The 233,779-nt window shown below is 49.9% G+C and overlaps 4 protein-coding genes across 5 annotated transcripts; 3 read left to right on the forward strand and 1 right to left on the reverse strand.

The window, feature by feature from the left end:
• The first annotated feature begins 5,649 nt into the window (after positions 1-5,649).
• Positions 5,650-7,148, forward strand: LOC118692636 (voltage-dependent T-type calcium channel subunit alpha-1H-like). Its single transcript, XM_054516594.1, has 3 exons — positions 5,650-5,986; positions 6,235-6,531; positions 7,131-7,148. Exons 2-3 carry the CDS (start codon positions 6,253-6,255, stop codon positions 7,146-7,148), a joined length of 297 nt encoding a protein of 98 aa, XP_054372569.1. The 5' UTR covers positions 5,650-5,986; positions 6,235-6,252.
• A 39,998-nt stretch (positions 7,149-47,146) lies between these two features.
• LOC118692511 (voltage-dependent T-type calcium channel subunit alpha-1H) lies at positions 47,147-158,350 on the forward strand. Its single transcript, XM_036392387.1, is given in 34 exon segments — positions 47,147-47,247; positions 48,778-48,911; positions 52,109-52,206; positions 56,967-57,126; positions 64,457-64,769; positions 75,611-75,703; positions 78,252-79,020; positions 83,686-84,101; positions 107,996-108,147; positions 109,314-109,499; positions 110,519-110,636; positions 112,066-112,221; positions 115,052-115,142; positions 116,493-116,701; positions 119,811-119,847; positions 119,850-120,244; positions 122,030-122,130; positions 122,462-122,585; positions 122,704-122,772; positions 122,882-123,066; positions 124,956-125,082; positions 125,337-125,462; positions 125,943-126,032; positions 126,777-126,990; positions 134,946-135,097; positions 138,038-138,147; positions 138,981-139,114; positions 139,841-139,911; positions 144,467-144,545; positions 146,334-146,455; positions 147,928-148,227; positions 151,230-151,413; positions 154,738-154,904; positions 155,568-158,350. Coding segments are annotated over 34 exon segments (6,861 nt in total). The 5' UTR covers positions 47,147-47,154; the 3' UTR covers positions 156,654-158,350.
• A 5,841-nt stretch (positions 158,351-164,191) lies between these two features.
• On the forward strand, positions 164,192-168,453 carry B9D1 (B9 domain containing 1). Its single transcript, XM_036392871.2, has 7 exons — positions 164,192-164,294; positions 164,760-164,828; positions 164,914-165,025; positions 165,090-165,186; positions 165,600-165,662; positions 166,786-166,853; positions 166,970-168,453. The coding sequence occupies exons 1-7, from the start codon at positions 164,238-164,240 to the stop codon at positions 167,095-167,097; spliced, it is 594 nt and encodes a 197-aa protein (XP_036248764.1). The 5' UTR covers positions 164,192-164,237; the 3' UTR covers positions 167,098-168,453.
• A 5,138-nt stretch (positions 168,454-173,591) lies between these two features.
• Positions 173,592-218,035, reverse strand: EPN2 (epsin 2). 2 transcript variants are annotated; one of them, XM_036392178.2, is made up of 9 exons: positions 217,925-218,035; positions 198,007-198,780; positions 188,101-188,213; positions 186,020-186,112; positions 185,549-185,732; positions 181,839-182,012; positions 180,259-180,351; positions 179,199-179,414; positions 173,592-177,548 (listed from the first exon to the last, which is right to left on the reverse strand). In XM_036392178.2, exons 2-9 carry the CDS (start codon positions 198,599-198,601, stop codon positions 177,229-177,231), a joined length of 1,788 nt encoding a protein of 595 aa, XP_036248071.1. In that variant the 5' UTR covers positions 198,602-198,780; positions 217,925-218,035; the 3' UTR covers positions 173,592-177,228. The 2 variants fall into 2 exon arrangements, with proteins under 2 accessions (XP_036248071.1, XP_036248072.1); XM_036392179.2 differs by lacking the exon at positions 180,259-180,351.
• Between the last annotated feature and the right edge of the window lie 15,744 nt (positions 218,036-233,779).

Here is a 233,779-nt window from a genome sequence, read left to right on the forward strand (position 1 = left end):
TTGCTGTGGGTTCATCAGTGGCACAAGGAGCTCATTGGAAACTAAAGGAATTTTAGGGGATAAATGAAAGAAAATTAAGGAAAAAAAAGTGGGAATAAGAGGAGCTTGGAGGTCAAGAATCCATAAAAATCCTGATTTTCTTCTTGGGAAAAATATAGAATTGCTGGATTTGGGAGGAAAAAGGAATTTTAAGGAGGATTTCCATCGGCAATGAGAGGTTGCCATGGGCAACAGGAATTCCAGCCCCGAGGTGGGAATTCAGGAATTCCTGAGTGGAGCAGGGATTCCCTTCCAGCAGCAAAGCTCATGGAAGAGGGAAAATCAGGGAATGCAGCAGGAAAATCCAATTAAAAAGAGTAAAAAAGGCAAAATTCCCAAGTTGGAGCTGTTGTGGATCCTGAAGGGTTGGAATTACAGGAGAAAATGGGAAGGGGTTTTCTGGAATGAAGTGGGATGAGTGGGAATGGGAATCGACAAAAATATTCCATAACTGATCCTCAAAAAGTCAAATAATCTGGATTTTTGGAGATGATTCCCAAACTCCAGTGGCAGCTCAGGGCTGGGCAAATTTGGGAATTCTCTGTCCAGAGAGAATTCCAAAAGAAATCCATGGATTTAACCATAAACCAGGAGTAATGATAAAACTGGATTGGGAGTTTTGTTATTCCTTATCTCCTTTGGGATACACCAGATGGATTTATTGGAGCTAAAATATCCCAAAAATCCCCTTTAAACAGGAAATAAACCAGGAATGAAGCCCAAGGAGAGCCTGGAATCTTGGGAAGCTGCTCCAGCTTTCCCTGGGAATCCTGCTGGAATGAAAGCCCCTTGCAGGGCAATCCTGAGCCTTTGGAATTAGGGAATGGTTTGGGATGGAAAGCTCAGCTCCATCCCAACACCTTCCACAATTCCAGGCTGCTCCAAGCCCCATCCAGCCGGGCCTTGGACATTCCCAGGATGAGGCAGCCACGGATTCTTTGGGAATGCTGGGACTTTAGGGAAAATCATGGAAAATGCTGCTCCTGAGAAAATTTGGGATGGAGACTAGGCTGGACATTGAGAAGAGGAAGAAAGCAAAGGAGACAAAAAGAAAATTCCTGAATTGTCCTTGGAATGTGGGATGGGAATGGAGAGAGCTCCCAGGCCCTGGAGGGAGCTCATCCCTGCCGTTCCCAATCCCACATTAACCCCATTATCCCACTTCTCCCTGGCTAAAACTCCCTATGGGGAGGCTCCTTTCAGCCTCTGGATCATTCCCAAAAATTTGTTCTTATCCAGGCTTTTAGAGCCAAAGCTGGGCTTTACAAAGCTGGGCTTTTAGAGCCAAAGCTAGGCCTAAGAGCCAAAGCCAAGCCTTAGAGGCTAAACCAGGCTTTTAGAGGCTAAGCCAGGCTTTTAGAGGCCTCCCATGAATATTTTAGGCCGGAGCAGCACAGGGATGAGGCCAGTGAGAGCTCCAGGGATGGGAGATGCTCCAGGGGGAATTTTCCGGAATCTTCCAGCTGGATTTGCTGTGATGAGCTGGGATCCTTGGGGGTGTCCTTCCCTCAGGCTCTGGAGCAGCCAGGGAAAGCTCTGGAACGGGAAATGTTTTGTTTTGTCTTCTGGAATTGGGATCAGCTGGGATTTCATCCCCATGTGAGCTGGAGGCTCCCGGTTTTCCTGGGGTTTTTTTTGGATTTGTGAGGGAATTCCTGGCTCTGCAGCCCCTCTGCACCCAGAATTCCAGGGGCCCTCAGAGCTGGGGCTGCTTCTCCTCATTTTTATCCCAAAAAAAAAAACAGGATAATTTTGGCCAAGAGCAGAGCTTCCGGAGCTCTCACCTCATTTTTCGGGATCACCAAATCATTTGGGCTCATTTGACCCCTCCTGCTCCAAGTTTTTAGAGGCCAGATAAGGAGCTCATCCCAATTATCTGTGGAAAAGATTATTTCTCTTTTTTCTGGCTTCATTCCTTCCTTGTTATCCCCAAAAAATGAACATCCAGGCCAGGAGGCCAAGGAATCTCCTGGATAACAAAGAGAAATTAAATTACTTTATCCCCTCCTGGCCCAAGGAGGTGAATTCCTCCCTGAACTCATCCCTGAGGATTATCAGGAATAAACTCCAACTTTTCCAAGGTTTTTAACCTGGCCCAAAGGTTCCCTGACCTCATTCTGGGCCGAACATTCCGATCGGAGAAGTGCTGAGCTTCCCAAAAAATAATCATGGCTTGGAAGTGGAATTCTGGGAATTGGAGGTGCCGACCTGAATTTCAGGAATGCAAAGTTTGCATGAGGGAAGGAACTTTGTAGGAAACATTTAGGAAGTGCAGGTGGATTGATTCTGGTTAATCCCAATATCCAAAATTCCCTTAAATATGGATTTTCTGGAAAACACCTGTATTGCCTTCAAATTTCCCTCTCCTGGTTTTCCCGTGTTTCACAATATCCCAGAATGGTTTGGGTGGAAAAGGGATAAAGCTGATCCCATTCCAAATTCCAGGTTGCTCCAAATCCCGTCCAACCCAGCCTGGGATTTTTCCAGGGATGGGGCATCCCAGTTTCTCTGGAAAACAGGGACTTCCTGCCGTGGCTCTCCCGCTGAACTTGGATATCAGCCAGGATAAATTCCATAAATCCTTGCTTTTTCCTCATTTATTTCAGGGATCAGGTGACACTGAGGGCTCTTAGAAGCAGAGAATTCCGGGGATTTGGATGCCCGGGATTCAGGAGCTCCTACAGGATCCAGCCGGCTCCAAAGGAAATCCAGGAGCTCATTCCCTGCTCCTGGAAGAGCAGAAGGAAATTCCCGTGAGGATCAGATCCTATCCAAGGATTTTCCCGTATTTGAAGGGCAGCCCCCAAATCCTTCCCGGCGGGATTTTCCCGTTTTTCCCTGGAAAAGAGGCTGCCAGCAGAGGGCACACAATCGATGGAGATGGGATCCTGCTCCCAGCTCTTCCCGAACCCCTTTTCCAAGAGGACAAATGGAGGCAGGAAGCGACATTCCCGAGGCTGGAAAGGGTCGGGAATGGGATCTGAGATCCACCAGAACTTCCAGGAGTTTGGGATGGGATTATGGATCAGAAATCCCCTGGATGCTCCTTCCCAGGGATCTCAATCCCTCAGAACTTCCAGGAGTTTGGGATGTGATTAAGGATCATCAATCCCTGCCTGTTCCCTCCCAGGGATCTCAATCCCTCAGAACTTCCAGGAGTTTGGGATGTGATTAAGGATCATCAATCCCTGGCTGTTCCCTCCCAGCCCGGGTGGGAATGTCATAAATCCCAATAAAACCAGTGGAACATTAAAGGAGCCGGGAGTGATCCATAAAAAAAATCATGGAAAGAGCCGGATGAGACTCCCAGAGCAGGAGCAAATCCTGGCTGTTGTTCCCTGGCACTTTTGGAATGGGATTTCTCCTTCCTGATCCATCCTCAGCCAGAACATTCCCTGCTCCATCCCAAACTTCAGCAGGGGGGCAAATTCCCCTCTGGATGCACTCCCTGATCTTGGATTTGACTTTGAGGCTGGAAGGGAAAAGCCAAACAATTTCTGGGATGGAAACGGGACTGGGAGGATCCACAGATCCCAAATTCAATGATTCCTCCTAAAACATCCCGAATTTATTCATCATGACATTTTCTTGCTGGATCCCTGGCTGGATGAAGTCCCCCAACACATCCAGCTCTCCATCAGCATCCAGATAATTCATTTCAGGACTTAGCAGCAATTCCAATGATTTTGTTCCCTTGGATTTGGGATTTGGTGCCAGCAAGGGGAAAGGAAAAGGAAAGGGAAGGTGCAAAGCAGGGATTGTACTGGAGTTTCCACACTTTTCTCCCAGCTAATCAGGACAAATCCTAAATCCCAGAGGGAAGATGTGGTTGGGAGTTGGTGGAGCTCTTCTGGAGTTTCCCACTCTGGAATTCTCCAGCTCAGGACGATGACTTCTAGAGGGAAACAGGAGGTGGAGTCAAATGGGAATGGGGAGAAGGAGGGGCCCAAGTGATGCCTCGACCCCATCCCAAAGGCAGGCAGTAAAATTTCCAGCTTTGCAGCCGGGTGTCAGGAGAGCAGGGATGCTCCCGAGAATGCTGGATCCATCCCCAAATCCATCCCCAAATCCATCCCTTTCCTGGCATGAGGATTTATTCCCTCCCACAATTCCTGAGGATCCCACAAGGAATTGGGAGGAGCAGGGCAGATCTTGCTCTGTTTATTCCAGGGTTAATTCCATGGAGTTGGAATCAAAGTCGATTTTTTTTCCACATGGACATCTTCCACTATTCCAAGATGCTCCAAGCCCCGTCCTTGAACAATTCCAGGGATGTGGCCAGAGCAAGGATCCTCCTCATCATTCTGGAATTCTCTTTCCCAGAGTCAGGAACCCCAAAAGCTTGGGAAACAAAGTGACTGAGACCCCCATTTGAACTGGAAACCCCACATCCTTCAGAATTCCCACAAACTTACCCTGGTTTTAATGGAAAACATTGGCCAAAAGGGCAGGAAACAGAGGGAATTCAACCCCAGGGAAGGAATTCAAGCAGAATTCAACTTGAAGGAGATCCTGGTGTTTCCCTTTGGATTTTTCCATGTGCCTCATCCCAATCCATCATCCCATATCCCTCCTATCCCCGTGGCATTCCCACAAGCAGCCCTGCAGACAGGTTGGATCATCCTGATCAATTTTTAGGAATGCTTGGATTCCATCCTCGAGGTCTTTTCCATTCCTCTCTCCCCTGCCTGGTGGGGCTTTTCCCTTTGTATCCCACACTAAAATCGCCACACTTTGTTCATCCCAACCTGGCACCATCCCATAAAACCCCGGGATCACCGCTACATCCCGGCTCTTTAGGAGCCCCATTAGGCTCAGCTCTGGGTGCTTTGAAAGCCGCCTGACCTCTCTTCCCAATCAATTCCCAGTTATTAACTGGGAAGAACATCGGGAGCTGCATTTGCAAACGGAATGTGCTGTTGGATAATGAGCTCGCACTCCCGAAAACATTCCAGGGGACGGGAACCCATCCACTCCCGGATTTCAGTCCCGTTCCCGCACGCCCAGCCTGAGAGAATTCACGGAATTCCAAGGAATTCAAATGAATAAAACTTCCCGGGCGGAGTTGAAGGGCTGGAGCCTGTGAGGACTTTCCCTGAGCTTTTTCTTGGGATCCCCTGGGAGTTTCTTGGGAGTTAAACCCTGGAGCAGCTGAGCTGCGAGCTTAGAGCCGAGCTCAGTTATTAAACCGCTCCTACCTCCAATCTGTGCTCAGCCAGGGGCTGGGGGAGTGCCAGGAGAGGCGATCCCCCTTTTGGGGGCTCCATCTCCCTTTTTCGGGGCGCATCCCTCTCTTTTTGGGATCTCCCCCCCCCCTTTGGAGGTGCCGGAGCCGCGCAGCCCTCGCGGGATGGAGCGGAACCAAACCCGCACCTCCCTCTCCAAATCCTCTCCGCCCGCCCGGGGATGCTTTGGGAGGGTCCCCGGCTCGCTGCCCCCCACCCATGGGTGCCCTCCCGTCCCGCAGCGCCGCGCGGAGCCCGAACAAAGGCGGGGGAGGGGGCGATGCGGGGCTGCCCCGGCTCCTCCCGGCCCCCGCCCCCGCCGCCCCCGCTCTCCCCTCCCCTCGCTCTCCCTCCTCCCCCGGTAAATCCGAAGTTTCCTGTTGGGCACGGGCGAAGCTCGGCGGAGCTGCCTCCTCCTCGCTCCTTGGGATTTACCGTCGGGAGAGGCTCGGGAAGGGCCCCCGCCACCTTCTCCTCCTCCTGCTGCTCTTCCTCCTCCTCCTCCTCTCCCCAGCCTTCCTCCATCCCCGCGGGCGGGCGCCGCACGCCGAGCCCCAACCCCTCCCTTTCCCCCCCCCCCCCCCCCCCCACTGGATTTTGGGGGTGCCACCGTGCCTGGGAGGGGGCTCGGCCACCCCCCCGGAGCCGCGATTGTCGCCGGTCCCATGTGAGCTGCAAGGCACGGCTATGCCCCTGGGGACACCGCGCTCCGCCCAACTGAGGTAGGAAACCCCCCAAGAATCCGCCATCCCCCAAAATCCAACGCCAGGAGGCTCCTCCAGGGCTCCCCGAAGGGTGGGGGGCACCCCCAGCTCGCCGTGGGGGGCGGGAGCGGCCGCGCCCGGGCGGAGGCTCGACCTCCCCCCGCCCGCCTTTGTTGTGGCTGGAGCGCCGGGACCCGGCGGAGCATCCCCGGCAGCAGCAGCGGCGGAGGCGGCCCGGCCCTGACCCCGCTGCCCTCGCCCCGCAGGTGCCGCTGGCCGCGACCATGAGCGCCGGCGAGAGCCGCGAGCCGCCGCGCCCGGCCGAGGTGCGGGTGCCCATCACGGCGCTGCCAGCGCCGCGCCGCCCCGCCGAGCAGCCGCCCGAGGATGCCGGCAGCGGCTCCGGCAGCGGCTCCGGCTCCGGCAGCGGCTCCCCCGGCCGAGAGCCGCCCGCCGAGCTGGGCTCCGAGGAGGAGGAGCAGGTGCCGTACCCGGCGCTGGCACCCACCGCCTTCTTCTGCCTCAAGCAAACCACCCGCCCGCGCAGCTGGTGCCTCAGGCTGGTCTGTAACCCATATCCTTTCCCTCGGGACACCCCCCGGGACACCGCGACACCGCCGGGACCCTCCCCGTGGCCGGAGCATCCCGGCGGAGCTGCGCGTCCCCGCTGCCGGCAGCGCCCGGGGATGCCACGGAGCCAGCGGCGTGTCCTCGGTGTGTCCCCAGTGCCGGCTCGGAGAGGGGGAACGAGGGGGATTTGTGGCAGCGGGACACGCAGGGACCGTGTCCCCAGTGTCCCCCGTGTCCCCCGTGCTGGGGACACGCCAAGGTCCCGCAGCGGCTCCGTGCGAGTGTCCGGGACGGGCAGGACGGAGCCGCTCGGGGGGTGCGGAGCCGCGGCCCCCGAAATTCCCAGCGGGGGAAAAAAATAAAAAAAATCCCTCAACTCCGCTCGCGGCTCGCCGGGATGGGAATCCTCGCAATTCCAAAGGCGACCTTGGTTTTATTGGATTGCCGAGGGGGGATCAGCCCCTCCGCTGTTTATATAAGAGCCGCGAGTGCACGGGCGCTTTCCCGACGGGGAAAAATGGAGCTGGAGTTGCTTTGGGAAAGGCACATTCCCGAAAAGTCCCCTCCGCTTTTGTTCTGCTGCAACTTGCAGGGAGGAAGGGAACAGTGAATCCCTTAAATCTCCGCCGTTCCCGGTGTCCTTTCCCGGCTTTAGGAATGTTAAATAATCATCCAGCAGCGTTTTCCTCTGGCTCGTGACATCCAGGAGATGGAATTTTCCCCGGAATGCTGGGTGCGAGCGAGAGTTGTCAGTTTGTGCCCGGAATCTTTGGGAAGTGAGCTTTTAGCACGGGCATTGTGTGGAGAATTCCTGCTTTTCCCTGCCCCCCATCCCTGCCTGCCTCTCTCCCCGTTATTTATTAATTTATTAAGCCCATTATTTATTAATAAGCTGATTATTGATCCGCCTCAGCTCCCCACACAAACCCCTGGTTCTCCCCAGCAGGAATTGCACATTCCTCCCGGGAATGCTGCCCCGGGCTGGGAGCTGCAGGAATGATCAGAGGGAAAATCCCACAGTTTTTATGGATTTGGGACTGTTTTTGTTTTGCACAAAATGTTGACCAACTTTGGTCCTGTAGTGATCCCTCAAAACACACAGGGATTCATTAAGGATTGGATTTAGTCAGGGAAAATCCCTTTCCCTCTTTCTTTTCTCTGGAAAATGGAGCTCCTTGGCCCCAGCTGATTTCTTGGTTCTGCTCTTGTTGGGTGAAGTCTCTGCTTGCAGCGAATCTGGGCTTAAATTCCTCTTCCTAAAGTGCTTCTTGCTGGTTAAGCCAGGCCTAACATCACCAGTGCCATCCTGGGTGCTCATTCCAGCATTCCCGAGAGCCTGGATGCTGGAAAAAAGGGATTTGGGGCAACTGCAACTGGGATTTCCAGCCCTGAGGGGGGAACTTGGACGTGCAAGGGTGGAAAGGAGGAGTTGATGCTTAAATATTCCACAGAACGGTAATTCCATAAGAAAAAATGGGATGGAGCCGGCCTCGGGGAGGGCACTGTGTTGTCACAGGCAGGAGTGAGTCAGGATGGATTTATTCCCTAATCCAGGTGCTTGTGATGGGAAACTTTGGGAGTCTGTGGGAGGAAAGGTCATTTCCTTTGGGTTTGGGGGAGTCTCTGGGTTTGGCATTCCCAAAATCTCCTCTGGCAGGTGGAGAATTCCAGGGCAGGTGTTTTGGGAGAGGGTTCAGGTGTGCTCAGGCTGGGCTTGGATTTTCCTTTTGGGAATTCCCAGCAGAGCACCTTCCTTTCCCAAACTTCCCCATCCAACAAAACATCAGCTAGAAATGGGGATGGGTTGTTAACAGCCAAGCAGGAATTCCATAGAATTCCCAGGATTTCAGTGCTGGTGTGCTTGGATGGCAGCAGGAGGGATGAGCTCCTTGCTGGGATTTATTCCCATTTTCCCAGTTTCCGAAATCAAATCCTTGGATTAAATTTTTCAGGAAGAGTGGGTGTGTTGGACCAGAGGCACCTGGAAAGCAGGAAACTTGGGAAAAATTCCATGGAATGGGACACCTGGGAAGCAGCTGGATGAGGGGACTGGAGGAGGAGCACGGCTGGATCAGGGCAGTGAGGGCTGGAATTCCTGGGAGATTTTCCCAGAGGGAAAAGATTCCACAGAGGAAAAAGACCCCACAGAGGGAATTTCGGGCTGTGGGTTTAGGTTCTCTTCCTGTCCTTCCCGAAGCACAAATCCATAAACCAGGAAGAAGGGTGTTTGGTTTTTCTTAGGATTTATGGAAGGGAGGGATGGGAACTGGGAATGCTCCCAAAATCCTTGGATCTTTCCGATGTACCCTCCTTGGATGGGGCTCTTTGGTTGTTTTTCCTGGGGAAGTTGTCCTTACTCCCACTGGGATTGATTTGGTGGGAAGAGGGCATGGTCTCGTTCCGTGCCCTCCAATTCCCATATCCCTCTTTTCCTGTGTTTGCTGGTTTGGGAATTCTCCTCCTGTGAAATTCCAGCTCCAGAGTCGAATTTCCAGCAGCTCCTCGAGGCCAATCCAATGGGACGCTCTGGGAACGGAGCTGCCTTTGGATGAGGCACCCAAAATTCCCATTCCATCCAATGAACCCCCCTGGGGATCTCCCTTTCCCACCCAGATTTTCCAGGAGCTGCCAGCCACTCCAGATATTTTTGGGAATCGGAGCTATCCCAGCCCCCTGGCCCAGAGCAGGTGGGAATCTTCCCAAAAAACGTGATTTGTGTGGCGCTTAAGCAGGAAGGGGTCACTGGGAGGCTTTGGAATGGCTAAAAAAAGCTGGAGCCGGGTTCTGGAGGGGACAGGTGGGGCAGGATCAGGTTACAGAGCCGGGAGCATTCCCGGAGAACATTCCCAGCCGGAGGCACCAGCGGGAAATGGGGATGGGGCACGTGGAGGGAGCTGCACCTCGGGGTTCAAGGGCGCCGCTGCCTTCAGGAATGCTGAGAACAACCTGGAAAAGTGATCCTGGGAAGGATCCTGCTCTGCTTCCAGAGGTTTGGGTTCGTTACATATTCCAGTTGGGAAAAGTGCTGATTTTGGGGGGTGGGAGCACCAATTAGGAGTGTGTTAATTCAATTAATCCGAGCAGGGACGCTCTGCTGTCACTTTTGCTGTGCAGTGGCATTCCTGATTTATTCCTGGAATTTCTGAGTGCAGGAATCTCTTCCCGAGCTTCAGGGTCACCTCCAATCCTAATTCCCACCCCAAAATCACGGATCACAACAAACAAACAACCCAAACATCATTTTTGGGATACAAGCCCTGATCCAAACAGCGTTTTCCCTCCAACCTGGGTGGATTTTCCCTCTGTTTCCCTGCTGTGCTTTGAGTTTCCCTTTGTTGCCTTTTTTTTAAATCCACATAAAATTGGGACCAAACTTCTTTATTTTCCTTCGGATTGGGTCTCCTACGTCTGTTTATTTCTGGAGGGCCGTGGGTGGCGTTTTGTGCTGTTCCCGTGGGGATTTGGGATTTGCCACCTCTCAGGGTTGTTCCCTGGCTTTTCCCAAGTGGATCCATGGAAACCTGGGATGTCAAATGGGGTTTCCTTGAATATTTGGGATTAGCAAGGAAGGGATGAATCCCTGGATGCCCTTAGGAGGGGTTGGAAGCAGCTCCTGGATTTTTGGGCCATGGATGTGACCCCGGATGGGCTCTGGTGTGGAGGAAAGCTTGAAATCCATCCCAGGACAACTCCAAGGGGTTTTCCCTTTGGAAAACTGGGAAGAATGGGATGGAGGGATGGGAGGCACAGCACTGGGAATCTGCTTCCAAGCCTGGCTTTTCTAGGATCCCTTTATCCTAATCCACGTTTTATTGCCAATGGATTCTGGAATTATCCATCTCTGAATCCCCAAATCCAGGGTTTTTCACAGAATAGGATTCAGCTGATTCCAGGGTGGTTTTGGGGCTGGTTTTCCTCTTCTCCTGATTTATTTTAAGTTTTCCTGGGCTGGATATTCCCTGGAAAATCCCCTCCAGTCAAACTCCAGCTCATCCCACTGGATTTTTCTGAGGATTCCTCATAATCTCTGGGAAATATCCTCAATTTATTCCCTATTCCAGACTAATTTCAGAGCATCTAATTCCCATTTTCCATGGTATTTATGGATGCATGGATCCATGGGAATGCCAGACTCCACTTGGCTTTGCCAGTTGCCTTCAGTTCCTCCCCTCAGATTTGCTGGGAATCAACAAATCCCATTCCAATCTGGAGTTTGGTTTGGAATTTTGGGATATGGATTGAGTCCAGGTGTATTTCCAGCATTTCAGGATGGCAGATTCCTTGGAAATGTGGGCCAGTGTATCCCAGGAGTGGAACTGGGAATGCAGCAGATCCAAGGCTCCAGCTCATCCCTAGGGTTGGATCTGGGACAGTGGGATCCCAAATTTTCCATGGATATTTCCTGAACGATCTTCCAGCTTCTCTGGGGTGTTTTGCTGGTTTTTAGGGATTTTTTAAAATGGAAAAATGGGATTAGATTGATTTAAACTCACCATTCCCTTGGCTTTGTGTTTGAGGGCTCGGGCTGATCCCTTGGGAGCCAAATCTGACCTTTCCAAGCTCCGAGTGGGACAATTCCATTGGAACTGGGATCACTCTTGTTGGCAGTAAATAAACTGGGAATTGGGATTTTCTCCCTGGTTTTGCACGGATTTGGGATTTGTTTCCCAATCCCTGCTGCAGCCAAGAATTCCTGCTGCCCACTCAGAGTTTTCCCTGGATTTCCCCTCTGGTTCCCAGTCTGGGATCTCCTCGGGCTGCTGGAAATCCAGGAGGAATCCCAGGGATGCCCATCCAAAGCCATCCAGGTGTGTTTTCCTTTAATCCCTCGGAATTCTGTCCCCTGGAGTGCCTGCCCAGCATTCCAAGGCTGGAATTCCTCATGCAAGGAATATTTTCTGGATATTTACACAGATGTTGGAAACTCGGGTTTTGCTCTTGATTCTTGAGGCAGCAGCTGCTGCTTGGGGCAAATCCCTAAATCCCCAATCCCTAAATCATTGGGATTTTAAGGAAAGACACTTTAGAGAGAATATTTTGCTGCCTGGGACTGGAGAGAAGTTACTCCAGGGTTATTCCATGATCCCAGCTGGGAGTTAATTCCAGAACTTCCAATCCTTTTCCTGAAGCAGCAAGGGAAGGGAATTCGAGGGTGATGAGCTCTGTGTCCAGGGCTCTTCCTGACCTTCCTGGAAATCTGGGAATGGCCACTCTGGAGTGGTCTGGGAAACTTTGACAAAAAGCAGCTGGAAAAGACAATTTTCCCTCTTTATTTTTTCCCCGGATAAAAATCCGGTCTGGGCACTGCAGCAGGAGCAGGGATTTGGCAGCGGATGAAATGCTCGGTTCTGGGATCTCATTTTCCCCCTTTCCATGGACAGATGGGAATTGTGTGAGCTCACAATGCTCCCAGTATTTGGCTGTTTTTCCCTAGATTCCAGAGGAATGGGATGGCTCTGTGTGTGTGCAGCTATTCCAGGCAGGGATTCCAGCTGGGTCTCTGCTCCCAATCCTTCCCTCCGTCCCAGTGGGGAGGATTTGCCCAGATATCAAAAATCCTGGGAGATCTTGCTGGAAGCAGGAGTTGCAGTGTGGGTTTTTGGGATATCAGCCCCATTCCCAAGGGATGGAGGATGTTGGATGGATGTGACAGGGATGTTTTGGGAAGAGCGTCCCGTGGGATTTGTGTGGAGCTCGTTGTACCCAAACTCTTTGATCCTCTCTGCCTGTTTGTTTGGATTTTCCTGCTGTCCCAGGAATTCCTGGGAGATTTGGGATCAGAACACAGGTGTTTCCATGGATTTCTGCTCCTGTCTCCAAGGATGTGGAGAGAAGGAGGGACTGACACCTCCTTTATTGGGAATGACAGGCAGGGAAGGACGGGAGACAAAGCAAAATGTGGGATTTGGTGCCACAAATGGGAATTCTTTGGGATTGGGAAAGGACTCATTCCAGGGGCTGCCAGCTCAGGTGGGATGGGGCTGTTTGATCCCAAATCCATCTCCAGCATCCCTTGGGATAGAGCTGATGGCAGACAAGGCAGGATCGTCCCTGCTGAAGTCACTTTAGGCCCGAGTTTAAGCCTGGCTTAACCCCGCATTTCCCGAGAGCTGGGAATCAGGGAGTTGGGAACAGGGAAACTCAGGAATCAGGGAACCGTCAGGGAATGCTCTTGGCCCAGCAGTGTGTCCTGATCCCAGCTCCTGCTGGATGTTCTCCAGGACTTCTGCACCTTCCAATGGCTCCTGGAGCGACCCAGTGCCAACAATTCCTGCTGCTCCAGACATGCCTGGGATTCTGTCTGCCTGGGAATGCTGGACCAGAATCCCTAAAAAGGCTCCAGGGCTGGGGCTGCCAAGAGGGATGAGCTCGATCTGGCTGTGCATCCTGTGGGGTTGGTTTCTCTGGAATTCTGGGATGTGCTGCCCTTTCCAGAGGGTTGGGAAGCCAAAAGCTCCATTTTTCCACCCAGAGCCTGTCCTGAGCTCCTTCAGACTCGGTGTTGGGAAAAACTTGGAAGTTCTTACCCGTCCATAAATATTACCAGGAATGGGATTGCTCTAGGTTGGAAGAAACCTGGCTAAATGTGGAATTAATGCTTGGATCTCCATCCTGGTGAGTCCATGAATTTCCAGATGCTGTTTGCAGAGGTCTGGAGAAGTCTGGGCCAATGGCAGGAATTATGGAATTCCCTCCAAATGGGTGGGGCCGGATTCCCTTTGGAATGGCTGGAATTGCTCCATCCCAGTTCACAAACTGGTGGCCCAGGCCAGAGCCGGCAGCTCCTCCCAGCCTTTGGAATATGGATGCTGGAATATTCCCCTCAACTGCCCCCGTTAGACACAAATCCTTTGGATCTGATCCAGGTATCCCAGATTTTCTAGCAATGCTTTTTGGGATCAGTGCTTGGGATCTGAGCATTTTCCACCTTCCTTCCCGGTGTCCTGGAGCATCCCTTTAATCCCAGGGAATTCCTGGTGTCCCAGAGCATTCCTGGTGTCCCAGAGCATTCCTTGTAGCCCAGACCAGGCTTGGAGAGAAATCCCAAGCATTATAAAACTCCTCTGGAACACTTCATATTCCAAGCCCTGCCTAATTCCTTGAATTCTGTAGGAAAAATCCTGGGAGTGGGGTTGGGCTTAGCTCTGATTTGGGAAAGGTTTTGGCATTCCAGAGGTTTAATTTGGAGGAAAAACCTGTGGAATAGGAGGAAAAAAAGTGAGGAAAAGGCTCTTTTGCAGCACAAATTCCATGGATTGAATCCTGCCTGGAATTCTGGGGATTGAAAGAGGCATAAAAGGATGGAAGGGACAGAATTTCCCGGGAATTTTGTAATTCGGGGATCAAGCATTGCTGTCCCTTCAATTCCAGTTGGGAACAAGTGGTGACGATGGAGAAAAGTTCAGCTGGGCTGGAAAAACAGGAATATTTTAATATTCCCTGTGCTGCCTGATCCCAGATTGCAGATTTTCCAGGGAATTTGCCTTTAGCAGCTCCTAGGAGAGTTCTGCTCCAATTCTTCCCTCATTCCCAGGAATTTTGCTGGTAAAGCAGCGAATTTTCCACGTTTTTATCAAAAGTCCATTTCCTTCCCTGTCTTTTCCAAGTCAGATTTGCTCTATTCCTCTCCTACCTGAGCTGAGATATCCACAGGACAACGGGATTTCCTGGAAGTGCTGGAAAAGCTCCAGCCAGGGGCTTTTCCAGGAGTGTTTGTGTTTCCTGGGAGTGCCAGGGACAGGAGGGAATTCCAAACCAGAGTTTGGATCTCATCCTCCTTCATCTCCCTTTTCCCATCTTTTTCACGTCCTGCTCCTCTTGGAACCATCCAGGTTTTATTTTAGGAGGAGGGAATTCCCAGTTTTAATCCAGGCAGAACAAATTTACCCAAGGAATTGGGTCTTGGCAGGACGTGAGGGGACAGAGTGAGGGGAAAGCCACGGAATTTTTTGCTTTTCCTCGGTTTTCATAGAAAATCCTCATTTTTTTCCCTGTGGGAGCAGCTCTCAGGCCACAAAAAAAAAGGGAGTAATCCCTAAAATCCTAATTTTATTTGAAATCCTGTTTGGAAAAGGCGATTTGGGGACGCAAGTGGGAATTTTGGTGCTGTTCCTTCATCCTTGTGCATTCCTGGTGAAATTCTTGAAAGATTTCCCACCCCACACTCAGGAAAAGTTGCTTTGGGTTTGGTTTTTATTTGGGATGGGGAGAAGGAAAGAGGAATTAATGAGCTTGGAGCCGTTGCCATAGCAACCTGTTGCTAATGGATCTCTGGGGTTTCCTCTCCACCTCCAGCAGCGTTTCCTGGGAATATCATTCCCATGGCAACGGATGGCGTCGATCCCTCCCAGGCCACCGCCTTGGAAGGGCACAAAAAAGCTCCTTTTTCCATCATCCTGGGCATTTTTAGTGGGGAAAAAAAAAATCCTGCTACTCCAGAAGAGTTTTTTTGGAATGCTTGAAGTAAAAATTCCCAACTTGATTCTGTCTTTTTTTGGGGATTTTTCATCCCAAATCGAGCCCTCATCTCCCATGTGCTCTTTGCTGCCTCCTCTTCCTCGCCCTGCCCTTGAAGTTGGAATTCTGGGAGAAAAGCCCAGGAAAAGTGGGAATTTTGTGGTGTGGGGTAATGAGGCACTAGGGGATCCCCTTGACCTTGGAATTCTGGTAGAAAAATCTGGGAAAAGTGGGAATTTTGTGGCAGGATAACGAGGCACGAGGGGATCTGCTCATTCCTTTGAAAAATTCCCCTTCCCTTTCTTCGCTGGCTTTCTGTGGCCTTTGGATGATAAAGATTCCATCAAATTCCTGCCTCCCAGCCTGAGCTCTTCCCTCTTCCCAAAGAATCCAAATGGATTTGGGTCCAGATAGATTTCCCTGGATGAGCAGCACTCCGAGGAGCTGCTTTTCCAAGGAAAGTTGGGTTTGTTTCTCTTTCAATCCAGGGAAGGCCACTCGGAGTCATTATCCAAGGTTTTCCTGTCCCGTGGCCATCTCCAGTGGATTCCTTGTTTTCCAAAGCCTTCTTGGGAATGGCTGGCTTTGCCAGGGAGCCTGGAATGTTTGGATCTTCATTTAGACTGTTTAACTCTGAGCTCCTGGAGTTCAAACACTTTTCCGGCCTTTCCAGAGGCTCCGGCTCAACCCACCCTGGAATCCCGGGAGGATCAGCACTATTCCAACAGCAGGAGGATTTTCAGGGATTTACAACCCAGTCTGGTGCTTCTTGCTCTTCCTTTTTTCCCAAAATTATTCCTGGAAGACCCCCCCCAGCCGTTGTGGTCTCGCTGTTCTCCGTGTCCATTCCGTGCCGGGTTCCCGGTGGTGCCTGGACAGGAAAGGTTGGATTTGAGGGAGATTTATGGATTCTGGCAGCTTTTCCAAGGATGTTCCTGCATCCTTGACCTTGGAGGAGAAGCTGGGCAGCACTGCAGGTTCCCACTTGGCTCCTTGGTGTGAATTCCCAGCCTGTCAATCCCGAAAATGCTGATGTTGGGATTTTAGCGGAGCGTTAAAAATCCGGGATAATTACCTTGGAATTAGATCATTCCATGGGAGAGGTTCACAGCTGCTCCTTCCTAATCCGAGGTGCTGATTTAGGCTTTATTCCCTATTTCCTCTTGGATTGTTTAAAGGGAAAATAAATTGGCTCCATTTAAAAAAAGATGGAATTCTTGCTTTTCCGGCAAATCTAGGCCGTGATTAAATCCTTCCACAGTAAAAAAAAAATCACTCCAATTATTGGAGAGGGAATTTTTTCCAACTAAAGCTTAAGTGGTCACCCTCGGCTAAATTCCACCTTTTATCAATTTAATTGGAAAACATTCATTCCATGAAATAATCTGGGAATGCTGGGAAGGAATCGCCAGTTGCCAGGACAACCCATTTCTCCCTGGCTCCCTTTTTAATCCTTATTTTTCCTCCCCCCTTTCTTCCTCCAATGTCACTTTGGATCATATCATCCTGACGGGAGATTTCATTATTTGGGAATTCAGGCAGCCTGCATTGAAAGGCAGAGGGATTTTTGGGAAGTTAATGGAATTTAGGGAGCTCTTCTTGTATCCATGCCTGTCCTCCATGGAAGGTCACGAGGAGAAGTGGGAATTACAGGGAAAGCTGGAAAATCAGTGGAAGCAAACAAGAGGCTTGTTTGCTTATCCCAACACCTCATTCCAGCAGATTCCAGCTGGGAATGTCCTTGAATCCAAGTTGGATTTGTGACATGGGACATGGCGTGTGGGACCCATGAGGTTCTGGTCAGTGAAATTCCAGTGGCAGAATGAGGGTGGCTCTAGAGTCTGCTGGATCCAGGATTTTCCTGAAAAAAACACTTCTGTCTCTCCCATCCTTTCTCCTCCCCACTGGAGTAATCAGGATTTCAGGTTGGGATGGAATTTTGGTTCATGAAGAAGGAAATAATTCGAGAGAAGTCATGGACACAGGGCTGGATGTCACCTCAAAGGGAAGAGGCAGGTCTATCCACATTCCATAGGGATGGATTGGACATTGGGAAAAGGAGCCTGGGCAAAATCCTGACCAAGATCCAGAGCCTTCAGTGCAGCCTGGACCAGGCCAAATCCCAGAAACCCCTGGATTTGGTCATTCCAAGGAAATCCTTGGCTCAGTTTCCCAAGGGTTGGACATCCCAGGAGAAGCCATGGCTGCATTGAAAATCCAAGGACAGGATTCCTCATGCATTGCTGGAAAAAATGGGGAAAGGTCAGGAATACACCCAGGAATGGTGCAAGGGGTGATTTCCAGGAGATCATTTTGGAGCTGGATTTGGGGGCTGTTCCCAAATTCCACAATTGTCCCACAACTCCCAGAGCACCGCTGGCCCCGATGTTGGAATTCTGGGGGGAATAGGATGATGTGGAATTTTTGGGAATAGACACCCGACTCCAGAAATTAACCTGAAAAAGAAAAGCCTGGAAAATAAGGTTATTCCTAAAAAATCTTGGGTGACTTGGAATCCAGTGAAATCCCGACCTCCTCTGACTCCGAAGCTGCGGAGGGGATAAATCCATTCATTCCAGCCCCGTTCCTGATCCATTATTTATGGCCCAACATTTGCTCTGGAAAACATCTCAGTGTGCTCACTGCCAGAACCTTTGGATCCCGCGGGATTTTCCCTGTTTAATGAGTCCCGGGGGCGGGAAGAGGGGTCAGGAGAGGGGGAGACTCTGAGCGTCTCCGTTCGGGTTTTTCCTGCTCTGGGTTGCTCCAGTTTTGTAGGAATTCTCCTCCCAGCCAGCGAGATCAAAGGAAAAAGGGAAAATAAATCCACGGAGCCACTTGTTGGGATTTCCCTTTGGAGACACCTAAATTGCAGCTTTGCTTTTCCATCTGCTAATTACCCATTGTTGGATTTTTCCATTTAATTTGTTGGTTGTTCCTTTTTTTTTTTTTCCCCCCCCTTTTAAATCCACTTTTTTCTGGGAGCACTCGGTTCTGCAGGAAGCTCATGCGTCCCATCCCAAGGATGCTCTGGAATGAATCCCTTTTGGATCATTCCCATTTTTCTGCCCCCTCCCTCACCTTCGTGTCTCTGGCTCCAATGGGATGATTTATTTTCCATTTGCCAAAGGATGGAATAATCCATATCTGTGTGCCTCCGGCTCTAATCCCTCTTTTTTTTTTTCCCCTGGGCAATTGCATTCCGTGTGGGAGGGGCTTTAAAGCTTTTTTTGGGATTTGGAATTAAAAATCAGCCTGGAAATGCAGAATGGAATGTGAGGAATATTTTGCTTGAATTTATCCTTTTCCCTTGACTTAGTTGAATTCCAGATAAATCCAGGAATTGCTCCCTGCCCCCATCCTTCTCCCAGCATCCTCGGCCAAGGATCAAAAATCCAAATCCCTAAAAAATCAAGGGAGTCAGTGAAGCTTCCTGGGTCCATCCCCTCCATCCTGGAGAACTTTTTCCATTAACTGTGTGGGTTCTGAATTTCCCTTTCCCCTTAATTCCAAGGGAATGAACCAGTCAGGCTCCTGGAAAAGGCAGCTTTTCCACACTAAACAGAGGGAAGAAAGAGGATTTAGAGGAATTAGGGGAGATATTCCCAGCATTCCTGATCCATTTGCAGTTCCATGGGGATCTGGCAGTACTGTTCAATCTGTGCAGCCTCATTGATTCCCAATAAATTGTTGGGATCACTTGATCCCATTCCATGTCCCCAATCCAATGTCACTCATCCCACACATCAGCGCCGGCTCCAAACATCCCAGGCAGCTTCCAGCCCTTCCCAGATGTGGAACTGGACTCCCAGAAGCCTTTTTTACCCAGGTATTTCATGGAAAAATTCATCATTATTTAATTTTAATCTCAATTTCATTGTCAGATTTTGCCATTTTGGTGGCTTTCCTTTTTTTCCCAGATTTTTATGGTTGGATGGTCTATCCCTCCCCGTGTTAAGCAGGAAAGGCTGATGTTGGGATAAGGAAAATAAGAAATCCATGGATTTGGCTTGGCACAGGGACAGTGACCACTCTAATGACACCTCCAGGGATCCAGGGGCAGCCAGAGCTTCTCTGGGAATTCCATCCCATCCCCTCCACTCCCTCCAGCTGGGAATTCCCTCCCAAACCCATTGAAACCTCCTCTCTTCCAGTTTAAAGCCATTCCCCTTTCCTGGGGGGGAGGAAGCTTTTAAAGGATAAAGAACTCCAGGAATATTTAAATTTTCCCCTCTTTAAGCAAAATTCCTCCAAAATCTGATGAATCCTGGATAAAACCATGTGATTCCACACAAACCTTGGCCTTTTCCTGTGCAAGGGAAGGAGCAGGATTCGCTCCAAGGAGAAGTTTGGGAAGAGCATGGAGATGTCAGAGCTTGTCCAATGGAAAGGGAAAAATGCCTGGAACCCTTCGGTGTTCCCGAGGTTTGTCAGGAAATCTTTCCTAACGACTTCACCTCTCCACCTGGAGTTCTGATGGGGTTTGGAGGGTAGGACATCGGAAAAGATGGATAACAAACGGGAATTCAGCAAGGACTCCAGCCAATTTCCCTTTGCAATCCAATTTCCACAGGCAGGATGTGCCACTGGAAATGCCAGGGCTATTTATGGATCCTGGGATCGAGGGGAAACGTAGGAAACTTGGGAATTTCGGCAGCTTTATCAGGATCTGGGAGGAGGGAGAAGCTGTTAATCCTTGGAATGGCCTGGAGGGAGCTGGGGGGACACATCCAGCCCCATTCCCTGGCTGAGGATCCCAAATCCTGCTCCTTCCTTGTCCTTTGTTCTCCCTGGGTCATCCATATATGGGGCTTTTCCTGGAGAAACCTCCCAGCAGGGCTCCAATCTAAACAGTGGCAGCATCCCAGGATTTCTGCAGCTACTCCAAACTCCTGGAACAGCTTCCAGCTGGAATTAGGAGCCCTTGGGAATTCGGAATCCCAAGCAGTGCTTTTGTCATTGTCAAACTCCCACCTCGGAGTTGCTTGGAATTTGCTGTGGCTGTATTGGAAAGCTGAAAGGAGAACCCAGGGGAATGCAGGAATTCTTGGGATTGGACATTTTTAGGAGTATTTCCAATTTTTTTTTTTTTTTGTGGCTGTACAAAGCTCCCACCTCTGGTAGTTGATCTCTCCATGGATCCCTGTTTTGTGCAATCCAAAATCTGCACCTGCAGGGATCACACTCGGAATTCCTGCTGGCAGACTCAGATGGTGCATCCAGAATTCCCTGATTTTTTGGGGTTGGCTCAGAAAGGAAGAGGAATATTCCCTCTGCTCCATGAGGGAAACTGGCACAGATTCCCAGAGAAGCTCTGGTTGCCCCTGGATCCCTGGAATTGTCCAAATCCAGGTTGAAGCAGCCTGGGATAATGGGAAGTGTTGGGATTGGAACTGGATGAGCTTTAAGGTCCCTTCCAATTCCAAACCAGTCTGGAATTACTCTGGACCAATGGTAACATCCAAAACTTCCCAGTTCAATGGGATCACCCCTGGATTGTGATGGTGGATTTGGGATAATTAGGGCAGGATTTGATCCTGGATATGTCGGTGTTGTACCCATGGGTATCAGCTCCTCCTGTCCTAAGGAAAAGAAGGAAGAGAAGTGGGAAAACCAAAGCTTTTCCATCCTTCCTGTCCCTGTTTTCACAGGATGGAAATATCCTGCTCCAACCATAAATCCCCATCCCCAGGGGGAAGTTTTTTTCCCTCTGGAGATGGAGTTTTGTGCTGGCATAACCTGGCAACCCACCCACGCTGGAGGCTGAGTTATCCAATAATTATTGGATATTGGACTGGGAGCAGCTTCCTCTGCATCCCCGGGCCATTGATCCCTGGAGCGCCCTGGGATTAGAAAGGCAGGGAAGGAAATGGGAATTGGCACTTGAACGGTGGCTCTGCTGGGGATAATAATGGGATCATTTCCTCTGGAGCAAGTGGAAAACCAGGCTGATCCATCAGGGATGGGGATGTGGGGTTTGGGGTTGGCTGGCACTGGAGAATTCATGGAATCACGGAATGGTGTGGGTGGGAAGGGGCCTTGAAGATCATTTTTTTCCAACCCCAACACTTCCCACTATCCCAGGGTGCTCCAAGTGTCCAGCCTGGCCTTGGACAATTCCAGGGATGAGGCAGCCACAAATTTTCTGGGAATCTGGGGCCTCACCACCTTCCCAGCCAAGAATTTTCTCCCAATATTCCATCTAAACTTTCCCTGTGGCACAGAAGCCCCATCCATATCCTCTGAACATGCAGCATCCCGTTCTCCAGGAACCTTGGATCACTTCCCAAATCCTCCTGAGATCCCAGGAGTGGGCACTGAAAAGAATTCATTGCTTAGAACGAGCTGGGAATTTCCTCCCAGAGTTAAATTTCAGTCGAATTCCCATTCTCAGGAATTTTCTGGCTTGTTTGGAGAAGGAAAAGCATCTTAAAATCCAATGTTATTGACTCATGCTCTCCCACACATCCTGCAAATCTGGCTTTGGGAAAAGCTGGAATTTTGTGGATGGGAGGGATTTGTTGGGCCTGGGAGCTGCTTTGGGCTCATTTCAGGCTGGCTCCTGTCTCCCATGGGGTGATGGTGCTGAGGATTTTGGGAATATTTGGGTTCAGAGGCTCTGGAAATCCCCACTCCAGAATGTGTGGAGCAGTTTGCAGTTTGGTATTGGAGCTTCCTGCTGATCCTGGTTTTTCTTAGGGATAACTCACTCTTGGGAAGCCAATTTCTTTCGGAATTGCATTCAGTTGGTTTTAAACTTTGGTAAAATTTAGATTTTGGCTGTGGAGATGCCGGATTTGGATGATTTTTTTCCTGGAAATGAAATATTTATCCCTGAAAACAATCCTGGGTGATGTGGGATTTCTGCTTTTCCCCGCTGCTTTCCCAGGCTGTGTCCATTAAATCCCAAAAAAAATCTCTTGTCTCTGCTCCCCTGTGACGCTTCCACCTGATTTTTCCTTTCCCTTTATCCTTCCATTCCCTCTCCTGCCTTTCCCTGCTCCACTTTTCCCAGGAGTTCAACCCCTGGTCACAGCCAGGTCAGAGCAGGATTGAAACGAGGCCAGGCTGTGTCCCAGTTGGAAAACGAGGAATATTTTTGCTCTTGGAAAACATTCCTGATGTCACTTTGTGTTAGACATGACACCACTGCCAGCACATTCCTGGTGTCTGCTGGAAAATCAGGGATTTCTGCTGGAAAATCAGGGATTTCTGCCTTTTCCAGGTGCTCAGCAGGCAGGAATTTTTCCTCTGCTGCTTTTCCATGTTGTTTTTCCTGGGAAAAAAATCTCTCCTTCAGGGAGAAGGGATTGCTGGGAATGGGAGAGTTTAAAACATGTTGGGATCCGAGGATTTGGCCACGACCAAAATCCTGCTTTATTCCTATTGGGATGTTTGGGAATCATCTAAAATCCCATGGGATTTAAGGCTGAGGAGGAGGGTAAAAAGCATGGAATGTTTGGATTGGGATCAAAGGTTGGGATCAACCGAACTTGGGCTGCTGATCCCTGATCCCAGGGATCCCAAATCCACCTTTTCCCTGGAGGAAAGGTTGGAAATGCAGCTCTTGCCAAGGGCTGCTGCATCTTCCACAATTCCACCCCAAAATTCAAAATTCTGCCCTCATCCAGCCTCAAAGCTGCTGGCATTTCCCTGGATTTGTGGTGTCCCCCAGGGCATCCAACAAATCCATGGCTGATCTCCCATCCAAAGGGCTTGGAAAACAGCAGAGAAACTCCTTTGGTTCCCAACTCCAGGCCTGGATTCCCAACTCCCCCAGGGATCTTTAGGAGGCAGCAGCAGTTTTGGAGCTGTTTTGTAGGGCAGGATCAGGACAACTCCAGCATTTCCATGATCCAAGGTTTCTTTGGGAATATTTTGGTGATAATTAATCCCCATTCCCAGCACTTCCAGACTCTCCAGGAGCTGCTGGATCCAGGGAATTTGTCTCCAGCTGCTCAGAGCCATAAATATGGAATTTGTGTCAGCTTTATCCCTTTGGATTGGCACCCAGGGGAGGGAAAATGCCTGATCCAGCATTTCTGTCCTGGAAAAAAATCCCAAAGCCAGCGATTTTGGATGTCAGGAAACCCTTTGGTGTCCAAGGCTGTCATTTTGATCTCTGATTTTCTCTTTTGAGTGGAGAGAAGTGAATGTGCCCTGGAAATCTGGGAAGCGCTGGGAAAATGCTGGGGGAAAAAATTGATCACCCTCTTAGGGAATTTTAAAAAAACCAAACTCATTTCTGGGAATTTTGAGAGTTGGATTTGAGGGGTGTGAGGAGTGTCCATGTCCCACCAGTGGGAATACTGGGATGCACTGGGGCACTGTGAAATCCCTGGAAGAGGAGGAAGCAGCAAATTCCCCCTTTTCCTCCTGCACAGCTTAAAAATGGTTAAAGAAGGAATTGGGAAAAAGGGAGGAAAATCCAGCTGAGAGCTCTGTTCATTCCCAAGCCATAAAATTCTGGAAAACAGGGACTTATAAGGCAACACTTGCAATGATCCCACTTTGTGGGATTAATGGGAAGGGGTTTTTTTTTTAATTTTTAAATTCATTTCCAAGAGGAGAAACTTTCCCTTCAGCAAAAAGGAAAAAATATTCCAAACCCTCTGGCTCCTGGAGCATCCTCATTTTCCAGCCCAGCAGAGTTGGCAAAGCTGCTGGTTTTCCTTCATCTCCCATTTCTCCTGGTAAAACAAGGATTGGGAAATGACAGGCGTGAAGTGGGAAAGGCCTGGGATAAAGCTCTGGCATTGCAGCTCCTTCTCCCCTTGGATTTGCCTCCTCCCAGTTGCTCCCAGCTGGAAATGCTGCTCCAAAGGGAGATTTGAATGGGAAGTGAGAACAGGACTTCCTTGTGTTCATCCCTGAAAATTCCAGGAATCCTCATGGATTTAATGGACGAGGTTAAAGCTGGGTCTAAGCACAGGGGTGGCTCCCACCTGCAGAATTCCCTATTAATCAGTGGGAATTAAGGAGTGATCTCTGCATGGAGGCAGGAGAAGGATTTTCCCATCATCCGCTGGGTCCTGCTTTTTGCCAGGAGTCAGAGGGAAAGGCAGGCTTGGATCAGAGAATTCCAAGAGATCTAAAATCTCTTTTTTTTGGCTTGGCTTCTCAAACAGGGCATGGAAAATCCCGTGCTGGAGAATTCCATGGAATTCCAAGGTGCTGCAGGGAGGGAGAGTTTGGGAAAGGCACCTCCGAGGCAGGAACAGGGGGAGGTCTCACCCAGGAGCAAAAGCTGGGCTGGGAGGGAGATCCCTGGATTAAATCATCCAGGATTAAAAGATGGGAATGCATCCAGCCCCCAGGGAATCCTCTCTCTCCCTGCTCCATCCTCTTTCCACAGGGGAAGTTTCTTCCTATCCCTGGATTTGGGATGGGATGCAAACCCGAAATGCCTTGGGCTGGGGGAGGCAGCACCTGACGGGATGGGGATGGGATAATGGGTTGGGATGGGGAAGGGATAACGGGTTGGGATAATGGGTTGGGATGGGGAAGGGATAATGGGTTGGGATGGGGATGGGATAACGGGTTGGGATGGGGAAGGGATAACGGGTTGGGATGGGGAAGGGATAATGGGTTGGGATGGGGATGGGATAATGGGTTGGGATGGGGAAGGGATAATGGGTTGGGATGGGGATGGGATAATGGGTTGGGATGGGGACGAGGCTTTTCTGCCACCACCTGCCCTTCCCAGCCATTCCCAGCCCCTGGCACAGCCCCGAGCCTCTGGAATCGGCCCAGGCCCAGAAACCCGAGCGGGCGCTTTAATCCTGGGCTGCGCCAGGGAAAATCTCAAGGTCACCGCGAGGCTCCGGCTCCCCCCCGGCCCTGGAATTTTTCCTTTTATGTGGGAAGTGTCGGGATGGCTCCGGGCCAGCTGCTGGGGTCCCTGTCCCCTCCTCCATCCCTGGAATCGCCGCTCCATGGGTGTCCCCCAAAGGAATGTGCTGGGGGGGGGGGGGATGAGCAGAGCCGTCCCGAGGCACTCAGCTCTATCACATAAAACTTCAAAAAATTCTATATAAACATAGAATATAAATATAAATTATAAATATAAATACAAAAATTAAAATATAAATACAAACAGAAACATAACTGTAAATATAAAACGTAAATAAATCTAAATATAACCCATAAATTAAAATATAAACATATATTCAAATATAAGTGTAAGTATAAATAAAGATAACTTTTAAAATAGAAATGTTATAAATTATATAAGACTTCATAAAACAAGAGTTTTATAAATTGGACTTTATTATTTTAGCTGAGTTAATAGCTACCCTATTAAGTTCCCCTAAGAAAAAAGATTCTAAGAATGAAAATTAGTTTATGTAACAATCTGTTCTTGTAAGAAAAATGGTTTATGCCTAAAAATTTAAAAATCTATCCCATGGAAATTCATTTTAAAAAATATAAACTATGTAGAAAGAGAAAAGTTTAATAAACATAGACACTAGCTATTTACTAACTAATAAACTAAATTTTAGTCGATTGCTAACTAATTAAATTTAACACAGTACCTTTTAATATTCCTATAAATAGAAGCTAGGTAAATAAAAATTCAGCCTTTCTAAATTAAAAAAAACCCAAATATCTCAATGAGATGGGAGCATCAGCTAAACCGAAATCCTTGTCTGATAACCCATCCCTGGTGGGCTCCATGGAATTATTTGGAATGAGATAAGGACTGGGCTTGGAATAACCTGATCCAGTGGAAGGTGTCCCTGCCAGAGGGGAAAAATATCCGTGTTCAAAGCTGGAGCTGGGCATGATCCAAAGCACAGCTCCTCTTTTCCACAACCTGGAAAATCTTGGAGAGGCTGGAGCAGGGGGAAAAATCTCCTCTTTTCCACAGCCTGGACAACCTTGGGGAGGCTGGAGCAGGGGGAAAAGCTCCTCTTTTCCACAGCCTGGAAAATCTTGGAGAGGCTGGAGCAGGGGGAAAAATCTCCTCTTTTCCACAGCCTGGAAAAATCTTGGAGAGGCTGGAGCAGGGGGAAAAATCTCCTCTTTTCCACAGCCTGGAAAAATCTTGGAGAGGTTGGAGCAGGAGGAAAAGCTCCTCTTTTCCACAGCCTGGAAAAATCTTGGAGAGGTTGGAGCAGGAGGAAAAGCTCCTCTTTTCCACAGCCTGGACAACCTTGGGGAGGCTGGAGCAGGGGGAATTCTGCGTGCTGGGGTCTCCAGCTGCGTCCCGTCCCACGTGGAGCCATCCCGAGGCGCCTGCAGAGCGGGAATGCTCGGCAGCCAGGGCGGGGCGGGATCCCTGCTCCCAGGAGCATCCCAAACCCCCCTGGTGATCCCAGGGAAGGAGCTGGGCAGCGACAGCTGCACGGGAGGGAGGGATGGAGGGAGCCAGGGCAGGAATGTCCCCCTGCTCCTGCTGCCAAGGCCAGGCCCAGCCCAGCGGGATTCCCACCGTCCACGCCCAGCGTGGGACGGGAGCTCGTGGAATGCTGCTGGGTGGGAATCGCTGGGTGGGAAGGAGCAAAGCCCATCCCAGGGCGCCTCTGGAGTCACCCAGGGCCTGCTGGGGCTTCCCTGAGACCTTCTGGGGGGTCTCAGTTGGGAAGGGCCAGCCTGGGAATCCAGGGAATATCAGAGCGTGTCCCTGTGTGGATCCTCCTGGAATGGGTTCTGTGCCAGGCTGGGAGGGGAGCCCTGGCACAGATTCCCAGAGAAATTTGGGATTCCCCATCCTGGGAGTGTCCAAGGTCAGGCTGGATGAGGCTTGGAGCAGTTTGGGATAGTGGAAGGTCCCTGCCCGTGGAATTGGAGGAGCTTTAAAGTCTCCTCCGACCCAAACCATTCTGGGATTTTTTCCAAGCATTCTTTTGCTGCTGCAAATCCCACTGGGATCCCACTCTGCTCCCATCTGGGTGTGCCTGGACAGAGGGACATGGGACACTCTGTGTCACCAGGGCTGTCCCGTGTTCCCCCTGGAGAAGGAGCTGGATCCATTTGTAACTTTAAATAGGATTTGGGGAAGCCGAGGAGAGCTCCTGATGTGTGGGAGATCCATGGGTATCAAAGTGGGGGAGATTCCGTTGTGCAAGCTGGGATATTCCCCCCCTGGAGCTGGGATGTTCCTGCCCTTGAAGCTGGACTCATCCTGATGTGGGAATACAAGATTTTTCCAGAAGTTTCCTTCCTCCTCTTCAATCCCTCCTTTTGGGATTGCTCTGGGAGAGCTCATTGCTGATTCCTTGTCCCCATGGATATTCCCAGCTGGGAATTCCTGCTGAACGACTCAATCCCTGCCTTAACCTCAGCCTAAAACATCCCTGATCTTCCCACTCAGCAGTTCCTGGCTGGATTTCACATTTTGGGATGCACTGGAGGAGATTTTAGGGCTGAGGGGTGGAGAAAGAAATCCCAATCCTCATTTCCTTGGTGTCTTCCTATTTTCCTGCATGTTCCATCCCTTCTCCCTGTCCTGCTCATGGCTGGCAGCTGGGATGTCTGATCCACGGGGGATGTTGGTGCTCCATGGGGGATGTTGGTGGTCCATGGGGGATGTTGGTGTTCCATGGGGGATGTTGGTGTTCCATGGGGGATGTTGGTGTTCCATGGGGGATGTTGGTGATCCATGGGGGATGTTGGCGATCCATGGGGGATGTTGGCGATCCATGGGGGATGTTGGTGTTCCATGGGGGATGTTGGTGCTCCATGGGGGATGTTGGTGATCCATGGGGGATGTTGGCAATCCATAGGGGATGTTGGTGATCCATGGGGATGTTGGTGATCCATAGGGGATGATGCTGAGGCTGCTGTTGCAGTTTGCTGCCTGCTCCCGTTATCCCACCTGCGTTTTTCCATGCCCTTGAGCCAGGATTTGCTGCTGAGCTTGGCTTGGGAGCCTCGTGGTGGGATGAGAATGATGGAACTCAAGGTCAGGAATCCTGGGACAGGCCCAGGGCCAGCTGTGGAGGTGATTCCCAACATCTGGCCTGGCTAAACACTGCACAGAATCCCCTTGGAATGGGCCAAACTGGGAAATTCCCACTCCTGGTGGCTCCTTCTTGAGTATTTCCCACCTCTGGAGGTATCCAAGGAATACCTGGATGTGGACCTCGGTGCTCTGGGCTGACAAGGTGGGATCAGTGATCCTGGAGGGCTTTTCCAACCTCAGCAATTCCAGGATTTTATGGAGAGGGAAAGCACTGCTGGAGGTATTCCTGTCCCCGTGTGCTCTGGGATTTGCAGCAATCCCATTTTTTTTTTCCCCTGGATTTCTGGTGATATCCAGTAGCCAGCGGGTTTCATCCCCAGCCAATCTTCCCTGTGGATCTCACAGAATCTCTCCTTCAGCCCGAATTCCAAATAAACATTGCCATGTTTGGAAATCTCCCTGCTGGGCCCCCCCTTTCCTCCCGCAGGAACTTTGGCTGGAGGGTGACTCATCACAATCCCTTCCCAAACAGCAGAAATTCCCAACGGAGCTGCCGGGATCCACAGGAGCCTTTGGATACCACAAAACCCCAGCCCTTCCCAGCCCTTTGGCCTCCAGATGGATTTTTCCCCATTTTTCCCATTTTTTTCCCCATTTTTTTCCCCATTTTTTGATTTTCTTGGGCACTCAGAGCTCCTTTGCCAGCAGCAGGAGCAGCAGCCTGGATGTGCCATTCCATGGGGTGATCCCAAGTTTGGGAACATCTTTTTCCCACTTCAACTCTTTCCAAGGCACGCCGAGGCTGGGTTTATCCCTCTTTCCTCCATGGAGTGGATTTTAATGGAAAAATTCACTTTTCTGGGAATCCTACTGAGCAGGGGCTTGGGGAGGTGGCTGAGAATAACGATTAGTGCTGGTCAGCCTGGCTCGTTAATTAATTAATTAGGTAATTAATTAATGCACTGCAAATTACACTTAGATGAGGGATAACCTTCGAGGTGTAATTAAAGGGGTGCAGTAATTAGCCAGGCTGGGGTGGAGGGGAGAATTCCCAATCCAAGTTGGGATCCAAAGCTGCCTTTGGCAATCCAGAGGGACAAATCTCTGCTGCTTCTGCGATCAGAATTGGAATCGATCAAATCCATCCCCAGAATTCCTGGTTTTCCAAAAGTAGGAGAGATGGAGGGATGATGAACCAGCAGTGGGGAAGGCAGGATGGGTTTATGGGATTTTGAGAAGGAATTCCTGGCTGGGAGGGTGGGGAGGCCCTGGCACAGATTCCCAGAGAAGCTGTGGCTGCCCCTGGATCCCTGGGAGTGTCCAAGGCTGTTCCATCCTTGTGGATTGGGATTTTCCTTACTCTGGGAATGCTGGGATGAGCCTGGCTTGCTCCTGGCATTTCTCCTTGGACACTTCCGCGGGGTCCCAGAGGATTTGGGGGTTCCCTAAATCGTGGGATGTTATGGGATCATGGAGCCATGGAATGTTTTGGGTGGGAAGGGACCTTGAAGCTCATCCATTCCATGCCATGGGCAGGGACACCTCCCACTATCCCAAGATATTCCAAGCCCCAGTGTCCAGCCTGGCCTTGGACACTTCCAGGGATCCAGGGGCAGCCACAGCTGCTCTGGGAATTCCATCCTCACAGGGAATAATTCCTTCCTGAAATCCAATTTAAATCTATTTATTCCCTCCTGTCCCGACCCTGGTAAAAGTCTCTGTCCATCATCCATCCCAGTCCCAGGGCCATGGTTTTGGAATATTGTTGGGATATCTCACCAGAGCTGCCTCAGCTGGTGAGATCTCCTTCTCAGGGGCTGCCAGGAGCTGCCATCCCTTTTACCCATTGCTATTCCTGGAAAACACGATTTTCCAAGGCTCGGGAGCTGCATTTGGGCAGTTCCTTTAAATAACCCTGATGATAAAGCGTTATCCATGGAAAGGCCATCTGTTCCCTGTGCTCCCAGAGCAGCTCCTCACGCATCCCTTCCTCCTTCCAGCATTCCCAAAGTTTCCAGCTCAGGCTCTCCCCCAGCCTGTCCCACCCATTCCAAACTTTTTTTCCCAGCTTTTTGCTGGAAAATCCAGCTCTCCTTGGAGGAAAGGTTGGATCTTCACCTGAAGGGCCAGGAGCTGCTTCCTTTGGAATTCCTGCCTCATTCCACGTGGCTCTGGAGCAGAGGGATCAGTTCACCTCAATGATCTGCTCCCTGTGTTCCCAGACTGACCGGGGCAGCTCCTTCCCTCATCCCTTCTTCCCTCCAGCATTCCCAAAGTTTCCACCTTGGGCTCTCCTACCTGTCCCACCCATCCAAGCCCTTCCAGGCCATTTTTCCCCAGTTTTTGAGCCCAATTTTGAGCCCAAAATCCAGCTCTCCTTGGAGGAAAGGTCACTCTCTGCCCCTGAAGTGCCGGGATCTGCTTCCCTTGGAATTCCAGCCTCGTTCCACAGGGCTCACGTGGGGCTGGACTGGAGCAGAGGGAGCAGTTAACCTTAATCAGGGCAGCCAAAGGAAAGGTTGGGAAATAATTCTGTTGGAATGTTTGGATTTGGAGAGCTGACATTAGAGCGGGTAAATGTCAGAGGGAGTTTAAACAACGGAACAACTCTTGGAGGGCCACGTTTTCCTCTGGTGGATTTCCAGAAATCCGCTTCCTTTCCACCCAGCACTTCTAAGCAGGGCTTGTATTCCCACTTGGAATTCTGGCCATGAACCTGCTGCTCCTTTCCCTCCCTGCAGCCCAACTTTTCTTTGGATCCCACTTGTTCTTTTCCCACCTTTCTGTGTTCGCTGGGTCCCTCTCCAGTGCATTTTCCACTGATCCCATCAACCTGGATTTTCTGGAGCATTCCAGGGTCTCCAGTGCATTTTCCACTGATCGGACCCTCAGCCCAGCATTCCCTCACTCCATGGCTGCTTCCTGAGTCGTGTGTTATCCTGGGACAACAACTCACCAGCCCAGCCATGGGCATCCCTCAGTTTGCTCCTCCCAACTTAGAATTTGGGGGGGGATCCCTCCTCCAGGAGCAGGATCCCTCCTCCAGGAGCAGGATCCATCCTTCAGGAGCAGGATCCATCTTTCAAGAACAGGATCCCTCCTTCAGTAGCAGGATCCACCCTCCAGGAGCAGAATTCATCCTCCAGGAGCAGGATCCCCTCCCCAGGAGCAGAATCCCCCCTCCAGGAGCAGGATGCAGCCCCCACAAGCCAGATTCCCACTCCCAGCTCATCTTCCAGGGCTTCCCCGCTCCGTGGCTCCCATCCTCCATCCCCGCTCCTGGCAATTACTCAGCTGTTTCTCAGCTGTTCCCCGGAGCGGCAGGGATGAGAAGGCAGCAGAGATATTGCTCCCAGGCTTTTTTCCCCCATGTTTTATGGCTGGGATAAGCTGCTCCCGAGCCCATGGAACAGCTGTGGGTCGGCAGAGCCGCGTGCCGGGCGCGGCTCCCGAGGCAGCTCCAGGTGGTTCTTTATGATCCCTGCTCCTGGTGTTCCTCGTGCCTGGGGGGGGGGCTGGTTGCCAGGCTTTTCCAAACCAGCCTTTTGGGGGCTCTGGGATTAGGGAAAGGCCGGGAGAACAGGACTGATCTCCTCAGGCTCCAATCCTGACAAATCCTCGCGCGCTCCCTGGGCAGTGTTGGTTTTCCTGCTGGGTTTTCCCGAGGCTGATGGATCACCTGCTTCCCTCCCTCCCTGTCTTTCATCTCCCAGGATTTGTTTGAAATCCTGTGGATTTGTTTTGATGGGAATTCCTGGTTTTCCGTGGCTCAGGGCATCCCAGCCATGCACTGGCTCCTTGCTGTTTAACAGATCCTGCAGCTCCCACAGCTCAGGTTTGGCTTTTCCTGACCAAAAGCCGGATTTCCCTCAGAGAATCCCTTCCCTTGAGGTTCTCCAAACCCTGCAAGTTCCTCATCCTCTGGGATAAATCCATGGCTGGACCCTCTTGTTCCCCTGTTGGTTCATTTTCCTCCAGAGGCTGCTCCATGAAAAAGCACTGGAATTGCTATCCCAAATTTCCAGATCTTGGCAAGGTTCAAGCAAAGCCTTTCCTGGTCCCTTTTCATTTCCCAAGCCCAATATCCCAAAGAAAATCCCTTTGCTCCCCATGGCCTGCAGGCAGCTCATTCCTCACCAGGCTGGAGCAGGGTGACCTCATGTTTAACTGGATTGGAAAGGAGAACCCAAGAGGGAAAACCCAAGGATCCCAAGGCTCATCCCGCAGTGCTCTTTGGGATGATCCGAGGGTGCCTCACTCCGGGACAACCCCGAGGATGCTCAGGTGCAGCTCCCACCCCCGCGGAGCCTCGCCCACATTCCCGGGCTGCCCTTTCCAATCTGGAGCCGCCGGGTCCTTGGGAAGCGCCTCGGCAGCGTTCCCTTGGCAACGGCGGCAGCTGGGAATGGCAAGGTGTGTGGGAGAAACACCAAACCCCCCTCCGGCCACGGCCTCACAGGGACAGCCCCATCCCCAAGGATTTTTCCCGGTTTTTTTCACAGCCAGGGGGGTATTTTTAGCTCTGACACGTCCCAGGGATCAAATATCCCCCAGGATGGGGGAGCTGGCAGCGGGGAACCCTTGGGATTTACCCTGTAAGCCAAGCCTGGCCCCGGCTGCCAAGGATGAGCTTGGATTCCCCCGGCTGCTGCTCTGGCTGAACTCGGGGTTACCTCCAGCATTCCCCATCCCCAGGAATGACTGACACAGCGGGAAAAACGCCAGAGGTTTTCCAGCAGAAGGGAGAACAAATGAACTTGGGTGTGCAATCCGTGGCAGTCTGGGCTGGTGGCAGCTCCCTGCCAGCTCTGCTCTCCTTCTCCTCCTCAATTTATTAATTTGTCTGTCTGCTCCCAGGGAAGGTTTCTTTTCCTTTTCTCAATCCAGGAAACCAGAGGGGAAAAAAGGAGCTGGGGAAGGAATCTAGGCCATCCCATTGTGGCTCTATCTGGGGCTTAAAACCATCGAGCTGAGTCTGTTTGAAAGGGCCCATTTCTGTCTCAGGCTCACTCGTTTGATTTTATTTGGATTTTCCTTTGTTCACTCAGCTGGAACAGGCGGGCGCAGAGGGAGGGAAAAGCAGAGGATTCCAATAATGGGGTTTTGGCAGCAAGTTTGGCATAAAACAGCTCTATTTGGGATTTTGGTCCTTTTTTGCAGCAGCAGATGAAAGGAACTGGTGGAGGGGCTGGGGCAGGGGCTGGTGATCCCCAGGCTGTGTCGTGTGAGTCGTGTCCCACCCCAACAGCTGGGATTTTGCTGGGAATCCCTGTCCTTTTCTGCTGGGAATCATTGGGAATCCCTGTCCTTTCTGCTGGAATCCCTGTCCTTTTCTGTTGGGAATCCCTGTCCTTTCCTGTTGGGAACTATTGGGAAGCTGTTGGTGATTGATCCATGGCTCCAACCCCAATGCATCCACCCCACTCCTGCACCCACTGCCCCCAGGGCATCCCAAATCCTGGGATGAGCACAGGAGGAAGTTGAATCATGGACTGGGTTGGGTTGGAGGGGATCTGAAGGATCATCTGGATCCAGCTTGGCGTCCTGTTCCCACTGTGGGATTTGGCTCCAGCTGAAGCCACCCAGACCTGGCTTTTCCCCCAGGGAGTTTCCTTTGGGTTTTGCTTCCTGCAAATCCAGATTTTGCTGTTTTGGTGCTGTTCCCCTTCTCTGCAGTCTCAGAATCTGCTGATGGGAACCTCCTGTTCGGTCATTTGAATCACGTCAGGAGCCCAAAACTTCCCAGATCCCTGGGGTGGGATTTTGGGATGTCTGTGCTGTGGCAGTGTGGGATCAGGGAATGGTTTGGGGTGGGAGGGACCTTAGGGATCGTCTCATGCCATGGGCAGGGACACTTCCCACTATCCCAAGTTGCAAGTTCCAGCCCTCCCCTCTCCCTCCTTCCCTGACATCCCACCCAATTCCCCTGGTGTTCCTGGTGGCCTGCGTGGGCTCTAAGGTCCCTTCCAGCCCATCCCATTCTGGGATTCTGGGAAGCAAAGTTCTGCTGTCTGATCACCCCTAACCAGCAGCCAGGGGGGGATTCAGACAAACTGAGCTTATCCTGGGCTCAGCTTGATGAGCTCGAGCCCAAACCGCTGTGCACGTGCCCAAGAGCTCGGCTGAACAGGAGCCCTGGGGAGCGAGCAGGCACCGGAACATTTTTGGGAGGAATAATCTTCAAATGTCGAGCTGATCTCCAAATCCTGGTGGGAGTAAATGTCACTGGAATGGCTGAGCCTGTGCCAGCCGTGGGGGGAGCCTGGGAGAGGCTGGTGTTGATTGGAGCAGCTCCAGCAGGCAGCAGAACGGGGTGGGTGACTCCAGGATCCCATGGAGAGCAGCATTCCCGGGATGGGGACAGTGACAGAGCCAGAGCCTGGGGCTGTCCGATGGGTTCCTCCTGCCTCTGGTGTGGAACCACCTTTGGAAAGCTGGGATCTTAGGAACAGTGAACTCTGGGGAGCTTGTGGAGGATATCTCTGAAGGGTGACCTGCAGGCTTTGTTCACCCTTTGTTTTCCCATGGCATGAGGGGATGGATTTGGATGTCCACATGAGGTGTGGATGGGGAAATGTTGGATCCAAATGTAAAATTCCCTGTGAGAGGCAGGAGTTGGATTCCTTGTAGGACAAGGGGCGATTGTTTTAAACTCAGAGAGAAGATTCTGATGGGATATTGGGGAGGAAATCCTGGCTGGAAGGGTGGGGAGGCCCTGGCACAGGGTGCCCAGAGCAGCTGTGGCTGCCCCTGGATCCCTGGCAGTGCCCAAGGCCAGGCTGGGTGAGGCTTGGAGCAGCCTGGGACAGTGGAAGCTGTTGGGGTTGGAACTGGGTGGGCTTTAATTCCTTCCCAACCCAAACCACCACATTTTGGTGAGAACTCTCTACATGGAAATCCCTTGCCTCGCCCTCGGCAGGAACAGCTCTTCCCAAGTTCCAGGAGGGTGCTGGAGGAGCCTCCTCAGCTCCCTGCACTCACGGCAGGAATCATCCCTTGGAGCGGCAGCTCCCAGAGAATCTCCCCAGAGCAGCTCGGAGCTCCAGGCAGGGCCGGGATCTGCAGCAGGAGCCAGCTCCATCTCCGTGCTCAGAGCAGATGGAAGGAGCAGCATTTCCCTCCCACGCTCCTCCCCAGGAGCCCCTTTGGAGCGATGACATTTTTCCTTTAACCCCCTGATATTTTTCCGGGATCTGAATGAGCAGCCCACACATGAGGACGGGTTTTTTTCCTCCCTTCCTTTTCTTCTCTTTTCTGTCTCTCCCTGGATTCAGGGAAGGGGCTGCTCTGAGTATTCCAGTCGTTTGGATGACCAGGGAAAGCCCACCCGGCAGCTCTGCTCAGAATAAATTCCTCATTAATTAGAATTCCAGGAAAAGATGAGAGCTGAGGGGAGGTGATTTTGGTGCTGCAGCTGTGGACATCACCTTCCCAAACCCCTCACCATCCTCAAGTTCTCCTTTCCCAGGGAGCATGCCCAAGGGATGAAGGATTCCTTTTCACCAGACTTCCCAGGGTGGAGTTTTCCATGGAAGAGGAATATCCCTGGAAGTATTTAAACTTCTGCTGCTTATCCCTCACTCACTAAGTCCCAAAGCTCGTTAAATCCCAAGCTTTGGAGCAATGGTTTAATGTCTTAAGCCTTGACCTGAATTACCTGCTCTGTGTCCTAGCATTAGGAATGCTCTGGATTGGGAAGAGTCCTCTCCTCCTCCAGCTTTCCCGTGTTCCAAACAGTTCTGCATTTGGAAGTTGGATTGCTTTAAAGTGCATTTGGGAGCAGCAATTGGACTTTTCCTGATTGGAAGGCTTTTTTTTTTTTTGTAAGCGGATCGGGGGGGGGGTTGGAGTCAGGCTTTAAAAGCCTTATTCATCCCTAATCCCAAATAATTCCCTCTCCGTGGCTTTTAACGTGATTAAATCAGGGCAGGCCGTGACGACACTGGCAATTCCGCTTCCCAGAGAATATTGGATTGAACCTGGAGTGAGGCTCCACCAAAGGAGGAATTTGGTGCTTGGGTTGGGCACTCCTGGGTTCAGCCCCCTGCTCTCCCTGTGGTCCAGGTGCTGTGGAATTCCAGGCTGGAAAAGCAGAGCCTTTTCCCGTGGGTTTTGCCTCACCCCTGGATCTAAAGCTGTCCACATTCCCTGCTTGTGCTGCTCTCCCCATCCCAGCTTTCCCAGGATGTGCAGAGCTCTTTGTGGATGGATGGGATGGAAGGTGGGGTGGGGTCACCTGCGTTGTCACGGCCATGGGTTTATCCATCACCAAATGCCAAATCCTTGGAATTCTATCCCCCCTGGAGTTTCATCCATCCACTGCCCTCCTGCAGGTGCTCCCCTCTGGAAAACCCCAGGAATAATTAACTCCCTGTTCAATGATCTTGTGCCAATCACTCAGCCTCGTTATGTCTCAGTTCCTTTGTGCTGAGCTGGGGGATAATCCAGGAAAGGAGCTTCCCAGAGGGTGCTGTGGGATAAACCCACTGGCAGCTCTGAGCTGCTGAGCCACAGGGATGTGCCAGAATCCTGGGAATATGGCAGGGAAAGGAAGTCCTTGGGAAAAATGGGATTTAATTGCTGCTCCTTGTAACAGGGCTCCCAATAAGTCACAATTCCCAGACAAGGAAAGGCCCAAGGCAGAATTCCCCACTGTGAGAGGGAATCCCAGGATGGGGTTTATATCTGCTGCTCCATAAATTGCTCTGATACATTCCCAAAGCTCTGCAAGTCCAAATTCCTCATGGATCTAAAAAGGTGTCATTTTCCAGGTCTTTTTCCCCCCAGTTCTGCCAATCCCTCAAAAAACAAAAAGAGAGGGATTGAATGAGAGGGAGGGGATGGACATGTCCAAGGATTGGGATCAAGGCTCTGCATTCCCAAAGCTCCCAGGCAGTTTGGGAAGGGAGGCACCACTCCCATCCAAATGTGTCTCGGTGTTGTCACAGCTGCACCAGCTCCCAAAACTGAAGCCAGGGACACTTCCAGGGATGGATTTTTTGGACCAGGGTGTGCTCCATATTTGTTTCTGGAGCCTGGAAAGAGGGAGAACAGGCTCGGAATTCCTCATTTCCCTCAGGCACAGCAGATTCCTGATCTGCCTGGTTTACCCTGTGGGGATTTAGTTTAAGTCTGGCTTTACTCTTTCAAATTATTTCTTCAGCTCTTCCCTGGCCATCCCCACAGCAGCCCCATCTCCTTTGGCACCACCTTCCCCAATATCAAAATAGTCCCTCTCCACCTTGGCCTCCATCCGAGATTTAATGTGCAGGGAGCACTTGTGAGGGGAAAAAAACCTCAGATTTTTCCTTGATTTCTCCTTCATTTTTAATCCTTCAAAGGGCTGTTGAGTCCTGATTCAAAGGGGCCTCGTGTTTCTGTGTTTTGGGGAAGATGAAACTTTGTCATGGCAAAACAGCTGCCAGGAGATGTGAAAACAGAATAAATGTGGGAACAGAATAAATGGGAGAACAGAATAAATCAGGAGCAGGAGAAAGGAAGGAGTGGGATGTTTTTATCTATTCTAACACTGTCCCCAAATGTCCCCATTTTCTGTCACTCCCAGCTCCTTTCAGATCTGCCAGACAGGGACGTGGCACTGCAGGTGATGAGGAGAGATAAGGCAGTGGGACTTGGTTAATTATTAATATTTAATATTAATATTCCCAAAGAATCGATGGGAGCTGTGGAGGGCTCCAAACTTCAGAGGCCAAAGCTCAGCTTTTGCCCCTGTATTTAAAATTCTCTCATTTGCTGATTTAGGCTCATCCTAAAGGCAAACTGGGCTTGAGGTTTACAGAGGACTTGAGCTGCTTTCGGAGGTTTCAGAGCAAAAAATCCCCGGGGAAAAGCTCTGAGCCAAAATTCCCTTTCCATGGTGCAGCCACCTCCTCCCAGCACCTCCTTCCCAGGTCTGAATTCAAAGCAGCTCCATCCTGATGGGGAGAGCAGACCAAGGTGACCTCCAGGGCCACCATCCAGAGCGGGAGCACTTTGTCCTCCTGCTGTCCTTCCCTCTCTGCAGGCGCTGGGATTTTTCTGGAAGCACGGGCAGGGTTTGGGTTTAATTGGAATCTCCCCTGAGCAATCCACGCTCAGAAGAGATGGAAAAGGGAGATCTGTGGATGCTGCTGAGCTCCAGCCAGGCGCAGGAGGTGGGAGGTGGATCCATATCTGCACCTGCCCTTGCTGCCCCTACTCTGCTGCAAACACAATTCCATCAAATCCTCGTTTCCTTCCTACCCTGATGCTTTGAGCTGCAGGGATCCAGGGATTGGAGCAGAGACAGCGCCTGAATTTCCTCACGGGAATTCCCACCTGAGCTCCGGCCCCCAGTGCTGGGTCTGAGCTGCCCCAGGAGCTTCTCCCAGCCTGGATTCTCCCAAAATCGAGGCCATTGGGAAGTGCAGACCCTGGCACTCTTCAGGTTCTTCGGAACTTTCCATGAGTGCCTCCTCTGGGATTTTCTCATCCAACTTGGGTAGCTCTGGCCCTGCTGAGCACCCTGCAGGCCTGGGAGGCCCCAAACTCATTTAGCAGCGTTAATTGCAGCCCTAATGAACACGGATCCTGCCCTCAGCAGGGTTTGGAGGTCATGGCTGCAGCTCAAACCTCCCAGGATGAGCCCAGAGAAGCGGGATGAGGTATTCCCTGGATTTATAATGGCTGGAACGTGGAATTGTGTTGGAATGAGATCCATGGGAGGTGTTCTCCCAGGGGAGCAGCACAAGGCCTTTCCAAGGACTGCCCTGGCAGCTCCTTCCCGGTGCCTCTTCGGATTTTTCCCAGCCTGGCTGTGCTTGGAAATGCATTTATACCTGACTAATGTTGGGATTTGTATCTGACAAAAGGAGTTTGGCACAGGCAGCTCCAGAAAGTTCAGCCTGAGGTGGGAATTGCTGATTGGAGCTCGTGTTTGTGGCTGGCTATGCTCAGCCTGGAGCTCTGGGAGTCCTGGGATTCCTTCAGCTTTGATTCCCAGCCTTGTTTTAGCTTTGCTCTGTTACTGAGAGGGGAAAAAAAACCCCTGATTTGGGTTGTTCTTCCTGCACACAGAATTCCCCAATTCCAGCAGACAGCTTGGAGTGATTCCCTCTTGGAAATCACCCCCCAGCAGTGCTCTGTGGAAGGAGGAAATGGAGATCATGAACAGTGCCCTGGCAGGACTTGAGACATTCGGGTTCATCTTTGCTGGGCCACCAATTCCTGTCCTTCTTTGCTTCCTGGGAATTCCTCTCCTGCTCCATCACATCCTCCCCTCCTGCTGCTTCATCCTCACCTTCCATTTCCAGCCCTGCCCGCTCTAAACCTGGGTGAAATCCTCATGAAAGCGTTGGTTTAAGTGCTCTGCTGGATTTGGGCCAGCTCTGGTTGGGTTTACACATGTGCTTGAGCCAGGACTAAACCCTAAATGCCATCACTCAGGGTTGCAGCTCAACATTAAAATATCCATCAGTGCTCAGAGCAAAAATCTGCTCCCTGCAGCACCCTCAGGATGCAAACATGTGGGAAGATGGGACAAATCCACAGGATTTCCATCCCAATTTAAAGCCTAGCTTATCCAGGCCTGGCTGGAACCTGATGCTCTCCAAGGCAAGCGTTCCTGGAATTTTATAACTTTTAATTTTATAAAGTAAAATTATAAATTTTACAAATAATTTTATAAACGATGGTTTGGGATTTTTCCCCTGTCGTGATCCCTCCCTAAGGAAACACCCCCAGCCCTGGCACTGCCCCCCCGTGCCAGCTGCAGCTCCCTGAGCCCCCTGCTAACAAGCAAGGCCTTAATCAGTGCCAGGGCCTTAATTAGCAGCAGGAGGGAGAAGCTACCCTCAAATTCCTCCTGGATCCAGCCCCACATTCTGCTCACTCTGCGCTCTTGTGCTGTTCGTGGCAGCACCTGGGAGGATCCTGCAGGGAAATCCTGGTGACTCTGAGGGAGGAGATCTTGGGAAAAGGGTGGGGAAAAAGGGATTTTGTCACCTCTTTGCAGCTCCCACTCCTCGCTCCTCATGTGGCACCACAGCCTCCTTGTTTGGGCTGCAAACGCTGCAGGAGGAGTTTTATCGGGAGCTTTCTTTTATTGCTGTGTGAAAAGAAAAAAAGGGGGGAAAAAGCAGCCCAGTAACTTTTTCATTAATGCCGAGCTTTGGGAGTCTTTTGTTTGGCGGCTTTGTTTACAAAACCTCTTGGAGCTGAGCTCTGGGAGAGCTTCCCTTGGAATTAGGGCTGGAATTGAGCTTGGAGCCATTCCAGGATTTTTGGGGGGAATCCCGCGTGTCTGCCTGGAGTGGGGATGGATGGGGCTGGCTCGGGGAGCAGCCACTGGGCCTTGCTGGTGTTACTGGGAGCAGCTGCTGGGATGATGGATTTTTAGATGGGAAAAAGGAGCTTTTCTGGGTGATTTATGGAGTGACTGAACTGGTCTGTGTGACAGCGCCTGATGGGCACAGATAGCTGGGAATTGTGGCGAAGGAAATCCCATCTCCAGCAGCATTTTTATCCCAGACCCACCCCCCCCCCGCTCAGGATGAGGTTCTGTCCTGCTCAGAACCACCTGGATCAGGCCCTCAGTGGGATGTGCATCCCTCTTTTCCAGCTGGCTTTTCCTGGAGCTGCCCTCCAGCTGCAAACCTGGAATTTTGGGTTAGAAACTCCACAGCTGAACCTCCCGTGGCCTGGAAATCCGCTGGCTCCTTTTCCCTCAGCTCCAAAGGGATGGCCAGGGCTCCTTCCTTTCTGCCAGCTGCACCTCGAGATGCTTTTTTGGATTTATTTTTGGGGATATTCCAGCTGGAGGCTGAAGGAAGAGACAGCCCAGGGAGAAATCCAGGCTGGTGGGAGCTTTTCCTGGTGTGGCCGCCCAGGACAGCTCTTGGGGCACAGATGGCTGCAAAAGTCACTTCCAGGGCATTTCCCCTCTTCCCACTGTGACATCCTGAGCCCATTTGAAGGTGGGATTCCAGTCCCTGGCTGGGTGGGAGAGAATTCCAGGGGGGCTCTGCATGAGGAGGCTGCCAGAGGCACTGAATGGGGTGTTCTCCGTGGGATTTGGGGATATCCAGGGAGCCACAGTGCTGTGGTGGAATCATTTTCAGGCTGTGGAGCAGAGGGATGGGGAGTCCATGGATTTGTCCTGGTGACAGATTAAATCCAGGAGTTAAATCCTCCAGGATAAAACCATCCCAATCCTCATTTTCCCTAAATTATCTCATCCTTCATCCATTTGGAACCTGCCACAGATTCAGCTCCAGCAGGGAACCCAGGGATTCTCAGCTGCCACTGTGGATTTCTCCCCAAATTCCTGCATCCACTCCCTGTGGAGCAGCTCCTGGGAGGAGATTCAGGGCCAATTCCCTGGTTTTGGGGTAGATTGGATGTGGGATCTGTGGTTATCTCAGATATCCCTGCTGCATCTGCCTGTGCCTCATTTCCTCTGGCATTTGGGGCTGGGTTTGTCATCCTGGCAGAGCTGGGATGAAAGGGAATAAATCCAGAGGGAGGAGAAGCACAGGGAGAGGATGAAAGAGCGTTTGGGGTGAGGAGCAGGGAAAGGCATTACTCACACAGAGAATTAAAGATCAGGAGCCTGTCTGGGATCCCACAGCAGCCTGGGAATCCCCAGGATAGAAACAACATCTCTGGGATGTGTGGGAATGTGTTTATGTTGGGATTGTGCTGCTGCAGCTCAGGGATGTGTCACAGCTCCTGGGCGGATTCAGCCATCCCAAATCCAGCATGAGAAAAGGAGGGAGAACCTGGGAATCCCTGGGAAATATTTATCCAGGAATCCAAACCTCCAGCAGGGACAGAGGTGGTTTTCTGGGAAATATTTATCCAGGATGCTGCTGCTGCTGCTCCTGCAAATCCATCGCAGGATTCTGGCTCTTTGGGAATGGCACGGGAATTTTCCCAGCTGAATTAAAATCAAAATGAAAAAAATCCCAGGATCTCCCTTGGAAAAAGGAGCCTGGAGGGGACAGATCATGAAGAGTTCCAGGGTTGCAGGATTATAGGGGTGTTATGGATGGAAAATTCCTCAAAATCAGAATCCTGGAATCCCCTGGGCTGGAAGGGATCCCCGAGGATCCAACTCCTGGCCCTGCACAGACACCCTGAGATCCAGATGTGTCCTGTGGGAGCCCAGGGTGCTCAGGCAGGGAACAGAAAGCTGGAAAGCGCCAGAATCCCATTTCCTTTTGTCCTTTGTCCCCTCTTTCGGCCACACTCACCCCCAGGCCCAGCCCACCGAGGGCTCCACTCCAGGCTCGGGGCTGTGGCTGGAAAAGCCCCACTGAGCTCTGCACATCCAGAGCCAGGGAAAAGCTGGGAAAAGAGCTCCTGGAGCATGACAGGGCCTGGAGGTGATCCCATTGCCCAGCCCAGCAGGAGCTGTGGAAGCTGGGAGCGCCATTCCCGGGGTGAAAAGGGCATTCCCTGTCTGGAGCCGGCTTTGGGAGGGATTTGTGTCCTGCAGCCCAGCACGAGGCTGCAGCAGATGTTGGGGACAGAGCAGCAGGAACGTGTGGCTGCTCTGGATCCAGCTCCAGCCTGGGGCTGGGAATGCTGCTGGGAATGCTGCCAGCCTCCCCCTGCTGCTGCCCCTTCCCCAAATTTGGGGCCAGGCTGTGCCTGCTTTGCCTTCTCCTCAGTTATGGCTGTAAAATAATTCTTCTGCTGGGTAACTCCAGGAAGGGTCGTTGGGAATGGCACAGGATAAATCCTTCTGTCCCTGGGTGGGTGTGCCAGGAGCTGGCCCTGCCAGGGTGGCCAGGTGGGCACTGGGTGCTGTGCCCTGGACATTCCCTGGGGAGCAGAGGGGGAAAATCCCTGGGGAGCACATGGAAAAATCCTTGGGAACAGAGGGAAAAAATCCCTGGGATGCACATGGAAAAATCCTTGGGAACAGAGGGAAAAAATCCCTGGGATGCACATGGAAAAATCCTTGGGAACAGAGGGGAAAAAAATCCCTGGGATGCACATGGAAAAATCCTTGGGAACAGAGGGGAAAAAAAATCCCTGGGATGCACATGGAAAAAGCCTTGGGAACAGAGGGGAAAAAAATCCCTGGGATGCACATGGAAAAATCCTTGGGAACAGAGGGGAAAATATCCTTCAGGAGCTGCTTAGGTTGGGGTTCATGCCCAGTTGAAGAGCAAAGGCCAAGAGAGAATCCCAGAATTATTCAGGAAAAGCTCTCTGAGATGGAATTAACCCAGCACTGCCAAGGCCACTGGTGACCCCCAAAGCCACCAAATGTCACCCAGGCAGTGAGAGCCCTGCTCAGGGGGCACAGCAGGCACGGGATCAAACCCAGGAGCTGCCAGAGCTCAGGGCTGAGCAGGAATGAATTTCTGCCCTAAATAAACCCCACACTCCCGGAGCAGCCCTGGGTTGGCTTTGATGAACATTTCCTGGGAATTCCACACGTCCTGCCTGGGGGGGACATGTGGTTCTGCTGACTCTGCCTCCAAAATCACAATTCCTGGAAAGGTTGCCGTTATTATTGTCCCTTTTTTTTGCTCTTTGTCACCTTTTCCAGCCACGCTCATTCCCGGGGACATCTCATCCCCAGCTCAGGCTGTCCTCAGCAATTTTGGCAGCAGGTGACATTTGGCTCTGCTGTGTGCTGACCCTGCCTCCAAAACCCCATTTCCCTGAACAATTGGCATTATTATTGTCCCTTTTTTTGCTCCTTGTCACCTCTTTTAACCACCCTCATTCCCAGGGTGCTGGGGACAGCAGGGTGGCAATTTGGGGACCAGGTGACACAGGACCCTGGTGTTGGGTTGTGGCTCCTCCTCTGGATCATCCCTACCCTTTGTTCATCCACTTGCTGTGCTATTATTAACTTGATCATCATCGTTATTACCATAATTATTAATTGTCATCATCATCACTATAATCATTATCTGCACTGCTATTTTATTAGCATGTTATTATATATTACTGTTATCTATTATTATAGCTTTTATTTTTGTTTGATCTGGTTCTATTTTATTTTATAAATATTATAAATGTTAAAATAACGTATTCAGAATAAATTATTATATTTTAGAATAAATTATAAAAATAAATTATTATAATTTAAAATAAATTATTATAATAAATTATTGTACTTTATAATAAAGTATAATAAATTATTATAATTTATAATTAAGTGTGATAATAAATTATACTTTATAATAAATAATAAATTATTATCATTTATAAATTATCATAAATTCCCTTTTTTCTCCCCCCTTTTTTTTATCCCTTTCCCCTTCCCACATTCCCCACCCAATCCCTCTCCTCTCAGAGGAGCAGGACATCCCTGGAACGCTCTGGAATTCCCAGGATTTGTGTTTGTATTCCGTGCATTACTCACATCTCAAACCACCCAAACTGAAACTTCCCTTGGCAGCTCCTCCTGTAAATATTTGGTTTTTCTTGGACCCAAACTGGGATTTATGGCTTTGGGATTTTCCTCAGCCTGGGGACAGATCCATAATAACCAGGATCCCGCCAAATCCAGGGGTTAAAATCATGGGTTAAGTCTCCAAAATCCCCTGAGTGGCTTAAAAATAATAAGATTATGGGAAAATAGTGCCATGATCTTGCTTCTGTTCAGTTCCTGGGTGTCAGGCCTGTGGCTCCAGCCTCTCTCCCATGTGGAATGAGGATTGGGATTGGGAATTTCTAAATGGAGCTGCTCCCTCTGGAGCACCTGGGACTTTGGGAATTGTGTCCTTCATTCCAAGCATGGGATGAAAGTTGTGGATTTATCACAGTGGTGATGCCATCCCAGATTTTCTTTTTGCAGGAATGTTTGTAGGATTTGGGAGAGGGATGGTGGAGATCCATAATAACCAGGAGGCTGCCAGATCCCGGTGGATTTAGCAGTGGAAAATAACAGCTTAAAATCCACTGGGTGGCTTAAAAATAATATTATGGGAAAATAAATCCCATAAATCCCACATGAAACTGGCGGGGAGCATCAGGAGAGTTTCCCTGGGAGAGTCAGGAGCGTCAGGAATGGAGCCTGGGTTTTGCGGTGCCGCTTTTAAACTCGGGACTAAGTTTCAGTCTAAGAGCTGCTGTGGAGCCCTCAAAGAAAGCAGGATCCCCTTCCCAAAGGGAATCCATCTGGGAATTTGGAATCTGGGATTCCGAGCTTGGCCCAGGTGTTCTGAGATGTCTTTTCCCTGGAATTTCTGCCAGAGGGTGAAATACTGAGCACTCCCTTTGGGATCCTCTCTGCCTCCAGCGCGGATCCCCCTTGGCTCTTTCTCTTCCCAAGGATTTGGGAAGTTGCCCGAGCCGCCGTTGCCATGGCAACAGCCGCGTTCCCGCTTTTAGGGGATTTGCCGGGAGGAATTTGTGCCATCCCTCACCTTCCCTGGCTCCCCTGCTGGAAAAGCACTCCGGGAACATCCCCAAGGATGTTCTGTGGGAATTCCCTCTCCAGTCACATCCTTGCTCTTTGTGCTGCTCCAGGACTTTTTTCACCATTTCCTCACTTTTTATTTTTTTTTTTCCCTCCTCTGGGGGTTTTCCCATCCCACCAGAACTGGGTTTTTCATCCCTGGGAATGTGATCCCTAATCCCACCCTGCCGAGCTGCATCACCCCATCCCCACCCCACCCCAGGGGATTTTTTTGGGACATCTCCATGGGGCTGCTAGAGCCTGGATGCCTTTGGAAGGTTCTGGAGAAGCAGGAAATCGGGTTCAGTCCTGGTTTTGGGGGCTCCAGGGGTAAGGAAGGGGCAGTCAATGGAAATTCCCTTCAATTTCTGCCAGGAAATTTATTATTATTTATTATTAAGCTCAGCCCCATTAGGGCAGAGCTCTGGGAGTAATCCTGCTCTCCAGTGAGGGATTTCCCTGGCATTAATCCCACGGGAAACAAAAGGTGTTCCCAGCTCTGAATTAAATTTTTATAATTAATTAATTTTTAAATTAAATTAAATTTCTTTTCCAATTAAAGCCCCTCTAAAATAAGAACTTGGGTTTTGGGAGCAGATTTTAGGGAGCTGCAAGATTTGACCCCACAGATTTTTGCCTTTTTTTTTTTTCATCTGGCTGAATAAGAACCTGCAAAACCAGTTTGAGACTGAAGCTCTGATCTGCTGCAATGAATTTTATCCTGAGCAGATAAAATCCCAGATAAAATATTCCTAAGGAATAAACATGGGAGGTTTTTTATCCAGGAATTGCTGTTATCAGAAATAATTCAATGTCTGTGCCTCTCTCTGCCTCCCCCAGGTGTGGGTTTGGAAGCACAAAGGTTTATTCACATCCAGATGTTTCCAATTATTTTCCCTAGAAACAGTTCTCTCGTTCCTGCTTAATTTGTGGAATTATTCCATCTTTTTGTGGGATTTTTAATTGTCCTGCCGGCAGCAAACAGCAACTTTGGGCCTATTTTGCACTGATGCAAATCACCACTTCCTACTTAGATCAATTAATTATCGGTTAATTGAGCACTGGTGGATCCTGTAAGGAATATGAGGGAATTTTGGAGACTGGAGACATCCAGCTGGGAGCCCTTTCCTTCTTTTTCATGCCTTCTGCATCCTGAATCCCAACATTCCCATCCTTGGCCTCACCAGCTTGGCTCTGTTTTGTCTTTGTCCACCAGGATGTGAAATTTGTCCTTCATTGAGATGTGGGAATGGGGTTGGAATGGGAGAACCCCATTCCCATCAGGATGTGGATCTCAGAGTGGAATCTGTCCCTTCTCATTCCTTGAGATTTGGGAATGGGGTTGGAATGGGAGAACCCCATTCCCATCAGGATGTGGATCTCAGAATGGAATCTGTCCCTTCTGGAGATGTGGGAATGGGGTTGGAATGGGAGAACCTCATTCCCATGAGGATGTGGATCTCAGAGTGGAATCTGTTGTTCCTTGAGTTTTGGGAATGAGGTTGGAATGGGAGAACCTCATTCCCATGAGGATGTGAATCTCAGAGGGGAATGTCTCCAATCTCTGCCTTCTGGAGATGTGGGAATGGGGTTGGAATGAGAGACCCTCATTCCCACAACTCCAGAGGGAGTCCAGGAGAGCAGGGTTGGCACAAGGAACTGGGCACTGCTCCGGTGGTGGTGCCCTTGAGCTGCTCTCTTGCTGTGGGGTGATTCCCTGCCGAAACTTGGGATTTGGAGCTGGGAATAGCCCGGGAGAAGGGTTTGGATGGGAGGAGGGTTTGGAGGCGTGCCCTGCCGAAGCCGTGCTGTCCTTAACCCGGTGCCACCTGGTTCGAGCACGTGAGCATGCTGGTGATCCTGCTCAACTGCGTCACCCTGGGCATGTTCCAGCCCTGCGAGGACGTGGAGTGCCAGTCCGAGCGCTGCACCATCCTGGAGGTGAGGACCCACGGCCCCAGATCCCTGGGGTTTGTGGGATGCAGGGCTGGGGTGGCTGCCCTGGGAGATGGGAGCCCCATCGTGTTCCTTTTCCCCAGGAAAAGCTTTCCCACAGAGCTGGGATGGGTTTTCCACAAAGCCCGGCCTGTGTGGGACCTGCTTGGGGTGAGCCTAAAGGCTGATGTGGATCTGTCCCAGCCAGGTCCTTCCTCTCCATCCTTAACAAGGGCTCAGAAGTGGGAAGGCAGATCCCACTGGATTCCTTGGACACCACAAAACTCGTGGGCTCCCATCCCTGGAAGTGTCCCAGGCCAGGCTGGACAGGGCTTGGAGCACCCATGGAAGGTGTCCCCATGGCAGGGTGGCACTGGATGGGCTTTAAGGTCCTTCCCAACCCAAACCATTCCAGGATTCCAGGGGTGGGAACCTCCCTCGTGGTTCCTCTCTCTGTCAGTTCCATCCCTGCCAGCTCCTGCTGGGATTGCTCCGTGCCACGTGGCACCAGGACTGCCCTTGCCACTCCGTTCCCTTTCCCTTCTCCATGAGGAAACAGCACGGGGTGAGCCCATCCTGAACTCCTCAGCGTGCCAGGAGAAGTCCTTTGGGAATCCTCCCCCATCCAGAGCCCCTGGCCCCGAGCTCAGGGGACATCAGGCCTGTCCCCTTGTCCCTCCTGGTGTCCCCTCACTGCCCGCTGGAGCAGCTTTGGAAGCACATCCCAGGGCATCTGCTGTGTGGGCAGCTCCTTGGCTCCCTGCACCTTCCTCTGGCTGGGAATGGCTTCCCTCACTCCCAACCCCAAATCACCAGCCTGCTCAGCTCCTTTGGATCCCACATCCCTTGGACTGTCCCAGCCATACGGAAAGGTCACTGGGATCCTCCATGGAATTCCAAACTGATTGGAAGGGACCTTAGAGCTCATCCAGTTCCATCCCTATCCACACCTTCCCTATCCCAGGTTGCTCCAAGCCCCATCCAACCTGGCCTTGGAAATTTCCTGACAGGTTTTAGGCAGGAAAGGGCTGGAAAATCCCCATTATCCCTCCCCTGTCACAGCCTGCAGGAGGGATTGGAAGCCAGCACGTGAGGTGGAAAACCTGAACTCCATTATGGAGGAGTTTGCATGTCAGTAATTAAATGAACTGAAATTATAGAGCCAAATTCTGTGTAGTTTAATAAGGGAAAGTTGGTTAATGAAGACAAATACCTCTCCAGCTCACCTAGAGCCCCTTTAGGCCCCTTTAGGCTCTGAGGTTTCCCTGGAGCCTTTTCCAGGGGAACATTCCCAGCTCTCCCAGCCTGGCTCCAGAGGGGCTCCAGCCCTGTGATACCCTCATGCCTTACCAGGGGATGAACAAAAGCTGGGGGCACTTCCCAAGGCCTGGAATGAGCCAGGAGCTGTGCCAGGGGCAGGTTTGATTTTGGTTTGATTTTGGAGCTGGGAGGTGGCACCTGGGTGATGGGAACATGGAATGTCCCCGTGCTGGGAGCACTCAGGACTGACTGAAATCCTCTTTTCCTGCTCTCCAGGCATTTGATGACTTCATTTTCGCCTTCTTTGCCGTGGAAATGGTCATCAAGATGGTGGCCCTGGGCATCTTCGGGCAGAAGTGCTACCTTGGAGACACCTGGAACCGCCTGGACTTCTTCATCGTCATGGCAGGGTCAGCAACCACCTCATCCCTTCCTCCTGGGGCAGGGAAAATCCCAGGGAACAAATCCATGCCTTGTCCTGGCTGGTTCTCATGATTCTGCCTTGGGAGGCAGAATCTCCCAAATCTGATTTTTTAAATCCTCACCCCCAAAACCACGCTGGGTCTGGGGGTGGGTGGTGAATATCAAGCAGAGCTGTGGGGGTTTGGAGCAATCCTTTATTTCCTAACACATCCTGAGCTGTCCCAGTGCTGTTATCTCCAAAAGAAATCAGCTCAGCCCCACTCCTGCCCCGTGCCAGCAGCAGAGCAAGGCAGGGATAGGGTGAACAAGAATTGAGCCCAAAAACCTCGTTAGGAAGGTTGAAACCTCAGTGGGAAAAACTGGCTGGGAGTTCACCCAAATTCCCAACTCCTCCTGGTTTACAGCTTCACTCCATCTCCCCCAGCTGCTGGTTTGTGCAGGATGTGTTAATAAACAGCTCCAAGGATGATCCTCCTGCTTTTGACACCACTTCCCTCACCCCCACAGGGAATAACTGAGTGGAGTAAAAGCTTGGCAAAGCTCAAACTAATTTTTTTTTACCCAATAAATAAACAGCTTTGGAAAGCCCAGGCTCTCCTACCTGCTCAGTACATCCTGGGAAGGGATGGAAAGCTTTAATTACTGCCTGACTTCTGAATTCCTGCCTTTCTAATGACCAGCCCGAGGTTAATTAAAACATCCTTGGAATATGTTGGGGCGTTTTTCCCTTTCCATTAGTGCTGTGCCATCTTCCCTGCACTAATGGGGTTTTGTTGTGCTCTGTGTTATTTGTCTGGCATACAATTAGGAATAGTTTTAGTGCCCTGAATAAAACATGAGCCCTCCTGAGCGGAGCTTCCTTGGAACTCGGGTGCAGTTGGAGAAGAAACATCAGGGACAACAAAAAAAAACCCTAATTATTAATTATTTTTACCTTAATTATGTTTTCCTATAAAGCTGCTGCGGTGTTTAAGGGAGGAGTGGCAGGGGAAGAGCGGGGAAAACTGGAGATCAGGATTCTGATCAAGGAACTGAGGGTGGTTTTCCACGTTGAATCTGTGGGATGAGCAGAAAATCCCCAGCTCCTCAGAGCTCCCCCAAACCCAGGATTGGGGCACCCCATGGAGGCAGAAGGGCTGAGCCCTCTGCTCATCCTCAGGGACAGCTTTGGCACTGGGAATTTTGCTGTTGGAATGAGGGGGAAAGTGGCTGGTGAGGCCATCTGGGAGTTTCCCAAGGTTTTTCCCCACTTTCCATGGCTGGAATATGTTTGGGGAGGATGGAAACAGCAGGAGACCCCGCTGGAGATGTGGCACTACTCAGGCTGGAGATGAGAAGAAGAAAAAACCCTTCCCTGGCTGATCCCAGACCATCTCCAGACCTGGGATATGATTTCCCACCTTCCCTGGCCAATCCTGGGCTATCTCCAGATGGTTTTAGTGGATTTGAGCTGTACCTTGGATATGATTTCCCCCCTTTCCTGACTGATCCTGGACCATCTCAGGATGGTTTTGGTGGAATTGAGCCGTACCTTGGATATGATTTCCCACCTCTCCTGGACGATCCTGGACCATCTCCAGATGTTTCTGGTGGATTTGAGCCACACCTTGGTTATGATTTCCCATCTCGCTGGGAATCACCTCTCACCACCACCACCACCACCCTTCAATCCAGCGTGTGCTCCCAAAACTGGAGCTGCTTTTAGCAGGGAACTCACCACTGGAACAACAAAGCTGCTTTTCCCAGCCAGGGGATGGATGTGCTGAAGTTATTCCGAGGGGGTTTTTTTTGTGATAAGAAGGGAACAAGTGATCAGCGGAGCTTTCTTTGCCCCGTTCTGCCTCCTTAGAGGGGCTGGTTTGCCTCAGCAGCAGCTCCAAAGGGAGCAGAGGAACTACAAAATAAACACAGCTCCTGCCTCTGGCACGGATGGTGTCTGAAGTTCCTTCCAGCTCCCAGAGTCCTTTCATGTTTTCCTCGCCCCAGAAATGTTCCCTGGAACGTTTCAAGCCCTGTGGAACTGGTGAGCTCTCTGTCTGCAGCCCAGCAGCAGGGATGGTGCTCAGGAGAGCTGAAATCCAGAGGTTCCTGGTGCATCCAGTCCCTGGAGACATTCCAGGCTCCCAGGATATGATTTGGATTTGACATCTGAAGGTTTTGCAGCTGTTGATCCCAAAGTCTCGTGCCTTCTTGTTTTTCAGGGTAGGGAATCACCTACCAAGTGCCAATCCTCCAAAATTCCCAGCTCCAGTGGATTTCTGTGGGGCATTTCCAAGGGATTCAGGATTTCCAGGTAGAATCTGATAACAGGACCCCACTCTTGGCATCCTGGTTCCTCCAGTCCCTGGAGATCTTGCAGATTCCCAGGATGAGTTTTGGGTCCCAAGACATCCCAAAGCCTTGTGCCTCCCATTTTCCAGTGTAGGGAATCATCTACTGAGTGCCAATCCATCCAAAATGTTTAGGGGGAGTGGGGAAGAAGAATCAAGGAGAAAATGTTCTTTACTCTTAATAATCAAATGGAAAGCAAATGACTTGTGGATTTTTGGTGTTGGTTTGGGTATTCAGGTTTGGTCACAGGAGGAGAGAAAAGCTGGGGAGCAGCTCCTTGTCCTGGAGAGTCAGGGAATCAAGGAATGGGTTGGGTTGGAAGGGACCTTAAGGATCATCTCATAGGCAGGGACGCCTCCCACTATCCCAGAGCGTTCCAAGCCCCATCCAGCCTGGCCTTGGACACTCCCAGGGATCCAGGGGCAGCCACAGCTTCTCTGGGAATCTGTGCCTGGCCCTCCTCACCCCCACAGGCAGGAATTCCTTCCCAATATCCCACCTAAATTTCCCCTCTTTCAGTGTGAACCCGTTCCCCCTTGTCCTATCACTACAATCCCTGCTGGAGTTTCCCTCTCCAGCTTCCTTGGAGGTTTCTTCACATCCTGGAAGGAAAATCCTGCTTTCCCCAAAGTGAAGGCAGTAAAGGCTGGAAGGGACCTTAAAGCTCATCCTATTCCACCCCTGCCATGAGCAGGGATAACTCCAACCATCCCAGATTGCTCCAAACCCCATCCAGCCTGGAATTGCTTTGGGCACATGGAATTGCAACCAAGCACCCCTGGGCTTGCAGGCAGCTTTTCCTGAGCTTCTCCCGAGCACCCCCATCCTGATTGCTGTGCTGTTTTCCCTGCAGGATGATGGAATATTCCCTGGATGGCCACAACGTCAGCCTGTCCGCCATCCGCACCGTGCGCGTCCTGCGGCCCCTGCGCGCCATCAACAGGGTCCCCAGTAAGTGACACCCCTGGGCACAGCTCTGGAAAACTTTGGGAATAACCCCCCCAAAACACACCTGGGTTTCTGAGCTCAGCCTGGGAAAACTTTGGGAATAACCCTCCCCACACACACCTGGATTTCTGAGCTCAGAAAACTGGAGTGGCCTTGGGAAAACTGGAAGACTTTGGGAATAACCCTCCCCACACCTGGATTTCAGAGCTCAGTCTGGGAAAATTTTGGGAACAACCCTCCCCACACACACCTGGATTTCTGTGCTCAGGCTGGGAAAACTGGAAAACTTTGGGAATAAATTCACCCCACCTCAGTTTCTCAGCTCAGTCTGGGAAAACTGGAAAACTTTGGGAATAAATCCACCCCATTTTGATTTCTGAGCTCAGCCTGGGAAAACTGGAAAATTTTGGGAATAAACCCAAGCCACATCAATTTCTGAGCTCAGTCTGGGAAAACTGGAAAACCACGGGAATAACTCCCACAAACACCTGGATTTCAGAGCTCAGACTGGGAAAACTGGAAAACTTAGGGAATAAATTCACCCCACCTCAATTTCTGAGCTTGGTCTGGGATAACTTTGGGAATAACCCTCCCCACACCTGGATTTCAGAGCTCGGTCTGGGAAAACTGGAAAACTTTGGGAATAACCCTCCTCACACACACCTGGATTTCTAAACTCGGCCTGGGAAAACTGGAAAACTTTGAGAATAAACCCGCCCTACCCCATCTTGATTTCTGAGCTCGGTCTGGGATAACTTTGGGAATAACCCTCCCCACACACACCTGGATTTCTGAGCTCAGCTTGGGAAAACTGGAAAACCATGGGAATAACCCACACACACACACACCTGGCTTTCTGCTTTGTGCAGCTAATGAGAGGAAATGAATTAATTTAATTTTTAATGGCGAGTTAGAGATCGTCATTATCATAATTGGTGTTAGCAAAGGGCAGGGGAGCAGGGGATTGACCCTCGGAGCTGTTTTCCAAGGTTTTCGTGACTTTTCTAGGGAAAACAACTCTCTGGTGGTGCAAAGTAAACAATGTTCCTCCAAAGGAAGGGAAAAGGTCACTTCCAAGAGGGATCTTCTTGCCCTGCTGGGTTCGTTTTCCCTCCTCAGTATTTAAGATCTTTCCAGGACTTTATGTTCGGGATTAGCAGCTCAGGAGCTTCCCTTGCTGCTAAAACCCCAGGGAGGGTTTGCTCCATGTGAAACAAAATTGGGATCATCCTCGATAGGAAGTTCAAGTGGCTCCTAAATCCATTTTCAAGTGGCTTCAGCTGCTTGGCTTCTAAATCCAATTTTAAATCCGAGGCACCGCGTTGGAATAATTCCCTGCTGGAATCAGCCAGCTGCTGAGCTGGCCTTTGCAAGGTGCTCATTCCACAGCAATTCCACCCTTTTTCAACCCAAATCCACCTCAATCAAAATGCAGCAGCATTGGATTGAAATCACAGGGATCCTGGCAAAAAAAAAAAAGAAAAAGAAATTTAAAAAGGGATATTTCCTGTTCTGTTGGAGCGAGCCAGCCCCAAATCCTGCCTGGATTCAGCACATCCAAGGACAGGCAAACAACCACCTCCCCCAGAAGGGGTTTGATTCCAGGCTCTCCAAGGAAAATGTGAGGGAACAGATGGATGTTTACACCCAGGAACCTTGGAAATTTCTCTCAGAACTCCCAATTCCACAGAGGTTTTTTTCTGGAAAACAAGGAACAAAAGCAGTGAATTGCACAGTGAGGTCCTTAAAAACAAGGCCACAAAAAAGAGAGGCCAAAAGGGGCCTGGAACCCTTTGGAGCTTTGTTTTCCTAACGAGGTTTTGTTGCCAGGGTTTTGGAAAGCACAACACAAAGTTTCCCTCTGAGATTTGGGGTTCCAGAGAGATTTCCCTCTGGGATTTGGGGTTCCAGAGAAGTTTCCCTCTGGAATTTGGGATTCAGGGAAACTTCTCTCTGGGATTTGGGGTTCAGGGAAGTTTCCCTCTGAGATATGGGGTTCCAGAGAGATTTCCCTTTGGGATTTGGGGTTCCAGAGAAGTTTCCCTCTGGGATTTGGGGCTCTGGGGCTGGGGTGGAGCAGAGGGATCATGGGCTGGGCTCGGAGCCCTCCAGGCTGGGATGAGGATCAGGCTCCCTCTGAACTCCTTCAAATCCACAAAACCCTTCACTATTCCCATGGAACAGTGGGAATCTCAAGCTGGGATCCAGCTGGGCTGAGGGCACAGCCCGGGGAACTGAAGGATTCACACCAAGCTCCAGGGACCCAAACAGCTCCAGCTTTAGGTGGAATTTTGCTCTGAGTCCAGCTTGTGTTTGTCTCCCTGATCCCTGACACCAAACGAGCCTTCCAAGGTTTTTTCACTGCACTTCCCATGGGATTCCCATATTTTTCCAACAGGCAGGTGATAGAAAATATTCCTTTTTTTTTGTTGTTGTTAATATTCTGTGGGATGAAATCCAGCGGGTTCAATCCGTGTTTGGAGTGGAGGTGCCCGAGGAGCAGCTGGGCTGGGCTGGCACCACCAAAGGGGACCTGAGCACCAGGATTGGGATCCCTAGGAATGATTCCCAGAAATATCCCCATTCCTGGAGGGCAGATCATCCAGCCTCCACCTGTCCAACCCCACCCACTCCAGAACATTGAGAATTTTGCTGTTTCAGACCAAAATATTCCAGAACCTGTGGAGAAGGGATGGGAAAATCCCTGGATTTTGGTGGATTTTTGTGGTTACGTTTTCGTCCATGAAAATTCCTTGGAATTCCAGCCCACCCCAGCAGCATCCATGCCACTCCCAGCTCTGGGACTTGGGAATGGGATTTTCCACCAGATAAAATTTACAGCTGGATCAGAGGAGATGAACCTGGTGCTAAATGCAGGGAAACAGGCAGAACCAGCCTGGAGATTTATCCCTGGGATTCCTGGGCTCTTCCCTGGGATCCAGCCAGCACCATCAGCTCGTGGCTTCCAGGCACAATAAATTCACCCACGAGATTCTTTCAGCTCAATGCAGTTTGTTAAGAAAAGAAAGAAGAACCCTGGCCAATAAAAACATCATTTCTATTAGAAATGATTCCTTCCAAACCACTGGAAAAATGGAATTTCTGCAATTTATTCACTTGGCAGGGGCTGGAGTCAGGGATTTTTTTTTTCAGCAATGGTCACTAGGTTGGGTTTGTTTTTTTTTCAAATCCATTTCACTGCTTTATTTTTATCTTTATTGTTATATTTATTTTTTAGATTTATTATTATATTTTATTTCTTTTTCTATATTTATTTTTATATTTATTTTTCTGTTTATTTTTATATTTATATTTATATATTTATTTTTCTGTTTATTTTTATAAATTTTGGGGGGTTTTACTTTAAATTTTATTTTTGTGTATTTTTAAAATTTATTTTTATTATTCTGCTGGGGGCGTTTAAACCAGGCATCCCATGGAATTGGGGATGAAAATCCTGCTCCTTGTTTCAGCCCTGGTGATGCTCTTTTCCCATGGCACACTCAGCATTCCAAGGAGAGCCCGGGGTGGCTGGGGAACAGCTGGATCCAATCTCTGGGATGATGCCACCAAACAACCCCAAATACCAAAAGGAGCTGAGCAGGGGGAAAAAAAAAATGTCTGGCACAGGGAGAGAAATTTTACCCATTTTTGGAAAAAAGAGGGAGGATATCAGTGAGAGAGGGGGGAAAAACAGGGGAAAATCCCAGCATTGTCGTTCCAGTGGGGATTGAGTGTGTCCTTGCTTTTCCTAAGATGGATTTGCCAGGAAAATGTGGGATTGCTCCCGAGGGGGTGACAGTGCTGGGCAGGGCCAGGAGTTGGATTTGAGGAGCCTGGTGTGTCCCTTCCCACTGGGGTATTCCATGATTTTGTGACAGGACACATTGGGAATAACCACCAGGAATTCCAACCCCCCCTTTGGGAATAACCACCAGGAATTCCAACACCAATATTGGGAATAACCACCAGGAATTCCAACCCCAGTGTTGGGAAAAACCACCAGGAATTCCAACCCCAGTGTTGGGAAAAACCACCAGGAATTCCAGCCCCAGTGTTGGGAATAACCACCAGGAATTCCAAAACTAATATTGGAAATAACCACCAGGAATTCCAACCCCATGGTCAGAAAATTCCAGATGGAATATTTGGCATGGAAATCAGCATTTCCCTGGCACCAGAGGCTGGAGGAACTCGGGGTTCATGGAGATCCTTGGCAGAGGTGTGGGGTTGGTGGGAAGGTGCCCACAGCCTCTGCACGAGGAGGGAAAGGGGGCAGAGCTTTTCTTGGAGGGAGGAACACCCTTGGAGGAAAAGCATCCTGCTTTCCATCCTCAAAAAAAAAAAAAAAATCCAAATTTCCCCTCCTTTCCAGCAAGGAGAGGAGTTCTCCATGGAACAGGGACTGTCTGTGGTGGAGGCCCGGGCTCCGTGGTTTTTAGGGAAACAATTCCTGTGATCCATGAGGGGAGTTTGCAATATTGCAAATCCATATTTTGACAATTCCCAGGAGCGTTTCTCCAGGAAAAAACTGTCTTGCAGTTGAATGAATGAAAACACCTGGAAATCCCATCCTTGCAATCCATCCTCTGGATATTGCTGTTATTCCCATTTCTTGCCAAACCTTTGGCATTTTCACCTCCCTTTTCAGCCTCAGCATTTAGAGGAAAACACCAAATCCCGGTTTTTCTGCCCTGGCTGCACATCCAAGGCGGGAATGGTGATTTGTGCCCATCCTGACGTGGTTTTCCCTCCTCCCCCAGGTATGAGGATCCTGGTCACGCTGCTGCTGGACACTCTGCCTATGTTAGGCAACGTCCTCCTCCTCTGCTTCTTCGTCTTCTTCATCTTTGGCATTGTTGGGGTCCAGCTCTGGGCAGGGCTGCTGAGGAACAGGTGCTTCCTAGACAGGAATTTTGCCATGTGAGTACAAGCAAAAGGAAAAATTTTCCACCTTTTTTTCCCCCCTTTTTTTCTCCACATTTCTCTCCCTTTTTTCTCCCTTTTCCAGCAGGGGATTTTTCTGTCCCCTGCTGGAAAAATCCCAGCGCTCAGCAGGGTCCTTTTTGGTCTGGAAAAAATCCCATTTGTCAGCAATTTCCTGAGGGTTTTGTGAATTCCTGCTGCACCTGAAGGACGAGGATGGGAGTGGGCTGGATCAGCTCTGCCTGAGATCCCTGACTCTGGGAGCTGGAGGATGTAGAACAAATTCCCAGCTCTCCAAACAGTTCAGGTCACCGAGCACACCCCAACCCCTGGCAGGGGCTGGTGATTTGGAGATGCAGCTGAAACCCAGAGATAAATCCTTGTCAGGGATTTAAGATAAGAAACTGGATGTGAGAAGCATTAAAATCATTTGGACACAGCTCAGAGTGCGGGACGGGCACCAGGGATGGGCAGAACCTGAATCATTAAGGCTGGAAAACGCCTCCAGGGTCATCAAACCCAACTTGAAAGAGGCAAAATTTCATTTGGGATTTTCCAGGCTGGGCAGTTGTGTGGAGCAGCCCCTCTGGTAATAAACCTTCATTACCCTGCTGAGCCTCACCTGGGACCCCCTCAGCCCTGCCCAAGGCCCAGCTGATCGATTTAAGCCCAGCCCAGGCTCTTAGTCCTGGTTCGGGCTGTGCTGCTGCTGTTTGTCTTTTGCTCCTGAGCTCTCTGGATAAATCCTGGATCCGCCACCTCCTTTGGACCCTGCTGCCAGCCCTGGGCTCCTCCTGCTGGGTTCAGAGTGGGACTGGGCAGGTGCTGCTGGAGCTGGGGATGGTTCCTGGCTCATCCCAGGCTTTGGAGCATCCCTTGCTGCTCCCTGAGCTGGGGCCGTTGTGCCCCTGCCCCTTCCCGGGGTGAGGACACACCTGGATGAAAAACCAAGCACAGCCAGCACAGAAAAGGGGAATTTTCCTGGAAAAAATCCTTCCAAAGGCTCCTGTCAGAGATGTCAGCAGCTCGGAGGTGAGGAAATGCCCCAGCCCAGCTCTTAGGGCAGCTCCAACTCGGCGAGAGGAGATGGAGCCTGTAATTACATCCCTGGGTAATCATCTGCTGCCTGCGCTCGGATTGTCTGCAAGACAGGCAGGGATCATCCCTCAGGTCCTGCTCCTGCCTCTCACTGCTCACTCCTGGGGCTCCCTCAGCCTCTGCCTGTCCTCTGGACCAGCTCTGGTGGCTTTTACTCATCCCAGCAGGATGGAGAATCCACGAGCCTGCCATGGGTGCGATTCCACTCCCCACGCCCCCAACCCTCTCCCGCACGCCCAGCATCAATTTCCCGCTCACCCAACCCCTCCGGGCTCGGCTGGACCCCGGAGCTGCCATTCCCAAGCCCAAACTGTGCAGTTCCAGCCCTGCCTGGGTGGCCCCGTTGCTGTAATTAACTGCAGCGAGCCCCCCTCGCTCTCTCCGAGTCAGGTTTCGAGACGCTCGGTGATTTTCTGGTGATTTTCTGCGAAGTGGAGCTTTCAAGATGAACCACAGGGGAAGCGTTCTCTAAGCACAGACATTAAGCAGCAGTTATGTAATGGCCATTAGCAGCATCAAAGGCCTCGCTGGATTTTCTTATCAGGGCTTGCTCCTTGTCTGAGAAGGTTTTGGGATGAGCTGGGGTTTGGCTGGGATCGCCTCCTTCCCCCTGGGATGGGTTCTGCCACCCCTCAGCAGCTGGGAGAGGTGAATTTGGGAGGCTCTGCCCAATTCCTGTGGTTTATTGTGATGGAAGGTGCTGCATTCTAAAGGAAATTGGGGAAATGGGGGTGTCAATGGGGCAGGAAAATTCCAGCTTCCAGCTCAGTGCCGGTGGGAGAAATGTGGGGTTTTCTGGTACTTTTAATTTTCTGGTATTATTAATTTTGCATTAATTTCAAATTAAAGCAAAATGCTCCAGTCCCTGCATTTCCAGCTATCCCTGTTTCTTGGAGCTCATTGTGGAAGTTTTAGGGTCACAGGATTTTCTCATCCCTTGCTCCCTGCCAGGGAAGGTTTTGGGATGAGCTGTGTTTGAAGGGGTTTGGCTGGGATCGCCTCCTTCCCCCTGGGATGGGTTCTGCCACCCCTCAGCTGTTGGGCTCTGGTTTATTGTGATGGAAGGTGCTGCATTCTAAAGGAATTTGGGGAAATGGGGGTGCCAATGGGGCAGGAAAATTCCAGCTCAGTGCCAGTGGGAGAAATGTGAGGTTTTCTGGTACCTTCACCCCGAGTGCTGTTGCTGGGTTGGGCTTTTTGCATTATTTTAAATTTAGAGAAACCCAGCAATGTTCCAGTCCCTACATTTCCAGCTACCCCTATTTCTTGGAGCTCGGTGGGGAAGTTTTAGGGAATCCAGATGGAATTATTCCCGGTTTTTTTAAATAATTTCTGACTCATTCTCTCAACCCCGGCGTCAGGGCATGGTTCCCCCTTGCAGTGGCTGTTAACACACCAGCAGCAAATTGTAAAGGAAAAAAAGGAATGGAATGACCTGGAAAACACTTCAGGGCTCCCATCTTCCTGCTGTTGGGCAGATCATGGAATCCTGGAATGGGCAGGCCTGGAAAGGACCTTAAAGATTCTCATTCCACCCTGCTGCCATGGGCAGGGACACCTTGCCCCATCCCAGGCTGCTCCAGCCCAGCCTCAAACACATCCAGGGGTGGGAAATCCACAATTCCTCAGGGCATAGAGGTTTCCCAGCCCTTCAGGAGCCTGGGAGGGGCTGGGGCGGAGATCCTGCCTCTGATTTCCTCTACAGCCCTGGAGACAGGGAAAACCTGAATTATTGGAGGTTCTCCCCTTGGTGCTGCTGCCAAACCCTCCCAGCTGAAACCAAACCTGCTTTAAACAGAGGATCTGGACAAAATCCAGGGGCCAGCAAGGCAGGGTGCTAACCCCAAATTTTCTGGATGAAAGGAGGTGTAAGTGAGCTCCCAAACAGCTGCTTCAAATCCAGCTTTGCCCTGCTGTGTTCTGCCCTGCAGCTTCCTGAGCCTTCAGCTCTTCCAGAGGCATCAGATGGAGGGACTGACTTTGATTTTTGCCATCATTCTTCTTTCCCCATGGAAACCTTTTCTTTTCAATCCCCCTTGAAAGTTGGCAGCTCCGAGTAAAGCAACTATTTTTGTGTCGAGCGCATTGTGAGAGAAAATTTGGGGATTTTTGGAGGTGCATTGGGAATTTCTGCTTTTCTCTCTCTGTCTTTCAGAGCTGTGCCATTACAGGGCTGGAATGAGGTTATTTAAGGATTTTTACTGGGTGTTCTGAAGGAATTGCTGGGCTGTTGCAGGAGTGGGTTGGACTGGGGCTCTGCTCGCTGGGACATGGGAGAATCTCTCCCTCCACACCCAAAGTGATCCTACAAAAGCTGGGATTGCATGGACCAGCAGCTCCAGGGGGGGCTGTGAGCAATGCCAGGAGATGCTGGCGTTGGGAGCTGCAGGAGAAATCCCCCAAGAATCCTTTGGTGGGAAGGAGGAAGGTTTGGTGTGCTGGACGGGAAGAGCAGAGCCAGCAGCTCCTGGCGACATCTCCAGGATGGTTTTTCCCCCCTCGGGCTCCTTCCCACCCTCCTGAGCTGCTCCCAGTGGAAATAAAGGAATTGGGGCCAGGCCCAGCTCCTCTCCTGGGGCTGCTCCTGTGTGCTGGGATGCAGAGCAGCATTTTCCAGGCTGGAGCCTTTCAAGGAACTCAGTGGCTCGGAAGCAGGAGAGGGGAGGGAGCTGGGGAGGGTTTTGTGTTTCTCTGCTGCCTCGGGACACTTGGGGTGGGGGTTTTCAGTCTCCAGCTCCTGGGAGCAGGCTCAGGAATTTGTGTGGAAGGTGTTTAATTGCTGCTGGTGGCATTGCTCAGCAGGGAGAGCAGGGAATTCACCCTGAGTGCTGAGCTTCTCCCTCTGCTCCCCCAGCTGGGGCAGGCTGTGCTCTGCTGTGTTCCAGTGGCTGGGATGGATGGGCTGGGAAAACTTCCCCTGGGGGAGGCTGGAGCTGAGGATAATCCAGTAGGAGTGGGTGGAAAATGGATTTTCCTGCCCCTCTGCTGTCCTTCCTGCACGTGGACATGCCGAGGGACAGAGAAAGGGAAATCCAGATGTGCAGGGAGCAGGGTTGGGAAAAGCTGGGAGATCCTCTCTGGTGGGATAACAGATCCATCCCGAGGCTTGGCTTCTCCTGTCTTTCCCCCAGAGCTCTCCTGATTAGTGGGTTCATTAGCATTAATGAGTGATTTGTCTCTACCTGTTGGCAAGGAGCAGGGAAGGCAGGAAGAAGTGGAAGGTTCTGGCAGAACTCATCCATTTATTTGGGGGATATTGGGGATTCCCTCATTCTGCAGCATTTTTGCTTCTCATTCTTGCTCTCCTTCCTTCTTTCCCCTTTTGGGTTTTGCCAGGAAATAAAAAAAAGGGGGAAAAGGTTTTAAGAAAGGTCTGAAATTTGCTGCCAGTTTGGGTCCCTTCCCCCCTCACTGGTGGTGTTGGAGCTTCCCACAGGAGTGGCTCCTTCCCAACTGGAAGGACGGGGAAATGCTGGGCAGAAAGTGTCCCCCAGGTGACTGATTTTGTCATGGGGACAACTTTTAATTCGGAAATTATTTTGGGGACAGCTGCAAAAGCGAGGAGAGCAGAGGAAAGGGAGGATAAAATCCTTCAGAACCGAGCCAGGCTTCACCCAGCCCTCCCAGCAGAGCTGGGCTTTGTTCTCCTGCTCAGATTTTCCTCCCCCAGCCACCAAACTGCTCCAGATCCGTGCCCAGATCTTCTCTGTGCAGCTCCTGAGGCCCCAGCCCGGGGCTCTGTGTCCTCACTTCATTCTTCATCCCAAAACTGCCCAAGTGGAGACTCCTGGGATGCACAGAGCCTCTCCAGCTGTGGGTGCCTCACTCCAGTGCCATGGGGACTGATCCTGTACATTTGGGAGTTGAAGTCACTTCTCAGGTGTCTCCTCTCTGCTTCTTCTCCCAAATTCTCCAGCTCTTCCCAATTTTCCTGCATCTTGGTGCGTTTTAATCCTCTGTTTCATCCTCCCTGTGCGCGGCACTGCTGGGTGGTGTCTGATGTTCTCCCAAACGCGGCTGCTGCAGCTCCTGGCCCGTTCTCCAGCCTGTTTCATATGGAAATTTCCTCCCGGGGAAGCAGCTGGTGGGAGGGCAAGGAAAAGGCTTGGGGAGGAAAAACATCTTCCAGGTTTTTGTTGGATCCCAAGCCCAGAAACAGCGCAGGTGATGTCACAGTTTAGTCTGGAGCTGCGGGGTGTGCGAGGAGGGGCTGCTGAGCACAAAGAATTCCCAATTCCCAGGACGTGCTCCTCTTCCCTCTCCCGTTCCTGAAGCTGCTGAACCCTCCACACCCACCTCGGGTAATTGGATCATGGAACAGAACCAAATTCCCCAGGGAAGTGGCTGAGGGCTGATTTCCCTCAGCTGTGCCCTGCAGCAATTGTTCTCTCCTTAAAGTGCAGCCGCAGAGCAATTCCTGCTTGGCTCCAGGGTTTTGGGAGAGCAATTCCAAGCAATTGTCTGGAATAACACTTGTTAAAGCCAAATCTCTTCACCAGATAGGGACGTTCAGAGAGAGATAAAAATAGAGCTGTCCTGGCTGGAAGAATTACCTGGTTATCTTCTGCCCACATCTTTTATAATGTGTGCGCTGCCTCTCCCTTATCTCGGCGTGATTATGGAGCAGCTGAGATCCCTGGAGCTGGGAAAACACGGGGTAAAGTTGGCTCTGGAGCAATGCAGCCCCGAGTGCTGCAGGCTCTCACCGACACTGAGCACACTCCTGGCACACAAAGTGCCAGGTCTGGGACGCAGCTCGGGGAAAAGCAGCTCCTGCCCTGCTGCAGCTCCAGGCTGGGACAGAGCCATCGGCTTTGTCCAAGCCAGTTCCACCAGAAATGCAGCAACCACGCGGTTTTCCCATTAATTTGGGCTCTTCCTTTCTTTATGGAGGTACAGAGGGAGTGGGAGATGGCCCCTGGCTGGGTCTCTCCCTGTGGGACCTCAGCCCCTCATCAGATTCCTCCTGAGGGATGCATTTGTTGGGAAGCTGCTCTGCCACCCAAATAAGCATCTTCAAATCCTTCCGGGGAGCCCAAAAGCTCCCTGGATTTTGGGGGAGAACCTGATCTGCTGGGATTTTCTCTCCATCCCCTCTCGTTTCGTGCTTTTTCCTGCTTTGTTTGCTTGGGGAAACTCGGACTGGTCTTTGCTGGGAGATCAGCAGGGTCTGATCAAATCAAAGGGATTTGGTTTTAGGGGCTGGAATTCTGACAGGGATTTCTGAAAGGTGAAGGGATAGCAACCAGCACCTTTTCCTGCTGCTAAAATCAGGGATGAACTGTTGGCAGTGGAGAGAGATGGGGAGATTGACTTGGTGATCAGAATCCCATTTTATTGTGGGATACAGAGCTTATATTCTATTTCAGGGAGACTAGTAATGTGTACTACAATGATTAGGTTAAAATCACATCCACAACTTATGCATATAACAACATTTCTTGCTTGCAGAGTTTAATGGGATTTTCTTTTTCCTGTAAAACTGTTTGATTGTGAGAGGAACAGTGGATTTGTCTTTCCAAACAAGCTGTGGGTCTGCTGGTAGATAAAACCAGCACTGGGAGATAAAAGAAACAATGGGAAGGATTCCACTGACTGATGAATGAAAAAAGATATTTTCTTTTACAAATAAACTTTAGTTTTGCTGATAAACAAAATTAGACATTGAAGGATGAAAGAAACAATGGGGAAGAAAAACCCCTAAATTCCATAAGAATTAAAAATTAAAAGGGAGGGTTGTACATTAGGGGGAAAGCTTCGGGAAATCTTTGGTGTCAGGCGTATTGGGGAGTCTGAACCTCTCAAGTACCTCAGAAATGGGGAAAGGGAGAAGGGAAATTGGGATAAAAAGGAGGCTGTGTCCTCCAAAAATTTGAGAGATCCCAGGGGAATGTCCCATGCCCTCTCCCTTTACTCAAATACAGTCAAAGGACTCCTCTCTCTCCTTTTTGGACATAAACCTCTGGTGTTTGTGGGTTAATTTTCCTAACAATAGAATCTTCTTGCAATCCAGGTCTAATTTTCAAAGCTCCCTTTGCTCTTGCCAAGGCATGCTGTTATCAAATCCCTGATGTCAACCAAGTCCAAAATTCATCATCTGTTCTTGTGTCCCCCAACATCTCCCCCTTTCCTTTTGACCAAAACCACTTTTAATGGCCTTAATAATTAATCATGAACCATTTTTTTCCCCCCTCATCCTTTTCCTTCTTCCCCCCACTTCCTCCTCCAGGACATACAACCTGACCTTCCTCCACCCCTACTACCGGCCGGACGAGGCGGAGGAGAACCCCTTCATCTGCTCCTCTCACCGGGAGAACGGCATGCAGAGGTGCTCCAACATCCCCAGCAGGAAGGAGGCCAAGGTGGAGTGCACCCTGAGCATGGAGTCCTACAGCCCCAGCCTGGCCGGCCCCGAGCCCGGCAGGAACTCCTGCATCAACTGGAACCAGTACTACAACATCTGCATGGCCGGGGACGTCAACCCCCACAACGGGGCCATCAATTTTGATAATATTGGATATGCCTGGATTGCTATTTTTCAGGTAGGATTCTCCCAAAATTGGGATTTTTTTCCTGTTGATTTCCTTGTTTTTCCTGGTTTGGGGTTTGTCGTTTTTTTTTTTGCTCTCGGGAAGGTTTTGGTGAATGCAGCAAAGCTGGAAGGAATTTGCTCAGCCCCGAGTGAAACTGCAAATAAAGAAATAGGGGATGAATGAATCGGGCAATTAATGGTGCAAGAGAGCATTTGGAGAGAAGGAACCTTTATTTTGAAATTATTTGAAAAGAGGGAAAATAACTTCTTCAGGCAGAAAAACTCGTGGCAAGTTCCACCTCTGCAGATCAGATAAATCCCAGGGATTTTTGGGAGCAGGGTCTTTATTGTTGGAGCATCAGGAAACTGAAAGTGCTGTTGAGGTTTTTGAGCAAGATTTAATTTCATGCTAACATGAAGGAAGCTGGCATGGCTTAGGCTTGGTTTGAAATCACAGGATGGTGAGCCTGGTGAGCATGGAATGCTGGAAAGGGGAACAATCAGTTCTGGCCAAAATTCCCAAGAGGAAATTCTGCCCCCAGGGAATTTCAGTCTCTTTTGAGGCGCTTGAGAAAATATGAAAGTGCTTCTCACTGGGACTGGGGGAGATTTTACAGGTGATAAAACTCTTCATAAGGGAAGGATTTTCCACGGATTTTCATGTCCAGAGGCTGTGATTTCCCAGGCCTGCCCCAGCTGGAAGATCCCTGTGTTCTCTCCCATTTTTAATGGGCACTTCCTGGTGTTAGAGCATTTCTTTGGCTCTGGCTGGGTGCCTTGGTTGATTCAGTCCCCCTGAAGTGGAGGTGACATCTGTTCCTAGAGCAGAATTCTCCTTTCAGCTTCGTTAATGAGGAATAATTACTCATCCAGAGCTCTGTGTTTCATTTATGGATTTCCTCCTCCCAGTTCCATGTTATCCATGAAGTTCATAACTTCCAGCTTTCACCTGGGGGTTGCAAAGTGGGGAATGTTTGCTCTGAGCACCTTCCCTGCTCCTCAGGAGCTGCCCTTGTGTCACTGTGCTGGTGCCAGAGGCTCAGAACCAAATCCAGAGGGGTTCAGGCAGACCTGAATCCCAATTTTCCCACTGGGAAATGCTTTGGAATTAGCGAGGAAGGGAGGAGCTGCTGGCTGCTGGGTAAAGGGCAGAGGGAATTCTCCTTTTCCTGCTCTTTGATGGATCTGAGGGATCTTCCCAGGAGATCCCACCTGGTTCCTTTTCTCAGGGAAAGGACACAGAGGAGGAGCAGGAGCTTCCTCAGAGGGGTCCTGCTGCCTTTTCCCTTCCCGAGCTGTTTTCCAGGCTGCAAGTCTTCATTCCATTTGATTTCCTCATCCCTAAAAGGCCCAGTTGAATTTCAGGAAGGACCCCCAGCCCCAGGAGAGGTTCCAGCTGGTTCCTTTGGGCAGCACAATGTCTGGCAGAGTGAGATCTCCTGTCCTCGGATGGTTTTGGCAGCTGCAGGGAGGTCGATGATTTGTTTTATCTCTGCTCAGGCCATCCAAAGGCCCCAGAGGATTTCCAGCCAAAAACTCTGCTCATGTGTTTATTCCTGCTGGAAGTCAGGGCTCATTTTTAGGAGCTGGGAATGATTTAATTCCAGGTAAAGAGGCAGCAAGGTGCTGGCTCAACCTGGACGTAGGGAAATCATCAGCGCAGGAGGTGAGGTGCTAAATCCAAACAATTGCTGGAAGCAGGGAAGGTTCAGCACATAAATCCATGGAATTGTGCTGGATAGCACAATTAACAGCTGGAGCTGGACAGCACCAGGCCAGCAGTGGGATGAGGGCTCTGAGGAAGTGGTGCAGAAAGCCCAGCTGATGGATTTAGGAACTCTGAGCTTCCCTGGGGATCAGGGTTGAGTTACTGGGGTGAGACAGGGCTGGTTGTGCTGAGCCATTATTCTGAAGGATAATGAACCCAGCCCCTGGCACTGTGCAGGAATTGTGAGATGGGGAGGGAGCCCTGAGGGCTGGCAGATCTCCAGTGGGAATTGTGGCCAGCTCAGGTGGCTGCTGGACAGAGATCCCTCAGGATTTACCCCAAATGAGCCGGGAACCTTGGGTTGCTCAGCCTGGGAAAGAGGGGCCCTGGGGGGACCTTCCAGGAGCTGACAGGAGAAGGGTCTGGAGTGCCAGGACAAGGGGGAACAGCTTCCCCCTGGCAGAGGGCAGGCATGGGTGGGATCAGGGCAAGGAAAGGGAGGGTGGCAAGGCCCTGGCAGAGGTGGTCTCACCCCTGGGAGTGTCCAGGGCCAGGTTGGGATGGTGGGAGGGGTCCCTGCCCGCAGCACGGGTGGGACTGGATGGGCTTTAAGGTCCCTCCCAACCCATTCCAGGATTCCATGGCCTGGTGTGGTTTAGGAGCTGTCAGAAAGGAGGGGGTGAAATGAGCCCCCAGGAGGAACTTCCCAAGTGCAGGAAGTGCCCAGGAGTTTCCCAGGGCAGTTTGATACCGTTCAGACCACGAATAAACCAAACCAAGAGCAGAAAAAAAGCACAGCTTGCAGAAAAGTCTCAAGATTTCCACTCTAGAACATCCAGCAAAGCTGTCCCAAGGATGGGTGAGCACTTCCAGCTGCCAGAACTGAGATTTTAAAAGACGTTTCTTTCAGTGGGAGTGACCCTGAACTTCCCAGAGCTGGGACAGGTGACAGCAGGAAAACAGGGAAATGTCTCGTCCACCTCCCAAGGAGGAGTCAGACACAGAGAACCTGGTGCAAATAGAAAAATTAAAAATAATCAAGGGAATGGCTGTGTCCCTGAGTGCTGTAAAGGATGATAATTCCTTATGTAATCCTGAAAGTGATTCATGTTTTGCTTCCCCTCATTTGTTGTGCAAGAGGCTAATTCGTGTCTGTATTTGTTACAAAGGCACGTTCTGTGGCAAATTAGGTGAACTAATTAGCTTATTACAGACTAAATGAAAGGAGATGGAACCTAAATTAACTGTGAGGTTTGGCATGATATGAAGATCCCTTTATTGCACATGAATTCCAGCCCCGACAATCCGAGCAGTAATTACAGGTATTGTTGTCACACGGCAGATGATGAATTACCCACCTCAACCAAGTCCAATTTAATTGGAATTACTGACAGTCCCAGTGGAGCAGGCAAAACCTTCCCACCTCCCTGACCTGCAGCCTCGGGGTGGCCAGGCCTGAGTGCAGAAATCCCTGATAAATAAAAATGGATTGGGAAGCTGAAAGTTTGGCAAGAAGAGATGTTTCGGCTGCTTTGCAAAGCAGAGAAACTTTGAGTGGGTAATTTCACATAGGATTTGTAGGAAAGCAAGGCCTCTACTCACACTTTACTCCAGGGGTGATGCTTCTGGCACAAGTTGAAGGAAAAAGCAATCCCAGGCAGATGCAAGAGGAATGGTTTTCCCATTGGCTGCAGCACTGTCCAACGGCGCTGCTAATGCCTTGCTCTGCCCCCTCTGCTCCCCCACTCCCAGCAGATTTTGGGAAAGAATCAAAAGCTGGAATGGGAGGGAAAGGCCTGAGGTTTCCAGCTGTGCCCAAAGTCATTTTGGGGCTGTCACACTGGGTGCCTGTGTTTTCAGTGCTCATTGAGCAGAGGAATTTGGGATTCGGGACCAGAAGGAATTTTTTTCCTCCAGTGGCTCAGCCTTTAAATTGGAGAGTGTGTCAGCAACGCTTCTCTGTGCTGAATTTGGCAAGAAAGAGTTTGGAGCTTTTCATTCCCACTGCTTGGAGATGATGCTTTGTCACTCAACTCGAATCTGTTTTGGATCACCGAAAATATTTCCCTGGAAATGACGGGGTTTGAGCTCTGTTGCTGTTGCTTTTTTTAATTTGGTCAGCCAAATAAACAGCACTTGCTGCATTTGAAGAGCTCTCAGGCTGAATACCCCAGCTAAAAATATCCAGCCCTTTTCAAGCAGCTTGGAGCGTGCTTCCAAGAGGGATTTGTTGCCTTTGGAAAATCTTTGTTTTGAAGGTTGGGAGGAGTTGTCTCGTGTAGGGCAGGGCAGAGAGGCCACCCTGATGCCAGGAGTGGTCCCATGACCCGTGGGGGTGCTGGATGGAATTAAAACCTCCTGTAGATGGAGTTTGGGCTTCCAAACCTCTGGAGTTTTGGGAGAGTTTCATCCAACCTCAGTCGTGGATTCTTGTGTTTGGAGTAGGAAGAGGGGTCCTGCAGCAGAACCTGGAACCAGAGTCCAGTCAGGAGAGCAGAAAGCTGCTGGTTGTGAGGAACATCAACAATTGACCCAAGGGAATGGCTGGAGCTGAGCCAGGGAGGGTTAGGTTGGATTCTAGGGAAAGGTTCTTCCCCCAGAGGGTTCTGGGGCACTGGAACAACTCTTCAGGGAATGGTCATGGCCCTGAAGGCTCCAGGAGGGTTTGGACACCACTCCCAGGGAGGCCCAGGGTGGGCTTGTTGGGGTGTCAGGGTTGAACTCTGCTCCTTCCAGCTCAGGATATTCCATAAGTCCATAATTCTCACAGGGAAATCTCACTTTGCTTTGGTTGCCCCAAATCTGCTCTGTGACCTTTCCCATGAGCCAAAGGTGCAGCTCCTTCACCCTCATTTCCCGGCCTGATCCTCCCAGATCTGCTTTGGAATCAGTTGTAAAATCCCCTCAGCTGGGAGCACAGATCTCGGCCTGCTTTTCCTTCCCTTTCCCTCATGGCAAACCCTTCCTGTCCCAGATGGGCTCTGACAGAAATCTGGGGTTTGTGGGGCTCCCAAGGTGAGCAGTTAAACCCTTCCCTTTGCCAAGGGTCCTTTCACAATCCATGGGGACAGGGATCATCGTCAAACTCGGGAATATGGGCAGGGTGGGATTTGTTGGAGCAGCAGCTGAGGGAAATGAGGGAAGGTTTTGCTGTCAGATGAGGGCTTTGCATTGTTTAGTGTGAAACAACAATTCACCTTCCTTTGGAGCCAAACTGGGATTTGGGCTGGTTTTGATCCCAGAGCTACCATTCCATGAGGGTTGGGGTGACAAACAACAGCATCAGTGATGTGTCTGACTTCACCCCACACCTCAATTCCCACTTTGCTTCTCAAAATCCACCAGGAGCTGCCAGCACTGCCCTGGCATCGCGTTTATGGGACCAGATTTGGCAGGTCAGGAGCCCAAGACAGGGAAAGAAGCACAATTTCCTTTCCCCCATCGTTTAGGGCCACTTTTCAGAGCAGATTCCTGCTCTGCAAGGCTCAATTTATAAAGAAATGACAAGGCCTCGAAGTGAAAGGAAAAGCATCTGTTCAAAGGATGTTTCTCAATGTAATAAACCTGTTTTTCTGGCCACAGAGGTTCCTTAACGAGATGTTTCGGGAGGAAATAATTAAAATTGTGACGTTGGCTTCAAAAATAGGGATTTGATTATCTGCCAAGCTTGCTCTGCCTGTGCAATATTCCCTGGAATATTCACTGGGCAGTGCTTGGGAGCCAAATCCATGTTGCCCAAGAGGGTGAAATTCAGATAAGAGGCTTTCAGAAATAGAAGCTAAAGGCCTTATAAAACTTCCTGAAGCCATCAGGGTAATTAATAACTCTCACAATTTATAGCACTGGATCCCATCTTGATAAGTTTGATGAAAATAAAATATCAAAAAGCCTCGTAACAGAGCCAGGGGAATGAGGAGATAAAAACTAAATGACCCCAAACACTCATGGCCATGCTCAGAGTTGCTGTTGGGTTCAGGATAATTGATTTGGATGCAGATAATTCCCATTTTTTTCCCCCCAAAGGACTCAATTTAGGCCGAAGAAAAAGCGGCTGAGTGCAAATTAGAGGTGTCAGTCAAGATGAAGTCTTCAAATGTGGCTTTCTCTGGGTTTCCAGAGCATCTCCTGCCTCAGCCAGGCACTGAGCTCAGCCAGCAGCTGCAATCCTGGAATCAGAAGGAATTTCTGGTTGCCAGAGCTGCATTTTATCAGGATTTTAATAAGGGAGAGATGCTGATTTTGGGTGCCTGCTCAGGGAGGCTGACACTCCAAATGAAGTTTGTTCAAGTAATCAGAGCAGGGAAATCTTGCCACGAGACAGCTCCAGGCTGGAGTTTTGTGTGCCCTGTGCTGGGTTCTGATCTTCCCAGGCTCGCTCCACACGGCGCCTTTCCAACCTTCCCTCGACTGATCCATGGAGCTGGAGGTGGGTTTGGAGCTGCAGCTCTGGCACCAGCCCCTGGTGCTTTCTAGCAGCCAGGAATTCAGCCCTTGACTCGTGGAAGTTGGAGTTTGAACGAGGCTTTTCTCCCCCTGGATGATTCTTTTTGCTCTTTGTTATCTGACACTGGAGCAAAAAAAAAAAAAATATAAAAAACCCGTCCCGCTCTCTTGGAGTCGGCTGCAGCCAAGAACTTGCAAAGGTTTTGGCAGAGCTCAAAGGAAAGAGGGTTTATGATGAAAACTTCTCGACACAATAAAAGAAATCGTTCTGTGCAAGCTCTGAAGTGACCCCAGGAAAAGCAGTGTAAACCTGCTGCCTCCCTGGGAGCACTGAGGAGGTCTGAGTTAATTGCCAGCATCTTTAATCTCCATTTCCCTCGTGATTTTCACTCTGGAGTTTTAGATTGACTCTGATTAGCTTGCCTAGAAGATCTGATTCTGTCCCCAATTACTCTCCTATAAATCAGACGAGCATCTTTATTACAGCTGATGAAATTACTGTGGCATGAGCAGAGCAGGGGGATCAGAATCAGCAAAGACCTAAAAAAATTAAATCTGATTGGGTTTTGTCCACACTCATCCTGCTCCTGTGAGTCAGGTGCTCAGGGAGTGTTCAAGCCAAGCATCAGTGAAATCAAAACCTTTCTCTGTGTTCCCCTGAGGGAGTTTTCTGTTAAATTCTTGCACTGAGGGTAGAGAGAATTGGGCAAAACTGAGAGATTTATTGGCGTTAATGGGAGATAAATTATTTAACCCAACCCTGGGGAAAGGGGTAAAGAACTGGAGGAGCAGGGAAGGACCTGAGCATCACCCAGGAGCTGAGTGGGGTGAGAGGACAGCCCTGTTCTCCTGGCAAGGCAGAAATCTTTTCTCAGGCACCTCCTGTGCCCCAGGTGAGGAGCAGGAGCAGCACCTCCAGCACCACCCTGCCAATCATCTTAATTGAATCTCCCGGCACTGGCCCTGCAGCTGCTGATTTTCCTGTGCCTTGCACATCTTTCCCATCAAAGCAGAATTGGGAGCGAGTTCTCACCCTCTTATCTGGCTGACAAATAATTGTGGGTTGTGTTGGTGGGAGCCTTTGAACTGGAGCCTTTGGAGAGGCTCCTTAACGGGGCCCCGTGTGAACAAGCAGGGCTTGAGCAGCCTTTAATTACTGAGCAGGGATTGCCCAGATTGGGAAGCACCGGGAAAGGTGCTCCAGGGCTTTGGGAGACGTCCCTGGAGGGCTTGGAAGGGCAGTGAAGTGGATTAATCAGAGTGGGCATGAAGAGAGGAGAAAGTCCTTTCTCCTCGGTGGAACGAGCAAAGCAGTGCTGGGAAACCTCCCCGAGCTGCTGGTTCTGAGTCCATGGAATCCCACAGGGCTTTGGGCTGCGGAAAAAACCCCTCCAGTTTGGACAGGGACCCCTTCCACCCTCCCAGGCTACTCCAAGCCCATCCAAGCTGGCCTGGAACACTTCCAGGGACGGGAGCTCAGCTGCTCTGAGGGTGGGATCAGAGCAGCAAACCCTGCAGGTGCCCCAGTTTGGCTTCCAAAACCAGTTCAAGGCTTTAGCTGGGGGTTTATAGAGCAGCTGTTGGCAGGTCCTGGTGCTCTGGTTCCCGTCTCACCAGGGCCTTGCTGGGGATGTGCATTTTTCCTTGGATCAGGGAAAGATGACCTCGGGGAGTCCTTGAAATCCAGCGGGAATGAGGCTGGAAGGAGCCCAGCCCTTGCAGGTGCCTGTGCACATGTTGTCCTGCATTTCCCCAGAGCTTTGGGATTAAAAACCCTGCTGGATGTCTGGGAGCCTCCTCTTTTCCAGGAGAGCTGCTGCTGTTCCTGGATCCTGGCAGCCCAGGAATGAATCCCCCAACATGCCAAACACCACGACAGGCCCCAGAGGTCCCCTTGTCCCTCCTGCATCCCCCTGCTTTACCAATGAGCAGTAAATAACACAAATTCTGATTACACCTGGAATATTCAGAGAGCTTGGTGAGCATTTTTCACCCTCCAGAGGAGGAACAGGGGGTGTTGATTGATTCTCGTGGGAAATGCTGCCTCTCATGCAACAAAAATATCCCTGCAAGGGTTGGTGGGCCCTCAGTGCTGGCTCAGAAGCCCTCAGGTGACTCCTTTTTCTTTCTCTGTATTTAATGGGTTTAATCCATTGGATTTGAGGATTTCCAGCTAAATCCAAATCCAGTGTAGAGGTGCATCCCATATTTTTGGGGTCCCTGGGTTGGTTTTTCGTCCGTCAGTGGGAATGGCTGGAGAACCTTCTGAGCATCCAGAGGGAAGGGAGGGAGGGAGCCTGGGCAGCACAGAGGGAATAATTCCTGGGAAAGGGGCAGAGATTTGGTGTCACCTCCTGACGTGATCCCTCTGTTCTCTGTGACCCTACAAGGACTGCGGGAGGCTCAGCTGTGCACAGAGCCCTCACAGACACAGGACCTGCCCCAAAAGGACTTTGTTCTCTGTAAATGTGCTCAGGGAGAGGCAGGAAAGGGCAGGAGGAGTTTGATTGCTGTGCTGTTCCTCATGGATGAACACCCAGGCAGTTTAACCCCTTCCCACCCATGGGAATAACAGCACCAAGGGGAAAATGGGGACAAAAAGCTGCCCTGGATTGATCCTGGGGTAAATGATGGGTAAAGAATCCTCTGGGGTTTTGTTAAAGCTGTTTGTGGCAGGACAAGGGGCAGTGGTTTTAAACTGGCAGAGGGCAGGGTTAGATGGCATTTTGGGGGAGAAATTCTTCCTTGAGAGGCTGGAATGAAATTCCCAGAGAAGCTGTGGCTGCTCCAGCCCTGGGAATGTCCCAGGCCAGGCTGGATGGGTTTGGAGCAGCCTGGGACAGTGGGAGGTGTTCCTGCCATGGCAGGGATGGGATGGGATGGATGGGATGGATGGATGGGATGGATGGGATGGATGGATGGGATGGATGGATGGATGGATGGATGGATGGATGGATGGATGGATGGATGGATGAGCTCTGAGGTCCCTTTCCAACCTGAAGCATTCTGGGAAGCCAAGCTTTGCTGAGTGTTGTAATTCTCACAGCATTCTCATTCTCATAGCAGCAGTGCACCCCTCTGAGCTCTCACATTCCTAAAAACAAAATATCACCCACTGGAGGTGCTGGGGGTTGTCTCCAGGAGCTGCCAGTCCGTCTCCACAAGGTTCTGGTTTTCCAAAGGGCACAACCTCCTCCAGGAAGTGGAAAATTGAAATATTTAAGGCAGGAGGGGAAGGTACCACAAAGCTTTCAGGCAGGACATGGGATGGAGGTGTTTAAAAGTGATTTTGTGACTGGCCAGTCCTTCCTGCTGCTCTGAGTGCTGGCTGATCAGCGAGGGTGGGGTGTGGAAGAGCAGCTGATGGATGTGAGGAGGAGCAGCAGAGGTGGGAGCAGTTTGTGGAAGCAGCCGAGGTGTCAGACCTGATCCCCCTGAGCCTTTAACAGCCCTGACACAGGAAACAGCTGCAGGGACAAATTTCACAAACGATCTCCTCCTTGGCAGATGAGCTTGGTTGGTTTTAGCTGTGCTGCCTCCTCACTCAGTGGGGTGAACCTCCACGGGAGGAAGGTCAGAAGAATGCTGGGAGAACATCAGCATTTTGAATTGAGGGTGAGAAATCCCAAAGAGGCAGCAGCCCCGAGCTGCTCTCTGGGTTCTGATGGTTGTGTGAATGTGTGGTCGGGTCCTGAAGATCCTTATCCAGGAGTTTCCTTCTGTTCCTCGAGTAAAAAAAAAAATAAATCCGGGGAATTCATGGATTTGTGCCTCAGTTCCCTGCAAGGTTTTATTCACTGCTTCAGGGTTTATGGATCAGCTTTTGGGGACACGCCAGGCAGAAAATCCCCTACACCCCTTCTCTTCCCACAGCAATTCCTTCCCTGCAAACGTGGTTTAAATCAGGGATGATGCCACTGAAATTGTGGGGTTTCCCAAGGCCCCCCAGGCTCAGGTGGGGTGGTGATGGGGATGTCCCTGGGAGTGGGTTCTGACAGGAGCTCAGATTCTGATGGAAATTGCAGTTCCAGGGTGGAATTTCAGCTCTAGTAGCAAGCCAGCACTGGAAGTTTGGGGTATTTTATCTAAATAAAAAGTGTAAATTACGTGGCAGAGCTCGCTTTGCTGTGCACACAGCTTGGGTGGTGTTAATTAAACCCTCAGCTGCTTTTTTTAGTGGAAGGAAGGCTGAGAAAACGAGCCTTAAATCAAGTCTACATTTAATTAAAGCCTCTCTTCCATTCAGATGCTCTCCCACTATGATAGTGGTGGTGCAGTTGGAATGCTGAGCCAGGAGGAATCAACAAGGAAATTGCGTTTGCAGAAACAAAATCAAGTTAAAATGTGGGAATTTTCTGGGTTACATTACAAGAACAGCAGCTTGAGGTAAAACTCCAGATCTCTGCAGGGAAAGGAGTTGGGGTTTTTTTGGGGATTTTGATCCCTCCTTGGAATTCCTTTGCCTGAGAACCAGTGTTTCAGGTGGTTTATGTGAATGTTTCATGGTTTTAATTGTACCAGATTCCTGCAGGAACCTCAGGCCAGCCCTTTGGCCCCATTCCTTCTCTCTCAAACAAACTTGGGATGGATCCCAAGAGCTTCTGTGGAGGGATGGGTACCTGGCCCTATGGGAAAATGGATATTTAACAACTTTTGGGGTGACTTTTGTCCTCACACTCTTTTTCTCTGTCTCCCTGTAGGTGATAACCCTGGAAGGATGGGTGGACATCATGTATTACGTGATGGATGCACACTCTTTTTACAATTTTATATATTTTATATTGCTTATCATAGTAAGTATGACTTGGCGATTCTCCTATTCCTTGTCCTTGGGGGGGTGAAGTTGTTCCCTGTTTTTTTCCACAGGGAAGAGCCAGGCAGGATTCAGGATTTTCCCTCCCTCTTGCCTTCCCACTCTTGGTCTTCTCATCTGGACGTGTCTGTGCCCAAAAATCCAGATTTTTTTTCCTCCTTTACACTCCTCAATGTGCCAGAGGGAGCCTCATTTCTTTGGAGACCCCTCAAACTTTTCAATTTCACCTGGAACCCTTTAAATAATAACAATTCTCATAGCAGCACTGCACCTCTCTGAGCTCTCACATTCCTAAAATCAAAATATCACCCACTGGAGGTGCTGGGGGTTGTCTCCACGAGCTGCCAGTCCATCTCCACAAGGTTCTGGTTTCCAATACTGCCAGTCCATCTTCACAAGGTTCTGGTTTCCAATGCTGCCAGTCCATCTTCACAAGGTTCTGGTTTTCAAAGGGCACAAGCCCCTCAGGAAGTGGAAAAGTGAAATATTTAAGGCAGATGGGGAAGGTACCATGAAGATTTCAGGCAGGACATGGGAAGGAGTTGTTTAAAAGTGATTTTGTGACTGGCCAGTCCTTCCAGGTAACCCTGTCCTTGTCAGGGTGGGTTTGGAGGCCTTGGGAAGTCCAGCCAGTTCCCAGCAGGAGTGGGAAAACCTGGATCAGAGCAGGGTGAGAGTGCCCTGGAGCAGTCAGGGATTCCTGAGCTGGGGCAATGGGCCATGAGCAGAGATTCACACTCCACTCCACTGAGCTGTTCTCTCCAAGTGGATCCATGTGGAAAAGGCAGAAGGTGACTCCTGCCCAAGTCACCTGGAGCTGGGAAAGGCACCTCTGCTGCTCCTCTGGCAGCATCCAGGCTGATACTGCACTCTGGAGAGCAGCACCACAAACCATCTCCACACAGCTTCCCTGAGCATTCACCAGAAAATCCCAGGTTCAATCCATCCATGCCCAGGGCTGGCCCTGCCCTGAGGTCACTCCCTTTTCACCCCTCAGGGCACCAATTCCCTGCTGGGAACATTGGACATTTCCCTTCTGAGTGGTGAAAAATCACTTTGTGGGCTTCACAGCTGAGGGGAGGATGCAGCTTCAGGTCACATCACAGTCTTGTCCTTGGGACTCGATTTTGAGAACTTGGTGTCCCCCAAGAGCACATCAGCTCATCCAGAGACTGAATCAGCCCCTCAGGAGCACTGAGTGTCCTGGAGATGCTTTTCTGTGTCAGGGAGCCACAGGAGCACAAGGTCACAGATCCATGGGTCCTGACTGTACCCCCAAAATGATTTCACACTCTTTTGGGGCGTGAAATGATTGAAGAAGAGAAGAGGATGTTTCAAACCAGCACCAATTGGACTTGACATCGTCTTTCCCTACAGGCTGGCCAAATTTCAGGAAAAAATTCTTCACTGTAAGAGTGATTGGGCACTGGAATGGTCTGCCCAGGGAGGGGCTGGAGTCACCATCCCTGGATGTGATTAACAACAAGACCAAGAGGGGAAAATGTGGCACTCAGGGCCATGGTTTGGTTGATGAGGAGGTGTCGGGTCATAGGCTGGTCTTGATGATCCCAAAGGTCTTTTCCAAGACCTTGGTGAATTCCAAGACCTTTGTGAATGTCCAAAGCAACGTTGTGCTGGGCACTGTGTGTGTTTCCTACACCTGTGTTAGCAAATGTCGCTGCTTGGAGGAGGGGAGAGTGGAGAAGGCTGTTGCTAAAATCATTGATCGTGCTTCAGAGCAGATTTAGCAGCTCAGGCACACGTTGGCAGCACATTTGGCGAGCAGCCCCTGGGATTTGGCACGTTTGGAAATGCCAGGATTGCCAAGAGCTGCGTGTGGCAGTGAGGAGCTTCCCTCACTCTGTGCCATCCCTGCTTCTCGGGGCTTCTGCTGGTCACAGTGACCCCAAGATACCTTAGAAAGTCTCTTTTCCCAGCCCAGTGGTCAAAGGAGTCAGAACTCTTCAGTTCTTGGTCTCAAGGTTGTTTATTGTTTCTTATCTATAAAATTCTTTCTCTGGACTGCTGAGGCAGGACAGAGGCACACTGCCTGTCCCTGGGGAGGTGTTATCTTTTTATACTAAAACAAGTTTTATCTTTTTATACTAAAAACTACGTGTACAATATTTACCATAACTTCCCAATACCTATCACCTCTGTTAGACAGTGAGCTTCTACTCTAAACCAATCTAAAAGTGCCAACATCACAGCAGAAGATGGAGGTCAAGAAGAAGAAGGAGAAAGGCTGGACACACCAAGATTCCTCCATCTTGCCCCCTGAACCCCCATTCTAAAAACCCCAAAAATCGATTTTTCCACCTTGTGACAAACTATTTATTATTGTACTTACCCTTTCATACCTTGCAGCTCCTCATATAAGGTTGGTAACTTTTTCCATGGATCATAATCGAAGTCCCAGGCATCTTGGGCTCTGTGCCAGGGTCTCTGAGCCCCCTGGCATGGTCCTGGCAATCCAGGACAGCCTGAATTCCGACACCTGCTGACTCCCTCCCCTGCTCTCCCCACAGGTTGGCTCCTTCTTCATGATCAACCTGTGCCTGGTGGTGATTGCCACCCAATTTTCAGAGACCAAGCAGCGGGAGAACCAGCTGATGCAGGAGCAGCGGGCGCGCTACCTGTCCAACGACAGCACCATCGCCAGCTTCTCAGAGCCGGGCAGCTGCTACGAGGAGCTGCTCAAGTACATCTGCCACATCTTCAGGAAGGTGAAGAGAAGGACCATCCGCCTCTACAACAACTGGCAGAGCAAACGCCGGAAAAAAGTCAACCCCAACAGCAGCGGCGGCGGCGGGCAGAGCCAGCGGAGCAGGAGGAGAATCACCTCCATCCACCACCTGATCCACCACCACCACCACCACCACCACCACCACTACCACATCAGCAACGGGAGCCCGCGGGCGCCTCGTGCCAACCCCGAGCTCTGCGAGCTGGAGCTGCAGGTGATGAAGCCGGGCCGGCAGCTGATGCTGCCGCCGCCCAGCTCGCCCAGGCCGCAGGGCCCCGCCGGGGCCGTGCACAGCATCTACCACGCCGACTGCCACGTGGAGGGGCCTCCCGGGGGCTGCAGGGCCGCCAGCAGCCCCGTGGGCAGCAAACTGGGCAGCCAGGGCAGCATGAACTACCCCACCATCCTGCCCTCGCCCGGCGGCAGGGCCGGCTCTGCGGCCCTGCCCAAAGGGAAGAAGAACGGGAATTCTCCGGCGGCCGTGGGGAACAGCCCTGGGAGTTTGGGCCTGGACTCGTACGGGAAGCTGCAGCAGCTGGTGGGAGAGCATGGTAAGGGCAACAGAGCTGGGGTTTATTTGGGAGAAGGGCAAATGGCTCCAGAGTTGAGGTTTTAATGTGAGGTGCTGAGGGTTGGGATGGCTGGGAGTGTGCTGTGGGACAGGTAAATCCTGCTGGAGGCCTCTTTGCTGTGGTTACAAAATCAGGGTTTGAGCTCTCGTGTGCTTTGTGATATCCTGGATGCGCTCCCACTCTTCCCACCCAATCCCGGAGCTCTGCAGCCCCTGGGATTACACCTGCAGTGGATGCTGGAGCTCCAGCAGAGAACCCCCAGGGGCTGGGAGATGGTGCCTTGAAAAGGATGAGCAGGTGGAATCTGCAGGAGAAGCATAAGATAAAGCAAACTGAGGCGTTTAAAACAGGCAGGCACTGAAAGAACTCGAACGAGACACTTCCAGTTCTGCTCTGCTGGGCCCTGGAGCCTCTGAATCTCTTTTTGGCAAGGAGGAGCAGCAGTTTCAGTGCTCAGAGGACGTGTGGAGGGCAGGACAGGAGCAGAGCTGCGCATCTCAGGTTTTCCCTGTGTGCAGAAGAAATGTGGAACTGAGTTTTGCTGCAGATTTGGGGCTCCATTCAATCTGGGGAGCATTTTGGGGAACAGTTCAGTGCCTCTGTCCCATCCTCTCTGCACAGATGCAGCCACCCCAGCACAGCCAGGGAGGTTTTATCTCCCCTCACATATAAATCACCCACTGGAGCAGTGATTACACGCAACACTTGGATTTCTATTTTATAAAATGTTTTTCCAGTCCTCGTGGCTGGAGCTAAAAGCTGCAAAATACTCTTAAGCCCTCCAACAGTGAAAAGTCACAAAGATCCAGCTTCTATTTTTTAATCTCTTTAAGCCAAACTCGTCATTTGGTTTTTTCAATGCCTGTGTTTTCCAAAACTGTTTATTTGCGTCTGCATGGACACAAATATTTACCCTGGTGATGGATGTGCTGAAAAAATACCAAGCCTGGCTTTGAGGGGGTCACAGGAAAGCTTGCTTGACAGAGAGTTCGGGAGGCTTGCCTTTGTTAATTTTGTTGTTTTTAAGGACCACACAAAAGGGTAAAAGTGGATTGTTTATAGAAACTGCCTCGGGCAGACGCTTCCGAACGCTCGGGAGCTTGGCACGGGGGGCAAGGTTACTGCCAACAGTTCTGTTGTTCAGCAAGGACTTTTTATAAATCACTGCTTCATCCTTAGCTGTGCCAATTAGTGAAGGTTTTTAGGAGAATGCGTTTTTACCTTGAGATAAAAACCCAGGCTCTGCAGAAGGCTGGAATTGGGGAAGAAAGGAGCAGGAGAGCTGTTGAAATCAGAGGTTGGATCCTCCTGCTTGCTGCTGGGGTCCTTTTTAGGAGAAGAAAGGCCCAAATCTCGGTCCCGACTGTGACATCCCCGAGCCAATTCGGTGATTTAGGAGATTTTCCTGCAGCCTGGGGTGGTTCTTTGAAAGCTGGGATTAGATTGAGTTGTCATTAATAATGCAATTACAGTGTCCTCTTTCCACAGAGGGATTTCAGCCCAGAGGATGCCAAAATGCTTTAAACAAATCTCCTGGAATTGTTTTGTCTCTTCCAGAAGTGTGCTCACAGCTGGGAAGGGCTGGAAGGTGGGGAGAGGCTGTTCATCCATCCCCTGAGGGAAACGGGCTGGGGAGGGATTCGGGGCAGACCTGGAGACCTTGTGAGTGCCCAGCTCTTCCCTTCCATGGATCTGCCTCTTTCCAGGCCCTTCTTCCCTCTCAGCCACTCCTGCAGGGCTGGGTCAGGGTCACTTCTGCACCAGGAGTGATGGATGTGACTTCCAGGGGTTCTGGATGTGACTTCCAAGCTTTGGGATGATCTTTTAGCACCAGAGTGGAGCTCTGCCAGGCACAGCCCCCAGTTCCCATTCCTCCATCCCTAAAACTCAGCAAAGGAGCCACGAGCAAGAATACCAAGCTCTCCCAACCCTCCCTCAGCCTTTTTGGGGAAACAAAGAGTTTTTAATTCTCTCTCTTTTTTCCCAAGCCAACAAGCAGAGCGTGTTCAGTGCAAGACTTGTGCAGGGAGAGCACAGAAGTGCTAATTGAGAGCTTTAAGGAGCATTAACAGCCCGGGCTCTCCCAGCCCCAGCTGGAGGCCAGGTTGGTGTCTGCTGGGAAGGATGCAGTGGTGGGAGAGAGCATTCTCCTGCCTCTTTTGTTGTGGATTTGAAGAGCTCCGAGTACAGCCTGTTCCCCGTGTTCCCGTGCCCTGCAATGCTGGAGGTTATTTTAGCAGGCAGCCAAGGAGACTCTGGTATTTTGAAGACATCTGCGGCGCCAGGGCTTTTCATATCATTTTTAACACTTTGATAGCATTAAAAGCCATCTGGCAAACCCCCTGCCTGTGCTGCTGCCGGGGCTGGGCTGAGCCTTCTCCCCCCTTGGCTCAGTCCTGAGCAGGAGCACTGTGCAAGGGGCAAAATATTCCTGATCCTGGCTGTGGCTGTGACGCAATGCCCAGGAGCCAGGCCCGTCCTCCAAGGCCCTTCTGAAGGCCACTGATACCCACGTGACATTCAGGCCAGGAAAATGTGCTTTGACTCTTGTCACATCCTGGTTTCCAGCGAAGGGATGCGTTGGCTTGGTTTGGAGCTGGGGCTGGAATCAGCATTCCTGCTGGGTGAGCTCCAAGCTCCAGGGCCCAGAGCCAGGAGCAGCCACTGCTTCAAAACTGATCCAAGTGGTCGCCATCCCACCTCCAGACAGGCACCGCGTGGATGTGGCACTTATGGATGTGGTTTAATGGACTTAGAGGTGAGCTTAGAGGTCTTTTCCATGGTTCTGTGAGAGGGGAAGATTGTCCCTTTGCCTTATGTCCCTGAATCGCAAGGAATTGATGCTGTAATGGAATTCTGTGGGAAGCATCCTGTGCTCATGCCATTAATATCTGGTTGCTAAATATAAGGAGACTGAGAATAAGGTTCCTAAATATGAGGAAACTTAAGGACTGGATTCCTAAATATGAGGAAATAAAATCTGGGTGCTGTTCCACCCAAATCATCCCACTTACTCTTGTCCCTGTCCTTCCATTCCCTGGCTCCAGGACAGCCAGCATTTCTCCTCACACCACAAAACGTGTTTGATTTTAAATCCCCCTGAAGGCTCAGCCCTGTGCCTCAGGCAGCGAATCCACCTGAGCTTTATTAAAGGCTGAAGGAGACAGAGGGGACCCGGTGACTCTCTGAGCTGTGATCCCAGCAGCCACCTTTGGTCCCTTCTCCCTCTCCCTCCTCATTAGGAACTAAATGGCAGTGGTGGCTAAATTGGGTGGAACAGCTTGATAGCGCTCAGAGATCGTTAGTGATGGGAGCTGCCCAGGCATAATCAGGAATAATGGAAAGGGAGGGATGGCACCGTCACTCTTCCCTCAGCCCAGGACACAAAATGAGGGCCACACTCCATGGAGAGCCCGTGGAGGGGGTAGAAGGTGGGAAAAGGGACCAAGAGGGAGAAATGAGGCAACCACCAGAGCTGCCTGAGAGGATAGAGGGATGGAAGGTGTTTTTAGGGTCTGGGGAATAATTCCTGTGAGGAGCAGCTGTGGTGGCTCAGCCTGGAGAAAAGGAGGCCTGGGGGGGACCTTGTGGCTCTGCACAACTCCCTGACAGGAGGGGATGACTGGGGGAGGTCGGGCTCTGCTCCCAGGGAACAACAGGACAAGGGGGAATGACCTCATGTTGGCATGTGGTGGCTCATGGTGGCTCCCAGTGTGAGTGGCTCTTGGTGCATGGTGGCTTTTGGTGCACAATGTCTCCTGACACTTGGTGGCTCTTGGTTGCCCATGGTGGCTTTTGGTGCACGATGGCTCTCAGTTGTGTCTTGCAGTGGCTCATGGCCCACGGTGGCTCTCGGTGTCTGGTGGCTCTCAGTGGTGTCTCACGGTGGTGGCTCTCAGTGGCTTATGGCACATGGTGGCTCTCAGTGCATGGTGGCTCTTGATGGTGTCTCTCAATGACTCTCAGTGGCCCTTGGTAGCTCTCAGTGGCTCACGGTGACTCTCAGTGTCTGGTGGCTCTTGGTGGTGTCTCATGGTGGCTCTCAGCAGTGTCTCATGGTGACTCAGTGCATGGTGGCTCGCAGTGGTGGCTCTCGGTGCATGGTGGCTCTCAGTGGTGTCTCACAGTGGCTCTAAGTGCATGGTGGCTCTCAGTGGTGGCTCTCTGGTGCATGGTGGCTCTCAGCAGTGTCTCAGAGTGGCTCTCAGTGGTGGCTCTCAGCAGTATCTCATGGTGGCTCTCAGTGGTGTCTCGGTGTCTCACAGTGGCTCTTGGTGCATGGTGGCTCTCAATGGTGGCTCACAGTGTCTGGTGTCTCTCAGTGGTGTCTCTTGGTGGTTCTCAGTGGTGTCTCTTGGTGGCTCTCAGTGTCTGGTGTCTCTCAGTGGTTCTCTTGGTGGCTCTCAGTGGTGGCTCTCAGTGTCTCTCAGTGTCTGGTGTCTCTCAGTGGTGGCTCTTGGTGTCTCACAGTGGCTCTCGGTGCATGGTGGCTCTCAGTGGTGTCTCTCAGTGGTGGCTCTCAGTGGTGTCTCTTGGTGGCTCTCAGTGTCTGGTGTCTCTCAGTGGTTCTCTTGGTGTCTCACAGTGATGTCTCTCGGTGTCTCTCAGTGTCTCTTGGTGTCTCACGGTGCCCTTGCCCCGCAGGTCTCTGCCGGACGCCCAGCCGGCTGTCGGGGCTGAGCGCGGCCGGGGCCCTGCCCAGCGCTGGTGGCCCCGGGCTGAGCTGCGAGCTGCAGGACTGTCCCTTCTGTGCCAGCCTCCTGGACGACCCCGAGTTCGCCCTCAGCGACTCCGACAGCAACGGCGACTCCGACAGCAACGGCGTCTACGAGTTCACGCAGGACCTGCGCCACGGGGACCACCGGGACCAGCTCCAGCAGCAGCGGGGCAGGAGGAGGAGGAAGAAGAAGAAGGCCAAGGAGAGGAACAAGGTGGTGAAGCTCTGGAAGGCGTTTGGCACCAAACTCAAGAGGATCGTGGAGAGCAAGTACTTCAACCGCGGGATCATGATCGCCATCCTCATCAACACCCTCAGCATGGGCATCGAGTACCACGAGCAGGTGAGTGACCCCTCAGGGTTTGGGGTTTGGGTGCTCCTGCAGAGTGGTTTGGGGGTGGCTCTAAAGCGGTGTCAGGAGGAACGAGGATTTCTGTGGTTGGAAACAGGACTGAAAATGATCCCATGAGGAGCAGGAGAAGCCTTTGGGGTGTGAGACACCTGGAAGTGCTGCTGGGGTGTGCAGAGCTGAAATGTGTGTGTTGGATGTGTCTGCTCAGAGCCTGGCTTCTCGTTGGCTGGGAATTATTCATACAAGTAGGAATTTTTGTAGTGGAAATACCTTTGGTCTGATGGTTGTGCTGGAGATAACCCAGGCAGAAATTTCTTCTTTGATCTAGAGCTTCAAATAAGACTTAAACTATCAGGCAATACTAAAAGCAACAAAGAAAAAGAAATTAGGGTGTCCCTGAAGGCTCCAAACCCTTTAATTTGCTCTCACAGGGTGTGAGTAGGACTTTATTGAAGTTTTTGGAGGGGGGGAAGAGGAATGGTGCTGTTCTTCCCAGTGCTGGGATGGCAGGAAGCTGAGCAGGAGCTGAGGACAGCTTGGAACTGGAGGGGCTGTGCCATGAGAGGGAGCTGAGACAGGAGAGCATCTCCACCTGGTCACCCTGGCAAAGTTCTGTTCTTCTGGGCTTTTCTTGCTTGGAAAAATTGGGGATTTTCCGCTGTTTTGTCAAGGTGTGCTCGGGAATTTCTCATGTCACCTCTGTGTCAGGTGCAGGAAACGCATCCCAACGAGGCCAGGTCTGCTTTTCTGGGATCAAAGGAATCCAGTGCTTCCCCAGAACCTTCCCTGCAGGGTCATGACCAGGTCAGGGTTATTTTTAGAGCTGCTCCTCCTCTCTTCCATGGTCTGTGTGTTTGGGAATGAGGAAAGGCAGAGCAGCATAATCTACCCAAAGGCAGGACAAGAGAGAGGCTCTGCAGCTCCTTCTCCATCATTTCCCAGGATTAAGCACTGCTCAGGACCATGACAAAAAACCCTCTGGAGTGCTGCTATTTCATTTTCTCTCCACTCCTGTGCTTTAACCTCCCCTATTTTAGGCTGAGACTTATTTTCTCTCCAAAAAAAAAAAAAAAAACAGGACTCAGCTAAAACAACCTCAACCGTGCAACGACAAATCAGAATTACAGCAAAGTGTCCAAACCCAGCAGAGATTGAGCTGTCCCTGTCAGCTCCCTGTTGAATCCTGCTTCGTTGTTCCACGAGAAGTTCTAAAATTGGGAAATACACCTTGTCAGTGGCTTCTGAATAGGCCATTCATCCCTCATTTCTGCATGGATACTCTTTTGTCAGGCAGATACAGCTTTGTCAGCCCTTGGATTTTGCCGTGATGGGAGCTTGGGGAAAACCTGAGGCAGGCAGTAGGAGAAAATCCAGGATCACATGGAGTGTGTCCCCAGTCAGTCCCATAAAAGCGAATTGGGATAATTACAGCCTTGCTGCTAACAAAGGAGAGCTGTAGCTGGCTGGCTTTTATTGGATTTTACCTTGTAAAAGCTTGGCTTTAGGGCATCTCAAAGCCAATGGCAATAAAGATTCCGAAGCTTTTTGGCTGCGGAGTGGCAGATCCCTGCCAGCTCTGCTCACAGGCACTGCCCAATAAAAGGGGAGGAAAATGGAAGTGAAACCTGGAAAAGGTCTCCCACGTGCCTGGGACACTGGGATAATGAGGTGCAGAGTGTCAGAGCCCAGCTTGGTGACACCTCACCTCCCAGTGGTGTCCCAGGGGCTGAGGGACTCTCCAAATCCAACAGGAAACTTCTCTGGGTTTTGGCACAAAACTCTGTGGCCTCTGTGGGCAAAGTGAGGGGGGATTTGGGAGCCCCCCTCGTGTGAGGATTGGCTGCAAGGCTGGGGTGGGGCTGGTTGGTGTGGAGAGCAGGAGGAGGTGTCTGGGCACAGGGCCCCAGAGGCAGAGCTGGGCTCTGGGGTGGAGGGAGGGGGAATGGCTCCCTCTGGGGCCATGAGCCTGACAGGAACAGCAGTGGGATCACAGCTGGCTGGGGCCTGCCCAGCACCTGCCCCCAGAGTGTTCCAGGCGGGAAGTTCTGACCCTCTCCAGGCTGGAACCAGGTGCGGGTGTTGCCGTTGTTGTCTTCTCCATCCTGCCCAATCCAGAGGCCATTTCCCGTTTTAAAGGGACTTAGGAGCTGCTCTGTGGCTCTCCTCTGTTTCCCTTGCTGTTCCAAGTCACTCCCAGAGCAGTTTTTAGGGAATCCAGGGGAGCCTGTGCTCTGCTGGTGGCAGCATGGGAAGGGCTCTGCTGGATCCCTGCAGAACACAACCACAGAATCCTGGAATGGTTGGAATTCTAAAGTTCATCCACTTTGCCATGGGCAGGGACACCTTCCACTGTCCCTGGCTGCTCCTATCCAACTTGGCCTTGGACACGTCCAGGGATGGGACATCCACAGCTTCTCTAGGAAACCTGTCCCACCAACACTTCCCAACATTTCTGCAGAGTGAAACAGCTTCAGCAGCTTCTCTGCTCTTGACTTTCACCACTTTTTTTAGGCCATTGTCCCGTTGGATCAAACTGCAAACAAAGCAGAGCAGCAGCCCCAGGGAAGCCCATCCCAAACTTTAGTGTCCATAGGGAAATGCCCAATCCCTTTTATACAATTTACTCCTGGCTTCTTGCTTTTTTTTTTTTTTTCTTTTTTTTTTTCCTTTTCCAACTTCTCTGTAGTCCCCAGTGGCTTTGCAGGTAGATGGACACAGAAAATCGATTTTTATTGAGCCAAAGCCTCAGTGCTGTGTGTGTGGGGAGGGTGAGGGGTTCTGAGGGGAGATGGAGCAGGGCTGGCTGGTCCTGCTGCTGTTCCTCCTCTCATCCTGGGACGCGGCAGAGCTCTGCAGAGAAGTCTCACGGAGCCCTCTTGAGGCAGTGGAGCATCATTGTCCAGCTCTGCTGGATGAGGTGGAAGGTGCCAGGACTGGAGGCAAAACCCTCCTGGCTCCTGGGACTTCTTTGATTTTGGAACCACAGAACATCCTGAGTTAGGGGAGACCCACAGGGACCATCCAGCCCTGCAGAGACCCCCCCAAAAACCCCACCCTGGGCATCCCTGGAGTGGTGTCCAAGCCCTCCTGGAGCTCTGGCAGCCTCAGGGCTGTGCCCATTCCCTGGGGAGCCTGGGCAGTGCCAGCACCCTCTGGGGAGGAACCTGCCCCTGAAATCCAACCTGACCCTCCTGTGGGACAGCTCCATGCCATTCCCTGGATCCTGTCAGAGGGAGCAGAGATCAGGAGGAGCTGGGGTTGTACTGCCACGGCCTCGGGTGCTGCCTCCACACAAAGAGAGCCCTGGCCTCACCCAGGGCCCCTCAGGACTTCAGTCTGTGTTTTTGTGGGAATGTGAAATTCCCACCAGTCTGCTCACCTGGCTGCTCCTGGCTAAATGGCACCACTCCCTTTGGTGCACAGAGTGAGTCATGGAACCATGGAATGGTTTGGGTTGGAGGGGACTTGAAACATCATCATCATCATCTCATTCCTCCCCACCATGGCAGGGACACCTTCCACCATCCCGGGGGGCTCCAAACCTCATCCAGCCTGGCCCTGGACACTGCCAGGGCTCCAGGGGCAGCCACAGCTGCTCTGGGAATCTGTGCCAGGGCCTGCCCAGGGGAGGATCTCTCCCTAACACATATTCCAAAGCATTGTTCCAAACCCTCCAGGGGACCCTGTCCCGTGACAGCTCCTGGGGAAGGTGAGGAGACCCCAGAACTGCTGTGCAGAGCTTTTCTCAGGGCAGCACAGCCCCTTGGTGGCAGGAGATCAGGGCAGCTGCTGATGGGAAGTGTTTCCTTGGCATTCCAGGCACTGGGAGCAGTCAGACCCTGCCCAGGACATCCTCAGGGTCCAGAGCCAGCTCCACCTGGGACATGGCTGGGAACTCAGAGGTTCCAGGGTGCTGTTCATTAGCAGCAGCACAGCTTGGATTTCAAAGGTTAATTGCCTGCTGTGGAGTCCTCCCTGGGTTTTTTTTTCCCCCCCTTCCAGTGCTGTGTTTATTTACATATTTTTTATTTATTTATTAATTTATTAATCCATCCATCCCCAGCACAAGGAGCGCTCCCGCGGATGAGGAGAGCCAAGTACAAAGAGAGAGGCAATCCTTGCATTAATCTTCCAGGCCATTTCAGAACATTGGATGAGTTTTGTTCTGCATTCATTGCAGCTGACAGCTCTCCAGAGGATCTGAGAATGTGCCATGGCACTGCAGCACTGAGCAGGGAGCAGGGCACTCCAAAGGCACCACCTTGGGCTGGTGGCCTGGGATACCTGGCACAGGGATCCCGTCCCAGGACGTTCCCAAGTGGAAAACTGATTCCTTTTTGCCCCAGAGTCAGCATCTCTGAGTGCTCTGAGGAAATAATTGCTGCTCCTTCGGCCTGCCTCGATTCCCAGCTCTGGGATTATCCAGGAGAAGGACAGGAGAGGTGCTGGTGTGGTCCCTGCAGAGGGAAATGATCCACGAGCCCCCCACTCAGCTTCCCAGAAGAATTCACTGAAGGAGCTGTTGATACTTGTAATGATCCCACATAAAAAGCTCCATTTACATCAAATGGCACTAGAAACGTTATTTTATATTCTCTCCTCAGCAGAGAAGTACAAATTAGTATTTGTTCCAAGCTATTGCTGTTCAAAGAGCTTTTAATTGCTTTTCTGATCCCTCATCCATGGCATGTTTCGTTGGGAGCAGCTGCCTTTGGAGCAGGAGCTGACCTTGAGGTGCACCCAGTGGTCCGTGGCTTGTCAGAGCGAGAGGAGTGTTGGTTTTGAGTAGAACATTTCATTATTCTGGAGTAAAAGTCATTCTGTGTGATTGAAGGCAGCGCTCGCTCCAGCAGTGACGTCCTGCTTTAGCGTTTGTCAATTTTGGCTTGAAAAATTGGTTTGGCATGGAAAGCTCAGCACTTACTCAGAAAGCAGAGCAGGATTTTTCAGCAGTGTTTGAAGCAAATTGCTGAAATTCCTTTTGAGTTGTGACTCAATAAAATACTACCCTGAGCTGAGGTTCATGCTTTCAGCTGGCAAAACTTCTTCCCTTCTCCAAATTTTTGCAGGATCCAATTTTCAGGACCTCACACACTGGCAGGATTTGAGGCAAAGTGATTCCCCCAGCCCAGACTGGGATGTGAAAAGTCAGCCCAGTGTGTTTGTGGCTGTGGTAGGAATGGTGTGAGACTCAGGAGCGCTTTGGGCTGTGTTTGGGCTGTGCCAGCTGCACTCTGAGCTCTCCCTTCCCTGCTCCCTCTCAAGGTCCCAGCAGTGAGAGGACAGCTCTCCCCAGGCTGGATCACTGGAGAACGTATCAGTGATGGAAATTCAGCTTTTTCCACAACTTGGGGACAACCTGAATCTGTCCCCACCTCAGGCAAGGGCTTTTCCTAGGGAACTTTGGGAAGAAAGGGATGTTTTCCATCTTTTGTGCCCAGAGATGTTTTTATTGCACATCCAGGCCCTCTTGCCGTCAGGTCAGCATCAGGTTGGGGATGCCCCCTGAGCAGAGCCAGCAGCAGCTCCCACGGGGAGATTTCCACCTGGGAGTGTCATTCCCACCTCAGAGGGAATCAGGGATCACAGGCAGGGCAGCAGGAAGTGCTGGCAGGGAAAATCCAGGTGTCCTGGCTCGCTGCTGGACCATGGTCATGGATAAACCATGTCCTTCCACACAGAGCCTCCTCTCTCCCCCTTTTCTCCAATTTAAGGGCTCCTCCCCTGCTCTGTTTTCCTTCTCTTGGGATATTTTTTTTTACTATATAAGGGAAAGAGATCCCAGAGATCCTTCCCTTCCTGGGCCTTGGAGCAGACAGGAGCAGCACCTCGGCAGAGCAGGGCTGAGGCCATAACTCCCCCCAGTGCAGAGCCTGAGCACGGGGGGCTTTGCTTGCTCTGGATGCGCTCATCAGCCATGGGAATATCCCAAAATTCCCGGTGGAACTGCAGGAACGTTTCCCAGTGCTTGCTTCCCCTCACTTGTGCCATCAGGTGTTGTTTCTGGTGAGGGGTTGGGACAGAAGGTGACAGTGACAGGCAGGTGACAGAGACAGCTTTCCCTGCTGCCTGCAAACTGGGGATGAGCTCGGTCCCACAGCATGCAGGAGCCCCCAGATATGGGGTTTTTTTTTCCATCTGGATCCATCCCCAGTGCCCTGATCCCACACAGCCCCACTGCAGAGCCCCGGGGTGGCACGGGGCAGCTGCAGCCAGGACGTTTGAGTTCCAGCAGGTAAAATAAACCCAGCAGCATCCAGCCCCCAGCAGGAGAGCAGAGCGCTCCTGGCAGCTGCATTCCATCAGGAATGTGTGGAAATCCCAGCCAGTCCCTGGTGCTGGGACAGGGGCTCTGATGAGCTCCAGGCCAGGCAGGGCTGGCACCGTGCAGAGGGACACGGGCTTGGAGTGACTTGCACACCACAGCGGGGCTTTTGTTGGGTCTGTTCCTTCTGCTGCCAGCCAGATCTGTGCTTTTCATCTGGGACTGGCTTTGGGAGAGGGAGGGTGAGGGTGGCTTGGAGCAGGGGAGCAAATCTGTGTTCCACAGGTGACAAAGGACGAGTTCCAGGCACAGCTCTGGGGTCTGCCCGGTGCCAGCTGTGATCAGGGAGCCCAGAGATGTCACAGTGCCCAGCAGGTCCCTCCAGCAGCTCCCATCCTCACAGGAGCCTCCAGGAAAAACAGGGAGAGCAGAGAGGGGATTGTGAAAGGCTGAGGCAGAAAAGCTTTGGCGCCTTGGGAAGCAAGGAGTGGTTTGGGTTGACACAGGAAGGATGAAACTGCTGGAACACCATCAGCTGAGGATGTTTCTGCATCCATCTTGTGTTTCCTGGGATTTTTTTTTGTTCCCTGAGACCAGGATTGCAATGTGCTCTGTGCCAGGTGGGATTTTAGGAAATATTTCTTCACTGGAAGGGTGGTTAAACACTGGAAGGGGCTGCCCAGGGCAGTGGTGGGGTCACCATCCCTGAAAATGTTGGAAAAATCAGTGGATGTGGCATTTCATGATGTGGGTTAGTGGTATGTTGATGACCTTGGAATTCTTTTCCAGTTTTAGTGACTTTGAGTTATTGCAAGGAGTGATAAAATTGGGAATGGGAACAGAGCCTTGCACCTCTAAAGCAGAAAACGAGAAAATCCTTGTGAAGGCATGGAAGGAGCAGCCAGGTGTGGATTAAAGATGCTCAGGGTGCCAGTGCAGCCTCTGCCCCTGGGCACCTGAGCAGCTCCATCCCCACTGCTGCCATCCCAGCTGTGGATCCTCCTCAGCTTTTAACCAGTGACATCTCCCAGAATTATGAATGAAGTGAAAATGTCACCTTGCAGGCTCCTCCTGGGCTTTGGATTCCAGGGTGGGGATGCTTTTTTAGGAGTGGGGTGGAAAGCTGATGTGAGAGGAGCGAGACTCTTGGAAATGAGGGAGGTTTGGCATCCCTGCTCACATTCTTTTTCCAGCTCTATTTTTGTTTGCACTGTCTGGTTTACAGCCCTAAAGACAGCCTGACTCCCAATTTGGGAAAAACACAGAGCACAGCCCTCGGAGCATCAGTGGCAAAGCTTTTTTAGAGCAGGGAGGATGGGCCAGGAGACCACTTTCCCACTTTCCCAGGAGTTTTCTCTCCTGTCTGATCCCTGTCCAGATTAATAGTTCCTCTCTCCCTGTCCTTGTCCTCTCCTTGTCCCACACAGATCTGAAAGTTGTGACTGTAGTAAAACAGAGAAAACTACCTCCAAAAAAAAAAAAAAAAGGAGAAAAAAGGAGTTAATTTTATATACTCCAGAGGGAATTGGCTTTGCTGCAGACAGATGGATCCTGTAATTCCCTGTCTCTCGACATGACTATACATGGGTTGGTTCGTTCCTTGGGGCTGGGGTGGGATGGGAGGCCAGGGGGTGCTGGCAGCTCCCAGAGCTGCACCTGGAGCAGAGCTGGGACCAGGGGCACCAATCCCTGCCTCTTCTGTTCCCCAGGCACATCAGGCAGGAATTTCCCAGCTCTGAGCCGCCTCAAACCCAATCAATAAACGGGAATAAATGAAACCAGCCGGGGAGAGAACAAGATATGGGAGAGAAATCAGCATTTTCCTTTCATTCCTGAAGGCTTCAGGGGCAAAACATCCACCCTGAGGGCGTCGTTTGTCCCGGTCGCTGCTGCTGGGAGGACAAAGAGTTGAAAGTCGTTTGTGGAGGTGATTTTGGGCCGGAGAACAGCGTGGGTTGCTGGGCAATTATCTCCTGCCAGTGACCTGCGCGTGCTGCAGAGCCCTCCTGGTGCTGGGAGCTGCCGGGAGCGCAGATCAGCAGCTGGGGTGGCTCTGGAGGAGCTCCTGATGTGCTGCTTGTGCTGCTTGTGCTGCTGCCAGGTGCCACTGCTGCGTGTGCCAGGGGGCTGAGCCGCACGGTGGGCACAGCCAGAAACCCCAGCTTGTGCCTCTGGAACCATCAGGGCCAGAGGTGATGCAGGGAACAACTCAGAACCCCCAAAACCACTTCTGGAAGATACCTAAAAGGTTATTCCCATTCCTCTGCTTCTCTCCCTGGCTGTGTCCCCCCTTTCTGGGCTGGAGCAATGGGATTTACATCCCTGCCAGGCTCCCAGCACACACAATCACCCAGAGCAGCAGGAATCACTCCCTGGCTGCAGGGTTTGATGGCTGGGGGATGTTCCTCAGCACGGTGGGCACAGCCAGAAACCCCAGCTTGTGCCTCTGGAACCATCAGGGGCAGAGGTGATGCAGGGAACAACTCAGAACCCCCAAAACCACTTCTGGAAGATACCTAAAAGGCTGTTCCCATGTCTCTGCTTGGCTGTGTCCCCCCTTTCCGGGCTGGAGCAATGGGATTTACATCCCTGCCAGGCTCCCAGCACACACAGCCACCCAGAGCAGCAGGAATCACTCCCTGGCTGCAGGGTTTGATGGCTGGGGGATGTTCCTCAGCTCCCTCCTTCCCCAGAACAGCTTTTCCCCATTCCTGAGGCTGAGCTGAACCTGGAGAGGGTGATGGACAGGCAGGCTCAGGCTCCAGACAGGTAATGAGGGAAGGAAACCATGCAGTGCATGTTTCCCACTCGACTTGCACAAGTCTTTTTTGTGCTTCAGAAATTATTTTAAAGCTGTGGATTTCCTCCCACTCCTTTTTTTTTTTTTTTAATTTTTTTTCTTTTCTTCCCCTCCTTCTTGCTCGTCAGGGTGTCACAGCAGAGGGTTTCATCCATATTTGATTTTTTAACTCTGACAGGAAACCTGAGTGCTGGATTTATGGCTGCAGCTGTCATTCCTCTGCAAACAGGCAGGGAAATGAAGGTTAACAAGTTTGGGCTCAGGGGAAAGCTTGTAAAACAGCCCTGCAGAAGATTTTGTGTCATCACACCCGCCTGAAGAACAGATCCTTGCTGAGGTTCTCCAGCCCAGGGTTATTTATCATCATCTGCAGTGAATATTTTTCTAATTGTATCTCTTAGCTGGAAACTCTCGAAACCCCAAATTGGATTCTTTTTCCTTCTTTGATAGGGAGGGGAAATGCAGGCTGGGGAGCCTGGGGGACTGGTTTGATGGTTAAAAAAATCAGAGTGGCACTGGGCAGGCTTGCAGCAGCCATATGCTCAAATCCCAGGGGTGAGCACTCACCAGGAGGCACAGGATGCTCCAGAACATTTCTGGTGTGTTCTCCAGATGTCCCAATTCCTGTGGCTGAAGGCAGCGGTGCTCTGCCTGTCCCCCAGGCTGCCCAGTGTCCCCTGCCACGCTGGCACTGTCCCTTTGTGCTCCCTCACTCCTGTGGCTGAAGTGTGAAGCCCTGGCTGGGAGATTTTAAGGGAGGTTTTGCTGAAACGAGACAAAATCGCTCCTGGCTTTTGTTTAAACGAGGAATTTGGCCTGGAAAGTATCAAATCTACTGGGGAATGGTGTGCTTGGAGTAGAAGAACTTGTTAGAACACGTGGCTGTGTGTCTTTAGGGTCACTGCACTCTGCTTTGTGCTCTGTGTGGCTCCAGGGAGTTGTGTCAACAGGATGTGAAGTTTTGGGCCATGTCCGTGGACTTTTCTGCGCCTCAGCCTGGAGAGGAGGAGGCTGAGGGGAAACTCCTCAGGATCTGCAGTTCCTGGGACCAGGGAAGGGCTGGAGCTGTGCCAGAGAGGGTCAGGTTGGATATTAGGAAAAGGTTCCTCCCCCAGAGGGTGTTTGGGCACGGCCCCGAGGCTGCCAGAGCTCCAGGAGGGTTTGGACACCACTCCAGGGATGCCCAGGGTGGGATTGGTTGGGGTGTCTGTGCAGAGCTGGATGGTCCCTGTGGGTCCCTTCCAACCAGGACGTGCCATCATTCCATAATTCTGTGTTGGGAGCCAAACTGGAGCCTGTTCCCTGCAGCTCAGGGGCAGCAGGGCCCCAGCTCCCTCCTAACTCCTCTCTCCCAGCCTTTGCTGCTCTCCCAAACTTCTGCCCTGCACCCCAAAGGTGCCTTTGGTTTTTTAGCATCTCCATGGAAAACACTTTGGGGCTGTGGAGTGCAGGGCTTGGATTTGAAAAGGAACACGAGGGATGCTTCAGTGGGATCAGGTTTTGGGGCAGGAATGGTCCAACCAGAAAAGCCGGGAGAGGAAGCACTGGGAGCTCTCAAAGGCAGAGCTGCAACAATTTCCTGCCATGTGAGCTCAGGATGAGGCTTTGATGCTAACACAAACTTTATCTGGAGGTGGTTTGGAGGAACACAGACCCAGTTCTGACTCTCCCACAGAAATCTGGATGAACTCCTCACCTGGGAGGAAACTGCAAAGCTGCTTTTTGATGTGCCAGCCACTCCTGCACCTTGTTAACACATCTGTCTCTCAGCGTGACCTCTCTTAAAGCCTTTAAACGCTGATGGATTAATTTGCTTTTGATGTCTGGGCTAATGAAGTGCTGGGTCTCCTCTGTTTCATTTTCTAGTTGGGTGGATTGAGGCTCAGGAGCAGCCAGGACTGGAGCTGGGGCTTGGTTTGCAGCTGACTGAGGGACAGGTTAACTCAGGCTTGGCTGCCACGAGGAGCTGAGGATGCTTCCCCTGGCTCTGCACAACCACCTGAGGCAACTCCTGGCTGGGGCTGAGCTCCAATAAAAGCCACCATTAGGCAGGCAAGGAGGAAATTCCGTGCTGTGCTCAGCTGTGCAGAGGTCAGGGTGCTTCAGCAGCACCAGCAGCCCGTGGTCACCAAGGCAATGCCAGCTCATTGCCATGGAAACACTCGCCACCTCCTCCAGCCTGGCTTGCAGCAAATAATCGCTTGAGATCCGCCCGTGGATGCCACAAATGAAATCATCTGGCGGCTTTCAGCATGGTCTGCCTGCTTTGGGAGCCCACCAGGAGGATTTCCAGCAGGGCAGGGGTTTTTGGGAGCTCGTGGCTTCCTCAGGGGCTCGGGGTTTGCACAGGGTGCGTTGGTGGTGGAGCTTGAGGAGTTTATGAAAGCCACCAGGCAGGAGCTGCAGTCTGAATTCTCTCGCTGCCACTCTCAAATTCAACCTGGTGTTGCCTGTTCCATCCCTGCCTGGAGGATTTGGATCAGTTTGGCTTTTTCCTGGGAGCAGGAGGTGGATCCAGGCCCTGGAGCAGCCGTGGGGTCTGGGCTGAGCAGGGCTTTGGAGCAGCTCTGGCTCTTTGCTCCTCGTGGCTCTTCCTGCTTCACTTCTGCCACTCAGAGCCATGGCAGGACTGGGAAAAACCAGGGGAAAAAACCATCTTGATTAAGGCATGGAAGATAGAAAGTTGCAAAAGAAATAATCCCAGAATGGTTTGGGTTGAAGGGACCTTGAAAGGGATCTTGTTCCACGGGCAGGGACCTTCCACCACCCCAGGCTGCTCCAGGCCTTGGACACTGCCAGGGATGGGGAATCCACTGAAATCCTGCTTTGTTTGTTAGTCAGAGCTGTCCCTGCCTGCCATCTCCCCCCCAGCTGCATGTGGGACCCGCAGGGAACTGAATCCAGTGAAATCCTGGTTTATTTATTTGTCAGAGCTGTCCCTGCCTGCCATCTCCCCCCCAGCTGCATGTGGGACCTGCAGGGAACTGAATCCAGTGAAATCCTGGTTTATTTATTTGTCAGAGCTGTCCCTGCCTGCCATCTCCCCCCCAGCTGGATGTGGGACCTGCAGGGGTTGGCAGAGCCTTGCAGGGTGATGGGAGAGGTGTTGCTATTGCTGCTGTAATTAGTGGTGGGTAATTAGTGTTCCTTAACAGCCCCCTTTGCCCAGCTCACCAAGGCTGAGCTAAGGACCCCCAAAACCAAACTCACCCACTCCTGCCTGGGGAGAGTCTCAGGTGTTCACCAAGCCCACAGTAATAGTGAACTGCAATAATTTTAATTAGTGCTGCTGTTATTAGGGCTAATCCAGCTGAATTTCATTATTTTAGAGGTGATTTTATGTCATTATATCAAATTAGAACCACTGATTTTTTTTTATTTTTTCCTGTATCATTTTGTTCCCATAACAATAAAACCACACTGAAAAGCAGAGCAGGCTTGGGAGTGAGGCATCATTCCTGCAAAAGGAATCAGAAAATCCCATGGAAAGTCACCTCCTGTGTTTGAAGTTCTGTTTTCCAGACTTCTTCCCAATGTTAGGAATAAATATGGCAAGAGAAAAGCATAGTGCAAAGTCAGCACAGTGCTTTCTGTGAATATTGGTGGTGGTTTCATAGAATTTCATTTCACTGCAGGTTTTTTTTTTTGTCAAGAAGGTGAAAATGTGGGAGCACTGGGCCATCTCCAGACTCTGAAATTCTGCCAGGTGCAAACCCTGGGCCTGGATAGAATTATGGGATACAAAGAGGTGATGAGGAGCAGGGCTCACTGAGCTCCTCTGCTGCTTTTTGCTCCCACTTGGAAATTCCAGGCTTTCACTCAGTGCAGAGTCCAGGTGGTCCCACTGTGCTGAAGGGCAGCTCTGCTGTCCTTGGAATTCCTCCCTGACCTCTGCTGTCCTTCCCTTTTCCTTGAAATTCCTCCCTGGCCTCTGGAGTCCTTCCCTGCCTCAGCAGAACAAGCTCCTCTCATCTCAGGGAGCAGGAAGGGTGCCAGTGCTTGTTGTTTTTTTAATATTTTATTTTATTTTATTTTATTTTATTTTATTTATTTTATTTTATTTTGGGGGTTTTTATTTCTATTTTATTTTATTTTTGGGGTTTTTTTTTAAATCTTTATTTTATTTATATTTTATGTTGTTATTTTTTAAAGTTTATTTTTAAATTCCTCAGGCACAAGTGGTCTGCAGCTTCTCCTGAGGACCAGGGGAGAGCTCTGCTCCCTGCTGGAGCTGTGCCAGGGGAGGTTTAGGTTGGATTTTAGGGACAGGTTCTTCCCTGGAGAGTGCTGGGCACTGGAACAGCTCCCCAGGGAATGGCACAGCCCCAGGGCGCGGGGACAGCGCTGCCAGGGATGCACAGGGTGGGGTTTTTGCAGGGCAGGAGCTGGGCTCTGCTCCCTGCGTGTCCCTCCCAGCTCAGGGCATTCCACGATTCCAGAATTCCCGAGGTAAAATGGAGCAGGAGCCTCAGGAGAGCCCCTGGTTCCCAGTGCCAGCTGCACGTGCTGGAGGCTGCTGGCAAACACAGCCTCTGCTTTTGTAGCTTTTTGTCTTTCTGCTTTCCCTTTCTGATCCTGGTGGATGGGCTTTAATTGCTGCTCTAGTCTGGTGCTGGTGGCTGAAAGGAGAGATCAATAATTCACGGGGAGCTCCAAGGTTCCCATCTGCCTGCCTTGGCTGAGGGCTGCAGCACCCTGGGCTCTCACAGCTTTGTGCTTTCCCAGACAAAAAGGAGCTCAGGACGATTGCTGGGGTTGTTTTGGGTTTGCTGGAGGGGAGGAAATGTGGATTTCCCCTGGGTTTGTTCTCCTGGCTCTGTGTTTGATGTGAGCAGGGAGGAGCTGCTGCCTGGGTTCCAGATGTGGGTTTGCAGATGATCATTTCTGTGATGTTAAACCTTGGGATCTTCAGCAGTTTGGGAGCATTTTCTCTCTTTGGGAAGCTGTATCAAACCTGGGACAGTCCAGTTTGGGGACATAAAAGGGCTGGAGGTTTCTCCAGCTGTGCTGTCCCCATTGGATGTCCATGAACTTCATCAGCCTGTGGAAAAGGTGAGTTACCCAGCCTAGGAATGACCTGGATCCTGAGATCCCAAGGGATCTTTTTGATCCAGTGCCACAAAAATCACAATAAATAGAGCTGAACTCAGCTGGTCCATGCCCAGGCTCTGAGGCAGGATCAAGTGTTGCCATGTCAGGGTGCTCAGAGGTTTCCTGGCATCGAGAGGGTGAACAGCCCTGGTTAATTGGGATCAGCTGGAATTGGGATTGTTCAGCCTGGAGAAGGATCTGGGGTCAGTGAACTGTGGCTTTTCAGCGTCTGAAGGGAATCTGCAAGAAAGGTGGAGAGAGATCTTTCACAAGGGCCAGGAGTGCCAGGACAGAGGGAATGGCTTCAAACTGACAAGAGGGCAGGGACAGATGGAATATTGGGAAGGAATTCTTGAATTCCTGAATTCCTCCCTGTGAGGTGGGAAGCTGTGTGAATTCCCAGAGAAGCTGTGGATCCCTGGCAGTGTCCAAGGCCAGGCTGGACAGGGCTTGGAGCACCCTGGGACAGTGGGAGGTGTCCCTGCCCATGGCAGGGGGTGGCACTGGATGGGCTTTGAGGTGCCTTCAACCCAAACCATTCTGGGCTTCAGTTCCCCAAAGGAAAACCCATGAAGAACTCCCTGTGCCCAAACGAGACACACCCCCAGCTTTTCTCCTGCTGTCCTCCAACATTTCCATTTCCTCCTCCTATTCCAAGACCCTTGGACCTTTTAAAACGTCTCCCAACCTTCTCCCATCTCTTCACATCCCACTTGGGCACTCAGAGATCAGGTCCAGCGGCTGGCTCGTGTTTTTTTCAAGAATTACCCTCTCCTTGAACTCATTTCCCCCTCCAGCCTCTCCAGCTCCTCTCCTGGGCTGCACAGATGACTAAGCCAAGGTGCTTTTTTTTTTGAAACACAGACTAAACACATGCCCACCTTCCTCCCCAGCACAGCCCCTGCTGAGCTCCCCCGATGCATTTCATCTCCCGATGCCCGCGGATCACCAAAGTGCATTTTTCAAAGGGACTCTCCATAAAGCTCTATTAGCAGGGGATGAGTAATGGCTTGACAAACCAGATTTAAGTGGCCCCTTCTGAATCATCTTGGCAGTAATAGGGGGAGTGTGTCCATTTTTTGATTAAATATTTCCAGTGCCATTAACTCGGCCGAAGTAAACAACTTCTATTGGGTTTGCCTGCTAATGACAACCCAAAGGTCTTTGATCCCGGGGTTGCAGAGAGCCAGGAGCTGGATAAAGATCATGGAATCGTTGCTAAAGTGTCATCAAAGAGTTGGGAAATGGTTCTTTACTCTCTCTCTGTGTGCGTGTCCTGCCACCTTCAGTGCATGTGGTGCCGCCTGTGATGCTCTTGGGCAGCTGTGGGGAGTGGCTGGAGGATTTTCCCAAGAAAAATCCATAATTAACCTTCATTTCTTGTGCAGATTCCTTCAGGCTGGGTCTCTGTTGCTCCTTTTTTGCCTGCAAGGGGCTGTAGCATATTCCATGGGTTTTGTGTGTATCCCAGTCTTAAATATTCCAGCTCTTCATATCCCAGGACTCAGCTCACACCTAAAAGGAAAAGGTAGACCCTCGTTCTTCTTTTGAATTAATGAGATTTGAGATCTCTTCAGCCTAAATATAAAGCTATATTTGTTAATATATGTTTTAAAGGACCGTAAATCAGTAGGAATGTTGCATTATATTTTAAAAATTAATTCTTTGTGGTTAACCAGCCAAACAAGGCTGATTTCAGGCATTGTGCTGATGATTTGGGGGGCCATTAATTATTGACTTCAGCACAGAGCGTGGTCAAGAACAGCTTTGCAGTGGGCAGGAGCCGTGTGGATAGAATTCCTTGTGTGAATGTAATTTTTTTATGGTGAGGGAGAAGCCAAATTTCTTGGATGAGAGTCAGGCCAGGCCCTGCTCTGAGCTGTCCTGGCCAGCAGATCCACTGGTGCTGCTCAGCATATGGATGGGAATGATTCAGGCTGGATGAATTCCCTGGATTTTGGCCAGAGGCTTTTAAAGGAGCCAAGGCCATGCAGGGTGGGATGGCAGCAGGGAGAAACCTGCTCCTGTTTCCAGGGAAAAGGCTCCAGTGACAGGCTCTGGGATGTTGGGAAGAGGCCAGAGCATCTCCTGGGATGCTCCTGAGGGTGATCCCCCTGCACTCAGCCCAGGAGACATTCCCTGGCCTCAGCACAGCCACATTCCCATTTTCCCTCTTTTTCCTGACAGTGGCACCAGTGTGCAGAGTCCAGTTCTCCCAGCTGCTCCTGGGGCTTTGCTGGAGCCATTCCCTGCTTATTTGGAGAGCTGGCTCCTTCCTGCTGGGACTTCTCATTTAATAACTGAACCTGAGCACTGCTGGCCTGCTTTGGGGCATTGTTTTACAGGGTTTGGGTGGGTTTTTCTCATTTTAAGGCTTATTTTTGAGCCATCTGTCACTCCAAGTGATCCTCCACCCAGATATAACCCAGCTGATTGCCCTGCTTTCCCAAACTGTTCTGCTGATAACATTTCAGATTGCCCTGGTCCCGTCCTCCAGAGGCTGGAGCAGGCAGCACTTGATCTAATCCTGCTTGGCATTTATGTCACTGGAAATGAAATTGCATTTTGCTGAATGAAACTGAGAAATGGGAAAGTAATACTGCAAATATGTTCTGCCACGTGGGATCTCCTGCCAGGGAAGCTTCTGAGGGAAGTTGATTATCCCAGAGAACAAACTCTGCTCTTCTTGCAGGACAGGGAAATGTGGCACCCAGGGGTTCTTCTGGAGAGAAAACACTCCCAGCCTGGAGACAGAGAGCCCTGGGATGGGCTGGGTTGGGAAAAACCTTAAAGCTCATCCAGTGCTACCCCCAGGGTCACCTTCCAGCAGCCCAGAGGCTCCAAGCCCTGTCCAGCCTGGCCTTGGACACTCCCAGCTTCCCTGGGATTCTGTGCCAGGGCCTCACGGGGAGCAATTCCTTCCCAGTATCCAAACCCGAACTGCAGGGACCGGCACAAAAATCTTGGGGGGTGCCTGAATTTGGAATCTGGTCACTGAACTCCGCTGGGTTTGGGGTTTGGTGCTTCCTCCACCCCCCAGTGTCCCTTTGGCAGCTCCAGGAAGGAGCAGAGTTTTGCATCTGGGAATGGAATCATCAACCATGGAGCAGAGAGTTAAAAGGAACTCTGCAGAGCATTAGGAGATCAAGCAGGTCAATTGAGAGGAGGAAAAATTACCATCAGTTATCTTCAATTAAATTGTTATCGCTCCACATGAAGGATCCCATTTAGAGGGAGGCATAAAACCTGAGAGTGGAGGTGACTGAGGGAATAAATTCCCCATTTTTCATTCCAAACCCAGAGAGGGAACATCCATCAGCAGGCACAAGGAGGAGATCTCTTTTTCCTTCTGTTTCCAGCCCACTTTGAAGCAGAGCCCATTTGGAAATCTCTCAGTGACACTTTTTTTTTTTTTTTAGTGGAAAGCACAAACTCCTTAAAGCCACAACTTTTAGGAGAGGCTTTAATAACAGAGAACCCCTTCTTGAGTAGGACTTGTGCTTCTGAGAGGTTGTGGTTGTGTCTGGCTGTTAAATTTAGGGCAGTGGCACCCCAAAATAGCAAAATATCTCAGTTTCCAGGGCTGGGATATCCTGGTTCAAGTCCCTGATCCCTTTCCAAGGTCAGAGAGCAGAAATAACTTTGAACTGTGCTCATGGAGCCTGGGAAAACATCACCCAAACCCCCTTTTTTTTTTTTTAGGAAATTTTATCACATATAGGAAGGCAATTCCTGTGGTCTAGATGGACTAAACCAGTTTGAAGCTGATTTTCAGACATGAAGAGTCCAATCTTGTAGTAAATAAACTTAATCCAAATGGTTTACACAGGAGATATTTTCAGATGCAGGAGCTGAAAAGCCCACTTGTGTTATTGCTGGGGTTTTTTGGGTTTGCTTTTTAAAGGCAGGGAAAGCAGAGGAGGAAGCAGCCAGGTCTGCAATTGCTCGGGGGGTTCTGCTTGTTTGCTTTGCTGGGTTGTTTACTTACCTCAGAAATATCAGAATTGCTCAGTTTGATCTTTGACAAGCAAAGATGGAGAGAAAAATAAAGGTCAGAACGGAACCTTCATCTTCCCTGGGGTGTCACTTACATCCCCTGACAGCTCTGCTTCCTCTGCCTCCTGAAACTCCCTGGAAAAGGAGCTTTTTGCCCAGGCTGCTCCAGAGGCAGGGGAATGACACAGCTGGAAATGAAACCCAGCAGAGTGAGGAGAGCAGGGCAGCCTGTCCCCGCTGTGTGTAACTGAGCACTGGGAGATGCCACAGATCCCTCCTCCCCTCCTTCTTCTCCTGGGAATGCTCAGATTCCTCCCTGGGAAGGGTGGGGAAGCCTGGCACAGGTTCCCAGAGAAGCTGTGGATCCCTGGGGGTGTCCCAGGCCGGGCTGGGGCACCCTGGGATGGTGGGAAGTGCCCCTAGGTGGGACTGGATGCTCCTTAAAGTCCCTGGGCTCCTTCTCCTCTCTCTGCATTCTCTGAGGGTTTTAATTCCCTGACACGGGGCTGCAGACAGGTGAACTCTGTGGCAGTGGAAAACCTGGTAATTGGAGAATTATAATTGCCCAAAAATGAGGCGATGGGAGGAAACAGGAGTGCCCCGGAGCCAGGCAGGGATTGACAGATCATTATTGTGCCTGGTCAGAGCCTCTGTGGGCTGAATGCAACATCTAAAGCAGAAAAGCCAACATAAACAAGTGCTGCAAGTCCCATTGACAGCTTTAGGCTCGGGACTAGGAGAAAAAACAACCCAAGTGCAAAGGATGTTTATGAGACTCAATGTTCTGGGTTTGTTTACTGCTCCTCGGGGCTCTGCCACTCTCAGATCTCCCAGCTCAGGAAAAGTTGAGCTGCTTTGGAGGGGGATTTCTGAAGGAAAACAACGTTTTTAACTCTGGAAACTTCCCTGGTCATTCTGCAGGGAGGAGGTGGTGTGGAAGAGACCTTTCCTCCTCTGTGAGGGATGCAGGTGTGATTATTTCGGAGTTTCAGAGCAGAAAGGTGTTCAGTTGTCCTGCTGAGACCGAGCCTAAATTATGTAAAATAGCAGCTGGTGGATGCAGCAATCAAAGGAGATGAGGGAGAAGGTGGGCGAGAGGAAAAAGAGGCACAAAGAGATCCCAGTCCTTGGAGAACTGCAGGAATTCAGGTGCACAAAGAGAATCCGAGGCTGCAAATTCCGCCCTTCATTGTCTGCTTGGAGGAGCCATCGATGGGTTTCTCTTTTATTGCATTCCGTGGTTCCAGGAAGGCTCTGGGGTCCTTGCTGAAACCACAAGTGGCAGATTCTCAGCTCCCGAGGTTTTCAGACCTAAACTATTTAGGAAAGGATTTTTTTTTTTTTTTTGGTCTGTTTATCTGAACTTGGAATGAACTGTTTGAGGTTTGTCCCTAATAAAAGCATAGTTTGGAATCGCTGGAATATTCTGCAGCATAAAAATGGCCTTGAAAACGGGCAGAGATGGGATGTGTTTTGCCTGCAGTCAGAGCTTGCTCTTATTTAAACTCAAGGATGCTGAAATCTCCCAAACTGATCCCACACAGTTCCTGCCCTTCCCTCGAATAGTGGGAAATTTAACCCTGCAGCCCAAGGATGATTTAAATCTGAAATTGTGAAGCTTAGACTGAAATCCGAACATTTTTGCGTGTTCCCTGGGATCTGCCAATGGGACTTGGGGTTCACCATTCTGTGCTGGTTGTTGGTGACAGTTTCCAGCACGGCCGTTCCCATTCCAGCCTCCACATCCAGCCCGGGGGATCCTCAGGCCAGCATTGCCAATCTTCTCCCACATTCTGGGGATTCCTGAGCTTTCTGGATCCTCCTGCCATTCCACGTGGTGACCTTTTGGCCCTGGAATCCTGGACTGATGCAAAGGTCAATAATTGCAGCAGCAGAAGGTGTGGAGGTCCCCAAAGCTGCTGGGGGGTCGTGCTCACCCTCTTTGTGTTTGGAAAAGGAATTTTTTCCTGGTGCAGCTTGGAGCCCAATGGAGGGCAGGTATTTTCCCTGCCAGAATCGTTGAGGCTTCGAAAAAAATTGGCAAAAAGCAAAAACCTCCACTTTAGACCAACTCTCCTGGAAGTGCCTCATTTTGCTGCCAAGCTTTGTTACACATCCCAACCCGAGCTGCATCTCATGACAGAACCACTGCTGGAGCCAAAAGCCTGAAGTTTCCAGCTCTGAGCAGGTCAAAACGAGACATTGCAGCAATTTGAAAGTGTTGTTGCAATTTCGTTTTCTCCCAGCCAGAAAGTTGGACGAAAATAATCCTCGCCATGAAAAGCTTTGGTTTCAGCAAATCAACGATTTGTTTCACCCGGAGAAAAAGACTCCTGGAAAAATTCCTGCTCTGGGACTGCCTTTAATTCGGACAAAATCAACAGTGGCTCCTAGTGGCTGACTGCAGGGGAATGGCCAAATCCATCTTGAGTGTCCCTTCCTTGACCCTCCTCGTGGATCTGTGCTCGTCAGCGAGCGGGAAATTTGCGCTGCGAGCAATAAACCATTTCAGAAGGCATAAAAATATCCCCGTTTCCCCGGCTCCCGTTGGTGTCAGGGGAAGATAATTACACTGGAAGGCTGGAGCAGTGGATGTTTGGCTCATCTGCTCCTCAGCATCCTCTCCAACAATCCCCAAGCTCCCAGCGGAGCTTGGCCGCCGTTCAGGGCCATCCGTCCTTGTCGGTGCCCGGCGGGTCCTGCCCGGCGTCCCGGCAGGATCCCGCTCCAACATCCCCGCTCACAGCTGGCCCTGTCATCACATTAGTGCTGCCTGCCTCCAAATACCATCCCAAAAGGATAATGGAGATCCCTGAGGTGAGATTTTGCAGTGTCAGCCGTCTGTCAACCTTTCCCAGGCGTCCTGCCGCGCTCCAATCTGCTGGATCAGCTCCTGGGCACAGCTGCTGACGTTCCAGGCCACCTCCTTGTCCTCTCCTGTCCCCGTCCCTCGTGGCCTCTCTCCCCTCCCTGACAGATCGCTGCAGATTTTCTCCCACACTTCAATAGGAAGCAAAAGTCACGGGTGCTGGAGACAAAGCAAAAAGGGCACGAATTGTCAAAGGGAATTGGGAAATGAATTCAGGATTGGCTCAGCGCTCCACAGGAGGATCTTGGGTTTGCCTAAGGAAACTTGGGATTTTAGAGAGTAACAATGTACAAATTCCTTTTATTTGCCTTGTGGTGTTTAGGTTTTTCAGCTTTTCAGACTCTGACTTTTTTGGTGCTGACTCTGAGGTTGTCTTATCATGATGCACTTGATGATCTTTGAGGTCTTTTCCATCCTTAGCCATTCTGTGCTTCTATATCCACATCATTCCAGGATTGGGGATGTTGAAGTGACCACCAGAAAGCCCAGCTTTCATAATAAATTTGTAACTCTTAGCAGCAAGGGGAATTTGGAGAACCCCACACTAGGTTTGCCTTCAGTGTATGAAGCTGCTGCTCCAGGGGAGAGGATGAGGTTCTGGGAATGGCAGTGGGCAGGTTTTCCATATTTCCCAGGAAAAAAGTGCTGGGGAACAGCGGGGAAAACAGAACAACCCCAGCAAGCTGCAGATTCCCGTCAGGAATGGTGGTGGCTTCTTCTCCCAGATAATCAGCAACAGGATGAGAGGAAATGGCCTCAAGCTGTGCCTGGGGAGGCTCAGCTTGGACATCAGGAGGAATTTCTCCATGGAACAGGGTGGTCAGGCACTGGAGGTCTGGAGTGCCCATCCCTGGAGGTGTCCCAGGAGCTCCTGGAGGTGGCACTGAGTGCTCTGGGCTGGGGACAAGGTGGGCATCGGGCACAGCTGGGACTGGATGGTCCTGGAGGTCTCTTCCCACCTCAGAGATCCTGGGACTCTGTGTGATTCCTTGCTGACAATTGTCATTCATTTCCCAGCCTCAGCCTGCCACCCACACCCTGTTCCAGGAGCTGTGCCTGCAGGGACACCAGACTTTAATGAGTTCTTTTGCTCCTTGTCGAGAATTCCCTCTCCAGCCCTGCCTGGGGGGACCCTGACCGTGCCAGGTCCTGACAGGGAGCTGGGGACGGTGCCAGCACCGTGTCCTGTCCCTGCTGTGGCCTGGAGCAGGACAGCCTGGGAGCCTGCAGGGCTATTTTGGGATCAGTCTCTGTGGAGAGCTGGTCAAATTCCATCCCAGAGCAGCCCTGAGCCTCTGATGAGTTGTTTGGGGTTTTTTTTTCCCCTCTCCCCAGGTGTGGTGGTTTCAGTTGGAAACTGGGTGGAAATACTGATTTTGTGTAGTGGCTTTGGTTTGCTAGTTTTCGATTTTTAAAATTTTAATTTAATTTTTAATTTTTTAATTCCAAGCCATGACAACCAGGTAGTTTTGGCATTGTGAGGGAAAGGAATAGGATGGATGAGCTCTGCCTGATGTGAGGGAATCGGGCCCTGCAAATTTCCCAGTCCTTCCCCGGTATCCCATGGCAATCCGAGTTTATGGATTAGAACCTGGAGCTCTGAGTGCTCTTCCCCTGGATAAATGGTTGAGCAGCAGACAGACGATTGCAGGGAGTAATTTAGCAGTGAATGATGGCTCATTAGCAGCCCACGGGCTGGAGGGGATGTGTGGGCTCTTCCCAAATCCCAGTTAACTCTTTCACCCTCTCCTTCCCTGCCAAGGCTTGGATTTGCTGAGTGTGGATGTGTTACAGAGCCTCAAGTAGTGCAACAACATCCCCCCAAACCAGCCGATTTTTACCCCCCTAACGAGGGATGGGGAATAAAGGAAATTATTATCAGTCCAGGAGATGAGTCAGATATGAAAATCACACTTTTTCCCAGACAATGTTATTACTCTAAGGAAAAGGAAATGAAAAAGACTCATTTTGTCTCACAAAGGAGCAGGCCAGGAACTAGAAATGCTCATTGCAGAGCCAGGTGCTGTTGGAAGGAGCAGCTCCAGGGAGGGAGCAGATCAATCCCACCTTTTCCCGTTTTTTTTTGGGAGCCTGGGTGCTGGGCAGGCTTTGCTGCACTTCCCAGGAAAGGAATGGAATGTCTGGAAGCCCGAGGGAATGTGGTGCTGGGATAGAAGAGGGGCATGGGAAAATCTTGGGTTTCAGCTCCATGAAAATCTTGTACACCCAGAGAAACTCAGAGATCCTGAACACAGTCCTGGCACTCAGGGCCACGATGCTGGCACTTAAAATCTGCTGGTTTTAGGAAACACCATTTTGAGGTGCTGGGGGCAATTCCCAAAGGGAGAGAAGTACCTCAAAAAACATAAAACTATTGATCCCACTGACTTTAAGTGTATTTTTTTTTCCCTAATGCTCTTAGGGGATGTCTGGAAGAAAAATGCTTGGTTTTAATGAATAGAGCTGTGATATCCCTGTATCACATATAGGAATATCCTGTATTCCTATATAGCAATTCCCATAAAGTTCTGCTGGAGTCAGTGCAGTAAAAGCAGAGTGACCCATGTGAATCCAGGCAGATTCCAGCCTGGATAATTCTATCTTGGAACAGTGAACAAACCCCCTCTCCTTTGCTTAGCTTGAATTATTTTGGGTTGGGCACAATTGTTCTCCAGCTGCTCCAGAGCTGGGCTGGGATCCTGTGATCCCAGTGAAACTCACAGGGAACTCCAGGAGGTTCATCTGCTGTTCCCTCAGACATTTCTCTTTCCTCCATGGCTTTCCAGCAGGAGCACAGGCCCCAGCAGGAGGGACATTCCAGCCTTTCCCCGTTTTCTCTGACCACTTTGCTTTTCTGCCCGCAGCCAGACGAGCTGACCAACGCCCTGGAGATCAGCAACATCGTCTTCACCAGCATGTTTGCCCTGGAGATGCTCCTGAAGCTCCTGGCCTTTGGCATCTTTGGCTACATCAAGAACCCCTACAACATCTTCGATGGGATCATCGTGGTCATCAGGTGCTTCCCCCTCTGTGGTTTTTCTCCTGAGGGCTGGGGATCAGGGATGGCAAGGGAAGTTCAGGTTGGGTGTCAGGAAAAGGTTTTTTACTGAAAGAGTGGTTGGGCACTGGAGCTGTCTGTGCAGGGAGGTGGTGGGGTCACCATCCCTGGGTGTGTTTAAAGAAGGATTGGACGTGGCTCTCAGTGCCAGGGTTTGGTTGGTGAGGAGGTGTTTTAGGGCTGGGTTGGACTTGATGGTCTTCAAAGTCTCCTCCAACCTGGTGATTCTGTGATTCCATGTGTTAATCCAGGGTTGGGGTGTGCTTTAATTGTCCTGGACTTTTGGATTCCTGTCCTTAGGAGGGCTGTCCAAAGTAAATCAACCTGGCAGATGGAGAGGAAAATCTATTTATGCCACACATCTGGCACTGGGGTGGATTTTCCACTCAAGTGCAGCGTGGCTGGTCCTGGGAAAGGGGTCCTGGGAGTGTCCATGCCCCAGCAGTGCCCTCCCTCTCCCAAATGACCCCAGCTGGGCTGGAATTGGGCAAGCAGGAGGGGAAGGGAGGCCCCTGCTCTTCTGTGCTCCCCAGGGGACACTGTCCCAGTCACACCCCAGTGCTGGGATCCTTTCTGATCACCCCTCAATCAGTAATTTGGGGCAAAGAATTCCAGGGACACGGAGATGTAAACCAGGAGAGTGCCCTTGGCACATCCCTTTGATCCAGACAAGGTTCAAGGCTCTGATCAAACCAACCCCCCCAAAAATCCCTCTGGATATTCTAAAGGGAGATAAATACCTCAAAACTATTGATCCTGCTGACTTGAAGTGCTTTTTTGTTTCCCTAATTCTCTTAAGAGATGCTGGATTTTGTTTTAATGAATAGAGCTGTGCTGATACTCCTGTATCGTAGGAATGGATATTCCTGGGATAAAATTGTGATCCACATTATTATAGTGGTGCAGACACGGAGAACCTCAGGAAAAAAAGGGAATTAAGGAGGGAATTGACCCCCAAACCAGCTGTAAAGCAGATGAGCCGTGCCACCAGAGGCGCGACAGCACCTGGGGAGCGAAGCTGCTCCCAGGAGCAGGAAAGGAGCAGGAGAAGGGGAGATTCCTGGGGGGATCAGCTGCCAGGGAGCAGAACTGCTGGTGCTAGCAGTGTCCCCGTGTCCCTGCAGTGTCTGGGAGATCATTGGACAGTCGGACGGGGGCCTGTCCGTGCTCAGGACGTTCCGGCTGCTCCGCGTGCTGAAGCTGGTGCGCTTCATGCCCGCCCTGCGCCGCCAGCTCGTGGTGCTCATGAAGACCATGGACAACGTGGCCACCTTCTGCATGCTGCTCATGCTCTTCATCTTCATCTTCAGGTATTTCTTGGTATTTCAGGTGTTTCAGCTCTTCCTCAAGGCGTTGTTCTGCTTCGGGGATGGGGGACACGCCGCCGGTGCGGGGACGATGCCTTGGGAAGGCTGGGCTAGAACAGAGGCTGGAGGAATGAAAGAATAGAGCAGAGGCTGGATGGAGTTAAAGAATAAAGTAGGGATTTATTAAAAGGCCTCAGTGGATAGACCTTGGGCCTGGCCAGGGCTACACCCAAGATGAACCCAAAATAGTCACAAAAATGGACACACAGTCACAGGGTCTCTCACTTTTGTAAGTTCTGCTCCATTTGCATATTGAAGTTAATTGTCCAATTACAGCTTTAGGTTATGCAGTCCCATCCCACTTGTTCCTCTCTCTTCAGCCCACGGTGTTTGTGCTCTTGGGCTGAGATTTGGATCATTTGTCCTTGGTCCCCAGCAGGAGCAGGAATTGTTTTGTCTCCCTGCTCTCTGCACAGAGCTCACCATCCCCTAATTTGAAGCTCAGACCCACACGCTAAAGCAGCACAGAATTTGAAAAATAGAAAAGCCAAAACCTGAGGCATCAGGGGGAGTGCTCACAGTGGGATATTTACCCCTTTCTGGCCCATATTTCATGGAATGCATTATTCCAGAGGTGAATGAGGGATGCAAACGGGCAATCACTGCCCCTCAGAGGCTCCTGAGCTGTGTCACTGACTGGACCATCCCAGTGTTACATTTGGCATGGAAATCAATCAGATTCCAAGATTTCTGTCTGTTTGACCCTCTCATGCCCCTCAGAATCCTTTGCTTGGAAACCAGGGAGCTGGCAGCATGGTTTGTCATTTTTCCAGACAAAGGACAATCCTGGATTTTCCTTCAGTGCAGACAAACTGGAATGAAATGTGAGGCAGGAGAACCAAATTGCAGAGTCAAAAAAAAAAACCCTGGGAGTGGAAAAGTGTCCATAAAAGCCCTGCAATCCTCCCTGCAACCACATTTCACCCAGCTGTTTCTTCCATCTGCCTCTTTCCCCACTGCAGCATCCTTGGCATGCATCTTTTTGGGTGCAAGTTCAGCCTGAAAACCGACACGGGAGACACAGTTCCAGACAGGAAGAATTTTGATTCCTTGCTTTGGGCCATTGTGACCGTGTTCCAGGTAAGCTCTGTGTCCTCAGGGATGTTTTAAGGGGGAACATGAGGAGTTTTTATTCCACAAAACTATTCCAGGAGGTGTCAAATTTGGAGTGAAGAGTTATGAGGGCAGAGATGGGTTTAAAAGCCCTGATGGAGAAGAAATCTACTCAAAGTCAGCACTGACCATGTCTCTTGTCAGTAAAACGAGAGCATCCATTCTTATTTTCCTTTCTGCTGCCCATCCTGCTCCTACTCTGCAGATCTTTGTCTCCTTCACTGCCTTTTGCAAACAATTCTGTGTAACTGGGGCTGACAAATCCCCTCCCAAATCAGAGCTGGAGGTGCTGGGGAAGCCTTGATATAAGAAGTTGTGTTTCCTCTGCAGCCTGGTTTGTGCCTGAAATGCCTGGCAGGTTCCACAGCAGAGGAATCATGGTTAAGGCTGTTTCAAGGATATTTTAAATACAAAAATTAGACTTTCGTGTTTCAAAGCTCAGGCTTTAGAATCTGAGCGCAACAAGTGTAAATGAAGTTTCTAAAAGCAGAGTAGCATCACTCAAGATGGAAACCAGGCCAGAGCCTTCCCTGTGGATATAAATTCTCACAAAGGAACAAGGACAAATCAGCCCCAGCCTCAGAGCTTCCCATTTTTCCCTTCCCAACACATGAATTGCTGCATTTCTCCTCCCAATCCCTTGGGAAAAGCATCTGGCACGGAGCACAAAGGCTCAGTCCTGTGTCCCAGGAAGGTTATTGAGCAGCATGACTCAGTGCAGCACTCCTGTCCCCAAAGCCACCTTGGTTCAGGGGGTTTGAGGCCGTTTTCATTGCAAGAATTAATGTGGAACATGAGCCTGTCATCCATTTTTCTAAGATTTTTGAAGCTGGAGAGTGAAAATCCCTGAGGAAGATCCCTCAGAGCAAAGCTTTGCAGTGATGGGGATTTTTTTTTCCCCGATGTTTTTACCTGAAGGAAACAACTTCCCTGAGGTTCTGGAGCCACCCAATGTCATTTATCTCATTAAATATCCTGTCCCTTACCCTTTCCTTCAGCTCCAGCTGCCTTCTAAAGAGCAGCCTGAAAGGAGACAAGATCTGAGGCCTCAGGTCTGTTATCTTCTGATGGTTATCAAAGGAGGCAACACCTCCAGGAAATAATGGGATTAGGACAGTGCATCCTTCACCTGGGGATATCTCGGATCTAAACTGTCCTCTGTGGGCAGGGCAGCTCCTGCAGGGAGGGCAGGCTTGGCCAGCAGAGGCGCAAAGATCTAAATAAAGGCAAATTTCTACAACGTGATCCGACATCACACGCAGAGAGCTGAACAAAGGCAATTCCTGCTGCCTCATCTCACCAGAGCTGCCAGTGGAAAGGTCAGGAGGAGAGGGGAAAATGGCAGAATTCCGGGCACAGAGGGGTGGAGGAGCTGAGGGTTCCCCTTTCCCTGCAGATCCTCACGCAGGAGGACTGGAACGTGGTGCTCTACAACGGGATGGCCTCCACCTCCTCCTGGGCCGCCCTCTACTTCGTGGCCCTGATGACCTTTGGCAATTATGTGCTCTTCAACCTCCTGGTGGCCATCCTGGTGGAAGGATTCCAGGCAGAGGTGAGACATCCAGGCTGAGGGAAGGGGAGAGAGCTGTGGGGATGATCCACGGCAGGGAAAACATCCACCCATGCAGGCAGCCCTACGTTTGAATTTAAGGGGTGCAGATGATCTGTGGTGGGCACCTGAAGCTCTTCTGGATCAATCTTTGGAGCCCTACATTTAAATTTGATGGGTTCAGATGAGCTGTGCTGAGCACCTGAAGCTCTTCTGGATCAATCTTTGCAGCCATAAATTTAAATGTAAGGGGTGCAGATGAGCTGGGCTGGGCAAAGCTCTTCTGAACTAATCTTTGCAGCCCTAAATTTGAATTTAAGGGGTGCAGATGATCCGTGTTGGGCACCTGGAGCTCTTCTGGATCAATCTTTGCAGTTAAAGCCAAACTGGATGTGGAATGGGAATTGGGGGACCAGACCTCTGATCTCCTACACAATCTGCTGTGTGATTTAGAAGAAATAATTTAGCATTAATTTTACTCACCAAATCTCCCATATACCCCATGGTTTGTGTTTCTGTGTGGTGGGACTCAGGCTTTCAACACATTCAAAAGTTTTACTAAAATCCCAACAGATTAAATCAGCTGGCTTAGCTTGATAAGGGCTGGTTGCCTTGTCCTGAAGGGAGCTCAGGGCTCCAAGCAGGACTTTCCCCCCAGGGGGCTGTGCTGTCCATGGCTCTGTCCTGTGATTCCACATGTTCCAGCCAGCTCCAGCCCTGAGGACCAGGCAGGATGAGCCCTGTCCTTTCCTTGGGACTCTGTCCCTTCTGGAATGTTTAAAGCCAGGGGCACAGCTGCTCAAAACCCCTTCCCAGGTTCCTGACATTGAATTCTCAGATCTTTAGGACGTTGCTTTGAGGTGGAAGGAAGTTTTCTCCTCTCAGGGATCTTTGCAGGGAGCAGCTCCCGTTCCTCCCCTGCCCTCTGGGAGGTTGAACCTGGTGCTGATGTGAAGCCAGAGCTCTGTGAGTGCCTGATTGCTCCTCCAGACAAGCTGTGGTTTCCCTGCCCAGCCCTAATGGCTCCTTTCAGAGCTGTTACAGACCATGATTTAAATGTGTGCAAGCTCTGCTTTTCCCAGCCTGGATTATTCACCCCAAGGGCCAGCAACCACAGGCATGGCATTTGCAGGGCACATTTTGCTCTCCACTCCCATTTATTATCAATCCTGACATCAGGCCTGTGGGCTTGTCACTTGTCTCAGGGAGAGGCATTACACAAAACCCTTCTCAGCTGCCAGGGCTCCTTTCAAGCCTTGCACTGGGAAACTGTGGAATCCTGGAATGCTTTGGCTTGGAGGGGAATTTAAAGTTCTGGTTCCAACCCCCTGCCACAGCTAGGGAACCTTCCACCAAACCAAATTCTCCTGGAGCTGGGTTTGCTTTTGTCATCCCTGGCTCTGCTGCTATGCTGGGAATTCTTGGTTTGACCTCTTTGACTTTGCCTCTGACAGGGGCTGTTCTGAGCAGTCACAGGAGGCACTGAGGGGAATTTCTCCTCCATTTGCTCAGGTGTTTCTTTTATTTATCTGGAGATGGACTCCTGGGATAGCTGAGAGCTGCCCTTGACTCAGAACCATCAGCAGGGCTTCAGCAAGGGCACTAAAATTGTCCTGTGAAGCACAGCACACGCTCTCAGCCTGATCCCAGCTGCTGATCTGCCTCTGGAGCAAGTTTGCCAGGAGTTTTCCTAGAGGAGAACACACTTAAATGGCCACAAACCCATTTTTAGTACATTTGTGTTTAGTACAAGTAGCCAGACTTCAAACAGGGCCATAATTGCATATTTATGTTTACACCGTTCCCATGTCATTTTGAAATCCCCCCCCAGAGCTGCTCTGGGAGAGCAGGCAAACCTCCCAAAATTGTGCAGATCTTTCATCCACTCTGCACTGGTGTTTCTGCTGTGAAACAAAGATGAATCAGGGAGCTCGAGCCGTTCAGTCATCCTGGCTGCAGCTCTTGGCAATAAATCCCAGCAAAGTGAAGTTCATTGCCACTTCAGCACCGTGCCTCTGGAAACTGGGGGGGTTTGTCCAGGCACCAGGCAAGGAACTCTGCTCCTCTCTCTGGGATCAGCCCTTTCATCCAGCCCTTTGCTGTCAGTTTGCACAGATCTCTGCAGTGCTGAGGAATCCAGGCAGAGCCCTGCTGGCATCCTGCTGGAATCCCTCCCTGAGCAAGGAGAACGTGAGGATGGCTCCTCTGTCCCAGGCTGATCATTTCTGGTTGCAGATCTGTCCAAAACCAGCGGGACTCCCAGGAGGAAAGGCAGGGTGAGGGTGGCTGCTCCCTGTCCTGAGCTGCTGCAGGGCTGCCAGGCAAACTGGCCCCATGCCCTCTGCCTCAGGTTGCCAAGAGATTTCCCAAAACAATCCCAGCCAGCACAGAGAGAGCAAATCAGGCTTTCCAGATCTAAGTCAATTTGAAAGTGCTGTCAAACAGAGAATTAAAACCCTCTGACACCCTTTGACATCAAACCCTAAGTGCTTTCAGCAGGGATCACGGAGAGAGCAAACAAGGAGCCCCACCATGCCAGGTTTTTCAGTCATTCCTGCAATTCCAGCTGCTCTGGAATGTTTTCCCCTGGGATTTGCTGTTCCTGGAGCAGTGTAGGAAGCACAGAGACACGGCAGGGACATGGTGACAACCACAGCATGGTCCTTTCTGTCCAAATGAGTGAAAACAAAGGAGAGGGACTTGCCTGGGATCATTTCCAGGGTGGTCTCAGAGGGAATTTGGCATCAACCACCCACGGGGAGCAGAGGTAGCTCAGAGCTGCTGAGGAATCCTAATGAATTGGGTCTGTTAATTACCCTCCTCCTCTCTGCAGGGAGATGCCAACAGGTCAGACACAGATGAGGACAAGACATCTGCCAACTTCGAGGACGAGTTTGAGAAGCTGAAAGACCTCAGAGCAACAGGTGGGGCTTTGTGTCTGCATTTTCCTGGGAATCTGGGAGCTACAGCTCTGCTTCCACAATGCAAGAATCCAGTTAATTTAGCAATTAATCTGACTGCAAAGTCACCAGAGCAGCTCTGCAAAGTGTAGGGGAGGCTAAATGAGCACTGATATTTCCTTTAGACAGATGTTTTTCTAATTTCAACGTTCCCCAAGAATTTTTAGCTGTGTCTCCTCCCTCCTCCTGCACCATTAGCACAGAGTGCTTTGCTGACAGCAATGTTCTCACCCCACTTCTCGGCAGCTTTTCCAATCAATCAAGTTCTCATCTGTTCCTTTTGGTTTCCCACACAAAATGCATTTGGGTGAGGTTTGATGGATGGAAAATGTTGCTGCTCATTTGTGTTCCAGGAGGGTCTGGCAGTCGATTTGAGGGGAGGCCCACAGTGCTCTGGTGTACCAAAAACATGGAATTGGAGGTGACAGCCTTCACTTTGCAGCCAGAGGGGTGACAAAAAGGGATCACACATTTTAACAGTGAATGATGGCAAACAGGAGCCTCTTCAGCTCCTGCTTCCTTTGATTCCCAGCTTGGGCTCTGTGAGGATCCCTCCAAACGCTTCTAAACCAGGATTTTTCTCAGCCAAGGAGATGCTGGTTGTGGGGAGCGAGTGGAATTCAGCTGAGGAAGGGGCAGAGTCACTTGTTGGGGAAGCAGAGGTCCCTTCCAAGCCAAGCCATTCCATAATTCCACAATTCCTTTGGAGGACACTGAGTTCCCAAAGGCCCCTGAAGAGGTCGTGGCGTTCACCTGATGCATTTCAACACCTTGGGGGGATCTCACTGCCCACAGCTGCACCTGGCAGAGCTCCTGGAGGTCCCCAGGAGCAGTGTCCCCTCACGTGGTGTCCTCTGTTATTGTATTTGCAGGGTGCCCCGTGGCAGGAAGGAATGATGAATCTGACTCCATCTTCTCAGAAGGCTAATTCTTTTTTTAAGATACTATATTATATTAAAGATATATTATAAATATAAAAATATTATATTAAACCGTACTAAAGAATACAGAAAGGATACTTACAGAAAGCTAAAAAGATAATAATGAAAACTCGTTACTCTTTCCAGGGTCCCAACACAGCCTGACCCTGACTGGCCAATAAGTCAAAACAATTCACATGAGACCAATGAAACAATCACCTGTGGGTAAACAATCTCCCACCACATTCCAAAGCAGCAAAACACAGGAGAAGCAAATCAGATAATTCTTGTTTTCATTTCTCTCTGCGGCTTCTCAGCTTCCCAGCAGCCAAACCCTAGGCAAAGGGAATTTTCCAGAGAACATGAGTGTGCCACTTTGTCCCCTTCCCTGCAGAGATGAAGATGTACTCGCTGGCTGTCACCCCCAACGGGCACCTGGAGGGCAGGGGGGCCATGCCCCCGCCCATCATCCTGCGCACGGCCGCCACCCCCATGCCCACCCCAAAGTGCTCCCCACACCTGGACTCCCTGCACGCCCTCGGCGACTCGAGGAGAGGCAGCAACGCCTCGCTGGACCCCACGGGCTACGACCAGAAGTCCTTGGTAAGTCCTTGCTTCCTAGTCCTGGGTCCTAGTCCTTGGTAGGTTCTTGTGGCCCACAGGTGACACAGGGTGCTGTGGGGTCTTGGTTTCCAGGTGGTGGTGGGATGTTCTGGGGTGGAAGGGACCCACAAGGATTGAGGGAACGGCCCTGACAGGGGTTGATCCCATAAGTTTGGTGTTGTCGGCACCGGCTGAGCTCAGCTTAGGGTCATGTGGGATACTGGGGACAGGCGTTGCTGGAAATGAAAAGGAGGGTGGTGGAGGGGGGAAATGAGTAGAAAGACAGGGGGAGAACAGAGCTGGGGTGTGCAGTGCTGGGGCAGGGCAGGGCAGCAGAACAGCCAGGGACGGAGAGCCCATGGAAAGGGGAAACAGGGATGTACCAGGATCCAGGGTTTTCCTGCCTCCCTGGAAGCCCTTGCCAAACTATCTCACTGGAGAGCCATAACCTGAACGAGTCCAGCTACCCCTGACCCCTCAGAGGAGGAGCAGGAATCTTTTCCAGCCACACCAGCCATCTGGGGTGTCTTGGAGAAGCTGTCAGGTGTTCTGTGAGGGTGAGACCTGCAGTCCCCCTGGTGTTTTGGGGCTGCATCTGGAATTTACTCCATGTCAGGGGAATGAAGCATTTTCCCTTGAGCTCTGGTGACAGTCCCACAGCCCTGTTGGAGGGGAAATCAGGGGAACAAGGGATGAGGGGGTTTGGAATGAGGAGATGGGATGAGATGATCCTCAAGGTCCCTTCCAAGCTAATTCCACGATTCCTTTGGAAGGCACTGAGTCCCCACAGAGGTTGTGACATTCACCCGATGCCAGGATCCGGCTGAGCTGCTGCTCTGGCAGCCGTGCCTGCAGCAGGGGGGTGGGAGGGCAGCTCTGGGCACACAGGGAGCAGAGGCAGCAGGCAGAGTGGATTTCTGCTGCTGTTTATCCATCCCACTCCTCTGCTCCAGAGCTGCGAGATCATGTTCAAATCAAGGCAGCAGACCGTGAAGGCACCTCACGCCCAGGCACAGCCACCATCCCCCTTGCTAAGCTGCTTAGTCAACCTAATGCCTTTGAAAAGCAAACAGAGCTGACTGCTGTTTGCCTTGGGCTTTCATGGCATTGCAAGCTGCTGGACAGGGATGTTCATCCTTCCAATCCTTTCTCAGGGAGCACGGCAGTGCCACCAGCCAGAGGCAGGGGAAGCAGGCAGGGCTGCACTGAGGAGAGGAGGAGGAGGAGGAAGGCAGTTTGCCTTGGTTTGTGCTGGGGGGAAGCCATGGAAGGAAAAGGAGTTTTCCTCCTGGCTTTTCTGCACTGACCTTAAGCTCTCTCATCCTGGGAATTGCCTGTACCTGACCAAGAGTGCAGACAGGCACTGAAATTTGTGGAGGAGGAACATTCACTCCACTTCCTCACACGGCAAATGGGAGGAAAGTAATGGAAATAGGGGCACAATTCCCACCAGGCACTTAGGTGACTCATGTTCCCTTTGGAAGGCAGGGAAGTTGCGAGCTGAAACTACCAGAACACGAGCAAAGTTCAGCAAAATGCCACTTATTGACATCTTTGGGTTCATTTTTATGGGGAGTTGGTGTTGCCAGGGAGTCACCAGGACAGAGGGTTGGAAGCTGTGCTCCAGGTGTGGTCCAGGACCACCTTCAGTGTGGTCCTGGCTGGGTGCTCCCATCTCAAGGCTGGAATCAGAGTGGTGCCCTGTTGGTTTTGCACCATGGCAGTGATATTTTAACAGACGCTGCTAACAGTTTCTTTTGTGTTTGACAAAAACCTTATCAGTAATTATCTTTGAGAATTAACAATCTGTTAACTACTGAGAAAGCTGTCACTCCTTTATGAACATGCATGTAAAAAACGAATAGATGTTGGGAACTTCCCTCTTTTGCTTTGGAAGCAGGTAAACCCACCACATTAATTAGTACATTAACCAAGAAACCTCAAATCAAGAACCTAAACCACTACACGGGAAGGGGAGGCCGTGACTTTCACCAATCTGGGCAAAACTCCCCAATCCTTTGGGGGCAAACAACCCCTCCCTCCCTCCCTGTGGGAATCTATAAAGTCAGAGGGTTTTGGGAGAGCTGCAAAAGGCAGCCTCAGAGACAGCAGAACTGTGGTTAGAGCCAAGCAGGAGCCATGAGATTGGTCAGCAGAAAAATTCTGTCAGAAGTAGAAAAGTAAGGACAAATAGAACAATGGTCTGTGTATTAACGCTTGTCTGGAATAACTCCCTAAGCTCCAGAAAAGTTTATCTAGCGAGATACTGGGAAGTCTAAGCTTAATAATGGAGCTCTGTGCATTGTGTTTCAAGGCCTACAAGCAGGTATTTGAAATGAGCAAGCATTTTTTTACCCAAAGGTACGTGTGCTTATAGTGGTTGGATGGAACTGCTGTCAATGTGTTTTTGCTTTGTGTTATTGGTCAAAAAACTTTTAAAGTGAGTTGCAACATTAAGTTCTTGGTCTGCTGCCTGGGATGTGAGCTAATGGCATCTTCTCATTGTCATAACCATGTAATGAGGCTGATGCTGGAAAATAAAACAGCTCAAGGTGTTAGCATTCAAAAACACATAATCACATAAGCAATTGTATGCGGTGCTTTTTATTAAGAGCTCTGGGTGTCAGGAGTATTCAACTCAAATCTGACTCCAACCATACATTCGAGATGATGGCGTTTTTATATTCTATGATTATATAACTTTCATGTTAATTATTAAACTTATATTGTTCTATTGTATACATAGATTTCAGTTAAGCATGGCTTCTCATGGTTCCCCCTTAAATTTCTAACATAGTTTCTCGTGAATCTTCTTATGATTATACAATAATTATATTTAGTTACTAAACAATCATCACATCTAACAATTATATCATTTATCATACTGCTTACGCAGGTGCAGTGATCTGAGAAAACACAAAGCCTAACATTTTCAAAGTCTATCTTTAACATTTTCCAGGGCTCCACTATCAAAGGCACGTTCCTAGCAGTCCCATCCCATTGGTGATTTGTACATAGCCATAAATGGTGCCCTCTCCAAGGCTTGCCTTTCACACCTTTCCCAAAACCCTCCGATTTCACGGATTCCCACACCTCCCTTCTCTCCCAGTCCAGCCTCCGCAGCTCCCCCTGCGCCAACTGGGCCACCGCAGCAACTGGGGCAGCCGCCGCTCCAGCTGGAACAGCCTGGGCCGGGCGCCGAGCCTCAAGAAGAAGAGCCAGTCGGGAGAGCGGGAATCGCTGCTCTCCGGAGAGGGCAAGGGCAGCACGGACGACGACTCGGACGACGCCAAGTCCAGCTCGCCCAGCCGGCCCTCGCCGCCACGCCGGGCAGAGTCCCTGGATCGCCGCGGCTCCCAGGAGCTGCTGCCCGAGCTGCTGAGGGTGCCCTCCGTGCGCCAGCTCGGGCCCGGCCCCGCCGCCCTGCTGCCCGCAGAGTTCCGCGGCTGCAACGGCAAGATGGGCCTCGGTGGCGCCGAGCTCTTCCTCAGGGTGGACGGGCACAAGGAGGATGCGCTGGACTACGAGGATGACGTGGAGGATGTGAGTGCTGAGGGGTCTCGGGTTTTGGTTGCTAATTGCTGCCCCCAGGATGTGCGGGATGTCTCTGTTTTGGCACGCACGGCTGAAGAACGAGTCTGGACTCTTCACTTTTCGGTCTTGAAGTTGTTTATTAATTCTTATCTATAAAATTTTCTTTCTGCCCAACCGAGGTCTGCTCAGCAGGGCAGCCACGGGCACTCTGACCGCCCCCGAGGTGGTGTTGTCCTTTTATACTACAAACTACATAAAACATATTTACACTTAATTCCCAATACCCATCACCTATGTTAGACAGTGCACTTCTACTCTAAACCAATCCCAAAGTGCCAACATCAGAGCAGAAAATGGAGAACAACAAGAAGAAGAAAGGCTGGACACGCCCAAGTTCCTCCATCTTGTCCCCACAACCCCCATACCAAAAATCCTAAAATCTACATTTTCACCCTGTGATAATTTTATTATTATACTATTCAAACTTCTGTGACTTTCAGGTCCTCATACAAAGCTGGTAACTCGCTCCAGGGGTCATAAGCAAACCCACAGGTGCTCTGGGCTGTGCCAGGGTCTCTGAGCCCCCCGGCAGGGTCCTCAGCAACTCTGGGCACCTGGAGGGATGCACTGAGTTCCGACAGAGGGAGATGGGGGCTCGTGGGATTTCCATTCCTAAAAGGATGGATGGATCCAGTAGCATTTCTGCAGACCTCTTCTGTCAGGCTCAAAGGGCAGCAGGACTGTTTGTTCTTCAGCTTTAAGCTGTTGCACTCAAATTGCACTCACCCCACATCCTTTACATTGCATGGCTATAAAGTCGTAGTTTGTTTTTAAACTATGGAAATCTGACATGGAAATGTGTTATCCTGAGCTGAGGGATGGGCCTTTGCTTCCTGAAAGATCCCTTTTTTCAGAGATCTTTTTAGGCCTGTGTTGTATTTGCAGGGAAATGCCCTGATGAAGGCAGGAATGATGAATCTGACTCCATGTTCTCAGAAGGCTGATTTATTACTTTATGATACTATATTATATTAAAGAATACTATACTATGCCAAAGAATACAGAAAGGGTACTTACTAAATGCTAACAAGATAATAATGAAAACTTGTGACTCTTTCCAAAGTCTTGACACAGCTTGGCCCTGATTGGCCAAAGAGTCAAAACATCTCACACCAAAATCCAATGAAACAACCACCTGTGGGTAATGAACCTCCAAACACATTCCAAAGCAGCAAAACACAGGAGAAGTAAATGAGATAAGAATTGTTTTCCTTTTCTCTGAGGCTTCTCAGCTTCCCAGGAGAAAAATCCTGGGTGAAGGGATTTTTTCAGAGAATGTGAATGCCACAGGCCTGTGACAATCCCATGAGATAAAACTTCCTTTTTTTCCCAAAAATGCCTCATTTTTGGGCCAATTGGGATTATCCCTCTCCAAAATTAGCTGCTGACACAACAGGCTTTACTCACAGGAGCTGTTTGGTGTCATGAAAGCTTGGAAGCCTAAAAAGAGATGTTTTCCACTTCACTTTTTGGTTGCTTGAGGCCTTTTTGGGTTTGGCACAGGTCTGTATCTCCAAAACGACGCCTTCCCAGAAGTCTTGCTTTATCCTGTCCATCTCTTCCCTTTTTCCATCCCTTTCCTCCTTATTTTCCTGGACAAATGTGATACTGGCCACCACAGCTCTGTCCCAAAAGCTGTGACCGCCTACAGACACAATAAAAAGCCATTTACTGAAAGTTGAAGAGGCAGGAAAATAAAAGAGGAAGAAAAGGTGTTCCTTCTTTTTTACCCAGAGTTATTGCTACCGGATCCGCAAAGCCCTGGAGCCCTACAAACCCCAGTGGTGCAAGACTCACGAGAACTGGTCCCTCTACTTGTTCTCCCCACAGAACAGGTAAGAAATTCCAGTGAAATTCCAGCTCAGCAGGGGTTTGAGGTAATGGAATATTGCCTTCCTAGCCAGTCTCCCCTTGGGAAAAATCCTTCAGAGTTTTAGAAATCCAGTTCCTGATTTTGAGGTAGAGTTTTCAGTTCAGTGTGGTTCACCCCGTTGCTGTCAGTGGTTTAGCCGGCATTAGTAATAATTAATAATTAATGATAATCATGGCCAAAGCCTGGGGAGATGCTGCCTCACCACTTGGGCCGGTGCTGGTTTTGGGTTTTTGGGGAGGAGCCTACTCCTGACCCAAACTTCTGAAGGATCTGATTTTCCCACCTCTCTCCAGGTTCCGAGTGACGTGCCAGAAGGTCATTGCCCACAAAATGTTTGACCACGTGGTGCTGGTCTTCATCTTCCTCAACTGCATCACCATAGCTCTGGAGAGACCAGACATCGACCCCCTGAGCACGGTGAGAGGCATTTCCTTCCTCCATCCCCCATCCAGATCTTCATCTCCTCAGGACCGGACCCTGCAAGATAAATGTTGGGTTTCTGACTCGTGTCTCTTTGTTGGTCTGTGTTTTCCAGGAGAGGATATTCCTCAGTGTCTCTAATTACATCTTTACTGCCATCTTCGTGGTTGAAATGATGGTTAAGGTAATTAGAGCTTCATCCCATGGCCCAGAGAAAATTCTGGCAAAGAGCAGACCATGCCAGAGTCATGATCTGGGTGAAGATTTCAACGTCTCCCTTCTCCTGGCTGCAGGTGGTGGCTCTTGGCTTTTTCTCTGGGGAGAACACGTACCTGCAGAGCAGCTGGAACGTCCTGGATGGAGTGCTGGTCTTTGTGTCCATCATTGACATCATTGTGTCCATGGCATCAGCAGGAGGAGCCAAAATCCTGGGAGTCCTTCGTGTGCTGAGGCTTCTGCGGACCCTGAGACCTCTCCGGTATGGGCTGATAAATCAGAGAGTTTGGGAAATGCACAAGGTCTTGCTGAATACCTTAAAAAACTGAAATACAACACGGATAGAAACATCTTTGGGGATCTCTAAACTCGGTGAGAAATTGTTTGAAAACAGTGAAATGAGTTCAGATTCATCTTCTCCAGCTCGGACACGAATGGCTGGAGTTTGGAGTGAGAGGTGTGGTCAGAATCCAGAGTGAGGGCAGTCAGAGCCTCCTCCACACTGCAGTTTTATCATCCCTTCCCAAATTACTCTTTCCAAATCCTTCTTCAACTGCACAACCTCACAGGCATTCCCCAGCAAAGAGGGATTTGCAGTTGAACAGGTGCTGATGAGGATTTGATAAGCTCCAGCATCCTTCTGAGGATTTGATAAGCTCCAGCATCCTTCCCTGCTCTCCTGACCCTGCCAAGCATCCCTGCAAAGCAGCTCCTCCCTCAGCCAGGCACAGGAGGGAAGAGCTTCCAGTGTTAGAGAACAGGAGTAAAGATAATCTGTATTTTGGTTATGATTACACAATAAAGAGGGATAATGCTTGAGGGGGATTTGGATCAGCTCCTGTTCTGGTTTTGTACTGCTTGGCAATAAACAGGAGCCTTTTTTAACTGAAATTGCAGGGGAATGAGACAGTCACCTCCAAAAACCTGGAAACTTTCTGGGACAAAGCTGTGCTGGTGAGAGTGATAGGAAGAGGGAATCTTTTAAACCACAAGAACAACAGCTCTTTGTGCTCTGTGTCACCTTAGTGACCAGGAAATCAGTGCTTCTGGCTCCTTGCTGTTCTGCTGGTGGCACCAGGGTCCCCTGGCAGTGCTGGCTCCCCAGGACACCCTGGACAATTCACCACGTGTGACCCACAGAAGTGGGAACAGAATTCAGGGCACGGGCAGTTCATGAGGAAAGGGGAGGGGGAAAGGGGGAATTGGTCTTTGAGAATAACTAGGCCAGATCCTATGAATAGAAAGGAATTCATCACCTCTCACCACGGCCTCACTGAGCACAGGATGGCTCCAGGGACCATTCCTAACACTTTGGAGGTGCAGTTCAGTCTCCACATGATGTCTCTCAAACAAGACCCTGTGGAAAAGCAGCACAAAACGCTTTTCTCTGGGCTTGGCAGGCACAAGGCATCACTATCCACGTGAGCTGCAGCTCCCTGCAAGGACTCACCCTCTACAAGCCAATCCTAAAAACAACTTTGATGTTTTTCAGGCAAAACTCCCACCTGGCCCTTCCTAGGAAAGCTTGGCTTGGGCTGGTTCCACTGCCACATCCCCAGGGCAGGGCAGGGCATGCCCCAGGCTCTCCTCCAGGAAAGCAACACCCCAAACCTGCCTCAGAGCACACCAGGAATCTGCTTCCCAACGGGACTGACCCTTTGGCTGTGGAGCTGCTGATCACAGGCTCCTGTTAGCTAAGAGCCAGCTCAGGAACTAATTAAGAAACAAATTGGAATTACTCTGTTTGGAAAGTTGTCATGGCCACTGCTGCAGGAGGAGCACCAGACGTGCTCTCCAGGCCCACTGGGAAGAGGTTCACGTGTTGGGAGAGAAAGGAGGGTCCTGCCTGTGTCCCTGGGCTGGGATCAGAGCCCTTGGAGGGATCAGGCTCCTGGAGTGAGGTACAAACCTCCCACAGTGGGAGCTCTGTGATACCCTGCCCAAAGGGAGTCTCCCCTCCTCACTCTGCCCAGCTGTCACTGTTTGAATTCCATCCGATGGGATTGGGAATGTTCTGGTTGTCTGAAGAATTCCCTGCCTGCAGGTAGAGGAGGGTTGGGCCAGCCCCAGAGAGCAGAGGAGAAGCAGCTGGGTGATAACAGGACATACATAAAAATTGAAAGTTTAATTGTCTTGACTTTTTTTTTCCAGAGTCATCAGCAGAGCCCCAGGTCTGAAGCTGGTGGTGGAAACCTTGATCTCCTCCTTGAGGCCTATTGGGAATATTGTTCTCATCTGCTGTGCTTTCTTCATTATCTTTGGGATTTTAGGGGTCCAGGTAAAGTATTTCCCTCCCCTGTAAGTGACTGCTGCTTTTCTCACAAGCTGGGGTGGAGGTGGAAATAATGAGCTGAAATGCCTCCAAAGGAAGGTTTCAGTTTGGGAAGAAGAGCCAGGCTTTAGGAGAAATGGTCCAGGGTGGGGTTGGCAGCTGCTCCAGCAAGGATCTCAGGGAACAGACTTTTCAAAGCTAAGCTGCTTATTTTTTGTTCTTTTTTTTTTTTTTTTTTAAATTTGTGTTCTCAAATGCAGCTTTTTAAAGGCAAGTTCTACTACTGTGATGGCCCTGATGTCAAAAACATCACCACGAAGGCTGACTGCACCAACGCTCACTACAAATGGGTCCGGAGGAAGTACAACTTCGACAACTTGGGGCAGGTAAAGTCCTCCCTGCAGGGCTTTTCTGTGCCAGCTCTTCATGGATGGACACTTGAAATGTGTGGCTTCAGGAGGGTGTGGAGCCTCCATCATAGGAAGTTTCCAAAACTGATCTTGCAATCATCTACCAGTGGGTTCATGTTTGCACTCGGTGATCTTTGAGGGCTTTTCCATCCTTGGTCATTCTATGACTTTATCTAGGAATCTCTGTCTTTTACCCTAAATGCATAAATATGGATCAGATCAATTCTTGATCTCTTGCTATAGTCATACAATTCCTTGGCTTTAGGAGTGTTGTCCCAAAGCCACTACTTTGGGATGCAATCCCTCTTATTCTCTAGATTTCTTGCTCTTCCCTTTGCAAATGAAGAAAATGAAGTGCTTCACATGGCTGAAAAGCAGGCCAGGCCATAGGAGGAGTTGGGAGCTCCTTCTCTGGGGGCTGAAAGGCAAGACCAACCCCTTCTGTCCATTTTGCAGGCCCTGATGTCCCTGTTTGTCCTCTCCTCCAAGGACGGCTGGGTGAACATCATGTACGACGGGCTGGATGCCGTGGGCATTGACCAACAGGTACCTGTCCTGCAGAGCCCACCTGTGCTCCTCTCTCCAGCCTCAGGCCTGGGCACTCCAGGGTTTTTGAAATCCCAGGAAGCAGCAGAGCTGTAGAACCTCCTTGAGGTTCCTTTTGCTCATTGAGCTGCCAGTTTTCCAGTTTTTGGAGTTGCTTTTCCATGGCTGCTTCCCATGTAGGACAAGCTCTGGCCTGTCCTACATGAGGGGATGTAGAATGAATTAGAATGAGGGTGCTTGAGGATGGGAAACCACCAGGAATGTTGTGGGAAAGGCATTCAGTTTGTGAGTTTTATGGCATTTTCCGTGGGAAGTCGAGTCTCGCATGAGTAGGACCCACCCAGAGCCACAGTAACACTTTGGACTTCATTTCCCCCACTTCTGAGGATCTGGTAACAACTGAGAAACATTAAGCAGGAGCCCACATCTGAAAAAATTAAAAATCTGGAGCCTATCTTTAGCTGAAACAATCTTGCTGGTGGGATGATTCTCATCCACTGCGATTTAGCTGAAGCTGTGTGAAATAAATACCAAAATAATCAAATCCCGTAAGGCAGTTTTGGGTGGGCTTTGTACCAAACTGTAAAATTTTAGTCAGTGAGAAGGTGAATGGGAGGAAAATACTTAGGGAAAATCCTCCTCCCAGTGCTCCCCTGCTCCCCACACAACTTACTGCTCCAAAAAAACTGACTCAACCCACCCGCTCTGTGCCGCTTCTCCCTCGTTTTTCCCTCCCTCCCCCAGCCCATCCAGAACCACAACCCTTGGATGCTGCTCTACTTCATCTCCTTCCTGCTCATCGTCAGCTTCTTCGTGCTCAACATGTTCGTGGGGGTGGTGGTGGAGAACTTCCACAAGTGCCGGCAGCACCAGGAGGCGGAGGAGGCGCGGCGCCGGGAGGAGAAGCGGCTGCGGCGCCTGGAGAAAAAGCGCAGGAGTAAGGAGATGTACCTGTCTGGTCGGTAGAGTGCCTTACAAACCAAAATCTTTCTGAGCCCTGCCTGCTCCCAAAGCAAGATTTCCTTTTAGTTTTGGGGTTGTGGTTTTTTTTTGTTTTGTTCTTTGGGTTCACGAGGTTGTGTTGTTTCGTTACCTCTTTGGCGGTGCCTTAAGGCTCGGGCTGGTTGGTGACACCTTGGGATTGTCCTGGTGGGAAATGTCACCTTTTCACTTGGCTGGGGGGCAAATGCTCCTCCAGCAGAGTCCTCCTGGCAAGGCCACACTGTCCCAAGCACCGAGGGACAGGGGTGAACAGTTTCCCTGCTCCCCCTGTGCCTGGAGGCCACTCCCAGGCTCCCCCGTGCCTTAACGCACCGCCTGCACCTGAGGATGGTGGTGGGCTTTGGTTTGGGGATTCTTTTCTCAGCTGAACCAGTGCTGATGCTGTTTGGGAGTCCTGGAGCATGGCCCCGCATGCCACAGACACTGCATGGGGGCATGGACAGAGCCTGGGGACAGCAGGGAGCCCCAGGGTGGGGCTGCAGGGAGGATTCCTCTTGGGAACATGTCCGTGACAGGAGATGCTCGTCCCATCCCAGGCTGGAACTCAGTCCTGGGACTCGTTTTGTCCTTGGAACACTGGCCAGGGGCAGGGCCTTTAGCCAAAAAAGGCCTTTAGCCAAAAAAGGTCTTCAGCTAAAAAAGGCCTTTAGCCAAAATTTCCTTCTCAGTGGATCTCATAGGGACCATCAAACCCTAAACCCACCTGAGCCTGTGCTCCTTTCCTGCCCCAAACCTGCCCATTCCCACCTCCCCTGGGCAGGCTGCCCCTGGGAGGGTATTCCCAGGAAATCTGCCAGGAAAGCAGCCCCAGCTTTCCCAGAAGTTTCAGTGAGCAGGGAGAGCCTGCCAGGCATTTTTGAGGAGTGAGCAAACCTGGCTTGGCCGCTGAGATCAAAGCTGAGCTTAGTCAGAGGTAAGGCTGAGCTTTGCTGGCCCTGTCTGCTTGCAGCAGTGCTGTGACTCTGCCTGGCCGTGTCATTCTCCTGGAAGGACCAAATATTGTGACAAATTGCTGGTGTCCCACACATCAAGCCATGGATATCCATTTCCAGCTGGAAAAGCAGCCCAGCTCCAGGGACACAGCACAGGCTGTGCTGGGAGAAATCCCATCCCATTCCCTGCTTCCCTCCAGGCCTGGGGCAGGAGCTGTGTCCCTCACAGCCCCTCTCCTGCTCGCCTGGTGCTCCTTGGTGGAGCCAGGGGACACCTCAGCACTAAATGGTGGCACTGCTGTCCCCACAGGACCTCAATGACACCGCAGGGAGGGCCAAGCCCTTTTGATTTTAGCCAGTTGTGAGTTCAGTGCCTGGCTCAAAATGAAATCCAGCTCAGACACTGAGTCTCTCCAGAGATTTCCAAGAGTTCAAATGCAATTTTCTGTCCCTTTTCCCATTTAGCTTTGGGAGCGTGAGGGTGGAAATACTGAAGGCAGCATTTCCAGCACAGGGAGGAGAATCAGTTTTAGGGTCCCAGGGGTCCTCCTTGTGCAGCTTTTACCCCAATGTCCTGCAATGTCCTGACCTAAAAGACATTCAGATAAACTCAAAGTTTATATGAAATTTAAAAAAAAAAAGCAATTTTAAGCATCCTTTGAGAGAACAGGGGCACAGGTATGGAGGCACAGCTCAGTTCCTGATTAGGAAATAAATCTTATTAAAGCCTGGCTGTGACTCCACAGCTCAGACACAGAAAGAGCCAGTCCCTGTCAAAGTGATGGACACTGTGACATTGTCCCTCTTTATCCACCACCTCCAAGGAGCTATTTCAGCCCAGCCATTGCACAGATGAGCCTTGTAACATTTCATGGAGAGCACACAGGGAGGAGGACAGATTTCTGGAAGGGGATCAAGTCAATAGAGCAGCTGAGAAGTGAAATATTTGGCCATGTGCTGGGCTTCCAGAAGGTTCCCTGAAAATGTCTGGCTCTACCTGCAAGGACAGCTTGGCATCCAAACTGGAGCTGTTAACAAGGTGAACCCAAATACCTGCTGCACTTTTGGGAAATTGCTGTTTCCATTTCAAGGGATGTATTTTTGTTTCAGCTGGGAGAGGTTTGAACCTCCTGGGTGGTTTAGGTGACTAATGGATTCGGTGAAAAAAAACCATGGCAGACTCAGAAAGATGCGAGCTGTGGCTGTGGGCAGTGTGTGTGTGCTCGTGGAGCTGTGGGATCTGCATGGTGGCAGCAGCTGGCAGCTTCCTCTGCTTCCATGTGTCCCCTTCCACTGCTTCCATGTGTCCCAGCACTCTGTGTCACCCCTGTGGAGCAGCCTGGTCACCCCAGGGAGAGGAGGGAGGAATGTGGGGAGGCTGGCAGAGATCCCTTCCTTTTCCTCAGTCAGCATTCCCAGCGCTGGGCAGAGCAGGAGAGGAGGAAGGATTTGTGTTTTAGCAGGAGGAAAATCCAGCCTAGACCACAAATGCACCCTCTGGGCTTGCTGTCTGCCTGGCACCTTGTCTGTGTGTCCTGTCCCCTGTCTGTGGTGTCCCCTGGGGATTGAGGGCTGGGGGATCTGTCCCTTCCTGCACACACAAAAATGCACCACGGAGCTGTGCCAGGCTGGGAATGGGTTAAAGCTCAGCTGGGTGATCTGGGTGCCAATCCTAGGCTGGGTCCAGGATTTAGGACCTGGCAGAGGATTGTTCTGTGGAAAATACAACTCTGGGAATGAGTTAAACCTCAGCTGGGTGATCTGGGTACCAATCCCAGGCTGGATCCAGGATCTGGGGCTTGGCAGAGGGATTGTCTGTGGAAAATACAACTCTGGGAATGGGATAAACCTCAGCTGGGTGATCTGGGTACCAATCCCAGGCTGGGTCCAGGATTTGGAGCCTGGCAGAGGATTGTTCTGTGGAAAATACAACTCTGGGAATGGGTTAAACCTCAGCTGGGTGATCCTGGATACCAATCCCAGGCTGGATCCAGGATTTGGTGTCTGGGAACACAGCAGAGGAATTGTTTCATGAAGAACACAGCCCTGGAGTGGGTTAAACCTCAGATGAGTGGTCTTAGGCACCAATCCCAGGCTGGATCCAGGATCTGGAGCCTGGCACCTTGAGGGATTTCTCCATGGAGGACTCAGCCCTGCAGCAGGACCCAGCTCCTTCTCAGGTGGGATGGGGAGGCATCACCTGCTTTGGGGTGATTTTTCAGCAGAAAGGTCCCTCTGAGCCCCATTCTGTGCTGTCACTACCTCAGATCTTTCCAAAACATTTCTCCTTTCCCATCTGAGGGCCACTTTGCTGCAGGGATTGGCAGCAGGTTCACTCTGCTCAAGGAGAGCAAGAGGGCAGGGGATGAGGACACTGAGAAATGCATTTGATGTGGTTTTAAAAGCTCAGTGAACTTTTTTATATGAAGGGGAAAAAAAAAATCAAGATAAACCAGAATATTTTTCCTGATGCTGTCCCTGCTCCATCCATTCCATGCAAGTGTAATTTAACAATCCTGCTGCTCTCAGCCTTTTAATGAGCTTCTCAGAAGACACAGACCCAAAGCAGCCTCCTCAGATTAAAGGTTTTCATTAAAAACACGTGGAGCAGCTTGATCTGCTCTGGCTGTGGGATCCAAACCCAGCCCTCCTGGATCTGCTGCCAGCTCAGCCCTGGCCTTCAGGGGCTGCAGGAGGGTCTGGGTGACACTGGGGGCAGAAAGCAGAGCAGGAAAAGCTGGGAAAGCTGGGGATCCCAGCTCTAGCTGGGAGCAGGCTGCCTTTCAGTGGTGTCCCTTCAGGAAGACCCCAAAAATTGAGAATTCAGAAATACTTTTTCCTGATTACAGCTCTGTGAGAGGAGAGTGGCCACAAATCTGTTCCTCCAAGGTTTTTCCCACCAGAGCTGGGAACTGTGGAAGGATGAGGGAAATTTTAAGCCCCAGCAGAGGTGCCTTTCAAAGCAGTGACTGCAAAGCTTTCTCTAGAGGGTGGCACATGGTGATCTTTGAATTTAAACAACCCTCTCTGTGTCCAGCAGAATCACTTGAGCTGGAACTGAAATTCTGGGTGCTGTATCCTTGAGGGTTCAGAGTTTGCAAGCAGGGAATTCTCAAACCCTGGTGCTTGTTTTTCCAGGCAGCTGCAGGTACAGAGCTGCTCTGTTCCAGGCATGAATAACCCCATTAGGGCTTTCTAATGTTTCATGCAGAGCATTGTAATGGAGGAGCTGGAGCTGGGAATTGTAATGCCAACTAAAAATGCTTTTAAGCCAGGGGAGGACGGGGCTTCATTAATTTCCATGTCAGCAGAACCACAAGCAAAGTTGAAATACTCTGCAGAGAGGTGAGATTCAAGTATTAGCCAGCATCTAAAAGCAGGGGGAGGAAAGGCTGGGATTTTCCTTTTTTCATCTGTTTGATGGTTGCTTTTCTTCCCTCCTGCCCTTCCACCAGTTCAAACCAGCAGCTGAAGGGAAACTTGGCTGTGTTTGATGGAGAGAGAGCATTTACAGAGCGTGGAGTGCCAGGACAAGGGGAATGCATGCCCACTGCCAGAGGGTTCTGGGATTTTGGGAAGGAATTCCTCCCTGGGAGGGTAGAAAGGGGCTGAAATAGAATTCCCAGAGAAGCTGGGGCTGTCCCTGGATCCCTGGAAGTGTCCAAGGCCAGGCTGGGATGGTGGAAGGTGTCCCTGCCCATGGCAGGGCTGGAATGGGATGGGCTTTAAGCTCCCTTTCAACCCAAACCATCCTGAAATTCTATGAAAATGGACAAAAACCTACAAGAACCCCAACGTGCCCAGGCAGGATGGGGCTTGGAGCAGCCTGGGATGGTGGAAGGCATCCCTGCCACATCCCTGGGCTCATCCCTGGGCACATCCCGGCTCCCTCCAGGGACATCCCAGCTCCCTCCAGGGACATCCCAACTCCTTGGGCACATCCTGGCTCCCTCCAGGCACATCCCAGCTCCCTCTGGGCTCATCCCTGGGCACATCCCTGGGCTCATCCTGCTCCTTCCAGGCACATCCCAGCTTATCCCTGGGCACATCCTCCAGCTCCCTCTGGGCACATTCCTGTGCTCATCCCTGGGCACATTCCTGCTCTCTGGGCACATCCTGGCTCCCTCCGGGCACATCCCTCCAGGCACATTCCTGCCCTCCCGGGGCACATCCTTGGACACATCCTTGTGCTCATCCCTGCTCCCTCTGGGCCCATCCCAGCTCCCTCTGCCAGCCTGGCACGGGCAGCATCTCCTGGAGTGGACACTGCATGGGGTCCCCCCGAGCACGGCCCTGCTGCATGTGGTTATTGTCACCTCTGTCACCTCCCTGCCAGCTCTCCTTGGATGTTTCCCCGTGCTGGAGCTCGTTCCCTGTCCCTTGCTCTGCCTTTGGGCTGTGTGCATCCCAGAGGAGCCAGGCTGCACCTGCAGCTCCCTCGGGTTAAGCCTGTCCTGAGTTTTCCCAGCAGGAATTTGGGCAGGGCTGAGAGAGACCTGTGGGACCCCTCTGTGCTGTGGGACAGAGCCACCTCTGGGTCTGCTGCTTCCTCCTGGGGTTTTCCTCTCCAGCCCATGGGCAGGAGGAGCTCTGATGCTGCCAGAGAACTGAGGAGGTTTTCAGCTCAGTGCCTGGCAGTGGAAAATGTCTTCTTGTGATTCTCCTTCTGTGATTAGTTGATAAAACAGAATAAACACCTGATCTTTTGCTGAATGGTGAATAAATCGGGCATTTGGGCAGGTGAGGGGTGGTTAAAACCACCTACAACCTCTTTTCCGTATGTGTGCCAGCTCATCTCCTGGAATCCATTAATCAACCATTCAGCATTAATAAATAGTCCCTTAATATAACATTTAACTATTAAGGCCGTTCTCAGACCTCCCAAGGAGTTATCAGCACTCCCAAGAAGACATTTCCCTAAAAATAATAATAAAAAAAAAAGGACAAGGATGTTGTAATCCTGAAAACACATGAAAGCACATTGTACAGGCTGAAATAAATATTATACTGCAATGTTTTTATTATTATTTTTCAGGCAGGCTGAGCTCAGTAGCACAGACAGCCCCAGCAGTCCAAGATGACTCGTAGGATTAAGACACATGAAAGCAACAGAAAAAAAAATGTATTCAAAAACAACTCTTGTTGCTTTCATCTTGTTTTTCCACACCCCTTAGCAGAGCAAAAACAAAAGCCTTGGTGACCCTGGTCAGAAGGAAATGTTTTTCAAATGCCTCCACTGTACTTTTAACTACCAGAAAAAAAAAATGTAGTTGAAAGGGAGCTGCAGATTCTGTTTCCCTTTATCCAATTAATTTTAAGGGTTTGGATTCTGATCTGGAATTGGTTGCACCCAAAAAAAAAATACCAAAAAACCTCCCACATTTCAAGAGTCCTTCCATCTGAAAGGTATTAGCAGGATGAGAGGAGTGGGAGATGGATTTCAGGAGGGCACTGAGTGCTTCTGAACTGATTCCCCTCCTTATTGTCAAGGTGAAGCAACTTTTTCTGAGCTCTTCATGCATTAAAAGCTGAACTTGCTGAAATATTTGTAAAATCTCCTCTCTGTGAGGAACTATCCTGCTCTGACTCGGCGTGACCTCAGTGTCTCTCCCACTTGTGAAATCCACAGTAATGCTGCCTTGGCCTTGTGTAAACTCAGAATATTTACATTGCTGCAGTTTGAAAGGAATTTGAGTGCCCACAGCCATCCCTGTGGTCACACTTTCATTGGAGAGAGGCACAGGCAGTAAATGCAGTCCTGGGGTCCAAACACCCTCCTTGGAACGCTCCCAGCAATTTGGTCACAGGCAGAAATTTCCACATTTTGAAGAGAAAAAAAGGAGGAATCCCAGCCAGAGGCAGAGATATAAAATTCATGTGAATAGTTTGAGATGCAGCCATGCCCTGAGCCCCAGATATATTGTTTAATTACCTATTTTATAAATATAAATGTACATTTCTTTTTCCAGAGGAGCTTGTGCTGGTTGTCCTGGCAGAGCCAAGCGCTTTGTGGCTGTGTCCTGTGTGCTCCCATCCCTCAGGAATGCCCTGCTGCTTTTCCTTAAACCTCCCAAAGGCCCCAAAAAACCTTCTGGAGCTCGGGGCATGTTCTCCTCCCAGCTGGGATATTCCTGGCACCTGCAGGACTGAGAGAGACGAGCGCTGCCCCAGCTTTGCTGGGTTTGAAGCTTTTCCCTTGGCTTTGAGTCCTGTGTCCATCCTGCTCCTCCCCTGCTGCCCATGCCAGGAGGAGACTGAGGGACAGGGGGAAAGACCTGGCTGGCACCAGAGGCTGCTCACCCCAAAAACCCCACTGGGCTGTGGTGGGAGCAGAATGAGTCAGGGATCACTCAAAAATTATACAGGGATCACTCAGGGATCACACAGGAATATTTCAGGAATCACTCAGGGATTACTCAGGAATCACTCAGGGATCACTCAAGAATTACACAGGGATCAATCAGGGATCACTCAGGAATCAATCAGGGATCACTCAGAAATTACACAAGAATCAGGGATCGCTCAGGTATCACACAGGAATATTTCAGGAATCACTCAGGAATCTCACGAATTACACAAGAATCAATCAGGGATCACTCAGGGATCACACAGAGATCCCACAGGGGTCACACAGGGACAACACAAGAATCACACAGGAATTACACAGGGATCACACAGGAATCACTCAGAAATTACACAGGGATAACACAGGGATCACTCAGAAATTACACAGAGATCCCACAGGGGTCACACAGGGATAGCACAGGGATCACTCAGGGATCACTCAGGAATTACACAGGAATCAGTCGGGGATCACAGGAACTACAGGGCTCACACAGGAATCACTCAGCCACTCCCCATGGTTTGCCCACCTTTGTTCCCCACCCTGTGTCCAGCTGGGAGTGACTCCAGGCCCCGTGCTGGTGGCCAGCAGCCCTGCAGCCCCCTGGGCTCATGGCTGTCCCCTGTGTCCCCACAGAGGCCCAGCGCAGGCCCTACTACGCCGACTACTCCCCGGCCAGGAGGTACATCCACAGCCTGTGCACCAGCCACTACCTGGACCTCTTCATCACCTTCATCATCGGTGTCAACGTCATCACCATGTCCATGGAGCACTACAACCAGCCCAAGGTAGGAGCCGCCCCCAGCAGGGCTGCCTTGGGAGGAAACTGGCCATGGGGACACTCCCAGTGATGTTTTAGGGTTTAGATTTTATGGTTTTAATGTGTTTGTAATGCTGCAGTTCTTCAGTGTAGAACTCTGGTGTAGCGCTACAGCCAGCCCAAGGTAGGAGCTGCACCCAACCGGGCTCCCCTGGGAGGAAATTGGCCATGGGGACACTCCCAGTGATGTTTTAGGTTTTAGATTTTAGATGGTTTAGATTTTTAGATATTTTAGATTTTATGTTTTTCACATATTTGGAATGCTGCAGTTCTTTAGTGTAGAGCTCCAAGCTCTAGTGTAGCACTACAGCCAGCCCAAGGTAGGAGCTGCCCCCAGCAGGGCTGCCTTGGGAGGAAATTTGCCATGGGGACACTCCCAGCAATGTTCTAGGTTTTAGATTTTAGATGGTTTAGATTTTTTAGATTTTTAGATGTTTCAGATTTTATGTGTTCCATGAATTTGTAATGCTGCAGTTCTTTAGTGTAGAACTCTAGTGTAGCACTACAGCCAGCCCAAGGTAGGAGCTGCCCCCAGCAGGGCTGCCTTGGGAGGAAATTTGCCATAGGGACACTCCCAGTGATGTTTTAGGGTTTAGATTTTAGATGGTTTAGATTTTTAGACGTTTTAGATTTTATGTTTTACATGTATTTGTAATGCTGCAGTTCTTTAGTGTAGAACTCCAAGCTCTAGTGTAGCACTACAACCAGCCCAAGGTAGGAGCTGCACCCAGCAGGCTCCCCTGGAAGGAAATTGGCCATGGGGACACTCCCAGCAATGTTTTAAGGTTTTAGTTTTTATGTTTTCCATGTATTTGTAATGCTGAAGTTCTTTAGAACTCTAAACTCCATGTGCAGCGTGAGCTGCTGCTTTCCCATTTTGGGCAGACACAACAATTCCTCTCCAGGCCTGGAAATCAAGGACACCTCACTGGCTCAGGGCCCAGAAATGTAAACAAAAGTGAGTTGGGGGCAAGAAACTTGAGGAAAATGACTTCATTACCTGGAGCAGTAATTGGCAGATTAACCCCCAATATGCAAATGGCCCAGACTCATAGAAGTGTCAAAACCCCTGACCTGTGGTCCATTTTTGAGTGTAGCCTTTGTCAGCCCTAAAGGTACCTGAAGGCCCTTCAATAAATAGAAACACTTTTTATCCCCTAATTTTGTCCAGCCTCTGTTTTTAGGTAGCCCCAAAAAGGCATCCCCAGTTTTTGGGGAACCTCAGCACTCTGATCCAGCTCTGCCATTCGGGAGTCACTGCCTCAGGCAAAACCTCCATTTCCCTGCTTTGGGTAAAAAAACCCAGCTAATGGAGAGTGAATTAAGCTTTTACCAGGAAAAGACCAATCTAAATATTTCCTGCCCTGATCCCAAACCTGACTGAGCCTCACAGTGGAAAACAGTCCAGAGTTTTAGAACATTCCATTAACAGATATAAACTCAGAGCTACAGCATGCAGAGTGTTCTTTTCCTCAATGAATTCTGAATAAACTGAATTTAAAAGTACAATCCTCACTTTTTTAATGTATTATAAAATCATTCTCCCCTCAGAACACCTTTGACATAAATCAGAGGGGCTGATAGATAAATTTATATCAATTTATACATTTTCCATCTATAAATTTTCCATTTCGTTATCATTTATGAAGCTCTGGCTCAGCATTTACTTTTCCAACATTGCATGGCAACCTGCAAATGCCTCCTGGATGCTGAGCCAGGGGGTAACGTGTGTGTGTGTGTGTGTTTTACACCAGGGTAATTCCATGGAAATGTTTTTTATCCAGGTTAGGTTTTATTTACTCTTGGTTTATGTTCACTTAACACAGAGTTGTAAATCCAAATGCAAACGGTCCCAAACGATGGCAGAAGTCAGGCTCAGGCTTTGGATGGAACAGGAAATTGTCCTGTGTTTTTTAAGCTGCCATTTTATTTCAGGTACTGGTACAAAAATAGGGATTGTTGCCAACACCTAAGAAACTCCCAGCTCCCATTCCCAAAAACCAGGGCATGCCCTGGTGACCTCACTGTGTGTGGGGTCAGCAAAGCCAGGCATCACACAGAGGGGACAAAAAGAGCTTTCCTGTGCCCTGGGGTTTCCTGCAGCCTCCTCTGTCACATTTATTTCCATTTTTGTCCGGTTTGATGCTCACAATTCCCACTTTTTATTGGAAATTCAGAGTCCTGCCCTACACTAAACTAAACCCCCCTTCCCTCCCTCCTGTTCCCCAATCCCTCCCCACCCCAAGAGCTGCTCCCCCCCACTTCAGCTTGTCTATTTTAAGATTCCCCACAAGATTCCTTTGCTATTGTTGGCCCCCAGCTCCAATGAAATCCATTATAAACACTCATCATGCCCAAGTATAAACACTGTGGATTCCTGACTTCCGAGGGCGGCTCCGGGGACAGCGGGAGCACTGCACCAAATATGGACACGCTTTGCCCAGCTCTGGAGATGCCCCATTTTTCAACAAGGAAAGGTTTCATCCATCTCCAAGGTTTATTTATTTTCCTCAGCTTTTTAAGCAAAGCCTTTGTCCCCAGGGCTGGAATCAGGAATGATCCATCAAGGCTTTTCTTCTCCCCAAGGCTGGGCACTTCAGACCAAGGAATCTTCAGGAGATGGGGAAGGGGGGAATTTTTTCCTGTCTGGCCCAGACTGAACAATTTGTGCACTGAGCTTGAACCTGACATTTTTAGCAGAACTAATCTCAGTGCTTTGGAGGGTTTTGTTTGACTCAGGGGCTAAGCCTTTATTTGAGTTCTGCTGGGTGATTTAGTGAGCTCCGCAAGCCTTTATGACTTTATTCCTGAAATTTCTGTGCTCCTCTCACCCTGCTCCTTGCCAATCCCTCCATGGGGGTCTAGGAAGGGATAACTGGGCTGGCCTAACTGGGATCTGTCTTTCCAGTCCCTGGATGAAGCCCTCAAGTACTGCAACTACGTGTTCACCATCGTCTTTGTGTTCGAGGCGCTGCTCAAGCTGGTGGCCTTTGGTTTCCGGAGGTTTTTTAAGGACAGGTGAGAGCATTTTGGACCCCTGCGGATTTGGGATTCAGGGCTGGACTGACCCAATTTCAGAGCCAGATTCTGGGGAGGTGTAGCAGCACTGTGGTGACACAGGAAGAGCCCAGGGCTGGCTCTCAGTGGGTGCAAACTTTGTAGTGTAAGAGCTGAAAATCCTGAGAAGTGCTGGCGGTGCTTTGCAGAAGGAATTCAGGAAATCTCCCCCAAATTCCAGATGCATCTTTTCCCCCAGGATTTCCCTTTCCACCAGGCCTGAGCAGCTCAGCTTAGAGGTCAGAAACACTTCCCAGTCAGCTCCCAGTCACCTCCCAGATTTTGTAGCTCGAAGGTGTCTGTGCCAGCTGCTCTGAGCTGGTTTTGTACCACCTAAAAATCACAGGCCCAGATGAGAATGAGGAGATGTGTGGGAAATAAATTTGTAGAAGATTTTAAAAACTTAATAGAAACTTTATATAGTAAACTATATTTGTATATAAACTTTGTATATAAAGTTTGTATATATACAAACTTTATATATTTGTATATTTGTATGTATACAAATATATATTTGTATATGAACTTTGAGATTAGAAATATTATAGAATAAGATAGATATTGTTGAGAGAAAAATAGAAATAAAAATTAAGTTTTAAAGGATGGTTTTATTAAAAAAACCTAAATACTTTGGGTAAATAGAACTATAGAAGCTATATTCTATTTAAACTCAATAGGAGTAATTTTAGATAATTAACTTAATCCGACAGAGATGCATTTGGGATTTGCTGGTGCCTGTCATTAACATAAAATATGTCTAATTTGAATTGTGTTTGTCCTTCCTGCCTGTGCAGGTGGAACCAGCTGGACTTGGCCATAGTCCTGCTGTCCATTGTGGGGATCACTCTGGAGGAGATCGAGATGAACGCTGCCCTTCCCATCAACCCCACCATCATCCGCATCATGAGGGTGCTCAGGATAGCCAGAGGTGGGTCCTGCTCTGGGCTCCCCAGGAAATCCTTTGGATGTTTGTCCTTCCAGCGCTGCTGGTTCATTTCCAGTGGGGAACATGGGATGGCAGCTCAGAGACCAGCTGGGGGCTTCCATGGGGTTTTCATCTGGGGCTGGCTTCTGATTCCAGCCTGGGATCACTGAGCTTTTATCCGAGTCCAGAGCAGGGTGGGAAGTGATGGAAATATGGGCTTGGGAAGATGCTCTTCACTGGTGAAGTGCCTCCCATTTTCCTGCCTGGGCACGTTGGGGTTCTTGTAGGTTTTTGTCCATTTTCATAGAATTTCAGGATGGTTTGGGTTGGAAGGGACCTTAAAGCCCATCCCATTCCAGCCCTGCCATGGCCAGGGACACCTTCCACCATCCCAGCCTGGCCTTGGACACTCCAGGGATGCAGGGGCAGCCCCAGCTTCTCTGGGAATTCTATTTCAGCCCCTTTCCACCCTCCCAGGGAGGAATTCCTTCCCAAAATCCCAGAACCCCCTGGCAGTGGGAATGCATTCCCCTTGGGACTGACAGGGGGATGTTCAGCCCTGCTGGGATCAGGGAGATCCTGGTTTTCAGCAGAGAACTCCCCACGTGTCCAAACAGCATTAAGGGAGATTTAAACCCTCCCTGGCAGACCTGAACCTTGATTTCCCTCCTGGATTTTCCCTGCAATTTCCCCCCAGCCCTGCTGAGCAGGATTTGCTCCTCATTTCAGTGCTGAAACTGCTGAAAATGGCCACGGGCATGAGAGCTCTGCTGGACACGGTGGTGCAAGCCCTGCCCCAGGTAAGCCCCCAAAATTCCTCATGCCCAGGGTGCTCCATTGGGGACAGAAGTGCCTTTGGGGCCTGGGGACAGCTCTGGGTTTGGTGGCCTCCAGAAGCCACCTGGGGAGGGTCTCAGCTTCCTCCAGGCCATGGGAGTGGAGTTTTTTGTGGTTCACCCTGAAGTGTGTTTGATGGGAGAAGCAAAATGATGGGAAAAGAGCTCCCAGAGAGCAAATTCCTGTAGGCAGAGCTTGTAGAAACCCCAGATCCCACTGGCAAGTTTGGGAAACACCAGGAGGGACAGAGAAGGACCTTGGAAAAAGCACTGGGAGCTCCCAACTCAGGAGTTTAATTTGGGAGGCAGGAACGGCCACAATTATTGACAGAGGTGCTGCAGCCTTGGAAAGGCAAATTGGGGAGAGGCTTCTGAGGGTTAAAATCTTGATTTGGGGACACCAATCACCAAATTCTCCTGAGCTGCAAGAGAAACAACAACACTTCCAGACCCAGGGAATTTGATAGGATCCTGCAAGTGTTCACTTCCTGGGACCCCTTTTTTATGGGTCTGAGAAAAGGAGAGAAGCTTTTTGCTGGCTTTCAGTCCTCCATCAGAATTCCAAGGTGTTTGGGTTTTTTTTTTCATGTTATCCTTTTTAAGGTGTGTTCTGCTTGTTTGTGGGTGTGCTGGTGTGAGCTCTGATTGTTCAGTGCTGGAGTTAATTCAGATTAACCCTGCCCATCCCAATTCCCTGGAGCAGCCAAGGGCAGACCCCAAGTGGGTGGGTGTCTCCTCCAGAGGATGAGTGAGAGAACCAGCAGAAAACATGGAATTACCCAAAACCACCCCTGGGACTCAGTTCCTAAGTGCAAAGCAGCCCACCATCTATTCCAGGAGAGCTAGAAAATGGGGAATTTCTTTTCTTTGCAAAGACCCCTTTGCTTTGATCTTCATCATTGCCATGAACACATTTCTAATCCCAGCATTTGCCCTTTGGCATCCAGATTTCCTGAAGGATTTGGGCTGAGGCTGAGGCAGGGATTTACCAACCTGACCCCTGGGCTGGCATTTCAAGAAATCCTTGGATTTGTGTCTGTTTTTCAGTTTACAAAGCATCGTCACCACAGCCTATGTTTTCTCTCCCTCCTTGTTTTCTGTCCCCACCTCCCCCAAACAATAGGGTGGCTCCTGGCCAGGGTTTGGGGTTCCTTGGGGTGTTCTTGCAGTTTGCATTCCCAGCAGGGTCTCTTGTCAAGGGAAAGCCCCAGGGATATTCCAAGCAGATCTCGTGCAGATAAAAAAATGCCACTTTGGTCTCCAGTGAAGTTCAGAAAATGAGAAGGGAATTTTAAGAAGAGCTCTCTGACAACCATCACTCTTCATAAAGCTGCAGCTTTCATTTCCAAGGCAGGGCATGAGTTCCTACCCTAATTAAATTAGCATCCTAAAACCACAGCTGGAAAATCCTCATAGAATGTGGTTTCTAAGTGACAAAAAAAGAGCTAATTTAATGTTTATTCATTCAGGTTTGGGGGGAAATTCTTTGTCTGGTGTGTGGAGAATGCCCATTTATGGGCTGACAATGACAAGGAGCTGTCACTGCATTTCTGGGGGGTGATTTTCATCAGCTTTGGATTTGGTTTTTATTCAGCAATTTGAGTAACACTTGGAGAACCAATTATCCCCAAATTTGGGGGAATGTAGCATTTTGATCCAGGACTGTCACAGGATTAATCTCCTCTTTTGGGATTTCAGACTGAGCTTGAGCTGCTCTTTTCAAAGTCTCCCTGCCCTGCTCCTCGTGTGGTGACCTCTGCCTGCCAGGTCAAAAACCTTCTCCTCCACCTGATCTGTGGGGCAAAACGAGATTGAGAAGAGAAAAAAAAAATGAGGAGAGGCCACAGAGACAGAAAGAATGGTCAGGGAATGAGCTCAGATTCTCTGCCCACCTTTTCCATCTCCTTCCAATCCCTGCTTCTTGTTTTAAAGATTCAGTGTTAGGGAATCAGCCATCCCCTGTTGATGGAATACATTCATGTTTACTCTTCTTACTAAGAAAATATCTGGTGAGTTTAGTCTGAATTAGCAAGGTTTGGTTTTTCACTGGATGTAATTTTGCTTTTTTCTTGTAGCACTTCTCCTTTATGGAGCAATGGTAGATAAAATAATCTCCTGCAGTCTGGAGAACAGGAGAGCAGTGAACTCCTTTAATCTCTTGGTGTGGAGCAGCTTTTCAAGACCTGCTTCAAGTGTTTTCCTCTTCTTTCTGGGCTCCAGCTCGTTAAGGCTCCATAATTAATTACACCACTCATCCATCACTGATCATTTCCTTGCTCCTAAGTCTGGTGGCTGCTGGGTTTGGAAGCAAGGGCTGCTCTCTAAAGCTCCTGTTTGATGGTTTTTCTTTAGTCCTTTTCCCATTCCCAGCTTTCCAAAGTCCCTTTTGGTATCAGACTTGGGGTATTTTCCAAAGTCCCTTTCTGTATCAGATCTGGGTTCAAATGCTCCTGGTGGAAGTGAATCCCCCAGCAGTCACTGCTGAGCTGCCTCAGCTCTTCCTGCTGGGGAGCACAACTGAGGTCCAGCCCAATCCCACCCTCCAACAGCAATAAGATGTGGAATTTCCCTGTCAGAAGATCTGGGTTGTTTTCTCTTCTCTGGTCTCACTTGATCCATGGATGGAACATTAATTCCCTGTACAAGAGACTCCTCTCTGTCTTCAACAGCTTGGAACTGCCCCCACAGGGACTCCTTTTCCTTTTCCTTTTCCTTTTCCTTTTCCTTTTCCTTTTCCTTTTCCTTTTCCTTTTCCTTTTCCTTTTCCTTTTCCTTTTCCTTTTCCTTTTCCTTTTCCTTTTCCTCTCCCTTTTCCTCTCCCTTTTCCTCTCCCTTTTCCTCTCCCTTTTTCTCTCCCTCTTCTTTCTCCTTCTCCTTCTCCTCCTCCTTCTCGTTCTCCTCTTTCCCTTCCCCATTCCCTCTTCCCTCTCCTCTTTGTGGAAATCCAGATAACACCTTTTACAGATAACCTGGTAATAACTCCCACATTACCCCAAATTCTTTGGGATTTCATCAATGCCATAAGTTTCCAGGCTGATTTTTCAGACACCAAAACACTCAGGCTGCTTAGAGCAAAACCCAACACCCTCTCCTGTTGCCTCAACCTCGAAAGTTTGTTTATCCCTTTTATTTTAATTCCCTGTAATTATTTGCTCATTTGCCTCCCCAGCAGTGTGTGGGGGGTGCTTGTGCTTGTGCCTGCTCATTTCTAATGGCTCCCAAACCATCAGTGGTCCAGCAGACAGGAGCAGCAAAAGCTGTTCCAGAAGGCAGCAGAGGCAGATGAAATAACCCAGCCCAGCCATCCACATCCCTGTTTTATCTTTATTATTCCCTGGAGGATTGTAATAATGTTAGGGAAATTGCAGAGCCAGTTTAGGCTTTACAGCAATTACAGCCTGCACTGGGTGATTGGACTATTCCCATTTCTTTAATATAAAAAATCCCCTCTTTCATCAGCAAGAGCTGTGTTAATTTTATAATGACAGATATCACACTGATAAACTTTCTGATTAAATCAAGCACAGTCCAAATAACCAAAAAATCTGTGGCTGTGCCACCTCAGAGAAGAAAACTCACCCAAAGTCAGAGTTCACTAAAATGCACCTCAGAGATCAGGAATCCCTGGGCCTGACTGCCTGGATCCCCTCCTAGCTCCTTGTTTTTCAGGGATAAAATCCTGCTGGTGGTGCAGAGAACTCACTTTGTCTCAGTTAGGAGCTGCTAACAGGGAGATTAAAGTGGCAGCAGAGATAAATGGGAGCAGGGGGGAGCAGGCCAGGTCACTCTGCCCTTCGTGTTCTCTGCCTGAATCACCAAAATCTGCTCCAGGAGACGTTTTTGAGGCTTGGATTCTGTGCTGGGATGAGATCCAGCACGGAGGGCTGTGAAGCTGGTGGTGTGAAGAGCTTTTGAGCTGTTTTCATGTCACTTGTCACCCCCTTCAGCCGCCCTGGGGGCTTGGAACACCTCCAGCAGCACCTGGAGCTGCCAGCGCTGGTGTTTGGGATCAGGATTTTCCTGTGGGACACAGAAAGCTGAAATCTGGGAAGCTCTTGTTGAGAAGGGCCTGCAGAGGAAAAGGCTCAGGGAGTTCTCCTCTTCTTGGAGCACTGCAAGCCCTCCATGCCTGTGAAACCTTTGGAAGCAGCTCCTCTCCTGCCTTGCTGCTGTCTCAGAGTCCCAGCAAAGGAGAGGAAAGGGCCCCAAACCCAACCCAGAGCCCAGGTCCCAAAGCAGCCCTGCCCCACAGACTGCCCTGGGCGGCCAAATTCCAGAGTGGAGGGTGATGGAGAAGCTGCTGCTTCCCCCAAGGGCATTTCTGCTCCTTGCCCCACACAAAGGCCTCCCTGGGCCCCTTGAAGCAGAACTCAGAGAGGGACCAGGCTGCTGGTCCCAGGGGAAATCTGATTTTCCTCTGGCCCCCCATCCCTGCTGTGCTTGTGTTGAAAATGTGATGGAGTGATTTCATTCATGACCTCGACTTGCCTGACCCTTGTTCTGCTTTCTCCTTGTGTAGGTAGGGAACCTTGGCCTACTTTTTATGCTCCTGTTTTTTATCTATGCTGCCCTGGGAGTGGAATTGTTTGGCAAGCTGGGTGAGTAATGGGCCCCAGGCCGCTGGCTCCATCCGGTTGGTGTTTATTTGCTATCTGCCTGCTTCCTTTTCTCCCTCTCTCTCTCATTCTTGGGCCTTCCTTAGCTTCACACTCATGTTCTGAAGATGGAAGTTTCCTCTTGATCTCAGGGTCACAGCTGACACACGAGGATGTAACACAGAACCTTTCTGACACATGCACACACATTCAGGGCTCTGGCCTACGCCAGCCTTGGCTGGAGAGGAACTCTCTGCTTTTTAAATATCATTGCCCAGCATGGATTGGTTCAAGTTTGCTACTGGAGACAGAGCACGAGTCTGCAGAGCTGGATGGGGGTCAGGTTCCTGCTGGAGAGATGCCACCATAAACATGTCCCTGCTCACAGCTTCCCCCACAGCCCATCAGTTCCCTGCACTTGGCTGCCACTGCTCCTGCAGCTCCCAGGGCTCCTCTGTCCCCTGCTCTCAGCATTACCCTCCCCTCTCTCCATCAATCAGGAGGCATCCAGTGCTTCCTGCTTGTCCAGCATTAATTAATCCTCCAGTCTGAGGAGACTGCAGCTGCTCAGGAATGTGCCCATCACTAAAATCAGAGCAAACCCCAGCCTTGCCCAGCCTGGAAAATGCTGTTGGAGGGAGCTGTGTCTGCATCCTCAACATTTCCATCCCAATTAGAGCTCCAGGAGCACCAGAAGGGCCCTTCCTGAGCAGAGTTTATGGCTGTCATTAATCCCCTTTATGAGCCCAGCCCTCTGCTCAGATTACAAGTGCCTGAGAGCAGAATAATTCTTTCAACCAAAACCAAATTATTTTTCAGTCTCTCACAAATTCCAGGGAAGGAATTAGTTCTGCACCCACCCTGAGTGAGACACTGAGGGTTTATATTTTACCCCTGGAGTTATGGGTGTAATTGTTCAGTCACAGGGGTGAAAAATGGCTCTTCTGGTGTTTCCACACACACCTGGGCAATGCCAGCCCAGGGAACCCCACTGGGGCAGGACTCTGCTTCCCAGCCCAATGTAATGGGAATATTCCTTCCTTTTTCCTGATCAGTCCATGCCAGCCACAAGAACCATCAGCCCTCTCTCCCCCAGGACTGGTCATTTGTGGGTTTTTCTTGGATTATTTTTTTTTTGTTTTTCCTTCCAATTTACCTCAGAATAATTACCTAAGACTGAAATGCCCAACCAAGAGCCGTTGCTGCCTGTCCTAATGGATATTTAACGAGGCTGTGTTTTATGGGAAGATGGATATTTCATATGTTCAATTTGCATTCATTAGGCTATTAATTCTCAGGGGGAAAATGTCAAATTGCTCCACTTTATCTCAGTGAAAATATCCCTCGTGGTGGATATAAAAAATCATCAAGGCAAGGGCGCAATCAACAGGAAAACAGACAAAGGAGGCTGTAGAGCAGGAGTAAAGAAAATCACAGAAATCAGACGATCATGGAATGGTTTGGGTTGAGAAGGACCTTAAAGCCCATCCAGTGCCACCCCTTGCCATGGGCAGGGGCACCTTCCACTAGCCCAGCTTGCTCCAAACCCTGTCCAACGTGGCCTTGAATGCTTCCAGGGAGGAGAATTCCACCCCCACCGTTTCCACAGCTCCTGCTGTCCCGTCCCAAGGTTCTCCAGCTGCAAACACCTTTCCCCCTGTCCCCCCTGTTCCTCCTGAGCAGGATGTCAGCACCCCCTGGTACCATAAATCCATGGGAGGTGGCTCTGGGGGCTGCTGTGGGAACTCCAGCATGGCTTGGCTGATGTGCTGCTCCTTCCCTGCCCCACAGATTGCAGTGAGGAGAACCCCTGTGAGGGCCTGAGCCGCCACGCCACCTTCACCAACTTCGGCATGGCCTTCCTCACCCTCTTCAGGGTGTCCACGGGGGACAACTGGAACGGGATCATGAAGGTGTGTGCAGCCTCTGGGGGCTTCCTCCTCTCTGGAGGCACAGATTTTAACAGATTTAGGCAACTCTTGGGCAAAAACAAAAATGTTTCCTCTTAAGACCTCAAAAATGGGACTTCTAATAGAAAAGCCAGGTGTGTTTTCAAGATTTGTCCTAAGTCTCACCCAGCCTGAAGCTTTGTTCCTGGATGTAATATTGAAGGAAAATTATGCCAGGTTTTTGACTGGGAGGAGTAACCATGTGCTCTGGGTGCTGTGCCTTTGGGATGTGTCACAGAATCACAGGATCATGGAATGCTTTGGGAGGGAAGGGAATTTAAAGCTCATCCAGTGCTACCCCTGCCATGGGCAGGGACACCTTCCTTGCTCCATGCTCTGTCCAACCTGACCTGAAGCACTCCAGGACATGAGAAATCCAAAACTTCTGGGCACCCCATTCCCCTCTTTGTAGGTGCTGTAATCCATGACCCCCTTATTTCCTCTTACCTGTTTCAGTTGTACCCACTTTGTGTTCTTTTGGTGTTTTGAGACATACACTTTAAGGAATTTAGAGATTTTAGAGGAGCTAATATTTTAGTTAGAGATAAGCTTTATTGGAGTTAATTAAAATAAATGGGTAGGCCTTGATGAAGTTAGAAGTTAGTAGTTAACTAATAATTGATTGTTTGTCAACACAATGTTTGGTTAGCTGGGTTTATAATGAAGAATATAGAAACTGATAAATAGCTTTTAGGAACATAAGACAATTGTGGCCTCCTCTGTTCTGAAACCAATGGGATTCTACCAATGGGTTCATTTGTCAGATTTGCATTGAAAAGGTAGAAAGGTCAGAACGAGGAGGACTTAATTTACTTCCTCATTTTGGGACCCCTCCCCATGAAAGGGACCACCGACCCATTTCAAGGAGCAAACTGTGCATGCTTAATGGCTTTTGAACTAATTACCATACAAAGTGAGGAATGGGATGTACCAAAGTTATGAATATGCATTTGCATTTTAGGTATTCAATACTTGTATAGATAAAAGGACTCTGCAATCACCTGTAAATTGTGGGGTGTATTTGGGAGTTATCCCACAATAAGCACACACTTTCTAACTCTAAACTGTTAGAGAGTTTTTGGATATCGGTACCAGATCAATATCCATACTGGGAATGGGATGTACCAAAGTTATGAATATGCATTTGTGTTTTGGGTATTCAATACTTGTGTAGATTAAAAAGGACTCTGTAATCACCTTTAGATTAATACTTAAATAGATAAAAGGGCTCTGGAATCACCTGTAAATTGTGAGGTGTATTTGGGAGCTATCCCCGCACGCTGCAATAAACTTTCTAACTTTAAACTGTTAGAGAGTTTTTGTCCCTCACAGTTGGATATCGGCACTAGATCAATACCCATATTTTCAATGGCTCCGTTTGTGCCCCTGGAGCCCCAGCAGAGGCTCTCCAATGGCTGCCTGTCCCCCTGGTGCAGGACACGCTGCGGGAGTGCACGCGGGAGGACAAGCACTGCCTCAGCTACCTGCCCGTCATCTCCCCCGTCTACTTCGTCACCTTCGTCCTCATCGCCCAGTTCGTGCTGGTCAACGTGGTGGTGGCAGTGCTGATGAAGCACCTGGAGGAGAGCAACAAGGAGGCCAAGGAGGACGCTGAGATGGACGCCGAGATCGAGCTGGAGATGTCCAGAGGAACCGGCGGGAGCAGGAGCGGGGCTGGGGAGAGCCGGGCGCTGCACGGGAACCTGGAGCACCCCAAGGGGAAGCAACAAGGCCTGGTGAGAGCTGGGCTGGGGAGGGGATGGATCCCACCAGCCTGACCAGCAGATCCCACACAGAGCCAGAGAGGGAGACAAGGAGCTGTCCCAGCCCCTACCCCAGGGATGTCACCACCACCTCACATCCTGAGGCAGCTGCCAGGCCTCCTGGAGGGGGAAACGTTATCCTGGCCATTATTCCAGTGGAGAGTTCAAAGTCCACCTCTCCACTTCACTCTCAGGTTGTGGATTTAAAGTTCAGAGCCATAAAAGCCATATAAAAGTCCCTGTCCTGCTGTCCCAGCCAGTCCTTGTCATTTTTCAGGGCAGCAGGACTAATGAGCAATCCCAAAAATCCTGGGAGTGCTGGCACTGGGAGCCCTGGCACCTGCAGCATGGGATGGGATAAATTCCCTTCACAGGTTCTGTTGAATTCCACTTTGGGATTTCCAGAGGATCCTCCAGCAATTTAGTGCTGCTGTAAACCTGCAGCTCCCTAAGGCTCTGCCGAGGACATGGAGAACTTGGGAATTGTCAGAGCCCCTCAGAAAGGAGCTGCAGGTCCCTGGGCTGATTTTTGGAGGTCCCTGGGTTAATTTTTGGTGGTTTCTGGGCTGATTTTTGGAGGTCCGTGGGTTGATTTTTTGGAGGTCCCTGGGTTGATTTTTGGAGGTTCCTGGGTTGATTTTTTGGAGGTTCCTGGGTTGATTTTTTGGACACTGCCTGCCCTCTGATCCCTGCCAGTCTTCCAGGAAAACAATCAGAAGTGCAGGGGGGAGGGAGGGTGTGAGATAATTGTCTCACCCCATGTCAGCAGCCTGTGATTAAGAGTGAACATGGAACTGCTTTGTCACCACCATCACAAATAAATCTACCGCGAAATCAGTGGGGGCTTGGAGATTAAATTACATTAAATTAGATTTTTGTGAAATCTATCAGGCTCCATTAGGGCGAGGAGAAAGATTTGGTTACACAGGGATGGGGAATTGGCTGTTTGAATGTTGCTCCTGACAAACATTCCTGCAGGGAAATGCCCAGGTTGCTTTTCTAATTGAGGGAAGAGAGGGCACCTCCCCTCACACAGGCTGGGAGTGCAAACAATCCGTTCTCCTTGGGCTTTCCTCATCTTCCAACACTTCCCAAACACATCAGGAGCCAGGCAGAGCCTTCTTTTAACCCTGGAGGTGATGAGGGGGAGAAGTGTCCCCTTCATCCTTCCACCATGTCCTGCCATTACCCCACAAAAGCCCAGGCCACCAGGCTGAGGTGGTCCCACCCACAGTAGCTGCACTTTGGGGCTGTGTCTGAGCTGCCCCAAACCTGTCCCTCCATAACCACAACCTTTCCAGCCTCTGTCCTTTCCACAGAGCATCCTTTAAAATGTGCATTTGGTGTGACTTCAAATGTTAAACCCAGAGCTGCAAGCAGAGTTTTTTGTTTGTGGAGAAAACAGTGTCAGGTTTGATTTTATTGTTGTTATTGCAAGAATTTGTTTGTGATGCTGAGGAAACTGAGGCAGGGAGGGATCAACACCTCAGGCTTCCAGCAATCCCCAGAGCTGGGATTCAGGAGATGCTCCAGGGAGATTCCCAACAAACCAGAAGGGCTTCAACCTCCTCTGCTCCCAGTCACCCCCCATGCCCAGGTCCCATCCCAATTTCCAGGGTATGGGATCAGGCTCTGGAGTGCAGCAGGTGTTTCCCAGCAAGGAGGAGGAGCAGCAGTGATGCCTCCAAACCATCCTCACTGTCCAGGGCAGCTCTCCAACAAATTTCCCATCCATGGTTCATATTTCAAGCCCTTATTTCATTTGAAATTTACCCACGTCCCTAATCCAGTCAGCTCTCAACAGCTGAACCTTTAAAAATGGAAGTGGCTGATGTCAAGAAGGGCTTTCTGTTCATTTGTTCCAGCCACAGCCAAGCTGAGCTTCAGGAGCCAAATCCTCAGATGCTTCTGTTCAGGTGCTGAGACCTTTTGTTCTCCTTGTGGCTCAGGGCTGAGCAGGAGCCCCTGGCTGCCCCCAGCCCAGGGGAGGCCGTGCTGGTGGAGCTGATGAGCTGGGATGGCCAAGGACCAGCTGGCCCTGGCTGCTGAGGCTTTCATCCATCAGCTGAGAGCCCTGGGTGGCTCCTGGGCACAGCCACAGCTGGCAGAGCTGGATGCCAGCAATCTGTAAATACCTGCTGGTCCCTCCTTCCCAGCCAAGTTCCACAGGGTAAAAGCATGGAGTAATTCATCTTGGGGTGTGCACCTTCAGGGAGCTGAGGAAAGACATTTCTAAGCCAGAAATACAAGTTAAAAACCAGATTTAACCAGATCCTTGGTGAGCTCCAAACCTGAGGGACCTCAGGGACAGGTTTTGCTGGCAGAGCAAAGCAAAATACATTTAATTTAAGACATGCAGCTGGGAAAATGTTTTCAATCAGTCACTGGGATGCTGATGTGAAGGGAGAACCAGAGGGATTCACTGTGTTTGAGATAAAAGGGGAAATTGGGAGGGCAATGTGTCCAGCCAGGACAAGGGAAGAGATGAGAATCTTGACTCCATGTTTCAGAAGGCTTGATTTATTATTTGATGATATATATTATATTAAAAGAAAACGATATATTAAAACTACACTAAAAGAATAGAAGAAGGATTTCATCAGAAGGCTAGAAAGGAATAGAAAGGAATGATGATAAAATCTTGTGACTGACCAGAGAGTCCAAGCCAGCTGGACTGTGATTGGCCATTAATTAAAAACAACCACATGAGACCAATCCCAGATGCACCTGTTGCATTCCACAGCAGCAGATAACCATTGGTTACATTTCGTTCCTGAGGCCTCTCAGCTTCTCAGGAGAAAAAATCCTGATGAAAGGATTTTTCATAAAATACATCCATGACAAGAAATCATTCTTGTCTTCTCGCAGGCTTCTCCCAGGACGATGCCTGGGAAATCTGTGTCCCCCTCTGTGGCCAGAGAGCTGCTGCTGCTGCCACAGGGGTGGTGCCACCTCTCTCTCCTGTTGCTCTGCAGGGCAGTGCAGGCTCGCTGAGGGCCCAGGACTCCCAGAACCTGCTGACAGTCAGGAAGATCTCCGTGTCCCGCATGCATTCCCTGCCCAACGACAGCTACATGTTCCGGCCCGTCACCCCCGCCACGGCCCCCCTGCCCCTGCACGAGGTGGAGATGGAAACCTACCCCTGCAAAGCCCAAAGAGGTACCACCCTCACAGATTCCTCTGCTCTGGGGCAAAGGGTTGGGTTCCTCCCCGCGAGAAGGACGTGGAAGGGCTGGAGCTGTCCAGGGAAGGGGGTGCAGCTTGGAGGGCTCAGCCTGGGGAAGCTCAGGGGGAAACTTCTCATTCTTCAAAACTCCTTGACAGGATGGGGCAGGGTTGGGCTCTGCTCTCAGGGAACAGGGTCAGGGTGAGAGGAAACAGCCTCAGGTTGTGCCAGGGGAGGTTTGGATTGGATATCAGGGAAAATTTCTTCACTGGAAGGTGTTCGAGCTTCAGAACGGGCTCCCAGGGCAGTGGTGGGGTCATCATCCCTGGGAGTGTTCAAAAAACCTGTGGATCTTCCTGAACCTGTGTTCAAAACACCTGGGACTTGATTTAGCACCGGCCTTGGCAGTGCAGGATTAATGCTTGGAATCCACGGTCTTTTCCAATCTTTACAACTCCATGGTTACACCCACAGAGGGGTTCAGTGAGGAGCAACCAAGCCAAGCATGGCCTGAGCAGGGCTCGCTCCCCTGTGGTTCCAGCAGCACCACAGGGCTTCCCCACACCCTGCAAAGCTCCACGTCTCCATCACCTGCCCAGCAGCACCACAGGGCTTCCCCACATCCTGCAAAGCTCCACGTCTCCATCACCTCCCCAGCAGCAAGCTCAGGTGCTTGGGGAGAAGCAAAGCTCCCAAGCTCAGGTGCTTGGGGAGAAGCAAAGCTCCCAAGCACAGGCACAGGTTTTTAGCTGAGGGAAAGGGAGCTGTGCATTCCCTCTGACTCCTGCCTGCAGATCAATAACATCCCCAGGAATAAAAGGCAGAGTTGGGATGGCTTCCAGCACAATTCCTCATGTTTCAGGCAGGCTGCAGCCTCGGGGCAGTGCCTTTCAGCAGCACACGTGGAGTTCAGAGCTGCAGGAGTTTCTTTGGCAGCAGAAAGATCAGAAACCACTCTCTGGTTCTTCCTGAGCCCAGCCTTGTAATGAATGTCATGGAGAGACCCCAAAATCCAGGAATCACAGAGCCTTTGAGGGGGCATTCATCCTCTGCATCCCAGCACATTTCCCTGGAAATGCCTTTCTGTCTCTTCTGTCAAGCTGCTTTGAAGGGGAAATTGTTGGAATTTGTTGTGTTGAGAAGTTTAGGTTTATTAAGTTGATAGATTTTTATTTTTAAGAGAGTATTGTATTTAATTAGAAGTTGTAGAGAAAGTTTTTTAAATTAAATTATAAAATTGAGATTATGAGTGTGTAGTTTGATTAGCAGTGTATAATATTATGTAGTGGAAAATTTAGAGTTTAAGGCTTTAAAATATAGTGATATATGTAAAGTAAAATAGAGATTTTAGGGTGGAGGTTGGGGTGGGTTTTTTTAATTTTTTAATGGGTTTGGGTAGTATTCTATAATTGGATAGAAAAGCTTGTATTGTGGGATATGAGGGATTAGTTATTAGGTTAAAAGTAAAAATACAAAGGAAATAGATCTGAAACACAACTCTGCCTCCCTAAAAGCACACGTGCTCCTGGAGGGGCTTCCTAGAACTTTTCCCAGCCTGGTTCCCTTTGATCCAGCATGGTTTGAAATGCCAGAACTGCCCAGTGGATTTGCATAGCCTGATTTGCTCTGATTTCCTTGGGAGAAGGAACTCTGTGTTTGTTCAGACTCTCTGGGAGCCAGGTCATGTTCTCTGCTCAGTGTTTATTATTATTTCACCTGCAAATTCCTGGTGAAGGAAAGAAAACAGAGGTTGAGTTTCACAGGCAGCCTCCTGGGGCTGCTTTTCATCCCTGGAGTGGCTGTAAAGGAGGATTTATATCCATATAAAACTGCTGGGGCGTTGGCAGGGGTGGGTAGAGCCCACCAAGGATTCTCTGATGTTTCCTCAATTCCTAAATTTCTCTCCAAGAGCACTGGAGGGATGGATATGATGGATATGATGGATGTGACTGTTTACCTGGTGGTAAAACCAGCAGCACCCCAAGCTGTGCTGCTCCTGAGCTGCCCAAACTCTGCTTCAAGTCACAGATCCATAAATTATATCCAAATAAAACTGAGCCCGTGGAGACTCCCACGAGTGTTTTCATGGGCTTCAGGATGTCTGATCTTCTTCACTGAGCACACAGTGAAAATCCTGTGGGATGAGCAGATCTCAGGATATTTTGGTTTTAGATGCAGTTTGCTGATTTCCTAGAAAAACAAGAGAAAAAATATCCAGCTCCAGAGATCTTCAGTGCTCCTGAGCATCCAGTTTGGAGGGGGTTTGGGTTTCCTATATGAGAGCTCGATGGAAAGTGTCCAACAGGAGGAAATTCCAGCTGAGGACAGGAGTAGAGCACTGAGTCTGGATTTTATGACCATGTTTGTGACAGACTTTATGCCAGAGTTTTTCTGCATCATAAAAAGCACTTTATAAAGCCTGGAATAGCACATGAACAGCACAGGCTCAGCCTGAAAGTCTGGGTCTAAGAGAACCCAAAAAAAAACCTGGGGAGAAGCAGGGTAGGGGTGGGAATTCCTTCTGTGGTGTTCTGGAGAAAAGCTCCAAAAGAAAAATTATTAAACACTCACTTTTCTTTGTCCCCACCAAGAAATCTGTCTGTGAAATGCAACTGTGATGTGTCTGGATGGCTTTTGTCAGGGGTTCAAGTTCCCTGACCCCTGGGTGAGATCTCTTGGAGTGATGGATAAGGGTGTTTGTAACACGGAGCTGGGCAGCACTGCAGGAACAGACGCTGGCTTTCAAACTAATGAGGACAATAAATCCTGCAGCCAAAAACCAGAGAAGATCTTTCAAACAACTCCCAAGTGCAGTAAAGCAGCACCACGGATGGGCTGGGGAGGAGGGATGGCCTTCAGACCCAGCCTGGGAGGCTTTGGGAAGAGAAAGATTCCAGCCTGTCCACGGCTCAGGGCTGTCAGAGCATTTGGAGCAGCTCCTGGTGGGACCACACTGAGCTGAGCTGAGCCTTGGGGACAGCCCCTGGTGCTGGCTGGGCTGGGCTGGGTGGGAGAACTGCCATGGGCTTGCAGAAGGTGTAGAATATCTTGAGTTAGAAGGGACCCACAAGGATCAGAGCCCTGCACAGAGACCCCAACATCTGTGAGCTCCCTGCCACCCCTGCTGAGCTTCAAAGCAGCAGACAGGACGAGGGACAAGGTTTTTAATCCAAGGTTTACGCCGAGGTTTGGCATTTCACCCAGGCCCAAGAGGTTTCTCCTTCTCCCTCCGGTGTTCCCTCCCCTCTGGAAGCTTCTGCCCCAAACCTTGAGAGCCCCCATGCCCAGCAGTGACTGCTCCCTCTGTCCTGCCCTAGGATCCATCAGCTCCACCCGCTCCCAGCCCGTGGGGGGCAGCTCCTCGCTGAGGGTGCCCGCGGAGGCCGCGCGCTGCCCCGGCCAGGACGGGCGGCACCGCTGGAAGGGGCTGGTCCCCCACGGCAGCCCCCGCTCTCCTGCTCTCAGCAAGCTGCTCTGCAGACAGGTGAGGGGCCACCTGCACCCAGAGGTAACTCCTGTCTTGTCACCTGGTTCTTTCTCTTCTTTCCCAGTCCTCTCTTGTGTTTCTTTGCTTGGAGCTAAAGTGGAATTCCTGTTTCAGAACAAAACATGCCATAAATTTTGATATGTTCCCAGCAAATGTGGGAAGGTCCTTTTTTTCCCTGCTTCCATCTTCATGGCTGTGCTGTTCTGGGAAATAAGAGCTAAAGTGTGGGGAGAAGGTGCCCAATCTCCATTTGAGAGAGGCCTCCACCATGATGGGTTGTGCTGGCTCAGGATTTGGGGCTGGAACAGCCCAGCAGATGCTAGCCCTGAACATGAAGGCTCCTCAGGTTTATCCTGTTGTACAGGAGGGTCTGACAGGACTGGCACGATGGGGCAGAGGTGAGGTGGGCTGTGTTAGACCCACCAGCCCTTTGCCTCCTGCTATGGGCTCCCCATCCCTGTGAGTGTCCCAGGCCAGCTCAGATGGGGCTTGGAGCAGCCTGGACTGGTGGAAGGTGCCCATGGCAGGGTGTGGAAGGAGATGGGCTTTAAGACCCCTTCCAACACAACGTGGCTCTATAATTCTGTGTCCATCACTGGAGGTGCTGCTGCCCAGCACATCCCCAGGCTCTCACCCCACTTCTCTCCTCTCCCCTTCCAGGAGGCCGTTCGGACAGACTCGGTAGACGGACAGAGTCCAGAGCAGAAAGACAGCCAGCAAGCAGAGCCTGGAGAGCCCCAACCATCGGCAAAGCAGCCCCAGAGCACCCTCACCCCCAGCCCTCTCCATTCCCCCCTCCCAGCCACCCCTCCACGCTCCCCCCCATCCTCCCCACACCGGCCCCTGGGCCCCCTGGCACGGAAGCACACGTGTGGCCAGCACAGCGTTCCCAGCCGGCCACCCAGCCCCAGCAGCCCCTCTGGCCCCGAGGGCTGCCAGGGCGAGCCCTCAGACCTGGCTGACGAGGAGGTTCGGCACATCAACAGCTCGGCCAAAGACTGGGCAGAGGAGCACTCGGACCCCGGCAGCCGCTCCACCTCGCCCTTCACCTCCCCGGCCCCGTCCCCCGTGCCCCTCAAGAACTGCAGCACAAGCAGCCTCTCCCGCAGGGAGAAGGACTTGAAGAAGTTCCACAGCACCGACACCAAGGGCTTCCTCAGCAAGCCCAGCTGGGCCGACGAGCAGCGGCGGCATTCCATTGAGATCTGTCCGTCCGGCGGCGCCCCGGAGCCCGCCGAGGACAAGCAGCGGCCCCCTGGCCACGTCCAGCCGGAGGCCGACTACATCCACGGAGCTCGGAGGAAGAAGAAGATGAGCCCGCCCTGCATTTCTATAGATCCTCCCATGGAGGACGAGGGAGCGGCGGCCCCGCGCACCAAACCCTCCGAGAACACCCTGCTGCGGAGGAGAACCCCGTCCTGCGAGTTCCCGGCCTACCGAGAATCCCTGGAGCTCCCGGAGAGCCGAGGGGAGCACCTCAGCATCCCCAACTTCTCCTTCGAGCAGCTGGACGGCGGCTCCTTGAGCAGCCTCTCGGAGCTGCTGGACAGCGGGCAGTCCACGCCGGCCTCCCTGGACTCGCGGCCGGACGCTGAGCCGAGAAAACAGGATCACATAAAAACTCAGCGGGGCAACGGCAAAGAGGGGGGCAAAGAGCTGCTGGGCACTGCCAAGAGCCCCCCGCGCAAGCAGGACTTGGGCCCCGTGACTGTTGCCACAGAAGAAGGCACGGATGACCCAGTATAGCTGCTGGGATGGGGGACAGGGGGGGTCTCAAGGGCTTGTCACCAATGTGGGGGTTCCAAACGAGGGGACCCAGGGCTCAGGGGTGGCCATCACCGGGGCCGTCCCCTCGCTGCGGCCACTCGCTGGGAGGAGCTGTGGAAGTTTGCAAAAAAACCACACAAACACACACACACACACACACACACACACACGAGAAAAAATGAAAAAGAAACCAAACGAGCGGCTGGACGAAACTGGGGATGGGGTTCTGGGGGATTTGGCAAGAGGTTTTGGGGTTTCTTTTCTAAGGGGAAGGTGGAGTTGATGCAGGGGTGGCTTCGTTCCTCCCACGCCACTCCGTGGCCTCGATCACATTGATTCGGGTCTGAGGTGGTGGTGGTTGGGATCTGGGGGGATTCTCTTGGGGTTTTGTTGTTTTGTTTGGTTTGTTTTTTGTTTTTTTTTTAATTTTATTTTATTTTATTTTTATTTTAAAGATGCTCAACTTTTCCTGAGGCACCTTTTTGAGCTGTCACATTACGCTGGAGTGCCTGGGAGCTGGACGTTGTCTGTATATCAGCAGTTCTATAAATAAAAATTCTGTATTTGTGAGCTACAAAATGAGGAAACAAACATACAAACAACAAAAAAAAAAAAACCTGGAAAAAGAAATAGACCCACAAAAACTCTCTCTTCATAATGCACATATTTTTATAGAGAAACAGAGATGCTGTTTTTTGCATTACATGGGTGGTGTTTCCTTGGGTTTTCTGTGGAATTAATTATTCCAGCCATTCATTTTCCAAATGTTTCTCCTCTTTCCTCGCTTCCCTGCCCTCCACCATCACCCCACCAGCTTCTTCTCACAGCTGATGCTTCTGACATCTCGCTCATTTTCTTTTGTACTTTAGAGGTTGTCCTAATTACAGACAAAAAAACCAAATCACTACTGAATTGTAGCCAGTGCAATAATAAGTTATTCATTCTTCTTGTCTGTCCAACTGTCCTGTTGCTTCCCCCCCCCCCTTTTTTTTTAACTGAAATTCAGGTTAAACGTTGCAATAATCTGAACTAACGTGCACAAAGACGGTTTCTTGTGTTACAAAGAGAAAAAACTAATGAAAAAAAGGAAAAATAACTACATTTACAGAGAGATTAAAAAAAACTGAACAAATAAATAGTAAATTATTTAAGAAATGTATTTTGTTTACTGCAGTTCTAAGTAAATTATTGATACAGTGTGTAAAGGTGTAAAGAGCTGTCGTAGGTGATGTTCTTTGTGAGCATTTAAGGTGACGATTTGTCCTCCTCGTGACAGAACAACTCCGACCCCTTGGGGCAGTTTGCACTGCCTGTCCCTCCCTCCCCGTCCCTGGACACCTTCCCTTCCCAAGGCCCTTCCAGAAGCCTCTAGAGGAATCCAGGTCACCTTTTAACACCACTTTGGGGAGGTTTTTTTGCAGCTTTTTTTTTTTTCCCCTCCTTCCCCACCCCTCCTGCAGGCCCTGTGTCCATGGCCCAGCTTGGCCACGGGAAATAGGAGCAGGAAGGAGCCCGTGGACACCCAGGGGGGAACAAACCCATCCAGTCGTTTCCGTTTGGTTCCTTCCGTGCCGCCTCATATTTATGCCTTCACATTTATCTTCTGTTATCGATGCATCCATTACTCCAAAGGAAATGTATCTTGTTTCACATCTATTAAACTGTATAAACTGGAAGCGTGGCCTCCCTTTGTGCCCAGCTGTCCCTCCCGCTCCCAGAGCTTGGCATTCCCTGAAAACTCCTTCCTCAACCTCTCTGAGCTGCAGCCCCCCCAGGTGGGAACCATCCCTGCTGGAGCTGGAGGCTTCTCCCACCTCCCCCTGAGCTCAGAGAATCCCTCACCTCTCCTCCATATGTCGATCCGGCTGCTTCCGAGGAGCACCTGCGCCACTGTAATTAAGAGTCATTTAGAATTATTGTAAATAATGATTCTGTCTCGGTGGGAGAGCGAGGAATTCCAGAAAAGAGCCACAAAATCCATGATTAACAGTGCTTTGGGGAAGATGGCAAAGTGCTTTTGCTGCAGTTTAAGGAGGGGAGGTGAATCCCTCTGCTCCAGGCTGAGTCCTGCCTGGAGGGGTGGGGAATGCCCAGGGGTGTCCCTCAGCATCAGGGGACACTCAGGGTGTCATTTACTGCTGGGATTATTTAGCTTTGCTGGAAAAGGCCTGAATTCCCTTCAGGGGGAAAATCCTCTTGCCACAGGGTTGGTGGCTGATGGTGGTGATGGAGAGGGGTGGAACAACTTGGAAGGGCTTGAGGCCGTGGCAAGTGTCAAGAATAAATTGGGATATTTGTTCCTGGTTCTGGCTCTCTCAGCCTGCAACCCTTCCCAAAGCCCTCAAAGATCATCAGGACCCAAACCAACCCCATGAGCCTGCAGGAACATCCTGCCAGCGTGGGGAGAATCAAGCTCAGACTGAATTTCCCAGGAGCAGAGAGTGATCATGGATTGCTCCCTGATGTCTCTTTTGGAGACACTCACCTGGACTTACAGGTGCAAAACCCCCCCAGCTGCATCCCCAAACCTGGCCAAGACCAGAGAAACTATTTAACATCAGCAGTGTTAATTTTGTTGATTAAATCTCTGCAGCATTAAGCAATTTCCCCCCCGGACCGTCTGCAAGCCTCGCTTAAGATCGGAAGTGAAAAGCACGGGCTAAATGCAAGTCATGATTATTTAATTGGATCGATTTCTATTTTGCATTTTTAATGGCCATTCAGTCCTGTCCATTAATCAGCCAGACTCTGCCCCAGCACTCTCCATTCCAGCAAACCCACAGCCCGCAGGGATGGGGGCTGTGTCCATCTGGGCTGGCCCAGAGCCACCTCAGCACCCTTGGAGGAGCAGGAATCAAGCAGGGATTAAAAACCACCACGCTGAGGAGGGAAACCATCACAGGGGCTCTGCTTCAAGGGTAAATCTCAGATGGCATCGATCTGAAATTCTCTTTGTCATGCTGGGGAGGGAAAAAAGCTTTAAAAAATACCAAGCACCAAATCTGACGCCATCCTGGGTGCAATTAGCCCCAACCTTAATCTGTCAGAGCTGTGAGATCATACAGGTTGCATGAATGCTAATAAGCATTTGATATTTGTACAAGCTTTCTGGGGATGAATAATTCAATTGACTTCATCCATTAAATTTCCCCTATTAAGTTTTCAAACCATGGCTGGGTTTTAATGGCTGGGGCCACCTCATCCTCCAGACGAGGGGGCTTAATTAGGAATTTTAGCACACCCTGACAGAGCCACAGGAGCTGAAATCTCTGTGGCTCTTTGGGTTTTGAGCAGCTCGTGTCTCTCTGCTGGAGCCCTGCTGAGCCCCTGGAATAACTCCAGCTCACACCAGGTGAGTGCTCCATCCTCTCCCAGCATTATGGTGCTCTCACAGGCTGCTTTAGCCCTTTCTTTCGACGGGGTCAGCCCCTCTCTGGAGGTTGGGAAGGTGCTGAGGGGCTGCTTGGGACGGGGGATGTGCAGTGGCACTGATGCACCCTCTGGATTTTGGCACCACTCAATGATTCTGTGGGTCCCTTCCAACTCAATATTCTACAATTCCACGATTCCCTGGCATTCACTGATGCAGAGATGTCACCAGGAGTGTCCCACACCCAACTTGGGCTGCTCCTCATGCCAGGACCCTTCACCTGTGTCCCTCACTTGTAGGTCAACGTTGGGTTGGTTTTTTCCAGCTGTGGATGTTGGGCTATCCAGTGAAAAATAAATCTGTTCACAATGAAAGGGGGAAAATGCCAACAACCCTCATTAAGTCACACCACAGGGAAGATCCAGATTAATGATTTGAATATTTGATTGAAGTCCCCTGGAGCAGCTTCTTCTGATTCTGCTTTGCCCCACGTGGAGGCACAAGCTGCCAAGGGCCTGTGGCCACGTCTGCAGGGTCTGCTGGATGCATGGAAAACAGAGTTCCCACCTGAGTTATTCCCAAAAAATGCAGCCACCACTGGACACAAGCAGGAGGGCTCCATGGCTGGCAGGAGAAGGAGCTTGTTTACCCTCCCATCTCCTCGTGCTTTTATTCCTTATGTCCCTATCAAATCCAGCTGTCCCTCTGGGCACCATCTCCCCGGGTCTGCCTCACCCCCTCCTCCCCTCCCTGCCTCTGTGTCAATTTATTCTGACTGGCTCATTAATTCATTTTGCTCGTTAACCAAAAGAAACCTCACCAATGATAACGAGTTCCAATACAAATTAATTCTGCAGGGAAGACCGGGCACTTCACAGCTCCTTGGCAGCGACAGCGTCCGTGCCCAGCAGGGCCCCTGGCATGGGGCTGGCGGCCACATGGACACAGGGATCATCCCTGCAAGTGTCCAAGGACAGGCTGGACAGCAAGCTGGGATAGTGGAAGGTGTCCCTGCCCGTGGCAGGGGGTGGAATTGGATGAGCTTTAAGGTCCTTTCCAAGATCAATCACTCTGGGATCCAGCCATGGAACACAAAACCCACCCAGCCTCACCCAGGTGCCTTCCCACCACCAGGTAAGTGTGAATTACAGCAGAACTACAGCAGGAATATCCCCCTGTGTGTGCTGCTGTGAGATCCCACTCACCCCCTGTTTGATTTGAGCAGCAGGAGCAAAAGGCAGGGAAGACAAAAGGCAGGGGAGCTCCCTGCAGCCTCCTGGCAGGCAGGGATGAGTCAACGCTGTGCAAACAACTCTAAAAATACAAAAGCTTTATGGCAGATTAATGACACCATCAAATGTATTTCACTGGCCATTTACCAGGTGTTGATCATAAATATTTGGGATTCAAAATAAACGTTTGTGCTGTGCCACCGTGGTGTTGTTTGTGTCTCTCCCACCGTCCCTGGATCAGCCCTGGGGCTGCTGTGAGGGGCTTGAGCAGGTAATGGAGACAAAGGAGCTGCTCCTGCTCCCCCCCTGCTGCACGGGGTGTCTCTCCACTCTGTTCTCCAGGGATCTGCTGCTCCTGCTGCAGTTGCAGTGGATGAGCCCAGAGCTGGGGCGATGGGCAGGAGACACAACCCACAGGTATCCCCTGCTGGCACTGGAGCCCCTGCCTGCCCTCCCCAGGGCTCATCCAGAGGTGATTCCACGGGAAACCCATGGAAAGGGCTCAGCACAACTCTCCAGCCTCCCTGGGAGCTCCTGGACCCAGAGCCAGGCGGCCTGGGCAGGTCACAGTGCCTGGGCTGGATTCAGGAGCTCCCAGTGGCAGAGCTCCCAGCAGTTTGGATTTTTTTTGTTTCATTTTTCCAGCCCTTGGCTCTTGCTGGGAATGAAGCAAACATAATTCCCTCAGCTGTTCCACTTCGTGCCTCCAGCACAGAGGTCAGTGCTGCAGGGACTCTGGGAATGGCTCTCCAGGAGCTGGGATCCAACCTGGAAAAGGTGACAAGTCAGTGATTAGCAGGACCTTGTCCTTCCTCCCTGGGAGGATGACTGTGGCTCCAAACACCCTAGGGAGGATTCCTGTGAAAATCACAGTCCTGGAGAAGAGGAGAATGTTTTAAACAGCCAGGAGAAACAGCAGCATTGCTAAATAACACCCATGGGGTCACCACCACACACAAACCTTCATCATGCTTGGAAATCAAACTCTCTGATGGAGCATTAATTAAGTTTTCCAGCAGGATAAATCCACTTCCTTGCTTGGGATTTCACTCTGCTCACAAAGATTAAAAATACAGCTAATTAAAACAAGGCTGGCATGCAAAGAAGGGAGGAATAAAAAGTCTTGCTATGGCTGGGAGGGGACAGAGTCCTCCCAGATGCAGGTACAGATGACTCACGGCTGCTGAATAACCCCCCTGCCGTCTCTCTGCCATGGGGAAGGTCTCCTATTGCTGGGAGAACTCCTCCAGCAGCTGTATATCACCTGCCAGGCAACAAAAATGTCCTGAAATTGGCTCCAAGGTAGCTGGTAGCCAAGTGCAGTGTTAATTAAACTGCCTCACTAGCTGCTCCAGACAGCTGCTCCAGAACGGCTCTACTTCCCCCCCGTCCCTGATAATTTTCAGTTCAAATGAATTCTTTTCCCTGAAGCATTTCTGAAGGGCTGTGGAGAAAGGATAACATTTCAGGCATTCCCTCCCATCCCTCCTGCTTCCCTGTCCCATTCTTCTCTTGGCCAAATTTGTTTGGCCTGAAAAACTAAGTTGAAATAGGTACTGACAGAGAACACATCTACTGAAATGTGGAAAGGCTCCCTCCACTCCTCCCACACTTCCCCAGAGAGTCTGGCAGCAATGAATACCCCAAAATTCCACAGGGAGAGGGGAAGGCAGCCTAGGATGTGGAAAGGAGGAGAAGGATGAACCACAGCCAGGCTGGGCAGCCTCCATGGCCCTGACCTGGTGTGTGGGCAGCAAATTCCCTGGCACAACCACAGTCCCGTTGGGCCAGCACCATGTCACCAGTCCAGAACTGTCACAGCACCAGGCCAGCAGGAGAAGGAGCTTGTTTACCCTCCCCTCTTTGCCCTGCTTTATTCCTTATGTCCCTATCAAATCCAGCTGTCCCTCTGGGCACCATCTCCCCGGGTCTGCCTCACCCTCTCCCCTCCCTGCCTCTGTGTCAATTCATTCTGACTGGCTCATTAATTCATTTTGCTTGTTAACCAAAAGAAACCTCACCAATGATAACGAGTTCCAATACAAATTAATTCTTCAGGGCCAGCACCATGTCATTGGGCCAGAACTGTCACTGGGCCACCATCAGAACAAGTCACCCTCAGCAGATCCCAGCGGGTGCAGCTCTTAAAAAGCCCCAGCACATCCATCCTTATTTACACACCCAACTCCCCCTTTCCTTTTTTAATTAGAGCGGGATAATTAAGCCAGCACCGTGCTGTTCCCTCTTTTTCCCGCCCCCATCCACACCCAGCGGTGTGAGGGCTTTTCTCCCGCTCGCCATGGTCAACACCCGCCCTGCTGAGGGCACCGCGGGCCCCTCTCCTCACCGCTGGGGCTGAGCCTCCAGAGAGCACAAAATCCACCATTTCCCACATTCTCCCTGCCAACATCAACTGCTCTGGCCCTTGGCCGGCAGCATCATCTAGTGGCCATGGCCTCCACACATGGAATTGTAGGATCGGGAATATCCCGAGCTGGATCATCCCAGCCGTCCTGGGATCCCGTCCGGCTTCAAACACGCCAAACCCGCACCCTGTGCATCCCTCAAAGCGCTGTCCCTGAAGGCCGGCAGCTTTGGGGTCGTGCCCATCCCCTGGGCAGGCCGAATCCTCGGTTGGGGTTGCTTCAGGCTGATATTAAATTATAATAATGATAAATAAAGTTCTGGACACGTGGCGGTGCGAGAATAACGGGGCAGCGCCGGGCGGGCTCAGCGGCTGAGGGGAGCGGGTAGGATCCGCCTGGGTACACCCGTGCCGGGGGTGCCAGGGGTTCCAGAGGTGGGGTGGCCGCGTTTTGGAGCGATTTGGGGACGATTTTTGGGTGATTTTGGGGCTACTTTGCGGATCGGGAGCCCCGCGAAGAGAAGCGAAGCCCGGTGCCGAGGAAGTTTGGCCGCTGCGCCGCCCCGTCCGTCGCCACGGCAACCGGCGCGCCCGCCATGGCGGCGCCCAGCGTGTTCCTGCTGGCCGTGAGCGGCGAGATCGAGAGCGGAGAGGTGCGGGGGAGCCGGGGACACCGCGGGAAACACACTGGGACAGCGCCGAGGGATGGGGGGATCGCCCTGGCCCGGTCTCGGTGCTGCAGCCGCCCGCGCGGGAGGAGAATCTGACCCCCCTGAACCCGGCCGGCCTGAGCCCCAAACCCAACCCATCCTCATCCTGCCCAACGCTGCACACCCGCAGCACCCCCATAACCCAACCCATCCTCATCCTGCCCAGCCCTGCACACCTTCAGCACCCTCATAACCCTGCCTGGCTTCATCCCCCTTAACCCATCCCTGTCTTAACCCCTCCCAAACTCATCCCAGCCTCATCCCCCAAACCCATCCCGTCTGTCCCAGTCTCGCTGGCACAGGCTGCCCTCAGCATCCTGACTCGGGCAGATCCTCACCCCCAGAAATTCCCAGTGAATTCCCAGTAATCCCTCCCTCTCTCTCTCTCTCTCTCTCTCTCCCCCGCAGTTCCCGGGATTCGATGACCTCTACTGCAAGTTCTCCTTTGTCTACGGCCAGGACTGGGTCCCCACGGCGGTACCGCCCCTGTCCCCACCCCGTGTCCCCCTGTCCCCACCCCCGGGCTCAGCCGGGCCCCAGGCTCACCCCCTGCTCCCTGCAGGGCCTGGAGGAGGGAATCTCGCAGATCGCCTCCAAGAGCAGCGTCTCGCCCACCACGCTGGTCTGGAACTTCCCCATCGACATCACCTTCAAGAGCACCAACCCCTTTGGCTGTGAGTGCTGGGGGGGGTCTGGCCCTGGTGCCAAAGCGCCCCCCTCACCCCCATTTCCTTGCAGGGCCGCAGATTGTGCTCAGTGTCTACGGGCCTGACTTCTTTGGCCACGATGTGGTCAGGGGTTACGGAGCTGTGCACGTGCCCTTCGTGCCAGGCAGGTGAGTGCCAGGCAGGTGAGTGCCAGCCCGACCTGCAGGGCTCAGACACATCCTGGTCTGGTTATTCTGCTGTTCCTGAAACAAAAAAAAAAACTCCCAAAAATCTCCTCATCGTGCCCTGTCAGTTCACAGAGATTTTCTAGCAGAATTCTTTCATCATTAAATAAGTTTTGGTAATCCTGTGAAGCTCAAACTGGCCTGTAAAAAGGCCAGATATGAAGGTCAGTTCCTCACACAATAAATTCTCATTTATTGGAGGATGGAATGGAGGAAAATCTGTAGTTCCTGTGCAAACAAACCCTTTTTGTGTGAAGGGAAAGTTCCTGGTTTGCCAGGAATTCTGTGCCTTCATAAATATAAAAATGCTGCTTTTTATTCATTCCTGAGGTTCTGGGCTCTCCTCTTGGTTTCAGGCACAAAAGAACCATTGCCATGTTTGTCCCAGAGTCCACCTCGAGGCTGCAGCAGCTCACAAGGTAATAATTAATGACTTTCATTCATTAATGAATGAATTTCCCTCCTGTTCTCAGCCACAAAGGCATTTGCAGCCACTCAGTGGTGCAGAGGTGTCACTGCTCTGTGCCATAACCAGCTTTGTGTTCTGTGGGTAAAAATCACATTTTCAGGTGTCTGGGTCTTCTGAAAAGCTTTCATAAACTTATTAACAACAATATATTAATATATTACAGTAATATCAACATATTAATATAATATATATTAGTATATAGTAATATAATATATTAATATATAATATAACAGACATATTAATTACCTGCTACCTGCACTAAATTACTGCCTGAATCTTCTTGGTGCTGTTCTGGAAGGACAGCCACAGGAAGAGCAAACCCATGAAAAAACAATTCCCAATCCAATTTTTTTTTAAGAAACTCAAGAAGAATTTTTCAACAATATCTTTGCCACAGAAAGATTCTTCTAGCCCAGAAAAAAAAACTGGATTTAACAAAATCTGTATGAAACCAGTTGCATTTTTTTTCCTTTAGGCAAAACCTACCTTTGATTGAATTAGATCAATAAAGAGAATCAGATTTCAAAACCCTCTAGGCAGTCTCACTGACATCCATCTCATAGCCTGGATCAATCTCAGCCACCCAATTCATTATTTTGTATTTTGCATTCATAATTTCGTATTTTGTATTCAGTTTGTATTTTAAATTAATTACTTTGTATTCAATAATTTGTGTTTTGAATTCAATAATTTTGTCTTTTGTATTCAATTATTAGTATTTTGAATTCAATAATTTGTATTTTGTATTCATAATTTTGGCTTTTTGTATTCATAATTTTGTATTTTGTATTCATTAATTTGTATTTTGAATTCATAATTTTCTATTTTGAATTCAATGATTTGTTTTCTGTATTCATTATTTTGTTTTTGTCTTCATTGTGTTGTATTCATTAATTTGAATTTTGAATCCTGTATTCATTATTTTGTATTCATTAATTTGTATTTTGAATTCATTAATTTGAATTTTGTATTCATTAATTTGCATTCAATATTTTGTGTTTGGTATTCATTAATTTTTACTTTGTATTCAATATTTTGTGGTTTGTTTTCATTAATTTGTATTTTTCTCCAAGCTGGTTCACAGGGAGACGCCCGGAATTCACCGACCCCAAAGTGGTGGCGCAGGGAGAGGGACGGGAAGGTGAGTCCTGGCAGCTCCTGCCTGCTGACAAAGAGCTCCCCTTGAATCCCTTTAATTAACCTTTAATTAATCTTTAATTAATCTTTAATTAATGCCATCCCCTCCCCTCGGTGCAGTGACCAGGGTGCGATCCCAGGGCTTTGTCACCATTTCCTTCAACGTGATCACCAAAGACCTGCACAAGCTGGGCTACGACGTGGGCCAGGGCCAGACCACCGGGCCCCAGGGGCTGCATGGACTCTGAGATCCCCAAACCCCAGGGCCTGCAGGGCTTCTGAGCCCCCCAAACCCCAGGGCCTGCAGGGCTCCTGAGCCCCCCCCAAATCCCCAGGGGCTGCAGGGTCTCTGATCCCCCCAAATCCCCAGGGGCTGCAGGGCTTCTGAGCCCCCCCCAAATCCCCAGGGGCTGCAGGGTCTCTGATCCCCCCAAATCCCCAGGGGCTGCAGGGTCTCTGATCCCCCCAAATCCCCAGGGGCTGCAGAGCTTCTGAGCCCCCCAAACCCCAGGGCCTGCAGGGTCTCTGAGCCCCCAAATCCCAGGGGCTGCATGGACTCTGAGCCCCCCAAATCCCCAGGGGCTGCAGGGCTTCTGAGCCCCCCAAATCCCCAGGGCCTGCAGGGCTTCTGAGCCCCCCAAATCCCCAGGGGCTGCATGGACTCTGAGACCCCCAAACCCCAGGGGCTGCAGGGCTTCTGTGCCCCCCAAATCCCCAGGGGCTGCATGGACTCTGAGCCCCCCAAATCCCAGGGGCTGCAGGGCTTCTGTGCCCCCCAAATCCCCAGGGGCTGCAGGGTCTCTGAGCCCCCAAACCCCAGGGGCTGCAGGGCTTCTGAGCCCCCCAAATCCCCAGGGGCTGCATGGACTCTGAGCCCCCCAAATCCCCAGGGGCTGCAGGGCTCCTGAGCCCCCCAGGGGCTGCAGGGCTTCTGTGCCCCCAAATCCCCTGGGTCCAGGGGCTGCAGGGCTTCTGAGCCCCCCAAACCCCAGGGGCTGCAGGGCTTCTGAGCTCCCCAGGGGCTGCATGGACTCTGAGCCCCCCAAATCCCCAGGGGCTGCAGGGTCTCTGAGCCCCCCAGGGGCTTCAGGGCTCCTGAGCCCCCCAAATCCCCTGGGCCCCTGCACAGCTCCCGAGCCCCCCAAAGCCCTTCTGAGGGAAAGGAGGAGCTGCTCCAACTCAGTCACTCCAAAAAGCACCAGCCCGGGAGGATCTGGGATAACAACCAAGCCTGATCCTCTCAGCCAGGCTGAAGTGTTTGTGGAAATTGATATTATTGGTTAACATTCAGTGTTTTATTGATGATTATTGTATTTTATTCAGTGTTTTTAGGGGTCAAGCTGTCTCAGAGTAAGGCCTGTAACAAAATATTTTTATAGCAGCCTTTTGTACACCTTCTTACAGAATTAATGACATGGAAAGTTTAGAGCTGTAGCAGTTTCCCTGCAGTTAAAACTTTGCAAACCCAGTTTCTCTTCCGTGATATTTTTTTTTTTTGCAAATGAGGAATTGAATTTATTGCACCTTCCAAAAATGGTCCTGTGAAATGCAACCCATTCTAAGATTTTTTAGGCTGAATAAATAAACTCTGTTGTATCAATGGATTCATTTGTTTTTCTGCTGATAAAGGGGTTTCTTTGTTTTTGCCAGGATGTTTTTAAGCCCTAAATCATCTGAGCTCTGCTAAACTTAAAGGTAGAAGAGAAAAAAAAAGTGTTTCAATGCAGTGACTAATTGCTGAGTCATTTTCCTATTTAATTTTGGGCATGTAACCTCTTGTGTTTGACTGCAAATCCCAGGAGAACGACACCATCTCCCTAAAAGGGAACTCCAAGTGTAGAAATCCCAGGAAAAACACCCAGGGATGAGCCACAAATCCTCCAGGACGCAGCTCAACAAAACACCTGGGCAGAGATTGTTCTGATCCACAGTGGGATGGAATAAATTTAATTTCTGAGATCATAAAGTAGCCACTAGAACATGGCTGGGGGCAGCAGCACCTTTTATATAACATAGAAATACTTTTCCAAACGTTTTTAGGGATAACTTTTCATCTCCTGCCATGTTTTTGTTGACTCCACACTTGCAGTGGAGTTGTTTTGGTCATTTGTAATCTCTGAACTGAGTCATGTTGGAATCCAAATTCAGAAGCATTTCCTGTTGGCTCAGAGGAGACTCGAGGAATTTTGTTTCCTTTTCAGCAGTTCGGGAAGCAGGATGAATATCAGAGTTTGAAAGGCTTGGGAGGCAAACACTGAACCTCCTGCTGCTGCCCAAGGGCCAGTTTTCCCTGGAGCACAGTTCCTGCCCACATTCCAACTGCAGCAAGGCTGCACAGGAGCCTGGCACAGCCCAAACCTGGGCTTTATTCACAGCCAGCTCCTCACCCTGCTGCTCCAAAGCCCTGAATTACTCCTGCTCCAAAGGAACTCTTGGCTGTTTCACCCCAGTGGCACCAACCAGACCTGAGCCAGCTTCCTCCTGACAGCTGAGGGGAAGTTAAAAACAATGAGCAGCAAAAATCCTGAACTCCCTAAGACAGGATTAAAGATCTTTGAGGTGTTTAAGCAGCTCTCTAAGCAGATCCCACACCGCTACCTGCACTATTAGGGCTTTTTGCCTATTTTCTCTGGGTTTAGCTGGATTTTGGGGTGGTTTTGGGCTCCTCAATGGCTTGAACACATCTAAGAGCTTCACTTACCTTCCCCAAGGGCTGGGCAAGTTTCCTGTGAGTGTTTCCCTCAGGGCATCACCCAGGGGCTGATGTTTGGAGTTTCCCAAGCCCAATGCCGTTGATATCCCTCAGAAACTTCTCCCAGAAATGGCCCTGCTGCTGCTTTCATCGTTTCCTGGTTGAAATCTTTGCCCCTCAGGTGTGGCAGTGTTTGCACCTGGGGACAACCTGTGAATAAAAATGGACACGACACCGTGAGCAGGGAGCGGTGCCAAGGAAGGGATTTAGGATCCCTAGTGGTTCATGGAAGTTAAACCCTGGAAGCAGCAGTGCTTTAAGAGCAGCCAAATCCCAGTAAAAGCCAGCAGCAGAGGCTCACCCAGCTGGAACAGCCTGCTCCTTTCCTGGTTAATCATTCTCCCTTCTCTTCAAACCTGCACTGAAATTCCCAACCCCACAACAGCAGCGCAAGGCTCTCAGCTGGAGCTCTGCTTCCCTCCCCTGAAATCCCTGCCAGACAGTGAAATTGGTCATTATCCTCTGAATTCCAGATGGGCAGGGAAAAAAGGAAAACAGATAAAAATCTTCCTGGAGAACGAGTCCTGGCACAGGAGAGGCTCCAAGGCCATCACAAACCAGGGAGCCTGGGAGAAGTTTGGGGTCTCTGCAGCTCTCCTGGCCTGGAGAGGCTTTGGATTCGCTCCATGGGAGTTTTCCTGCTGTTCCCCAGGGAGGGAGACAGCCAAGGACGGGGGCTGAACAGCAGCTTGGGGATCAAACCCTCCAGGAAAAGGAGAATCATTCGGGCAATCCTTAGGAATTGGTATTTACCGCCTTTCCTACCAAACAGCAGCAGCAGCTCCTGCCCTCTCGTGGCTGCTCCCAACCTTCAGGAAAGCGCTGAAAGTGATGAATAACGATTAACTCCGAGGCTGAATGAAGAATTCCGAGTTTTTCCCGTTCCTCCGTGGAAGTGGCTCCGTGCTGGCTGCCCTGGCACTGCCCCCTGTCCCCAGAGCAGGGAGCAAACACCTCCCGAGGCTGCTCCACGGGGACGGGGCTGAGCCAGGGATCTGAGCATCCACAAGAGGCTGCCAGGCTGCTTTACACCAGCAGCTCTGTGGCAGCTGGGAATGATCTCCATCTGAAAATGAGATGGATTCAAGCTGACAGCAGCTTCTCCCCAGCAGCAGTGTCAGGCTGGGAGCAGGAGATCTGTGAAATGCTCCAAAGGAAAACAAAAAAAAAAGAATAGGAAAAAATCAAACACTCAGGCACAGAGCAGCCTGATTGGAGAGAATTGGGGATTTAGCTCCAATTCTTGACATGTTTTTAGTGTTTTCTCCCATTTGTGCCACTGGAGATGCAGGGGGATAAAGGCCCTGGATCTGTGCTGGACACAGATCTGGGGGCTCACAGGACAGGACAGCTGGGGTGGGAGCAGTGGCACAGCCAGGCTGGCACCCAGAGCGTGGGGCATTCCCCATCCTGGGGACACCCAGGCCTGGGGAACAGCAGGAACCCCAACCCTGGGCTGGCAGCACCTGGAGGGGCTGGTGGCCCTGGAGAATCCACCCAGGACATCTCCAGGGTGTCCCTGAGCCCCCCGTGGGGGCACTGAGAGTCCCCCAGCAGCCAGCCCTGGTCCAGGCACACCTGAGCAGCACATCTGGAGCAGCCACCAGCTCCAGTTTGGGAGGTTCTCCAGGCCACACCACCCCCAGCAGAGCTGGGCAAAGGCCACCCCAATCCCACCCTGGCCCCTCCCAACATCACCCTTGGGGTGCACAGGGGATCCCTGAGGGCTTTTTCCATCAGCTGAGGAGTCCTCTGGGAGGCAAACGTGGGGGAGCTCAACCCCAACCCTAAGACACTCGCGGGTATTGCAAACCCAGGAGCCACCTCCACTTTTGGAAACAAAAACTCCCAAACCTGCAGCTCCCACCCAACTCCAGAGCTGCCAGTGGCCTCCAGGGCAGCCCCACTGGGGCTGGGAGCACAGGACAGCACAAATCGCTCAGAACCCATCCTTGGGGCATGGAAAGCAGGGCTGGGCCCCCGGGAGGGAGGGAGGGAACAAGAGGAGCTGCATTCCCAGCAGGATCTGAGGGATCCAGCCTTGTCCTTCAGAGGGAAGAGCAGCAGACACATGGAACTGCTGAAGGTGTCTATTTTTGGCTCCCTATTCAGGCCAGGATATTTCAGTACCCAAATTCACCTCAGAGAATATCATCACTCCATTTAGTGCCAGACTTGCTGATGAAGATATTAAAAAAGCAGAAAAAAAACCTCCTCCACCATCACCCAACACAACCCCAGGCAGCCCACGGACTCCAGGGCTGCTACAGCACAGCAGAGCTGGCTCCCTGGAGCTTGGAAAATCCATGGATTTCATTCCATGGCCACAAAAAACCCTTTAGGAAGAAGGCAGAGCTGATTTCACAGGTTCTAGGAGAAGAAGGACACGAAGGTGTCTGATGATTTTCCATGGCAGGCATTACTCGAGGTGGTTCAGCTGTGGTGCTGTGGAGAATTCCAGGAGGGATGGGGATGGATGGGCGGGATTGGGAGGAGGGTTTGGGAGTTTTGAACGTGAGGGGTTCATAAATCCCACTGGTTCCCTGAAATGCAGCTTACAGGGTGTTGCAGAGTGCCAAAGGCAGAGCACGAGATGGGCCCAGCCCTTCTCCCACAGCTCCATGAAAAGCAGCAGAAAGGGCAGAGCTGCACCCTCAGCCCAGCACAGAGGCAACACAAACCTCAGCAAAATCTTAAAGCAGTGTGGGCGAGGGGAAGCCAAAAGATAAATCCTTATCTTCCTCTGCAGAGCAGGCAAATCCTCCTCACTCCTCTGAAGAGGAAGAGGAAGAGGAAATGTGGGATGGGGGAGCAGCTCTGCAAGGTCAGCAGAAAGCTCAACCACAGGCACAGCTCTGCTGACCACGGGCTGGGCAGCTCAGGCTCCCCTGGCTCACACTGCCAGCAGAACCCAGCAGAACCCGTCAGAATCCATCAGAATTCACCAGAACCCAGCAGAACCCAGCAGAACCCAGCAGAATTCACCAGAACCCATCAGAATCCACCAGAATGCAGCTCCTCTGGAGGAGATCAGAGTCCCCACATCTTCCACAGCGAGCAGATTTAGCTGAAAATGTGCAATTCCAAGAGGCAGGAGTAGAATCAGAGTCCCAGAATGGTTTGGACCTTAAAGCCCATCCACTTCCAACCCCAGCACCTTCCACTGTCCCAGGTGGCGCCAGGCCCTGCCCAGCCTGGCCCCGGACACTGCCAGGGCTCCAGGGCAGCCCCAGCTCCTCCAGGGACACTGGAACATTTCTGGGGCAGCAGCTTCCCCCAGCTGAAACCAGAGCAGAGACTTCTCTCCAAAGCTGCCTTTCCCACAGTCACATCTGCAGCATTAATTAGTGACCATTGATTAATGATCAGCATGATTGGCTGCAAACGAAGCAGGGCACCTGGAGGGGCTCTGCAGAGGCAGCTCCTGCTGGTGCCTGCTAATGAAGTGCCCTCCAATTAAAGCAGCCGGGATTAGAGGCCTGGATCTCTTCCAGGCTGGAAGCAGCCTCGTGATCCATGCACAGAGCCCAGGCTGAGCTACAAAGTGGGAAGTGAGGACTCCCCAGGTGCTGTCCCAGCTCCCCAGCCCTCCTTCCACAGGCACCTTCCCCACGTTCCTGCCTGGACACAAATCCAGAGCCTCCAGAGAGGCACTGCTCCCTCCACGGGGCTGTTCCAGGGTTGAAAGAAGGAATTCAGTCACCTGCAACACAACAAATCTCCATTTTTATTGAGTCAGTAAGGTCTCAGCTGAGCCTGATTTCAGTGAGCCACAGAAACCCTCTTCTCTCCCAGCCAAAGCAGCCTGTCCTGGGCAAAGGGCTGGATGCACCCAAGGAATCCACAGCACCCTCCATCCTCCTGCCACAAACCTTCCATCAGCTCCCCCCAAACCCAGCAGCTCCCTGCAAACCTCCACCAAGCAGGGCCTGGGTGGGAATGGGAGAACAAACACCATGGAGAAGCTTGGAAAAAGCAACACAGCTGGAATAGAAGCAATACAATTTTAATTCTGACCAGTCACCTCCAAACCCCTCGTCTTTCCACTGTTCTGATGGCATCGTTTAAATATCACATCTGTGACATTGCTGGGGGGGGAGAAAAAAAAATGACACAAAGATACAGACATTATGATACAATAGTACAAATGATAAATTATTTATACAGTAAATAATGGCAATAGTCAGCACAAATCCAGAAAAAGCAGCTGGCTCCCGGGGTTATGAGCAGTTTGGGAAATATTGGAACACTTGGAGAGGAAGAGTTGTGTGAGATTCTGCTGGGAAAAGGAAATTTCTTCTTTCTCCCCACCTGTGCAATGTTCAGGCACAGAGCACACTTTGAGCTGGGACAGCAAAGGGGCACAAGAGGAACAAGAGCTGTCTTGGCTATGGGATTCCCAAAAACTGAAAACACCACAACCCACCAGGGCTTCCCTTCCCTGTCCCCTCCACAGAGCTGAGTTTCTCTAGAGCATAAAACTGAATAAATAACTGAGCTTATTTAGGGGGGAATTATGCCAAGGAGTGTGTGTTAATTTATATTTTTTTAACAAGATATTTAACACTTTTCTCTTTGGTCAATTTGACCAGTAAGGCTATTTTGGGCTACAAACATTTTAAAAATCAAAAAAGAAAAAAAAAGCACTTTGAATATTTGCAAAGTGAGAGAAAGAAGGAGAAGAGGAGAAAACGGAGAACTGGGGCAGAGGGGACACACAAACACCCTCCAGGAATGTGGGAGGGCCAGGAGGGAGGGAGGGTTATCCTGGAGATGAGGAAGATCATCCCAAAGTGAGCTGGACCATTCAGAGCATCCCCAGCCAGGACAGTGACCCCCCTGTGTCAGCCCTGGGGACAGCCCAGCCCAGGAACATTGACCAAACCAGCTCCTTCTCCTGCTAAACTCAGCTCCTGCCACAAGCCCCGTGCCAGGCTGGGCTCTGGCCTTGGTTAGTCTCAGCCTAAGGATTTCCAGCAGCAGAATTTGGGCTGTGGCTCCTCAGGGAGCCTCCCTGGGGTTTGTTGTGCCATAAGTGTCTCTATTTCATATAAAAGGGATAAAGTTCTGGGGGCAGTGACAACGATTTGCCATTCAACAGCTTCATTAAGCCAGGGCTCCCTCCCAGAGCAAATTTACAGTGACAGCTCCAACTGCAGATTATTGCAGCACTTTAAATATTTCTTATCAACTTCATCTTGCCTCTAAAAAGTTCCCAAGAACGTGGCCAGGACTCTTGGCTGGACAGACAATGCCCCATCCCTCTGCAGTTCAGGGGACAAAGGGACAAACCCCGAGTGACCTCGATTCCAGAGCTGGTCAAATGCAACTGGGAAAAGAACCCAGGAGGAATCTTGTCACAGAGCAGCTGGAAAAAAGCACCTTCCCCCCCATCTGCAAGAATCACACCCTTCCTGCCCTACTCTTCTCAACAGCCTCAACAACAACAGAAAAAGTCTTTTGCTTTGCTCTGAAAGGCAACACGAATGGGGTTTGGTTTTGTTTTTAAAGACAGGCTGGGTGTGGACAGCAAAGCTCTTCCCTCCTCTATAAAAACAAGGATTGGGAATGCTCCTTGGCAATTCCAGAGGATCCCAGAGGACCCCACATCTGCACAGGAACATCCACACACTGAGCATTCCATCCACTGCCACAGCTCCCCTGGCCTGCACAGCTCCAGTCTGGGGCTGTGTCCCTAAATCTGATCATCCTTCAGCCTCCCCTTCCCACTGGGAGGTGGATCCCAGTCCTTCCATGGGACCCACTCCCTCCATGGGATCCACTCCCTCCATGGGATCCACTCCCTCCATGGGATCCAGCCCCACAGGGAATTGTTCCACCTCAACACAACTCTGGCAAATTCTGTTTTCCCCCTCTAAATTAAGGAAAGGCCACCAAGTCTGTTCAGAGGTGCCCTGCAGGCAGGAAAATTCCCTTTCCATGGATTTTTGGGAGAGGCTGGAGCTGCAGCAGAACTCCTGAGCGTGGTGAGGAGTCCAGACATGAAAATTCATCTAAAAGGGATAACTCAGCTCCCAAGGGAGGCTGGCCATGGAAGCAGTCATCCAACGGAGTGCACCTTCCAAGAGGAAAAATCAGTGGATAAAATCAAACAAGTTCTGTTTGCACATCAGGATCTTTAACAGCTCCACAAGTTTTACAAGGAAAATAAAACCAAACGGCCTCTCTTGGGATCTTCATCAAGGCTAAAAGTCTGTCCAGTCTGGGGATTGGGAAATGGGAACAAATCAAGGGAAAGGCGACTTTAGTGTTTTTTCTTTTTAATGTAGTCTTAAATCATGTTATGCTCAAATTCAATTCATCTAAAAATAATTAGTCACGAGGATTTGTTTTTGATTTGCATTATGAATACTTCATTTAAAAGTAAATATTTTAGTGTTAATCTTCCCTTTTAAACTCTCTTTACAGAAACAAAGAGCGAAAACCATAAATAAGAGGGCATTAAAACCATAAAAATGACATTTGCCAATATCTTAATTTTTCAGCCAGACTTGATAAATCTATCAAAACCAGACAGTTAAATAAGAACCACATTATAAAAATTAGCAAAAAAAGGACTATTAGGTAACTCTGCAAACTCAAAATATGAAACTGTACTAAACAAAATATGTGCAAAAGTATACAAGAGTAACTGCATATAGCAAGGTTAAGCCTGAATTAGTTTTAAAGCTTGCCCCGGTGAAACTGAATTCAAAGTTGTCCCACTGTATCTCCTTTTTTTTTTTTTTTTTGCTTTTCTTTGTTTTTTCCATTTTTTTTCCTTTCAACTCACATTGTAAGTCAAATAAAAACAAAATACACATGAAAAAACTTCCAAACGAAGCTGGTACTGGACAAGCACAGAGCAGGACACTCACTCAGCACGAGTGCAGCCACTCACAGAGAGTTCCAGGAGTCCTTAGAGTAGTGTAGGAATTCAACACTGCACACGACAGCACAACTCGAGCATGGTCTTGGGTGTTTTGCCTGGGGTTTTGTGTTATTTTCCTTTCGAGACAAGCTTGCTGTTGTCAGTCACACCTCAGAGATACCAAAGCAGTGCGAGTTTGCAATGTTTAATGCATAAAAACCAAGCCCCCCTGGGCCCTCCAGGTCGGTCTCTTCTAAGAGTAAGGACTATGGGTGAACCAACAGTCTAGAACTGTGTGTAGTTATGTGCAAAACATTCACTAGCACTCGGAATCTCAGGTCTATCTTACGGGCAGAGGAAGTGACAGATGCAGGGGAAGAGTAACTTCAGGAATCCAGCACATGATCTGACATCTACAAAATAGCCAAGGGAGTTTTCCGGTGGCAGGTTCTCTCCCTAGAAAGTGTGTTTGAAATGATTAACAAAGTAACAAAAATGGGCAGAATCTAACTTTGGTGAAAAGTCTGAACATTTCACATGATGCTCAACAAGCCAAAGTAAGGTACCATCTGTAGCAAAGACTAGATTTAGATTAACTGGTAAGTAGAGACAACTCTTCAAAGATCATAACTGTAAACTGCAAATCTACTTCCAAGTCTCTCACACACCGTTCAGTCCACACAGGCCACGTTCGTTTCGCTGGAAAGACTTCAGCCTGGAAACACTAAGAAAAGAAAAGTTCCTTTAATTGGGTCTTTATAGGAGGAAAGGGTTAGTTGTATTTGCAGCCTGGGAGGCTGCTGGCGGCATTCCTGTACTGTGCAGAGCTTGGGGCATTGATCCTGCAATGCTCAGCCCCTGGCCCATGCGGATGGTGCCCATGGCCGGCAGCGGCGCCATGCCCACGGGCACGGGGGCCATGGAAGACAGAGGTATTGGCTCCATGCTCAGAGGGGGCACGGTGCTGAACGAGGGGCTGCTGCCCAGCACGGGGCTCGCTCGCATCTGGTTCAGGGTCAGAGGCTGAGGCTGGTTCACCTGGAAGGGGTTGATTGGAGTCGCTGCCGTAGCGGCGCCTGCGGGGCAGAGAAGGGACAGTGAGGCACTGCCGTCAACACCAGGGGCTGCAGTCATCTCTGCTGGCAAACAACACTCCCTGTGTGCATCCCCATGCCCAAAACACCCTGAGCAGCATCTGATCCCCAGCAGAGCACACAGTGTTCCCTGGAAGCAGCCAATGCCTCCAGCATCCCTTCACTGACCCACAGCTCCCACCTCGGACAGCCCTGACTGGAGTCACAGGCTCCAAACCTGCTTCCCTGCAAAAGCCCTAACCACGACTCCCACATCACTGATTTAATGTTCTATATGCTGCTTTGCAGGCTCTGTGTGCTCCTTTACTGCAGAGAGTGAGTTCACATCAGACATTGGGAAGAAATCCTTCCCTGGGAGGGTGGGCAGGTCCTGGCACAGGGTGCCCAGAGCAGCTGGGGCTGCCCTGGATCCCCTGAAGTGTCCAAGACCAGGTTGGACAGGGCTTGGAGCAGCCTGGGATAGTGAAAGGTGTCCCTGCCTATGGCAGGGGTGGTTTTTAAGGTCCCTTCCAAACCATCCTGGGACTCTGTCATTTGTGTGCTTGCTCCAAGCTCCCAGCAGCCACCTCCATTTTTGTGTTTCTGGCACCGAGCTGGGACAAGAATTCCCAAAGTAAACAACTTGTTTCCGAATTGCAGCGGTGCTCGAAAAAGCAGAGCACAACTTTCCCAGCCTCTGAGGTTCCCTGGATTGCTGCCAGTCCTGCAAATTCCTTTTAGTGTACAAGCCCAGGATTATTTGGATGGCCCAGTGACCCCTCACAAACTTTTTGTAGTACCCGGGAAGGGCAGATACACAGATTTCCTCTCTCTCCCTGCTCACTGCCAAGGCTGCTCAGAATCACTGCTTTCTTCCTACTCAGGGGTTTTAATAAATTGACTTTTTCTTCCATTGGAAGAGTGATGAAAATAAATACTGAAAAAGCATTTCCAAGTTTCACCCTAAGAACAACAGAGGAAAACATCAGTGCATATTCAGCTTTTAAAAAACACATGTGCCACATGTTTGGTGTCACCATTTTCAGTCTGCTCCAAGCAAGGGCTCACTTCTAACAGGCCCAGCTTGCAGGAGAACTGCAACAGCCAATTTTTCTTCCAAAATACACTGAGAATGTGTTTTCAGATCAAAACTGGCTCACTGTGGCAGCCTGACCCAGACTAACCAGCAGCTCACTGAATTACTCAGTGAGTAATTCAGTCAGAGATCTCCTGTGCCTGCTGCAGCTCCAGGAAAAGGGCAATTCCAACCTTCTTCCACAGGAACCTCCTACCTGTTACCTTCCCAAGGCAATCTTACCTGTTTTGACAAAATCCAGCTGAAGTTCAGCCATTTTTAACAACCCCAAACTTTCTAACACAGATAATTCTGAGTGAGCAGAACTGCTGGAATGAAGCTCAGCTGCAGACCAAGAGCAGAGGCTCTGTGTTTTCAGGGACTGTCACTGTGCTGGGTGAGCCCAGGATGCCTCTCTGAAACCCTCCTGCTCTTGCTCATGATCTGTTGGCTCAAGTATCCAACAAAACCAAGCCCAAACCAGCCATCTTTAACCCCACCAGCACCGAGCTGGGCAGAATTCCCCTGCAGGAAGGGAAAGCTCCAACAGAAAAGTGAAGGATTGTGCAGAAACCAACCTGGTGCCAAGAATGGGTTCAGAGAAGTAACAGGTTGTGGTGGCTTGGACACCAGGGAGTCCAGGTTCACCAGGGCAGCGTTGGGGCCCAGGAAGGACTCCGGGGTTTTCCGGGCCGTGCTCTGCTTGCCTGATGTCCCACTCGAGTGCTGGGACTCAAAGAGATCAGGACTCGTGGTGCCACTGTGCTGAGAGGGCAGAGTGGAACCTGATTCAGCTGCAACAACACAAAGGGACAAACAGAACTCCTGGTTAATGCCCAGAGCCCAGGCAGAGAGCAGGCTGAAGGGTGTGGGAGCAGAGATGCTTTATGCTAAGTTAGTGTTAGTCAGGGCTCAGTGTTTCAGGCTGTTACACCCTTTCAGCATGCAAGCAGCTCAATGTCCTTTAGCAGAGCATGAAGAAGCTACAGTCAGAGTTGCAGCGCTCTACTGCTGGAATTCCCACAGCTTTGCTGCTCCAGGTGGGACTCACAGGCTCCAAGGAACAGATACTCCAAAGCCTTGGCTCGTGCCCTGGCCCTACACCACTGCTGTGCCCTTCCTAGCTGGATTCCACCCAGGGCTGGCTCCTCAAAAAGCCCAGCTGTGCTTCAGGCAGAACCATCCTGAGAGCAATGCTACCACAGCACTGACAGGGTCTGGCAGTGTTGATTTACTGACCATTGACCAGAGGCAAAATAAATCAGAGTATTCAGAGAAGGTATTTTCTCATCTTCCTGCTGGAATTTACACATTTGAGAGATTCAGTCAGCATGGTTCTGGTTGAGTCTCTGAGCATAAGCCCTGCTCCAAACACGTTGGACACTGGAAATTAGGAAGTCCAACAAATTTCTGGGTCAATGCAGCAAAAGGTCACACGGTGCAATTCCATGGAGTACAAAAGGCCCATTCCCCACGAGTTCATGCACAGGCCAAAATGGGAACAAGGAGCTTTTACTGCTGCATCATCACTTCCTTTGTGGAAACTGATTTTTTTTGTTCAATAAAATTTAAGAACAGAGACATTTGTTGCCGTGACTGTCACCCAACCTGTCCACATGCTAAGAATTTGATTCGTACCTGGCTTTTTGGAAGTTCGAAGTGTGTCAAATTCAGAAAAATCATCTTTAACTGTACCATTCAAATTACTGAAGAGGTCAAAAGATGTACTTCCTGTTCAAAACAACAAGACAGCCCTGTCATTAACACATCTTCAGTTGCATCACACAGCTGATCCTCCTGGAAGCAATTCCTGACCCGTTCCTGTCACCAAGAAGCCACCACAGGTTCCAGGGCAGCAGCTGGGAGTGCTCCTACTCTGAGCTGGGAGAAGCAGAATGTCACAGAACTGTCCTTTCTGACAGCATGGAACAACTAAATCAGAGCAGTTTGCTTTTGGATCAGTGTAGGGCACACCTGAGCACGCTGGGGTTTGGTTGATTGAGTGTCTGCATTAGAGACAAGCAGATCTTGCTGTGGAAGGAGAGAACAGAAATGGATTTACAGCCTCAACTATCAAGTGTTAATCAGCCCTCAAGGAAAACACCACCAGTGATGATTTCATTTGTGCTTCCCAAGTGGAAAGGAGGAGGAATGCCAGAGCAGAGGTCGTGGAGGTGGCAAAGCCCCGTTAGCTGAAGCACCAGCACTCACCCAGAGCTTGCAATCAATGAAACATCACCACAGCCAAATGTGGACACACTCTTACCTCAGACTGGGAGGCACAGAAACAACACCTAAATGATCAGCAATCACACTCCTGAACAGCTTTAAGGTTTGTGTGGGTATTTTTAATTAGCTGAAATGTTTTCTTAGTTTATTTTTAACCTTCAGGACATTTCAAGCAAGAAGAGCACAAGATGACAAAACCCAAGAGAAGGTGAAAATTGAACATAAAAACAATATTTATCAAGAACAAAGAGCCACCATAGCTAAAGGCTCATTTCACAATGCTCCAGTTATTGCCCTTTGCCCAGGAAAAGCTGCTTAGAGAAGTTTTTGCAGCACTCAGATCCCTTTGTCTGTTGTATTCTGGGATGAATGATGAGCAGAAAATGCATTTTGGATGCTTTTAGCCACGGTGCCAATATGAAAATGCCAGGTATTAACACTCATCAAGGTTGTATTAGTTACAGAGCATGAAAAGACAATTACAGCAGCACCTTCTACATCTTTACCAGGGCTCAGGGAGGGTTTCACACCCTCAGTCTGAAGGAACAAACCTTCATTTGCACCTCTAAAAGTCTCCTCCGAGCTGCTCAACCTGTCAATCTACATCTGCAGAGACATCCATCTGCAGAGCTATTCATCATGAGGAAAGGTGAAATTAGAGTATCATTCATTGCCAGAAATTAAGTCCTTGCCTAATTAAAGATAAAACCCAAGAGCAGCAGCAGTCCCAAGTGCTCAGCAGGCAGCCACAAATACCAGGAGGAGACATAGAAGGGACAGAGCAGGAAGCAGCACCTCGAATTCAGAGCTGTAAGTCTGAATAATTACATTCAAATTTCTTTTTCCTGCTGGTTATTCCAAGTCCCTTTTATTTTGAAGACCAATTCTGCCAATTGTCCAGCTTCTTTGAACCACACAATGCAAGAAAACCATTTGGACTTCTCCTCATTACTCAAATAAGATGCATATGGGATGAGAATATTGCTCACCAGAAGTAGAGAGAGGTTTGTTTGCAGGTGCTGATCCCCAAGGATCCACAGAAGATTTTGCTGCAGTAGAAGATGGCTGAGCAGGAGCCCAAGGGTCCACATTTTTGGCCAGAGGCTGAGCTGTGGATCCTGCTGGTGCTGCCCAGGGGTCAACAGAAGCAGCTGGTTTGGCACCTGCAAGAAGAATCAGCAGGAAGAGAAGTCAGTGCTGCTTCTCTGGAAAGCTTTCCTTGGAGTCTGACCCCATCCAGGAGCCTTTCCTTGGAGTCTGACCCCATCCAGGAGCCTTTCCTTGGACACTGACCCCATCCAGGAGCCTTTCCTTGGACACTGACCCCATCCAGGAGCCTTTCCTTGGTGATTGACCCCATCCAGGAGCCTTTCCTTGGACACTGACCCCATCCAGGAGCCTTTCCTTGGACACTGACCCCATCCAGGAGCCTTTCCTTGGTGATTGACCCCATCCAGGAGCCTTTCCTTGGACACTGACCCCATCCAGGAGCCTTTCCTTGGAGTCTGACCCCATCCAGGAGCCTTTCCTTGGTGATTGACCCCATCCAGGAGCCTTTCCTTGGTGATTGACCCCATCCAGGAGCCTTTCCTTGGACACTGACCCCATCCAGGAGCCTTTCCTTGGACACTGACCCCATCCAGGAGCCTTTCCTTGGACACTGACCCCATCCAGGAGCCTTTCCTTGGAGTCTGACCCCATCCAGGAGCCTTTCCTTGGAGTCTGACCCCATCCAGGAGCCTTTCCTTGGACACTGACCCCATCCAGGAGCCTTTCCTTGGGCACTGACCCCATCCAGGAGCCTTTCCTTGGAGTCTGACCCCATCCAAGAGCCTTTCCTTGGTGATTGACCCCATCCAGGAGCCTTTCCTTGGACACTGACCCCTCCCAGGAGCCTTTCCTTGGACACTGACCCCTCCCAGGAGCCTTTCCTTGGACACTGACCCCATCCAGGAGCCTTTCCTTGGATTTCCTTGGAGTCTGACCCCATCCAGGAGCCTTTCCTTGGAGTCTGACCCCATCCAGGAGCCTTTCCTTGGATACTGACCCCTCCCAGGAGCCTTTCCTTGGACACTGACCCCATCCAGGAGCCTTTCCTTGGGCACTGACCCCATCCAGGAGCCTTTCCTTGGACACTGACCCCATCCAGGAGCCTTTCCTTGGGCACTGACCCCTCCCAGGAGCCTTTCCTTGGACACTGACCCCATCCAGGAGCCTTTCCTTGGACACTGACCCCTCCCAGGAGCCTTTCCTCCTCCCAATTAACACTGAGCATTAATGGGAGCAGCAGCTCAGCACCAGCCACTCCCAGCATTTGTCACACTCTGACCAACAACAGCACCAGGAAATTCCTGGCAAGGCAGAGGAATAAACAATTCCCCTCTCTGGATACAAATACCTGCAGTTCCAGCAAGAAAATAAACTTGCCTTTGTTGCTGACATTGCCACCACAAGTGACAATCCCTGCCTGGAGGTGACCTAAATCACAGGGTCTATTTATGAACTCAGGGGAAAGTGAATTTATAAAAATCCCAAAGGTAAAAGGTGTGAGATACACAACATTAACCCTTGGACAAAGGAAGCTGTAAGATTCAGAGGGAATGTTTTCCAACTCTTTTAAACCCACTGCTATTTTATAAAAATATAATCAGCTCCCCTGAGCCAGCTGTGCTTTTTTATTCCCATTTCTAAGCACTCCTGACACACATCTAAGCTGCCCACTGATACCCCTTTATTATTTTTAACCCAATGCCTGTGTGCTCAGGGTTCTCATTTCTACTGGAACATGCTGACAACTCTTCATCCCTACAAATTCAATCACCAAAGGTTTGATTCCCAAATGAGGATTTTATAACCCAAGAGAGCAGGACAGAATCACCCACATGCAACAACTCTGACCTTCAATATCCTGCAGATTTCAAATTACAACTGAAAATTATTTTAGCTTTTAAAACTCCATTATTCAACCCCCCCCCGGCATCCCAATATTCCTGTAAATCAGGAATGCTGTGCCACACAGTGGCACAAATTCCAGCTGGAATTTTGGGTTTTGTTTCATCAGCAGGCACGTGGTCACTACAGCTCCAGAGCAGGAAATGCCAAAACTCTCCAAGGAAGGCCCATTATTCTCACAGCAATACTCCCATTTCCTTTACTGTCCCCAGTGCTGAGGCAGGAGCAGTGCCACACTAATGACAGCATTTCCCAAAATGTCCTTTCTTCCCTAAAAGGAGCACTCAAAACGAGAATGCTCGGGAAAATCCCTTCCTGGAGCTTCCATCAGCTCCACTGGAACACCACAGCACTGGCAGGAGTTGGGAAATGCAGATTCCTGAGTCATTTTTTTACCAGCAAATTCATGAACTGGCATCTTGGAGACTATTCCTGGGAGAATCCAGCGGGCTGGAAGCAGGGATTGTGCTGTGGTGAAAGAAAGCTGGGAAGCACTGAGGAGATGCTACAGCTGGAACTGGTACAAGGAAAATCCTGTCACAGGGTGACACATCAGGTGGAGATTTGAGGAAAGGGGATTTTGGCTGCTTTAAGCCATGGAAAAATAAACGGGGTGGCCTCAGGGCCCAAAATCTGGGCTTTTTCTCAGTTCCTATCACCAAAAAAAGCAGGTGACTCTTGGAATGATGACCTGGCAGTTGGCCCAGGAGCTTTGTAGGTGCCTTTCATGCCATCATGAGCAGGGAAAAGTCCCCAAACAAGGCATTTTATCATTAAACTTCCAATTTTTCATCAGGAATCTGATGGTGGTGTGTGGATTGCAAACAGCTTGGAAGCATTTTGGAGCACAGGTTGTAGAATCACCAGCCCGAAACAGAACTGACAGAACAAAGGTGTCAATCTTCATGGAAATCTTCATCAAGATTTGCACAGAAACTCCCTGCCCTTTAAAAAAGTCAAAAATTCCAACCAAAAAATAGATCCACCTCCAGTTCCAAGTGTTACACTGTGAGAAACCAGCCACTTTCTTATCCAAGGAGTAACTCCTTGGCAGGCTGTGGCTGACCCAGACATCAGCCCACCACACAGGCAGCAACACACACACAAAAAACCAAAATACCACACAAAAATTTGGCTTAGCTGCTCTTTAAAATGTGAAACACTGCACCTTTCCCTTCAGATATATTCCATGGATTTAGCATTGGAATCCTATGGAACACTCAGTATTTTAAATGGCAACCTGAATTTTTTTGTCTGCTATAAAAATCTTCATTTAAGTAATTTAATCCTTTTGGTTCTGACCATACACAAATGCATTATAATTCTCTAGGAGCAACTAAAGACATGATAATTCACACTGATGGCCTTCCTAAGCTCAGCACCCTGCCTAATATCAGATTAAATTCTGGGAACAGTCTAAACCCATGGCACTGACACAGCCAGCAGTGAGACACCAGCTGGACAAGTTGGTTTTGCTGTAAAGACAACAGAAGTGCCACTCTCTTCTTCCTTAGAAGAAACTCAGCTGCTTAAAAAACCACACAGAAACTCAGCTGCTTAAAAAAAAAAAAAAAAAGCAACTGCCATTGGTGTTTTGATGCTCCTCATTCCACTGCTTGGAAATGAGGAATTTAGTGAAATGAATGAAAATGGACTCGTACACGAGTGCGACACTGAGGAACTTTGAAGTGCAAGGTTAAAAAGCAAAACCCTTGAAATCCCAGTGCTCCTGGCAGTTTGCTCTTACCAAATGATTGCCAGGGGTCGGAGGCAGGGGCTGCAGCTGTGGATCCTCCCCAGGGATCCGTTTGGTTGGCAGCAGCAGCAGCAGCAGCAGCAGCAGCAGCAGCAGGAGGTCCCCAGGGCTCGCTTTTGGCCGGGGCCGGTGCCGAGGAGGGCAGGGCATCCATCAGGTCCAACAGGGTGGTGTGCTGAGGGCAGGAAGAAGCTGAGCTTTACTCAAGAGCCTTGCCAGGCTGAGGTACAAACCCACGAGAGTGAAGAAGCAATTATTATTATTATTATCATTATTATTATTATTTTTCCTTTTACACGCCTGCATTGACTAGCTCCAAATTTAACCCACAAGGAAGAAGCTTTAAGCTACACAACAAAGCAAACCCAAAAGCACAAAAGAGCTCGGTATTAAGCTAAATTTGTGTTACTGTAATTCAGCTTTTGGCAGCATAACCGGGAATTTCTTAGGCCAAGGCACTACCTCCTTCTTTTTGGGAATTTTAATTGTGTCTCTGCGACTCTCCTCCAGAGCCATCTGTAATCTCAGATCGTCCCCGCGTCTGAGGCGCTCCTCCTGCAAAGGAAACCAACACTGGTGACACCGAGCACGAGCCTGCTCTGAGCTGCTGCTGCTCCCTGCAGGGCTCCAGCCCTGCCCCTGTGCTCCACAGGCTCCATTTCCACACAGCACACACCAGGCACAGGAGCTCTCCTGGGGTTCGTGCCTCGGGAGCACCCCGACCCTGCTGTGGTCATTGCTGGTTGGGATTTACCCTGGTGTTGTTTTATTCTTTCCAAAATTCTGTTAGAAACACCACAGAACTTCAAGTGAACAAGCCATTTTTAAATTTACCCCGGTGTTGCTCCATTCTTTCTAAAATTCTGTTAGAAACACCACAGACCTTCAAGTGAACAAGCCATTTTTAAATTTACCCTGGTGTTGCTCCATTCTTTCCAAAATTCTGTTAGAAACACCACAGAACTTGAAGTGAATAAGCCATTTTTAAATTGGCATCATGGTTTTTCAGCATTCAGATCACCACTGAGGGTTGCAGGGAGCCAAACTGGAATTTCCCCTGCCTTTGTTCACTTCCCTCCACGCTGGTGCGAGATGCACCGAGGGAATTGAGTCTTGCCAAGTGCAGGTGTAATTTGAAGGTTTAAACATCTGTAACTACAATGTTTATGCCACACTCAACTCCTTTAAATATCTCTGCTTGCATCATGTCTCTCAGAAGTTGACTAATCCCCCAGCTTGTCATTTCTGAAGCTACTTCAAATGCTTAGGAGCTGATTTATATTTTAGTTCCCTTTATTGCTCAATAATGACAAAGTTTACTGGGTTACAGTTTCCCTTTCCGAGCATTCATGCTTAACATACAGCTGTAAACTAAATTGTTACAGGAATCCTCTAAAATATTCCAGGCACTCAGCATGGCTGACTTGAATTTTCACTCAGAGCTGAGATTTGTCTTTGTTATGTATTAAAATGCAGTCATTTTATCCAAATTTACTCCAAATTCAGAATGAAGCTGCTAAGAATTAGCACAGTAACATAACTCAGGTGACAGATCAGGAGTCAATTTCCTTAATCCATTTTTTTTTAATATATTCTGGTACTTTGTGTCAGGTCACCCTCCTGTTCCAGAAACTCCCACCAAACGAACAGGCTGTTCCAAATTCCACTGGAATCAGAATTCACTGACATTAATGAAGATTTCAGGACCAGTCATGCTTTCAGCTCTTCCTAACTGAAAACATCTTCAGTAATGTGATGATTAACATCCTCCCACACAAAGTCTTCTCTCAAAGTGACTGTCATCTTCCACTAGTCTCAACAGCTCGGAGGCTGAAGTTACTTTAAAAAGAGATTTGAAGAATAATAATAATAAAAAAGAAACCAACCCACACACAGGATTCTACCTGGAGCAAAGCCAAGCTGCCATAAATAAAATAAAATAAGATAAAATAAATGAAATAAGATAAAGTAAAATAGGAATGGAATGGAATGGAATGGAATGGAATGGAATGGAATGGAATGGAATGGAATGGAATGGAATGGAATGGAATGGAATGGAATGGAATGGAATGGAAAGGAAAGGGGGAAGGGGGAAGGGAAGGGAAAGGGGGAAGGGAAAGGAAAGGGGAAAGAGAAAGGAAGGGGAAAGGGGAAAGGGAAAGGAAGGGGAAAGGGAAAGGAAGGGGAAAGGGGAAAAGAAGATAATAAAATAAAATAAAATAAAATATAAAAATAAGAGAAAGTAAAATAAAACTAAATAAAAATAAAAATAAAATAAAACAAGATTAAACAAAATAAATAAAATAAAAAATAAAAATAAAATAAAAAACGAGATAAAATAAAATAAAAAATAAAATTAAATTAAATTCAAATTAAAAGAAAATAAGATAAAATAAACAAAACAAAATTTAAAAAATAAAATAAAATAAAATTTAAAATAAAATAAAATAAAATAAAAATAAGATAAAATCAACCAACCAAACCAGGCTGCACTGTGAACTCTCCAAGCAGGGACACTTTGGAAAACCTACACGGGCACCGACCTGCTCCGCCACCTCCCGGCTCATGGCCAGCGCCAGCTGCAGCTGCAGCTCCTCCTCGCCGCTGGTCTGGGGCCGCGCCTGCTCCAGCTCCGAGGACACCCGCGGGGACGTCGCTGTAGGGACACAAAAGCCAAAACCCGGCACGTTCAGCACAGCGAACTGCAGGAGATGGGGCACAGATTCAGCACAGCAAAGTGCAGGAGATGGGGCACAGATTCAGCACAGCAAAGTGCAGGAGATGGGGCACAGATTCAGCAGAGCAAAGTGCAGGAGATGGGGCACAGGACCCTGCAGGAGATGGGACACAGGACCCTGCAGGAGATGGGGCACAAATTCAGCACAGCAAAGTGCAGGAGATGGGGCACAGATTCAGCCCAGCACCCTGCAGGAGATGGGGCTCAGCACATTCAGCCCAGCACCCTGCAGGAGACGGGGGCACAGCACATTCAGCACAGGACCCTGCAGGAGATGGGGGCACGGATTCAGCCCAGCACCCTGCAGGAGATGGGGCACAGATTCAGCCCAGCACCCTACAGGAGATGGGGGCACAGATTCAGCCCAGCACCCCACAGGAGACAGGGGCACAGCACCCTGCAGGAGATGGGGGCACAGATTCAGCCCAGCACCCTACAGGAGATGGGGCACAGATTCAGCCCAGCACCCTGCAGGAGATGGGGCTCAGCACATTCAGCCCAGCACCCTGCAGGAGACGGGGGCAGGCTCAGCTCCTGCACCCCGTGTTTGGTGTCAGAGCTCCCCCAGGGTGAAGAGGTGAGGGGATCATTTAGCTCTTCATGGCAGTTCAGTTGCTTTAAGGGAAAAATATTCCTGGAAAATCAAAGTTTTTTTTATAAGAAGTACCCCCAGCTGATGCTGGAGTGTATCAGAGCTCTTGACTTAAAAATTCATTGTTGAAGGAAACATTTGTGAGTATTTCTTCCATCTTCCAGTGTCAGTAAGGATCTTCTGGGAATGGGCCAATATCAGGGTAAAACTGGATACCACCCACTTTTCTGTAAAATAATACAGTCTTAATGGGAAGATAAAGAACTATTCTTAACTGCTGAGCAGGCTTGGGGATAAACAAACCAGCTATTCAGACTCCAAATTTAAACAAATACAGGCTCATTCTCTGCTAAAGAAGAGTTTGGGAAGTGGGTAGGGGGTGTTGGTTGGTTTCTGGGGTTGGTTGGGGTTTTTTGGGGGTATCTCCTCCTCCTCTTCAAGGAACAGCCAACCTTGACAGCTAAAAGATGCAATTTCTCAACACACAAACCATCTTTTAGTGCTGTTTTCACTCCAGGAGCATGTGAAATTCCCATCCTACACCACTAGCAGGTTTAGCACTGTATAGTAATTGAACAATTTTGTGCTCACTCTCTCTCAGACAATTCTTCAGCATCCAAATCATTCATGCAGAAATTCTACCTCGCTTTGGCAAGGAAGTTTGTATTTAGTGGCTGGACTGATGATTAGTTTGGCAAAATATATATTGACATTTAATACATTTAATTGAATGTTTCAAACTAGTGTGTCAAGCTCCAAGAAATCAAGTTTCTTCCTACCAGGTCAGCTGGGCATGTGAAAATGAGATTGCCAAATTTGGTTTGAAAACCACTTTTTCATCACTACTTTAATTCTCCAAACATTTCCCAGTCTTGTCTCTCCCTCCTGAAGTTTCAGGCCAAAATGACACCACAAAACAAGTGGAACTTTCTCATCCAGCAGGCCAGAAGGAAGAGGACTCTCCATAAACAAGGAATGACCTTTCCTCCTTCCCACCACACCCCGAGGTGCCCTCCCACCCCATCTGCTTCTACAGACATAAACTAATTTATCACCCACAAGGATTCTTCCACCCTGTGCTGATCCTGAAGCTCTCAAGCCAACCTTACCTCAATTAAGATGCTCCTCATAGCTCAATTCTATTACTCTTTCACACTTTTTCATATAAAATAATTAAATTTAGCCTGGTTGATGAGTACTTACTGCTCCAACAGTCACTGCCAGGCTCTCCAATATATTACATTAAAAATATGATGATTAAAGCATGTGATAATTCCCAGCCACTCACCTAATACAGGTGATAAATTAGCACTAATTCTAATCATTCTAATCCAAAATGGATGATTTTAAACCAGGATGGAGGTGGAAACGCTTCCCTTTGGAAACAGAGAATGATTTCTATTTATCTTTGCCAGAAGAAGATGGAGCAGCTTATGGTTGTTAAATACCTCAGAGAGAGAGAAAAACTATTTCAGATAAAGGGGCAAGAATTCATGGTATAAACTGGCCATGAATGGATGTGAGATGCAGATGGAGAAGAGCAGTTCTGCAGCAGGGATTAGAGAAGGAAAGAGTCCTAACTGGTTTAAAAACAGAGCCTGGGACACATGGGACAGCAGCAGAGGCACCTGAGAACAGATGGCACCTGGAGCAGGAGCAGGAGGAACCTTCTGCTCTGCTGGGCCTGAACTGTGGGGGGGAAATGGGATTTCCTGCATTTCCTGCATCCCAGCTTTTCCAGCTCTGCTCACATCCCTGCATTCCACAGCGACCAAGGGCCTGATGGCAGAGTGGCATTAAAATGAAAATGATGCAAAGTGGGTTCGATGCCATTGCTCTTCCTCCCATTTCCACACAAAGGATTGCTGACCTCACTGCCCAGTGATTCCTGCCTGGAAAAGCTGATCAAAGCAGGGATTGCATCCCACTCCAAGCCTTTCCCTGGCTCTGCACTCCCAGCCAGGCATGGGAAGGGCTGGCTTGGCTTTGGCAGGGGGGTCCATGAGCTCCCAGAGATCCCAAGAATGGCAGTTCTGGGACTCCCACATGGACACCAGGGACTCACACACACACAGGTCATTCCTTCCCATTTCTGGGCTTTCCAGCAATTCATTCTACTCGCTATCATTAACTCTGAAAGGCATTTCCAGCTCCTTTTTACTTAAAATAAAAGGGGAAAATGTCTATTTGAAGTTCTTCCTCGGGCCTCAATTAAAAAAACAAACTATAGGAATGCTGCTGTTTTCCATGTAAGCCTCTGCAGTGTTATAAAATCATCCACATTAAAGAGCTGCCAGCACTTTTCTTTTCTTTTCTTTTTTTTTTTGAAAAGGATTAATTCAAAACACCATTCTTGGGAGTAAGCTGACAAGTTTTCCCTAAGATTCCTGTCCATATGGGCCTCATGCTGCTGTAAGGTCAGAATCCCCAGGATCCAGCAGGAAGGTGACAGCCTCAGGAGCAGGATGGTGGCACACAAAGCATCCCTTATCCCCAGCACATGACAGCTAACTCAGATGTTTATGGAAGATGGGACTCAACAGATCAATTCTGAAACCCTGCTAAACCCTGCTTTGCTGGGAATTTGGGGATCCCAGTCCCACCAGGAGCAAATCTGGGGGATCTGGTCCTGCAGGGAGCACAGGGCTGGCTGCTCAAGGAAATCATCTGGAGGCTCAGTTAATCACTAAAGCAGGATTCTGCTGCACCATCTGTGCCTGGCCAGGCTGGGACAGCTCCCAGACACAGCTATTGATAATTTCCTATATTTTGGCTCTATTAAAAGGCCTCTGTAGCTGGTTATAGATCTGGCTGAGTTAAAGTGAAATACAGGACACAGAGAGCAGAGCCTGAATTAATAATCAAAATCAGACTGTATTTTCATTCAGAATCCTGTGCTTGGGCTTTGGGGCTGTTTTTGTTATTTCTGGGTTTTTTCTTTAGTGTCAGGCTAGACCAGAATTCAGCTCTCAGAATGAAAAGCTGCTTCCTCACACACTCACTGAACCTACAAAAGTGGGCAAAACCCAACAGTGACTTGAAAAACTGAAATAATATCAAGGTAAGAACTCAGAAATCAACAGCAATTCACTTGGGAAGCAGGCAGAGATCCCATCTGTCAGTGTGCCAGTGAACAACCACCCCAATAAAATGGGATAATTTAAAAAAGGCAAATGATGGAAAGGCAAGTACAAGCTGTTTAATCTAGAAGGAATTGTGTAATCCACCTTTCCCTTGGGAATGAAGGAATCTTTCAGGTACAAGAAGAGAGTTGGTAACACTGATGAGTGTGACAAGGTGGAGCTGCTCAGCCCTCCTGCAGGATTCTGATTGCACTGAGCAGACTGAGAGCTGCTGAAATTCCTTTAACACTCAACAAATCCTTCAGGTCTGTTCTGTTGGGAGCATTTTCCTCTCAGGTGATGCCAAGCCCCGTGTGAATGGACACAGTTGGATAATTCAGTGTCACTACAAAGTCTGGATGCACCAGCGGCACCTCCCACCTTCACTCTCAGCAGCAGAAAAATAAATGTATGATGAGAGGATTTAATCAAGCTGTCAAATGACATCTGACAGGAGTCTGCCACATTCCCTCAACACCTCAAACTACAGGAATTCTCCATGCTGCTCAGCCAGATTCACTGCTGGGTGATATTCCCTATATTCCCTGACTAAGGTGGAAGGGCAGGGATGTGTTCCAACCTGTAGAGAGGCAGAACAGATTATTAAAGACATAATGATTAAATAAAAAGCAAACCCTTTAAAAAGAGGAGTGTTCTGAATGGAACAGGCTGCCCAGAGAAGCTGTGGCTGCCACATCTCTGGAATGTTCAAGGCTGGAGCAACCTGGGATAGTGGAAAGTGTCCCATAGCAGGGGGCTGGGACAAGATGAGCTTCAAGGTCCCTTCCAACCCAAACCATTCTGGATTTCATAAATTTCCAATTGTGTCAAACCCAAACCAGCAATTCCTCTGAATTATTTTCTACTCCAAGCAAAAGGGGAGACAAAACAGAAACAGATGAGTGAACACAAACTTGCTGAGGCTTCACAAAACTGGTTTTAAATAACGAGTCAACTGAACGTGAATAATCGCTGCAAATATAAAACTCATTAATTCAGCTACAGCAAATTGCTCCCAGAATTTTGCCAGGTTCAGGTTAAAGACTTGGCATTTCCCAAGATCCATAAAAGCCCTTCCCAGTGCATCCTTCAGCATCTGCTCTCTCCAGCAGGCTCTGAGCACAGCGAGCTGAGCTGAGCCCACCTCAGGCAGTGCTGCTGAAACCAGGCCACACCCAGCTGTGTGTGACAGTGAAACCAGGGTCTGTGACACTGGAATCAGGGTTTGTGACACTGAAACCAGGGTTTGTGACACTGAAACCAGGGTCTGTGACACTGAAATCAGGGTCTGTGACACTGAAACCAGGGTCTGTGACACTGAAATCAGGATCTGTGACACTGAAACCAGGGTTTGTGTCACTCAAATTGGGGTTTGTGACACTCAAATCAGGGTCTGTGTCACTGAAATCAGGGTTTGTGTCACCCAAATCAGGGTCTGTGTCACTGAAATCAGGGTCTGTGACACTCAAATCAGGGTCTGTGACACTGAAATCAGGGTCTGTGTCACTGAAATTGGGGTGTGTGTCACTGAACTCAGGGTTTGTCACTGAAATCAGAATTTGTGTCACTGAAATCGGGGTTTGTGTCACTGGAATCAGGGCATCCATCCCATCCCATCCCATCCCATCCCATCCCATCCCATCCCATCCCATCCCATCCCATCCCATCCCATTATCCCATTATCCCATTATCCCATTATCCCATCCCATTATCCCATCCCATCTTCCCATCCCATCTTCCCATCCCCTCCTGGAGCACAGAAAAAGGGAAGGATGTGGGCACAACCCAAAACAACACCTCGACACCCCAGCTTGGCCCTACCAGGACTGGATCTCTTCAAAAGCGTGGCCTCAGTAAACCTGGTTTTAGAACACCACCAGCAGCACCCCAGCCCAGGCTTAAGAGGTCTAAATTAAGAACATCCTACTTTTCCCTGTGCAGCCATAAATCCAGAATCCTATTTAAGTGGTCACTGGCAGCTGGAGATGAAACAAGGCCAGGAACAAGAGGCTGAAGTTTTTGAAACTGGGTGACAAATGTCAGGCAAAAAGCCAATTATTTAGACCCAGAGGCAGATTAGGAGTGAGGGACTATTGCTCCAAAAGATTTTTAATATCTGCTTTATATCCCTTCCTCTCCCCAGTAAGTTTGCTTTCAGCACTACACAAAAATATTTCCTTAAGGTGAAATAAAACCTGATTTGATGCAACTCTAAAGAACTGGCACATTTTCTAAAATAAATAAAAATGATACATTTTGTCATGGAATATTTAACAGCTCCTAATCTGAGCATTAATTGTCCCTGGTTTGAAGTTGGAAGATAAAACCAATTGCTCCCAGTATGTCAGAAATTGCTGACAAGATGGAGGTTGGGAGGAGCTTTATTTCTGCTTTTTGCTTTTGAGTACCTCTCATAGCTTCCATTTTCAGGTTATGAGACTGGGTAGAAAAAAAAAACTTTTCCAATTGACATGCCATAATGTGCTCCCTGGAATTATCCAAGCACAGAGATCTTCAGGGCCAACAAAGTCATTAAGGCAAAGCTTTGGGGGAAAGGATTTTATTAAAAACCATCAAGTTGCACCGTTTCGTTTTGCACAGTTTCTAAAGGATTTTCAGAGATGAAATGAAAATATTCACAAGAAAACAGGGGAAAATACCCTTATTTGCTTGTAGCAGTGAGGGATGATTGGATATCAGCCAAGAGATCCTTTTCCATCTTGAATTCTCTCTCACTACACAGGGTATCAATACTGCTTTTATTTAGTTACAAAGGATGAATGTGGGACACAAAAACCAGCAATTCTTTAAGAAAATCCCTTGTGGGCAACATCCAGCAAAAATCCAATTGTCCCCATGCAAACCTGCCCAGGTTGGGAAGCTGGAGGAGAGGAGGAGTTGGAGCAGAGTTCAGTCAGTGCTGGCTGTGCAGCGCAGCTGATTCAACATTCCAAAAAACTGACCCAAAAAGGCTTCACTGATTTAACCAAAACTGCATTTTTAGTGCCTGAAAGGAGAGGGCAGAGCTCCCTCACATCCTCCCCAGTATCCACTGGGAGTTACTGGGGAGCTGTTCTTCAGGAATTACCAAACTCTCAGCTCTTGCTTCTGCAAGAAAGCGCTAAAAATGAGGGTTTATAACCCAACTCTAGAAGGAGCAAGAGTAAAATGTGCAGAGGGCAAACCTCTGAGGGATGAAACCTTTCCTGGGGTGGTGCTGCCAAAAGGGCTCTGCCACTCTCCCAAACTTTATTTATTTCTATTTCTATTTTCTTTATTTCTATTTGCCTGCTAAGCAGTGCTGGGCATTCAGCAAAGAGGGTGGCTGGACATTTTGAAGAGGCAAATCTCTGCTGTAGATGGCAAATCTAAAAGTCTCTGATCTCCTCTTCAAAGGCTCAGAGGAATGAAAGAGAATTCTGCCAGAATATACAGAGCAGCAACAGCATCTTAGGGATGTTCTGAGGGGAGTATTTCCCAGGAGTGAGGCAGAACTTCATTCCTTTTACAGATTTCTTTTTTCTGAATCAAGATTTTCTGCACAAAAGAAGGGTATTAATAATAAAAAATATATAATTTAAATATAGATGTTATTAATTTATATTTTAAATGTATTTTTTATTTAAATATATAATATAAAATATATATATTTATATATAATTATATATAAAAATATATATAATTATATATAAAAATTTAATTTTTTTAAAAAAAGAATACAGGATGGATACAATCTCTTTCACTTTAAATAATGAAAAGCATCTTTTCCATCAAATTTAGCAGGCACAGGAATAACCCTACATTTATGTAACAGATTAAATGTCTGGATTTTAATGAAACTCCTTCCTCGTTTCCTGGGATAAAGCTCTTCCCAGTTTCCCAATATCAGAGGGACTCAGCACAGCTGTTCTGGAAGGTGCTGGTTTGCTTTGCTCCACTCAATTAAACCAGCCAAAAAACCACATTTAAAACTCTAAATAGACAACCTGAGAGGCACCTGCATTTCTGCTGATCCACTGTGAAAAAAGCCCAGGAGAGCTGGAACAGAGGAAGAACCAAGGGGGGGAGGAGAAAAACCTCTGAGATTTCTAAAGCTTCTTAAGGAATGAGGAAAAAAAAAAAAGCTTAAGGAATCTTTACCTCCAAAGCAATCCTGCCACAGGACACACACAGGGAGGAGGGAGCAGGAAATGCACCCTTGGAGGAGTGAGGAACAGCCCAAGTCCTTCTCCCATCCGAATTCCTAAAGCAGCCCAGGAGCAATTGGGGAACACGCCCTGCATGGCTCAGCCCTGCTGGAGGAACCCTTGGGAGCCTCTGGGAGCATGGAGGATTCCAAACAATGGTTTCAGGCATTAATTAAAGTTGGGGCTGGTGGAGCAGTGATTCTGTGAAACCCAAGGTGTGCAAATTCAGTTATTTTAGCCCACCAGCCCAAGTTAAAATCAGTATTTCGAGCTATTTCTAAATGATGAATTTTTGTTGTAGTCAACAATAATCTATAGGTTTGAAAAGGGAAAATGTTGTTATTGTTGAGGTAACAATGTATGAGGTTTTCTTTAAAAATGCACAGTGCTCAAGTATGGTTATATTGCTCAAGTATGGTTATATTATATATAATATTCTATATTATAGAAAAACTGTATAAATACAGAAAAACTATTATTACAGAAAAATTAAGATGTTTGTCATCCTACTGCTAATTAAAAGCCAAGATCAAAACTTCTCATAGCTGGAAGCCTTCACTCACATTTTTTGTACCTTCACTCACATTTTTTGTACCTTCACTCACATTTTTTGTACCTTCACTGACATTTTTTGTACCCTCTATGCTAAAAAAATTTCCTTTTGGAAATCATTTTTTCTGCCTGTCTTCAGAGCTTTAAACAGAGATATCTTCTCCATCCTGGTTTGATTTTCTGCTATCTCCTCCTGCAAATGTCAGCAGGGCTGACCCCACTCATGGATTTCTGATTTAAGAAGCACTTTGGGACGCAGGACATGAGAAACTTCAGATTCTTAAAGCTGGTGCTCAATGGTTCCTGCACCCTGGCTCAGTCACAGCCCTCCACACTCTCTAAACATTCATTTAAAGAAAAGATTTCCCTTCAGAATTAGACCACAACCACTGACATTCCAGCCAAAGCAGCTTTCATCAGATCATTACTTACATTAAGGAGGATTTAGTGCCAGATCAGGCCTCTTCCTGACATGACAGGGAGTCCCACCAAGCAGTGGTGGAAAGAATTTGTTCTTCCCACATCACTGTATTCATTTTTTAAGAATGAAGTATAGTATTTAGTATTTAGGACAGACAGACACACACACACACTAAATACTGAGAATTTAAATATTTAAATACAGATTTAAAGCACTCCTCCTCCAAGAACTGCTGAGTAAGCAACAAAGGAAATTTAAACAGCAAAGTACAATAGGAGCAACATAAAGTAGCAAAATGATCCAGGAAATATTTTGTATTTCTTATTTATTCTTAATCCAAGACCAGGTTGGACAGGGTTTGGAGCAACCTGGGATAGTGGAAGGTGTCCCTGAGCACGGCAGGGGGGTGGAATGAGATCAGCTTGAAATTCCCTCCCAACCCAAACAATCCTATGATTCCATCCTGAACAAAAAGAATACATCTCAAGCACTCCTTTTAAAACCAGAAACAAACAGAAAATCCCCTTCACACCCTCCCCACCACAGCAAACACTGGACCAGGTTCACATGAGCAGCCTGGCACTGCTACCTTTGGAACTGACAGTAAACAAGGGCCTTTAAAATCGATTTCCATCAGTGCACACATCCTCTCCAAAGCAAATATTTACCCAGGCATCTGCAGAGCCATCAACAGCACAGAGCAGATCCAGAGGGATCCCAGACCCCCTGGCAGGCAGCGTTTCACCCTCCCACAGGCACCACTCACTCACTCACTCCCTCCCAGCCCCAGGAGGAGCCCTCCAAAGAAAAGGATCTGGGACGAGTTTGCTGTACTCACAGCCGTGGTAGGATGCTGGGGACCCTCCAGACTTGCCATACTCCTGCTCTGAGTAGCTGGTGGACAGGTTGGGCTGGCTGGAGCCTCGGCCAAAGGTGATCTGGTTGCTGCCCACCCCAGTGGCCACCTGAGCCATCCTTTCTTTGGTCTTCAGGGCTTGGGCCCTCTCTGTCTTGAGGCGCTCGTCGTCCTTCAGAAGGGACACCAGCTGCTTGGACTTCTCCCTCACGTTGATGCCCTGGTCCTTCCCATCTCGATCGATGTACTGAAAATCTTTCAACGTCTGGATAGCAAAAATATTCTCTTTACACTGCTGGGCCACCCTCTCAGAGCCAGTTTTAATCAGGTAATCTAAGAGAGTGAGGGCCTTGTAGACGTGTCGCCAGTTCTTGCCGTGGTCATTCAGTCGTTTCCAGATCATGCTCATAATTTCAGAGAAGGCCACAACATTGTAGGTCAGATCTGCTATTTCAGTCATCAAGGAACTGGAAGGACCCCAGGGGTCATTTGAGGTCGCTTCCCGAACTTTTATTTCGGCCTCTGAGTAATTGTTCACAATGTTCTTCATCTGCCGTCGGATAGACGAAGTCGTCATTTTTATTTCCCTTTTTCCCAAGACAGATTCCACAACACAAACAGCAAAGGGCTAAATTTGCTCTTCCAGGAACGTTTCTGAACAGCAAAGGCTCCGTAGCAGTGGCGTGCTTGTGACACGTTCCACTACAATCATTTCCTCTCCTCAAGAGAATGACATGAGAAAATGAAAATCATGACCTGAGCGAAGAAAGAAAACAAAGCAGGTTAGTTGGGTCTGATTGTTCTGCACAGCCAGCAAGGCACACACACACTTGGGAGACGTTTTCCTAGATTAATTTTTTCCTCCTCGAATTTCTTCTGAATTTGAAAACAACTTGTTCTTCTCACGAGTCACATTAAACACTGAAGATTAAAAACTTGAAGTGCTGAGCAAAACAAAAGCAAGAACACAATCACGCTGATACAAAGGCAAAATCTGAAAAGCAAACCAGAAACAAAGTCCAACCTGGAGATTTATTTTCCAGTGTAAAGCCTACCTAGGACTTTAAAATTACAGAGCTGAGATGAAACCACAGGAGGAATTCCACGCTCAGCAGCCCTCTAACACTTGGAATCTGCATCCAGACAGGACAAGCAAACTTCCTAAAAATCAACCAAGCCATTTCTGAAACCCTGGGTAAGTTTAAAGCCCTTTCAGTCTCAGGACAGAGATCCTGTGGCCCAACACACTCCAACTCAAGGTGACCTTTCATGATAAGTAGATCAGAAGGAATTTTTTTTGTTCCCAAATGCATTTACTTTGTTCATTTGAGAACACTCAGCAGATCCACACTTTCTGCTCTGCGGCTTCCACTCAGCACCAAAGAATTTTTAATTCTATGAGAATGGAATTGTAAAGCCAAAATGACTGGCAAGAAAAGGCAAGGACAAGCTGTGGAGCTGGAAAGCTGGGTCAGTTCTTTAGTTAAGGTCACTGTTTCAAGTAAACAGAGGCCTATTAAGCTTTGGAATAAATTACTTGAGCAAACTGGCAGATTCCATGAGCACAGAGCAGCCCTGAGAGCACAAACACTGAGCAGGGACTCTGAACTGAGCTGGCCATGTTCACAGAGATTCCCATCCAGGTGTCCTTTATGTTCCTCCAAACACTCCAAGAACCAACCTCATCCCTCACAGAGACAAGGAAAGCACAGATTTCAAACCTGACATTGTTATAATTCTCCAAATTACTGCAGTGCCATTTCCATGCACAGATTAAACTCCCATTTCTTGGGATACACACAGTTCTTCTCCCTGTGCATTTCACCTGCCACTTTATCCCTCAGCAGGTCTCAATCTTTCATCATTCCTTTCAATTCAAGATTACATTCAAATTTGACTAATTTGCTTCAATTTAGCCATCTTATTATTCCAGGCCAATCTGCTAAAGGGAGTATTTGCAAGAGCACTGATCTCTGGCAGGACACTTGGCTGGGAAGAGCCCTTCCCTGTGAGAACCAACATCTACTCCTAACCCCATTTCCTGTCCTTTAACCCACTGCAAATCTACAAAAAACATTCCTGCCTTATGAAAGTTTTATTTCTTTCAAGGCCACGGATGAGAGGCCTCCCCAAAATCTTTTTACAAGTACCCTACAGGAGCAAGTGCCTCCTCACCTGTGTGTATCTCCCCAGTCATAGACAAGTTTCTCACTTTACAACTTCACAGGCTTTTGGAAAAATCATTTTAATACTTCACATGTAAAAGTCCCTGAAGATTTAACCATCCTCACAACACAACTGCTTCCCTTTTCTCTCTCTGAAACCAAATCCAGCCCTTTTTACACAACAGCACAGGAAAAATACTCCAAGTCTCTGAAGTTTTTCAAGTAAGAACAACCCAACCCCGGATCACTTCTGGAGCTGATTAAATGCAACACAAAGCTGTCAAGGTCTAAAAAAACAGAGCAAAGAGTCTTCATTCCCTCCCAATTACAGCCCACTAGGAAAGCAGGCACTCGGGTTTGGAGAAGAAACCAAAGGAAGAACTCCTTTGGAAGCTTCTCTAAGTCTGGAGGAGCACTTTGGAAAAACAATCCCAGAGCAAACACAGGAGGGAACACACTGGGGAAAGAGAAGCCAGCAATTCACACACTTCCAGGAAATTCAATATTTCACTTGTTGTTCTGTAATAGACTCAAAACCCATCAATCCATCAACGCTGAGGGATTCTTCACTTTCATATCTTCAGTCCTGAAAACCAAGGCCTTTCATGAGAGAAATATTAAGGTTTGTTTTTTCCTTTTCTTGATGGACGTGTTTTCATCTTACCCCACTCACAGCCCATAAAAACCAACTTATTCTAAAGCTCATCATAAACACCCAGAGGAGGACAGGGTGGAAAGCTGATGGAGCTGCTGCTCCCCTCAGCAGTGCAGCTGTTCCAATGTTCAGGGTCCTGCCCTGGCACTGACCCTCACCCAAGAGCTCTGGTTTTGTCCCTGCTTTACTCACTCTGCTCCCTCACCACACCATGGAAGCCTTCTCCTGGATTATTTCAAATCTTGCAGCATCACAACAACTCCTTTTATCATTGAACAGATCAAAAAGCCAAACACCCCAACTGCATAAAAGAGGGAGAGTTTCTAACACATTCTAACAAATTCTTACACAGAAAGTTTAGATTTCTTTTTTTTCAGTGAATTAACTTCTCACAACAAACCACAAGGAAGCACAATGCATTTGCAACTTCAGCAAAAATGTGAGTTTGCATTTTTAACAGCAGAGTTGCAAAGAAAGCAGAAAGTGAGACCAGTTGATTAAAGCTGTTCCTGGTTAGCAGGAAAAAGGCTTGAGCAGATTTCTGTGAAGGTTCAACAGTCTTGGGGAGCCTTCCTCACGTTTGCTCTTGGTACCCATAAGCTATTTGCTCTGATTTTGAGGTACCTGGCATCTCCAAAGGGCAAAGCAAACAGACGTGCAGACAAGAAGGTGAAGCTTACCTGTGTTACCAGGGCTCACCTGGAGGGAAGCACCCCATGCCCTTCTCCCTATTCCAGCAGTTCCATGACACAAATAATGAATTCTCCTGGTGCTCTCCTGCACACAACTGCAGACAGAAGGAATTCTTGCCTCTCATCCTCATCCCTCTCACAAGAGATGAAGCTCAGTGCACGAAGTCTGCATGAGGAAACATCTTTAACTTGCTGAGACTAACACAGAGCCAAGGCCAAGCCACAAAGTCCTTCATCAACTCAGTTCAAAGCAAACAGCCCCACAAATCCACCTATAGACAGGCTTTCAGCAGAATCCATTCACACCTCTGGAATGCAAAACTCCAAGCAGGATTTGTCTGCACTGATAAAATGCCCTTTGTATCAGCCTGAAGGTAAATATCTGCACAGCCCAGCTAAGCATGCACAGGAAATATAGGAAAAGCTTTTAATATCAAGTGTGAAAATTAACATTGAACATCAGGAGTTCAGCAGACATTTGCATAAAATTTTAATTAACAGTATTACAGACAACATATATCCTTAGATTAGACATTTACTGTAAGTCACATGCATGAGAAGGGAGGTTTGGAAAATAGTTATTAATTCAGTCAGTCTGTGATCTAAATCTGCAGAAAAATATCCCAGCCTTGCTGCCTCCCCTCTCACGGGGAATACACAGAGATCTGCTCTCCCTGCTACCAGGCTGCCATGGCAGAGGCAGGTGATGCTCAGGGACCTGCATTCCAGGATAAAGCAGGGAATTCTTGCCCATCTGCAGAGGATCAGGCTGAGAGAAGCTGCTGCCAGGTGCTGACTGAGGAATCTGACAGACAGACACCAACACCACACCTGCACACACAACCCCAATCCCAATGAGAAGTCAGCTCCTATTTATGGCAAAGAAAAAGGATTCCCATTGCCTGACACAAAATTCACATTATTTTCACATTATTTATAATTCACATATCCTGCTTTTCCTGGGATAGCTCTTTGTGTGTCTAAATCCAAACCCACTGTGTTTTAGGAAGTCTCATTTCCCACAACCAGCTCAAACCTTCACATAAAAATCAGGAATATAATGCAGATAAAAGCCATTTTTCTTATACTAAATCCACGCTGCTAGAGAGATTTTCAAACTTCACTTATTCTCTGATTTTTTTTCTTTCTTCATCAATTATTCTCAGAGAACAACTGGCTGACCAGAGGGTACCATTACCCTGCCTAGGATACAATATTCAACTGCAATCCCAAAACCAAACAGGAAAAGGGGCAACTGTGCATCGTGGCCACTTGGAGGAGAGCACTGAGAGAGAGAAGACACTTGGCACTACCCAGAAAAGCCAACAAGCAGAACACTTATTAGCTCTCTCTTGCTATTCTACAGCAGAGAAAACAGCAATTCATGGGAATAAAACAGCAAAATGAAGAGCCTGAAATTCCCATCAATGCCCTTCCTCAACCTTCAAAATTATTTAGGAAACGAGTTACAAATACAGATTGGCAAAGGGTTTGGAGAACAGGGTTAACTCCAGATGAAAGGTTTCAGTTCCATTTTTCACAGCTTAAATGCTTGTCTTCAGTGTAATTTCTGAGGAGAGGAAATGGTTCAAAATTCAAAGTTTTGGAAGCTTTCCACTCCCTTTTACAAATGAGAGAACAAGGTCAGCTTTCACAGACAGCAGGTGGCCAAATTATTTCTTTATTTAAAGAGTTAATGCTGAAAGATAATTCTCCTTCAAATTTATGCATATTCATGAGTGCCAAGGTTTGATTCTGCACTGGTTTTACAGTCCTGCCTCAGCCTCACTGAGGGAAAGGAGCTGCAGCTTGAGCAGGCTTTGAGCTGTAAAAGAGATTTCCAGACACAAATCTGGTTCTGTTTTCCCCATACCACCTTTTGTTAGTCCTTGTCTCCTTAAATTCCCAGGATTTGAGCTCCGTGGGGAGCTCATTTCTCAGAGTGGATGGGAAGGGGGGTGAGGAGCAAATCTCTGACCTGTCCAACACAGCAGCAGCAGCACCTGGCCACGTCCTTTTGGGACCTGTCAAGCCACAGCTGCTGGGGCTTTGTCCCCCCCAGCTCCCCTGGCCTTTGTGGGGTTTTGTCCCCCCCAGCTCCCCTGGTCCTTGTGGGGCTTTGTCACCCCCAGTTCCCCTGGTCCTTGTGGGGTTTTGTCCCCCCCAGCTCCCCTGGTCCTTGTGGGGTTTTGTCACCCCCAGTTCCCCATGTCCTTGTGGGGTTTTGTCCCCCCCAGCTCCCTTGGTCCTTGTGGGGCTTTGTCACCCCCAGTTCCCCTGGCCTTTGTGGGGTTTTGTCCCCCCCAGCTCCCCTGGTCCTTGTGGGGCTTTGTCACCCCCAGTTCCCCTGGCCTTTGTGGGGTTTTGTCCCCCCCAGCTCCCCTGGTCCTTGTGGGGCTTTGTCACCCCCAGTTCCCCTGGTCCTTGTGGGGTTTTGTCACCCTCAGCTCCCCTGGTCCTTGTGGGGTTTTGTCACCCCCAGCTCCCCTGGTCCTTGTGGGGCTTTGTCACCCCCAGCTCCCCTGGCCTTTGTGGAATTTTGTCACCCCCAGTTCCCCTGGTCCTTGTGGGGTTTTGTCACCCTCAGCTCCCCTGGCCTTTGTGGGGCTTTGTCTCCCCCAGTTCCCCTGGTCCTTGCAGCTGGAATGATGGACAGGGGGGCTGGAAATGTGCCCTGAAGGGCTGGGAGAGGGGACAGCTCTGCCAGACCTGCAGATCACCACCACGACCCAAATCCGACCTGCACCAGGATCTAATTTTAGGATTACAAGCTTTGACAACAGCTCTTTAAAAATAACACATTCCTCCTTCTGCAGCCAGGTCAGGTGTCACCCACAGTGCCACCTGCACATGTTTGTAGGCTTGGTGTGGTTTTTTTGTAGTTGTTCACTTACTAATTTTTTTATAATATTTAATTATTTGGTTTTGTTTCAGAGGTTATTGATCAATCTAAATTGGCTGATTGGTTTTTTATGATAAGGTAAGACTGAAAGACTTTGGAGAGTATTAAGACTAAATTTAAGACTAATATTTATGACTAAATACTTTGGAGAAATAGAACCATGAAAGATGCATTGTAGTAGGACTCATGAGGGGCAGTTTTAGATTATTGGCTTTAAGGCATTTACAGCATGGTGTGGCAAAAGCTGATAGACCAAGAAACTCTTATATTGTAATTAAAATACAATATAGTGCATTGTAATCAGGAAATAAGTTAACTTCTGATTGTGATGCTGTGAATTATAACATCTGTATGGTCTCACCCTTCTCATGAGACTGAAAATGGAACAAAAAAAATTTAAAACACCTCTCAGTTTCCCCATGTCTGGGTCAGGAGAAGGGTACTGTCTGACATGGGCATATCTCAGCTGATGCTCCATGCAGCAGGTGTGCAGTGAACATCAGAATATTGCAGAATTACACACCAGAGCGAGGTCAGGCCATTACACACTGAAGCAGAAATGCCAAATGCAAATTAATCCAACAGGGCAGTGAAAATACCTCCCCAAACTCCCCAAAGGAATTTGTTCTCTGGGGATTACCTGCTTCAAGGAAAGCATTTCATCTGTTTTCTCACAAATTGGAAAAAAGAGACCACCCAATGTGTGCCTTGACAGCCTGAAATAAATTCAGCTTACCAAATATACCTGAATTGTATTTTCAGCTCAATTAAGGGCAGGAGGAGACACTTCTCTCCTTTCACATTTTCCTTTTGGAAGGAAAGAGGATATCCAATACTCTTGCCAGAGGATGTGCCTCAGAATCTATTACTAATTAGAAAAGTCCAGCCTTGTCACTTAGGCTGTTATAGAGTGACAGGCACCTGCTCAGGCCCCACAGATCAGCTTGAACACAGGAAGAACTGTAAAAAATACAAGAGCACAAAATGTCAGCTCCCTTCTTTAAACCCCAGTGTTTTCCTACAGAACTGCAATATTTAAAATTCATGTTCACCTAAATGTGTGCTCATGTATCAGATTCCATATTTTGGGGATGTATTTTGGGAAGATACCTGCTACTTAAAATTACCTGATGATTTCATTACCTAAATTGATTTTGCACTTTTATTATTACGAAGCAAACGTCACCGAGTGCAGCTTCTCCCATCCTCCTACACACACCAGACATGAAACCACATTAATACACTCAGTAGGCCAGAGGCAAATGCTCACCATGACAAAGATTAGGGGGGAAAAACAGTTTAACTCTCCATGTTACTACTGGTAGAAGCTGAAGGATTAATACTTTTATTTTATGACACGGATTTCTAAGGAAAAGGATTGTTCAGTAAGTACAAGATGCCAAGAAATACCTGTCCATACATCCAAACACTATTTTTTCCATTTTAATTAAGTGTGCTTCCTGCCAGCACAAACTACAAGCCTGCAAAGAAAACAGAGATTGATTTAATATCCTGCTTACATTCATCAATGTCCATTCATGGCATAAAATATTTCAAGTGCCTTCCCTCACAGCCACCAGATTTTGCACAATCATCTTGAAAGTCACCACAATGTCTTAATTCAACTCTAAGAGCTGCTACCAACATCAGACTGCTTTAAAGCTCAGAAATTCAGGTCCATGAGCTGTCTGCTCATGAGATTGGAGCTGAGGAGGAAATCCTTCCCTGGGAGGGTGGGGAGGCTCTGGCACAGACTCCCAGAGAAGCTGGGGCTGCTCCATCCCTGGAAGTGTTCCAGGCCAGGTTGGATGGGGCTTGGAGCAGCCTGGGACAGTGGAAGGTGTCCCTGCCATGGCAGGGGTGGCCCTGGATGAGCTTTAAGGTCCTTTCCAACCCAACTCATTGTGGGATTCTGTGAATCAATTGCTGTAAGACTGCAAAGCAGGAAACACATCCCAAAATCCTCCCTACAGGAAGATTCTGGCCCAAGCCCAGGGTTCCAGAGCAGGATCTGCTGCTCAGAGGAGAACTGAGGATGGGATTCCCCAGCTCCTGCCTCTCCACTCTGCCCCACACCAGAGGCACAGCTGCAACAGCTCCAGAGACTGATCCCACACACCAGGGCAGGCAGGGGGACAGGCAGGGCTGGGGCTGCTCACAGGCCACAACACCCAACCAATTAATGCCAAGGTCACTCTAATTACTCTAAAGAACACCCCAAATAAGGGGAGCACCAGCAATTCCATCAGCAGTCTCCAGTTGCAGCTCACCAGGAAAAGCTGCACCTGGGGAGCTCAAACTGGAGGTGGAGTTGATGGTTCAGGTTTGGGACTTGGCTCAGCAGGTGACTGCAAGGACTGCAGGCTGGGGCTCTGGGAAATCTCCTTTTCCTGCCTAAGGACAAAGCAATTCCACATTCCAGGTGGAAATTTGGTCCTTCGCTCTCCAAATTACCAAATTTCACAAAACCTTAGCCCTGCCCTGTTCCCACCCCGATTTCAGCTCAGTCCTGCAACACCGAATGTTCAGCTTTCCCTCTGACTCCTCCAGATCTCTCTCTTATCTTTTCATACTGCACACACCACAGTTTCCAAAATCCTTCCCAAACCAACCCACCTCTCTCTCCCTCTTCCTCTCAGACCTGTCTAACGTGTCCAGCACCATCCCCCTGGCAGGAGCAATTCCAGAGCAGAGGTCCCAGCTGTGCCACCAGCAGCCTGGATCTACACTGGATTCTGGTTCCCAGGAAACAGAACTGAAGAATATTGAATAATATAAAAATAATTCTCTTTGGTCAGCTTCTGTGGTGCTCCAGTTCCTGATTCTGAGCTGTATTTTTAAGTTCAGCTTTGATGGAAGTGAATCACTTAAAGATTTTTTTTTAAATATCAGCACATCTGACATAAGGATTTTGCCTCATTTTTCTGCTTCAAACTCTCCAATTCCTTCATTCATGCACAAAAAAGAGTCATCCTTGTTGTAATATATAAAATATTTGTTTTTATTGTATTATGATTTTGTTGATTTTTGTGGAATTAAGAAAAAAAAAATCTGGTTTGAAAATGCCAGTGAATCCCACATTCTCCTATACAGATATACAGAAATTTTCAGCTGTCAGCATAACAATTCCTCAAGTTTTCTGAATCCATCCTCCAGCAGTAAAATTCTACCTACTCTTTTATCTATTCTGGATATTTAGACGGAAAATGATTTGAGTGGGAGGCAGCTTGTTCGTTTCAAAGAGGATGACAAAGACTTGTTACTCAAAAAAAGCATCTGTGCCTGTTCCTTCATTAAAGGTCATTTTCTTCCAGTCAGCTCTTGCAGAGAACATCTTCTACCCCTCAGCTCTGATACCCTGCAAGCAGCAACTGGATCATGGCCTTGGGACTCCAGATATCTCCTAAGGAAGCCACATGGAAAAGGCACCACCTAGCTCTGTTTCCAAAGCAGCTGATTGTGGCTTGGGATGTATTGAATAAAATGCAAGAAATCCCTGGTGTAGCACTGCTCCTCCCTGTCCCTCCCAGAGCTGCCTGGTGATTATTGTTTTGACCATTGTTTTCAAGCAAGTCATTAAGAACATTCCCTCGTTAGATTTAGAAGCAGAACACAAAAGTGGCTTAAAAACTCGCCCATTCCATTTTCTCATTATTTTTTTTTTTTCAAGAGCTTTCCACCTAGTCCAAATGCACAGAAGAAATTCTGGCCCATTAACATCCATCAGAGAGCAGTAATGAATTCATCAATATTGCTCCAATCCGTGGGCACCGTGCTGAATCATTTGGTAACTACATCTGCAGCAGGAAGGGCCCATCCAACCCTCCCCACGCTGCCAGCAGCCACCTCCCTGAAGAAGGAAAAATGAATGGATGAGATCTCCCCCAGCTCTGGTATCCCTCAGCGTGGGGCTGGTGGTGCCTCTCCACACCAGGATCCCCAGAGCCACCAAATCCTCCTGGAGCTGCTCCCCCTGGACATGGCCCTCCTTTGCCAAGCCACCTGCAGGCTTGCAAGGAGCTTTCAGGGCTCTTTCTTTCTAGAAATGATACAAGGATTTGGTTTTCCCCCTGCTTGTTAATGTACAGTGCAAATATGTTAAGCCTTGAGTATTTAATTTGCAAAGAAAAATAAAACAAAAACCCCTCTACACCAGGTTACTGCAATCACACTGAACTGTGATTTTATTTTTGTGTCAAGAAGTTTTCCTAACAGTGAAAGTTCTAAGAATAAGAAAAGCTAAAAAGCTACCAAAATCAGCCAGCCTTAAAAGAAAATAATTATCAAGTAACATGGAAGTTCAGCTGCCAAAAAAAAGCCCATACCTGTGGCTGGAGTACAACAGTATTAAATTACTGCTCTCACAACAAAGGAAAAGGAATCTATGCTTAAAAAAAAAAAATCAGCCTTAATGATATAAACAAAATTATCCTTCAATGTAGATTGGAAAGGACCCTGCCTGCTCTGCCTCGCCCAGGGATGCCAAGGCCGGTGGGCTCTGCAGTTTCCCCTCTCTCCAAGTCCTTTCCTTGTGTTTACACTCTCAGTTCTAATGGCGTCTCTAATTAACCCCAGGAATAAATAGGGTTTGTTAAGGTGGCCCTTACAGAGCAAGCACAGCTAATCGAGCTCTCAGCACTCTGCTGCCTTAACCCAGAGGATGGCTCAGAACATACACTCACACATGTGTCTACATATCCTCAACTCCCACGGCTTAATTCAATTAATACTATTAAATCTTTAATGCTTGCCTTCAAAGGCTCTTTTTTAATTTTTAATAGCTCTCATAGGTGAGCACGAATGTTTTAAGTCTTTCTGCTATATTTTAAATAAACTCCTCTGTTCTTGCCACTTTGATGTTTGCCTTTCTGACAAACCTCTGCTCTGTGAAGCTGTTGTGACTTTGTTTTGTGTGCAAGGATGACATTACAAGCTCCAAACGATATGTTAATCACCGAGCTGGAATCTGGGATTTTTTTAATTCCTCTCACCTGCCCTCCGGGCTGGGAGTTGGCACCAGAACAGCTTTCATCAAAACAATGAAACCCAGGAGGAGAGAAGAGGCAACTGGAGGGAGGGGGCCCTGATTTGCATCTGTTTAGCATGGAAGCGGCAGGCGGGGCTAAATTCTCTTGTGCTCGGCTTTCCCATGGAAGGAGAGAACGCCAAAGTCACCGGATTTTATTTAAATAGTTAAAACAGGAGTTTTGACAAAAGACTGGTCAAGCTGGATGGAAGAATAAGCCTTGTGGCATCTAAAGGCACATCCATTTCACACATGAATGGGCACTGAATGTGTTTTTAATTCTCCCCTTCTCTCACTCCAAGTTACCTTGAGACCCCTCCCCACCTTGCCCTGCCCCGTTTCTAAATTTTGAATTTGTGAGACAGGAGATAAAGCTTTGACAGAACATTTCAGGCCTTTCTGTAAAGCGTAAACTACAACAAGAAACGAAAAAGAAAAACAAAACAAAACAAAAAAAAAGCCAGCACAGACTTTCCTCCTCCTTCAAAGTTTATTTTTCTTCTAAATAAGAAAAAGAAAACCCTTCTTAAAGTAAAACTAAAAATCAGCATTTCCAGGGACAGGAAAAGGCACTATAGTAATATATACACTATCCAAGCTGACACAAAAAAAGAAGAGATTAAAAGGCTGGCTGGAAGCCAAGGCATCCAGACACAATTTTGCACAGAGCATAGAGAACAAAAGTGTTCCTGCATTCAGGATGTTGGAGCGAGTTTCCTGCACTCACACCTGAAAGCAAACAGCACTGAAAACCAGGGATCCCAGTCAGCCCCACACCACAGGTCCCTCACCCCTCAGAGTAAAGATGTGCTCACACTCTGCTTGATCCAGACCATCCGTGCAGGACAAACCCCCCCATAAAGCAAATGAAAAACAGAATAATAAAGACAAGCTACAAAACCCTGCTGCTGTTCCTCACTCCTCAACATTTCAGCAGAGCGCTCCCCAAAATTCCCAATCTCCAGCCATAAAACACGTCCTGACTTTTAAAGCCCATGTAAATACTCCTGGAGGCATCCTATGGTTGTATTAGGATGAAATTAAATATCCACAGCCACTATTGGTTGGCAGACAGACACCAGAATGGCAATTGCAGCACTCAGTGTGTGTAAAGCAGCAGGCCAGGCAAAAGCAGATTATTCACTAGGTAGTCAAACGTAAAACAGAGCCAGACATTTCAGGCTGTCTCACAAAGGGGTCAGCGATTTGTAAATTTTAAACACAACATTTAAGCAGTTTTGCAGACTACAAAAATCCTTTGATGATTTACCTCAGTGCTTCTCTGCAATAAACCAGTTTAAAAGTGATTTTGCTGTACCCGGAGCTTTTATACTTCAGTTTCTCTACAAGAATTCTGAAAGCCAAGTCAAACCAATTATAAACGTTCCTGTATTTTACTTCCTTATTAAAGCTTCCCAAGAGAACCAGTAAACATATAAACAAAAATATCTTTCAGAGGAGTCACCCAAGTACCAATAAAATCTTCAAAAAGCAGCAGCTTTGCTGAAAAAGTATGAAATACCACGATCATAGCCTGGTGCAAGGACAGTCATGCTCTTCTTCTGAGCAGCAGATAGAAATTTCTGCCTTAAAAATATGCAGAAATTGAAAATATTCTCAAAATCTACAGTATTAAATATTGATTTCTGAGCTGCATTTGCATACTCCTAAGAAACGTAGTCTGTGTCACCTATGCTGTTTATCTGAAAACATTCCAACAGAGGCATTATCTTGACTTTCTGAGAAACTCTTCTAAATTGGTAGACAAAGTTTAACTTCATGAACTCTGCTCAACAACAGCAGCAAAATATAGTAACACTTCTCATAGGTAATAAGCATTCCATCCTTAAAAAAAAATAATCACTGCAAGCAGCAGAACACTGCAAGAAGGAATCAAAGCCCTGCAATAAGGCAGGATGGGCTCAGAAGGCAAATATTTCATTAGATAATACAACAGAGGGGAGTTTGTGCTTTCCAGTGGTCATTAGAGAAAGAGGTTTCCATCAAAGAATTAAATACCTGGGCAGGGGCATTTTAAAGATGCATCAGATCTTCCCTGGATGTGAATATTGAGGGTAATGCCTGATCAGGAGCCTCTAACCAGACATTACCAGCCACAATCCAGCAATGGCACAAAATGGGAGGGTTTCTCTGATTAATTAAGTGAATAATTAAAAATATTCAAGTTCTGTTTTTCAACTACCAATTGCAGTGCTTTGCTTTACGTGCACCACGTGGCAGAGCACACTGTGCTTGACCATCCCCACCAGAGAACAGGCATGTCAGAACAGCTCTGCAGATAAGGATTAATTAATGATCTTCAATTCTGGCTGATTTCATAGGTTAGAGCAAACATCTCTGCCTTACTGCTGTTGTCACAAGCCTCATCCCTGTCCAAACAGAGCTGAAAGTCACTAGAAAAGCAGCTTCAGCAGCAATTGGGTCAACAGATTTGGCTGAAGAAATCCTCATCACTAAAAAGGAAGAAATAAATAAAAATCAGAATGATAAAACTGAGGTGATGCTCGGGGTCTGCTCATCCCCAGGAGGAATCTCCTGGAACAGAATTCCCACCTAGAGGGAAACGTGTCTGAGGGATTCTTTTGTGCTGCCATCTCAGGGGAGGAAGTTACCTTTGAAAAGATTTTCTTTGGTCTCTCCCTGAGGAATATCAGAACTGTCTGTATCAGTTCTTTCACTGGGGTTTGTCCCACGAAGGTTTTACTCATGAACACCACAGCTCTTACACCAGTGAGCAACTTACTCATGCGATTACTCCCAGTGGACTCAGAAGAACTGTGTGAGAAAGGAGCTTTGCCAACCTAAAGGTTGCACAATCAGGGGGAAAAAAAACTTCAACCAAACCAGGGAGGGGGATAAATTGCAACTGACAAAAACTACAATCAAGAAATAGCTGGTGCCAGATTGTTATTTAAGTACAAGGAAGTGATTTAAACAGGAGCAGTTGCAATAAGATTATACGATTCTCTAGTAAGATTCTTAAAATGTCTTTGTTCTAGCAAAGCTCTGAAAAGACCATTGCCCTTGCAAAGGTTCAGAAACTACTAAATTGATGTTAAGTCTAGAAATTAATATGATTTGGGAGAATAAAGATAAAAATGTAAAAGAACTTCCCAGCCATCATTAGCACCCTGTCACCCATGCTGGTGTTTTTCTCTAGCAGGGGTACCACGTGTGCTGGAGCATTTCTTGGTGGCAAAACTCAAACCCATCCAACAGAAGCAGGGAGCTTGCTCTGCCTGGGTTTCTGCTTTTAAATAATGAAAACTCCCAGGTGGATTGTAGAAGCCATCACATTATGTAAGTGACATCTCCAGAAGGGCAGGGGAGTCTCTATGAGGTTATACAGGAGAGAGATTAAATCAGTGTCTGGCTGCTGAATTTTAGCCATGACCCCCAGACTCCACCACGAATTTTAGAAATTTGTTCTAAAAGTCCAGCCCCCAAAATTGGCCATAACTCCTGCAATACTGAAAAGCAAACAAGGCAAGGGAGTCTCCAGATTTCTGTCTGGTAGGGTGAACATAAAACATCTCTAACTAAGGTGTCTGGCATGGTTTTAAACTCATAAGTAGCTTTGAACTTTCAAAAAAATAATTTATTACTTAATTTGTACGACTATTGTTCACTGAGTGCTGCATTCTGAGAAACAAAAAAAGCCTCAAAGAGCCAGGTCTGTCCCAAACCTCTGTGTAAAAGCAGCACAGAGGCCTTCTCCTGCCTGGGCCAGCCTCCAAACTCTCCTGGACCTCATGACCATTTAGGATTTATTGTATGGTGACACGAGAGGCTCAGACACTGCAAACAACATGGCTAAAACTGCTCTGGGAGGAGAGGCAGGAGCAGGGTGGAAGGAAAGGCAGGAGAAGGAGCAGGGTGGAAGGAAAGGAAGGAATGGGGTGGAAGGAAAGGCAGGAGAAGGAGCAGGGTGGAAGGAAAGGAAGGAGCAGGGTGGAAGGAATCAAAGGAGCAGGGTGGAAGGAAAGGCTGGAGAAGGAGCAGGGTGGAAGGAAAGGAAGGAGCAGGGTGGAAGGAAAGGAAGGAGCAGGGTGGAAGGAAAGGCAGGAGCAGGAACAGGGTGCAAGGAAAGGCAGGAGCAGGAACAGGGTGGAAGGAATGAAAGGAACAGGGTGGAAAAAAAAGGCAGGAACAAGGTGGAAGGAAAGGCAGGAGCAGGAACAAGGTGGAAGGAAAGGCAGGAGCAGAGTGGAAAACTGCAGAGGTCTCACACACAAATTTCAGCTGATTACTCCAGACAGCTCAGGGAGCTCCACTCCTGATGGCAGAAGGAAAACTGTGCCTTGAAAACAATTTGTGTGGATCACGACAACAAAACAAGAGTGTGCTTGAGACTCCTTCCAACCTCCCCCAGGCACCTGCAGCACAGAACACGGCTAAGGGGAGCCTCCAAGGTGGAGCTGCAGCCAGGCCTGGGCTGGGACTGGTTGCACCCAGTCCCAGAGCAGAGGCAGCTGCACTCCCACTGCCAGCGGGGACCTGTCCGAGCCTGAGCTCTGCTACCCCACCTGCACAGAGCTGGGCTTGGCAAGCCGAGGCACAGGAGGCGTGAACAGCCCAGGGCTGACCTTGAACACAAGCTCCAGGCACCAGTTAGAGGCATTTATGTTAACAGCCCTGGGTGACAGGAACCAGAGAGACACACTATTAACAATTAATGTAACACAGGGTATTGGCTCTGAGATCAATTCAGGTTCAATTTTTGTAACAATACTGGAAAAATGAGCTGGAAATTATCTATACAGAAGAAAAGCATCTCGCTAGCATAACTCAAAGTTATATTTCCATATAGAAAGGCACAATAGTGAATTACAAACTGAATTCTGCAGACATCTCCAGTGCCAGTGCAATGAACAAACACAAAGTACTTCTATACTGATTTTCTAATTAGTACCATCATTCATACAAACTTCACTATTAGGTATTTACATAGAACACAATCTTGGTAACTTAAGCTACTCTCCTTAAACTCTGCCTACAACCACTGGTAACCTACAGAAAACACCACAGAACCTTCTGACCCAACAACTTCACCTCTATCAATGGACTGGGGCAGCATCATAAAATGAAGCAAACCCCAAATTTGGAAACCAGAGACAAAACTGCTATTTGTGAAATGATAAATAAAGAATATCAGTTTTCCTGTAGCTTTCTACCTGCTGCACCACTCACTGAGAGGCTCAGCCCAACAGCCACTGAGTTCTAGATCCATCCTGAAGCCCAGAGTCTCTGAATTCACTCCCATTCAACCATTCTGAATTCTCTCCCCACGCAGAACAGGAAAGCAGTCCTGTAACAACCAGCTAAAGTGATTAACTCAGGCTTTTCAGGGTCTGTTATTCAGCACAGCCCAGTCTGTACCAAACCTGCAGCACACCAACGCTAGCAGACCTACAATCAGCCCCGGCAGGTTTTATTCCAGAGGACAGCAATCCATGTTGTTCTCCTCCATGGAGTCTCCTGCCTTCTTAATGAGCAGCCAGGCTACTGAAACACACAAAAACCTGCTGTTCTTTGAAGCACTTAAGCCAGCAGGATGCTGGTACGTTTCGATATTTTCCCTGCACAGATCAGAGCGAGGCGAAGTGGGAAAAGAACATTACAGGCGTTCCTACAAAGCAGGCACATTTCATTTTCTATTAGCAACATCCCAAGGGACACTTTAGCACTCTGCAAATATGGCCCTGCAAGACTGGGAAGTTGCTTCCTGAGTACCAGTCATTAAAGAAAGGTATTAGAGTAACTTATACTCTTCTACACCAAGCAAAAGCCAGAGTCATTTCCCCATCCCACGTAGGAGACCTAAGAAAAGCAAGCTCAGGAACATCATAACTACTCTTTAATGTATTTCCCCTAAACTGATTATCATTTAATGATTGCTCTCTCTCTCTCTAAAGGAAAAAAAAAAAAAAAAAACAGCCACAGAAACAAAACCCCGATTTCTGTATCAAGAGAGACTATCAGCATTTTTATGAAGTAACAAATTAGGCCTTTGGCATTTCCCAGCAGTGATCCAAGATTTGAGGCTTCTTAAAAGCTCCAAGTTTTAAAGCAATCAAATGGCTGACAGCTGGAACAAAACTAGCATGATTAACCAGTTATGTAAATAATGATGTGGTCAGTGCAAGCTGAATTCACTTCTGCTGCCTCCATTATACTGGACATCAGATGTTTGTGAACCCTTCATTAAATGTGACTGCAGGAATAATGCAAGTGAAAACCAACATGAACATCACCAGCCAGGCTACCTGACAGTCTGGGGTCTCTCCTCCAATCCTTCCACACCCATCAGATAACTCATAAACTGCATTTTTTTAACCCAAATATTACCCACCACTGTTTAGCTTCTACCTAGGAAACAAGTCTGCTTTTCTCAGGAGACAAGTCCATGGAGAGAGGATATTTATTTACAAGGGCTTGGACTGACAGGCCAAGGGGGAACAGCTTCCCACTGCCAGAGAGCAGCAGTGGATGGGATATTGGGAAGGAATTCCACCCTGGGAAGGTGGGGAGGCCCTGGCAGAGGTTCCCAGAGAAGCTGTGGCCGCCCCTGGATCCCTGGAGGTGCCCAAGGCCAGGCTGGACCTTTTCTGGAAGAACCTGGGACAGTGGAAGGTGTCCCTGCCATAGCAGGGGTGGGACTGGATGAGCTTTGAGGTCCCTTCCAACCCAACCCATTCCAGGATTCAAAGATGTGCTGCCTTGCATTTCTTACAGGCTGATAACAATTTCCATTCCTCAGCAGATGTAAAAGTCAAGCTGCTGTGTCAGAGAGCTGTTGTGACACAGGTGAAATGTTGCAGAGTAACTTCATGGAATAGAGGAAGTTACAATCAGCACCCCCAAGTCAAACTTCCTCAAATGGAACCCACAGTCAATTTGGCCTTATCAGAATCCGCCTTCAGGAATGCACACTCATGGGTCATTTGTGCTTGATAATTTTTGATAACATAGTTAAATATTTAATACGGGGGAGATTATCGCTGAAATTCTGTCGAGCTAGTTTACCATTACTTGGAGTCTATAAAGGAAAATTTATCAAAAGTTTTGATTCCTCCCAATAAAACTCTACACTTGAGTTTGTTCAAAAATAACACATCTGAGAATGAGCCAAGACAAACATATTTAGAAGTAACTCCTAAACAGGCTGCATTTTGCTAAAGATACCATTACAATATATTTCTGATTTTAAAAAATCATTCATCCCGCATTTCACACCCCAACAATACAATCTCCTATGACCTTGTGCCTCACAAAACACAGCAACACACTGGAATTATGCAAGAGTTCTGTATTACCATCAAACAAGTATTTCAGTGGAGAGAATAATAAAACTTAATCTCATGGCCTGATTTGCATTTTGAACTCCTCAAGTCAGACTCTACAGCCCATAACATCTGCAACAGCTTCACAATCCTAACAAGTCTTTTAGGCCTCCTGTTGAAAATGGATGAGCATGTAGATAATTCAGGTTATTTTCTCAATAGATGAGGACAAGAAATATGTCCAACTGTTGTAAATTTAAAATCTCACTCGGCTTTTCAGATCCCTGTCGATACCGTACTCGAGAAGGGGGAGGGGGAAGCATTACACACCCATAAAACTGAGACCAAACGCTACCAGTTTTAAAGCCTTAGAGCTTTAAATCTTAACATGAATATTTTAACATTTACATTAAAGCCTTACGGCTTTAAAATAGGGGACTTCCATTGCGGGCAGCCTGTGATAATTACTGTTTCAATATATTTCACAGCAATAATGTAATACAGCTCGCTGGCTACCCAACCCTAATCTCCAGCATCACAGGTACTGCAGGTAAAAAATTTTAAAAATATATATATATAAGTATGTATCAGTGTAAATATATATAGGGAGAGAGAGAATATCACAGCACCACAGAAAATCACAGAATTATTAGGGCTGAAAGGGACCTCTGGAGATCATCTAGTCCAAGCCCCCTATATAAAACAGACCCTTAAAAATCATTAAAAGCATTAACACACATCTCCCAAACAACGATATCACTGAAAATACAACAAAATACCGCCCGCCCCGCCGCGATGGAGGTGAACAACGCCGGGGCGGGGGTCGGACCGGGCGGAGCGGAGCCCCCCCCGCCCCAGCGCCGCCGCCGGGAGCCCCCCGAGCCCGCAGGCCCCGCCATCCCCCGCAGCCCCGGGAGGCCCATCGGGAACCAGGCCCGCACCCGGGGCCGCGGGGGCCCGGCCCGTCCCCGCCGCCGCCCGCCCAGCCACCCACCGGCGACAACAAAGGCGACCGCGGCCCCGCGCCCTCCCCGCGGGGACCCCCGGGGGCCCTTCCCGCGCCCACCCCGCGCCCCGCCGAGGGGAAAGGCGGCGCTGCGGGGGCCGCCCGCCCGTTCCCCCCTCCCGTCCCGCAGCCCGCGGGAGCCGCGCTGACCTGCGGGCGCGGGGCGGGCGCGGTGTCCCGGTGTCCCGGTGCCCGGCGGCCGCGGGCTGCGCTTGACACCCACACGCACCATCCAACATGGCGGCGGCGGCCGCGGGGAGGCGGCGGAGGAGGCGGAACCGGCGGCCGCGCGCGGCCCCGAGGCGCGGCCGCGCTGAGGGCGGGGGGGACGCGGCGCTGCCCGTCCCCTCCTTCCCTCCCTTTTCCCCTCCTTCCCTCCCTCTTCCCTCCCTTCCCTCCCTCCTGGCGCGGCTCCTCGCAGCCGGACCCGGCGCCAGCGCGGAGCGAGGAAGGATCGGCCCCCGGGCGACTTTGGATGGGAGAGCGCCTGGGGAGGGCCCTCAGTGCTCACAAGAGCCCAGGGGTCCCCCAAAAAGCTGGGTGAAATAATACAAAACAAGTCTGTCATTACAAAATAGCCACATTTATGGGTCGGGGGACGCTTTAGAGAGGGTGCGGGGCTGGGTTTGATGGAAGGAGAACGCTTGGGGATCCCCCTCAGTGCTCATAGAGCCCAGGAGGAACTGGGTTCAGGGCTAGAGATCCCCCAAATTCCAGGGACAAAAAATACAAAATAATGACTATCAGTATAAAATAACCACATTTATGGATCAGGGTACAGTTTAAAGCAGGTCTGGGGCTGGCTTTGATGGCAGGAGAAGGCTTGGGGAGCACACTTCCTCTCCACACTCACAGCCCCCAGGAGAAACTGATTTCAGGGCAGGGCTGTCCCCCAAAAATCGAGGTTCAGTGTGGGCTGGCAGCCCCCAAAGCAGAATCATAGAATGAATTAGTTTGGAAAAGACCTGAGATGATCAAGTCCCGACTTGTGGCCCAACACCCCCTTGTCAACTAGACCATGGCACTGAGTGCCACATCCAGCCTTTCCTTAAACACCTCCAGGGCCAGGGATTCCTCCACATCCTTGGGCAGCCCATTCCAATATTTATTCACTCCTCCTATGAGAAAATCCCTCCCAATGTCCCACCTGAACCTCCCTGGCACAGCTCCCATTGCCTCACACAGCACAGATACTCCCACTGCAGATGCCAGTATAAAATAACCACATTTATGGCTAAGGGGACACTTTATGGACACATTTGCGGATCAGGGTCACCATGCTGGGTGATGAAGAGGAGCTCAGCAGGGACACAGAGGCACGAACGTGGCAGGAGGAGCCGGAGGGTCTGGGTGGGTCGGAGCACACGTCCTTCCCCTTGGGATAATGACTAAACCTGTGTCCGGCACACGGGCTGGAGGAGGGCTCTGCTCCCATTGTAGTCCTCCCTGAATATATTTGTTCCCATCTTAAAACCAGGAGACAATTCAAGGAAACGGGACACGGCTGCTCGGGAGACAGTCAGGATTGGTGGGGGCCAGGGGAGAAGCTGGAGAGCAGAGCTCTGCTTGGATCTGCTGCTGGTTATTTAAAACCCCAATTCCTGAGGAATCGTGCCTTACAAAAGCATAGGAAAACAGAAATGTGGAGCAAAATCCAGTTTATGAGTCACTGCTTTTAAGCGAAAGGAAGGTCAGGCTGAGTGCTGCAAACTTCATCAAATCCTACAAGGGGTTTGGGAAGGGACCTTAAAAATCATCTCATTCCAAATCCTGACAGGGACAGGGACACCTCCCACTGTCCCAGGCTGCTCCCAAACCCATCCAACCTGGCCTTGGAAACTTCCATGGATGGAGCATCCACCACTTAGAGCCCAGCCCTTCCTCCCATGGAGCCACTGTGAAATCTGCCACAGATTTGAGGTTTAAATACAGAAGAACGGGGACTGCAGTGAAACGCCGGGTGAGCTGCATTAAAAGCAACTTGTTTAGAAATGCTGCACATTCCAATGCCTTGAACACCATCTGGGAGCTGGGAAGCTCTGAATCTTCTGCAGCAAGCTGTGATTCTGGCTTAGCTGTTAACCTTGAGCTAGGCAGGATTAAATTCTGGGTGAAAAAAATAAGGGATCAGCACACCTCTGATGGTATCAGCAGGAGCTGAAAGAATACTTCCCCCTTTTCTTCTTTGCAAGAAAACAGCAATGATGGAAACCCAATGTTTCTGTGCACGTTCATTAATCCTAATGATCAGGTGCTGACAGCTCTAAAGGAGGAGAAGAAAGCTCTTGGTTAAAATAAAATGGGAAGAACAGGGTTGTTCCTGCTGCCTTCTCTCCTGCCTGTGTTCCTTCCAGATCTGGGCAGACAGCTCTCCAGAGCAGGAGGCAGCTTCCTCTCCATTCCCAGCTCCATCCCAGGTGTCTGTCTACATCATTAAGTGTGCAAATCAGCAAACCCAGCAAAAACCTCCTGCAGCTGGCACACTTCCACCAAAAAAACACTTCTCTATCAACCAGATCAAGCCCCTTAGTGAGAGTAAAACAAACCAACCAAGTAAAATCACTTAATTTTTGATTATTATATCAGTGTTAATGCCTTAAAGTGCAGTGTTCCTGCTGCCCTGGGCAGGTACATGAGTGGCAGAGCTGCACCAGCAGAGCTCTGCCCAAGCTGCACAGGGATGTTCCCTCCTGGTAGCCCTTGAGCAGACTCGTGGCAGTGGATTTATGTCTCTTGTTTCCTATTAGCAACAGGAGGTCACTGCATTTGTCCCGATTTTAAAGGCAGGAGCTGGTGCAGGACACTTCCCACTGCAGCCCTGCCCCATCCCTCTCTGGAGCAGGCTGGAGCTGGATCTTGACCCGAGCCATCTCTGATCCTTCCCAGCCCACAACATTTCAGCTGCGTTGGCAGGACCAGAGTCCAAGGCCACGATTTGGAGTCTGAGATGGCACCAGGAGCTGTGGCACCACCCTGATAACCAGCAGAGCAATCCACATGGAGAAGGCAGCTCACAGACTCCCAGGATATCCTTGGGATATGGAAGGGACTTACAGGGAGCATCAAATCCAACAGCAAGGATAGTGACACCTTTCACTGGACCAGGTTGCCCAGAGAAGCTGTGGCTGCCCCATCCCTGGAAGTGTCCAAGGCCAGACTGGACAGGGCTTGGAGCAACCGGGATAGTGGAAGGTGTCCCTGCCCATGGCAGGGGTGGAACTAGAGGGTTTTTGAGATCCTTTCAACCCAAACTTTTCTGTGATTCGGTGAATCCCTGAGCCTGAGAGCATTTTCCAAACACTCCTGGAGCTCTGGCAGCCTTGATGCCGTGATCATTCCCTGGGGAGCCTGTCCAGTGCCCCAGCACCCTCTGGGTGAAAACCCTTTTCCTGATAACCTAAACTTTCCTGGCACAGCTTCACGCCGTGCCCTCGGGTCCTGTCACTGGTCACCAGAGACAAGCTGGTGGCAGCGGACCCAGCAAGTGGGAGTAGGCAAGGAGCAGGAGGATAAGGAGCAGGAGGATAAGGAATGGGATGTCTGGAATGCAGGAGGCTCTCCCAGAGAAGATGAGGAAGGCACATCCTCCCCCAGCTGCCCTCCCAACTAACCTAGGGAAGAGCAGCTGCCAGGGAGCCTCAGGAGGGCCTGTTCCACAGCCATAATGGGAATATCGCCCACGTGGGGCTGAGCACACCACTAATTAGCTAATGAGTTTGCTCCAAATGTCTGGCCACGGTGCGAGGGACAACAGGAGCAGCACTTGAAAAGCCCCAAACAGTGACAATTGCATTTGTCCCTTGTCGCTGACCCCAGCCCCGCATTAACAAATAGGTCAGAACCAACGGTGCTTTGCAGTGATCTAATCCTCCTGCCATATGTCAGCTGCCCGAAAAAACACTGCCCAGAGAACGCCCCAAAGCTCTGCAGAAATCCCAAGGAAAACTCGATAAATATATCCCTGCCATTTGAAATTTGATTTCCTCACTCTATTGTTCCTCATTTCCTGAGAGCTGGCTTGGTGGATCACATTTTCTGCTTCTGTCTCCAGTGCTTGTAAGCAAACAAGACTGAATCTCATTATCCTGATGCATGGCCCTGGCTGCTTGCAATCCGATCTCTAAATCACAGTCATTTTGCTCCATTACTGATTTTCCTTCCCACTCCTAACCTGCAGGTCTTCAGAGGAATCGATGCAGAAATAGAGACGAGCATCATCTAATGAAGGTGTGTTTAACGTTCAGCTCTTCAGCCTGGATTAAACAGCCAAGTGAGGAACTGCCTGCTTGGGCACCCTCCACTCCCGTGGCAGCTGGAGCTTCCCAGCCTTCCCGGGAAGCCACATGCTTCCACATGGGGTAAATGGGGACTTCAGTCCCTGAGAGCCCAATTTGGGAAATCTGCTAATTAAATAGTCTGGGCAAACACAATCATCATTGTCCTTAGAGCCAAAGCAGTGAGATGTTTCTCAACAAGCACAGACCCTTCCCGGAATTTTCTGAGCTGTCTGCGTGTTGCTGACAGTTATAGAGAATATATTCAGATTATACAACTTGATGTTCACCCCGGGTTATTCTCTCCCGGATTCATGAATATTTCATTGAAATATGCAAAGTCTGAGTTACAGTCTTGTCTGCTTCAATTAGACACAGGGATCCACGGGGTCTGCAGCCCTTCCACACTCCCAGGGTTTGTCTACAAAGCGAGGAGAACCAAAATAAGAGTTTAGCTCCCATCATATTTAGCCTGGCTTCTTCAAACGTCTTTAAATAAGGGAGAAAAACAGAAGGATTGGAGAGTAGAGCCCAGTGAGCCTGTGCCCGAGTTCAGCTGGAAGCAACTCAAGCTAATCAGAACAGAGCCAGCAGGAGGGGGTTCGTTCCCTTCGTGATGCAGACAAACTTGTAGAACTGTTTCCAATGCAAATATTCCTTTTGACAAGTTCAAAATTAATACACCTCTAATATGGGTATTCAAACCAGACCTTTTCTGAACACGTTGGCAGATTCATGAAAAGAGAAGGGAGAATGCAAGCCCAGCACATTCTGATTTTCTCAAAATGAATGTGCTCTGACAGTGCAAGAGGCAGTGACGTTTGAATGTGCTTAGTTCTAGTAATTACCAAGTGTTGTGTTTCTTTAGAAGCTGGAGCTGTTCTCATCTGTGGGCACCTTCCCTCATTCCTTTCTCCTTACTGCTCAGGAGGTGCAGTTTCTCCCATGCCTCAGCAAGAAGCCAAGGCTACTGTGCTGCTTACATTAAATCCCACTGAAGCCTTGGGGTGAAATTCCACAAGTTTTAATTGACCTAAGTCAGGGTGTTGTGGTTCCTGCCCTTCCTCCACCAGCCCTTCCCATTCCCTCCCTGCCACCAGCACCAGCTTATACCACCTGTGGTGAAGATTAATCACTTTTTTGGGGGGAGTGCTGCTTCTCAGCCAGTTCAGCTCCCTGAACCAGCTCACCAGAGGCTCAGATCAGCACCCACATCAGCAGAAAAGAGAGGACAGGGCCATGCAAGGCCACACCAAGTGCTGAGGAGGTATTTTTCTGGGTTTATAGGACACAAGGAACACATTTGACCTAAAGAACCTGGATCTGCTGCTTGTTTCCAGGCTGGGAGCACTCACCCATTAGGACCATCTGCACAGTTTGGAGTGGCAGACTCAGGCCCAGCAAAGTCAGGCTCATTTATTGTTACCATCTGGCTCCCCAAAGCAAGTCACCAAGGCAGAGGCTGTAAGCATTCCCTTTTGCTTGGTACAGTTTGTTCCATCCCTCTTGACTTCTTCCTTGTCACAACAAGAGCACTTCCTGCCAGGATGGAGCTGATGGACAACATCTCCCATCAGGATTCCTCCTCCTCATTCCTGCAGCCACCCAAAGAATGTCACCCGGAGAGGCAGCCCCTCCCTTTTGCCCCAGGCCCATCCTCAGACTGATAGAGGCTCCATAATCACTTCCAAACTGCAGGATGACCTGTGCAGTTGCACAAGGATCTCACGTGGCCAGGATTATCCTCACTCCTCCCAGCTGTTTCTAACCTTGAGGGAAAACCCCCTGTGGGCTTGGCTCTGAGGAACGTGTCAGGAGTTATGCTCCTGGCTCGGCAGAATCCTCTAGGATTTGGGTCTCCTCTCTCCTGTTGGCACAGGGATTTTGGCTAGAAGGGTGGCAAAAGACTTCGTACACAGGTAGAGGAGGGAGGAAATGATGTGTACCTACCAAACACCCAGCCTGTGGCCGCTGCTGAGGACATGGTCCAGCACAAAGAGTCTCATTTTTAAGCACAAAACCACAGAAAGCACCACCCTCCCCACAGGAATCAGATGCAGCAAATCATCCACCCCTTACCTGTGGTGAGTCAGGGGTCCCAACACTGAAATCAGCATTATCACACCACAGTGGGGTGCTCACAGAGATTTGGGGCATCATGGGGACAACTGGAGCTTCCTTCACGATGTGCTGTGCTCCCAGGGCATCCAATGCCTGAAAAGCCACCTCAGCTCCAGCTCTGGCAGCTGAGCTGCACAGCTACAGCCAGTTTGGGCTCAAATTTCAGAGTCTTGCTCTCAGACACAAAGATGTGACCCCCCCCAAAGCAGAGCAAGTACTGCAAGCTTCAGCTATTTTGTGTCTTTTAAACAGAGAGGCTGGAACAGTGCTGGAACAGTGCTGCCACATCCCCGGGTGACAGCTGGATGCCCATCACTGACAAGCTGGTAGCTTTCCCCCTTGACAGAGGAAAACTGAGAGCTGTTTGGTTTGTGTTTGCACAGCATCCAGCCAGTCCCTAAATTGGTTGGCCCAATTTCTGGGTTTCTGATTCCCACTTCTGCAAGTAACTTCCTCCATTCCCAGGCTCACAGAGCCACTTGAAACTTTCATATCTGCATGCACGGTTGTGGCTCCAAACTCGTCCCTGCTGCCCCATCTCATCCTCAACAAGGCTTCCCAGGAACTTTCACTCTGTAAAAAACCCTAAACAATGCTGCAGAGCTGTAAATACATGGTCCCTGTGTGATAAACAAGCAGATTTTAAAAATTCACCAGCTGGGCTGGAAGAGATTCATGACAAGCCATCAGGACTTCACAAAGCAAACAAACTGCACAGCACTGCAGGCAAGAATTCCTCAGAAATCCAGTGTTCAATCCTAACACAACCCAGCCAAGCTGCTCCGTGGATCAGCCCTGCTCTGAGCTCCTCAAAAACCTGGTGGAAGGAAAAATGTTCCTCTTCAACAGCAGCAAGTCTCAGGAGCCATTTGAGCACCTCAGCCAGTCAAGCAGGTTATAATTGGCTGTAATTAATACTCCTACGAGCTTCCACATTCTTCTGCACTGAGATGGAGAAATACAGGATTGCTCCCTGACCCTGTGAACACGAGAGGAAGTCAAAGGGGTCTGTTGCCTTCTGATTTTTAGAAATCAAACATCTCTGAGAGGAAAAGGTGAGAGGCAAACACCAGCGCTGCTGGGAACTGGCTTTGCACGGCCCCATCTTTTCTGGGACACAAACCACAATAACCTCCAACCAAAAATAACTGCAGAGCAAGTTGCTACAGACAGCAAGTTTCCTCTGTCCCTCAAGATGCTTCCACGTCACTCAGAGCATTTTGGGAGGGGCATGGGGTGCAAACCACGCACAACCACGACATTTTAGCAGTACTGAAAGTGGCCTTTGGTGAAACATCAGCTGAATAATCCAGTCCAGGAGGTTGAAAACTAAAGAAGCCCAAAATGCCTGATGTCATGAAAACCCCTCATGTGTCACCAGTGGGCTGGAAGAAGGGTTTGTGGCACCTGCACAGCTCAGCTGAGAAGTTCTTTGCACTCAGCAGGATCTCCAGCACTTGGGGAGGAAGGGCTGGGCTGTGCAGGCCATTTCCTCCAAGAAGCCACCAGCTGACCCTTAAATGAAACCTGCCAGGCAGTTCCACACAAGCACACTGTGCCTTGCTCCTCATTAGGGTTCCAGAGCGTGTCTGCATCAGCTTTTCCAGCTTGCACTTGAGAGAGAAACGTGAGGCACCCGTGTTTTCCCTCCAGGCAGGGCAGGACCTCTTGTTTTGCTCTGAGATCAGAGCCTGGGGGAAGGCAGGGAACTGGAGATGCTGTCCCTCAAGGGTGCCTCTTTCAAGATGCATCTTGCAGCCATAGCTCCAGTTTGGGAGGTTCCCAGAATTACTGAATCCAAGGAGAACACAGCGTGGAATTCTGTCTGCTCACTCACTTATTCCTCTTATCAGAGAATCACAGACTGGTTTGAGTAGGAAGGGACCTCAAAGATCATCCAGTTCCAAACCCTCACCCACGCCCAGGAACACCTTCCACTATCCCAGGTTGCTCCAAGCCCCATCCAGCCTGGCCTTGGACACTTCCAGGGATCCAGGGGCAGCCACAGCTGCTCTGGGCACCCTGTGCCAGGACCTCACCACCCTCACAGGGAAGAATTTCTTCCTAATACCCAATCTAACCCTGCCCTCCTTCAGCTTAAGGCCATTCTCCCAGATCCTATCACTACACACCCTTGTGAAAGGTCCCTCTCCAGTTATATCCCCCCATTATCCTCAAACATTTGCTATAAACGCTGCCAGTGCTCAGATTTTGGCCTGGACACCTGGTTTTTAGCAGGATGGATGTTCTTATCTTCCTACACATTGGCTCCCAGCTCCAGCCCTTCATGTTTACCATCCTTCAGAGCAGAGGCCAAGAGCAGCACCCACGTGCTGTTTGCCTCAGCTCTCCTGGGTTTCTCCCAAAATCTCCATCCCTGGGAAGCTCCTTTCCTTTCTCCAGACTCTCCATGGACTGGCACCACCACCCTCAAGCCTAAAGCCTCCCCTGAGCCTTGCAGACACTTGGCACATTCCCTAAGCCTTCTGCACCCAGAGGTGCTCGGGGAGATTTAAACATATGCTGAAATGATTTCCTGATCTGTCTCTGCCCCGGGGAGCCAAGAACAGCACAGCTGCAAACCACTGGAGGCTGCATTCCTGATCCCAGCTGAGGGAGCAGCAAGCAGGCATCAGGCTGGGATACAGAGTTTGTGCTAATCTGGTTTCCAGACGGAGAAAACACAGGTGCCCACACTGGAGAGGGGCTGTAGCCCCTTTCCAAGCTGTTTTTGAGGGTCTCCCACAAGTGATTCCAGTCCTTTGTGCCCAGTCCAGACTGTTCCTGTGGCTCCAGAGGTTCCTGAGCTCCTCCAGTCTCTTCACCCTCCACTTGGAGCTGGAGCTTGCCCATGATCAAACTCTTGTCCCTGTTGCTCATTGGAGCCCTTCCAGGGCATCCTGTGCCTCGTGGTGCCTCCAGCCCCCTGCTCCCAGGCAATGCCAGAGGCTGTGTCATGCTGAGTTGGGTCACACAGGGATCACTGATCCAACTCCTGGCTCTGCACAGACACCCCAACAATCCCACCTGTGCCTGGGAGTGGTGTCCAAACCCTCCTGGACCCTCCAGGTCCTCCTGGACCATTCCCTGGGGAGCCTGGGCAGTGCCCACCCTCTTTTCCTAATATCCAGCCTAACCCTCCCTGACATGAAAAGGCACTGAAATCCCAGTTTCTGCAGCAGAGCCATTTCTCCAGCACAGCAGGACATCCCCATGTGGCATCAATGGGACAAAAGGACACAGCACACTACTGGGTCCTGCTGCCACCTCATCAGCAGCTCCACGAGCTGCTCAGCCTGTAGTGACCACCAGCCCCTCCCAAGCAAAGCCCAAAACCAGCAGCAAACCCCAGAGTTCCTCTTTCAGCCTGGGAGAGGAAGAGAGGGGAGGAAGGAGGAAGGAAGATGACAAATCTGCATTTCAGATGCTGAAAGGAACATGGTGTAGAAACAGATATTTTACAGCATTTTGCCAAATGCTTTGCTTGCTTCTGCAAGTGCATCTTGTGCCAAGCACACCTACATGGGGAGGGTTTTTATTACCTGTGCTAATGTTAGTGCTTTACATCATGAGCCCTGTCAGAGCAATGCTGTTCCTTTCCATCAGCTTCACAGGGAGGGGGCTCAGGCCCCATTTTCCTGGGGATCTCAAACTCTTCCATCGAAGCAAATGCTGTTCCCAGCTCTACAGGAATACTTCAAGAGAAAGCAGTGCCTTGGCTTTCTATTAAAATGCAGAATTGCCTCCTAGGAGTGCTGCATTTGCTCAGAGAGCAGAAAGCAAGAACACACATCTGGGAGCAACCCCCTGGGCAGTGTTCCTTCAACACAGGCCATATCCTGCTCTCATTTACACACAGGCTTCAGTGAAATTACCCTGGATTGCCACAGCTGATGTGTCAGAAATCACAGCCCAACACAGCCCTTGGGAGGAATTCATCAGTTTTATTGTGGCTTCCTAAAAAACCTGCACTCAGTTTTTCCTCTTGCCTTGCACAGGTGAAAATCATCACTGAGGAAAAGTGCCCTGAGAGGGCTCTGCCACCGGAGCAGCAGCTTTACTCAGCTGGCTTTTCCAAAAGGAGCAGCAGGGTGTGGGCTGGGACAGGCAAGGCCACGTGTGTGGATTCTCCCATGGATCCTTTGGGGCTGATTTCAGCCCCAGCTGATGACAGGCTGGGCAGAGTTTTCACAGCTACTTAATTACTAAAACATTTCCTGCAGATCCTCAGCTGAGGAGAGGAGACAGGTCAGAGCAACTGAGGGACAGCCCAACCCTGGGTGACACTTTAAGAGAATCCACCCAGACCTACAGGAAAAAATAAATAAATAAAGGCAGCACTGGACAGCGTGGCAGGAGGAATACACCAGAGTGAATAAAGCAGGGCTGGGGACTCTGGGGGGACTCCGAGTGCATCCCCAGCGAGAAAGGGCAGCGTGGAGCATCCGGGGAATCCACAGCTGCACCTGCATCCGTCCTGCCACACACAGAGGCCCTCAGTGCTCCCTGTTCCCTCCGCTTCCTCCCTCTTGTGCTGCTCTCCGTGCCCTGAATAGGCGGTTTCAGGAGCAGCACAGTGCCCGGATTCTCTGAGCATCCGGCTCTGCCCGGGATGTGGCACCGCGCACATCACTGGCCCGCAGGGACCCTCCTCCTCCTCCCTCCGTGTCCCCACGGCTGTCACCACCTGCGCTGGCACTGCCCAAATTCCTGCCAAATTCATCTCCCACCAGCTTAGGCCAACACACCATATCCCGGCCTTAGGTCCCCCGCAGCCCTGGCAGGTGTCACCATGGCCCTGGCGGTGCCACCTGGGCATGTCCCCATCCCCAGCAGCCCTGTGGGGAGGGGACACCTGCCCAAATGTCCCCCCCAAAGCAGCAGGGTGGGTACGGAGCCGGAGGAGGAACCAGGGCCACTCTTGCCACACTCCCAGAGGAAGGCATGACGTGAGCTGTGCCTTAATTGGTTATTAATAACTTCTTTGTTAACCAGCCAGCCCTAAGGAGGAACCGCAATTTGACCGCCCCGCTGGCGAGCTCAGTCACCGGCAGCCAGCGATCATTCACAATTTCTCCCTGCTTTTATTTTTTGTTGTTTTTCCCGGGAGCCGCAGCCCCCCGGGTGAGTCACGGCGGTGACAGCAGGGTGGCAGCACGGTCCCCTCACCTACGCACGCGGCACAGCTTTCCGCGGTGGGATTTTCGTTTTAATTCCTAGAAAAATAACAGATGCTCCCGCTGAGGGGGAGACTCTTGGAACCCGCTCAGGCTGAGCCTGCATGTGACCAAACTCCCGGCTCCCCTCGAACAAGCCCAGCGGGAGCCGCGGAGCTCCCCTGCCCTTGGGTGGTTCCTCCTCCAGCCCAGGCCCAGGGTGAGGAGCCTCCCGCCAGGGCAAACACGGACAGCAAACAGCCTCCACACCCAAATCCCAGCCTGCTGCCCGCTGCTTTGGAGCTTCCACTTAAAAGGGACCCTTTTCATTGTGTCCCGTGGGAATCAAAGCGGTGCTGGGACCCTCTGCACCTCCCTGCTGCACAGGGAGGTTTCCAGCTTCAGCTGCCTGGGAATGGGTTCTGAGGACTCACAAGAGCTGGCAGAGCATTCCCAGCTCCCATCCATGCTGCAGCACCAGCCCACCTGGGAAATTTGAGTATGGGAACCTGGGCTTCTCCATAACCCAGCACCAAGGATGGAGACTGGAGGCCACACGCATTACTCATCCTGGGAGTCACCATCAGACATTTCCACAGCGGGATTCAGCAGGAAACATTCCTCCCACAGCTTAGAGCAGAGCCTGACCTGCATGAGGGCACCCAGCAGGTGCCAGAGTTACCCCAGGTGTGTCAGTGACCACAGCAAGGCCCCAGGACAGAGCCAGGGACCAGGACACCACAGCCATGGGGCACACGAGATCTGCTGCCAGCTGGACACCCAGCACCTGCTCCAGGTGGATCTGGACAGCTCCAGCCTCTCCTGGTCACCCCAGGGAAGACACAGCCACCACTCAGAGACACAGCTCACCTTTTGCTCTTGGTGCATCCCAGGGAACAGCAGGATCTCAGGAGTAGCTCCAAGGCACAGCCACAAGAGAGAACACTCCCTTCTCCTCAGTCCAAACCTGAGAAGTGGCCTCCAAGGCCTTTTATAGAGCCCAGAGAGCAAATAACCTCCAGCTGATGATTAAGCCCTTAATGGTTCACACCTCTGTAAAGGATCCCGGCCTGAGCCCCCAGCCCAGCCCAGGCACTGACCTCATCCAGCAGCCCAAAACCGAGTCCTGGGAACCCCCAGGAAGCCCCCACTGTTTGTTCCCCTTGGCTGCTCTGTCTGGGCTCTCCCTCCTCACCAAAACAAGGTTTGGCCTTTCCCAGGAGGCCAATCCCAGCCACCATCCAGGGCTGTATCCCTCTTGGAGAGGCTGTTTGGGATGACCCCATCAGTCAGTGATCCTTCCTTGTAGGTTTGTTGTTGTATTCCATAATCAAGGCTTCATGACATCCACTTCTTTTCCAGATCCATTTTTGGGGCAAAAAGCAGAAAGTGAGGTCTCACCACCAGCCCCCTGCCCTCGGGCTTCTCCCATGAGAGCACAGTCCCACTTCCCAACCCACCTGCATCACAGGCAAGCGGGTCCTGCTCTGATTTACCAGCTCAAAAACCCCAATACCAGCCCCAGCCACCCCTGCTGACCCTGAGGAGATGCAGCTCCACGTCTGGAGACCACCAGCACCTCAGGGAGCCTTTCATGGCCACGCTGGACCCAGTGTGGCAAATTGTCCCTGGGTGTGCTCCTCCTGTAGATGCTTTCCTACAGATCCTGTGGGGCAATGTGAGGTCCAGAGGGGTCTGATCCCCTGTCCTCAGCTACACCAGGGTGTCAATGGTGCCACAAGTTCCTCTGTGTGGGCTGAGAAGTTGAGTTACACACAAGCTCCAGTGCTCAGGAGTCATCGATGTGGCCTCTGCTCCAGAGGGAAGGTGCTGACACTGAGATCCTGCCTGGGGGCCCTGATGTGGCATTTTCCAGCCCAGGATGTCACTTCCTCTCTGCACGGGGCCTCAGTGGGGCTCGAGAGACATCCAGGACCCCACTGGAAGGGCTGACTCCATCCCTGGGCACACAGGCAGCTGCAGCCTTTGTCCTACAGGATTTATCACGTTCCCCATCCCAGGCACTGGGATGCCTGAATCCTGGCTGTGCTGCACTCCCAACCCCCAGCACAGTGCTGTGTCCTGGGGCAGCATCCATCCCTCTCCCTGCCCTGGATCTGCAGTGAGCAGCTCCCCTTGCCCAGCCCTGAACCATCCAGGCCCAGCCCAAAGCCCCCCGAGAGGCAAAGCCAGGCTTGGGACACCCCCTCCATGGGCAGAGCAAGGGGTCACTGAGGCAGCAGCCAGAGAGGAGCTGGGGAGCCTGGAGTGGTGTCCATAACAAAGCTCCCCAGGCCGCAGAGGAAGGGGAAGAGGCTCCCCTCCCTCCTCTTCCTCCCTCCCGCGTGGGGATTTTGCAGCCAGGTAAACACAGGATGTTGATGAAACAGGGCTGGGCAGATTGGGCAAGCTGGGAGTCAGCAGGAGCTCCAGGCAGCTCCCAACGCCTGGAGTAGCCCTAGAGCTGGGAAAGGGCAATGCCAGAGCCCCTGGCACCTTCTTTTACCCATGCCAGAGCCCCTGGCACCTTCCTCAGCTTGAGCCAGAGCCCCTGGCACCTTCCTCTGCCTGTCCCCAGGGTCACAAAGCTCCCCTGCTCACAGGGAGAGGCAGCGTGGGCTGGTGGCCAAAGCCAGGGCAGGGTGGGATCCCTTCGGTCACCCTTGGGATCCTCAGGTGATCCTTGGGATCCCTTGGGTGATCTTGGGATCCTTTGGGTGTTCCATGAATCCCTCGGGTGACCCTTGGGATCCCTCGGGTGACCCTTGGATCCCTTGGCATCTCCTCACAGGCTGAGCTGAGCTCAGTACTGAACCCCAAAGTTCAAGCTTTGACACCCAACCCACAGCAACCGTGTGGCACCTCCTGTGTCCCTCTGCACACTGGGGACGTGCAGGGCACAGGGATGAGGGGACACATCCCAGGATCCCCACCCTGCCGGGCATGGGCTCATGGCTGGCACAGCGATTTGGGATGGGCACCCGGGGACCAGCTCAACACGGCAGTGTTTGGTTCCGGCCCAGAAAAGGGTCCCCAGCCCAGCCCAGCCTCCCCTGGGGTGCAGGTGCTGCTGTCACCGCCACCGTGAGCACGGACAGCGAGCCAGCAGCGAGGGGAAGGGACCCGGGCCGTGCCCGGGGCAGCGGGAGGGGGCCGGGAGGGGCTGTGATGTGACAGGGATGTCAGAGGGGCCGCCCGCCTCCCTGGAGCCGGAGTGCAGGGGCAGGTGGCGCTGTCCCCGTGTCCCCCGTGTCCCTTGGGGCACTGCTGCCATCTGCCGGCAGGATCCCGGTCCTGAGCCCGGCCTGGGCACCCTCTGCGGCCCCACTGTCCTGTGCCCCCTCCCAGGCACTGCGGGACCGGGTGTGGCTCCAGCCCGGAGACCCCAAGGTGCCCCCAAAGCCTTCCCGCTGCCCCCGGAATCCAAACCCCAACACTGCTCCTGGTGTCCCCCCTGGCACAGCTGATTGTCACCCCCATAAGCCGCTCCTGGGCTGCACGCACTGACCCCTTCCCAGACACCCTCCCTGCCCTCTTGTTCTCCATGTGGGATGGCCTGGAGTGGCCTCTGCATCATCCACTCGGGCTGTGGAGAGGGGACAGGATCAGGCACAGCTCTGCTGGGCTGCTTTCCCCAGGGAACACCCAGCTCCATACCCCCAAGGCTGCTGAGGGGCAGAGGAAGCTCACCCCAAGATGATTTCCTGCTGCATTCCCATCCCCTGGCTCTCTCTGGGATTTGGGATTTGCTGAGTCCCCTCCTCCCTGGGACAGCCCAGCACATTGGGAGCCTCTTCCCACGGCCTCCCTGACCCTCCTGGCCTCCCCAGCGCCCCCGTGTCCCCTGGGAGCAGCACATCCCGGGATAACCATGGGGACTGTGCCTCGCTGGCTGTGGGGACACTCAGTGACACCCTGCACATCCCTCTCTGCTTCCACGGGCACTGGGAGCGGCCTGCTAGAGGGCGTTTGCTTTTCGGATCCAGTTGGGAACTGGGAATGGGGTTTGGGAGAGGCGAATCTCCGAGCCCGTGTCCCCACAGTGGCCCTGCAAGCTCATCCCACCCCGGGCAGATGGCAGCAGAGCTGGAAAATGCCCAAACCCACGGGCAGGGACTGCGCTGCAGCTGTCCCTGGTTTGATTCCTCGCAGCAAAGCCAGGCAGTGTCTGGCGGGTTTTCCATGCGCTCCCTGCCCCTGCCCACACACAGGAAGGCTGAACAGCTCCGATCATTCCCGCTGGGAATGCTCCCCCGGCGGGCGAGCCCTGCAGGCTCCGTGCCTGACGCCCACGGGAGCAGCAGGAAGTTTTAGTGCTCAGTTTTAGTCTAAAAGGGATTTTTATTCCCTGAGCCCTGCAGAGGAAAACTGGGAAAAAATCAACCCTCTCAAGGGGTCCAGTATCAGCCCAAAGAGCCCATATCAGCTGTGCTGGAAGCTCCCTGCTCAGAGCT

The sequence above is a fragment of the Molothrus ater genome, chromosome 16 (genome assembly GCF_012460135.2).
Source record: "Molothrus ater isolate BHLD 08-10-18 breed brown headed cowbird chromosome 16, BPBGC_Mater_1.1, whole genome shotgun sequence".
NCBI classification, from domain to species: domain Eukaryota; kingdom Metazoa; phylum Chordata; class Aves; order Passeriformes; family Icteridae; genus Molothrus; species Molothrus ater.

Coding starts and splice junctions, on each gene's coding strand:
- LOC118692636 (XM_054516594.1), top strand. CDS start 6,253: ATGAGCGCCGGCGAGAGCCGCGAGCCGCCGCGCCCGGCCGAGGTGCGG.
- B9D1 (XM_036392871.2), top strand. CDS start 164,238: ATGGCGGCGCCCAGCGTGTTCCTGCTGGCCGTGAGCGGCGAGATCGAG. Junction 164,829..164,913: donor AGGACTGGGTCCCCACGGCG/GTACCGCCCCTG, acceptor TGCTCCCTGCAG/GGCCTGGAGGAGGGAATCTC. Junction 165,663..166,785: donor AGGCTGCAGCAGCTCACAAG/GTAATAATTAAT, acceptor TTTTTCTCCAAG/CTGGTTCACAGGGAGACGCC.
- EPN2 (XM_036392178.2), bottom strand. CDS start 198,601: ATGACGACTTCGTCTATCCGACGGCAGATGAAGAACATTGTGAACAAT. Junction 185,733..186,019: donor AAATTCCCAAAAAGAAGGAG/GTAGTGCCTTGG, acceptor TCCTGCCCTCAG/CACACCACCCTGTTGGACCT. Junction 182,013..185,548: donor CGACCCCTGGCAATCATTTG/GTAAGAGCAAAC, acceptor TTCTTCTTGCAG/GTGCCAAACCAGCTGCTTCT.